The sequence below is a fragment of the Acanthochromis polyacanthus genome, chromosome 3 (genome assembly GCF_021347895.1).
Source record: "Acanthochromis polyacanthus isolate Apoly-LR-REF ecotype Palm Island chromosome 3, KAUST_Apoly_ChrSc, whole genome shotgun sequence".
Taxonomy (NCBI): domain Eukaryota; kingdom Metazoa; phylum Chordata; class Actinopteri; family Pomacentridae; genus Acanthochromis; species Acanthochromis polyacanthus.
Genome location: NC_067115.1, coordinates 9,581,149 through 9,869,506, shown reverse-complemented (window position 1 = coordinate 9,869,506; position 288,358 = coordinate 9,581,149). Strand labels below are relative to the sequence as shown.

General features: G+C 39.5%; 8 protein-coding genes, 1 long non-coding RNA gene and 2 other non-coding genes across 17 annotated transcripts; 8 read left to right on the top strand and 3 right to left on the bottom strand.

Annotated features, from left to right (window-relative positions):
* Positions 1-58,080: 58,080 nt before the first annotated feature.
* On the bottom strand, positions 58,081-61,870 carry LOC127533253 (uncharacterized). Its single transcript, XR_007941033.1, has 3 exons — positions 61,489-61,870; positions 60,594-60,711; positions 58,081-59,485 (listed from the first exon to the last, which is right to left on the bottom strand). It is a non-coding gene; the product is annotated as an uncharacterized LOC127533253 (long non-coding RNA).
* A 4,464-nt stretch (positions 61,871-66,334) lies between these two features.
* LOC110954756 (FERM and PDZ domain-containing protein 1) lies at positions 66,335-119,652 on the top strand. 2 transcript variants are annotated; one of them, XM_051945860.1, is made up of 16 exons: positions 66,335-66,679; positions 75,162-75,263; positions 90,446-90,568; positions 90,867-91,030; positions 96,342-96,444; positions 96,586-96,631; positions 100,490-100,594; positions 103,102-103,197; positions 103,801-103,926; positions 104,033-104,152; positions 107,809-107,945; positions 109,179-109,398; positions 109,485-109,667; positions 110,964-111,108; positions 111,386-112,651; positions 114,342-119,652. In XM_051945860.1, exons 3-16 carry the CDS (start codon positions 90,450-90,452, stop codon positions 117,788-117,790), a joined length of 6,279 nt encoding a protein of 2,092 aa, XP_051801820.1. In that variant the 5' UTR covers positions 66,335-66,679; positions 75,162-75,263; positions 90,446-90,449; the 3' UTR covers positions 117,791-119,652. The 2 variants fall into 2 exon arrangements, with proteins under 2 accessions (XP_051801820.1, XP_051801821.1); XM_051945861.1 differs by lacking the exon at positions 66,335-66,679 and adding an exon at positions 74,690-74,708.
* A 2,074-nt stretch (positions 119,653-121,726) lies between these two features.
* On the top strand, positions 121,727-138,335 carry LOC110954765 (multidrug and toxin extrusion protein 1-like). Its single transcript, XM_022199448.2, has 16 exons — positions 121,727-122,073; positions 123,424-123,525; positions 123,613-123,681; positions 123,819-123,967; positions 124,080-124,122; positions 126,281-126,325; positions 126,411-126,508; positions 128,560-128,657; positions 128,772-128,953; positions 130,403-130,511; positions 131,886-131,961; positions 132,834-132,903; positions 133,003-133,135; positions 133,233-133,327; positions 133,420-133,462; positions 133,539-138,335. Exons 1-16 carry the CDS (start codon positions 121,909-121,911, stop codon positions 133,727-133,729), a joined length of 1,668 nt encoding a protein of 555 aa, XP_022055140.2. The 5' UTR covers positions 121,727-121,908; the 3' UTR covers positions 133,730-138,335.
* A 1,385-nt stretch (positions 138,336-139,720) lies between these two features.
* On the top strand, positions 139,721-155,402 carry LOC110954764 (multidrug and toxin extrusion protein 1-like). The gene is made up of 16 exons (XM_022199446.2): positions 139,721-140,156; positions 141,494-141,595; positions 141,681-141,749; positions 141,929-142,077; positions 143,697-143,739; positions 145,338-145,382; positions 145,485-145,582; positions 146,868-146,965; positions 147,323-147,504; positions 147,588-147,696; positions 149,466-149,541; positions 150,456-150,525; positions 152,144-152,276; positions 152,370-152,464; positions 152,542-152,605; positions 152,687-155,402. Exons 1-16 carry the CDS (start codon positions 139,983-139,985, stop codon positions 152,932-152,934), a joined length of 1,755 nt encoding a protein of 584 aa, XP_022055138.1. The 5' UTR covers positions 139,721-139,982; the 3' UTR covers positions 152,935-155,402.
* A 2,954-nt stretch (positions 155,403-158,356) lies between these two features.
* On the top strand, positions 158,357-171,593 carry LOC110954763 (high-affinity choline transporter 1-like). Its single transcript, XM_022199445.2, is given in 9 exon segments — positions 158,357-158,607; positions 160,827-160,940; positions 161,072-161,227; positions 161,304-161,452; positions 162,971-163,114; positions 168,047-168,200; positions 170,214-170,431; positions 170,570-170,924; positions 170,927-171,593. Coding segments are annotated over 9 exon segments (1,686 nt in total). The 5' UTR covers positions 158,357-158,423; the 3' UTR covers positions 171,139-171,593.
* Positions 171,594-196,353: 24,760 nt separating this feature from the next.
* LOC110954762 (high affinity choline transporter 1-like) lies at positions 196,354-222,230 on the top strand. Of its 2 annotated transcripts, XM_051946023.1 has the most exons (9): positions 196,354-196,666; positions 204,288-204,496; positions 204,719-204,832; positions 207,850-208,005; positions 213,336-213,484; positions 215,033-215,176; positions 215,403-215,556; positions 217,705-217,922; positions 219,029-222,230. In XM_051946023.1, the coding sequence occupies exons 2-9, from the start codon at positions 204,313-204,315 to the stop codon at positions 219,560-219,562; spliced, it is 1,653 nt and encodes a 550-aa protein (XP_051801983.1). In that variant the 5' UTR covers positions 196,354-196,666; positions 204,288-204,312; the 3' UTR covers positions 219,563-222,230. The 2 variants fall into 2 exon arrangements, with proteins under 2 accessions (XP_051801983.1, XP_022055136.1); XM_022199444.2 differs by lacking the exon at positions 196,354-196,666 and having other exon boundaries at positions 200,442-204,496.
* Positions 222,231-240,822: 18,592 nt separating this feature from the next.
* trnai-aau (transfer RNA isoleucine (anticodon AAU)) lies at positions 240,823-240,896 on the top strand. Its single transcript has one exon. It is a non-coding gene; the product is annotated as a tRNA-Ile (tRNA).
* Positions 240,897-241,237: 341 nt separating this feature from the next.
* On the top strand, positions 241,238-241,309 carry trnaq-cug (transfer RNA glutamine (anticodon CUG)). The gene has a single exon. It is a non-coding gene; the product is annotated as a tRNA-Gln (tRNA).
* Positions 241,310-242,080: 771 nt separating this feature from the next.
* exosc9 (exosome component 9) lies at positions 242,081-250,152 on the bottom strand. Of its 3 annotated transcripts, XM_051946086.1 has the most exons (12): positions 249,991-250,152; positions 249,790-249,881; positions 248,306-248,428; positions 246,566-246,668; positions 246,346-246,483; positions 246,148-246,230; positions 245,251-245,383; positions 244,127-244,215; positions 243,366-243,512; positions 243,105-243,280; positions 242,933-243,008; positions 242,081-242,786 (listed from the first exon to the last, which is right to left on the bottom strand). In XM_051946086.1, the coding sequence occupies exons 1-12, from the start codon at positions 250,054-250,056 to the stop codon at positions 242,723-242,725; spliced, it is 1,290 nt and encodes a 429-aa protein (XP_051802046.1). In that variant the 5' UTR covers positions 250,057-250,152; the 3' UTR covers positions 242,081-242,722. The 3 variants fall into 3 exon arrangements, with proteins under 3 accessions (XP_051802046.1, XP_022055135.2, XP_022055134.2); XM_022199443.2 differs by lacking the exons at positions 249,790-249,881; positions 249,991-250,152 and having other exon boundaries at positions 242,081-242,778; positions 248,306-248,519; XM_022199442.2 differs by lacking the exons at positions 249,790-249,881; positions 249,991-250,152 and having other exon boundaries at positions 242,081-242,573; positions 248,306-248,517.
* Positions 250,153-251,635: 1,483 nt separating this feature from the next.
* clgn (calmegin) lies at positions 251,636-265,957 on the top strand. Of its 2 annotated transcripts, none has more exons than XM_022199437.2 (15): positions 251,636-251,744; positions 255,518-255,799; positions 255,895-255,968; positions 256,095-256,153; positions 257,239-257,380; positions 257,478-257,559; positions 257,687-257,879; positions 258,706-258,895; positions 259,952-260,065; positions 261,486-261,642; positions 261,910-262,125; positions 262,274-262,390; positions 262,476-262,623; positions 262,726-262,862; positions 264,606-265,957. In XM_022199437.2, the coding sequence occupies exons 2-15, from the start codon at positions 255,518-255,520 to the stop codon at positions 264,678-264,680; spliced, it is 1,986 nt and encodes a 661-aa protein (XP_022055129.1). In that variant the 5' UTR covers positions 251,636-251,744; the 3' UTR covers positions 264,681-265,957. The 2 variants fall into 2 exon arrangements, with proteins under 2 accessions (XP_022055129.1, XP_022055128.1); XM_022199436.2 differs by having other exon boundaries at positions 262,720-262,862.
* Positions 265,958-266,664: 707 nt separating this feature from the next.
* scoca (short coiled-coil protein a) lies at positions 266,665-272,572 on the bottom strand. Of its 2 annotated transcripts, none has more exons than XM_022199440.2 (4): positions 272,431-272,572; positions 269,738-269,809; positions 269,572-269,652; positions 266,665-268,253 (listed from the first exon to the last, which is right to left on the bottom strand). In XM_022199440.2, exons 2-4 carry the CDS (start codon positions 269,754-269,756, stop codon positions 268,111-268,113), a joined length of 243 nt encoding a protein of 80 aa, XP_022055132.1. In that variant the 5' UTR covers positions 269,757-269,809; positions 272,431-272,572; the 3' UTR covers positions 266,665-268,110. The 2 variants fall into 2 exon arrangements, with proteins under 2 accessions (XP_022055132.1, XP_022055131.1); XM_022199439.2 differs by having other exon boundaries at positions 272,392-272,542.
* Positions 272,573-288,358: the final 15,786 nt, after the last annotated feature.

The window sequence follows — 288,358 nt, the reverse complement described above, 5'->3', positions numbered from 1 at the left end:
ATTTTTCATAACATGAGACAAAAAAGTCTTGGTATTGCCAAGTACAAGACAGGGGAGGCTGTAAATTCTCATTTCAATGATCCATGGCTTTTCAGTTATAGGGAGTTTCATATTGAAGCAAAGGAAAAAGCACCCTCAACCTTTCAATTACAGCCCATAATCATAACTCAGGGCCATGACAGCTCTGTCCTCCTATATTTGGCCATGGTTTCTATTTATCCTAATGCTACACTAAACAAACAACATCTTATTGATGTGCCCCAGCATAAAACAGATGGACCAAATCCTATGAAACATTATATATAGCTCCTTCTCATCTTCAGTGACACTGTCACAGTGAATAGTTGCCATTCCACTTCTCAAATGTGGCCCTCCGGGGGCAGACGCCTCTCTCTTTTAAGTCCTGCTTAATGTTTTTAATGCACTGCGAAACAGTAGAAAGCAACAATAACAGGAAATACTGCCAAGAGAGAGGGAGACAGAAAGAAAGACCATCTTTCAAGACCTTTCCTCGTCATCCTTTTTTTCTTTGTAATTTTGGTTTCTCTCATGTTTGACATCAAAGATGTTGAAATTGTTTTCCCCGATGTTGTGTACTCTGTAATTATTAATCTGCCTTGCAAGATGACTGCCTTTGGGGCAAAGTCAGACACAAAAGGCCCCTCTCTGGATCTCTGATGTGGAGCAACACACAAGGAAGAAAAGAAGAAAAAAGAAAAAGAAGGAAGGAAAAAATGTACAATGCTGCCACCAAACTAAAAGTGTGAACTTTCAGACAATAGTTGTAAACTTTGAACGACAGAGAAAGAGAGCGCCATCGAAGGCTGAGAAATGAAAAGCACAAAGTGAAGAACAGTAAGAAAGAGAAGGTGAGGCAAGGCTTTAAAAGTGCAGTGTTGTTGTGACAGCGCCAGGTGAAGGAACAGTGACGAGATGCAGTAATGAGCTATTCATCTCCTCCAGACTTGCTCAGCTCCTACACTCTTTCCAACACCTTGAAGTGATTCGTCACCATTCACAAAACTTCAGCCTGTGGATTTTGTGGATGTGGCAGCAAAACTCTAAAACACTGTGGCAGGTTTACACCGATATATATCACTCCTCGTACACCTGATAATGGCAACCGTCTTCGCTGGAAATCTGTTGCTGGAGACTGCAAGCTCCCATGATGTCCAACTAAAACACAGTTTGACGTTTTCATGAAAATTGTGGCATCAAAAGGCCATTTTGAACTGCGGGAACTTTTTCTTGCATGGTCCACCCCTGTAGAGCCTCTTTTAGGGACGCGTTCCGGGAAGAAGAAACCCGCTGTTGTGCTGTTGATGCTCATCACTTAAACTTGAAGAAGATATTTTGATTGATGATTGAATAATTTCATAGGTAATAAGCCACATTTTTATTCCGTCTTGGTGTCCTTGTGGAGTACCATTTTTCTCTTAAACACCGGCCTATTCAACATAAAATTCACAATGGATGTCCCTAAACTGTGTCATATGTTATTTAGTATTCGTTGATACACAATAGCATTTTTCTCGATAATACAGGACTTCAAGTATTTTAGATTATCTGTCATACCTGGTTGTACCTCTGACTTTGTAGCAAACGGGGGAAGTGGGCAGTTTTGGGTTGGAAATTGTTAGAGTTCAGCTAGTAAAGGGGCACCATGACTAAGACTTCTCTGAGGCTTAATGATCTCCTTCCAGCTGACGACTGTTAATTCCAGCTAAGATAAACTAGGGCATTGTTCTTATAGTCCAGTGGCTTATGAGACAGCTGTTTTTCCAACTTGTTTTACACACTTGTGTGAAATCATCCTGCCATAGGGTGATAGTGTGGGGCAGCCAGACCATTATGTTCAGAATGGGCTGGCAAACAGAGATTAAGCTTCCAATGATGAAACCAATCAACAAAAAATTTACATGATTGGCCTGATTGGGGAGATCTCTACAATTCACCATATAGACTCACATAATACACCTCTGTTTTCTACTTTCTGAATTCTCATAGAACTTAAGTTACACCCAGTAACCACTGTAGTTTGGGGGCATTTATGTTTTTACTAAGGTGGACAACATGCAATAAATTATGTCAAGGGTTGGATTTAGTCGATGGCAACTTTGGTGGGGACTTTCAACCATAATTTATGGGTTACCTGCTCAACCAGGTGAGCTATCCAGACGCCAAACGTAACCACTATTTATCATTATTTCACTACTGAATTGACATTGCAGTCGAAGCTGTCTGATTCTGCATCACAGTGGAAGCAGGAAGGCTGTCAGGGAAGATTACAGAGACGTTTTTGTAAATTCTTGTGCCACCTATTAAATACTTCTCAACATAAAATTCATCAGGGGTGTCCAAATAAAGTTTTGCTTTGCTCCTGATCGGATTGCAATAATTTGTTATTTAGTGTTTGAAGATACACAATACTGTTTTCCAAGATAATACACCGCTTCAATATTGCCAATTAGCTATAGGTACGTGTGGAACATCCATCCATCCATCCATCCATCCTCTATACACCGCTTTATCCTCACTAGGGTCGCGGGGGGTGCTGGAGCCTATCCCAGTTGACTCGGGCGAAGGCAGGGGACACCCTGGACAGGTCGCCAGTCTGTCGCAGGGCTACATATACAGACAAACAATCACACACACATTCACACCTACGGGCAATTTAGAATAATCAATTAACCTCAGCATATTTTTGGACTGTGGGAGGAAGCCGGAGTGCCCGGAGAAAACCCCCGCATGCACAGGGAGAACATGCAAACTCCATGCAGAAAGATCCCAGGCCCAGGCCGGGGATCTTCTTGCTGTAAGGCGAAAGTACTAACCACTACTCCACTGTGCAGTCCCGTGTGGAACATCTTAATGTTTAATACTGTAGTAAAGGGTCACCATGACAAAGGTTTATGTGAGGATTAATGTCATGCAGCTAGCACACAAGCTTTAAATCAAGATGGAACAAATTAGCGCAATGTTCTTACAGCTTGTGCTTGTGATTGAAAACATAGTTCCCTCATTTCTCTAAATGCACGACATGAAAAATAGTTGCATCACTTTTGAATACATCTCACTTTATACTGCAATACAATGTAAAATTGGCATATATATGGGCAAAGCTACTGGCACACATGTTGATAAGACAAGCAGATTCTCCCCCTCACTTCTCGTGTTAAGGTGACCTTAATAGTTGACTACCAGGGTGCTTTATTTCTGAGCCCATACTACCTCCACTGCTTATGACTCATACTTTGCTTTACAGTGGCTGTTTATATATATATATATATATATATATATATATATATATATATATATATATATATTTTTTACAGGCATTATGTTGTGCCCAACGTCTTATGCCTTTCACAGTTGCTCTTTAGCAATCCCAGCCGAGCGGTGTTACCTTGCTTGACTGTGCGTAGCGCTACGGAGGAGGGAGAGCTGACATGGTGGCTACACTGAGGTGCTGATAATGAAATCCCATTAGCTGCCCTCCCACTGACTCCAAACTGACATGAATAGGAAGAGCCAGAGCAGGTGGGTGGTCTGTCAGTCTCTCAGCGCTCACTGGCAGCAACAACCTGCCTGTACGAACACACAGCTGTGGAAGCTAACACGTCGCTGCTGTTGTGTTGTGCCTGTCACTGATAGTGCCTGTATGTGTGGAGTGCAGACTGGCATTGATGGCGGTGAAGGTGGTGAGGTTTAGTGTTTGAATCCCACGTTTTAATGTGACGGACAATAAGGCAGAGCAGAAATACATTTGCTTTCTAGTCTCAGCCAAGACAGAGGTGGAAAGGAGACAGGTAGGAACGAAAGCAGGAGCAAGAAAGAGCCACAGAAGTGAAGAAACCATTAAAGGAAAAAAGGAGGAAAAAGGGGAATGCCAGCTCCTACGTGGCCACCAATTTAAAATGGTTTCTGGTCAGGGGAAGTGGCAGGAGTGGATGCCCAAATTAGAGAGGCCCTGGTCGGATCTTAGGAAACCCTGTTATCCTCAGCATGCCGGCATTCCAGCGAGCGAGGAGCCTGGGAGCAGGAACCACCCGGACAATGTTTGGTTCAGACGAGATGGGAGGGCCCCGCTTCGTGGCGGATTTTCCGAACCTCCGAAACCACAAGGCAGTTTGGAGGACGAAGGGCCCGGAGTCTATCGATCACAGCCGGGCCTGTTTGCTGTTTGCTGTCAAACATGCTGTCAGGGAGGTCCCCATCAGCAGCACAATGTAATCTCACAGAGACAAATCTACTCCTCGGCCTTGTAAAGTTTTTGATCCACGTTTACACAGATTCCAAATGAGCTGCAGGGTCTCGACTGTTTACTTTGCAGGAGTGTATACCTTTGAAAACTGCACAATAAATCCAATCAGCTTTGAAACAATCAGTGCAACTTACCACATATTATACTGTCTTAATAAACAACAAAGCTCTACTTGTCCCATATATGAGGCCACTGTGTTGAAGCTGAATTCCCATTGTGTTTCTCTTGTTTTCAGTGTTGAGTGACTGGTACAGCAATACACTTAAAAATAAATCACAGAATGTAATCCCACCAGTTTAATAAATGCATGACTACAAGATGTAAATTCTAATTTACTGCCTTACATAAACATTTAAAGCTATTGTCACAGGTTGTGTTCACATAATGACATTGCATAAACTTCATATTGTGTCTAATTTAAACTCAATTCTGTTACTTGAGTTTAACCTAAGTTCAAGTCGATCACTTGATAACTTTATATAAATAACACATTTTTCTGTATATTAAGGTCAGAATTTTAAGTCCTCTCCTCTACCTACTTAACACTGGTTTGTGTTGACATGCTGGCATTTGCATCAACTTATTATTTTGTGCAATTTAAACTCAAACTTCTGCATTACTTTCAGTTAAATCTAAATTCAAGTCAAGGCAACTTAATGAATTTAGTTTAATGGGTAATTTTTTGTTAGAAACTTACATTACAAGATTGCTTGCATCAATAAGTAGCTCATTATGGTCCAGCGATACGCTCTGCAAGATAAAAATTCTAATTTAATGACTTAGATACACCTCTAAAGTTGTTTTGATGAGTTTAGTTGGCATAAAAATGTTGCATCAACTTATTATTTTGTGTAATTTAAACTTAACATTCTGTGTTCCTTGATTTAAAACCAAAATTCAAGTTGAGGGAACTGGTTTGATTAGTAATTTTTTCTTCATCTTGACGGCAGGATTTCAAGTCACCTCCACTCAATACTGAACACTGGAATAACTTAATTTTTTAAAAATTTCCATCTTGCGCTCATACTTATGGCACTTAAATACATGACTCTTAGGAATTCCTCCATAGATATTATCAAAATTCTACCTTGAACAATTAGATTTTTAAAAGTAATCAGTGTAAAAACTTGTGTTTGTGCTACCAGTCATGAAATAAGTGATAATTTAAAGCTGAAGCATCAAGGAGATCTTGTCATTATTACTGTTTCTTTCTCATATTAAAGCATCTTAATAAACAGTAAAGCTCGACTTTCAATTTACATATTAGGCTTCTGTGTTGAAATGAAAGAACCCGGCTTGTCGTTTTTTCCTGTTATTTACGACTTGATGCTTATCGTGTGGAGTAAGTGAGAGTGAAATGCATGCAATTCAAAGCAAAGCACATGAACATATGGAATATATAGTGAAAAAAATGCCTTTATTTAAGCATTTGTGGAGTGAAGATTCATCCAGAATGAACTCATCCAGATGGTATGACATTGAAACCAAAGCCAGATCTAAAGAGAGAGTTAAGAAAGAGGAGAGGACTAAAAGGCAGACAGCTCTCGCAGAGTAAAAATGAAAAATAATAGAAAAATTATATATTCATCGCCATCAAAACAGACTTCTTTCTTCCTACCCCGTGAGACTACAGACTACCACTGTCAGCTCTGCAAGGCTTTCGCTTCAAGGCCCATGTGGATATATATGCATGCATACATTAGCCAAATGACAATCACAACTATAAACAGCAGAGGAGAACAGATACGCACAACAAGCGCCTCGACGTTGTTCAGCCTGACAGCTAAGGTCGCAGGAGTCAAGATGAAATATGACGCAAGCAGAAGGCGACGAGACAGCTCGCCACAGATATTATGTATCAGATGAAGGCAGAAAACAGCTCCCCTTGTAATGAACCAAATCTTCCTGCTCTTGTTTACAGCTGAAGCGCCTTGATTTGCCAGTGAAAGGAGGGTGAGGACTGGTAATGGTGAGAGGGGAGGGTGAGGCAGTTTGGGAAAGAGGGGAGGCGGCCAGCGAAAAAGGGGGCTTATGTTATCTGTCAGGCTTTGCCTGTCCACTGCATTACGAGTCCTGCATCGCTCATTTCATGGCAAGTGTACTGGAACAGATTATCGCCGGCTGGAGAGAGCGAGAGGGGGAAAGCAGGGGGGGGAGTTGGGGGGAGGCCGGGCCTGGTTTTGTAGTCAGAAGATGAGCAGCAGAGTGAGCAGCCTCCAAATCCCTGATTATGCACACCCCGACAATTGCTTCACATTATCCACCGATTTATTGACTTTATTTATTTACTCTCACATTCAGCAGGTTTCTCTCTCTCCACTGTCTGTCCACACTCCAACATCACATCAGCTCCTCTGCTTTACAGCAAGAATAAAAAAGTTTTCTTCGACTAAATAAGCAATTTAACTTTTCTACACACAAAGCAACGATGAGACTAAGATCAGATTGTGGAAATGCATCCTCATGATGCCACACTGTAAAAACAGGCAAAAACTATATATATATATATATATATATATATATATATATATATATATATACACAGAAAGTATTCAGACCCCTTGAAATTTTTCACTCTTTGTGTCATTGTAGCCATTTGCCAAAATCAAAAAAGGTCATTTTATTTCTCATTAATGTACACTCAGCACCCCATCTTGACAGAAAATAACAGAAATGTAGAATTTTTTGGCAAATTTATAAAAAAAAGAAATACTGAAATATCACAAGGTCATAAGTATTCAGACCCTGTGCTCAGTACTGAGTAGAAGCACCCTTTTCAGCTAGTACAGCCATGAGTTTTCTTGGGAATGACGCAACAAGTTTTTCACACCTGGATTTGGGGATCCTCTGCCATTCTTCCTTGCAGATCCTCTCCAGTTCTGTCAGGTTGGATGGTGAATGTTGGTGGACGGCCATTTTGAGATCTCTCCAGAGATGCTCAATTGGGTTTAGGTCAGGGCTCTGGCTGAGCCAGTCCAGAACGGTCACAGAGTTGTTCTGAAGCCACTCCTCTGTTATTTTACACACGTGGACAAAATTGTTGGTACCCCTCAGTTAAAGAAGGAAAAACCCACAATTCTCACTTGAAATCACTTGAAACTCACAAAAGTAACAATAAATAAAAATTTATTGAAAATTAAATAATCAAAAACAGCCATTACTTTTGAATTGTTGATTAACATAATTATTTAAAAAAACAAACTAATGAAACAGGCCGGGACAAAAATGATGGTACCTCTATAAAAGATTGAAAACTATTTGACCAGAGTGACATGATTAACTCAGGTGTGTCATTTAATTGACATCACAGGTGTTTCCAAACTCATAATCAGTCAGTCTGCCTATTTAAAGGGAGACAAGTAGTCACCCTGCTGTTTGGTGAAAAGGTGTGTACCACACTGAACATAGACAACAGAAAGCGAAGGAGAGAATTGTCCCAGGACATCCGAAAAAAAATGATAGACAAACATCTTAAAGGTAAAGGCTATAAGACCATCTCTAAACAGCTTGAAGTTCCTGTGACAACAGTGGCTCATATTATTCAGAAGTTCAAGACCCACGGGACAGTAGCCAACCTCCCTGGACGTGGCCGCAAGAGGAAAATTGATGACAAATTGAAGAGACGGATCGTTGGAATTGTATCCAAAGAGCCCAGAGCAACCTCCAAAGAAATTAAAGGTGAACTCCAAGGCCAAGGTACATCAGTGTCAGATCGCACCATTCGTCGTTGTTTGAGCCAAAGTGGACTTCATGGGAGACGACCAAGGAGGACACCACTGCTGAAAAAAAGTCATAAAAAGCGAGATTGGAATTTGCAAAAATGCATGTTGACAAGCCACAAAGCTTCTGGGAGAATGTCCTTTGGACAGATGAGACCAAACTGGAGCTTTTTGGTAAGGCACATCAACTCTATGTTCATAGACTCAAAAACCAAGCATACGAAGAAAAGAACACTGTCCCTACGGTGAAACATGGAGGAGGCTCAGTAATGTTTTGGGGCTGCTTTGCTGCATCTGGCACAGGGTGTCTTGAAAGTGTGCAAGGTACGATGAAATCTGAAGACTATCAAGGCATTCTGGAGAGAAATGTGCTGCCAAGTGTCAGAAAGCTTGGTCTCAGTCGCAGGTCACGGGTCTTCCAACAGGACAATGATCCAAAACACACAGCCAAAAACACCCAAGAATGGCTGAGAGAAAAGCGTTGGACTATTCTAAAGTGGCCTTCTATGAGCCCAGATCTGAATCCCATTGAACATATGTGGAAGGAGCTGAAACATGCCATTTGGAGAAGACACCCATCAAACCTGAGACAACTGGAGCTGTTTGCTCATGAGGAGTGGGCCAAAATACCTGTTGACAGCTGCAGAACGCTCATTGACAAATACAGAAATCGTTTAATTGCAGTGATTGCCTCAAAAGGTTGTGCAACAAAATATTAAGTTATGGGTACCATCATTTTTGTCCAGCCCTATTTCATTAGTTTGTTTTTTTAAATAATTATGTTAATCAACAATTCAAAAGTGATGGCTGATTTTGATTATTTAATTTTCAATAAATTTTTATTTATTGTTACTTTTGTGAGTTTCAAGTGATTTCAGTGAGAATTGTGGGTTTTTCCTTCTTTAACTGAGGGGTACCAACAATTTTGTCCACGTGTGTAGCTGTGTGCTTAGGGTCACTGTCCTGTTGAAAGGTGAACCTTCAGCCCAGTCTGAGGTCCTGAGCACTCTGGAAGAGGTTTTCCTCCAGGATATCTCTGTACTTGGCCTCATTCATCCTTCCTTCAATTGCAACCAGTCGTCCTGTCCCTGCAGCTGAAAAACACCCCCACAACATGATGCTCCCACCACCATGTTTCACTGTAGGGATTGTATTGGGCAGGTGATGAGCTGTCCTGCTTTTTTCCACACATACCGCTTGGAATTAACACCAAAAAGTTCAATCTTGGTCTCATCAGACCAGAGAATCTTATTTCTCATAGTCTGGGAGTCCTTCATGTGTTTTTTGGTAAACTCTATGCGGGCTTTCATGTGTCTTGCACTGAGGAGAGGCTTCCGTCGGGCCCCTCTGCCATAAAGTCCCGACTGGTGGAGGGCTGCAGTGATAGTTGACTTTGTGGAACTTTCTCCTATCTCCCGACTGCATCTCTATAGTAATCAATAATCTGTATTTTTTTAAAATAAATGGCAGTTTCCTCTTTTACAATGTTTGACTCTAAAATTCTTTTTTTTTTACTGCATTTAAATCAGCAAAAAATATTATTTTACGGATGTTTGCCATTATTTGATGTATAGTAAACACTGAATGAAATGCAGATTTAAAAAAAAAAAAAAGACGATGCATCTTTTTTAAGAGTTTCTTTATTTTACTAAATGACAGAAAATATCTCATAAAACTACAGAGAAAAATATTAAGGTAAATTAATGGTTGATTATAAAAAGCCAAAACTCAACATAAGGTCCACATGAAAATACGAATTAATTTTTTTATTAATGTGTAACTCTAAAATTAAGTTTTGTTTTTGTATTTAAATTAGCTAAAAATATAATTAATTAGCCCTCTTTCCCACCATTCCACCATTGTTTCACATATTTTCTTGCCCAACTCCTGCTGACAGATTATTTCATTTATTTTTTACAGTGCACTGTGTCCAGCTCACCTGTCACTGTTCATCTGCTCCAGGACTTCTTTGAAACCTCCAGAGAACACCTTCCTGTGTTGTGTGTTGCTCTGAGGTTTACAGTCGCAGACCCACATGGTTGCTCAGGAGGAAGCCATTTTGTGTCTGCTCGGCCCCCTCCACCCTGCATCTGTTGATCCCCATGGATGCTTCCTGTGTTCTATGAAAGATGAGATGACTGCAGACCACCGAGGGAGGACGGGATGCCTTTGCCCCGGGGAAGGCAACAACTGGAGTCATCTGCTGGCCTAAACTTGGCCTGGGGAGGCAGCATGATTGTTTGGGGGGTAAAAGGCGAAGATGACCTCTGTGGCCATTCTCATTTCGTGACCCTGTTTCTCAGTGAAGTAAAATCTTCACTCCTCACACGAACACACAATGTTCAGGTAACAAAGAAGATGCACCAGCACTGATGAAAACATAGTAATATAAGTATTCTCCACGGCTGCGACTTGATGTTCAGGTCAATCCTAACATCTCCTCGGTGTTCCGTGATCAAACGCTGAACCTACTGTGATCATTTATCCCAGTGACAACCCATTTTACTGCCTCGTCTTTAAATTATGTTTAGCTAAGTTTTTTCTCAACATTTTCTGCTCACAAATTAACTTCTCATTAGAGAGTTTTCAGTCAGTTAAAGGAACAAAGGCACACTTCTTTTCTTTTGAACTGCTCAGATGACAGCTAACTCGCTTTTATTTCCACAAATTGTTCCATGTACAGAGTATGTAGGAAGATATTCTTTTTAACTATGGAGATCAATGTAAGCAATGAGACCGTACTCTCCAAATTTGACATCAGCATTAAAAGTGTAAATAATGTCCACATTAGACATCTGTATTTTTACAGATGGTAATTTGTTCTTTTACAGTATTTGACAGTAAATTGCACGCTTACTTTTAACTGTATCTAAAGCAGATAAAAATATTATTAGTATATATAAGCAATATAAGTAATATAAGTATAAGTATTAGTGTTCATGTTAACCAAAAGAAAAAACTTGTCACATTTGGCCACTTTAGCATCATTTTTCAATGTGCAGGTCGTCTGGTAGATCTATAAAATTCCCAGAATATCAAATTAAGCTGGAATAAAACTGTAGCCAGATTTTCTCTTCTATTGTCGACACTGTTGTTCCTTTTTATTGTATCGAGAAATTTGCCTTGTGGTGTATTTTAAACCAAACCAGGCTCCATATTGAAGCAGTTTTGGTGCAGAAACTGAACCAAAGAGAGATTCAAAACAAAATCAAAGTCACAAAATAATTTAGAAAGAAAAAATGGGGCAAAACCTTCTTATGTCACTTCTCATACTACAAAAAAACGTCAAATAAGCGTATCTCTGAGATGCCTGTGGCATTGACAAAATGACAACAAAACTGGATAAGAGCAGGTTAACGCTTCTGAGAAAGTACGAACTGATCTGCTCAGTCACAATTTCTTCGCGCTGCAGGAGATTTCAAATCTAAACAGGTTTTGAAATCTGGTTGCATCACACACATAAGGAGAAACTTCACAGGTATTCTTCTCTCTAATCTCAGACATGAACACTGCAAGACCTGAAAATTCATCTCACACTGCAGGATATAGTTAAGATAATTGTGTCGGGGAGCAACCAGGGAGTCAGAACCAGGGAAACTTCATGTGATCTCATGAGGAAACAGATGCAAATGAAGAGGAGAGAGTGGAGCAACAACTTCCTGCAACACCGCTAATACTTTACAGTGAGAAAAAAACAAAAGTGTAAGGCTAAAGGAGTGTAGAAGATAAAATGTTTATAAAGATGTAGTGAGCATGGTTGGTCTGTTCCACAGCATCAGCTGGAGGTGAAACTTAAAGGATCAGTTGTATTATCTGCAGCTGTAGTTTCCAGGCCCAGAATGTTTAGCGTTGCTTGACAGTAACGTAAAAATCATCGTGATCCATATTTCTTGCGGAGTCTGTGAGCAGTTTTGAAAGTTTAAAACGGGATCTTTATCTGCTTCTCATTAACAAATATTCTGGACTAAACAGTGATTCTGATAAAGAGCCTGCATTTGATTTCTCCTCCGATTGTCGTTTGAGTGAAGCTACAGCACACCGACTCAATGTAAATATGTATATAACATATAGATGGCTGCATGGTAGCTTGGTGGTTGAGCTCGCCTTGCAGCTACAAGTACCCCAGTTCGCGTCCCAGCCTTCCTGAGATCTTTCTGCATGGAATTTGCATGTTCTACCTGTGTAACTGTTCTGCAGCTTCCTTTCACAGTCCAAAAACAGTCAGTGGGGATAGACTCCAACCCCCCATGACCCTAGTGAGGAACTAAGGATTAAGTGGTGTATAGATAATGGATACAAGCACACACACACATATACAGCTCTTCATTCCTTATTATTTATGACTTTTTCTATATTTAAGTAATATTTTTATCATGTGTTGTTGCGCTTTTTATGTCACTGTCCAAACTGTAAGTCTGTAACAAATAAAATTCTTGTATCTTGAATGATGAAAATCCTTTTTAGTATATCAGTGAGTGACTCTGAGTTTAGACACAAATGGTGAAAAAAATGCATAAATTCACTTGGCTTCAATACTAATAATTACTAAATAAGAGTGTGAAACATTCAGGAAGCAGCTTGTCATTTTTAATCGTCACTTACACTGTTAAAATGACAAATGTCACTAGCAGCAGGTCTCAGTAAATCAGCTGTCACCAGTTAACATTAGCTCCAGGAGTAACTTGATAACTGGTCCAAATTAAATTTGTCTGCTGTCTGGTTCATGTCTGGTTTGCAAGACTGTGTTTGTTTTCAGTCAAAGATCTTTTTTGAGGCAAGAATATCCACTCTGACACCACTTGTGTTTAAAAAAAAAAAAACACGGTGGTTTATCTTCTCTTGGGCATTTTGTGTGACGTCAGTTTTGAGAGTCTCTAATATTGTGTTGATTATTCATCAACCATTTTTGGAACCACTTCCTCCACTATTTGAATCCTCAACCTCACACTGAGGTGATACTCAAGTGATTCTGGTTCCAGCAGACACTCGATATTGAAGGACTCCTGTAGAAATTAAACAAACCTGACTCAGTGCAACATCCAATAATTCATACAGTAATATTAAGACAAAGTTTGAACAGTTGAGGATGTTGTTGCTTTTTGTGCATCAGTGGTGTGGATGATGTTCTGCAGCATTAGTGTAAGTCTGATGGTTACTTCAAGGGGCCGCATGGTCTTCTTTGTGGTAATTATGGTTGAGTTTCATCTCATTTTATGAATGCTTTGTGGTATAAACTTGCTCTGTTTCTAATTTCTTCCAGTGATAGTTCTGCAGCGCTTCTTCCAACAGAAAAACTGCAGCAAAATTTACACAGAAAATACAGTCGGGTGTGTGTAAGTGTTGTGTTCACTTGTAACTGTTTCTGCTGGTCATCAAAAGAAGACAAGGCTCAACTGAACCTTCCAGCACCAGCAAGAATGCTAATGATCTCCGTGATGATAACATGGATCCTGGGTGTCCTACTTAGCAAGTTCATCACACCCAGGACAAGATTTCATTATCTGGCTTCACTGAACTGAACCACAGTCAGGCTGAGCAGCCAAACCAGAGTTTCTGGATCGAGCTCTGAACTTGTTCACATGTAAGGAATGATGTTGGCAACAAATGGTCAATCACAAACATGGACAGGTTTAGAGTTGCACAGTTATCACAAGAACAAACTTTAATCCTGAACTAAAATGTGGAGTTTTAAGAACTAATAAAGGCAAAAAACAACTGCTGCAAAGAATGAGTAATTAATAGTAACTCCAAAAAAGACACATTTTTAGAACAATAAATAATCAAGTAGTAGTTGTGGAGAATGAATTAAGCAATCTCACCTTCAAGCTCATAACATGTACGACAGTTTTAGTTTTTATTTTTGGCTCCAACCTTGGAGATTTTAAATGGTTTTGAGAGCAAGTAATGAGCAAATATAAAAGCATAATTCAAATTTGCAAAATTGACTTACTGCAAATTGTATTTGTAGTAATAATAAGTAGGCCATAAGGCTTTAGTGTTTTTATCAGTTTCAGTTGCCAGCAATGAAATGGCTTTGAAATGGCTTTAGCTCAAAAACTATTACTTTTCCCTGTCATTAATTTGTACAGTGAGCTTTGCAGTAATGCTATTATGTAATGACTGGTCAGTAATAGGCGTGTTAATGTGTGCTGGTCTGTTATCTTGGACATATCCTGCTCCAGAGTGGGTTAGACGTAAGAGAATAACCACCGTCTCAGTCCTGAAACCTCTTAACGTTAAACCTAAACTTACTTTAATCACCCCAAATCCTGATTTGTGCTACAGACCTCAGGGCTCCACTCAAATCTTATAGATTTCCTACACAGAACAACTAGAATTTCACACACAGTTAATCATAAAAAATGTGGAACTTTGTACTCTTTTTACACTCTTATTAGTGTTTGGTTGGCATTAGTCTGTTGCACTGGACAGTTTTAAACAGTGTAGATCATCACGCAGCAACAACAACCCGCTTGCATGAAGATTTGATCTTGTGAGGAAAATATTGCACTCTGATGTAACGGAGTTTCAATGAAAAATGAGTATAAAATGGTTTGAATGTACATAATCCCTTAATAAATTTCCCATTTCCTCACCATTTAGCTCTGGTTTGGTGGTCTATGTGGTTTTGGTGTTGCTGCAGCCTCAACTGGAAGAGCAACCCTTGGCACTGCAGGGAGTCATAAAAAAATGTCCTTTAATGGGGCTTTAAAATCTCTTTACACATAAATGCGCCACGCACTGCATTGAAAATGAAGCTCACCTCCGTAAACTAGCACGGAGTATTGTTCCGCCTTTTTGTCTCCTTTTGTACGAGCATCAACCACAGGGGTGTACCACTAAGACAGCTCTCCTCTTTTTCTTTCCCGATCTGGCCAGAAGAAAAAGCATTCAAAGGGGTGGAAAGCTTCTTATCTGAGGCGGGGAGAAGATTTCAACCCGAGAAGCTGCAGCAAATAAACTTAGAGGTTGTTCAGCTTTTCCCCCTCTTTCTCTTTCTGTTTCTTTCCCTGCTTTAGGGATCCTGACGGGGGGCTCGCAGTGGGCCACATATTTGTGTTGCTGTGTGCCCACTTTATGCCGAGCTCCCCCGCTGAGCGAGGCTACGCAGCGTGGAGTGAAAAGGCCATGCTGGAATGCCTATAATGCAGTGTGGAAACTGTGACTGCTTTTGATTTAAATGGTTTCAGATGCGCCTTTTGGAGGTGCACAGTAAGAAACAGCTGGTTGCTGCGGCTATTGATATGCACACACACAAAAAAAAGCACGTCGAGGCTGTTAAAGTCGCCCCGCAGGCAGGATTCAGGCAGGATCTTTGCCAAAACATTGCTTCTTATCCGCATGTATCATGTTTTGTTATGTAGATGGATGTTTTTAGTAGATTATCATGATACCGATTTGCGAGAGGCCTCACATAAAAGCTACCAACCAACACCCTAAACTGGTACATTATACTGTCAAATTACTATATGAAAATTACAGCTGAGCTTTGAACTGCAACAATGAGCATCCTCCTATCTGCGTTTCAGTTCCTCGTCTTTGAAAAATCTTCTGAAAGACTGTAGATTGCTTTTGATTAAATGGGTTTTTAGATGATATCCCAAGGGAAACGAGAAAAGAGCCTCACATATTGACAACTTTGACATGATTTTACATCCCCAACGCACTTGAAGGCACATGAGAAAAGTTTTGGCACTGAGTTTCTTGGTGAGAAACGAGAAAGAGTGAGTTTTCCTGTAGAGGGATTTAGAATTCAGTCGGTGGCGAACTCAGGTGAAGTTCATTTTCCTTCTGGGTCCTTTGGCTCCAGCTGGACTGACCCGATGCGATCGCTCCAACTTGTGGCATGCAAGTGATGGGATTTGGGAACAGAAATCCCTTCCGACCAGATCACCTTTGATGATTCTCCTTCGCATGCTGCTCAGCTCAACCAAACCGTCAATTTCAGCTCCCGACTAGGCTGAAATTGACTGAACATAGAGGAAAAGGTTGAGCTTATTATCACCCGCTGAGACTCTTCTGAGATTTGTTTTTTTTAAATAAATGTTCATATATCATCTTAACACAAAGAAGAGACACAACACAGGGAAGCTATATTTGTCCTCACATCAAAGACTGTATGTAGGAGTACTCGCTTTCAAAGATGCAGAAAACAGATTTGTTGTTCATGCTTTTATGTGATTTGATCTCAAAATTAAGACACATCAGAACGGTTTTCAAAAGATATACTTGGTTAGATTTTTTTTGCTTTTCGAAAATGGCTCAATTGAAGTGTTGCATGATGGGTTTTGAAACAGTTTGAACGGGCATTTTGTTTCTCTTATTTTCAGTGTTGGCCAACGTTGCTTTAAATAAACTTATAATTATATGATAAAATTACGGCCCTAAGTAATTCATTATCGCACTCCTATTCCTGCTACTTTACATGAAAAATCTAATTTACTGATTTAGACAATTCTTTTAAGTTGAAAACAGTATTTGGTGAGTTGTGTTGAGATAATAATGTTGGTAATTGTGTCAGCTTAATATTGTGTTTAACTTTTCAAATTCCTGCAGTAACTGTTGTAAAACTAAACTGAAGCTGAGGTGACTTAATCAAATTAGCTTTGTAAGTACATTTCCCTTCCTCTGTGTTCTTAATACTCAAGCAGCCTAATTTGCCAACTTAAAAACTTACATTTATAATTTTGATGATTCAGTACATGACACTTAAAAATTTAGCTTACTTGGAACGTCATTTTTATGAGTAATCAAGTCAAACACTTGTGTTTATGCTGCCAGTAATAAAAAGCATGGTAAATGAAATACCTTTGATTGCTGATTAAAAGGTAGTTCCTCTAACTCAAAATTGTTTGTTGGTTGAACATAATTTTACTAGAAGTTACTGGAACTTGAAAAGACACATTTTTGTAAGTTTTTTTCTCCCTGGTGAGACCAAATATATTTTTTAAAAAGTGTGCCTAATGCGACAAACAACTGAGTCGAGTTATTTTGCATTGCCAGAAGTGAACAACCCTTTGCACTTCTTCACACATGTTGCTTGTGTTGTCCAGAGGTTGTGTAGTCTACATCTGCCTTTGAATTTATTGACTTTATTTCATTGTCAATCTTTCATTATTATGTCAACAGAACTCATCAAAACCATGTTTGTAACTTTATAGGTCTCTTTCACCAGAACTTTGCATTTTATTAAGTGGCACATGATCTACAACTCCACGTGATAACATCAGGAATAACAGATGCAATGTCACAGTGTTTTGTTTTTTTGTAAATATGATAATTTATTACAAAGCAACATCAAATCAAGAGGGTGTGACTCAATGCATTCCAGCTAACAAGTTCATACAATATATATTTATTTTGCAATTCACCTGCAATGACTAAAGCTGAATTATTTCAAATAAATACATCATGCTTCTGTCAGAGGTCCATTCCTTTCCCCTTTGTTTTCTTTTTCTTCCTCTTCCCTGCTGTTTCTTGTCTGTCCTCTCATGTCTTGGTTTGGCTCTTTGTATTTGTGTGATGGAGTCTGTTCATGTGACCTACTTTATTCAGCTGGCAAACATCAGACTCACCTGTGCCTCATCATCAAATCAAACACCTGCAGCATATAAACCCCAGTTTAAGCCTCCCTTCTAAACTAGATCACTCTGCTGGCTCACATTAATATCACCTCGACCACCTTTGGTGCATGGTGGCTTCTTTGTTTTCTGAGTTTGCTTAAGAGTCATTCTGTTGCCTTCTGTGCCTCAAGCTCTGGTCTTCAGCACACTAGACCTCCAGTTCATCCACCAACCAGGAATCAATCCACAGCTCCAGATCTTTAAGCTCACCTCTCCCAGCCCAAAAATGTCATCAACTTGCACCATACAACTCATTCAACTACCAGGAGATCTACCCAGTTCTCACTCAGCATGTCCAGATTCCAAACCCCTCATCCAACAATAGTCCCATCTAGCCTCTCTCTCTCTCCCTTTCAGATAGGAATATTGAACTGTTCTTTTAAACATTACCAGCTCTGTCTTGTGTCCTGTATTTGGGTTTAATGTGCTTTTCACGGTTTCGACATGCAGTGTTTTTCCTCATTTCTGACCAACACCCCCGTCCATAGAAAACATCATCCTTCTAAATGCTACATCTGTCTGTGTGGGATCATGTCAGCTATAGAGGAACGTCTACTTTGACTTTTTTCTTTCTTTCTTCTATGATTTTACTTTTTTACTATACGCTGTTTCTTTATGTGGATCTTGGGAGTCAAACGTTACTAATTTTGAACAAATTTAATTTATCGACTCTGTTTAATCCACAGTACAACCACTGTGTTCAAAATAGCTTTTATTCTAACCACAGAGAGATGTGTCAAATCCGACTGCAGGGCATCTGGTTGTTTTATGAAAGGGAGTGTTGTGGCATGATCTATCAGTATGGTCATGCTGTATTCATGTAATCATGAATGTTGCACTGGAGCTAAAGTCATGCAGTGGAAATACTTGAAGATACAGAGGGACTTTTCATTATCTCAACTAAACATCACATCTCAATAGATGGAAAGTACTTGTGATGCTACTTTTTTTAGTTTTTCTTTCATGTTTAGTTATTTCTGTGGTTTAAAAAAAGTCTGTTCCCCTTGAAGGTCTCAAAAACACAAACTAGAATTCCAGTGGGACTTTCTGTATAATATTCAGAACTGATTTTCTGGTTTAAACATATGGCTGACTTTTTTATTTATTTTTATTTTTTTGCCTTTTAGGCTTTACTATATAGGACAGTGGAGAGAGGCAGGAAAATTAGGAGAAGAGGGCTGGATTCAAAAGCAGTCCAATAGCCTTTGTTCATGGATCGCCCAACCAGGACGGCCATATTGCTTCAATATTAAAACTCAACATTGTGTAGCAGAAAGTTTTATAGTGTTTGAGCAAAGTCATGGATGAGCTGGTGTGCTTGAGCTAAATTGAGTGAAGAGGTATGAAGAGGGAGGCAAGGATTTTATGGATCTACATATTCTAGAGGATGCAACAGTTTAGAGTTACATCTAAGCCATTTTAGGGCATGATCAAATGTGAAATATATGCAACTTTGATATACAGAGATATGTTTTCGGGGTGTTTCGTGAATGATCAAAGAGGAAATTTGTTTAAAGCTTTTATTTTGTACAACGGCTGCTGTAGTGAATGGTGACTTGTATAAGAATATGGAAATTAACCTTGAGGAACACGCTCCAGTTTTTCAGAGAACAATGAAACTGTTGCACCAGACTGTCGTGGTGAAAAGAAATGAGCCATAAGCTCTGGATTTACCAGTCGGTCTTCATTCCAACCCTCACCTACGGTCACAATCTGTAGTTCGTGACTATGAAAAATGAAGTCACAAATGGAACAGCCAAAATAGGGGTCCCTTGTAGGGAGACTTGGAGTTCGGGTGAGGAGCTCTGAGTAGAGTTGATGCTCCTTTGCATCCAAAAGAACCAGCTGATGTGGTTCGGGTATTCGATCTGGATCCTTCCTGGGTGACTTCCTTTGGAGGTTTTCTTGGTAAGTCCAACTAGGACCTCGTATGACTCACAGGATGTAGGTTGAGGGCATAAGCCTGCTATTAGCCAATTATATCAGTCTGCATTCTCCCTTCCTTCCACTATCTGTATGTTACCATTTTAAAACAATAACAGCAGTCTGTGGGCAATAGAAATGAAAGTTTGCCAAAGATTTGGATCATGCAGCTCAGCTTGTTTATTTGTGATGTATTATGCATTTTAATCACAGTACTCGTCTCCTTGCATGCAAATGTTGCAACACACTATGCTGAGTGGACACACACCACATCCTTGGCTGAGCCACGCCCACAATGACTGTGATTGATTAAAAGAAAGACAAACAGCAGAATGACTGAGAGGTGCGGCATGACGATTATGTTCTTCAAAATGGGCTGGCAAAGTGAGAAAACTGGTAGGAGACCCGGGGGTAGACCCAGAACTTGCTGGAGGGATCACGTCCCGACTATTCTGGTCTATTTCTGTCTGTGTAGGAAGGTTGTTTGGCTTGTTTTTTTTCTCCCATTAATCAGTAGTGAATGATGAGCTGTACCAACTTTATTGCATAGAGGGTTACGGGGTGCAGCTGACACGGGGCTAAAGGTCAATCTTTGAACTGGATAAAACCAATGAAAGCACTGGCAGAATTCCACTTAGAACACCACCAATTGCCCTTTAGGTTCCAGCAAATTCATCTCAAACTTACAACCCATTTCTCTGTTGCTGTTTTTAGAAATACAGCTCTCTATTTATGTGGGAAGGTGACATCCCCATTGTCAGTCCTACCACTCGGCTGAATGGGCGATTGTTTCTTCAGCAGATAGAAACAGCTCAGACTGAGATTGCTGGAAGCCGTCTGCCAAAACATGAGAACATGTGTCCAGAATCACACACAAAGTGGAATCAACAGAACTTTCTTTCTCTTTCAGTTTGCTCACTCTCATTTCAAACTGTGCTTCTTTCTTTTATTTTTTATTTTTTGCTTGGCACACAAAAGTAATTTACTTCATGAAGAGGAACTATTGTTGTGTTCCACACACTGGGAGAGAGTGTTAGTGTTAAGCACACATATACCCGCAGACACAACAACACATAAACACAAACCTCCCTTGCCTCTACCTGCAGACAGTGTGGAGAAGAGATAAGGCTGCATCAAATGCACAACACAGTATTGATTTCCATGCCAACCAATCTCACCCAATCAAAAAGGTCACGCTGTGTAGAAATCAAAAAGAGGCCTCTTTGTTTCAGAATTGCATGCCGGGTAGCCTTCAGGCAGACAGACTCAGTGAGTGAGACAGTTTGAAGCATAACGTTTTTCATCTGTGGCTAACCACCTCGTGCAGCAGGCAAAATTGGAAAACAATATTGATATCTGACCAATGCAATGGCTCAGATACCCGTGTGAGGAAAGACTTTTTTTTTCTGTCTCCTTTCTTTTCAGTCTGGCTCGCTCTCATGCATGGCGAAAGTACACCCATTACACTCGCTGGTGTTGGTGTGAATCTAATTCTGTCTGCCCCATGCCATGCCTTCCAAACTCAATCTGTAGCCTTTGTCTGTTTCCGTGGCTCAGTGAGACATGATAAACAAAGCAACAATTCAAATCTGTGGTGCCAGTGGACAGATTTCACAGCCTTCCTATGGCTCGGCGTGATGACGGTAAAGATGGGGGGCTTTGGAAGACGCTTTTTGATGTGTTTGTGTTGCTCCACGCTGGGTCCGGGTCACCCCTACATGCATTAATGAGCTGATGCAGCGTTTGAAGTTGGCCTTCAAATCTCCCTTGGTGCTCTGGCCCTGGTGTCCACCCCTCCATCCTCCCCTCTCAAATCCACTCTTTACTCATACAGTCAACATCACAAACGCAGGCAGATGCTCAGTCATTTACATCGCCAGCAGGAAACGGACCGCCTCGCTCTCCTGCAGTGCTCTGCTGATGATGAAATGAGGAAGAACGTGCACCTATGTTTTTTTTTTTCAGAGGTGGCGACTAGTTTATATGTGCAAGAATATCAAATAAAATGCCATGAAACCAACTTGTTTTTTTCCTCTGCTGGTCTGCATGCTCCTCATGATTATTTCTTTGTGTGTGTGTGTGTGTGTTTTTTCCCCACTCATTTGCCAAGTCTCCCCTAAAAAAACAACATTTTTGTTCAGGCAGCCAGTACGGCCTTCCAAATGCACAATTGCTTTCCTCTGTGAGCTCTCCTGTTTCCCGGTATGCTAATTTCCTGTGATGATCAGAGGGACACAGGGATAAAAGTGCTGTGCTTTAAGCACTTTGTAGTTTTTATGTTGTTGCCATAGTAACATGAAACTGGAGGCCAAATCAATGTGGCTTCTCTCATTTGCATGGAGAAATAGAAACCTTAAACAGAAACAGAAGGAGAGGAAAGAGGGAAGAGTGAAAAGGGAGGCGTAGAGAGGGGAAAAACAAATGGCATCCCACACTGCAAGAGCATCACCCTTCCTTCAGTGCGAGCTAGTTTAACAAGAGTAACCACTATTTATGTATGGCAAACACTTCTTCTACAACAGGCCAATTGCCCATTAAAGTGTGGAGAAAAAAACCCCGCAACAGCCCAACTCTATCTGCTCTGAGAGCTTTGAGCTGGTCTCCACAACACCCCCATGTAGCTCCCATTCTGCACCATTCACTTCATATGCACCCCGCATGCTGATCGCTCCACTTTGAAGTTGTTCACAGGGCTATGGAGCTATGATTATCCTGCCCCTGACAAACCTTCCACTCCCGCTCTGAACTGCGGTGCTGCCGACTGCAGGAGCTGAGGAGCTACAGCCCAACCCCGTCCAAACCAACCGCAGCCCAACTCCCCATTCGGATTCAGCCTGTGAATGCCTAATTAGTTGTTAATTAGTTCGGCTCCTCCGTACGCCGCTCGCTCTATCTCGTCATTTATCAGGTTCCCAGACTGGGCAGCTGTTAATGAATGGTGTAATTTATTCAGCCCAATCTGTTTGTCCTCAGAGCGTAAAGACTGAGCACATGCATGAGCTGACTGGGAAACATCTTATTGTGCTGTAATGGTTAAAGGGTGTGCAGGTATATGTGCAGACTCTTTAACACCAAACCCTTCAGCCTAATTATCATTCACACAGACAGATTGGAGGTGACGCCAAATACACACCTTCTGTCAGCAGTCTCCTCCCATCCATCTATCACTACGCCCGGCTGACTCCGGGGGGATGTTAGCTTCACAAAACCGTTCGACTGCACCTGCATCAGCTTTTTAATTCCTCGTGCAGCGTGTTGAGGTTAGTGACAGAAGGAGGTTGATGTCAGATCAGCGTTCAAGGAGCTCCCACCCATGAAGGGAGGCAGCAGGAGGGAGGCGATGGATATGAAAGGGGGGAACTCAGAGCAGGAGGTTCTGGGTGGTATTTGCAGAAGAACTTCATTGGATCACATTACGTCTGTACATGGTCAAGAAGTCGAGCTTTCTGTTGCTTCTGGCGTCTGATATGAAAAGGAAGAAGCAAGAAACTCATTGAAATTCACAATCCGCAGGATAATCTTGTGGATATTAAAAAAAGAGAGAGTTCAGCGGCCTAACATTAGCAGGGATCACATTCTGTATATGCCCCCTCGGGTTACAGCCAGGGGTTAAGTCCGTTCAAAGAGGAAAACTAAAGCAGGTTTGGCTGCATCCCAAGGAAACACAGTGTTTTGTAAGGCTGGCATGTAATTACCTCCAACAGCCCTCTGATTCCACTTAGGTCTAATCTTTACAGACCTCCACAATGCATGGCAACCATTAGTCACTTCACATAGGTTGTTTGCCGTCTTGCTGCTTTGAGAAACTTCAGTTCGAATAAGGAGAACCAACGCACGAGCGGAATTCTCAGAATGTCAGCAATCCCGAGAAGGAATCTCTGGGAATTTTGTAGTAGCAGAGTCAGAAATTTAAGAGGGTTTTGGGAAAGGAACACGGAGATGAAAGCCAGATGCCTTTGCCATTCTTCACACAAGGGGCCAAATTACGGATGACGTCGTCATTGTTTTCTGCGGCCAAACAGATCAGCTTTAAATGAGGCTCTGGCTCCGCGACCAAGGAATCCACTCATCAGGCTCGAGTCCACGTGGTAGCCTGGTGTGATATCTCTCAGGCAGGAGCCGAGTAAACACAGAGTAAACACTGACATCATGCATGGGAGCCGATCAAAAGTGACATCAGGAGGAAATGCTCAAGAGCACTGCCTGGGATGGAAGCAACGCATGTATAAACATTTTCACTTTCTCCCATATCTGATGTATTTGTTTTTATCATACATACATGCTCTGCTTTCTGTAAGAGAAAATCCACTGTACATTAGCCTTTTCCTGCATATAATAATCCAAGAAATACTCCTATCCTCTTTTAACCTTTCATATTTAAACATGGATCTTTGCGTCACACCCTCTTGCAGTCATTCCCTGCCCTCTTTTGCAACGCTTGTCTCATTATATATGTTAGGTCATGTCTGCAAGGGATGAATCACCTGTTGTTTTTGTCTTGCTTCACTAATGAAAGAAAGGATGTAAGCAAAGTAATGAATCATTACTTTACTGCTATTTGAAACAAAACTGATGGGAAGTGACTTTTAAAATTGAATCGGAAAGTTCAGATAGTCACACACAAACATTTTTTCCACTGAACATAAAAAACAGCAAACAGACCGTTCTTTCATAATCAGTAATAGAATAATAAAGAAATACAGAAAGTGTTACTCAGCCCTTAGAAGTTTCACTGTTTTAATTTGATGGTATGACTAATGCTTGTTTCTCAAAAACCATGACAGTGCATCTGTCTTATGGTGAAATTCTGTGTTAATGTGATTGCTGTGGGTCATAAATTTTCCACTAGAAATAAGAAATCACGCAGAACAGCAAGGGAAAGTTGTATCATCAGGTGATAAATCCAGAGTGTAAGACTACATTTTACTTCTTGTAGTCGTTTTTAATCGCAATTTGTAGGGCTGTGTGTTCACAGTGTCCATTAATGCCACAGATTCATTAATCAGAGTTATGCAGCTGAGATTATTCTCCTCCATAGACACATCAGCTTCACTACAACGCAGCTGCAAAGTTAGAGGCACAATAGACACACTAAAGGTAAATAACTGGAATTATCTTTTAAATCTCAGTTTAACATCCATCCATCCATCCATCCATTCTCTATACACCGCTTTATCCTCACTAGGGTCGCGGGGGGTGCTGGAGCCTATCCCAGCTGACTTGGGCAAAGGCAGGGGACACCCTGGACAGGTCACCAGTCTGTCACAGGGCTACATATACAGACAAACAATCACACTCACATTCACACCTACAGGCAATTTAGAGTAATCAATTAACCTCAGCATATTTTTGGACTGTGGGAGGAAGCCGGAGCGCCCGGAGAAAACCCACACATGCACAGGGAGAACATGCAAACTCCATGCAGAAAGATCCCGGGCCCACCCCGTGAACCGGGGATCTTCTTGCTGCAAGGCAAAAGTGCTAACCACTACGACACTGTGCAGCCCTCACTTTAACATGTAAATGTCAAAATAGTTTGCACTGATGTCGGATCTTGCAACCTTTTCTAAACTCTTAAAAGTCATTTAAGGGACTTGTTTCCCTCCACTTAATTAATGTATGTTTGTGTGATAAAGAAAAATCTACAGACTTCAATGAACTCTTTAAGTTGCAACCATTATTTGATGGGTTTCCTAGACATAATATTTATTGCATCAGCTTAATACTTTGAGGAATTTAAACTTATTTCTAACTTTCTTCATTCCAAAGGGACTTCAAGTTGAGGCACCTTAATATAATTGGCTTGATAACTTCATTTTTCATCACCTTGGCTTCAGGATTTTAAGCCGCCTCCCCCATCTTTTGACATGTCGCAACAACTTCAGAGGTTAACATGCCTAATAGACTAGCCATAAGATCAAAGTAAGTATGTTACTAAAAGTAAAAATAAGTACGCTAAAATAAATAGGTAAGCTAAAATAGAAAAGAGAGAAGTAGTATGGGCAATATTACTGATTTGTTAGTGAAGCAGGAATCTTGTTTGAACAATTAAACCTCTGGAACAAAACTAAATATAAATATAAATATAAATATAAATAAATACAACCATTAAAATCATAGATTTGTCCTGAAGGAAGAGCAGATGTACCTTCAAGAAACAAAACATTACATGTCTTGAAACTTACCTATAAGGAATCTTATTTCTGACTGGTCTGACTGCTTATTTTTCTTGTGCCATGTGTTTCCAGGTCTCTGCGGTTACTTTTGTCAAACTGTGCTAATCACAACCAAAAGTACAAAAACAAGACCAAAGCCTTAATTAACCGGAGTTATCCTTCAAACCAATCCCACTGAGAAGGAGCAGGTTATAGTGCAGGTGTCCTCAAAGCAGGCAGGTGTGCAGCAAAGCACAGCCTCACATTTACACACTGTTCAGTTACAGCTTAATTGACGCTGCACCTCTGGACACTGACCAGGTGTTGTCTTCATGCTGTTCACATACCTGTCCCCTCTCAGCCACCTGACTGTGCAGAATAAAAGCCCTAATTAATTTAGGCTGTAGCTTCCCCTTTCAAACCCGTCCGTTGCTCTCTTTGATCTGTTTGCACTGCATTTGATCTTTAGTGAGGCTGTTAACAGCACCACTGAATTAGACCATTGGCCCCAGACGAAGTCTGCCCTAATTACCGTCCCCTCTACTTAACAAAAGGCCGGAGCCTCAGGCCCAACCAGTCCTTCTTCTACAGACACACACACCTTCACATTTATGACCTAACAGAGAGGCCCTTCACCCTGGAAAACACACACCTGATCTTGTAAGGACGTGTAGTTTCATTCATATTCATTACTACCAGCGTCTTTAATTTTTTTTGCTGTAATTTTTTGAACAATTTAATGTTATTGTTTATATTATCCTTGTTTTGCTAAACTGCGACTAGCAAAATCAGAGGGAAAAGTGCTAATTACATGTTAACTGTAAAAACAAAAAGGGCAAATCTATAAATAATGTGCACATCAAAAAAGTATTTTTATATATGGTACTCTTCTACTACATAAAATTACTATTAAAAATATGTTTTTTCTTGTACATTATTTGAAAGTAAAGTTTTGCATATTAATGATTGAAGGACAGCTAAAGAAAATGACTGGTATAGAACAAATTTATTCTGTTTTGCTAAATTACAGGCAATACCGATTAAATCACAGAAAAAGGTTTCACATTTTAGTACTAATAAAACTTGCCAAAACTGTAAATAATGTGCACATCAAAACTTTGTATTGGTAGACATGGAAATTTGTTCTTCTACAAGTTTTGATGATGAAATTACAGTATATTTGACCATATTCAAATCAGCAAAAATAGAATTATTTTACTGTTATTTGCTATTGATTGAATGTGAAGAATCTAAATATAAATATACATATTCTAATTAAATTTTATCTTTGCGAGGTCACATTTTGATCCACTATTCACAACTAACATTTGTTGTTAAACGTAGAGCATTAATTTGCTATTTTTAATGGTTGTACCTTACTGCAATACTCAGAGACGTCATACTGGTGGGAAATCCTTTCCATACTGGATATCTCAGCATTTCACCCAGAGGTATAATTGTATTTCTATATAGGCTGATTCAAACTCAGGGATTCTGTTTTGTGCTTATCTAGATGCTTATATATCATCTCTCCTTTTCAACACATCTGTTTTTTTCCTAACATGGACACCAGTATTTGTGTTAAAAAGCAATTCCTGTGTGGGTTCAAACAGACTTTGATTTTAGTTTGCTTATAAGGAGCCATGACTTCTTGAGCAGCTACATATGTGACTCATGAGACTGCTCACAAGTCACATGCATGCTCTGAAAAGCTCCATCTAATCTGATTTTCTTTTTTAAACACGTCCTTTGAGCACAACTGCTGCCACAAATTTCCCACAAACCATCATGAGGGTAGTTGAAAAGCAGCAGCGCAGTCACACTGTCGAGCCCACATTGTCGGTTGGAGCATAAATCCCCCACGTTTCCTCTCACAACCCGAAGAAAGGCAGAGCTGGCATGAAGGGAAGTTTTGAGAAAATTAACTTTCCAGAAAACAGCTGCAGCAAGCGTAACCTGGTTTTCAGGTAATTTGATGTTTCTTGTCAACACCTGACTGTTAAAAGTCATTTTTCACCCACAGCTGGCCCTGGTGACACCTACATTCATGAACAAAGGAAGGTGACTGAGATTATGAAAAGCATGTGAGCAGAAAAAACGATGGTGTGTACAATAATAGGATGATAAATCAGGTGTTGCATGCGCATTTACATTTTCAGATTCAAGCGAGTACAGCTGCTTATCCAACACGGTCTCACGGGGATTCGTGAAACTGTTACGTAAATTTTTTGTTTCTTTTCGTGCGCACCAACACGATTTCGTCATGTTTTTCGTGCCGCTCACCACGAAATGTTTTTCGTGTTGCTCACAACGAAACCCGCTGTGGTAATCACAGCTGAAAGTGGTTTATACCAGCGGATTCATGACGATCTAAGCTGTCCATCGGCGTATACTGCTTGTGTGATCGCGTTTGCGGCCGCCGGCCGCCGGACATTCTTTAAATTCCTATGCAAATTGGTAAGTGTACCACCGGGTTATGGTTAGGTTATGGTTAGGGTTATGGTTAGGGTTATGGTTAGGGACGATGTCATGCAAAATATAGCGTTGGATTCGCCATGGTTTTACATTAAAAATATAATACACACATTCGTTTGAAATACGTTCTGGGTGGCATGAAAAGTCCGCCGTTTAAAATACATTGGTGTGCATTTCGTGGTGAGCGGCACGAAAAACATGACGAAATCGTGTTGGTGCGCACGAAACCGAAACAAAAATTTACGTAACAGTTTCACGAATCCTCGTGAGACCGGGCTGGCTTATCAGTTACCTTGGTGCAGATTTACGCCTGAGGCCAATATGTTACAGCTGCACTGAAGAATATTTTTCTATTAACAGTGATGTAAATGTCTACGTATGATATGAATTGCACCAACAGAGAATTATTACTAACCTGTGCAGTTAATTTTATTAACCATGTCTCCAGACCAACAAAAATATATTTTAACAAAGAAAATGTGCAGGTGAAAGAGATTTTCTGCAATACACAACAGGCATTTAAAGTCAGCACAAATTTGCAGCAACAACAGATATTTCTTAACCAATAGATGGCAGTGTTATTAATCGATAACTGATTAACTGATTAAACAAACCGAGTAGTGCAAACAGTATTCCATATGCTGAAGTAGGTATTTTTGCTAATGCTAACAGATATGGCATTTCCATTAATGCAGCTTGATTGTAAATGAATCTAGGCTTCAAGAACACTATCTTAAAAGACTACAAAACAGCTTTAATATGTAAAGTGATAACCATTAACTACCACAGAAGTCTTTGTCATGGTGCCCTTTTACTAGCTAAAACCCCATAATGCTCTCTGCTTGCCAACATAGAACGGCCTGTAGTTCAAATGACAGCCTCATCAGACCACGATATGTACTTCGTCTTCTGTCTTCATATAGCACCTTTTAAAACATTTACATAGTGCTTTGCAGACAGAGTAAAAAAGAGGGAAGAACAGTGAACAACAGAAGGAGAAAGACCTGAGAGGCAAAAGTAGAGAAATAGAACTAAACGTAGTAAAATATTTCAAAAAGAACCAATACAAACCAAAAATGCCATATCCAAGTAAGGGAAGAGAACAGGTGACATAAAAGAAAAACGGAGGGTGAAATCATAATCACATGGCGAAAAATAATAATATTAGTATGAATAGCAAATCCATAAAAATGGACAAATAAAGTACAATTTCAAAAATCAATCAGACGATAAGAACAGATCATGAAAAATGGGTTTTAAAAAGTGATTTAAAAGAAGACGCTGATTCAGTTTATTGCTGCAATTAATACATGAGCTGTAAATCGCTAACATCCCTGGCCGCAGGTGATGTAATCGTATAGGATCAGACTATCCTTGACTTTTCAGGCTTTTCTGATTCCCCTGCAGGGTAGATACAACAGATTTGACTATGAAGTTAAGTCCAAGAGCATCAAAACAATGACAAATAGTAGTAACTGAACATGACTCTAGCTGAATGAGCATGTAGGAACGAGAACAGATGGTTCGTTATGTCAGCCAGTTTGGCATATTTGAAATTGTAAAGACTACAAGTTGACAAAAACATCAAGCGGGCAGAAAAAAAAGTTACCTCTTTTCCTCTCCAAGTCTAACCAAGCTGTTTTCTCACCTCCAAACAGCTCTGAAAAGTTTCTGCAGAGGTGGTTCTTGCAGTTTCACAAAACACAAAGGTTGGAGAACAGCCTGAAGTTACAAGATGATAGCATGTTTTGATGACAGCATAATTCATTGCCTTCAAGGTTTCAAAAACTCATCGGTATAACTTCAATTTAGCATTCATTCAATTGAATAGAACACTGAATTAGATATGTTTAAGATGAACCTTAAAGCTTAACTATGATATGATGAGCATTTATTTTGAGCCTTGCCTTCATGTCAAAATGGAGGATTTCTCTGTAGTCTGTAATGGTCATTTTCCTTCTGTGCTCTTGTACAGAAGAAGCACACAGGTATGCGGAACAGAGTTATTGTTGTACATATTGTTCCTGTCAGTTCTGCTTGTGTTTCATGTTGTGGGAGCCAAATATCCCTGAAAGTGCTTTGTGTGGGTACTAAGGAATGTACTATATGAACATATGGACATGGTAGATATACATACTGCGAACAATGAGCGTGTGCACAAACTCGCACACACACACCAGAGTAGCATTTTGGAGTGCAGAACGTTCAGGTTTATACAGCTGATGGTGAAAGACTTATTTGATTAAAGTCTTTTAAGTTGTGGGCCAAGAGTTGATGTTAATGGATGGTGGTGATGGAAGGTGAGCACTCCTCTCGTTAAAGTTAAATCATTGTGATTTTTGACTCCCCAGAGTTTTTATAGTAGCTTTGGCTGCAATTTATATCAATTATGGTTATATTTTTACTCACTAACTAAAGAATCAAGCAAATGGCATGACTGATCAGATAATAATTCACTTTTCTGTTGTTGCTCCTTTTTAGTCAGCCAAAGTCATGCATGCCTCAAGCAGAAGCCCAATCTTTGTTCTTATGAAAAGAAAATAATTGACCTGAAACTGCCAAATTGCCCTACGTATTTATAGAACGGTCTTCAAAGATCAAACATTTACAATTTAAAAATGAGTGGAAATAAAATGTTCGACATAATCCTGACAAAGAACGGAATTCATTTAGAGGCATCAGTAAAAACAAAAAAGTCCCTCTTTTCACACCTTAAAGCCTTTCAGCAGAAATGATGTTCAGTTAAATAAGAAAGGAATTTAAACTAATATTAATTTCTTTTATTGGCCACATGGGGGCAGCAGAACAAGCTGTCCACACAAAATTGACAAATAACTGCAACCTAGTCAACAAAAAATAAACCGTTTTGTGAATGGGCTGCTGTACAGCAACATTAGCATTCATTTCTCGGCCAAAATTTGACCTGTCTTAGTAGACTATGAGAACTCTTCAGTTGTTAACTGAAACCTCGCTATTAAAACCTTGCAATGCTCCCTGTTTGACAACACAGAACTAACTGTAGTCTGCCACATTTAAAATAAATTAAATGTGAAAGAAATGTATTGGTGGCATGAGGCTAACAGAACAAGGTGTAAACACAAAACTGGACAATAACTGTAAAGATGTCAACAAAAAAATGTAATATTTTGTAAACTGAGCTGCCATTGAGCAACACTAGCATTCTTTTGAGCTTAGTCTCATTCTCACGCTTTTTCAGGTCATGCCGTTGTCACATTTTAATGCACTGGGAACTTTTTAGCATCATTTGTCAAGATGCAAGTTAGCTTGATAGGCACCACAAGTTTTGTAGCCAAAGCTGTTGTAGCCGTTGCCATCAATGGTACTTCTCCGCAGGCATCAAGAAGTTACCACAACAAGTGGGTAAAGGTCTCAACCCACTCTGTCAACACCAGTGAACATTCAGGGAATGGACATTAGTACCTGGGTGTTCACCTGAACGATAAACTGGTCAATACCAATGCACTCTACAAAATAGGACATAACAGACTCTATCTGCTGAGGAGACTCAGGTCTTTTGGAGTGCATAGGTCAGAGCAGCGTCCTTGTTCTTTTGCATCAAAAGAAGCTAACTGAAGCTGCGTTTCCATTACCCTTAGATATACGCAAAATGTAAATAGCGCAATAAAAAATGGTAATGGAAACACCTGAATTTCGAAAAAGGACTAAGATATCGCTAAAAAGTTTTACACTCTCACGAGGTGGTTTTTCAGACGTTTCGATATTGAAAAATATCGCAAAAGCGCAATGGAAACACTTTTTCCGCAATTATACGTCATCGGACGTGACGTACCTGGTCACATGAGCAGTTCTCTCGGAGTAAACATGGCGCGGTACGTGTGGACAGAAGAGGAGACCGAGACTTTTCTTGCCATTATTCTTGAGAAAAACATCACTGCCATACTCGACAGCAAACAGCAGAGGAATGCAGAGTGTTATAAGGAGATAGAAGTGGAAATGAGGGAGAAAGGGGTCGACATCAAAATCTCGCGGGATGATATTTTACGAGAGTTACGATGCTTCTGCCCAGAACAACCTTCAATGGAAACACGTTCAAAGCGCAAATATACTTTGTCGAAATTTTAGAAATATCACTTTTATTTTGCGAATAACTGTAATGGAAAGCCAGCTTGAGTTGGTTTGGGAATCTCATTGGGATGATTCTTGAGCAAATTACTTTGGAAGCTTTTCCAGGCATACTGAACTTAAAAGAGACCCCAGCATAGACCCAGAACTTGCTAAGGGGAATACATATCTCATCTGGCCTGGGGACACCTCTGTATCCCCAGGAGGGGCTGGGAAACATTGCTGGGAACAGCAATGTCTGGAATACCATGCTTAACCTGCTATCACAACAACCTGATGCTAGATAAATGGAATACACTAGATGTAAGGATGAATTAAAAACTAGTAGTCTGACACTAGACATAGACCTCAATCTTCTGGCTTTTTAACAGGCTTCCTCAAAACATGTAACGTTATCTGACTGTCCATTGATTTTAAACGTACAGACTGGGAGAGCTACAAATGAAGATATTACAAAAGTTGTCTGACCCTAAAGTTCAGTGAGTAACATCACCACAACAAACTGTTCAACTTCCTTATGATGCTCCTTTAAACTTGAAAAACTCCTATATGTCTATCAATATCACCAAAGCCAAAAGACATGTTGCACGTAACTCTATTGCACCAGTAGCTCAACAAAACAGTTGTTTTCGATGGCCTGAGAATGAGAACGGTTGTATGTAGAGTTAGGTGCCAATTCTCTGTGGGATTGTGACAACAATAACTGCATCTTAGCATTTATCACTTAGTTTGAGAGTGTTGTTCATTGTGTCATCATTTAGATAACTTGCGATGCTTGAATAGTTAAACATTGATACCTTTGACAATGTACAACCACTGATGGAAGTCTGTCAATAGTTTTGAAGTGAAAATACAAAACTAATTCAGGAAAAAACACTTTTCTCTTTTGTTTCACACCTGGCCATCCCACCTGGTCTTTGCAAGCACACGTAACATGTTGGTCTCCTTATTTAAACTACATGCCCTTGAGAAACTTTCATGCATGTGTCCTTTCAAGTCATCATCCTCCACATGTGACATCATCGGCACTTCGCGCATACCTTTGTTGCATTTTCCTCCCCGCTTTAATTCACAGCCACAAAAGATAAGAGGAGCCCACAGCCATAGCAGGCAGCAGGAAGAAGAAGAGCGCTGAAGAAAGAGCAACGCAAAGGCAAAATAAACAGATTTCAAAGCACTTTTTATATCAGGACATCAAACGTCCTATGCGATGAAACAACATGCCGCGGCTCGCTTTAATTGACACATTGACAACCTCAAACTTATGATAAGAAGAGAGGAGTGGGGGGCAAGATGGATGGAAGGAAGGAGGGAGGAAAGGAGGGAGGCTGAGGAATGAAAGAGAGATCAGCCTAAACTAACAACAATAATGGAATGATAGAAGGGCTTAATTTCGCCTGACAGACGGTGCTTTCATCAGATTGTGCGCCTTGAACTGCACCTTGATTAATTATTAAATAAGGCGGCCTGCTCTTCAGCTCTGGCCCTCATTTGATGCCGCTGCAAATGTGTTTCTGCTGACAGATAGAGGTCCACCACCGGCCCCTGTTTACACATACTAAAATAGAATAGCAGCCAAGTCCCAACACTGTGTTATGAAGCTTGGCATGAGCTTTGATGGTATAACAGTCACCTGAGGGAGGTTTTTTATCATGCGATTTCAAACTTATATGTTCTTCAGGAGCAATATGTTCTGTTTGTGGATGTATTTTATCTGTTATGAGAACATCTGAGTGGTATTAAAAGATGTTTTTAAAGAAGTGTGTGGTCCTTTTCTGCATTCACACATGCAGCCGTGAACAAAAGTTTCCATGCACTTGTAAAGACCATTTCAATGACTTCTATAACTCAGAATTTCCTTGACAAAACCATTGAAAGACACATATTTTTGTCACAGAAAAACAATAACAAGTTTGATTCTTTCATAGATGCATTATAGGTCTCCTGGTAATATGACAAAATTTACTAATGAAGTTAATATTTGGTTAGACGTCCTTCGTCCATTTCTTACCTCAACTAAGTTCTTTTGGCAGCCTTCCACAAGCTTCTGGTTGCATCTTTGAACATGTCTCTTCACAGACCTGGCACAAATCTATGAAAGAACCAAAATGCATCTTTGTATGTTGTGACAAAGGCTCATGCGTTGATTTTTGTGTCAAATTTTTGCTGGTGTCAGACCTGGTTTCAATCGAAAGATATACTGTTGCATCCACGATGTTAATTAAAGCATTTATAAAGGAGATCTTTGTTGTATTTTTAGGTAAGCACTTTCTACATAGACACAAATATCTAATAGTGAAGCTCCATCTCAATGGATAGAAGAATGAAATCATGTTTCTTGTTAAATGTCTTCATCACAATAGAAATAGCTGGAAACTTTTCTCTTTGGTGGATTTGTGTTATGTTGGTTGTGTTATAAAAAGAAGCCTGAAAGTGATGACGATGGTGTGCTGCAGCCACTACACAAAGATTAAAAGAAATTTTAACAGTTTTCAAACTCACTTTATTAGCTCTGCATCTGTTGTGTTTGGGCCTTCAGTTCTTCTAGCCTTGAAACCTTGATGTAAACGCTGCTGAGAACATGTGCTGTTCTGCATCACAGACGTGCAGAGATGGAGCAAGAGTACAGTTTATGGATGGCCCATAAATAACGTTGAACTGCCTGCAATTTTACATGCTAATAAATGCTCCCTTCACATTCAAACAGGCACGGGAAACAATAACCCTGCCCATCATTCAACAAATCAGAGCCTCAGGATTTTCCATGAAATGGTCTCATCCTTCTCTAAAATCTGTGCTCCTCGATTTGACACCAGATTAGAGGAATAATGGTGAAATCTTGTGTCTACATTTCTTTCTGTCTCTCCCCGTTCCTTTGATTTGAGCGCTTGGTGTGCGGCCTGCGTCTTTTCAGCTCCTCTTGTTTGGTTTGGGCATATCTGGCATAGTTGCGGTCTTGTTAAAGCTTCCCTCGACTCGGTGCATCTGGAGAATCTCCCTCTCACCTCCTAAGCTGCATCAGACAACCTACATGCTTAGAAGTAGGTATACAACAACACCAGACACACATGCAATAGTATGAACTGCCTCAGATTTGTCCTCAAATAAACCGGCTAGCTTGGATAGCTGTGTATCTCCTGCCCATACTGTCACACTCGGCTTGCTTTGACAGTGGAGAAATTAGCAGATATAAACAAGTCCTGTTCGAATGAGAGGTAGTAGTATTCAGTAAAAAGCCTTTGATCCAGTCTTAACTAGATCGCTTTGACAAGTCCAATTTATGGCTGCTTCTTCCCCACAATAGCACATTGTGTGGAGAGCTGGAGATGATCTAATCACTGCTGCCCTCAGAAGTCTGAGTGAGGAGATGAAGAGGAAACATAGTGGAAACATTGTCATCCGTCACTTTTGATGTGAAAACACATGATGGCATCGCCTTATCTGATTTTTCTCTTCCAAATTAGTAAGACCAAATGAAATGAAGCAGATCAAACAAGATGAAGGAGTCATTTAATTGCATTAGACACCCACCATCCACTTCCTGCGGTAAACTGTCCTGTTCGTCTGCAGGAATGGAAACTGTGATAAATAGATGGAGGGAACAATGCTCTTGCAGATGATGGTTTGTTGAATGGTGTGCATTTGTCAGCTCACACAACTACAAACATCTCTCATACAAGCGTTTCACACACAGATTTTTACAAACTTCAAAATAAACCTGGTTACCAAAAAGACAATCAATGTCCCCTTATCATCAGCCGCTCTGCAGAAAACTGCTCTGGTGAGCGTTCAGATGTACAAAGCCGAGTGCAGATACTGACTCATGCCATCCTCTATCTATGGCACCAAAAAGAAAGAAAAAAAAAACAAGGCTGATTCTGAAATGCCACCTCGTGACTTTTTGGAGGAGCTAATCTATTCTATTTAATGTAGTTCAGAGGGGCCCCGGCTCCGCACTGAAGACACAAGGCAGGATTAGTCCTCATATAGCGGTGGCAAGATGAAAGGAGATAAACCACTTAGCTTCGTTCTTGGATGACTTTATATATTTATTTCCCTCAAGTCTCTTCCCAACGTTTGAAAAGGGATTTAGCAGTGAAGACACTTAAGTCTCTGGAATTTAATCTTTTTTTCCTCTTTCAAATAAGTTGTGGATTTTTTTTTGACTGTGTGCTGTTGAGTTTTATGAACTTTCGTCAGTCGTTCAGGGATCGTTGAAAGACCGAATTCCCTGCGCTAACTATGGCCTTTGTTATTAAAAGAACTGTCATGAGTTTTCCAGTCGTATTTGATGCAAACTCCTTTGACATTTTACTCGGCCTTTAACGGGTCACAGAGCATGTTTCACTTCCTGAATCACACCTCTAAATAAACAACTCTAGATAATGTGGATGTAGATTTGCTGACCCTAAAATGTGTCACCCGGCCTTCGTGTCTGGCTGAGAGTCTGACCCGTCTGCTCTCTGCTGTCTTCCCACTCCTCCATTCACTCTACAGACCCTTCGCTCTGAGCCGAGCCCGCCGTTTGGTGCCGACCCCGGGCTCTGGCCTCCGCACATCAAAGGCTCCTTATGGAGGATGTTAATATTTGCTCAGGTGCATCTCGCGAGCCTCCCTCTCTGAGCTGAGACTGCTCCGAGCATATAAATATATCAGAGGCCAAAGGGACGTCTGGTCACGCTGTCACTGTGAGAACAAGCAATGGGAGTGGATGACAGTGACTGTGTGCACAGAATTCACCCTCCTCCAGACTCCTCCGGTCTGCAGCCTGCATTTGAACCCCCTCGTTCCTTTCTTCTTGGTGGCCTTCTGACCCAGAGCTGCCCCTTCGGTCAGGGGGGAACATGGACAGGACAGCTGGGGACAACAGGAGCCCTGTCCCCTCCTGCCTCTTGCCTCTTCCATCCCATGACCCCTGCACCGCCTTTGAACTTCTACCGAGGCAAGAAGATCCCTCCTGAGACACAGACTGTTTATGCAACAAGGTTGCAAATAAGAACACAGCGGCGAGATTAGATATAACTTTCTCCTGCCCTTTTGTTTATGTCGCAAGACCTCCATCTCACATGTGCACCGATTCCATCTCGGTGTCACTGATTACAGCGACTTAGAGAAAGCCGTGGGCCCCATCTCCAGGTTTTGCTTCTTGATTTTTGGATGTCAGGTTGACCTGGCTCGCTGCGACCGGCTTGTTTACGCTGAGCTCTGCAAATAAGATCTAACCCTCAGCAGCCGACGCAGATAGGTAGACGTGGAATTTAGAAACTCCACTGTCACATCAAAGGGGCTGGAAGCCAGTCAGCTGCACATCTGTGGAACAATCTGACTGGTGGTGTTTCGTAACCGGATTGCTGACAATACACAGACCTGCACGACTGCTGCTGCTCAAGAACACGTAAGCAGTCCACTGAACATATGTGGAGTTTAGGATCCCAGACAAACATGGAGCCCTGGTGCAGGATTTCTTTGCAGTTGTGCAGTCTGGCTGTAGAGCTTGCTTGCATACTATAGGAATAAAATCATGATAATATACAGAAAAACAAACCTCCAGATGGAAACCTTCTTTGTTTTTCCATTCTTCGACATAAACTTGGCAAACATTCATATCAAAATGGGTGAGGCGAGACAGATTGTATAGTTTTGTTAGAGCAAGGTCAATATACACAGTCCCAACAGCAGAAAATTACCTTTAAGCAGTTTGTATCGCTTCATACTTTTGCCCAATTCCAGCGGCATAAAATCCATTAATGCTGTGACTGTCATCGATGCGAAAAAAAAGTCTTTCACAATGACTTTGTCTATCTATCTAAACTCAGAGGGAGGGAAGGTGTGCAGAACGAAATGTCACTCTTTGATGGCGTTTTCCTGTATAGCCTGTGAATGACGATAACATTACTGAGCAAAGTCAAACAGAACTGTTAAATTACATAATATTGATCATCAGTTCTTATCAGTGAAGCACAGAGCCCGTCCTTCCTGCTCATATTGTCTTTCATGCTTGTAGTAATCATCGCTTTCTTAAAGTTAAAGGAGAATATTTCAGAGTTTCGGCTGTGAAAGTTAAAGGTTCATCCAAATTGCAAAAAGTGTGCCGTTTCTAACCAATAGTAATGCACATGCCCACCTCTAACTACTGGGTGCTTCATTTTGTGCTACTTTACACTTCCACTGCACTGCAATTAGGACAGAAATATTGTACTTTCTACTCCACTATGTTTATCTGCCAGTTTTAGTTACTTTAAAGATGGTGTAAGATTCTACACAATGGATGACATGACAAGTTGGTAAAATAAAACTCGTTGTTCAACATAAACTTTTTGTGCAGTTGGGTTCACATTTCAGGCATCCGTAAGTTGTCAACAGCTACACCAAAGTACTGACTTACTTCTAAACAACTCACGTGGTTTCATTTAGATAAATGTTTAAATGATTAAATATGTCACCAAAATCAAACACTTCTTTCCTCTATCACTAATCGTTTCTGGTGCCCTCAGGTTTAGATTCTGTCCTTGTATATTAAAGTATATAAAGCAGTTCAAACTCCATGCAGCAACATGCTGCTGACACACTGATCCTTCACTATTAAGGATCTATTGATATTTCATATAATAATACATCAATTACATTTGCACATTGGTTTTTCCTGCATGACTTTCCATAATGACTCAAGTATTTTTCCGTTGCTGTATGGGTACTTTTGCTTCTTCCACCACTGCTGCAAGCAGGTGAGGACTGACCTTGTCACTGTTATCAGTCTAATGTGTCTCAGTGTGGGGATAAACATATTGAGTTGACTGGAATTACCGCATACTCCCAGAAGGAAATGACTAAAGCCAGACGACCATCTGTTCCGCAATGTAGAGATAAATGAAACAGATAAACACACAGTGGCCGAATCTATATGCATTAATATTAGATAGTGAGAATGCTAATAGATAACTTTAAATTACTGCAGGAACCAATTGTAAGCATAAACACCAAACTGGAGTGGATAAAAGCTGATACTGTAGAAAAATTTGAGCCCACTAGTTCTTCATCTTGGACAGTGTTTCATTTCATTTTTAAGAAAGCAAACTGTTCAAAATGTACTCCAACATGATCCACCTTGTTTCAGGCACGATTGCTTGTTGAACACGAAGAAGCTCATCACAGTGGCATAGAAACTAGTGTTATGGTGGTTTAATTGCAAAGTGACAGTAAACGCACCACGATACAGGTATAAATGCACACAATGGCATTGGGGTATAAATCATGGTAGGATAAAGTTTAATTTATGAACACTCTGCTACATGTATGTACATCTCTTACCTTACTGTTTCCTGTTTGCATCGATCCTTATACTGTTATGCCTCTCAAGAAAGCCCAAGAACACCTTAACTATCACATTGACGTTATATTTTTCAAGCAGTCCTTTGTGTACATTTTTTAAAAAGAGTTTTATAGTTACATTGATGTCAAGATTGTCAGACAAACTTTTTCATATTTTTTTCCCCTTAAAACGATAAACATCTATTCTTCATGGACTTATGAGCAAATGACTTTTTAGAATTTTAATTTCTTTCCTAATTCATTGTTCCTAGTGTTGCTTCTGAACAGTTGTATGTTATTAGGGAGTAAACTACTGTTTGCTTTGAACACCCCACATTCTGTACTATGCTAATAGTTTTGTTTTCATTGGAAATAATGTAGCATTAAAATATAAAATATACACACATAATATTACAAAACAATAGCTAATCAGTACTTCTTCATAATAATACAATACACCCAAGGACATAAGCAGTAAAAGTCTATACTGAACACTGAATATTCACTGTTACACTGTATCATACAACAATATGCTTGTTTTTAATTTTAGGCACAAGAGTAACCTGGTCACATTTTGGAACAGATTGTTATCTAGGGTTAAATAAGTACTCATGATTATAACAGCGTCAAATGATTTTTTTCTCTCATTCCAATTATTACAGCCACTAGATGATGCCGTTACCTGAAAATAAATCTACTGATGCTGTCCGAGACTACAGCCAGAGAACACTTACCTATAAAGCATAATGAAAGGTCATAACAAGCTGCTTATACAAACAAATAACTGGGTTGTTTTGTGTGGAATTAGAGTCTCTTATGAGATGCAGAGGCCATCTATGATGGAGGAAGAACAAGAGGAAAGAAGAACAATGAGTGATGGTAACAGTGACTCTATAATTCTGCAGTTATCAAAGATAATCTGTGTACTCGAGTGACCACCCATCATAAAACATGAACACAAACCAGATTTTAAACTAGGCGGAGGTTGCAGAACAGTTCTTGAAAGGATGAGTGGAACAAGCTCAGCAGGATGAAACTGACTGTCAGGAAACCTCACCGACGAATCACACGTCACAAATTCTCCTTGTCAAATATTCATCACACCACTTTTCCCTCCCTGTTTCATTCCAGCTTCAATAGTAATAAATACATTAACGGATAAAAGAAAATCAAACCAGCTCCCGCTGGGAGCTTGTGAAGGCTCCCAATCTCCATGCTGTTTGTACTTGGGAAGAATCAATTAAAAATGTACAGCTGCCACAGATTTATTATTCATACACACGTCTTTTTCAATTCATCGATGGGCCAACACATGTATTTATCAGTTGGGTAAATACATCAGCAGAGGAGGAGGAGGAGAGCAGAGCTGGGCTTGTAATGGGTTTGGAGAGTTGGGATTTTCACCATTGTGTCTTCTTCTAAAAGGTATAAGACCTTTTAGAGAGTAACCAGTGTCCTTTTCTCAGTGTCTCTAAAAACCATCTCAGAACATGCTGCTGTGCTGCATCTCCTCCCTCGCTCACAGTTGATCTCTGTCTTTGTTCTCTGTCGGTTTCTCTGTCTGTCTCTCAGACTCAAACTCAGGGTGCCTCTTCAGGTGCTCTGGTAAAAACATAGATTATTGACCGGTGCAGTTTTGAATTTTGACAGATTCTTATCTGATATTTTACCATTTTATCCTCACCCATCTGCCTGCCAGTCAGGTTGCTGGTGCTATAGATCCCTTATGGCTCAGCCAAAGAAACCATTGAAGCTCTGCTATGCAACCTCTCCCCCTGTGCTTTGCTTATAGGATCCACAAGCAGACCTACAAAGATGCGATTGAAGTGAAAGAGTCAAGTCAATCTGAGCTCACTCACTGGCACGCACGCACACACAAACACATGTGGGTGTTTCGTCTTGTAACATCTGAGATTCTTCAAATGCGCTTTTAAAAAAAGTTTCTCGCCAACCACATCAGTAGAGGCGAAACTTGTGCAAAGAGCTGCCAAGTAAGACACAAACACACACACACATACGCGAACACACCTACCTCCAGGTTTCTTCTCCATGAGAAGATTGTCCTCACTTCTTCCTCCTCCTCCTCCACTTCTCCTTATTGTATTTTTATTAAAAACATCAATCTGTGCGTTTGCGCCCAACATCTGTTCTCGGGGAAAGTTGAGGAGCCCTAATAGGGGATCAATAGAGGAAAGATTACTCATACTCAGGTGGAGGGGTGGAAAGTGTAGTTTAGCAGATGTTCCATGCAAAGATAAGTGAGGTGTGTGTGTGTGTGTGTGTGTGTGTGTGTGTGTGTGTGTGTGTGTGTGTGTGTGTGTGTGTGTGTGTGTTTGAACATGTGTGTGTTGCGGTATGTGTGAGATAACAGATATAGAGCATCCCTGAGGGAAACCTCTCCTCGAGAGCTTCGTCTTTCAGGTAGAAAATGCTCCAGAGGAAGCATTTCATACCTTCAAAATTACAAGCTTTGAAATGTGAGCGACTGACAGATAGCAACATTCAGGCTGAACTAACACCTTCGTTTAGCCGTGATGTGTTGCCCTTGTGAGGCTCCATCTCTCTATCACGTCTTTGACTAAACTTGATGCCGGAGTGTGAGCACACATCTCTGCCCATCTGCTGTGTAAATGTTCCTTTTATCTGTGGGATGTGTAGCCTGGCAGATAAGATGAGATGACTTTGTCCAAATCCCAAAACCCAAAGAAAGCATGAGGGTGAAAATAAAATGAGAAATAGTCTGAGATCTTGAATGTTATGCTCATCTCTCCCGTCTGTAGTGACAGCTGCTGTCGTTCCACCTCTCCACCCCTAGAGGGCAAATTCACTGCAGGAACCTGTGTTTCTGAGGATGTGTGCTGGGTAACACAATGTTTCACTGCAGCCTGAGAACATCAGGTGTTAACTCTTAACTGTGGCAAAACAAAAAACAAAAAAATACAGACATAAGGGTGTTAATCTTTTCAAATCTTTGGCAACTGAGGCGCTCATTGTCTCATAAATCAGTCCATCTTCTCACATGCAAAGATCGTACAGAAAATCTCAGCAACACTGCAATGATGGCGAGTCAGACAGAAAGAAGAAAGTGAGTAAAAAACACACAGTGACCTGCTAAAACAGCTTCTCTGACACAATTTCTTCTGGCTCGGCGCCACAGTTTCTTTGCTGCTTCTCTCCACATCTGGCGGTGAAACATAAAGGAGTTTTTGAAGGCTGGAGATACTGTAGGTTACTGGATGTTCCTCCACCTGCAGGTTGCTTCAATCACACACACAAACACACACTCACTGGTTTTATCTGGTATGTTAAAAGCACATCCCAGACACAGGAGGAGCAGTTTGGATGTTTCCAAAGGCGCTCTTTTAGAGAGACTGCGGGAAAAAGGTGTGAGGAGGGAAAAAATATGTGGCCTTTGACCTGAGAGGAAGTGATTTATACAGGACTATAAAGCAAGCCCCCAGGATCAGTGCGAGGCTGTGATTTTGTGAGTCGTGTCCACAGTCAAAATTGCAGGCCAAGAAGTATTTCACAGGCCCCGAAAAATATTTTTTCATGTACAAAATTACTGGCTCTTTGTGTTGTCACAATTTAGCCCATTAGGGCCAAGAAAAATGAAAAACGTCTCAAAGTGCAGCAGTTGTAAATTCATTTTTTGACATCAAGGAGACATAAAAATCACGGAAAACTGAATAAATCTGACAAAAGCATATTTTATTGCAGAACATGGTTTCCAGATTTTTCAATTCATGTACAAATACTATAAAATGAAAGATGTCAAGCAGGAAAATCATTGTCAGAAACAGCAAAAACAGCATTTACAAAGCTCTTGTTTTCCTTTATTGCTATTATCCCTATTATATTAAGACTATGAATGATAAAAAAATAATGGAAAGTAGCTGCCGCATTGAGTTTTTTCTTCTGTTTTGTTTTACAGCAGCAGGCATCACAAGTTTGTTTTTTTTCTTGATATTTGAGTTAAAAGTGAATGAAGTTTATGATCTTACTCCATTATGCTTCAATGATGATGGCAAGAGCAACATGTGTACCGATATCTTTATTAAAGTGAATTATTGATGAATCACCCTCTGTATGAATGAGTCATGCATCAAATAACCCGCTTTTATGTATGACCCATATGATTAAGATACAGAAAAATATGAACACTTGGGGAAAAAGAGCATTTTAAAGGCCCCCTAAAAAGTTCTTAAGTGATGTTTTGTGAGAGGTTCATGTCTTCGTTTCCCTGTAGTTTGCATCCTGCAAAAAATAACAAAAATAAGACTATATCATGTATACTACAGTGTTACTAAGCAGATTTACCAAAAACCCCCAAGATTCTTAACTGAACCAAAGCACCTTCATTAAACTTTTCCCAAAGAAACAGGAGAGAAAAAGCTTTACTATGTGAAATGCCTGATATATATGAAATAGAAATGTATCGCAAATAAGTAGTGTTTCCAAATGTCTAATAGTAAGCTTATTTTTGGGCTCAATATAGCACCGTTTATTTCCATGAATGTCCCGATTCCTCTATTGATCACGAGATGCCACTTCCAAGAAAACTCAACCTGTGCTGTACTGATGTTTTCCACTTCACATTTTTTCCTAAACAGGTCATTTGAATTAGTCTCGCTCTCTGATTCATTTACTATTTAACAAATTCTGTCACTTTCTGTGGTTACAGTCAAGTTCACCGATAAAATACGTAGATATTACTTATAATCTACCAAAACAGTTGTTTTATGAATCATCCATAACGTTAAATATGCAAACACTGGAACATCCTGTTACTTGAGCAGATGTAAAGGTCCAACCTGCTCTCACAGCTTATCATTAGGTGTGATTTACACATTTACAAGAATTGTTGCACATTTAACATGTGTACTATGTAAATTTGCACAAGCAATTTGCTGTCGTTTGATGTCACTTTATCCTTCTTTAAAAACTGTCGTACACAAAAATCTATTTTGCACACACACAAAAAAAGAACTGATCCTGATTGTGTGCCCCTACATGTTTCCCACCACAACATGCACAGACAGCAGTACAATTATAAAGGTATTTAAGAAACATTGCCCTCTTCAGCTTGTTTTCTTTTCACTGAATCAACCAAAGACAGTAAAACCGAGAAAGCCTGCCTTTCTCTCTCATTTTCCTGCCTCTGTCTCTGTCTGTGTCCTGCCCTTGAAAGAGAAAAGGACAGGCTCAGGCAGCCTGGGAACAGCTAACTACTGGAGGATCCGAGCGGCACTACATCAAAGGCCACCCCATTTGCACAGCAGCTTACGCACACCCACACATACACAAACATCGGCTTACATATTTGGGGTTGCTTTCTCTGAAGTTCATTACGAGTGGCAGAACTATTACCCTCTTTGACAGCATGTGTGTGTGAACTACAAGAGGCGAGATTTCAGCTCATAAACAGTTCAACTTGGCCAAAAAAAAAAAGTTGGGGGAAGCTTTGGAACAGTTCCTGCATTATCATTTACTCTTATTTCCGGGATTGCGGGAGCTAGAGGCCGACTGCCCGCTGCCTGAAAATGTTTTATCCACAGATGCAACCGAAAATGCGCCGTGTACACTAAACAGCTTTCACAAGTCATTTTCCATGACTGGTGGTTTAAGTTGGTGGAACAAAACTGCAAGAATCATAAGTAGTTGGATTAGTGGACATCTCCTCCCACATCCTCTGATCTTTTACTGCAGCCTCATGAGAAGGAAGCCCCCCTTCTGCAGTCATCTAGTACACTTAATCTGAAGTGGCAATATTAGAACCCTGAGCCGGTGCCAAAACAAATGCAAGCTAGCGCGCACAACTGACTTTTCTCAATGGTTCCTGATGTACCATGTCGGAGAGAGGAGAGAGTAGGGGGGAGGACGTGAGCGAATGGCTGGAGGAGAGTGGAAATGAGTGAGGGAGGAACAGGCAGATTAACGTGAGAACAGTGGAGGAGTGTATCGTGTGTGGGAGGGACAGATGATGGATACAAGATGTGTGAAGATCCTTGGGCAGGATGAAAGCGTTTGAGAAGTCATATTGAGTTATAGGGCTAAGACTTTGAGCAATATGATAATAACAGCAGAGAGCGAGGGAGAGGTCACCTTGAAATCATTAAAAAGGGGATTAATATGCAGTTTCACTTTAAAAATTGAAGTGGAAATGAAGTCTAATCTTCAGGCTAGAAAGGTGTAATGCTAAGGCAAGTTCTGGTCACAACATGAAGTCACAATCTGACTGAATGGGAGCTCAGTCAGAGCCGAGGCCACAATGCTGGTGACGGTGGACAGACGCTTGGCCGTGAAGTTGAGCTCGCATGAAAGCATCCGCTGGCGGCTGGATGCAGCTCGTCTCGCCACATGTTGGAACCATTACATGATGTCATGCTGGTACAATTTCCCACCAGCGCCTGTATGTGCGAGAGGAAGTGATGTCACAGGCCCAGGCTGAGCCCTGCAGATGGCGCTCCGATAGAGCGAGGAAGATATTATCTAAACCGTGTGTGGGAGGTGGGGTTAATGAGACATGTCACCAGATGCACAGAAAACATCAGCCTGAAGAAGGCTCATCCATTTCTCTCTCAGTTTTAGATCTTGGATCAGCTGCTGCTGCAGTGAGTTTATAAGTAGATCTGTGCTTTAAAGTGTCCATATCATGCTTTTTTTTAGGCGTTTCCCCTCTTCTTTCTTTAACTGTGTTTTCATGCATGTAAAATGTCTGTAGATTAACAAAGGCCACACCAAAGGCAGTTATTCTCCCTCACAGCAAACACTCTTATCTGCTTAAATCACTCTGTTTAAATTCCAGACTTTTCTCCATTACTCATCTGTCATCCTGTAACTGTTTTGCATAATACCTGCCGACACTCTAAGAAAAATGGACCCAACAAAGAATAAATAAATGAAATGCAATAGTCTGCATCAATCTTTTTGAGTTACTACAATTTCTAAAGAAATTATGTTGAGTTGGGGAAATTAGCTTTCCCTCTACAATCAAAGGTATTTTTAACGACTACTTATTTAATGATTGGGAGCATAACAACAGGTTTTTACACTGATTACTCACTAGTTTCTCCACATTATTTAAACAAATGTTTGAGGGTGTTATATACTTAATTAGTATAATTATGAACACAAGTTGCTTTTTTTGGTTTGTTTGTTTTTTAAGTTGCTCCACTGTTAGCTAGGTAGGAAAGTGGATTTGAAATCCTGACCTGAAGTAGAAGAAAATTAAGTTAGCAAGCTCACTGCATTAAGGATCCTCAAAAAAGAAGAAAAAAGAATGAGCAGCATCCTTGTACAAAGCCGTTATTTTCTCACTATTTTCTCATTATTTCTCTAACTAGAAGCTTACAGGTGCATTGCAAAACTGATCATGGATTGTATACTACAGAATATATTTTATGTAACGAGAAACACTGAATCAAATTAATGAATGAAATCATTATCTATTATATTATAAATTACTACCTCATATGAATACTGAAAGCAATAACATCAAATATTATGATGCACATCACACGCGACTTCAGCCTTTAGGTAAAAGCGGAACTCTTAATTTAATCTCAAACCAAACCAAACTATATTCATCCTATTTTTTTAGTCTATTTAGAATAGACTATGTGAAGAATATCATTAAATTGTCAACTAACATGCTGCTACAGTGCTTATCACTGCCTACAACCCTTTACATTTAATAAATACTAAATACCACCACTGCAACTTACAGAACAATATACGCAACCTCAAAAATCCCAGGTGTTTATTTGTTTGCATTTCAAACACATCTCTCCTGTGTGTAAACTGGTTAAGCACTTAATCACTAGTTTCAGGGGAAGGGAGAGAGCAAACAGAGTGGGACGGTTAAAGTGGATTATTCTGCAAGAGGGAAAAAATTGGGGGTAGAAGAGGGGGAAAAAGAGGGAAGAGAGGGAGGCTGAGCAGCAATCGATGGTTTTTTCCCCCAGAGTTCCACAGGGATTTGCGTTGAGTGATCTGAAGTGGCTCCCCGCTGTGCAAACCTGAGTGCTTTGACTCTACATAAAACCATTCAATCACAGAGCACCATGTTCTACTAAAAAGCCCCTTATGAGATCATTACCAAGGATGAACAAACAGGCACTAATGAAAAGAGCCAGAGCACTTTCCTCGTGTGAAGGGTACTGAAAACAAGGGGAAAGTTGGAATCAGAGCTACAGATTCAGCAGTTTTTGTCACCGTGCTAAAGGCTTTAGAGGCTTCTTAACTAATGTCCTGCAGTGGAAATTTTTAACTGATGCTGAATTAGATGTTTTTACCTGAAGGGGAATGCCAACTATTTTACAATCAGTTTACTCATCATGAGGAGTACAGCTCATTATGTGTAAACTGTTGTCTGTTCTTTGTGGCTTTGGAGGAGCTTTCTGAGAAAATAAACTTGCTGATGTCACTGGGCCTACGACACTTTGATGTCGGAGTCTAGCCGTTCATGAAAGAACTTCTGCTTAGTTTAATCACAAGTTATCTTCTGCACACTCCACTGATAAGAAACGACTGGAGTTCCCCTTCAGTTAACCTGATGTTCCCAAGATTAGGCCTATTGTGGTGTTGAAGCAACTGGTTTGTACGTCTTTTTAAAGAAAAAATCTAATTTTCTCAGGTTCCAGTATCTAAAACTTAAAGTCTGAGTATTTTAGTGGTTTTGACTGTTGGTTGAACAAAACAAGAACTCTGATTATTTCACGTTTTATGTGTCAAGTTTTTCACAATGGACAAACAATAATAACAACTAAGAATTCAACAGTGAATTTGATCAATGTTGGAGCTCTGAAGCTATGTCTGCACACTTTGTCCTTAAAGTCCTACTCATAAACTGTATACAAAAATCAACCAACTTTATGTCTTAATAAATTTGAGTATGTCCGTTTTATATTAATTCACCCTTCATACAGATGTCATAATCCAGAAATTAGCTGTAGAGACCAAAGAGTTGTTTTGTACCAGGCTGTAGACGTGCTTATTTCTGCTGTAAGGTTGGACATTTTAACATGGAGGTCTATAGGGGCTGACTCACTTTAGGAGCCAGTCTAAAGTGACCATTAGAGAAAGTGCAGTTTTTGAAACTTAGCATTGCTTTCATTTTTCAACTCCAGAATTTGCCACTTCTGCCACCTCCATGAGATGTTTCACTTTTACAATGTAAAATAATGTTCAATTTCCTCTTAGCTCACTTAAAATCTGACTTGTGCTTGTAAGCAGTTTCAGAAGCCAATCCTGGTCCAAGTGGCAATAAGTGTGATCATGGACTTTTTTGGAAGACAGATGAACAAACCTGATATCTATAATTAGTTGATGGACTAGTTTAAAGCTTCAAGTATAGAATTTCACCACAGTATTAATTTTTGGAACCAAAACCAAACGTAGTGAGCAAGACGTAGCCTAATTGAGAATCCAACCATAGTACACATGCTGATATGATGCCAACGTCTGAATTACAGGTCGCAGAGCCACAACCAAATCATATCCTGCTTTCTAATCTATTTTCCTCTAAATGAGACTGTAATTTCAAAATGAACACCATACTGCAGTGAATGAGAACTGAAACCAGCAAATGAGAACATAAAATCACTAGGAACGTGCTAAGGTAGCAAATCAAGTGAGAAGTAGGGGAATTTTCCTTTAGAGTGCTACACATTCTCAGCCGTTTTTAGAACCAGAGGAGTCGCCCCCTGCTGGCTGTCATAAGGAATGCATGTTTAAGTAACTTCTGCTCTGGCATCCCTTTTCTTACTCGAGGCAACAATTGTTGGAAGCGAGAGTTACAACTTTAAAATTATATTTAAACATAGACGCCCTGTTGACAGTTTTTACCCAAATAATTTATCTAATTGATTAAAGAAACATGAGAAAGAAATTATGATTCAAAGCAGAATAGTTTTTATATCTTTAAAATGCCTGCAGGGGATCTCTTAAGCATTTGAACAGAAGTGACTCATTTGCTGTTGGGAACTGGCCACTGTTGCCAAATTCATCAGAGATGCAGGCGGGTCCCTGCCAACATCAAACAGAGCAGGAGGCCCGTTACAAAGGACGTCGACAACTCATGGCCAAAACAAAATTCTTCTTTCTCTTTGTGGCACTTGGGATCCTGGGAACATGAAATCCGAAACGGTGATATTGACAGTTCCTCCTGTTAGCACACACAGAAAAACAATGTTAGGATAATGATGCAATCCGTCAAACAGGAACGGTAACAAGGGGCAGCCCCTATGCAAAGTGATACTACTGTGCTTTACGGCCCTCAGAACGCATCTGCTTGTTTCCACAACATAGAGCAACTTACTTTTGTTAGCCAGTGATTCTTTTTAAACACTTACCTACTGGCTCGCAGCTCTGACTTGGCTGTGGTCATACTCAAGTGGAAAGGAAGTTTAACATAAATCAGAAAACCAAACATGTCCAAACTCTGGCTGCTCAGGAGGCATCTCAACTATTGGATTTCTACTTTTATGTGTTTTATGTTTGTTGAAACCGTTTCTGATATCCAGGATTACATGAACAGTCCTTTCATCTTTTCTAATAACATTAAGCCTGTCCAAGAATAACCTGAGAACAAACAGGAGCAGATAAATGGTTATAAGTCAGCTGCCAGTTGTCATGGACAGGTGACAAAGAATTTTTAAACGCTCCAACAACATTATGTGTCCAGAACGCAGAAAGCAATACACATGTCAGTGGAGGATTAAGGAGCCGTGGCATGCACAGAGTCCTTCGAAACCACATGAAACAGCCAGCAACAGCAGCACAATCTACATCACAGCTCTGCCAGTAAAGAGTTCTTGGTCAATGTACAGTGTGCCCTGGTTTGGAGCCACATGCACAGATTAAAAGCCTAGGAACATTAAAGGGGTTGACCACCTGTCTCAGTCCTCTCTCTCAGGCCTGAATGGGACCACAGGGAGATCCTCTTCCTCCAGCACACCACCTGCTACCACCAGCCCCCTTTAATGTTGGGCAACTCTTTAAAGATCCCACAATGGCACTCTGTAAGTGTGCCCAGTTAAACATGGAGAATACTTGCAAAACCGCGTCACACTGTGTTGTGACTTGCTACAAACTACAAAGAAATTTCAGATTTTTTGTTTGGTTTTTATTCCCAAAAGGAACCTCAGTGGGATACTTCCACCTTGTTGAAACAGTTCCTGAAAATGACAAGAAAAATATCTGTTGCACAAGTGATTGTGGTTTTGTAGTTCCTTATAGCACAACTTCAGGCAGACTATCAAAGTTTAAAAGTGTTCTTTTTAGTTTTAGACTAAATTATGATGATTAGAATTTAATTCAGTTCAATTCAGCTTCATTCATATGGCAAAGATTCACAACATAAGTCATTTTAAGCACTACACATGAGATGAAGTCCTTACATGATTCTATTATAGAGACAAACCCAACAAATTCAAAGATTCAAATATGTTCAGTGACTTTGATGACTTATAGCATATATTTTTGCAATTGTACGATACTGCAATTCACTTTTATATCAGCAACTTGTTTACCTGTGCTGCTACCTGTCTTGTCTCTCTCTCTCTCTCTTGTTATCTTAATGTGACTTTTCCTGGTTAAATGGTGATGAAATAAAATGCGAAACAAATGGAGGGTTATCTTTAAACACATATTTTATGTATTTAAGCCAACAGTAACAATGCAATGCCAATTTATACTATCAGATCAACATTTGCATTCATTGGACAGCCATTGGTGACCCGTTAGCCAATGTAAGTCCAGTATTTCTGACAAATTCTCCAATGTGTTCACCAGATAATAGCTGGTTTCATCTGCCTGCTTTTTGGCAAGAGGTAAAACCACAACAATACGCTGGAAGACACTGAAAAGTTCGACAAAGCTGAGTGAAATTGCAAAGTGGTGAAAATTTTTCACGGCAAGAGACTTAATCATTTGATTTGTTGGATATATAAAAATACAGCTCACTGATTCACATGAAAACTGCTTGAAAGATCTTTTGATTTTTTTGAAACAACACTTACAATGCTCAAGATACACTTTTGGCTTTTAGAAGCTGATATGTGGGCACATGTATGGCATGTAAAATAAGAATGCTGGTTGTGCAACTGCAGCCTTTAGAAGTCAGCTTTGTGGTAAAAGAAAGAAAGAAACAAAAAAAAGTTGTAAGAAGGAAGGCAAAGCGTGTTTCTTACAGCGATCAGCTCCTCTCTCTGACTCCGTCTGCCTCTCGTTGCTCAAGGCAAACCTTTTCATCCTACCCAAACAGCGACTCATGACACTTAGGAGTCCATTTAACTGCAATGGAATAATAACGACCGCGAGCAGGAGCTGATCTCTGCAGTAGAAGTAAATTACAGTAATGATGAGCAGTGAACGTTATATAAGATGTCTGATGGATCGGCGTATGCACTTTGATGGAAGTTTGGAACTGAGCACAGCATTAACAGGAAAAAAGAGAGAGAAAGAAAAAAGAGTTTTTTTTAGCCAAGTTGTACTCTGTTAAATTTAATGGTACAAGTCAGAAAGGCTGGGTTACATCAAAGGCCAGTTTTTTTCTTTTCTGCTCAAATAAAAGACAAACTGTCGTCATCATTAAACTTGGCCACAGATTGTGTTTCTCTGTTTTGGATAAAGACAAAAAGGTTTATTTATCCTTCTTTCCTCCCACTGCCATGTAGGTCAGTGTCAGTGAATCAGATGTAACATACATTAGGGGGGAAAAATGCAGAGCTGCAGCCAGACCCAGACTGACCATCTGGCAAATTTGGCTCACGTCTGAAGAGACAGTCCAGTTTTGAGCCATTACTTACTAGAAATGATTTAATGATAGATATTTGTACTAGTGTGTATGTCAGGCTGATTCACAGTGCACCTTTATCCCATTTCATTGTGAAATCAAAACACTGTGAAGAAACTGCTGCCTTGGACCAAATTATTATGCTTTTGTAGGCAGAAGGTTTCTGTCAAAGCATTTTTTTGTGTGTTGTGAAAGAAAGTCCTGATGAAAGGATTTTAAATTTTTATAGCCAGAAGTGATAAGGTGGACAAGATTCTTTCATTTTCAGTTGCATTATAAAGTATTGAACTTGTTAACATTATGACCTTCTGAAAAAATGATTCTAATCTCCAACTGTCTGTCCATTGTTCATGGCTTTTTAACTAGCCTGAAAGGTAGATACTCAGACAGATATGTGTTGTATAAGTGTTGCACAAATTTTGAAGCTCATTTGCAGTGGAAACAAGCAAAACTGTCTTCATCCAATACATTTAAGACAGATGTAATTGATGTTTGATCACTTGGGCTCAGTGTAAGTTGATACAGAGAGCATGTTTGCTGAGAATAGCTGCTTATTGACACATAAAGTAGACACAGATCGACATTAGAATTAATCAGTAGTCATGCTGTCAACATAAGTCAACGTAAGTGTAATATTTACTCCACTTAAATCTGTTTTGGTCTAAACTAGCTCCTCTGGGAAATATCATTCATTGTATGTGGACTGCATTGTAAACTGCGGGTTTGAAGTCTTGCATTAGGCATTTTTGGCTTCAACATATCAGTTTTTTGAAACCTGACACAAAAAAACAAAGGAAACGGCCAACCAGAGGGTGTACTAAATCATGCCCTACTTTTTCATACATTTTCCTCTAAATGGGATCATAATTTACAAAATGAACATCATGTAGTATTAAAGGAGACTTGAAACTAGCACCTGAGACCATAAATTCATTTGTAAAATGTTGTCTAGGGTAACAAATCAAGAGGCTCATTTTCTCATACACTTCTACACAATTGCTCGCCCCCTGCTGGGTGATAATAAGAATGCAGGTTTAAGGCGCTTCTATTTTAGTTTCATTTTTCAGACCTGAAAGGTACGCCTATTTTTATTTACAGTCCATGGAAAATATCTGGTTCTAAACACTTGGCCTTGTCCTTACCAGTAATACATTTGGCTTTCACACCTTTTAACCTCTATTGCCTCAAGGGAACAATAAGCATGCAGAATTGAGCTTTGCCTTTCCTGTAACTACTGTACGTGCCTTTTTCAATCTGAACCAATGTGAAAGAGGATATAATAATATTTCTCCTGCCACTGACCACAAAGGCACCTGTTTCTTTTATCTGCTAGAAAAATATACAAGCAGACTTCAAAAGCATGTCTGACCGTATTGAAGGAGACTTGAAACCACTGATTGAGACCACAAACTCATTAAGAAAATGTTGACTGAGGAAACAAATCAAGTGAGAAGTAGGATCATTTTCTCACAGACTTCTGCGCAATCAGACTTCTTTTGCAACCAGAGGAGTCGCCCTCTGCTGACTTATAGACAGACTGCAGGTTTAAGGCGCTTCTGCGTTGGTTTCACTTTTCAGAAACTGAAGATTTATACATAGTTTATGGGAAATACCTGGTTCTCTTACTGCAACATACTATCATTTTGATAGTATTATTGCTGGGTATATACAGTACAGTACTTTTCCACTCATAACAGTCGTGTCATGCAGCTGTAAATATAGCACTGATGAGAACAGTGAAGGTGAATACACATTCTAACACCTTAAGAACAGAATTAGTCATCTGCTAGTGACTCCCAAAACAATGTAAGTAAATGAGTGTTTGCACAAAACAGTCATACAAGTTTTTTCAGGTTGTGTAAAGACTGACAGGTCTGCATTTGAGGAAGGTAGTTTAAGTCAAACAGCACTTTTACGAAGGGGAAACGGGTTTGTGTCTCATGTGGGACCATTATTATTAGATGTAGTTGACTGAATATTCCAGTTTTTACTCTCATTTTCCTGTTTGGTTTTAGCAGATAAACTACTTGGGTAGATTTATTAGGAGATCATCAAATACCTTTTACATTTTCAGGGTGACAGGTTCCACTCCACCTAAAAGGAACCACATACAAGCTTCATCTGTCACTTTGCATTTGTTTCATTATTAATGAAAAATATTGATCAGCTTTAGCAGAAGTTTTAGTGCTCAATACAAGAAGCAGAGTCTGAACTCGACTTTTACATGTGTGTTCCAGTAAACTTGTTCACACAGTTTCCTCACAATCCTGTCTTGGCAGTATGATTTATACTATTACAATGCAATGCTTCCTCTGCTGGAGGTGCACATGTGAACTCAGTGCAGATCATCAAAGGAGGTGCAGCCTGTTCCCATGCTTGTTCCTTGGGTCTTGCTGTTAAATATAAGAAGATCAGGTTAAGTGATCAAAGACCTCTTGGTTTCTGGGGCTTAAGTGTTGCTCCATTTCATCAAAGGCCATTAGTCTTTTTAACCTCCACTACCTCAAGGTAACATAAAACTCGCAGGTAATGGAGCTTTGCCTTTCCTGTAAATACTGTACGTGCCTTTTTCAATGGGAACCAATATGAAAGCGGATATAATGACACAAAATGGCAGCTTCTATTCTCACATTCCTCCTGCCTCCAACAACAAAGGCACCTATCTCTTTTATCTACAAAAAACTATACAAGCAGACTTCAAAAGCATATCCGGCTGACACTTGGTTTTTCCTCCGACCAAAGTGTTTATCAGACAGGCATATATCAGGCCGCTCTGGGGCATTGTGTTGCCAGTAAGTCGCTTCCTCCAGCCCCTGGTTAATTGTCACGACATGTGTCCTTCCAAACCACAACTTGGGAGCTATTAGTATCAGCTTCCTGTTGATGACTAATGTATTCTCATGATGCTGTGGCACTTGTTTCAATTGAACAGCAGTTACATGCATTTTGTTTCATGTTACTCAGCTGCTTAATAAATCAGATTTAAATAGACACATGCACTCTTTGATGCAAATAATCTCATTTTGAAGTTTATACCAAAGGGTCTGACCAAGTTTTCCACGGACAATGGAGGAGTTCATTTTCTTACCGAGGCCACCCAAGCTGCATTTTAGCCGATTTAAACGAAATCATCCAGAAAATGTTTACCAATCACAAATAGCTGAAAAAAACCTATGGAAAGACCTAAGGTAGCATTCGAGTAAATCAGGTGCTCAATGTGCTTTTGTTTTTCTGCACCTGGGGCTGTTTGATGGTAAAGAAACAATTTTTTTCCCACAGTCATGTCTCTGGTTTTCTGTAACTATCTGCATGCCAGCTAGATGTGGACCAGATGGAAAGGAAAATGAAGGTTCTTTTTTCTTTCTCTCTCTCTCTCTCTCTCTCTTTGTCTGCCTCTTTCTTTCTTCTGTGTGAGAGAAGAGGTCTAACAATGTGCATTGAAGACAGACATTCTGCCAAACATAAGGCCAGCATGTGTTGGCGAGCTGCACCTACAGAATGCAATGTGACACACTGGAGCTTTGCACTGCAGACACATCATCAGTCTGATAATGCCACTCACTATGTCAGGCTCAGTAATATAAAATTTCAACTTCGTGCATCCTGGTAGGTGCCTGCAGTCCATCCTAACTTCTCTAATAGTTTGTGTACAGTCAGTCACATTACATTAACCAAGACTCTAAAGAAAACTTTGGAATGGGCACAGTCATGATGTTAAATTTGTAATCTGGTATTCCATTCTTTTTTTTAATATTTTCCACCATGCTGTAGTTTTGTTTTTGTTTTCTTACACCTAAGATAAAGGAGAATTTGAGAGTGGAGTTACATAATTCTTCTTTGCCTCTTCCTATTCTTTTCAGTGAAATTAGCATCATCACAACTTTGGCCTCCAGTTAGCGCTGCGATGCGGCTGGACGCACTTGTGAGGGTCAGCATATTTGGGGTCCAAGTTCAATTTAGTTGAACTTTGGCTACAAAGTCTGGCGGAAAATCAAAGCAGTGCGTTCTGTTTTGGCTCTGTTGAAGTGCTCCTTGGCAGGGTCGCTCTCCATTGAAAATAATGGGCTCACTCTGGCCAGTGTTGCACTTGCAGTTGGTGTGAAACAACAGTTAAAGAGTTAAAGAGAGCCAACGCGCTTCATTTAAACTGCTTGTCAGAGTTTTGCCATCAGACGTGGTTGGATAATAGTTTACACAATCTGGTTCATTCCAAGCAAACTCCCTCATTAGAGGGTTCTCTAGCAAAAAGTGAGTCAAACTGTGTCGAAACTTTAAGGGCAGTTCTAGAAACTACTTTGATGGTTGTTTTTGGGGGAGAAAATGTATTAAAGTACTAAAAAGTACTAAGAAGAAATTGTTGCATTGGTCTAAACACTAATTAGTTAAACCCAGAAAAGACTAGTTCTAGACATCGAGCACAATTTTTCTGAAATTTAAATATCCTGTTTGAGTAGTATCATTTTCCTTAAAATCACCATCGGCTGACATTGATGCCAAATTAAAATTAAAATAGCGAACCATAAACCACAATGACTTCAAGACAAATCCAAATAAATACACAATAAAATAACAAATGATACAGCACAATGGGAGATAAAGGGACTGAATACCAAAGGGAAAAGATTGGTCTTCAGCAGGGATTTAAGCATCCCATTTCGTGAAAATCCACGTTTTTGTGTGTTTTGTGATTGTTATAAACTTAGAGGTGGTAAATAAAAATTAAGAAAGAAAACATATGTTTTGCCATTCCTTAAGCCCTCCCATCATTTAGTTAGCTTTGCAGCTTCCCAAGTGAGTACGAATTCCTAAGTCACCAATAATTACCCAGCTCTGGCCATAAATCACAGACACAGAGAGAGTCTTCTTCCTGAAGGGGGCAAGAACAGTATCAGCTCATTGTTTTTTAAAGCAAAACAACCTATGTAGAACAATGCTAAAAGCAGCTGTGTTATACAGTCATAGAGAAAATTAACCACCTTTGTAATATTTTGAGCTGAAAGAAGCTCTGTGCAGACATGTGGAACTTTAATTAATTCACTGAAAAGGAGATGTTGGTGTTTTCCTTGTATGGGAAATAAATATGGGACTTTTCAAAATTTCTTGAGTCTTAACAGTCCCCACCCGGCAAGGAAAGCTGCATCAGAGATTAAGAGCCACTGCGAAGGCTCGATCACCTTTATTTTTGTACCTGGATCTCAAAACATCCAAGATCATGTAGCTGGTCGAACTTAGTGTTCTAAACATGGAAGAGTAATGTAAGTTGATGTTCTTCAGAATAAGGCAGCATTAACCCATTTAAAACCTTTAAAATAAACAACAAAATCTTGAATCACTCAGTTAACGATGTAAAATTCACCATATGTGCCATAATAACAAAACTCTATTGTTTTATTTTCTGGAAGCTCATAGAACTGGAGTTATTTTGGTGCGCTCTAAATGACCAGCTGAAGCTGCTGAACTACAGCAGAATGGAAAAACTGCTGAAAGTGCCATATAGGCTACCATTATTGTAAATACCGACTCACATTATTGCAGCTGAAAGCAGCCTAATGTCATTAGCTCCATTCTCTGAAATCTTTGGAGGAGAATAAATAAAAAGACTTTTCCATCAGAAAATACTGCAAATTAATTATGACTGTGATTAGGTGATAGATTTAGCATCTGACCAAACAGCCATATGAAAAACATGAACTCAGTACACTTCCTCTGCACTAATGAGCACCACCTTATTTCGCTGTGAGCTTTCATATGCTTTAACTTAAAACATACCTCTCCCTTTTCTTTTAGTTTTATCATCGTTGCTGGCCTCCCATACACTTTCTCAGTCAACTTCTCAGTATCTGCTGCCAGCTGGCACTGAGCTGAAGCCATGCTCTGTGTATCAGTAAATATCCCATACAGCTCCTTGGCCACACTTTTTCCTGACAGTATCTGGTGACTTCACAGCACTAATCAGATGTCCTTTGAAGCTCCACTGATCTCACTTTGTGGCCGACAACAAATAACACGCACTTTTATTTCTTGCTAGACATTTTTTGTATTTTCTCCCCCCTCTCTAATCCTTTCAAGTTTGTCCTCAGCAGCACTGTGTGTGCTATGATCCGCTCCCTCCCCATCCCTCATCCCGCTCGCTTTCTATCTAATCCCAGACGAAAGGGAGTTGGACACTCATTCCAAAAGTTGGATTTGTAAATAGCTTGAACCACATCTAAGGGAGAGGCAGAATTAGCAAGAAAACACCAACTCAGGGCAGAGAAAGGGAGCGAGAAAAATACCATATTGTTCGATATTCAGGCCCAGAAATCCTCTAAAGCAAGTCCCATACAAGAGGTGAGTTTTCAACAGCTAAACCTCAGAGACACGCGCAATTTCCTTCCTCACTAAACACGAAATTTTGTTTGATCTCTGTTTTTCTGAGGAAATTATCAAAGGTATTTGGACCATTTCTGGTTACATGAGAAGCCTGATCATACGAAGAGGCGTAAACAGAACTCTGAAGTGACCCGAAATGACGACAGGAGCACTTTCAGACTCACGCCTGTCACGTTCATATGGGTGACGTCAGCTAGGCACCGTGGTCCGATTTGGGAGCCGCTGGCAAACAATACCAGGGCCCGGTGCCATCTCCAGCTGCTTCCTCCCCACAAAGGCCCTCACTGAAGTGGATTGTACTTATTTATTCCTCTTTTATAAGGACGACATGAAAGCCAGAGCTGTTTATGTGTGTTTATTATGACTCGGGTCCACAATAGGAACCTTGAGGAAGACTCCCTTTAGAGAATCAAAGTGTTGTTGTGCGTTTGATGCTGCACACAAGTGGCTGGATCAGCTGGTTACTGCGGGTTCTCTAGTTCTGCTAACATTTAGGCGTGATGTAGCATGACCTCAGCTTCCCTTCTTCAGCAGCAGATTCTGTTCTCTGAGTTCTCTTTACCTGAGGAGTGACAAACGCCTCTGTCATTGTTGCACCGAGTACCTCCGCCGCTCACTCTGAAAACTTGGCCACATCCCATGCGCAGCCCTGTGGGGAATGGCAAAGCCTCACGTCTCCAGCCGATTAGGGAGAGAGATTAAGGCCTGCCAGGAGAAACCGGGCCATGGTGGAGGTGTGGGTACTGGGAGAGATGGAATGAATAAAAGACGAGTTCAAACCAAATCAGGCCTGCTGGGCTTATCCACCATCAACTGCAGAGTGGTTGGAGCTTCCTGATAAAGATGCAAGGAACCATGTTGAGGAGGAGAGGGGAGAAAAAAACCCGCTGAACCATTAAGTTTACATAGGTTTCAACCCCCACCACCAATTCTCCACATGCTACCCAAAATCTACTCGCCTTTTTTTCTTCTTTTACCTTCATCTCGTCTCTCGCCCAATATGATGGCCCCTTTGATTCAAAGTCATGCTGGTGCTGCTCTAAGCTCTTAACCAGCCAAAGGAGACTTTTCTGTCCTTATTGTAATTTACAGTAACATACCCCTCTGTCTATATTCACTCCCTGATGAGAGGAAACCATTTCATCCATTTATGCATTAGACACACCACTGACGCACTGGGTTTCAGTAATGTCTTCATCTGGAACCCTTTTCATCTTTATTTATCATGAAGATTTCAACTTCAACTGCATGTTTTACAGAACATAATCTTTAACTCATGTTATTAAGTAGTACTATCAGGATGGAAATAGATTTCTTGGATAATTTCTATACAGGAAGGCAAGTTTAGGGTCTTTGAAAAAGTCAAATGTGTTTTTTTTCTTACCAAGCAGTCTTTTTAGTCTTAATTTAAGACATGCTTTTTTGTCAGACCGTCTACTGTAATGCTCTGGTTGATGCTACAATAATCTTTATTTCTAAAGTCAGGTCAAAATCAAAATCACAAGGTGACTTATATATATAAAAAAACATTTTAAAATATAAAAAGTCATTCTAAAGTATTGCACAATCCCCAATTTGCACATAAAGCTTATGTTTCCAGGTCTCATCTATCAAAACAAACTGAGATCAGTGCGTGGTCAGTCAAATCTTTCCAGGACAAACCATTGCAAGCAAGTCAAACTCATTGTTATTTCGTGTCGAAGTAAATGTTTTTGGCTTGCCCTGCTTCTTTCTTTCATGCTACACTTTTCCTAGCAGATGGAAAAATATACAGATGCTTCAAAAGCTGTTTAAGATGGCAATGTGTTTTTCTAAATACCAGAATGAAACCGGCTTATTTGAATTTCTTACCTGGTTTTTAACAATCCCCAAATCTGTTCAAATATGCTCCAGCACCTCCAGTTCTCCTCTGCTCTCCCAGTTAGTCTCTTTTTGAATTAAGAGTGGCTCCACCATCTAGTGGCTGCATCTGAAAACATATCAGCTTTCTTAAGAAGCGCAACCACTTCGTTCGCACGGTACATAAAATAGTACTCATGTTGCTTCTATGGTAACACAAATAACTCCAAGCCAGTCATTTGAAGTTCATCCATACTGCGCTAATGATCCTAATAAGGCTAATGACAAAGAGGATCCTCTGTTCTGCTTTCATGTCAGCGAACGAAACAAGAACATCTCCGTTCCTTCCTTAGGACAGTATTGAATGGATTTTAGCTTCACAGGGTAGCTCAATTCGCTTTGAAAATATAGTTTTTTTGGTTGTTTTTTTTTTTTTATCGTGAGAGAAGAGGCGACTGGAGCAATTGGGAGAAAGTGGGAAAAGGATTGTTTGGAGTCAGAAACACATTTCAAAGGCTTCCCCAAAAAACAGCCCGCGAAATCTGAGATGAAACCGGCTAATAAAGCGCCACACAGCAATAAATAATGCAACAAGAGGAAACAACATGAAAGATCTTTTCATCTCCTTATAGAGAGGAAAAGGGGAAAGGAAGCAATGAGAATGTGTATGCGCTCCGTTCTGTAGTCAGTACAATAGTTAGTTGGACTTTCCTTTGAAACTTTGGTGCATTCGGTCAAGAGTTGAGATGTATTTCTGGTTTACGGTCTTGAAGATGTGTTCAATTAAAGTTGTATAGAATTTTTTTTTTTGCTTTTAATGGAAAGAAAACCATGTTTTTATTCATCATGAGCCACAACACAATGACCTCTAACATTTTCCTCTTCCTCTCCCTGTCTTTGTACTTACAGGCGTGCAAGATAAGTGTTGAATTTGTTCCCAGTTTTGTCATCATTGCATATGGATGGAGCTGTGCAAGTTCCCTTATTTTAGCACCAGAAAGTGCTTCTACTCTCCCTGCATCCTCCAGCTGAAAAGCAGAGCCAATCCCTATGACTCAGTACAATCAACAGGCCGAAAAATCCCCTCGCACCCACCCAAAATAGTTCTGTTCACCAGCTGACGGCCAAGGACGGAGATCAAACCGACCACAGAGCAGGGGTGGAAGGAGGGGTCGAAACAAGAGCAACAGACGGGTTTCCTCTGCTAATCTCTGTTAAATTAGAGTAGACGTGCGTGGCAGTGCGGGCTTCCTGGAGGGGATGAAGGGAGATGGAACAGTGACTGGAAGTGTGGTTATGATATTGTTAATAAAGGCAGCATGGTGCTTAAGCTGCATGAGCATATGAGAGAGTGTTAGCGGAGAGAAGTGAGGCAGGGAATGAGAGTGAGACAAAAAGCTGTGCAGCTGTGTAACACTGACATCTTGTGGCCACATATGTGAACTGCGGTTCAATCTATATTCTATTTTTATTTTAGTAGGATAACTGGAATGTATTTGCCTTAATACCTATATGATATTGCATGCAAGAAAGGTAAAAGTGATGGAGTCTTACTTTGGCGTTACACTGGACAGTAACCTCTCATAATGTACGACTGTTAAGTCAGTTCTGTTTGGTGCCATCAGTTTTATCCATCTGCTTACAGTCACCAATAAGAAAAAAAACTCTTAAAAACAACTTATTTAACCACCAAACTCATTGGCATTCCCACCTCCAATGTGTCCGATTGTGTCACCAAATCCATCATTACACATGATCCACACCACCATACTGTGCAGTTAGCTCCTTTTTAGTAACAACTTTGCTTCCACAAGCATACAAGCTCCAAAGGTCACATATCAACAAGCTCATAAAACCACAAAGATGGTTAACGTTACCGTGACTGTAAACTCCCGGTTATAGTTCTGTTGTAAAAGGGCCTGTTTCAGTGTTTGCAGCTTGAAATACTTCAGGAAGAAGACTCTCTCTGCATGGATCGAAGCAGTTGACCACAAGGCAGCAGACACAGATGTAAATGAATGTGTGAGAGCAGGACTTTATCACTTCTGACTTTCTTCCTGAGTAATCAACCATTGATTTTATCCAAGTGTTTGGTGAGTTTGTCAGTTTAGAAATGGCTCTCAAGTGAGCGCTGGTTAACATTGAATAACATTTATCCTTGAAGAGTTTCATTTGTTCTGCTGGTTGACAAAAGAAACTGAAAAATATGTGACTAAGAACAGCGTTATTAAGACTAGGGCTGTATTAAAATGCAATATATGCTAGCATGGAGGGCAGGAGAAAAGTAAACACTGGCTGAAGTTGAAGCAAAACAAGCAACATAAAACCACAGTAGCAGTCCTTGTCAATAATAATGTGCCAACACCAAGGTGTTCCTATTGTTGGGGTGACACTGACAACAAAGATAAAAACAATCCACTGGCTGTTCAGTTCACCAGATGCTGGGAGAGCATGAAGACTTTTGTGTTCACTCTTGCCGCCAACAGCTGAACAGTTGGTGAGTTTTGCACATGGCTGAAACATTTTAGAGTTAGTGTCATGGCCCCAGAGCCTTTGTCTTCTGCTGCTCCTCTTACAGGTCTCTGGCTGGGCGGAGCTGTAATCAACTAACCAGCCACACCTGTGGAGTGCACCAGGCTGTATAAGCCAGCTGGATGAGGCAGAGCTCTCTCTTTGCCTCTGGTCAGCTTCTCTCTGCTTCACTCCACACCTACAGCCAGCCATGCAGTCCTTGGTGGTATTTAGTTTTGTTTTACACTGACAACACACACTACACACTGTCCACTACCACCACACACCCTCACACACTACTGATCCTAACTACCGCACCGCATTATTATGTTTTGTTCTCAATACATAACCTTAAACACTTAAAACCTTCTGTGCATTTCCTCCTTTGTTGCGGCCTACAGAGCCGGTCGTAGCATTAGTTAAAAGAAGCAGCAGTAAAAAAATAAATGAATCTAGTGGACTGAGAGGCAGCTGCTCATTCTGAATGGTTCACTTGAGGGCAGCTGTCAAAAAGCCAGAACCATGAAATTTTGGTATTTTTACATCAAAAATGACTATCAAAATAGTTTCTAATCAATGTTCAGTCAATCGACTATTTGTTTTACATTTACTTCTACACAAATTCTAATCTGTTTGGTTTCAGTGAGAAAATGTGTTGATCCGAGGTTTATTTAAAGATTTATTTATATGCCCAGAAAACAAAGTATTACTTTAGTCAAGTCTGTTAGGAAAAAAAAAAGACGAAGACATTTTCCTTAGACGGGAAATGTAACATGTGGGCAACATTTCCAAGATGGTAAAATGTATTTTAAGTGATTTAAACAGATGCAGCTTTGTTGTGCTTCATTTCAACTCAAAGTAGCAGTTGTGGCCTTTTAAAGCAAGTTTGATGACATCAGTATCACCAAGAAATCTAATAGAGACAGGGTTCTCTGCACATCCTCCAGCAAATCGCCACTGAAACAGGAGCTTCTCAACACGATAACAGCGACACACTACTTCATTCATAGGCTTTCACTGTGCAAACACGCTAAACACATGTCACCAGACTCAAAGTAGAAAAAGACATGAGATACACATACAAAACATTTTTTAAAATATAGCTATAAATATACATATTTATATATAGTTACAGCTATAAAGTTTGTCCCTGTTGTCTGGTGTGTGTTGGACAAACAAAAAGAGCTTTAAGGACGCACATATCTGAACACATGACAGCAATATGCACAAAAAACTTGGATTATGTACAATCAAACCAAAATTCTGCAGAACCATAAAGTTCTGGAGGACAGAAAAATCCTCTTTTTTTCAGAAGTTGCAACATTTTAAACTTATTGCTCTGCAGAGAAGCATACTGGATCAACACTTAAAACACAGTTCAGCCCTTTGGCATTAATAAAGAACTGAATTTGTCGTGTTGTCAGATTTGACAGATGTTGACAGCTGTATTTGTGTACCTTCATCCTTGCACCTTTAACAGAGGTTTGCTTTATCTCTGACATGTTGTTCCCCCCTGACATGGCAGAGTTGCTTGATTTGTCATGTTTCCTCTCGTTTGTCACCTTTGACAGATGTCGTTTCTGATCCTTTTACATTTTTGTCGCATTCACTGCTGTAACTTTAAGAAAAGTCTCTGTTCTTGTGTCTCCCACCTTTGGATTTATCATTCAATAGATATGAAATCCCTGTTAAACTGTTTACACAATGACAACTGTGCACCTGGCTTAAGTTGACAATATCTGCCGAATTTTTGTTTGCACAATAAAAGGCTGTGAATTGAGCAGCAGGCTCGAGTCCTTTTTGTTTGATGTAATTGATGTAAATCAAACCTGAAGTAATACAAAGTTGAACAAAATCAGCAGGCAGGTAGGGGTTTATTATTTTTCTCCATCTAATAAAAACTGATGGATCTTCTCTGCATCAAAAGTGCTTTAAAAACTATTTCTGCTGCTGTTGGAAACCCTTTAATCGGGTGAATTTGGACAGTATATATACTTTAGTAAATAACTGTGTATTATGACCGCATATTTTAACCAAAACTGTCCATAGTTTTTGATTCAGGTGTATTACTGTTCATTCACATTTTGGAATTTAAATAAATATCTGCGGATGTAATTGTTGTCATGTCCTCCTTTCTGTTTGTTTGTAATGGAACAGAGAAAATGTAATGAATTAACAAAGTTGAAACAAATAAGAGATTAATACAACACCTTTCCCTTATATTTTAGTCTAATATTTTACTGTGAAGCATGCATAAGCTGATAAAGAAATCAACTTTTATCACAGAAGGTTTGTTTGATTATTTTTTGACAAGAGTTATTTTTACTTTAGGCACATCACTAACTGACATAAAAGTTCAGTTTTTATTGCTAAAAACTAAAAAAAAAAAAAAAACCATTCCTTATTTCACATTAGCTGAAGCATGAATTAGCTGAAATTTTCTGTTTTTTAGTTACAGAATAAAGTCTGTGCACTGAACCTCCAGCACATTCTCTGTAATTTAAAAACATTTTTCACTTTTTTAAATATAAACGCATAAATAGCAGAAATTTCCCATTTTTCCATATAGATGCACCAATAACTAATAGCAAATAACTATTTATTAAATTTTACATTTACCACTAAATAACAGAAAAATTGCTGTCTTTTTCAGTTTATTTTGTTTTTGTTTTTGTTTATCCTCCTCTTTACTGTGAATGCGAGATGTCATTTTTTTAATCATGTGACGACTAATTTTCTGTTATTTTAGGGATTTTGTTTTATATTCACAGTCCTTCTTTTTCAGGTTTGCCAACAGCAGAGAAAGTCTTTTTTCTATTTTTTTATTTCTTAGACCGGAGTTGTGAGCTGCAGTGAAAAGGCCAACAGGAGGCGACAAAGGCCAACTATCAATCACTGTGTAATTCTCTGCTCCACTTTATTATTTTGTAAACGGATCAGGTGCACTACTACAAAAACTCTACTGTCCTAAAGAAATGTGATATCTCTTCTTGAGCATCGACCATTTAACAATAGTATACTCAAGTACTATAAAAATGAAAAATGCCACATTAGCAGTAAAGTTTGCAGTGATGTTTGTAGTCTTACTCCTCTTTAAACTGAAGGTAGAACATCAGCTGCAGGTGTGTTCGTATGCCGACACAATACGCAGGCGCAAAACGTACACTTTTCGCACGGGGAGGTGCAGTTGTGCAAATAGCAGCTGTGCAGCGCGCGACCCGTCATCACTATTAAAACTTTATGCGCGTGACTGAGAGAGAAAGAGAGAGAGAGAGCGAGAGAGAGACAGAGAGAGAGAGAGAGAGAGAGAGAGAGAGAGAGAGAGAGAGAAGATTACCGACGCCTAAGCCGCGTCCAGCATCTCACGCGCTCACCTGCCCGGTTCCTTTCGGTCCCTGTCGGTGTTTTTGTCTCGTGCTTTTTGCCGTTCAGGTGAAATGGATTAACGGACTTCTCTGAGGAAGCTGCGTCGTTTTCCGTTTTTCTCTTTTTCCGAAGTTGCTTCACATCCAGCAGGGTTCTCGGGACGCTCGGGACGGCCCGCCCTGCGCTCAGGAGGGATTAGAGAGGAGGAACACCGCCGCTCGGTAAGGTCCTTAAACACCTCACCGACTCTCAGAACAACCCGGCAGAAAGTGCCAAAAATAGCTCGATGTCAGTCGAGATTTATGTTTGTCTTCTGTGCCTCAACAGAAAAAGCTGGACTCCACATTTGTTAGAAGAATAAACTTGTGCTACTATTTAAACTGAGCAAGTGGAGCGTATACAGCGTGTGTAGCCTTAATTCATCATTAATTCACACTTTACAGACAGAAATAAGTAAATAAAACCTGCAGCTGCTGGAGTCCCATCCAGTCATCTACCTGTTTAGGGGGGATTGTTCTGCTTGTCTGTGCAGAAAACACTGGAAAGCTGTCACCAAGTTGATCCTAATGCTGAAAATGTTTCACTCCACTCATCAGATACAAAGAGACATTTCCCATCCTGCTCCCACAAGCAAGTCATTCTCTGGATGCTGCTAAAGAATTGATGAACACACTAATAGTGCATAGTCTGTGTGAAATGAAAATGTGTTTTACTCATGCATCACTGCACAACACACGCACACACACATGCATTTTTTCCCACATTTCTGCTGCATCATGCTTCAAGTCTTGTGAAGCTCAGGGTGCACTGCATTGATGCTTTTTATTGTTTCTGCTAATAAATGGTTCAGTCATGTGGCTTGACTCCATGCAAGTATCAGTCCATGTCTGCAGGCAGGAATACAAAGCGAGCCCAGAACTGAAACCAAAGAATATGAGGCTGGCTGCTTTCTGAAGGCCCTCCCAGGCTTTACTAATTTATGATGTTATTTTTAGGCTTGGCTACATTTTTGATGCTGAGTATTTGTCAAGTTTAATACCGAGTGAAAACTCTGGGTGTGTTTGTCAACCGTCTCTACACACAATCATGGCTACATATGTTTAGACATAACAAATAATGTGCCTCATGAACCCCTCTGAGCTACAATTTTTATTAATAACTAAGTTTTTTGTGTGGCACTTTCCAAAAACCTCACAATGAAAAAAAGTGCTTGACACTCAGAACAGTGCTCAGCTTTAATGTAATCTCCCTCCTCACAGTCACAGCCTCAAAGCCTTACGCCTGGCGGTAAAAATATGCGTCAAATTCACTTATTTCTCCGAACCAGAGATGTGACGTATTGAACTCTCAGCCCCGCGAAAACTCAGTGTCTGACTTCACATTGTGCTATACTTAGGCTCCTCTTGAAACCTGAATATTGTAAGAGGTAAATCCTTTTAAAAAGCCTCTCAAAAAACATCTGTGAAAGAAAAAATTAGAGGGCTTCCCAGAAAATCTTTCTGCGATTTATTGCTGCAGAGCGGTGAATCAGAAACTTTGCTCTAATGAGGTCCAAAAAGTTTTAGGTCAACCTTAATCTCTTTTGCCATATAGATGACACTTTCTGTCGGTGTGGCTTCGGCTTGAAACACCTGATTAAAGGGGTTTTCAGACAACCGCAGAAGCTGTTTTTAAAGCTCTTTTGGTTGCAGGAGTCCCGTGAGAGGTGATGCATCAGTTTTTATTGAATGGAGACAAACAATCAACTCATACCTGCCTGCTGATTCAGGAAAATCTTCTATATCAGCTCCCATTTCCATAAATTCTCATAAATGCAAAGGTGTGAGTGGGAGTTTATTCTAATGTTATACCTTAAGAGTGTAACAGTACATTATGATTTGATACATAGTTTAGTTTTGTGGTCAGAGTTTAGTCATTTTTTGGGATTACACAAAAAACTAAAGACGTGCAGAGATGACTTGTATGTCATATATTTTACAGCTTTAAACATTTAGCAGTCTCACTTTGGCCTGACTTTGTGAACTCAAGCAGTTTTTAGGTGTTTTTTTTTTTTCCCGTGTCACATTTTTACTCACTGTGGGCTCATTTTCACTGCAGTAAAAGTCCTGCACCTCTATAGAAGCAGAACAACTAGCTGGAAATAGAGAGAACTTAAAAATGTCTTCTTTTTTTTTTTGCAGTATTAGAAAAGGAAAATTTGTACTTGTACAAAATTGATAGAACCTGGAATTAAGATAACTAAATTCTTCAGAGAGCTCACGCTGGAAAAGCCTATTACATGTTTTCGATCCGTTCTACGTAAGCAGCCAGAAAGTTTCGGAATTTTTAAGACGTGTCTGTTGGTCGCAGTCGAGTCATTAATGGGTTCACGGTTGCACAGAGGAGCACAGAATTTAATTTTATTTATTTATATATATATATATATTTTTTTTTACAAAATCTTAGAGCTGACACTTTATTTTGGGTGAATATTTCAAATGAGAAATGTAGAATAAATGCAATTTTAAGAAAATATCACATTTGGAACAGCACAATACAGACAAGTAGCATAAAACTGTCGGAGAGTTCAAAATATGATCTGATAAACTGTTAGTTGGAATTGGGTCAGTCATGACTTCACATCTGCTCCAAGGAGCACAGGATTTTTTTGTTTTATGCAGAAGCAGGTTAGGACAAATTGTCCATTTTTGGTAATGAGACATGTGATATATCACCATTTTAAGCTTATATTTGGTTAATTTTCCCATCAGTACAGCACCTTGAACACAGTTAGTTCTACCAGCATATGAAAGTTGAAAATCTGATGATTTCTTCAACTTTACCAATTTCTGGTTCTAGCAATGATGCAATTTTGGCATTTAAAAAAAACACAGCATGCCTACCCACTGCTTTGGCGTTCAGAGGATCAAACCCTTTAGGCTTAAAATCCTCCAAATTCAGCTGCAAAACTGTGAGGCCAAAATGAACAGTTGTGGACTCTGTAGAACAGAGAAACAAACACAGTTATGAAGCACAAAAAGCCCTCATCAGAAGATCGGAGTGAGATTTGAAAAACTCTGGAAAAATGCTTAATCGAAACTATAATTTAGAGAGCTAACAACTGCCTCAATGTTACTAAAGCTGCTCTAAATTCTCCATATTTGATGCAACAGAAATGAAGTGCAGCAATTCTACATCCACCTGAAAATAGCTGTCTTTTTATAACAGACATGTTCAGGATCAAATATAGGGTCCTCCAGGGTGTGAAGGGGTTAAATAGTGCCGTACGGTCAGTAAAGACAATTAACGCCAATGTGAACATGTCAGTGAAGCTACAATATATCATGAATATAAAACATAGCAAGAAAAGACAGAACCATTCATAATTAAAACTTACATCAGCCATTAGAGCCAGCAGTGCATTTTAAGCTTTTCATATTCAGTTCAATGCTCAGACTCAGTCAAGGCTCACTGTATTTCTGAGTTTACACAGTTCTGTAGCTGCATGAAGCTCTGGAGGTTCATCCAACGGAGTGACCAGAGCAACTGAGGGGGCAGAGGATGAGTTCTGGATTAGAGCAGCTTGTGACAAGACTAACAAGCTGGCCGAAATGTTTGATTTGGGTGATGCCATGTTGGTGTGATGGCAATTGTTTCAGTCTGTCTTCTGTCAGCATCACTAACTGAAAACGCACAACACAAACTATACAAGAGGTTCAGTCAGCTCTGAGTTCTCATTTGTTTGTTCATTATACAGCTGTAAAAACTCTACATTCACAGGCTAAAAGACTCGAAGCTTTAAAGATGGAGCTTACACTCATTACAGATGTGCACTTAAAGTAATTTCCATCCAAAAATGTGTTAATGCTTGAGCTGCAGTGTGCAGAAAGACTTATGTGCAGTTTAACACAAGAAGACTATGTTCAAATTCATCTGCTGAAAGTTGAAAGTTTCTCTGGGCTTGTCTAAAATCTGAAGGTTTACTGTTTTTTTTTCTTTACAGCTCAGTTGAGAGTCAATCATGGTACAGCAGGCAATTTAAACAAGTGTGATGTGGAGGGGTAATTAACTCGCTGAACCCCTAAACCTACCAGCAGGTTTGAAGGGCATGTTGTCTTTAAACAAAACTTAAAAAAATATTATAATTTACACATTTATCAGAGCTACAAACTCTAAAAACAGAGTCATACAATTTTGAACTTTCGACTGTTTTGACTACTCATCTGTGTTGTTCAGTCAGAAAACTTAACCAAATGCAAGCTTAAAATCATGGTATTTCATCAAAATCACTTCTTTCTACATGCCTCATGTTTAATTTTGCCAAAAATAAACCATTTGCAAAAAAAACTGGACTCCTCAATGCAACCGTGGAGTTATTAGTTTGAACGGGCACTTGACAAAAATTGAGGTAATTTGTGGTTTAACTGCACAAAACCAGCGAGGAGAAAAATATGGAAACAAATTTAACGTATAAGTAGTGAAATATCCATGATGTGTAGATCCACTGTTTTCTCCAGCATTGTTAGCACGGGTGGACACTTGGAGAAAGGTTGAAAATAAAAATTAAACTTTCATATTTTTCATTTGTTTGCTTTTATGATTTATGACTTTGTAATTGTGCCACACTGCACAGAAGACATGTCTGGGTTCTCTGTACTTCTAGTCATGGTTGTTCTGTTTCCGAAGAGGTGCAGGACTTTATTTTGCAACGAAAATGAGCGTACAGTGAGTAAAAATGTTATAAGAGCAGAAAACATACTGAAACTACTTGGAGTTCAGAGGGTTAAACTTTTGAAAAATCTTTGCGTATTCATACATTCAAAGTTTTTCACAGAGGAAGGAGGTGCATGTGTCATTTTAAGAACCAGATAATTGAACCTTGTTGTAGATAATTGAACAAGACATAGATTATTCACAGCACATTGTTTTTATACATCTGCAAATATATCTGGACGAGATCTTTAATTAGATTACTTAAGGCTAAATGAAGAGTAAATATTTGGTTCTCCATATTTGAGGTGAACCAAGACAAGTAGAGCACTGACTAGATCAAGTCAGAATTTATTAAAAATATCACCCTCATTCACCATTAACCTAAATTATCAGACTCAGTCTAACTGCCATCATGTCAGTGGATCAATCAATCTGCTCGACAGTAACATCAGTGGCTGTTTGTCACATTGAGGAAGCCTTTGACTAGCAGAATAAATAGATACCAGGGATTGCACCACTGGGCAGACAAAAATACACAAACCAATAGGATGGCTCCAGTCTTACCTCGTATCCTATTTTCAAATTTGCCATAAACACCCATTTAGTTTATCGACGGAGTGGAGATCGAAGATAAATGTGTCTTCTGAACCAAAGCCAGCATTCTGTTCCCTGAGACTCAACGCTCATTATAAATTGCAATGAAATATGAATCAACGAGTGAGATCATCTAAAACTTCAGTCGGCCTGGCAAACTGCGCATGAAGCTGCTGTTCTTTAGAAGTGAAGGAGGGCTGAGCCATTTGGCCAAAAATAGATTTGTAATGGTTATATACTGTCATTTGTTTACGTGATTCTCTGCAGCTAACACGATAAAACATTTAAGGTTCAAGACGGCAGCACAAACAATGCATTCAAATAAGCATTAAATAAAACAAGTGTTGTGCTTCATATATCGGATGTTCTACACTGATACTAGCAGTTGTATTTTGTACTTTTTGTACTTATATATGAGGCTAACATTTGGGAGATAAGATATTGTGCATATAAAGTGGGATGGTAACATTACCTTTGGATCGTTCCATCACAAATCATCAAATGTTTTGGACAACTTCTGCTCAATCATTTCAGATTTCCCTTTATATTTATAACAATATTTGAAGCAATCTTTAAGCTTGACATAACAGATTCTCTGAGAGTTTGTCTTTTGAGTCCATGACCCATTTTTAACATTTTTTATTTTTGACACATGCAAATTTAAGGCTTGAACAACATCATCTCAAGAGCTATTAAAAATACAATCCTAAAATTTCAGTTATTTCTCATCATTCATGTCAAATCTGCAATATTGGACAGGGCCAAATGTCATATTCTTTATTTAACTTTTTTAAAAACTGGAATCAACATACACACATTTTTCCAAGTGCTCACAGGTGTTACCATTACTGGAAACAAAACTCTACATACTAAACATATTTGCTTCCACTTCTTCTCTGCTCTCTGTTCTATGCAAACACAGCCTACAGTTCACTTGAAAAGACCATAACTTTTTGTTGATTGATTGTTTTTTGTAACTGATTTAATAATGGCTTCAGTTTTGCAGAGGAGTGCCGAATATTTTTTATTTATTTATACAGACTCAACTGAAGTGAAATATTATGATTTTAAACTTAGATTTAGGAATGCATGTCACAGATTTTCATTTCATTTCATTTATTTATTTATCAGGACAGTGTACAATAACATTAAGCTCAAGAGCAAAGATGTTTGTACCAGACTGTAGCCCAGACGAGGACTGATGTAAAGTTGAAAATCTGACAACTCTTTCTGCTTTTACTGTTTTGTTTTATTCAACTTTTTTAACATTAAAACATTCCCTTTTGACTCAACCCTGCGTGGCAAGCTCATGTTCATGTTTTTTAGTTCCAAACTAAGCTTTCTTTGGAAGAACATTCTGCATTATAGAATGGTCTGACTGCACCTCATTATCATCATGCTACAGAGGGAGAAATACTTGTTGGTATATCATTAAACTAGTCACAATCATATTGTGTGGAGCAAAGTGAAGGATGCAGCTTTGATGTTCCCTTATAATAGTGATGGGGAAATTGTTTTGCTGGATGCAGAGGCAAGCGCTGTGATTAGAATGGCTTTTTTATGCCAAAATTAAGCTGCTGGGCTGCCTTATGCATTGTCCAAATCCTCTGCAAAGTGTATTATTTTCACTGTCGACATTGTTGTTTCTTGTAGGAAAGTGGATTTTGAAAAAGGTAACGTGTATATTGTGGAAGAGGAGGAGAAAAAGATGTGAATATACCTGCAATCTACAGTAGACCAGATAAACATGTCCAATGAATGTAGTCGTTTAGCAAATTCATGTACAACACTGCTCACCATCCATTCAGCACAGTTAATACCATTTGAAATGCTGGCGGTTGAAATCCTGCTGCAAACACTTTTCTTTATGGGCTTTGGTTAAGAAACTGACACTCTGCAGGATCCAGCATCCTGCTTCATGGGACTCCAGAGACACAAGCAGTTTCAAATACCTGGTTTCTTTTTGAAAGCTCCTCCGTTGACAGTACACAACTCAATGACAGGAACTTTAACCCTTGATCTGACCAAACTCACAGATCTTGGACAGTTTTACCATCTTGCAAAACTAAGATGTTTCTTCTTACTAATGTTTTTTGGAGAATTTTGTACTTGCATAAAATGGTACATCAAGCACTAATGAGGTTTTCCTTTATTTTAGATAACCTGGAAAACTCACTAACCACACTATCTAAGGCTGATAGCTGTTATGTTAAAAGATCAGTGCTTGTATTATTGAAATAAAGCAGAAATTTCATGCGGTGTAGACATATGTACTTGAGGTTTCCCTTCCTGCCCTACCCTACCCCTCCTGATCCTTATTGCATCGCTCACATTTCCCTTTGTCATCTTTCCGTTCCTTACAACCTCATGTGTTTTCTGCCTCCCGTTCTCTGTCTTCCTCTGTGTGCGTCGGTATGCCTGTTAGTTGTTGGTAGAGTGAAGCGGCTGCATTATCTAGATACATTATTGATGCATGCAGCACTCTGACTAACACACACATGCACAAACACAAACTCCAGCCACTCACTCACATAATACAAACATACATAACATCAAACACAGCGTTGCACACAAGCACAAAGAGTGCATCTATTTGTTTTTGAATGTGCACAAGAAATAAAAAAAAGTGAGTGGCGACACACTGTTTCAGAACACAGCTGATTCTGAGCAACTCAATTTGAAATGCACAAACTAAAATTAAGCTCCACATGCTGAGCTAATAGGTAAGCGTTGTAGAAGAGTGCAGTGTTTAGAAATAACTGAGGAGATATCAGAAGAGAAGGCAAAGAAAGAGAAGAGAAAACAGGGACAATTGTGATGGGGAAAAGTAAAGAGGAGTGAGAATCTGAGTGGCGGGGAGGCGGCGATGGGAAGGAGGAGGGACAGCAGAGTTCCCAGCATCTCTTTTCCCAGGGCTTTGTAAGGGCCTCATTAAATATGGATGGTGTTTGGAGCAGAGCAGGGGTAAGTGGGACTCCACAAACAGCACCAGCAGCCCAGGCAGGCAGGCAGGCAGGCAGGCAAGCAGGCCCGTCCTGCTGCGATGGAGCCCTGCTGTCTTTATCGCCTCCCCCGACTCACTTCACTGTCTTTTCTCCTCTTTTTTTTGTGGTCCTCCCTCCTTCAGTTCTCTCCCTGCACCTCTGTCAAACTCTGATGGGAAAGTGTGTCTTTATTCTGTGCTTGGCTTGTCTGTTTTTTTTTCTATTCCTCCTCTGAGCTTCCTCCCTTATCTCTGCACTTTGTCATCCTCCCTGCAATGACTTGTTTGATTTGCACATGTGAGTGAAGAGAGAAGCTTTTCCTATGTCCTGCTTTTTCCAGTTCAGATCAGTGCAGTGCATGAAACAGCAGTTGGAAGTATGATACTAATAAACTCAGACTACAACAACCTTTAATTCTGCTCATCCCTTTTAGGAGATGAAGACACGTCTTCAGTGGAGCGATGGACGGACAGAAAGCAGAGCGATACTGTAACCGGCGCCTTCATGGAGCCCTGATAGTCAGGGCAGACAGCAGGTGTGTGAGTATCTGTCTTTTTGAACCCAACACATGATGTTTGTGAGTGATATTTGTACACAAAGATGACAAGATTACTGGATTAAGAGACCGTGGGAAACAGAGAGAGCGAATAAAAGAGTGAGCTGGTGTCTGGCGTATTTCAGCCGGCCTGTTACCCTAAACAGACCTGTAACGTCGAGGCGAAGCTCAGTCTAATCTGGCTCAGCGGGAGTGACGCACAAACTCCCTGTCACAGCCTGCAGACACGCTCTGTAATCCCATTTGCCTACTCTGACTGTCTGTGTGTGCATTCAGAGCATTATGCAAAAGTTGTAAGTAATGCGTGTTTTAGCATATACTGAACTCTACCTCCTCATACGACACGTGCAACGAATTTGCTCGACATTTCAGTGCTACAGAGAGCTCACAGGGAGGATGTGTGGGTGTACTTCTCATGTTTTTTTGCACTTTTTTGCAACTGCAATTTATACTTTCATGAGTAGAGCTTCATGTTCCTCCTCAAGCTTTGTCTAACCTTAATGAGACTTTGACTGTCCTGAGTGTAAAATGTTTCAGTCAGCACTGCGCAGAAAGGCTACGTTCAATAAAAGGTGTTAGAAACAGAGCATTATCTTCCAATAAAACAAGACAGGGAGTCTGCAGCCGTCAGTGGCGGAAGAAGAAGAAGTGATCACATTCTCTGCTTAAGTAAAAGTGCATTAGCAAAATGTAGTTGAAGTATTAAAGTAAATGTGCTGCTTTAGACCATCTGATTGGTGTATTATTATGTATGGCATTGTTAGATTATTCATAGAGATACATCAGCATGTTGTAGCTGCTGCAGGCTGAGCTGGTTTGCTTTACATAAAGTTCTAAGTTCTGATTCACAAATCTTTTCCCGGTTTTGCTCAAGCATTTGCTTTTTGCTGTAATATTCGATGATTTCAACATTTACTGAAGTGAAATCATATGAGAGGTTTAGAGGGAAAATTACTGTTTGGTGTAGATGTTACCATCTTATTCAGATCTGAAATATGAGCCCCAGTACACACTGCTTTTTAAAAGAAGCCTTAAAAGTTGTATTATATTGATAAATTTTATTATGTTATGAATTGTATAAATCTTCATCTTTAAAGTAAGTAAAGCATTTAGAAAAAGGTAATAGAGTAGAAAGTACAATATGTTCCTCTGACATGTAAAAGAATGGAGGTATAAATTGGCATTAAAAAAAAATCAAAGTTGTTCTGAAGCACAGTACTTGCGTGAACATACTTAGTTACTTTCCACTACTGACAGCTGTGCTAGCATCTCTGTATTTAGCCACAGTGTTTCTTCAGGCCAGATGTTGGCATCAGAGTGCATGCAGCATGTTTAGCAGATACTTCCATAGTATTGGCTCAGCATGTGAACGTGTGATATTTGAACATGATTTAGGGAGTTTTTAAGAAAACCAGAGGATCTAAGTTGTCATTAAAGATCCTTTCAAGACATGTTTGAAAATGCATAAACATACTTTGTGTTTTTGTATTAAAAAAAAGTTAAATTAGCTGGTTACAAATTCTTTAAAAATCATCTCAGCTTCCTTCAGCCGTTGAAAAATCCAGAATCTTTTTACTTTGACCTATTGGATACAGGACGCCTCCTACCCCACGGAAGCACAATTCTTATTGTTTGTGAAATATAGGCTTCAGGTTTCCATATCAAAATGGAATATACTGCTTGTATTATTTCACAAATGATTAAATTTGTTTTTGAGATGTTTACACTTAGGTTTTTGTCAGAAAACATAGATAAAATGAAAAAAATATCTACAGGCTGATTTTTTTTTTTATTATTTTTTTTTTTTTACAGGTTTTAAGTGAAGTTCCATTGAATTTGATTAGATGTTTAGCATTTTATTTGTTAGCCGCACCTTTAAAGTCATTACAAAAGTACTCTTTGGAACAAGCAGAGGGAAAGGTAAAGCTAGAAGACACTAAAGCAGCATCGAAGCTCCGCTATGCTATATATTAAGAAGGATATGAGTAGAGAGTGTGGATGAAGGGAGAATAGATGACAATGTAAATGAATAAATGTACACTGGAGAGCAGCAGTGTGGGTAGGAGGGGAAAGACCGTAAGTGCTGCTGCAGCCCCATTAGTCAGCTTGTGTGTTTGTGAGTTTGTGTGTCTTTCTCTGCAGCATTTGTTACAAAGCCCAGCCCTCAGTTCAGCATTAAGGGAAACCTTTCTGGCAGAGATTAGTGTTTCCTGCAGCAACTGTATAGCAGACACAGCTACCTGAAATAAAGCCCTCTAAGGCTTATGACTGAAGAAACTATAATTTGATTATTGTGTTACTTATATTAAACGATGTGTAGTATTATGCTGGCAAAAAGAAAACTTTGTGAGTTTCATAAATTGAGAAAAGTGGAAGTAAACAGCACAATCAGGAAAGGATGTGAGAACATAAAAGTAAGAAAACCTACCTGAAACACATCATGCTTCAGTTTGTTTTGCTGCTTGATACAAAACAAGTCACACCGTTCTCATTTTACATGACTGATCTATTAGAGAAATCTGTCTAATAATAAAAATTAAATATTAATTACACTGATTTAAAAGTTCTTGGATACACTGAGGTGTTTTTAAACTTTATTTGTAAGTCACAGAGCTTGTTGACATGCAGGCTCCACATGTGCACAGAAATATATGTAAGGGACACTGAGAAGGAAGATTTTATTGCACTAAATAAATCCAATTTCATTTTTGGGGTTGCATAGGTAATAGAATATGAATCCTAATATTGATTTTGACTTTTCATAATAAATATGTACATGATAACCGCTTAAAACGATTTGCTCATAGAAAACAGCTCATTTAAACTAAATCACTTGGTTTCAGTTTGGGTAAATCTGAAATCAGAAGTCTTTTTCTGTATTTTCTCAAACTCATTTTTGGTGTCACGCCTTTGAGCTGCACTAACTGATGGAGACTAGAGGCTTCTGTGGGCATAGCCGCCTAGCCGCTTCTACTGTGGCGTTTAAGGAGCACTGTACTGTCTACTGATAAGTAGATCCTCAACAAGTGAGGAGTTTGGGGTACAGCTGCATTTTAATTTAGCCTCTATAAACTGCATTGAATTCAGAAGTTCAACCTTTTTTTAAGGTCTTGTTTAAATGCGGATTTGTACAAGAGTAAGAATTTCGCACAACATGAAAATGAAAGCAGAGCTCCGTTTATTTAAATGTGAGGGTGAAATTTAAACCATTTAGTCAATAAAGTCAATGAATAATTGTAATAAATAGGCTAATTGTGATTTTAATATTGATCAGAATAATTTTGATTAGCATTTTGGTTCTAATCATGCAAGCCTCAACAGGCGTATTGAACGATTTTAGCTTCCAACAGGATTATGTCGATCCGAAACAGATGCTTTATCAGCATTGTTATCTGTACCACCACATGAAGCAACACAATTAGTTTGTTTGGCCATTTAAATAAACAACACAAAGCTATTTATGAGGAATTTAAAGGCAGATCTTGATGGTATCCAAAGCAAAAAATATTTTGGATATGTTTTCCAGTGTTGCACCTCATGAGACACTTTCCAAGTAGTTCATATTCCTAAAAGCCTTTACAGTAAAACATAATGATGCAGCTTTCTTGGACGTTGTGGCTGCAGCCCACAGAGGAAGAGTGACATACAGCAAAGAATCGGCCAACAAAAGTAAAGTCACATCTGGAGAAGAAGGCGAACAGTCAGTTGAAATGCCTTTTTGGAAGTATTGCGGATTTAGAACAAATGATCAGTAAGACCAAATTATGTGGAAAGAGTCCATGAGATTTGTGTCTGAGCTGCAAAGTCGCACAACTAACCAGCTCAGCCACCTGAAAAAACACCACAAACTGCAGCGTAATGAACATAAGAAGAATAATGTTGCTTTATCCTGTGATGTGTGTCATCGTATCACACAATGTGAAAGTGGGCACAGCTCTGTTCAATTAAAAGTTTTAATGCAGTTTTATTTATATTTTGTTCCTGGCAGATGTACTATCTGTGACCAGTCTCATTTTGATGTAAAGATTCACACATTAGCAGAAATGTTGAGCAACTTGGTAATGAAAGCAGTGCTCTGTTTGAATGTGAAACTGCAATAAAGATACTTGTTCCTAAAATCAGAATATCAATAGTGTTAAATATTCATGATCTCAATATTGATAAAAAGTCATTCTGGCCATAATCGTTTAGCCTAACTTGACATTGATTGTTTTGTAGTCGAATCCCCAGAATGTTATCCAGGTCGTCATTAAATGGAAATTTGTTCTTCTCTTTGGTCAATGCACCATTTTGTCTAATGGTGTTATAAAATTTGTAAACTGCTGCTGCAGTTTCTTTATCTCGAGGTTGCACTGTTCTGCTTTTCTCTCATACCTTCTTATATTGTTTCCTAATATAGCTGGAAAGCATCTGCATTTCATGTAATTTTTCCACTTTAAACTTCTTCATCTCCTCTCCCATTGCGCTATCACGGCTCATTTTTACCTTTTACTGATTTTAATGATAAGCTGCCGTAAATTCTCACATCAAAACAAATTTTTATGCTAGAAACGAATCAGGCAGCATTTTGCCTGATTCGTTTCTAGCATAAAAATTTGTTTTGATGTGAGAATTTACGGCAGCTTATCATTAAAATAATTGTGATTCCAAGTAAAACGAATTCAGTTTGTCAAAAAATGTGAATTCAGCCTCAAACTTGAATTGGTCCAGCTTCTGGCATCACATCTGGACTCACAAATTTTGGCCTTTGATTGCAAAATCATGTATAAATTAAGCTGTAAATCTACAATTAAATGATACAATAGCATTAAATGATTGGATGAATGCACATTAGATATGATACATAATATTCTGATATCTTTACTTTAAGCTCCATTTCTGCAGTTGTGTTGAAGCAGAGAGAAAACAATGTGAGAAACCTGATTCCTCCCACATAAACAATAATCTAATAGAAAGAGACCGAAGGGGACACATAAGTGAGTGATTACATGGTGAATAATGGGATGACAGAAAAACATTCATGTCAGGAAGGAAGAAGCAGAATAACAGGAAGAAGTAAGACATGCAGGCGACACCTCAGTGCTTCATTATCCATCACATGTGCTTCCATTTATCACATGAAGCTGCAATAGATCCACGTAGACTGAACATTTAGAGCTAATTCAGTAGACTTGAAGATATTTTTTAACAATCATCAGCATCTCCTAACACCTGCTTCCTCACCCACAGTGGTGTTGCCAGATTGGCTCAGTGTTGAAACTCTGCCAGCAACAGCATGCAGGTCACTGGTCAGCGCACATATCTGGCAGCTTATGTTGTAACTGGAGATAAAAGAAATGAGCTGCTGACTAAATGTTTTATTATGAAGACTTGCAATACTCAGTTTGACTAACAACTTATTAAACCAATGCTTTAAATCTTAAAAGGTAGAATAGAAAAACAACATACTGTGCCACACAATGTAATGATGCTATTCACATTTTAATTTAACTTTGTCAATTAGAAAATTTTTTGTATTCTTTTGAATAATTTTAGATTTTTAAAAACCATGGGATATACAGTGTAGCTGTTGATTCAAGCCAAAAGTAGCAGCAGATTTATTGTCATTTTATTGAGGTCACACACCAATATAATGGAATTTGTGTGGTGCTCCTCAGGCATACAGACATTTAGGACCGTTAAAAAGACAAATGGACCATTAGAATTAAATAAAATCCAGTACGATAGAAAAATAGAACAGAGTATAAAAAGTGAAAATGCAGCAGACAGACAGAAGCCATATTTGAAGCAGTGGGTCATGTATTTACAGTTTTGTAGTTTTTCAAAGCTCACATTTTAAAAAATTTCCACAGTTACGAGTTCGTCAGTGAGTTCATGTGACTTGGAAGTGCTTGGGGAAATAAACAGTTTTTCAGTCTTTTGGTTTGTAACAAAATATAGTTTTTTCCACATATGTTTTAGAGAGTGTACGACACAGCAGCCCATATTTTAAAATATTTTTTTTAGTTTTTTTATTCTAGTCTGAGATAAACATGTCCTGTCTGGATTTCTTTACTAGACGTGTATTGATGAAATTAATGCAGATATTTTTTTTCATCCAGCTCTCAGCAAAAGAACTGACAAGGGTCTATTTCCAAATGTTGAAAATAGGAGAGAGTTTCTTAAGGTTTATACACCTGATAATGTTTTATATCACTGCTGTGTTTTACTGTTTTGTGTTTTGCTTATTTTGAGTGGCATGAAAGTCGTCATTCAAAACTTAGTGTCGAACAAAAAGTGGACCAAGACTGCTTAAAAACTACAGATTGTTAATTTTAATATAAAATAAGATGAACTTTATCATTCCCAAAAGAAAATTTGCTTAGGGTAGTTGTACAAACATTTACAGGTCTATAGACATCACAATAATAAATCAAAAGAGCCCATCTAGGTACAGAATAAGCCATATATCATACCTAACGCATTCCTACACATTTAAAAAAAAAAATCTATACGGGCACCTCAATGCACCTTGTGTGACACATAAATAATGCAAGCAGAACAACAACCGGTGATCCAGAGGTCAACTTTGTGGATAAAAAGTGTTGCTGGACACATCAAGAGTTCAGATTGAGCAGTGATTAAAACAGAAGTGAAAAAATAGATTTAAAGTAGTTGTTCTGGTATTTACAGGCTCTGTAACGTCAGCCTGAAGGTTGTCGTTCATCAGCTCAAAATAAAGTGTGTGAGGATCCTTCAGGATTGTGTTTTTAAGTCTGATGGCATTTGTTTTATAAAGTTTGATGAGGGACGGATGTTCTTTCTTTCCAGTCACTTTTACTACTGCTTTAACTAAGCAATTTATTTGTTTGTGCTATCCAGAATAGTCAGTCAGCCATGTAATTATTATAAAACAAACTATTTGACAACCGCTGTAACTTATATGTGAAAAAGAGGAGTTACATCAGAGGTGCATAATGGCTGTGATGTTACAGTTTGTCTTGTTTTTGTCCATGGGTCATGTGAGATGTATTTGCAGTTGCTGTCTGATAACGCTCAGAGACACCCACTTTGTTTCTTTGTTGTCTGCTTTTGACCACTAAATAAGAATTACTTACTAGAAGATGCTCTGAGAATCCTGTTTTTACTGAACTACAGCTGGGAAAGTTACCTGAGAGTCATTCCCAGGAATCAACCAAGAAAATGTCACCCTACCCCACCCCCATCTAAATCTGAGGACTTATAAATTTCTTATTCAAAATAGACACAGAGCACGTCAAAAAAGCATAAAATCCCATTGTTTCATCATGAGAAAACAGTAATAAGGCTTCTGACAGTATTTATAAAAGGCTGAGAAATACCGTGATTGATGTGGGGGGGGGGGAGTACAGCTCGAGCTTCCCAGCAGCCTCTAATATTACACCTTGTCCAAAAAACAAAAAACTGCCGACATTTTCTGTCTTGAATGCTGTGGTTGCAGAATGGGAATTGCTGTGCAGTCTCAACACTGTTTTAGTGAAGTGGATTTAATAAGAGTGCTGCCCTGAGCTTAATCAGTATAGTCAATCAAAGCCACTTAGGGAGGAAAACATGTTTATGGGATTAGAAGGGATTGGATGTGTATGAACGCTTTGTCCCAGCGTTTGAAATGAACACATATTTGGCTGTAATCCATCCTTGATTACACTTTTTGAAGAGAGTGACTCCTCTGGAAATCACAGGATTTCACAGCTTTGCTTTTGTTTATGTTTGTACATGTATCAGTTTCACCTGTGAGATCAGCACAGTGGTGAGTAGGATCCTGACAAACAGCAGTACACTGTAAAAAAAACTGCAGGTTTTAACTGTAACAACTTGCTGTTACTTTATGGATTTATCTTGTTTGTAAAATTACAGTTAAGCAGTAAAATCACAGAAAGAAAATTATTCAGTTACATACAAGGGCAGAACTGTAAATCCACATCAAAAATCTGTATTTTTACAAAATTCTTTACATTTAAAAGTAAAACTACGCTATTTTAGCTAGATTTCATTAAGGAAAAATAGTATTTTACAGATATTTGACATTATTATAGTAATGATTGAAAAAACAGGATATACATTGTTTAATTGTTGCTTTACAGATTTTCCCATTTTGTCATATTACAGATCACATCTAGTAAAATAACCAAAAAATTGTAATTTACATGGAAAACCTATAAAAACAAGCCAAAACCTGAATAATGTCCACATGAAAAATCAATAATTAAATGACAGTTTGGTTTATTCCAATGTTCCCTCTATTTTTTAACTGTATATAAAGTAGAAAAAAAATGCAATTATTTGTAAGAAAAATTATGCGTATTAAGGGTTTAAAAAATGTTTAATCGTTAGTTCTTGTTCAGATTTTCTCAATTTGTTAAATTACAGATAATAGCTAGTAAAATCACTGTTATTAGTAGTCATTATTATCATACGTGCTAACTATAATAAAAGAAATGGACCAAAACTGTACATGTCCACATTAAAAATCTGTTTTACTGCATTTAAAGTAGCTAAAAGAGTAGAATTATTTTTACAGATATGTACATTATTACAAAGAAAAATTGTGTATATCACGAATTGAAGAAGTTGCTATTTAAATTAAAATTTTACTGAATATTTGCACAAATGTGAAAATTAAATTGCAGTTTTACTGCATTTGAAACAGAAGGAAAAAAAATGAATTTTACAGACTTGTGCTGCCATTATTTTTCATTGTTGTCACAGTTTTTGAACATTACAGTATTTTTTAAATATTTTTTTCTGGCTCCCTTGCTGCCAGATTTCACATTTTTCTTTACATTTTTTAAAACATTTTTTTTACAGTGCACACTTGCATATTGTGTCTGTGCAACCTGAGAAGTGAGAGACTGTGAGTGAAGCCAACAGGAGGGCTGAGATCTGAAACGGTGAGAAGTGAGGAGCAGATAGGATGAAAAGAAAGCAGGAGGGGGGATTCTGACAGATGGATAATGTGATTATGACTCAGGATCCCCCAAAGACACTGCAGTCTGACTGTCACCACCTTCATCACTAAATCCTCCTCCTCCTCCTCCACCACCACCACCACCTCCATCACACTGGTAGCTGTTCTGTCCTCCTCCTCTGCTCTTCCTCTCCTAATCCTCGGCCTTTTGTTTCCTCTAATGGATGATGTTAATGTCCATCATCAGCAGTCTAGATGAGATTCCTCCCGGCTGAGGTCATTCACTCATTCATTTCATCCATCAGTCCATAGCTGTAACACTGTAAAATGAAATTCTGTGAAATAATTGTGTGGGGGGGAAAGAAAACAGTGCAAATACAGCAAATATCTGTTAAATGGCAAATTTAAATATGCAAAGCTGTGCAATTTTACAGTAGCACTTTCCTATACTTTAATATTTTTGATATTTTCTATAATTTTACTGGATATTATTTGTATTTTAAAAAACAAGGGAAAGTGTGTAGCATAACTGTTTTTCAAACTGTATTGTACATAATATTTCCTTTAAATAAAGGTAAATATTTGTAAAATGCCAATTTTTTGTTTTGCTGATTTAAATAGTTAAAAAATTGTAATTTAATGAGCAAATGTTGTAAAAAAAAATGTAATTACTAGTTATATACATTTTGATTATTATCTGTCATTTAACAAAATGAGGAATATAACAGGTAAGCATGTATCAACTATTTTTTAAGCTCTAATAAACACTAATGCCAATTTGAGGACCCTAACACACAGTGACAGGCCTGAGTGACTGTGGGCCGGTATCCCTCACCCCAATAGCCATGAAGTGCTTTGAGAGGCTGGTTAAGGCTCATATAAAAGAATCCTTCAACATCACTGTGGACCCCCATCTAATTTAATCAGTAGTTCAAACATCCCTCATGCACCTGGAGAGCAATAAATCTTATGTTCGTTTGCTCTTTTTGGACTTCACATCTGCCTTTAAAACGACAGACCCTGGTGCAGAAAGTATCTGCACTTGGACTGAGCCCCTCCCTTAGGAACTGGGTCCTGGACTTCCTCTCCAACAGGCCACAGACCGTCAGAATCCACGACATCTTCTCCTCATCCTTCACCCTCAGCACTGGCACCCCACAGGGCTGTGTGCTGAGCCCCCTCCTGTTCACCCTGCTGACATACAGTGGTGGAAAAAAGTTTTCGGTTACACCCTTACAATTTTACACAATCTCAAAAAAAATCCTTTTTGTGTTTCAAAAGGTGTGGCTGCATTAGACAGACACAAACAAATACAAATGATCTATATTTTTTGTTTATTTGCAAGAAAAACTAACAAAAATAAATTTTACTAATAATACTCAAAATTTGTTATTTTTATGGAACCAATCAATTTTAAATTTTTACTGACTTTTTTAGGATTTGTTTAGTATCGTGGCTGTGATTGTACTAAAATAAACTGCACTTGAAGAGTGATTCTTAATGCAATATACAGTACATGCAAGTGGCAGTGGTGGGATGCATCACCAACAACGATGAGCCCGAATACAGAGAGGAGATAGAGCATCTGGAGGGTTGATGGAGAGAAAACAGTCTCTGCATCAACGTGAAAAAGACCAAGGAGATAATCGTGGATTGAAGGACAGAAGCACTGACACCTCCCCTTTCCCTGCACATCGGAGGAACAGCTGTGGAAGTGGTCTCCAGCTTCAGGTACCTGGGCATACACCTCACCGAGGACCTCACCTGGAGCTGCAACACTTCCTGCCTGGTCCCTCTACTTATATTATAACAATATTTTTTGCTAATTTGAATTTGAATTTAAAAAATGTTTGCATTTTACAGTCAGATGTTGTAAAAGAACAAATTTACAGTTTTGGTGATAGTTTTTTCCCCTTTTTTGTGGTTAACATATAAATTAATGCTTTTTGTTTTGTGTGACTTAACAAAACACAGAAGTTTTGTAGAATATTAGTACATTTTTTAGAAGTTAAAGATACAAACTGTAAAAAAAACATTTAAAAAAAAACTTGAGGATTCATATTGCTTGAAAGTGAACACTTTGTTCATTCATATATTCATCCTTTCATCCCTCCCTCTAGTTACTCATTTGTTCTGTATTAAATTATCCATCCCCTCTTTTTCTCATTGTGTGATTCATTCATTCTCATTCATTAGAGTATTTATCATTCACCTCCTTTACTTTCTGTGTGTCATTCATGGCTGATTCTCCATGAATGCTCTCCCTCACAGTATCTGTCTCCCAGTCAGTCGAGTAGATTCAGCCTCTGATGGTGTGAAACGGGTTTCAGGTGTCAGCTAATGACCGAGTCTTTGTCTGACTGCCTCCGTCATTTGGCAGGAAGGTTTAGTGTGTCTGGTGAAAGAGATGGAGGAAATACTCTGCTTGTATTCTCGTATTCCACGTCAGCGTTTAGTCCTTTTTCAATAGGCTTCGATAGTTCGCTCCTAAAGCAAAGTCGTGATGCACTAGTAGTCTGTCACACATGCTATCTTTAAAAAAATGCCAAAATTATGTCATTTGTCAAAGTCAGAAACTGTGAAAACAGGAAAAATAATTAGATTTTTGATTTTTTTTAGATTATTTAGATTTTTTTATTCTCACAATAATTGTCCATATTCCTGGATATTTGCTAATGTCTGCTGCCCTTATTGAGCAGGATTGTGTGTGTGTAAGCTGATATGAGCTTATTATCTAAAATATTGTGGATTCCTCAGTGGTCCATTAACTCTCTGCTGCACTGTGGCCTCATGCATTAGCCCGACTGAAGCCCACAGACACCAGCAGTGACCCGTGTCCATTACATCTGTCTCACCAATCACCAGACTGTATGCAGACATTTATGGCAACCAGCTGCCTCACAGCAGCACAGCAGGGACCCATTTAAAGTAAACACCATCATTATTATGTTGAAATTATCAACTATTGATATTGATGTTTACTGAGGATTGAGGGCAGCAGAAGAGCAGTTTGGTCATAACTCTGGCTAAGAGCCTATTAGGCTGCATGACGCCATGAGTGACATCATTGTTGGCCCGGATCGAATACCCAGAAGTCCCCACTGCAAAGCTTAATGACTGTGTTTGTGCCCTCTGTGTCCCTGAAGAATTGAATTATACAACTAATTCATTGTAGACTGCATTTAAATTCTGTTTATACATACATATATATATATATATATATATATATATATATATAAGGAAATCAGATATTATTCCTGTGTTGTCAAGAACACGAACAGTCACAAAACATTCAAGATTAATTTTACACACTGTTGCATTCTGGAGTGTTTCATCTGAAAAATTTTAACTGGAACTGCAGCATTTCACTGACATAGTCCATGGTGCTGAAAACTGATTCATTTTTCTTAGTTTAATTCATTGTAACACAGGTTCTTCATCAGCATCACTGTAATTGTTGTGTTGTTGCGCCAATACAGGAGCCATCGGTCCGCTGCAGTAAATGTTACAGCAAAATCCGACTCGGTTAAATGTAAAAGTTTCTAACAATACAAAGCTCTGATAGTAATGGCAATACTTCAGATTATCACAGAACGATAGGATGGTTTACACACAGTACAGTCTGTACACATTTAGTACTTTATGTCTGTAACGTCTCTACTGCTCTCTGTGCTCACATAAACTCTATTTACTTCAGCTGAATTTTCTATAAAGCTGTTCTTATTCACATATTTTTCTGTTTCAGTTGCCAGAAAGTGGAATGAGTATGAAAAATGACTCAAATGTGATTCACTGAGATTAAATCTTAACAGCAGTCACTTTCTACGCTGCTAACATCTTGACTTTTTGGCCGCAGTGTCATCAGACACACTCATTGCTTACATGAGTTAATGAAAATGACTGTTCTTTGAATTTTCCAGTATTTTCATGGAGTTTCAAACTTTGGCTGGACAATAGGTAAAATATATGTTATGTCCGTGCTGCACTTTGGACTTTATACAGACTGAATTCCTTCACTTTGTTGGGGGTTTAGTAGAAACTTGAATTTCTTTTCTAGTTTCAATACTGACTTAAATAGTAAGACGTCTTTTTTATTTATTTTTATCAGGCTGGAGTCAACCTTTGTTTTCATTATGGTGCTGCCTTATATAATAAGATATAGCTTGTCAGGATAAGATTTACTTGAACTAAATTGTGTTTTTGCTTTTTTTTATTGTTCCAATTAATAAATTCCCTGGTAAACTAGTTGTTAGATTAATCAATAGAAAAGTAGTTATTAGTGGCAGCATTAATCTTAACATGGCTCCAGTGGCTGTAGTGAGACGGCTGCACCTAAAGTATAAGCTACATCAGAGCACTGATGGAGTAAAAGGAAGCAACATAAACCAATTGTTGTTGGTTTAGAAAAGTTATTTATTGCTAAGTGATTAAATTTACACAGGAGCTAGAACTGTGAAGGCAAAACAGGTCATGTGGGGATTGCTAAATCAATAAGATAAAATTAAATAAAAAGAAGGCAAACAGTGCTGCAACTTGTTAAGTAAACAACAGAAAAAAACAACTAAACTTTCTGCCCAAACTGAAATACAAAGGCGGCAGCACCCCAGCTGATAGTGTATGCAACAGAAGTACATCTACCTGAGTATGGGTGAGGTGGAAAAGCTGCGTATGGCTGAGTCTTCAGGCAGGCAGACGAGTACGTCATTACACAAATCAGCCCAGCTCTGCGCCTCAAGTAACCACTGGTATACAGCCACAGGACACAAAGATGTAAAACCAGATAGGAGGTGTTTCAGAAGTACACCAAATGGACAAAAACATTTGTTTTTGCACAGATGTAAACTGTTCTCATTGAATTCATTCACATACAGCTGCCCTAACTCTGATTAAATGTGCTTTTAAATCAGGCACAATGATGTTGCAGCCTGATTGGACGAGCTCCAGGCCAATCAGTGAGGTTAATAAGCTGAAAGTGGAACCAGCACAGAAACCAAATCTTGATTAGGAACTCTTACATTCACATTTACGTACAGGAACAGGGTCTGAAAGGGCCAACTACAAAGAAGGAAACTCCAAGGCCATCAAGGGCAACAGCACATGAAACACCAAGAGAAAGCTGACCTTTTCTTTTAAGTTCAACTCAAAACAGCCTTACCTCACTGTTCCTTGAAGCTGGAGCTGAACTTTATTAAGACAGATATTTTTTGTCCTTTCAGAAGCCTTATCTTTGCTTCTTTCTTCATTGCACAAAGCACAGCAGCACACATTCCCCTTGTTTACTGTAGTCATGGAAACACTGATTAGCTTCAAGCAGCCGATATCACATCCTTGAGGACTTTCCACATCCAGCAATGTATAAGAGTAAATATTGTATGTTCACCTGAGTCACAAGTTTCCCATGGCTATGAAAGGCGTCCATACTGTCCTGCAGTTCACTCATGAAATTCCAGCATTTTTGTCCCGTTACTTTTGGTTGCAGCTGAGTCACCAGTTACTTCACAAGTGTACAGAGTAGCAAAGAATATTTAACTTTTTGACAAAATATGGTGAGAGCAAATGATTTACTTTTGTCACATTTTAAATGAGATATGTTTATTGAATGGATTTAGATCGAATATCGCAATTTCAAGCTTAAATTTTCTTAAATTTCCAGTGAATGTATGAATCACAGATGATGAGTTCACAGACCACCGGAAAAATGAAAATCCAGTTATTCTTTCTGTTTTTTGCTGTGGTCATTTTAGCCATGTTTACAGAAAACATGTCTTAGGGTTGCACAGTGGCACCATCGCCTCGCAGTTAGAAGGTCCTTGGTTTGCGTCCCGGCCTGGGCCTGGGGGTCTTTTTGTGTGGCGTTTGCATGTTCTCCCTGTGCACGCGTGGGTTTTCACTGGGTACTCTCACTTCCTCCCACAGTCCAAAAACATGCTGAGGCTAATTGATAATTCTAAATTGTCTCTAGGTATGAATGTGAGTGTGCTTGTTTGTCTCTATATACAGCCCTGTGATAGACTGGTGACCTGTCCAGAGTGTCCCCTCCCTTCACCCTAAGTCAGCTGGGATAGACTCCAGCCCCTCCGTGACCCTAATGAGGATTAAGCGGTCTATAGATAGATGGATGGATGGACATGCCTCTCAAACCTGCTGACAGGGTTTGGAGATCAGAGGGTTAATGTTGAGCCATGTAACTAATCATACTGTATAAATGACTACTTTGACCTTTAACCCCTGCCAGGTAAATGGAGGTACAGGACAGGAGTCGTTCTCCGTCCCGCAGGACCAGCCGGGTGGAGCAGGTGGTGGGACGATGGCTGAGAAGGTCCCGAGATTTAGGCAGCAGGTCTCACTCCCTGAGCAGGTAAATGCCTTTTTTAACTATTTCAAATCATTAATCAGATATGAATCGATTTTAGACTGCAGTCATTAAAGAATGTCTTTTGATAAAAGAAAAATCTGCACATCATAGAATCTGCAAATCAATGAAGTCCAAGCCATCTGAATTAGCTTCTTCATCCAGTAAATAATATTTCCTGCTACGTTTTGTTACTGTTCATTTTGCTTTGTATTCCATACAAATATGAGGCAGCTCACAACTGAGCTGCCCTGGCAGAAATGCAAACACTGCAGTAAGATGTGATTCTGAATGATTCCTCCAGAGATCGAGTTGCAGCAGATGGAAAGGCAGCAGAGTCCGGCGGCTCCGATCAGAGGAACTACCCCTTCCGCTTCAATGTTCAGATCCAACGGGACTTGAACCTCGACTCTCACGGCCTCACTCTTTCCTCCCAGACCCCCATCCTGGTGCAGGAGGTCACTCCAGGTAGGACAAGATTGATAGGTTGTTACCACACTATAAAGAAAGCAAAGAAGAAGAAATTACTCTGAAGGTCTGCAAACCTTCAGGGTTATTTACAGCTCAGCTCTGAGAATACACTTATAACATGTGATACTAAACCTTGTTCTGTTTATATATGGTTATTCTATGCTCTGATTTGTAGCCCTGTTTCTCTACAACTAGTGCAGGAGGAGGTGCAGCATTTCTCAGTATTATTGTTTGGTTTAATAGCTGATGCTGCATGTTTAGGTGAGTCTGGTTATGTGGGGTTGATACATCTCCACCAGCTTCTTCTCCCACAGAGATCCTCTCCTACCTGCCAAGAGTCTGTTTCTATTGCCAGGGTCTGCAGTGTTTTAACTGCTTTGTCAGAACCTCCTGCCCTAAAACACAGCTCCTATCATTTAGTTTGTAGGTGGTGAGTTCTTACTGCATCAGTTGTGGATTAGCTTGTCCTATCACTCTGAGGATAGAGCTGTGTAGGACAAGAGAGACTCTGTAGCTGCATTATTATTAAGTAAATGTTTGATGGCGCAAAGTCCACAAACCTGCAGAACCCTGATGTGATTTTACTCAATCTGTGAGGTAATTTGAGTACCTGGTAAGGACTCGCCTTGAATTTATATGGTCTTAAATGCAAAAATCACATGAATTGAGGCCAAAAATCAGGAATTTATTTTGTACTTCTATTCATCTCAGTGTCACTTTAACCCACCGAACCCTAAAACATGTTATTTAAGAAGGGGTTGGGGGGAAGATATTTGGTTCTATTTCCTTCTTCATCGTTGTGCTCTTTCGATAGAGGTGCAAAAAAATGAGTCCACAGTGATTTTTTTAAAAATGCCCAAAACTGACTTTGAGGTTCACAGGGTTAAACTATTATTTTCATTACTGAAATGCCAACATAACTGACAGGAGCGTATTCCTGTCAGTTACATTGTACTGGAAGTGTTAGACGAGAAAATGCTGTATATTGTTTTCTTTTAGGAAGCAGAATATTTTTGTTCGGCCTCTTCTCCCTGTTGTCTCCAGAGCAGTGCACTTATTTAGCATAAAGCAAATGAAGGAGTGGAGCTGAGCCAGACCACTGCAGGCCTGCGGCCAGCGTACAAAACGAACTGACAAAAGTGAAACCTCCAAGGGAGCCTGATACTGTGTGCTGATGCTGCATACATGCACAGAAAATTGCATTAGCAGAGGAAACTGTGGCACTAATGTTGTGTGTTTGCATGTGTACTTGTCTTTGTGTGTGTGGGAAGCATCCTCAGAATAATGAGCATGTAAACCAAATCTCGAAGGGTTTAGGGAAGATGGACTTTTTAGCCCATGATTGAGGCTCTCATGCAGCAGTTCCTCTCAGGCTGCTCTTTCCCAGAGAAGCTCTTCCAGTCAGATGCCTAATGTGCTTCCTGTTATGCAATAGATGGATGCGAATAAGGTTAAGGATGGAACTGAGGTTTTACAGGAGGTGGGATATACATACAGCTCTGGAGGTGATCCAAAGCAAACAGGTCTAAGGGAGTGTCAGCACCAGATTAAACCCTCTGAACTCCAAGCAATTTCTTTGTGCTTTTTGCTCCTGTCGTGTTTTCACTTACTGTGAGCTCATTTTTCAAATGAAGTCCCTCCCCTTTTATGGAAACAGCACAACCATGGCTAGAATCTAAATTTATCAGATAGTAAATAATACAGTGACTTCCAGAAAACAAAAAAGTATTATTAACACCTAACTAATCAAAAGTAATTTCTTAAAATTCACCAAATCCATACTGTATATTCTACTGAGCCTGTATTTGATCTGTGAAGTGCAGTTTGCTGCTGAGATACAGAAGCTCAATGATCTGAATCCTCCTGAGGTCTGAGGCCAGATTACCTCTAGTTCTCCTGTCTGGCTGAAGTCTGTAGTCACCATCTGTTTCTGGCTGTGTAACACACACGTACACACACACACACACACACATACACACACTGTTGCTCGTGTCTCCAGTGGCCTCACTGAGCTTTGGCTCGATACTTTCCCTCCCCTCTCTTGTCTCTGACACGTGCTGCAGTATCTTGACACTGAAATATGAGTCCTCTATTTAAAAAGCATTTTCAGGCCTGTTGGTGTCACCTGCATCTGTCCGTTTTCATTTTGGAATAAACATTAAGCAACATGGTCTTTCTCGGTTCTCTGAATTAGAGGGTCAACTTAGGTTATGCAGGAAAAAAATAACATGCTGGAGGAGGATGCTGATGATACATGAAGGTGATGGTGGGAGGTGTGGTGCTGGATGGAGGCAGTGATAGAGATGATGAATAAATTCATGTTTGCTGTTTATGGTTAGAGCCATAATGTGGTCAATTTTAAAATGATACAGTCGGGTTTTAAGCTTAAGATTGAAATTTTTATTCATTACTCTTATTTCTTTGTTGCAAAGAACTTTGGTTCAGCATCTGTTGTTTAAAATGTGCTACATGAATAACAGGGACAATCCATTTTTTGTTCTGCAGCCAGTGAGCTAATTTCAGATTGCAATTTGATTTATTAACCACGCCTGACGTACACGTCAGCGGGGTTACTGCATTCGCTTCGGTATCTGGCTGGCTGGGTAAGTATGTATGTGTGTATGTCCGTTCAGATATCTCTGCAAGTGCTGAAGTCAGGATAATCAAACTTGGCTCTGAAGATCGGTCTAAGGTCCCCTGCTCAGTTGTGGAGTTAGAGGTCTGGGCGTGGTTCTGCCATCTACTGAGGGCTGGTCTAGTTATCATTATTTAAAGTGTTTCTGCACTGGTGTGGCTGGAACTCAGACCGTGTAAAAAAAGCCTGTTGGCATAAAGTACAGGCTGCATCATTCAGAGTTCATCTAATACTGTGCAATTCACTAGTGTGGCACCATTCAGCATTACGAATTCTCCAAGTGTCAGTTTATGTCAGTGCCATTGTCTTCAAAGTCTTTTTTCTGTAAATTCTTGACAAGAGCACAGTTAATCATATACAGCAGTGTTTTATATGCGCATAAATATTGGCTAGGTTCCAAGTGATGTAAATTTTGTCAGTGGAAGATGTATGCAAGGCTTTGTGCAGACTTTGTAGAAATGTACCAACTAAAACGCTGAAATACATAGACACTGCACATGAATTGAAATGCATCTTCTGAACAAATTAAAAAAGTCCCCACGAATGTCAATATGCATGCTCACACCTTAATAGAGATTCTCCTAATATGAACACATTTGGAGCAGTTGAGCATAATCTATTTTTGTAAATCAAAATTTTAGCTTCAAGACAGAACTCTATCTAACTCCTAGAATGATTTAAAGCCAAGTGGGCAACTTCAAGGCTGAAAAATTAAGCTAGTGTTTAACTTTATGCAAATGAAGTGCAGAGAGCGAAGGTGCGATGCCTCACAAAACTTTTTTTAAAACGACTGAACTCGCCGTTGTTGAACTAAAATGAGGACTGATTCCGCAAATGCACAGCTTATTTCTCACCTCAGATGTTTTCAGAAATACTTTTTGCTGAACTGTTTTTGTAATAATAGAGAAAGCTTGCAACCGAGTCACCATGGTGGTTCGACGCCTCTACAGAACCGAAGGGAAAGCAGCTGTCATGTGGCCACCTAGTAGCCTGATAGTGCACACCCACCAAGCAGGCAATGTTCAGAAAGTGACGCCCCTCTGGACATATACCATAACTTTGAAGCAATAATAAACATGTTTACAGTCTAGTACAAAATCTATTTTGGTCTCTATAGCTAATTTTATTGTTAATGGCAATTGTATAGAGGGTGAAATCTTATGTAGCACATCCGTTTAAATTGCATTGAGGCTTAAAATTATTCGTAATCAAGAGCGCGGCTTCTTTGTGTGACAGGTGGATGCAATCATAGAACAGCCTATTGTCTGCCATAGCTCCACTCATGCTCCACCTCTTTGCTGGTTTTTGGATTTGCCTTCAGTAAGATGAATCAGACACTGGTGAGGAGCTTCAAAATCAGTCGTCAAGAAAACCATGGGTGTCTTCACAGAGGGGTTGTAAATTTTTCTACACTGTCAGTGGCTGAAATACATAGACACTGATGTATGGCTCATAGATGGAACATGAGCTCCAAGCATACTGGAAAACATGGGAGGCCTAAAAGTTGTTGTCAACACATGCAGCAGTTGTTGACTTTAAGGGTCATTTATCTCAAATCAACACATTGTTAGAGCTGTTTCTGCTTAACCATGTCTGGTTTGAGTGAAAATTTAAAAGCATACAATATGGATATTGAAAAAGATATTTGTGAAATTTTAGCTTGATATATCAAATACTTTCCAAGATAATAAAAACACTTGCGGTTCTTAAGCGTTTACCTTCATGCATCTGTTTTGATGAATGCAGTATATCAATTCCAGTATAATTGGTAAGGTCTGAAAATACTGAAAATCAAACTATTCTGATGTTCCATTTTTTTCAGAAGTTATGTTTTGAAAGCCATTTGGAAACTCCTGAACTTTGTGCTACGTGGATCAAGCTATCTCGGAATCTTTTTGTTTTTGTGGTACAACTTGTCATGGCTGCTCAATGCTCAATCAGTTATGACACCTAAACGAAAGTAGCTTGTTTTTACATTTTTGTAGACAAGTTTTTCATATCAAAAAGGTTTCCATATGTTTTTTGTATTATTGTGACATGCAGCTACATATGGTTCTGAAAATATCACTAGCTGACTTCTGTATTATCAGTTTTTTGTTCTTGTGAACTCAAAGATGATGCTTTCTATGACAAATTATATATTTTTTCTATATGTAGTTTAAGTTTTATCATATTTGAAGACTATCTGATGCATGTGTCCAATATTGTAGATTCTCAATGACACGATGAGAAATAACGGTGAACATTTTAGGCTTTTATCTGTAATAGTTCTCATGACATTGTTGTTTAAACATCCTAGAGTCGTTACACTGCTAGAAAGAGTAAAAACAGACGTTGCCAGTGGCTTTGACAGCAATAATTTAGTGCTGGACTAAGAGATAATAAATAAAAGATAGTCAATGTGGGGTCAAGGAAGATGTCCAAAAGCTAAATGGAGCGTACAGATATACAGCTGTTTGATAAAACCCCAGACTGGAGGCACAGTGATTCGATCGCCAGCCTTCCTGCAGCAGGACTGTTAGGTTTGAAGAGAAAAAATATGCATTGGTGTGTGATGAAAAGAAATCACTAGAGAACAAGTTTCTTCCTGTCATCAGCGTCAGTTTGCAGCATGAGTGCGGGCCAATTAAAGACCCTCAGGCTTGACAACACAAGGACGTTTTGTCTGTGCAGGTGGTCCTGCAGATGGTCGGCTCATCCCTGGCGACCAGCTTGTGAAGATCAATAATGTCGCTGTCGATGACCTGACCCCGGAGCAAGCTGCTGAAATAATCAGGTCTGCAGCGACTACTGCCTTCACACACACACACACACATTTGATTATTGGTACATACGACACAAAATGCTACTTAACATAAAGCAATGCTCATCACATCGGACCCTTAACACCTTTGCTTTCTCTTCTTTTTTGTTTCAGGGAGTGTCAGGATACATTGACGATGACAGTCCTCAGAATAATGCTGGTGAGTCTGTTTTACCTAAAAAGCACATAAACACACTTTGCAAAAATACACTTAAGTGGATAATGGTTACACCTCTTCCAGCATCAGAAAAACTGAACATATTTCTTGTAGAAAGCCACTCACACATGCACAGCACATGACTATGCCTGCATGGGGGATTCTAAAACGCTGCTGTCAAAAAGCCATTAATCAGCTAAACCAACACTGAGCCTCGGGGTCAAACATCATCGCAAGCAACAATTCTGTCACCAAAGTCCCACCACTACATCACCATTAACTGTGACAACACCCTCGGCAGCAGATTCAGCTCCTCTGAACACCCCGATCACTCAGTCTGCACGTGTGTTTATTTCACGTGTACATCACTTTTGTATCCGTTAAGTTGACGTATGTGTTTGCACTGAGGTGAAGCAGATCGGTAAATAAATAACTGCTCCTCGGTGATTCTCATCAGCGGCTTGCTGATGGAAGCACCCAGTGATTCATGGCTCACAGCTCCTACAAGAAATCATTACTGAGCTTTAAGAAGTTGGTGGCATTTCTCTGGAAATATTTATCTCTGTTGGACTCGTTGATAGTGACGGAAACATCAGAAGAACTGAGGGATGCCTGTGTGATGAAGAGTTTTATTATAATCACAGAGTGAGATCAGAGCAAGAGGATTATTTGACATTTTCTTCTAGTGCTTCAGTCCTCCAGCTGCAACTGGTTGTGCAGTAATGAAGGCAGCATGTTTGTCTTTGCTGCACCTGTGCTCAGACATGAATGCATAATGAATACCTAACTGGAGCTTCATAATTAATGAATTTCCTTCTAGATTAATAAAGTATCTATCTGTCTGTCTGTCTATCTATCTATCTCTAAACTGAATACTTTAGGCTACTTGTGTTGTATTGATATTACATCGATATACAACAAATACAATGTTGAGACCTGTTTTTTTTTTTACATTTCTCCAATAAATACACACGTGGACAAAATTGTTGGTACCCCTCAGTTAAAGAAGGAAAAACCCACAATTCTCACTGAAATCACTTGAAACTCACAAAAGTAACAATAAATAAAAATGTATTGAAAATTAAATAATCAAAATCAGCCATCACTTTTGAATTGTTGATTAACATAATTATTTTAAAAAACAAACTAATGAAATAGGGCTGGACAAAAATGATGGTACCCATAACTTAATATTTTGTTGCACAACCTTTTGAGGCAATCACTGCAATTAAACGATTTCTGTATTTGTCAATGAGCGTTCTGCAGCTGTCAACAGGTATTTTGGCCCACTCCTCATGAGCAAACAGCTCCAGTTGTCTCAGGTTTGATGGGTGTCTTCTCCAAATGGCATGTTTCAGCTCCTTCCACATATGTTCAATGGGATTCAGATCTGGGCTCATAGAAGGCCACTTTAGAATAGTCCAACGCTTTTCTCTCAGCCATTCTTGGGTGTTTTTGGCTGTGTGTTTTGGATCGTTGTCCTGTTGGAAGACCCATGACCTGCGACTGAGACCAAGCTTTCTGACACTAGGCAGCACATTTCTCTCCAGAATGCCTTGATAGTCTTCAGATTTCATCGTACCTTGCACACTTTCAAGACACCCTGTGCCAGATGCAGCAAAGCAGCCCCAAAACATTACTGAGCCTCCTCCATGTTTCACCGTAGGGACAGTGTTCTTTTCTTCGTATGCTTGGTTTTTGAGTCTATGAACATAGAGTTGATGTGCCTTACCAAAAAGCTCCAGTTTGGTCTCATCTGTCCAAAGGACATTCTCCCAGAAGCTTTGTGGCTTGTCAACATGCATTTTTGCAAATTCCAGTCTGGCTTTTTTATGAGTTTTTTTCAGCAGTGGTGTCCTCCTTGGTCGTCTCCCATGAAGTCCACTTTGGCTCAAACAACGACGAATGGTGCGATCTGACACTGATGTACCTTGGCCTTGGAGTTCACCTTTAATTTCTTTGGAGGTTGCTCTGGGCTCTTTGGATACAATTCCAACGATCCGTCTCTTCAATTTGTCATCAATTTTCCTCTTGCGGCCACGTCCAGGGAGGTTGGCTACTGTCCCGTGGGTCTTGAACTTCTGAATAATATGAGCCACTGTTGTCACAGGAACTTCAAGCTGTTTAGAGATGGTCTTATAGCCTTTACCTTTAAGATGTTTGTCTATCATTTTTTTTTCGGATGTCCTGGGACAATTCTCTCCTTCGCTTTCTGTTGTCCATGTTCAGTGTGGTACACACCTTTTCACCAAACAGCAGGGTGACTACTTGTCTCCCTTTAAATAGGCAGACTGACTGATTATGAGTTTGGAAACACCTGTGATGTCAATTAAATGACACACCTGAGTTAATCATGTCACTCTGGTCAAATAGTTTTCAATCTTTTATAGAGGTACCATCATTTTTGTCCCGGCCTGTTTCATTAGTTTGTTTTTTTAAATAATTATGTTAATCAACAATTCAAAAGTAATGGCTGTTTTTGATTATTTAATTTTCAATAAATTTTTATTTATTGTTACTTTTGTGAGTTTCAAGTGATTTCAGTGAGAATTGTGGGTTTTTCCTTCTTTAACTGAGGGGTACCAACAATTTTGTCCACGTGTGTATGCCATCTAGTATCCAGTGTACATATTTGTCACTCACAATGCTTGCACATTTGTAGCACTAGTAGCAGCGTTGCTATTGTGAATCAAATAACTTGTTAGTCATTCATTCAACTTTCGTTTTTTAAAAATCCGAGCATGTCAAGTTACATTTCTGAAGTGGATGAGTGAAATACAAATAAGAAACGTCAACAATAGCATTATCAAAAGCCAGCTAGAGTGTTTAAGATTTCAAAACCAGATACAGAAACAGATACCATTTTCAATTTACAAAGTATCTGATTAAAGTTTCAAGCAAATCAAAGACGGTCACTGATTATTTCTGGTGGAATCACTGAGTACTGAAATACTTTACTGAGTGAGAGTAAAATAAACTGCAGGTGTTTCCAATCATCTGTTATTTATCTTTTCAGAATTAGTTGCTTCTCTGTTTAGTAAATTTCAGAAGAACCAAGTAATTTCGTGTTTGCAGGTTGGGCTGGTCAGTGAGCTGTGGCTACACAACAGCATTTAGAAACAAGAAGTCCTGAGGCTTCTTCAGGTTTAGAGTTTTAGTCTAAAGAGGTTCCTTGGTCAACTTAAGGAATGTAAGGCTTTAGAAATTTCTTTATATGGTAATAAAACCAAACCATAATGCCCCATTTGGAAATAATAATAAGTTCTGAATGAGCTGTCATTCATATTCTTCTCTGGGAGAGAGAGGAGCACTGGACAGTTTGACTTTCTCACCCAACAGCAGTGGTGGACAATCTGTTATTCTCCATATTGTATACTATATTTAATTCATTAATGACCCAGCAAAGTGTTTGTTTTTTGTTATTGAGGGTAAGGCAGTATTCCACAGCAGGGGGATAAAAAAACAGTAAAGGCTTTATAAATAAAACAGTGTCTGATGGGCACCCATCCTCAGCATGCAGCCCACATTGACGAGTATTTTATTGATTACCTATTATAAATCAGAATTGTAATCTAATATCTTTTTTTTAAAAATCTGGAATAATGCACTTACAGGCTATAAATTACCAACAATTGATTTTTTTTCTCTCCAAGCTTTAATCTACAATCTGGAGTGGGTTATAAAATTCAGCTTCCTATTATCAACATATTTAATAATAAAGTGTGTTTGGTTAAAGATCTACTGGGATGAAATACAGAACAAAACACATACTGCATATCTTTCATTGTTCTTGTGTGTATTACTTCTCTGTGCTTCACTACTAATATTCCGCTGATTAACTTGTATTTGTATTTGTCTTAGGGTCCAAAGTCATCATTCATCACACCAGAGAAGAGGGCCAAGCTCAGGTCCAACCCTGTCAAAGTCCACTTTGCTGAGGAGGTGGAAGTCAATGGACACTCTCAGGTGAGTTTGTACCAAATTTGCACCACCCTATAACTGGCTTATATTTTTCTGAACAGGGTTATGCCATTGAAGGCCATATGTACATACCAGTGAGCCTTCAAAATGTCAGGACTCTAGTTAGATTATTTCTCAAGTTTTGGCACTTCAGACTCCACAGCATAATACTGCCACCACTATGCTCCACAAAAAGCAACATGACCCTATCCATCTATAATTGTGTTTAAGAACTCCAGTATTCACCACTTCAAAAATAGAAATCAGTCAATTTAAAAGTGATCAGGCATTATCTTTTTCTTTTTTTTAAATTTGGACATACTGCACCTCAAATCTAGAAAAGCAATGCCAGAGCTTATTCTTCCTTTGCTGAAGAAATGTGTGTAGTTCTGAGCATTAAATAGCAGATGAAGGCTAAAGTTCAGTGAATTTTCTTCTTCTAAATGTGTCCAAACTGTACAGATTAGATTATGTTCATCCCTGACTGAAAGCCAGCCAAATCAATCCGATTGCACTGTGTTGTGTGTGCATTTACGTTTTACATTAACATTCATTATTTCCATATTCAGATGCAGATCACATTTTAATGCCACTGATTAATATTGACTAAAATACAAAATGTATTGTGTTTGTTGCTCATGTCCATCGTTAATCACAAACACCTCTCACGTGATTTCAAAGGAACATGTCATTGCATGTTTGTTTTGCTTTAAAAAGTTAAAAAAAAAAAAAAGATTTAATCAATTATGACATCTTGTCACAGGTTATTATGTTGTCCATTGAGCCATTTCCAGCCCACAGGCACTTACAAGACAAAATAAATCCCTGTGAGACAGAATCAGAGTGCTGCATAAGAATATTCAGCCAATAAAATGACCAAAAGTAGAGAGTCTTTCCTCTTTGTACCAAATCTTCAAACCATCACTGTCAAAAACAACATCCTTTAATCACTTGTAAAAACATTTACTATAAAATACTGTAAAAATCAGAGTAAATGCTAACTAAGAAGTACAGCTGACACACTTCTCCAAGCTTTTGAGACAAAGCTTCACAATCAAACAGACAACTTAGTGTTTGATCATCTCTATGTCAGACTGTTTCAGTGTTCTGCTCAGACATTCCATTGAAAAGTAGCTCTCTGAAAGGTTCCCTGTGGAGGTTTTGATCTCCAGTAGCGCTGCAGAGCTGCTTCTCAATGAGTGGGTCCACATTTTGTTTGTGCTGTGCGTTGTGCATTAGGATGCATGCATGCAGAGTGCTGATGTTATTCACAGTTCAATACAGCAATAAGTAACAATGGATGTAAACAATGCTGCTTAAAAATCGGCCCTACAGATGTTTTCAGAAATGTCTTTAATGTATTTATAAGACTCTACTGACACACTGAGAATCAACCTAAACATAAACACAAAAAATAGCACTTTTGTACAGTTCATCAAAAGAAAATTGGACCATAGACTAAAAGCAAAACAGATGGGCGTATCCGGCAGGTCTGAAATGGGAAGCAGGGGTGACTCCCCTGGCTGCAAAAAGGAGTCACTTTTTACAGAAGTCATTGAGAAGATGACCTTAGTTGTTAAAATTTTGTCTTAGTTAACTTTCAACCTTATGGGAACATTATCTGAAGCTATAAATATCTTTAAAAATCTATTTTCTCTAAAATATGTTACTCAGAGAACTTCTTCCTAGTTGAAAGAGGTTTCAAACTAAATTTATTACTGTTAGCTATACCTTTGCACTATAGCAAGGAGTGACGGTTTATGATTGGTCAGTATTCAATGCTGTTTAGTTTTTTATTTTTATGCTATTATCAGTTCTGGTTGATTACATCCTTGCAGTGTATGTGAGTTTAGGTGGATGAGGAAAACCATAGAGGCCATTACTAAACACAGAGAAAACATGGATCGATATTTGCCCCCATCCTCCGGTCATAATGTCTGTGATTACAGAACAATAAGCACCAGATCAGGCAGAGAAGAGTGAAGGGAAATGAGGAGGAGATGGAGGAAAAGGTGGGCTGCCATCGTTAAAAGGCAGCGAAGATGAGAAGCGGAAGCTGGGATGGTGACAAGGGAGGGGTTGTCTAAAATTTGCTCTCCATTTGAACTTCTAAACACACAGACATCAATGTTGCATTACATTGCAGTGTCAATACAGAAAAACACTTTCTAAAATCATGAGAGAACAGGGAAGAGGCGGGGAAAGATGACTCACTACGAAGAACAAGCCGGGCAGACAGAAACAGGCCAGAGGAAGTAATGCAAAGAAGAGCTCAGTGAGTGGATATGAGGACGGCAGGCTGCTCTGTCCTCTTGTATTACAGCGCAAAATGTGATATTCAATACTGCTAATCCAGCTTGCTGATATTTTAAAGAAAATATCCGTTCCTTTAAGGCAAAAATACATGAATAAAATTGATCAGTTCTGTCTCTTACCTCCTGGTAAGGTTGATATTTCTAGCTCCTCTAACGAGCAGGTGTTAGAGTCCTTAACCTCTGATTTTTTCTTTTTAGGGGAACTCGCTGCTCTTCCTGCCCAACGTGCTGAAGGTGTATCTGGAGAATGGTCAGACCAAGGCCTTCAAATTTGAGCCCAGCACAACGGTCAAGGTATGATGCAATGATAGTCTGATACCAATTTATACAATTAAAATCACCAGAAAGACAGTTAACCCTCTGAGCCAGTCACAGTTTGGCTCAATGTGGGCTACTATTATCAATATTAGATTTAATTGGAAGTGAAATAATTAGAAATATACAGATTATTCTTAACAATTTTAAAATACCCATGAATGGGTAGCAAATGCAAATTCAGTTCTTGGAAACAACTCCGGACCTTTTATCTTTTATTTGTCTTAATTAGGAAACAGGACACATCTGTCCATTAAACTGCTGTGAAATAAAGCATTGTGTAAAAAGGCCTGTAATTCTTCAATAGTCAAGGCAGTTTTTTTGTTAAACCCCTTGAATCCAAGCTGAAAAAATACACTTTAATCATATAGTGATTGCTCAGTTTAAAATCCATTGTGAAGGTGTAAAGAGGCAAAGATTACAAAATTAAGTCTCAGTCCAAATACTTGTGTATGCATTAGTTCCCTGGATTACATTCACTTCTCTAAGACCCCCGAGTCTCAGCTCAGCTCACCTGAGCAATCGTGTTTGCTGACGTTATGAAATATTATCTCTTAAGATGTAATTTTCTTTGCACATCAGGACATTGTGATGACACTGAAGGAAAAGCTTTCTCTGAGCCGTATTGAACACTTTTCCCTCGTGCTGGAGCAGAAGCACAGCATCAGCAAACTCCTGCTGCTGCACGATGAGGAAAGAATACAGCAGGTATCCACACACATTCATCTGTACTGGGCTTAATCTGGGAAATCAAGCTTTACCTGCATTAAAAATTGTACATTTGAAGCAAAGTGTATGTGTATGTGTTCTTCAGGTGGTCCAGAAGAAGGAGGCCCATGACTACAGGTGTCTGTTCCGTGTTTGCTTCATGCCCAAAAACCTTCAGATGATGCTGGAGGAGGATCCCACTGCCTTCGAGTACCTTTACCTGCAGGTAGAATGATGAAGCTGCAGAACACCTGCACTCCTTAGATCACTACTCCGTTTTGTTGCTTTTCAACTGTTACAGTTAAACTTGCAGTGTGGAGCTTTTCTCTCCCCCTACTGCTAGTGAGAAGTAATTACTAAAACACTGTTGATGGATGTTTAAACCTACAATTGAACTCGCTTTCTTTTTTGAGTCTGTAATTCTTCCTGTGAACTCCAGATTTCTTTATATCTGTAGCATTAGAAACATTTCTGGGATGCTTTGTAGGTTGTTCTTTTAACCTTTCAATAAAGATGGCAAGCGCTTTCTGACGGCATTCATAGGTTTTACAAAGGCTGGTTTGAAGCTCAGTTTGATGACTCCCTTCATCAACACTTTGGCAGTGCCTAATTTTCCCGAAGTTAATTCAATAATAAACAAAGAGGTGAAATGTGAGTGGCAGTGTGTCCCTTGATAGGACCCGCTGATCATTCAAAGTGGCCACACCCTTAATCAGGCATAATTTTAAACTTTTTGGTAATTTAAATTGGTGAGTTTTATAAAGATTTACCGTCATTACAGTTGTCATTAATGTGGAAATTAGCCATAGGAACACAACTGTTGCTTGCACCAGGGTGTAATCATGTTTATTGCTGCTGTAAAGTTGACTGTTTTAACATTGAAGTCTATGGAGATTTACTTCTTTTTAGAGCCAGCCTCAAATGGCCATTCGAGGAACTGCACTTCTGAGTTGGCTTCTGCTTGTTTTTTCCTCCAGAAGCTTCACATTTCTCCTGGTTTCTGAAGCTTATTCCATCTGCATTGCTACAGTTGCTTCTCACTTCAGATCTGACATACCAGTGCAATCTGACGTTAAACACGTTGCTACAAATGTTCTCAAATGTCGTCACAAACGCCACATTTGAAACTATAGTATAAGTGGAAAAGCAGTGAGATTTACATGATGCCATCAAGCCTAATCAATCTTGTGTGAAGGCCTAATCATTTTAACTGAGATCTCATTCAACTTCCATTATTACTTTTTAAAAATTATTTATAGCTGTATGGTCAGGCTTAAACGCGCTAGTTTCGATTAATTACAGAAAAGTTACGCATTAAAAAATAACTTTTTCAGCAATATTTTTTTTTACATCTTTCTCAGTTCCCTAGTTTCTGGCACACTGTAACAGTGATGCACACTCCAGCCCAGTAGGTGGCAATAATGCAACTATAGTTTGTTTGCCAGCCACAAAGAAGATGCACAGGATGCACTGCACTGAGCCACTAGCTGTTCACATCATAGATATATACAAACACTAGATGGCTCATGAGCGCTGTCAGCCTATGGGGAGCAACGTCGCCACATGGCGGCCATCTTGGGACAGGGCTGCTCGATCACTCATAACATTAAAGTCAATGGAGCATGGATTTTAAAATCACTGTAGATTGCTCAATTTTCAACCGATTTTACAACAGCTTGGTTTGTTATAAACGTCAGAGATGTACTTGTTTTACTGCTTACATAAGAATAATTAAAACCATTGAATTCATATAATAATGAACACAGATATCAGCTTTTTTCAGCATAAATGGATGTAAATGTAATTTTAATATTTAGCATTGCACTTTTTTATTACTATCAGCTTTCTAATGCACAGATAAAAACAAAGCTCAACCAAAATCAATGCACAACAAAAAGAGATGATGTCTTTTCTTTTCATGAACCTGGTGCCTACATTACCCACAATGCATTTCGACTGCAGGCTAACTAATCCAGGCATAGATGTATACAAACAATAAGTCTAAGGTCTCAATCAAAGTCTCTTAACAAGCAAATAAATACAACCACAACCACAAAGAATGTAATTTCGCCTAAAGATTAGGTTCTCAAAAAACGTTGGTCTCAGGAAAACCTAATAATTGAAAATCAGATTGTGAGTAACACCATCTTCAATGTGAGTAGCCAGGCAGAAAAGACACACAACTATGCCGCATTTTTCAAAACGAAAAGCTGCGATTTCGGAATTGAGCCTGAATCATAGCCACGTTAATAAGGTTTGTAATAAACTAAACCGTTTGTAAATCAATCAAGAATTGAGCGAGTTATGAGTGTTAAAGTGAGGAAATCATCCACCTTACCATTGACTACAGTACAGTGCGCCAGAGCAGTCCCCTGTCCTAAGATGGCCGCCAAGTGACGACGCCGCTGACTCCGTCTCGAGACATCTAGCGTTTGTATATATCTATGGTTCACATGACCATGCTTTAAGTTCGGTAGAGGTGTCAGACTAACAGAGTGACTCGACTGCAAACTTTCTCTTTTATTACACAAACATTTCAACAAAACAAAAATTCTGAAAGCATTTGAGGTGAGAATTAAGCTGTGCAGTTGCTGAATCTGTCCTCGTTTTAGTTCAACAATGGCGAGTTTAGACGTCTAACGAATATTTTGCGGTGTGTCGGACCTCTGCTTCCCACACTGAATTTGCGTAAAGTAGAAGTGAAGTCTACTTTATGCAGATGAGCTCCAGGGAGATGGAGCTCGAAATATACTGCAACTCAACCAGCATGCAATGCATACATACACATATGAATGGGATGTGGGAAATTGACAATCTTGTGGACACATTAGCTACTACAGTCCTGGTACCAGCAAACAGTGTATCCATCCCATAATAGACCACTTTAGAAGACACTGGAAGTGCTTGAGTTTACAAAAAATCTTAAAATGTTGAATATAATTGGTAGATAGATAGATAGATTGGTAGAATTGCACTTTGAGTTTTCAGAAATCTGTGAATGTTGTAGACAGATGAAAAATGCAGAGATAAATATCAATGAAACAAACTCTTTGTTGTTGTCTGTGCATCGATTCAGGTGCCAACCAACATTTATTTGAATTAAAAAAACTTTGCTTGTGTCAAATATTGCTATTTGGCAAAAATGTGATTAATCATAACTGATTAATAGCAAAGTCTGTAATTAATTAGATAATTTTTTAAAATCACATCCCACCACTACTTCATACATTTGTTATACACAGAACAGAAGACATTTCTGAGTTCTCTCTACTTCTAGTCACAGTTGTGCTGTTTCCAGAGGTCCAAGACTTTGTATTGCAGTGAAAATGAGATCTCGGTGAGTAATAATGTGACAGGAGCAGAAAAATGCCCAGAAACTGCTTGGGGCTCCTCACTTTAAAAGGAAGTCTGAATAAAATCAGTAAGCAAAGTTCTGTAACACTTGCAAAAGTTCAACTATTGCAGCAGTGACACATTTTCAGATTGAAAGGGCAGCTGGTTTGGAAAGGTGCAGCTTTTCATTAAATCCCACCTTTAATTTATTGAATGGGATAAATAATGTATTTTTACTCAATGAGTAAAGCAAATCCTTGGCACCCTATAGAGCAGCTATTTAGATGAGTGGGCAAGAGTGAAAGAATTTTTATGCTCAGTGCTGACATTTTGGCTCACCATAATGAATTGAAAGCCAACTTGTATTTTTAGTACTAAGCTACCTCATCTTGTTACAGATATTTTTTTCCTGAAAAAAGTAAATGTTGCTAATGAGACACACCAGCAGTTAAACCATGGATGATCCTGAAGCATATTCAATGTGCATGAGATTGGTAACCCAACAGTTTGTCATTCATTCTATCTGTGCCCTTATTTACTGTGTTTTAGGGGGTGAATGATGTGCTGCAGGAGCGCTTTGCAGTAGAGATGAGGTGTAACACCGCCTTGAGACTTGCAGCGCTGCACATTCAGGAGAGACTGGCGAGTTGTGGGCAGTCCCCCAAGATCAACCTGAAGATGATCACGTGAGACATACAGAACACAAGATCCCTGCTGGTTCTACTGTCTTTAGAGGGATGTTAACCAAGTCAGAGCTCTGAGAATGTATTGCAGGGCAAATATGATATAACAAAGTATAATTTATTTAAAGAGGACATCAGGGCATCATCACAAGCTGCACTTCTATTATTTTACCTGCAAACATCAGCAAAATGAGTCAATATGTTTACAGTATTCATTAAATATGTCTTTGTTTGGCCTGATGGAATTACATTAATCATTCTCCGACCAAATACAAACACACAGATGCCGTGTTCCAGTATATCCAGGCTCCAGACATGAAATATAGTGAATATAAAGACTACATGTACAGATTTTACACATAGTAATTTCCCTTAGCTTCACACTAAAAGCTGCCTTGTAATGTTGAACATGCTGCACATCATGCACAGTGTCAATACAAGGTATTCAACAGTCTATTAAACAAAGAAAATGTATAATAACTGATTGCTAAGTGACTGACTTAATTCACATACTGTCACACATTTAATGAAATGAAGGTCATCTGAGTGTGGTAAATATGTCTCAATGATTGTAGTATAAAGACTCCTGTATCTGGAAGGTCCAGTTACGGGTGAATCAGTATTTCTGGATATAACTACAGCATGAAGACAGAAGAACACTCCAAGCAACTCTGTGAAAAAATATTGAAAAGGATAAGTCAGGGTGACGAACACAAGAAACTTTCCAAATCACTTAATATCCCTTGGAGTCCAGTTAAATTTATCATTAAGAAATGAAAGGAATCTGTGTAAATCTGCCAAGAGCAGGTCGTCCTCAAAAACCGAGTGGCCAAGAAACAAGACAGTCAAGTGAGAGAGGCCACCACGACACCTATGATTCCTCTGAAGGAGTTAGAAGGTTCAGCAGCTGAGAGAAACTGTGCATGCAAGTTTTGCTCGGGTTTTTCACTCGTCAAAGGATTTATAGGAATTCGGCAAAGAAGGAGACACTGCTGAAGAAAGCTCGTATTAAATCTCAACTAGAGTTCATCACAGAGCATGTGGGAGACTCAGAAATCTACTGAAAGAAGGTTCTTTGGTATAATGAGACCTAAATTTAGCTTTTTGGCCATCAGAAAAGACAATACGTTTGGCAGACAGCAAACACTGCACATCATTATAAACACACCATCCCCAGTATGAAGCATGGTGGTGGCAGCATCATGATTTGGGGACATGTTTCTCTGTTTTTTCCAGGAAGACTTGGGGCATAGAGAACTTTGTTTCATCCACCTTGCTGAGGAACATGCGAGAAAAAGATCTAAGGAAGGCTATTGGCTACCACATGAAGAAGAGCCAGTCACAGCACGATCCCAAGCAGAAAGGCGTGTCAGTTGATCAAGCGCGAATCAACTACCTGGAAGAGCTCAACGACCTCAAGTCATTTGGAGGGAAATCCTTTAGTGCCACCATGATGGTAGGGTTTTGTCAGTGTATATGTATGTATTTACAGGTTGGTAGTAGTTTTAAACCTCTTGTTTCTCTGCACTTTTTCCACTTCAGCTCCAGGACAGGGAGTCAATGGTGACCCTATTGGTGGGGGCACGTTATGGCGTGAGTCAGGTGGTCAACCACAAGCTGAGCATCCTGTCCACCCTCACAGAATTCACCAGCATCACACGCATTGAGCTGCTGCCTGAATCCGACAAGGTCAGCCTGGTCAAAATATACCTGCAGGACATCAAGGTAAGACCCCTTTGGAGACACCAACATTTCCAACATACATGAGGAGGCAAAACATTGTAAACATCATTGAATAACACTTAAGGTGGGTCTTGTTAGGGTGTGCACCAGTTAACATTACGTGTTTAGCATGTGTTATTAAGATTTTTTGTGTTTCACCTTCAAGTTACATAGGCTTAAGAAATTGCGCAAATACCTTGGTGTACAATTTTGATGCAGGAAGTTCAGCTTTTGTGGAGGTTGGTTAGTTTTCTTTTGTGGCTTTTCCAGCTTGCCCAAGAACTCCCCAGACAAGCAGTTTCCAAGAGTTTTTTTGTTTCTGTCACATCTTTCGCACTGTGGGATAATTTTAACTGGAATATCAACACAGTTTTGTTCCAGGATCAATGAAAAGTTTAAAATCTGATTATTCTGTCTTATTTTTCATTTTGCGACTGACCAATAACAATACCATGTTGTGGTAATTTTGTACCAATTTAGGTGTTTGGGGGTTAAGGGCTTAAGGTTGTAGCCACAGTAATACATTCATTTTGAAATGAGTAACTTCTGCTGAATTTACTCCAAGTGTTCTCACTACATTGTACATTGTAGGACCACTAAAACAGAGACTTTTGGAAACCCTACTCGCCCAGTTCTAGTTTAAAAACTGAAGTTTTTTTTTAAGTTGAACAGAAACAGAGGGTCTTAAAAACAATGATGAAAACACTTTCATGTATTTTCTGATCAGGAATTACCGTCACTACATTCATTCCCTCTTATCAATTGACTGCTCTCCTGCAGAAAATAAAGACATATGTCTTGACCATCAGCAGTTAATTCAACATGTGTAATGAACTGCAGACGTTGCTAACCTTGTTGTCTCTGCGAGCAGCTGTTGTGCAGTTCAAGAAATTTCTGATTTTACTTACTGTGCTTCCTGTGCAGCCAATCTTCTGCCTTTGGTCTACAACAGCAAACACATGCTCAGTGTACCATGGTCACGTTATTCACCATTTTTTCTGTTCTCTTATTTCCAAAATAGAGTTAAAATGCTCGTCAGGACAGAGATACTTTTTGCTTTAAAACTGCAACACAAGAACATTAAATTTAAAATGACCCGCCTTTTTAGCTGTTTTCTTAAATGGATAATTTATTTCTAAAGTCTATCGATGATCTGTTTGCATCGTTTTGTGCATCTGTTTATACACACTGTGCAGAACTGCATGTCAATATTACTGTAAGTGCTTTTCCACTGCTGAAATTGTCTTTTCACTACCTCCCTCTTCTCCGATTCTCTTGTCTCTTTTCTCTTACACAAAGCCCATCACATTACTACTGGAGTCAGCAGCAGCTAAGGATATGTCCTGCCTCATAGCAGGGTACTGCCGAGTTTTTGTTGACCCCAACCTCAACATCTTTCCCTGGATAGATGACTCCAAAAAGCACAGAGTCTCTGCTGAGGAAGGTACAAAGAAAATGCACATATTGAAATGTGAAACAGGATTTCCTGTTTTTCTTTACTCTTCTGTGACAGTAAACTGAATATCTTTGATTTTCGACAAAATCAGACATTTCAGGATGCCATCTTCAGCTTTGGGAAGGACTAGTTGACCTTTTTCACCATTTTCGAACATTTCAGATCAAACAGCTGACTGAAAAATTGAGAAAATAGGTGATTGAGCCCTACATGCAGCCCACTTGTATGTTCTAACTTAGAAATGACTATTGTAATGTGTTCGCAGGTTACGTGTCACGATGTTGCAGCGACTCAGATGATTCGTCAGACCTGGACATGGAGCCGCTAGTCCACCTGGTGTCCCTTGACGAGAAGCCTTGCCCCCGTCTCAGATGCTCATCGGACCCAGACGGAAGGAAAAGGAAAGACAGGGACAAGAGGAGAAACAAAGATGGCAAAGACAAGGGAGATAAACTTTGGGAGGATAAGAAAGTGAAAGAAGAAAAGGATGCTGACACAGAAAAAAAAAAGTCTCAACTAGATGGCAAGAATGTAGGTAGAGAGCACAAGGACCAAACAGAGAAAGCGCAAAATGGAGAACAAGTACAAGTTGAGATAACTGACATTGATACCGGAGGAAAAGCTGGACAAGGAGGTAAGATTGTAGGTGGAGATGAGGCTCGAGCAGCAGAAGAGCAGCCATCGATATCTGAAGCTTCAGATTCATGTCACACTGACTCTCGTGTCCTCACCAGCCCCTCTAGTGACTCCCTCGATGCCCTGGAAGAAGACGACTTGATTTCTTGCTCTTCCTCCTCCGTCCATCCAAACGCTCCCTTACAAAGTTACTCTTGCCATCAACTTCACCCTTATTCCCAGAGGCACGCTGAGCCTCACCTCCTCACCCCTCCGCCGGCTCACTCCCATCCCCTTGTCGTAGCTCACGGAGGGGACTGCAGGAGATCAGGAGACGGAGCCGATCCTCAGCTCATCACCTCCACCTCCTCTCAGGACCTTCACCACGTCCAGAAATGTTCAGGTAACCTCTGCTCTGACGACAGCTCCCTGTGCTTTGCTGAGCTCTCCCGCCTCGTGGACTTCCTGCCAAGCCCCCCGGAGGCTAGCGAGGAAGATGATGAAGAAGAGGATGAGCTGAGGAGGAGGAAAAGGACAGAATTGTTGAAAGAAATGGAAGCGGCAATGAAAAAAGCAGGTGAAGGTGGTTTTAAAGAGCATCTGCTCTCTCCACTTCCATCCTCCTCTTCCTCACATGCCGATTTTGTGTTTAACTTTGACCAAAGCGATACTCGCTGCTACTACAACATTTGCTCCAACATAACCCCTGACAGTGCTCGCAGCCTCCCCCATCAGAATGAAGGAGAAGATTTGAAGGAGGTAGAGGGAGATGAATCCAAAGCTGAAGGCCTGGAGACGATCCCTATCCTGCATCCGCCACCCGGCTTTGGAGACAGCAGCTCTGACGACGAGTTCTTTGACGCTAAGGATCGCTTCACCTCACCCGAAGACCCAACCTCAGGGGCCGTGCCAAGAGGTAATTGTGATTCTGTCATTTTCAAACCCTGCACAAGGATCAAAAATAAAGGCTGTGAACTTTGCCATCTAGTGGCTGCACCATTTACTGCGTTTAAGTGATAAAGCATTACAAAATAACCGAACATAATTGCCAGGAAACTAATGGACCACACCTACAGAAATGCAGGATGTGAATGCTGAGTATAAAGATTCTTCCTGCAGAGTGTCTGGAGTTCAATGTAACCACACTTTCCTTTCATTCATTACACTTACTTGTTCAATGATATTTATGAGTACAAAAACTCCAGAGCAGCACTGGAGTGCAATTTGGAGATACGTTGCTTTACATGCGTATTCATAAGTGTACTACAGTGTTTTATATATATATATCTATTTCACGATATTTTAAAATGAAAATTTTCACTCAACTGCTTTTAAATTTGATTAAATAAGATTCAGCTTTACTTTTAGGTACTAAGACAGTGAAATGCTTTTAAACAGAAATGCAAAAGAAGCAGTGAAGTGCACAGTTTGCGGTATCAGTACATACAGCATAAACAGAATGAACTGAAAATGCAGCTCTACTTTCTAGGTATTTTTCAGATGTCAAACACTGCTAATTAAATATAAAACTAGTTGTCCCAGACTTTTTGCTCAGGCCTTACTTGAACACAGTCACATGATCACAAGATGAAATTATGATGAAATTCACTGAAAACTAAATTATTAAAATTCTGCAATAAAGCTATGTAATTCCAACTGCATTAATCTACTGATGACCCTAAGTGATTTGTGCTGAGACCTTGATGAAAGTTTGACCCCTAGCTTGGTAGCCACTGGCTATAAAGACACTTCTTCAGTGAATATAAAGATTTTAATCTTGTCCATATATTTTTTTATGTATATGCTGGAAGAAATATCATGACCAAAATAAGCAGTTAGCACCATGGCTGAGCATTTCCCCCTTGAAATGTGTTGTGATGATAGGCATAAATAATGATTCAGACTTCTGGGCTTCCATACTTAACAAACCTAAAGAGCCAATGCTGTCAACCTGCAGGATGGGACTTTATCTATCCTAAGTGTTTAGAGAGTGGTTTTACAGTGTTTGAGCTGAGTTGTAGATAAGCTGATGTGCTCAAGCATATGTATCTATATGTATATACATTGAGACTTTATTCTTTATGACATGTAGTGTTTCTTGTACATCTTTACTTCAAAGAGTACTGCCCTTCTCTGCATTATTTTCATAACTGTCAGCACCCTTTAGGATAACATTAACTGTAACTGAGATCTGTGAACTTTTATAGTCCTTACTTGTGCCTGTATGCTGCAAGCAAAACCACAAATGAGATAGGATGGCCATTATGAAGCCTGACAGGGCAAAAAAAGTCTCTAAGTCAGTCACTGTTATTTGTATCTTGATTGAAAAGTCCTGAAGCACTTTATTTAAAAAACTAATGTGTCTGCAGCTTCTTGGTACAGCAAAACACACTAATAGATGTAAAAGTGATTCATAAAAGTTTTTGAAAGGTGGTTTCACAGGAATTATTCTGTAAAATGGACATAAACATTCAAGCAATACAAAATCAGGGGTTTCATTGATCTTGTTTCCTGCTTCAATGTACTGCATATATAGTACACCAACTGTGATGTATACTGTGATTTTTAGCACAAGATTGACTGATGCCTTATTTACTGTCTTGCAGATATTTGCACAGAGATGAAGCTGAACCTTCTCAGCACACTCAGCCTCAGTGATATTCGAGTCTGTGTGGCAGATGCAGAAAAAGATGGAAAAGCAAAAGTGGACAGAAAGGGTGAAAATGAAGAAGAGGAAAGCAAAGAAACATATTCCCAGCTCAGAAAAAGATCACGGAAGCGACGTTCGTTCATGGAAACTGATTTCACCTCCAGGGTATCGTATCCAGAACCCTATCCAGAATCAAAGCAGGACTTGGTCTCCAACAGGCTTCGTAAAAACCTTTTAGCAGAAACCACTGATGCCGAGATGCTCAGTTCAGATCCAGAACCTTCAGAACAAACTCAGAATCCGAGTCCTACTGTCTCCTCGCTCACTCACTCTGAGGGGGAACCGACTCAACTGGAGTCAAAACCCATCCTGTCAAAACTTGTATCACTTTCACCAGGTTCTCGTTCTGGAATTGGGTCTCAAGAGCAAAGTCGAGGCCCAAAATCACCCTCCATAAACAGGAAGCAGGACATGGAGATGGAGCCTGATGCGATGGAATCGAAATCGGTGACAGATTTGGTGAAAGCAGCATCTCCTACCATTACTGTTGTCCGCTGTCGGGTGGATCCAGACGGGAAGGAAAGTGCTGATCGGAGGGGCGATGGAGAGGAAGAAGAGGAGGAACAGGAGGAGATGGGGGAGAAGAAAGAGGATGAAGACAAAGAGGAACCAAACAGGGTGACAGGGAATGGACCATTTACTAGTCATTTGTTTTTGCCTGAGACTACCAAGAATGAAGGCGAGATGAAAGACGGGATGTTGGGATACTCGTCCAGCTCAAAGAGACCACTCATAGGAGCTGTAAGACCACCAGACGCCAACACATGTTTAACAGAAGTTAATAAAAAGGGTAGTAATGGTCTTTTGGTATCCCATGTGATTGGTCCAGACATAAACGCATATATTGAGGAATTTATGCTTGAAAAGTCAACCCCAAAGTCATACTCACCACCACCTCCACCACCTTCATCCCCACTACCTTCATCCCCACTACCTCCATCACCAGTTCCTCAAAAAATTCAGGCAAAAGAAGAAGGAGACAGCGAAAACACGGCAAGCAAACTTACTATTTCAAATCATAAGGAGGTGAGTAATCATGCTAACAAAGCACAGTCACGTGTAGAAGTTGCAACCAGCATTAATGATATTAGTTCTAATGTTAGCGATGAAGTTACAGAAAGCACCAATTCAGATAACGTTTTTGAAGATGACGATGAAGAAACCAACAATTCCTTAGTTTTATGTTCAAGTGACAAGAGAGATGACCACACTGCAGCTGAAAAACATAGCATCTGTACTAATTCAGCTGCAGCAGGTAAAGGTGAGCAACAAATTAAGTCTTATTCGAGTTCTGAAGCTCACCCAAGGATTAATTCTGTTAACTCTGATTATACTCGAGCTATAAACTCTATCACGGCGAAGCTTGGAGCTGCCACAAGTGTCATGTCTCCTGCTTTTAATTCAAGTGCTAAATTGAAAAGCAACATCACCCTTCAGAATGTTTCAAATCAAAGCGTAGATAAGCCCAAAAGTGATTCCACCATGCCAAGCACTAAAGTTGAAGAAAATACAGTTACTCTTTGCTTAACAAAGGCTAACACAGCTACAGTCCACGATCTTTCCAAAGAACCTCCGTCTCCACCTCACTTCCTCTTCCAGCCCTGCTCCCCAAGCATCATGGGGCGATTATCTGCCTCAACCCTCAGAGGAAAGATCCAACAGCTGCCCCTTTATTTATCTCGATCCCAAGACACTCTACATCAAGTTGGGGCTGAAAATGCAACCCAAAGTCCTGCTGAGGACAATAGTAAGGGGGACACAGATATAACCATTAAAGTAACCGACGTCCATGATGTCACGCAAACTATTAACTTAGAGATGGTGGCAAATGCTGAAACAGTAGAATCAGACGATTCAGACACAACGCTCACAGGATCTGAGGTGGACGGGGAGTTTTTTGCAGAAATACCCTCAGCGAAGAGTTTAAGTTTGGGATCTGAAGTGAATGAAGCAAAATCTGAGTTGCCTGTTCAGACTGAGCCCAAACCACAACATCGAAATCAACTCTTGCACTCTGGGACCAACAAGAACACACCAGGTCCTATAACAGAGCCTCCGGTCTCCATTGTGAGCCACCTCCAAAGAGGCTTAAATATCGACACTCCTGGTCCTGTAAAAGATCCTCCAGAACCAAACATCAAAGTCCTGAGTCCAGATGGAGACATTCCAGGTTACAAAACGAGCAATCAGTCACCTTCCATCCCACCTCCGATAGTGGTGACAACGCAGAATCTAAACGGGCCAGGACTTCCTTTTCATAGTCAAAAAGTAAAAAGGACCAGTAGTGACAGGCCTTTAATGGGTCTTTGCAGGCCTTTAGAGCAGAATTCAGACTCCCCCAAGACACTTTCCTCTGGCTGCAGAGTGTTTACCATCTGTGAGGATCAGGCAAAGACCCCGACCGATGTTGAATCCACTCCGCTCCTGAAGTCGGAGTTTGGTTGCGCCTCTGTGCTAGCATCTGGATGTGAGTCGGTCATGGAGGGCGTTCAGGTGCCACTGGATGCTTGTGGCTGCCCGGCGGTTTATACCAACTGCTTCAGCGGGGGGGACAGCTTCGACGATGAACTGACAGTCTATGAGTTCTCCTGTCGGACTCAGAGCAGTGGTGTTACCCAGACCTCCGGGGCAGGACTTCCCCTTATGACCTCCGCCCCCGTTGCGTCCTTTCTCTCCACCTCCACCACCCACCACTCACCTTCCTTCCCACGCTCTATCCTCTTCTCCTCCTCCACATCCGAGCTCAGCCCTCTCCTTTCGCCACTGTCCGACTCCTCCGATTCCTTCATGTCTCAAACGCACAAAGATACTATCGGTCGACTCGGTCAACAGCGCTACCCGGAACCCCCAGCAGGTTTCCAGGTTCTCCGTGTTGACGTGGACCAGCTCCTTTCCATCCTAGAAAGTAGCGGCGGTGCTGTGGCAGGTCACGGAGGTCGCCACCCACGGGACACATGCCCTGCCCACTTCACGGAGAACAAGAGGGTGCTCCAGATAGAGGCTCGCCGGCTGATGTCGGGCTGCCAGAAGGTGGTAGGGATTGGACAGAGCCCCGAGGAGATGCTCCATTCCCTGGCTGAGAGTTTCCGGACCCTGGTGGAGCTGGCAGGTATATGCCTTTGGTTCTCCGGCTGTGACAGGTGCGACCGCAGGAATGCAGAGGCGGTCGCAGGTCTGGCGGACGTGGCTCGGTCATTCAGGGACTTCTGTCTGGCGGCAGAGCGAGCCAGCAGCAAACGCAGCTGTCAGGATCTGAGCACCAAGCTGCTGGCCAAACAGTGCACTGCACTCACCGCCTCTGTCTTCTGCCTCACCCAGCTGTTCCGCACCCTCACCGCACTATGATCGGACCACAACTTTGGAGGACTTTCAGGAAAGCTGTGGCGTGTAGGTCCACAATCATGAGGTCATCAAGTGAGCCCACAGCTGCTGCAGATGTGGGCAGAGTTTGACCCAGTGTGTTCGGATCAGGCGGTAAAGCTTGAGGCACAAAAACTCGCAACAACACAGAGCCACAGGGCGAGAGATTTTTGAGGTGCATGTGATGATTGACTATATGCTGCATTCTGTAGCCCACAAACTGGACAGCCGGAGTGGTGCAAGCTGCAAAAAGCAGAATCTGCTTGCATTCCAGTATTGAGGAACTGATGTACTTGAATGTATTCCATGTTACCTGTTTATTTATTTAATTAATGAATTACGCCGGTGCGTCTGTGAGGAATGTCATGGAAGGGAGAAATTTGATAAATGTTTACAGGCAAAGAGCTTTAGATAAATGAGTAGCAGTGTGTGTAAGTAGTGGACCTTTTACACACAAACACAAGCACACACAGAGTAAATCTGTCTTTGATTTATCTATTCATACACAGGCTTTCATTTCAACCCGACAAATCATGTTTTAGAGACTTTCTGTCTCTCCTGCAGTTTCCTGAAGCTTACATTCTGTATCTTTACATTCTCCAGGCTCTCTGTGAACATTTTTTTTGGAATGTTACTGTTTACAAAAATCAAAACCTGGTGTAAGAGATGATCTGATCGAGCCTGAAGCTGATTTGCCATTTTATAAGTCTCATAAATGGAATGCTGATGTATGCGCTTTATAGATATGAGTTTATGAAACAACAGTTTGGATGAGGTTACGGTCCTTTACGCATTCGGTTTGTTGTCATTTTGCACAGATGTTTGCTATGATTTATGGAAATGTAATACATGTGCTCGCTTTCCTCTCATTTCTTTGTCAGCACTGTCTTTCTCCACCTGCAGTTAAAGGACTGAGCCTTCAGGTGCATGGTGATGTTGCTGTCAGCCCGTTTTTTTCTCTCCATACTTTTATTTATTTTTCTATTTAGTACAAACATCGAGAATAACGATCTGCCGTCTGCAAGTAGAAGATACTTGCCAATAGTTATTTATGGTATGTTGCATAGTTTTATGAGAATTTTAAGAGTCTTGAGATTCAAATATTGTTTTAAACATCATAAAAACCTGCACACCTCTGGGGACAGTCAGAAAAGACTGACTTTGAGTAACCTGTCCCTTACACTAAGTGCATTATTACAGATTTCCCAGTATGACCACAAATAGCAGAAAACCAGTGACAGAATTTGGCCCCAGATTAGTGCAGGATCACAGTTGTATGAGCGGTCAGTCAGACTGATGCAGTCATCGGCTGACAGCCTCCTCAACACATCCATCACAAAATCATGCACAACACGGATTTGCTTAAAGCTTATTATTGTGGATAAGCTGTTTTATTGCAGCATTTTCACTTGGAATGTTTCTTAAAGTAAAAATAAAAGGCTTGACACACACTGGACCTGCATGTTCACTGGAGAAATACGTCACCACTTCAGTACTGGGAACACAATATATTGCAAACAGTGTTTCTATTTCTATCTCTATTTACAATGGCATCTGAAACACTTTATTCACCTGTATCTGTTTTGTTCAGTTTGGTTGCAACATGATATAATTTACTGTGTTTTACTCTCAGTTTGCAGCAGAGAAGATTAACCATTATCTCCGTGTGGAAATTGCCCCAAACAGATGATGTTTTCAAACCATCATCTGTGCTCACGAAGCATGCGGTTATAAGCCATAAATGCATAGTTGTTTCATCAGGGATTTTATCTGTGAATGACTGAATGATGATGTCTGCTCTTGCTTTGTAATGCTCAACTCCCACCATTAAAAACAATGTTAAAGTCTTTGTTTCATGATTCCTTTATTGCTCCTCCACCTTCATTTAACTCTTTTGTAGTCACATTTTATTTAGATAGATAGATTAGACAGATTAATATTGGTCATAGATAATATACACAGTAAGAAAAACTGGGGCATCAAAAATATTAATAGTAGACAGACATATTCAATAGTGAATATTTATTTTCTAGCCTGAATTTCATATCGATTACATATTAAGTGTGTTTTCTTTATTGGTTAATGAAGGACATTTACATATGTAAAAACAATACAGTTGCCTATGATGATGTTACACATTGTAATAAAAACAGGCTGTATTTTTACATCAACTTGTGTAATTTTTTGGCCTTTCAGTTCAAAATGACCTATTTCTTTAAACAATGTAAAACAAAGAAATTATGTTTAATTAGAATATATATAATTATACAAACAGACATCATGGTGAATGATAAATAAATTAGGGCTGCACAGTGATTCAATGATTGACATTGTTGCCTTTCAGCTTAAAGATCCCGGGTTCGCCTAGGCCTGTTATCTTTCTCTACAATGTTGGATTGTATCTAAATATATACAAGTACAATGCAGGCCAAACGTGAGGAAGCCAGATCAAATTTGTGCAAAAAAAAATTATCACAGTTACATTGGTGCAAAAAATTAAACATGATTATTATATGAAGAATCGCTCATCTGAATAGTTGACACTGCAATCCTCACTGTGTCGCTCCACACTGACGCCTGCTGGCTCTTAAAATCATTACACGTAAAATTTTAATTTAATTACATAATGTTTAAAATTTTAATTTAAAATTTAATAATATATAATAATAGTAAAAGAGCAAGCAAAAATGGTTGTCATCATTTTTCCCAGAACACAATAGAGCAAGCAAAAAGAATAAGAAGGCAAGAAATTCCACAAGTTATCCTTGACATGACACACCTGTGAAGTGAAAACCATTTCAGGTGACTACCTCATGAAGCTCACTGAGAGAAGGCCAAGAGTGTGCAAAGCTGTAATTAAAGCAAAGGGTGGCTATTTTGAAGAATTTGGTCAAATAAAACATGTTTTGACTTATTTCACAATTTTTGGTTTAGTACATAATTCCATATGTGTTCATTCATAGTTTTGATGCCTTCAGTGAGAATCTACATTGTAAACAGTCATGAAAATAAAGTAAAAACATTTTATAAGGAGGTGTGTCCAAACTTTTGACTGGTAGTGTATCTGAAGGATAACTAAATCAAACATGATGTGCCACACTGTGCAGCCTCAGCAAAGAGTTTGAAAACTTCAGTAGATGAGAGATTTGAAATTTCTGAATTTCTAAAAACATGTTTTCACTTGTGAAATGTCAAGTATATTCATTTTGAATAAATTCGCAATGCAGAGAAAAGTCTGATGGGACCTGTGTGGATATTTTCAATTTGCAGTGTTAATCCTGGCCTTAATATACGTCTGCATTCATACACTAGTAAGAATGCACACACTTGATTATCAGTCTTAATGCCAGTTGTGGATATGCAAAATGACAATAAGTCATAACATATTTTTTGGATAACTAGAATTTGATTTTGCATATCTGAAGTAGTTCCTTTATCATTTTGGCTATCTAATATGCTGAAATCATTCACACTAATTAAAATACTCTGATCCTGAATTCTTATAATACACTTTTGAAAATATTTTTTACAGTCATATGTGCATATCATCAGTACAAATCATAGAATAGAATTTATTTATTGGAGTTGCGTATTTACAACAAAATTAAATTGATTAGTATTATTTTCACTCTTCTCTTTCTTCTCAATAATTAACATCATTACGTTTTAACTTCTATATTTCAACACATACATTTGATATATGTAAACACAAAGTTAAATAGCCTGTGTGAACATACACTTGATTATCGATTGATTGATTTTGGCATTAAAATTTAGACAAATAAAAAATTATATCCCGAACCAAGGTTTCATAAAGAATTCTGGACATCAAAATGTAATTGTAAATATTTGAAAATTCTAAAAACTGTGTGGAATAAAAGCATGCTTTCTGCAATCATCATTTCCTGACTACAAATTTACGTCATCACACCCCGTTTCTGTTGAAGCGTGAAGACATTTGGATGAAGTCCACTCCACAAAAACTACTAATGCCGTTTATATGAAGTTTATTTGACATCTGTAGCTGCAGAGGAGGCTTTTTATATATAAGAAATGAAGGAGGAAGTTCTGGGATTTGGTTCAATGTAAAGCTCCACCCGGTTATGGATCGACCTGCACCGGTAACAAAATGTTCTGTTAACGGAGATCTGAATGAAGCTGCTTCTGTTCGGAGCTCCGGTGAAAACTGCGGCTTCTGTCTGAACAGAATCCGAGGTTTGGTCCCAGAGAAGGAGCTGCGACAACTCATTAAACTGGCTGGACCGGTGGTAAGACAGCAGCGTCTGTTCTCAGGCTGCAACATGAGCTCCTTTTCTTTTACCTACAGCCTGTATTTGTTTAAGTTTTGAAATAAATAGTTCGCCGAATTTGCTGTTAGCTAATATTTAATGATCTTTACTATCAGATGATCTGATAACTGTCATTAAAACGGGTTGACATTTACATAACCTTAAAACCTGCTGATTTTGAGGGAAGTTCTGAACTGTCAGTGATGTGGGTACTAAATCATGATCCATTTCCCTTACATTCCCAAAATTATGAAAACACATGCCTATTTCTCGATTTTGGGATTGTTTTTATTTATTTATTTTATTTGAAAGAGTGCAGGATAGAGTGAGTTATACTGCCATCTGCAACTTCAGCTCCATCTTTAGCCCTTAATTGTTTACATTTTGGAAAAAATAGTACACCAAATTAGCTATTAACTGTTCATGTTTTACTATTTGATGTCAGTCTAGCTATCAATAAAGTTCTTCGAATCTTTAAAAATTTTAACGCAGTCAAAGGTCTATGGAAGAGTGGCGAACAGAAAGCCAATGAAAAAAGTTAACATATTTTCAACTAGAGTTCACCTGAAGACACGTAGGAGACTCTGAAATCAACTTGAAAAGTGTCTTTGGCCCGATGACTGTGTTGAACACCAAACACTGCCCATCATTAGAAAAAAATCACCAACCTCACTGGGAAGCATGGTGGAGGCAGCACCATGATATGAAGATCCATTTGGCAGCAGGCCCTGGAAGGCCTGGAAAGGTAGAGGGTAAAATGAACGCAGCAACTTATTGGGAAATCCTGGAGGACAACCCGATTCAGTCTGCAGAACAGCCACTTGGTAGAAGGTTTTACATTTTAGAGTTTTAATTCATTGACATCACTTTGTAGGAATCTTTTTGCTTTGACATTTTTTTGTTGATTCCAGTTCCGAAAGTCAAATTATATCCACCATGATTGAGTGTTGAAAATCAATATATATAGAAATTTCTGAGGGGGATGAAAGCTTTTTATTGTGAGTAGTGATGTCAAACAATGTTGGTTTGTGTTTATATCTGGTATTAAATGTGGTGAAAGATGTTTCAATTCTAGTGACCCCGAAAGCTTGATCTAGACGGGACATCAAGGCTCGATGCCAGGATTGTAGTTTCTTTCATATGCAAATGAAAATTCTACTTAACACGAATAAAAAAGTACAACAACTAAAATGGCATAACAAGCTCTGTATTTCAGGCTTCACTTGTTTTCAGCCTTAGACAGGGTGATTTGATCTGTTCCGCAGGTGTCTTGTGTTTGTTTTTGTTTTCATATCTGAAGGAGTGTTGTGCTTGATTCTGTTTTCTCAGTTCATTTCCCAGTTGATGGTCTTCTTGATCAGTATCATCAGCATGGTGTTCTGTGGTCACCTGGGGAAAACTGAACTGGCTGGAGTATCACTGGCCGCGGCGGTGAGGAAGCATGCTTTTTTTCTGCTTCCTCTGAAAGGTCTTTAGAATTTCTATAATGTTTCTGAGATGTTGTTTTCCCACTTGCAGGTGGTGAACGTCACCGGTATTTCCATTGGCACCGGTTTGTCGTCAGCTTGTGATACCCTCATATCTCAGGTAGAACAAAGTTTATTCTCTAAACAGCTCAACAATGAGCTTTTTGTATCCGGTTTGCTTTCTTGACCTGCTCATACCTTCGCTGAGTCGTGCGATCGGTTACCTCCACATGTTCATCGCTCTGCCTGTTCCCGCAGACATATGGGAGCGGTAACCTGAAGCGTGTCGGCGTGATTCTCCAGAGGGGGATTCTGATTCTGCTGCTGGCCTGTTTCCCCTGCTGGGCCGTCCTCATCAACACCGAACCTCTTCTACTGGCTGTCAGACAGAGTCCAGAGGTCGCCAGGTCAGTTTAAGATTCGTGTTAACATCGACTGGTTGTCTGTAAATTCAAAGTTCCATGATAAATGCTGTATTTAGTGTTTCTCATACAATATTATTCATCTTTCCTCATGAAGTCTCTCTCAGCTGTATGTGAAGATCTTCATGCCCGCTCTACCGGTGAGTTTCATACAGTCCTCAGTCTGATCACCACAACATTAAATCCACTTGAAGAATATCATCTCGGGCTGCCAAAGCAGCTCTGACTTGTCGAGGCTGCACTGTGACGCGAGATTAGTGGGTTAGCAGATATCTTTTATCCTGCTAGATCGCCATGGTAACTGATGGGAGGGGGTTATGTTCAGATCAGAAATTGTTATCCCTACCTTTACGACTATTATTAGATTTAATATTAATGAAGGAATGCATGTGCAGTATGTCATTAAACATAAGAAATGAACACATGTACATCACTTTTTCTGCTACAGTCTGATGCTTGTGTGTCTGTTGTAGCAACTTTCAGCGGTGGACAGAAGTCAGCACTGAGCCTCTACACAGCCAGTTGTGATGCACTGTGTTCTGACACCTTCTTGTTATAGCATGAAGGTTTTTGTAATATACAGCTCAATATGTTTGCAGACAAAGCATTTTCTCTTAGCTGAGAATCTGCATCGCTCATAAATAATCGTCAGGATTGGTTGAAGAGAGATGCTTCTTCAAGCCGATTTAAATCCGAAACTCTGAACAGAACCTGATCTGGACCAGGTTAGCTCCACAGCATCGGTTACCATGGAGCTCTAGCAGGTTAAAAAAGAGACATCTTCATGATACTGAGAGCTCTGACGTTGGACTCGACATACCTGGTAACTCATTAATCTTGTTTCGTAGTTCAGTCCTTTGGGTTCACGTCCATCCAACAGTCAATATCAGAATTATGTTCCGTTTTCTGTTCTTGTTTACTTTTGGTTTTTGCTTGCTTTCTGGTTTGGTGTAGGCACCAAAACTACATGGATAAGTTTAGGAAAATATCACACTTTGTGCAATATATATACATGTTTGAAGGTTGGTCAAGTTCAGACACCAAAGTTTCTTGATTCGGAAAAATACTAAAATATGACCCTTTCACTACATGTTATCCTCCATTTTCTACATTACTCAGGGGGAGAAGTCCCACCCCATCTCATTTATGATTGGTTGGCAGAAAAGGAGCGACAGTGACAGCGCAAAATAAATGACTAAGCTTGTGATTTGTTACAAACAAAAGTAATCCAGCAAAAAATGCATTTCACAGTATGTATTTTGGAATGCAGTTTAGTTCTGTAGGAACAGAATTTTGTTCACGCCGGGTTGAATAAAAGTAGTTTATGACGGGTCTCGATGTTGATCTCACAATGTCAGAATCCTGACTCAAGACAGTCAATTGTTCACACATGTTGCCCAACCTGAACTGAACATATGTTTATTCTGCCTTCTTATTAGTCTACTCTGTAGTTTTAACATGTTGCTCTACTTAGTTCCGCATTCTTTCCTTTTTTTCTTGTTACAGAGCATCTTTGGGGAGTTTTTTTTCTTGTCTGAGTCGCACTGAAAAACTGATTAGTGTTATATTATATTTAGCTTATAAAAACCAAACCTGACCTGATCTGATACTAAAGCTGACACTTCAGGGAAACACACTGCAAGACAAAACAGTTGGTGCTTTAATGAACCAAAAAACATTCTGCAAAACTGTTTAATAAGCAAAGACCCTCTGATTGTGCTAAACAGAATCTCTAAAGACTCACAAACTGAGAAGTGCTCAAACTATTTCCAGGAAAGATAAAAACAATCCAGGGACACTCAGAGTGAAAATAAAAGCCTGAAACAGGCATTAAGCTGGTGTAATCTGCACAGACAGGCTTATCAGCTTGTGTCAGCCTTCCCTGCTCTGACTCTTGATCATCTGTGAGGATTATGACTTAATTTCACTTAATGGTAAAGTTTCATCTCCAGTAAAACCTGTTTTTCAGGAGTTTTTGGCATGAAAAGGTTGAACCAATTTGGATCAGAAATATGATTGCAGCTCATGAGCCAAAACCTGTTGCTTTGGAGACGCTCTGATCTGGTCGTCTTAAAGTTTGGCCCTTTTTAAAGTCGCTCTCATCTTGGAAGTGCAGATTTTTCGTGCTTCCTGTCCTCTTGCCGCTTAATATATCCCAAACTTTGACAGGCGGCACTGTAAGAAGTTACTCAACATTATTCATTACACATCAAAGTTTACTTAATCATAATATACAAATTGAGGAAACTTAAATTAATTGATTGATTAATGTTGAAATTTCTGTGCTTTTATCTTCAGGCTGCTTTTATGTACCAGCTTCAAGGGAAATATCTGCAAAATCAGGTGCAGTTTCATAACACAGGATGTGAAATTTAACAAAAGCACAGTTGTGTGGATCAGCATTGTGACGTTATGCTGTGTATTACAGGGAATCATGTGGCCTCAGGTTGTAACAGGAACAATAGGAAACGTCCTCAATGCTGTCATCAGCTACATCTTCCTGTATCCTCTGCAGTTTGGTGTCGCGTGAGTTCATACATTATCATGATTAAAAGATGACTGATGAACTACAATAAATGCACAAAAGGTATATTAAATAATAAAACAAATGATGGACCTTCAGTCTTACTGCTAAAATACCACACGATCTATTCTACCACTCTAAATGTATTTTATTATGTATTAGCTGCACACTTGTAGCTTTGACTCAGTTTTTTTATTCAAAACTGAAAATAGGCATTTATGTAAAGGTATACGATTAATAAGGTGCATGTCATTTACAGTTTTTTAATCCTTTTATTGCATTTCTTTATTTTCACTGCCACCACATTTTTCCTCACTGTTGGCTCATTTTTCACTTTTGTATAAAATTCTGCACCTCAGTAGAAATGACACAACCATGACTAGAAGTAGAGACATCTCAGAAATGTCCTAGTCTTATTGTAGCTCACTTATTTTTTTTTAATTTCAGTTCAGTAATATAGTGTACCATTCTGGATATAGATGTATATTTTTTCCAAAATATCTGGCACAAGAGTTTTCTTTGATATTAAAATGTTCTATCTCATTTTATTTGTCAAAGATGAGCAAAAAAACGTGCCAACACCTTTTTAAATACACTACCAATCAAAAGTTTTAGATCGCCCCAATTTTTCTAGTTTTTTTTATTAAAATTCAAGTAGTTTAAGTCCAATGAATAGCTTGAAATGGTACAAAGGTAAGTGGTGAACTGCCAGATTAAATAAAAAAAGGTAAGGTTGTCCAAAACTGAAAAATAATGTACATTTCAGAATTATACAGAAAGGCCTTTTTCAGGGAGCATGAAATGGATTAACAACTTAAAGTTGTTCTGCAGCAACAGAGGTTGATCAAACCTTCAAAGTTGGTGCTACCAAATCCTACAGGTGTCCCAACTTTTCTTGATTACTTACAACCTCCTCTGTCTGTATAAAAATAGTGTTGGAACACACCATGGCATCATACTCTCCGGAGCATTATTAGAACAGCATCGTACTGCAGAAAGTAGTGTGTTGCTGTAACATTGGCGAGGAAAAGACAATTAACAATAAAAGAGAGAGAGAGACCATCATAACACTGAAAAATGGAGGTCTTTCTTACAGAGAAATTGTGAAGACAGTCAAGGTGTGAGTACAGTTTTCTTCACCATCAAAAGACACTTAGAGACTGGGGAAACTCTAACAGGAAGAGGTCTAGAAGACCCAAAGCCACAACAGAATCAGAAAACAAGTTTCTGAGAGTCAACAGCTTGGTGATAAGCAGGTCACAGGACAACAGCTTCAAGAACAGCTTAGTAGTGGTTGTAGTAAGAAGTTTCAGTTTCAACTGTGAAGAGAAGACTTGGAGTTGCAGCAAGAAAGCCATTGCTAAGACGTCAGAATAAGAAGAAGAGGCTTGCCTGGGCCATGATACACCAGCAATGACTACTGAAGACTGGAAGAAGGTATTATGGATTGAAGAATCAGAACTTGAAATCTTTGGTTCATCACGCAGGATTTTTGTGTGCCATCAAGTAGGAGAAAGGACGATTCCTCGGTGTGTGACATCAACTGTCAAACATGGAGGAGGAAGCATGATGCTCTGGGGCTATTTTACTGGATCCAGGGTCGGTGACTTGTACAGAGTGAGAGGAACCCTGAACCAAAACAGCTACCACAGCATTCTGCAGCACCATGCAATTGGGAAGAACTTTCTGAAGAATATTTGATTTCCATTGTGGAAAGGATGCCTCGAGTGTGTTCAGTTGTTATAACTGCCAAAGGTGGGACTTTGATGAATCAAAGATTTAGAAAACATTTTGGCTCTTAAGTATTTTTTTAAACTTATTTGTTCTATGCTTTCAGTTCAGAGTATTATGACACACTAACATACATAATTTCTAACAAAGAACTGAACAAATTGGGGAGTTGTAAAATTTTTGACCGGTAGTGTAATTAAATATAATCATGACAAAGATTACATTTATCAGCATAATTGCAATAAAATGTTGATATTTCTCTAGAATAACTGCTTGTACTTCTGTGTTTGTCTGAATCCTGCTGCTCGTGGAACTACTGAAGTGGATCTGCAGCAGCGAATGCCATCTCTCAGTATTTGCTGACTTTGCTCCTGTTCGTTTACATCCGCTGGAGGGGGTTGCACAAAGCCACGTGGGGAGGTCAGATCAACATGTTTCCATTTAGACTCTGCTGCTGTGCTTGTCTAATAATTCTATCATTTTACAGCATGTTAAATCCTGTGTGTCGTTTGTAAAAACACCTTGCACCTTCAGGGTGGTCCCTGGACTGTCTGCAGGAGTGGGGTCCCTTCGTCAAACTGGCCATTCCCAGCATGCTGATGATCTGTCTGTCCTGGTGGATATTTGAAATCGGAGGTTTCCTGGCTGGTGTGATCAGTGAGGTGGAGCTTGGAGCTCAGTCTATAGCGTACCAGCTGAGCGTCGCAGCCTACATGGTAACTCTTTGTCACTTTTACTTTCAAAATGCACCACAGAGTGTCACAGAAAACCATTCCTGCCTGAAGCCAATGCAGTTCCTCATTTTGTTTCACTTCCCAGCAGTTAGCTAATATTCCCTTCTTGAGTTGACCCTCAGTAATGTACGACTGCTTCTCTGTGCAACAACATAATTAGAACTGTAATATTATTTATTAGAATGTATGCTTAGATTTCATTCTATTAGTGCAGTGTACATTTTTACATTTAATGCTTCTACTTTTCTACTTATGTTTTTATTTTTAGGATATGTTTTAATACTCTTCTAATTTTCTATTTTGTCTTCTGCTCAAATTTCTAACACTCTGAATGTTAGCAGCTGTAACATGAGCAATTTGCCCTCGGCGTTCAGTAAAGAATTCTGATTCTGATTTTAATTAGAGACACCAATAGTGTGTTTGCTGTTCTGCCCACGAAATATTGCTTCAGTAAAGGTAACTTTCATCACATTTTTGTCAGATGTTTGGCCATATTTTAAAAATATGTTGTCAAATATCTTGAAAGCCCTGAAGAATTTGTGTTCTGTATAACATACATTAAAGTTAAGACAAGAAAAGATATTTATGCACAATATATTTGGAATTTTGCTCAAAAGACTCATCATTTGCTTCATTAGGACTTTGTGGATGTGATTAATTGTATTTGGTAGGCCTATGTGCAATATCACGTGTCATGTCAAATGATTGTACACTGTGTCATTTCTAAATAACTGCATTAATTCTAATCTGAACAGTAGGCAAAAATTTAAAAACTCGCAGTTTCTATATTAAAAATACTGTTGGGGAGCGTTTAGGTAAGGGCCCAAGCACAGGCACTCACAAATCGTGATGAGGACAAAAAAAACTTTAACCAAAAGGAAGTTAAGTGAAGAAACAAAAAGCAGCTGGCGATCCTGGAAAAATTAAGTTCCCAAAGAAACAAATAGAAAACAGCACAATGCAAAAATGCATAAAGACACAAGCGAAAAAAAGATTTTCTTCAGTTGCTCTTTGCTGAGGAGTTTCTCTCTGTCCTTGTCTTTAAAATACCCCAAATGTGATTAGAAATGTCAAGACACATACCTACCGGTCCCAGACTGGAACTCTTGCATTTTGCAGGGATCATCTCATTTCATGTCGTACTTTGCTGTATTTGAGCAACATAATACAGCTTTGATGATCAATTTTTCATACATTTCTACAAATGTATGTAATTAAAATGTAATCCAAAAAGATTGTTTTGTGCTTGTAGTTAAACAAATCAGATATGCTGTTTGCTGTGAATTCTGGACATCACTTCTGTTTCTAGTTTTCGGTGCTAAGCTAATAGGCCGCAGACACTAGATGTGTATTGACAGTTGTAAACACATGTCCCGCTACAGCTCCTTTAGTGTAATTATTTATTTTAAAACCTATGATCTTCTTCTACAGTTTCCACTGGGGTTCTCTGTTGCCGCCAGTGTTCGGGTTGGAAACGCTCTTGGTGCAGGAGACACAAAGCAGGCCGGACTGTCCTGCCAAGTCGCCATCATCTGTGCATGTAAGAACCAGACGGAAAATCACAGAAGTTATCAGGACATGTTTTCTTCCTCAGGGCCACTGGTAGCAGCAGTGAAATATTAACTCTTGTTAACAAGAATATCAAAACCCTAAAAAAAAACCCACAGAGAATCAGCAGCTGAAAATACAGAACGTTCTGTTCAACGTACAAACTAGTCTCATCTTAAAATTTTTTGTCATCAGCATCAAGCTTTTTTTTAAAGAGATAGATGGAGGGCAGTGACAGTAAACTCTCTTTTAATCCTCTGAACCCAAAACCTACTTGTGGGTTTGAAATACAGGTTATCTTTAAAAAACAGCCAAAATTACACCATTTATCACAACGTTAAAACAAAGAATGTCCTAAATGTTTACGTTCCTGATGGTTCCCAAACACATCATGGAGTTCCTTTGGGAACAATAACAAATATGATGCTTAAAATTGTGATATGCAACCAAACTCACTTTTTTTCTACATGTCTAATTTAAAAAATCTTCCATAAATACGCTCTTTGCACCCCATCCTGTAGAAAACCAAAAATCTGCACTCTTTAGTGCTCTCTCTTCTGTGACTGCAGCCAAAAGTCACGTGGCGAAAATTCCTGGACTTTTTGGCGGATCACCCAGATCAGAGAGGAGACAAGGATGGAAACAAATAAGAGAGACTGAGGGCAAAATAAAAACCATACTGAAGCAATAAAATAAATGCGGCATGGCTTAAAAAAACTGTGTGCAGAAGAGCAGGTTGTTGGACGATACATTCAACATGGTGAAATGCCATGTTAGAGGTGTGCTTTTCGTAGAGTTTATAAAAATGTAACCTCAATTATTTTTCAAATTTCTATAACACTTTGAAGCACTTGAAAATATTTTCTGCATGTCGATCTCAGGTTTTTGCTTTTTTTCGAACACAGATGCTTTTTATAGAACAGATAATCAAAAAAACTGAATTCATTTTCATGATTGATGGCATTATTTCATAGTGCACACAAATCATTTCTGAGTTCTTCCTGCTTCTACTCATGGTTGCTCTGTTTCCATAGAGGTGCACGAATTTCTATTGCAGTGAAAAGTGAGGAAAAATGTAACAGGAGCAAAGAAAGAGCAAAATAGTGTTCGGTGTTTGTAGAGTGAAAATAATAGCCTGTTTAAAATCCTCATAAAACAATAAAAGCACTCAAATGTGACCATATGCATAAATAAATTACACAACAATCATTATTGACGTGGTGACTTTCAAAGACTAAACACGTGTGGTGTGAATTTGATCCGAGATTCTATAAAACAACATGTTAGATAACTTTGTAGACAATTATAATGCACATTTTCCAACCTTCTTGTCAACTCGTGCTGTTTTGTGTTTGTACACCAACAGTCGCAGTCGCCTGTGTCGTCGGATTGAGTCTCAGCGTCACCAGAAACGTCATCGGGTACATTTTCACCTCAGAGCAGTAAGTAAACACAGATGCAATACCATTCACTAATCTGCAGACGTGCATGCAGCTACTGTAGCGCAATCTATGTGGTTTGTTTCCATCCAGACTGTTATATATTAAACTCAGATCATCGCCTTCATGCAGACTCACAAACACTGAGCTGTGACTGTTTAATGAGCCTCATTAATGTTTCGCAGCTCTTTCAGATCATATAATTCCACACAGAAGAAGCAGTTGTTGCAGGTTTGTCCCAGTGTTCAGTGAAACATAAAAACCAAACCGATGTTCACGTGCAGCTTCGGTTTCCACCTCCTGCCAGGAGATCATTTGTGGTGCATTTACGGCGTTAAAGAACTGAATAATCCTCTCCTGTCTTTAACTGTTCCATCTTAGCTCCCCACAGTGTGCTTTTGCATCTAAAAAGATATGATAAAGCTTTAACTTATCCTGAATGAAGTGACCTAACATAGGAAATTCAGTAGCTGAAAAGTAGAAAAATAATAAGATGCACTAGTAAAATAAAATAGGTAAGCTAGAATAAAGCAGTAAAAAGTAAAACCAGCAATTATACCGAGGTGAGAAGTAAAATCACACGATAATAAAAATAAATTAAATGTTGCATCTGAAAAATGAGATGAAAATGTTGTCCATTAAATTGGCAATGTCGTATATCACATGTAATCCAAGTGTTGCAAAGGAAAATTAAAAATTACACATAAAACTGAAGTGTTGCACCTGAGAAATGAAGATCTGAAATATTACACTCAAAATGCTATGGAAAGTGATATCTCACAAACTATTGAGAAATAAAATTCCAAACGGTATTGATATTGTTGTTAAAATCTAAAAACGTGTTAAAATAAACCTCCAATCCTGTGTCTTTTCAGAGACATCATTCAGAGAGTTGCTGACGTCATGCTTATATTCGGTTTCATGCATGTCTGTGATGCCACTGCGGTGAGAAACAATGCAAAACTAACACCTCATGCGCGGAATCCATGAAGTATTTTCCACATATTTCCATCTGCAGAGTGTGATTTCAGGCGACATTTACAGGGTGTCGCTGCTGGTGTTCTTCGAGGAGCAGGAAAACAGCTGGTCGGCGCTTTGTTTAATTTAGTGGGATATTACTTCATCGGCTTCCCCATCGGTGTGTCGCTCATGTTCGCAGCAAACTTGGGGATCATAGGTAAAATGAAACTGCTCGTATACTTTACTATATTGTTTTTTTGGTCAAGCAGCCTTCAGAAACGACATTAAAACTCTTTTGTTTTCATTTGTAACAGGACTGTGGAGGGGACTTTGCATTTGCGTGTCACTGCAAGCGATTGTTTTCGTTGCATTTTTGTCCAGACTTGACTGGAAAAAGGCAGCAGAAGAGGTTGGTGGATACTTCAGTTCAGTCATAACTCTTCTTTTAATTTGTCTTGATGTATGATTGTATCAGCAGCTGCTCTCTATGTCTCTAATCAGGCTCTTGTGAGGGCTGGCATCCATGTGGAAAAACAACAAACAGGTAACTTCTAGGAAACATTCTTGAGTCTTTTGCAAGGGTGTCATGTTAAAACTTATGCGCCCTCTGAAACCTGCAGATTCAGATCAGAACCGAGCTCAGGACGCAGACCCAGAAGTCCAAAAACAGTTGATCAGCAGCACCACGGTGGGAGACGTCCTGTCAGCAACCCAGCTGGTTGTACGTCGTGGCTTGACCTTGTTAATCATGATCAGCATCCTCGTAGCTGGAATCATCACCAGTGACCTGCTGGTGAGGCTGTTGAAATGATGTTTCTTCACCACACATTAAAGGGCTGCTCATCATGTTGATCCCGCTGACTATCAACTTTCCGGTCTGCAGCTCTGTGCAGATTCCAAACATTCTTCACTTTATACTTTGGCGAGCTGATCTGCAGCTTTGTCACATTCTTGTTGTGCTAGGAAACAAATGAGAGAGAACCAAAGTGAGGCACCAGTTTACATTTGTCACTCCATAAATAAAACTGATTAGATTTAAAGGTGGACTGTCCTGAGCACGAGCACAAACATGCACAGGAAATGGTAATCTGTCGGTCTGCCTGTGCCATTGAGTTTCCTATTTTGGGTGCGTGTGATATTCAAGATACAAGATTCAAAATGTATTTTTGTATTTATTGCAATTTGTTGTGTAATTACAGTACATAAAAAATAAATATTGTTCTCCGAGTACAGTGCAAATGAAAATAATAACGATGAATATGCATAAATAATTATAAAAATACAAAAACTAAATAGAGGTTTAACCCTCGTGTTGACCCCTTTTAAAGTTTGAAAATGTGGGGGAAAAAAAACCAACAAGCATATTTTCACAGAGAAAAATTCCATATTTTCAACATTTTTTAGAAATTTTTGAACATTTTTTGGTATAAAAAAAAAAGAAATGTAAAAAAAGTTTTTTTAAGAACACTGAAAAAATAATCAGGATTTTTTTTTCTGAATGTTTTTAAAGAAAATAGAAGTTTTACTGATATGTATGGAATCACTTTAGATATTTTTAGGATTTATTTGGAAGATTTTTACTCATTTTTTGAATATTTACAGTAATTTTCTTGACAAAATTGGGGATTTTTTTTAAAATAAAACTTTTAAGGGAAACTTTTAAGGAAGTATTGGGAATTTTCTTCCTGAAGGTTTTGCAAATTTTCAGAAATTTGGGAATAATTATTGCTGAATTTTTTTTTTTTCAGCCAAGGAAATAACATTTGTTGGTATCCGTGAATGAAGACAACAAGAGGGTTAAAAGGCAGCACAGCGTAAATAAAATTAAAGTGAATACTGTCAGTCATTGCTTATTAAGGTGCTTGTTGTGTAGTTTAGTCTATTTCAGGTGACAGGCACTAGACTGGACACATTAATTTACTTTTACTGACCACATATTGCTGCACAGTGTATAGTGGTTAGCACTTTCGCCTTGCAGCAAGAAGATCCCCGGTTCAAATCCCGGCCTGGGATCTTTCTGCATGGAGTTTGCATGTTCTCCCTGTGCATGTGTGGGTTTTCTCCGGGTACTCCGGCTTCCTCCCACAGTCCAAAAATATGCTGAGGTTAATTGATTACTCCAAATTGCCCGTAGGTGTGAATGTGAGTGTGCTTGTCTGTCTGTATATGTAGCCCTGTGACAGACTGGCGACCTGTCCAGGGTGTCCCCTGTCTTCGCCCGAGTCAGCTGGGATAGACTCCAGCACCCCCCGCGACCCTAGTGAGGATAAAGCGGTGTACAGAGAATGGATAGATGGATGACCACATATTTGTCTTTGGTTTACAAAGTTACTTGCAAACCAGTTAGCAGCTGTTAATGCACCTGGAGTCCTTCGCTAATCAACAAGAAGAAGAATATCTACACAACTATTGCCTAAAAAAACGCACAAACGAGCTGTTTTTATTATCTACAAGGCAGACCAAAGTTATATTTTCTCCCAGAAGTCACACACATCATTCACTGGTTGAACTGATCAGAGATCAGATAAAAGCTGCCTGGTTGCTCTTGTACTTCCTCATAATTTTAATAACCGGAGAACGATGTCAAATGTTGGTGTATTTTTAGTGCAACTTGAGGGCATACAGTCATTTACCATGAAAATCTGGCATGTTGGTGGTATTTTGCTGGCACTGTTTCCGTCTGTTTGTCCCTTTTTGAAAGAAGTATCGCTGCAAATCAGTACAAAATTGTTCTGCATGATCATCTCTGTCCTGTGAGGGAACAGTTCCATTCCATTCTACTGACTTCAGAGTCACAAGATCTCACCACAGCTGAAGAGACATGTGACATTTTTTGACCTACTTGTTAGATCAACATTATCAAAACATCAAACAAAGGAATATGTTCCTGAAGAACTGTGTTCAAGTCATACACACGTGGACAAAATTGTTGGTACCCCTCAGTTAAAGAAGGAAAAACCCACAATTCTCACTGAAATCACTTGAAACTCACAAAAGTAACAATAAATAAAAATGTATTGAAAATTAAATAATCAAAAACAGCCATTACTTTTGAATTGTTGATTAACATAATTATTTAAAAAAACAAACTAATGAAACAGGCCTGGACAAAAATGATGGTACCTCTATAAAAGATTGAAAACTATTTGACCAGAGTGACATGATTAACTCAGGTGTGTCATTTAATTGACATCACAGGTGTTTCCAAACTCATAATCAGTCAGTCTGCCTATTTAAAGGGAGACAAGTAGTCACCCTGCTGTTTGGTGAAAAGGTGTGTACCACACTGAACATGGACAACAGAAAGCGAAGGAGAGAATTGTCCCAGGACATCCGAAAAAAATTATAGACAAACATCTTAAAGGTAAAGGCTATAAGACCATCTCTAAACAGCTTGAAGTTCCTGTGACAACAGTGGCTCATATTATTCAGAAGTTCAAGACCCACGGGACAGTAGCCAACCTCCCTGGACGTGGCTGCAAGAGGAAAATTGATGACAAATTGAAGAGACGGATCGTTGGAATTGTATCCAAAGAGCCCAGAGCAACCTCCAAAGAAATTAAAGGTGAACTCCAAGGCCAAGGTACATCAGTGTCAGATCGCACCATTCGTCGTTGTTTGAGCCAAAGTGGACTTCATGGGAGACGACCAAGGAGGACACCACTGCTGAAAAAAACTCATAAAAAAGCGAGACTGGAATTTGCAAAAATGCATGTTGACAAGCCACAAAGCTTCTGGGAGAATGTCCTTTGGACAGATGAGACCAAACTGGAGCTTTTTGGTAAGGCACATCAACTCTATGTTCATAGACTCAAAAACCAAGCATACGAAGAAAAGAACACTGTCCCTACGGTGAAACATGGAGGAGGCTCAGTAATGTTTTGGGACTGCTTTGCTGCATCTGGCACAGGGTGTCTTGAAAGTGTGCAAGGTACGATGAAATCTGAAGACTATCAAGGCACTCTGGAGAGAAATGTGCTGCCTAGTGTCAGAAAGCTTGGTCTCAGTCGCAGGTCATGGGTCTTCCAACAGGACAACGATCCAAAACACACAGCCAAAAACACCCAAGAATGGCTGAGAGAAAAGCGTTGGACTATTCTAAAGTGGCCTTCTATGAGCCCAGATCTGAATCCCATTGAACATATGTGGAAGGAGCTGAAACATGCCATTTGGAGAAGACACCCATCAAACCTGTTGAGCTGGTGGGCTGCACAGTGATATAGTGGTTAGCACTTTCGCCTTGCAGCAAGAAGATCCCCGGTTCAAGTCCCGGCCTGAGCCTGGGATCTTTCTGCATGGTGTTTGCATGTTCTCCCTGTGCATGCGTGGGTTTTCTCCGGGTACTCCGGCTTCCTCCCACAGTCCAAAAATATGCTGAGGTTCATTGATGACTCAAAATTGCCCGTAGGTGTGAATGTGAGTGTGATTGTCTGTCTGTATATGTAGCCCTGTGACAGACTGGTGACCTGTCCAAGGTGTCCCCTGCCTTCGTCCGAGTCAGCTGGGATAGGCTCCAGCACCCCCCGCGACCCTAGTGAGGATAAAGTGATGTATAGAGAATGGATGGATGTTGAGCTGGTTTGACAAGTTGCACCACAAACACAAAATTGTCCAAAATGGTTTTCAGAATATACTAAGAATGCGCCTGGTGATGTGAGATGGAAAAACCCTTTTGCAAATTAGTGTGCAGGAGTCTGTCCGAGGCTCTTTTTTTTTTTTTAAAGAGTTCTTTTGTTTTATATGTGGTGCTAGAAGGACTCATGACTTCAAACTTTCTAAGAAGTCACAGGGAGGATATTTGTAACAGGACTTGAAAGTCGACTGGCACTGAGCTGCTGTAGCCAGTTTGATACACATATCAGGAACACTGCTGTTTTTAGATGTGCACAAAGTCCCGTTATTTCTTTGTTTTTTTTATCATGTCTGTCATTTTACTTCAATTTCTTTTCGTCCTGATTTATATAAAGTTTATGTGTTTCATGAGAGAGGCCCTGAAGAATGGTGCATGCTGGGAAAAGTCTCAACCAAACAGCAGCTCCGTAAACCAATGTGGAGCTGACAGTAAATTACCAGACTCATTCTGGCCTGTTGTTCTGCTTGTTTGTGGCCAAAGAGAAGCTCTCATCTCATCAGATCTCAGTAAACAGAGTCTTTAGGCTGCACTCAGACTTTGACATAAGTGTAGATGACATCTGTCCTCGTGTGTCTCTCTTTCTGTCATGGCTGTTGAAAATTAACTCGAGCAGGAGACTCATCGTCACACATGAACAACCACACCAGTTATGTGATAGAATTTGCATCTTTAGTTTTTATATTCTTTGACATCAATGGCATAACGGCTTCCATAGGGCAGAAATATTGTTGTCAGATTGTAGTCTGTCTTTTGCATTTTCAATAAAATAAATATTTTTGCAGCATTTACTAGCTTTAGCTTCATTTCATTGTTTGTATCTAAATATTTTAATCAGTCATAACTTAGATAGTTTCATGTTATTTAGAAGCACCACATGTTTCCACTGTTAAACCTGCAGATATCTGAATATTAGTGCTACAAAATAACTGTCATGTGCATTTCATATTGTCAGTATTTGACAAGTATGTTCACGCTACAGTTGCAAAGTAAGGCAAGTTTCTCTGTGTAGCATATTTCAGACACACAAACAATTAAAAGTGCTTTATATGGTGCATTAAAATGTTTAACAGAAACTAAAAAAACGGTCAAATTCAGATTTGGAGGATAGGGAAATCGTGCATTTAATAATAAAGTGTAAAATTAATAAAAGGAAAAGGCATTTTACCAGTTAGCTTTGAACTGTTTTACTAGGATTTTCAAATGTTGTCAAACTGATCTGTAAATCTACTGAACAAGCTAAAATTTAATGCTCTGTAGCAGAAGAAGGAACTCAATAATGGATTCATTTTTATATTATAACTTTTGTTCAGGCTGATTTTGTATTTATTAGTTGATGCATATGTGATGCATTTGTCCATGCATTTCCACATTTATTCATGTATTTAAAATGCTCTGTATTCCTACATTTACCCTTGTATTTGTGTATACATGTAGTAGCTCATTCTTATGTTTCTACATGTATTTATTTTATGTATTTATACATTTACTGTATTTGTTCATGTATGCACTTCTACATATGTTTGTTATTTATCCATTTCTGTATTTCTACATTTCAAATTTTCTGTATTCATTTCTGTATTTGTTTTTGCATGTATTTCTATACTTATTTATTTCTGCATTTCTGTATTTATATATTTCTAAATCTCTGCATTTCTATATTTATGTTTTCTACATTTAGGTTTACATTTATAAATTCCTAAACAAAACAAATTAGTTTTTGTACTTCTACATTTATTTATCATGCATTTATTCATTTCTGTGTTTCTACATTTATTATTTATACATGCATTGTGTATGAACGTAAGTCTGCTTTTCGTATTTGTTTATGTGTGAATTTCTACATTTATGTATAATAGATTGACTAATCTCTGTTTTTACAACTGTGTTTTTCTACCTTTGTTTATGTGTGCGTGCATTTCTGTATTTATTTATTTGTTATTTCTGTTTCTTGTGCATGCATGAATTTCTACATGTATTTATTTTGTATTTAGACATTTCTTTATCTCTATATTTCATCATATATTTTATTCTGCACTTCTGTGTCTGCATGTTAATAACCTAACTACACTTGAAAAGTGTTTAACTTGTAGTTTTTATCACTTGGATGTATCCATGTATTTATAAATACTGCTGTCAAACAAAGGCACACATATTGTTCCACCGTGTTTACAGCTCTGCAGGACAGGGTTTGTTTTTTTTTTGTTTTTTTTGTTTTTACTGGACCTGTGCCAGTACCTGACCCCCACAGTGTGCGCTTGAATGCATCACCAGGCTGAGCACATGCTGCTGTGGGAGTTGGACCCTCCTCAGTCTATAAACACGTGTATCTCCCTCCTCTGCTGGGTTAAACCCAAACTCTGAGTCCTGCAGCCTCCTTCTGCTCCTCACCGCCGCAGGATTCAGTCCGGCCGGAGACGCTGTTCGCTCAGACATGGACGCTTCTGGTAAAACCACAGATGGAGCCAAAGAGGATCTAAAAGCGGCTGAATCGTGTGTTGGGGACTCCGGTGGAGCTCGTGGCTGCTGTCCGAGGAGGATCTGCGGCTGCATCCCGCCGCTGTACCGCAACGAGCTGCTGCAACTTCTCCAACTCGCGGGACCAGTGGTGAGATGATGCGTCATTTGTCTGCGTAAACGGAGAAGTTCTCATGTGTCTGGACAGTGATTGGAATCAGTTACTGTATCAGTCTCTTATAGGTGTGTCCGCAGATGTTTTATTTCTGTTTCTTTATTATCAGACGTAAAATAAACCTGTATTAAAAGCTCTCATCCATTTGGCATCACTAATCCTCCCCCTCTGTTCATTGGTATTAGTAGGAAGCACTCATCATTTACTGCAGAATGTGTCATGTTTCATTACAAGGTGAACTAAAATCTTTAGTTTATTTACTTGCAGCCCCTCTTTAACATGGGGGCCTCATTATAATACAGATAAGGCTCCTATCCTTTAAGTTTATAAGGTGCTGCATGCAGATTTGCAATAATCAAATTGGCAGAAATTCATTCCATGTATTAAACATGAAGATGAAAAAAGGAAATACATAAATAAAACATAAAATTGTAATATTCCAGCAGTTTTGGCACCAAAAATATTGTAAAGTATTGCCATAGTTCATAAAATTAGACAGACAGACAGACAGACAGATAGATAGATAGATAGATAGATAGATAGATAATACTCTGGTTAAAACAAACAAACCTGGGCACTGTAAAGCTTTCATCCAACTTTAGAAATATTTTTGCAGTATTAAACTTGAATTTAACAGTTTAATCTGTAATATTAAAAAGAAACATTTCTTATTTTTGTTTAATTCAATGTAGCAGACAAAAAGATTTGTTTTTATCTTTTTATTTAATTTTTTTCATTTAAAAAATAGTTATTCATATCATCATAGTACTGCTTTGTGTTGTGTGTTTACCAGTTTGTTTGTTTCCATCAGCTGGTCATCAAGTTTTCATTTCATCAGATGTTAGTAAAAAAAACAACAACACATAGTCAATATTTAGGAACAATACAGATATTTGTAGTGCAAATTAAAAAATTAGGAAAAGCTCCAGCACAAAAATTTGCTTATTTAGGTTTTACATGTTGAATTAAATGAAAAATGTTCAACATTTTTCCTTCAGTATTGATTTGCCATTGATGCTAAAATAACACTTTTGGAAAAATTGGGAATCTGTTTTTATAAATATTACACTGATAACCTGGAAAATTTGATCAAATAATCAGCTGATTCCTGGTTTTGCTTAGACTGTTTATTTCAAATAGATGTCAGATCATCTCGACAGATGCTAGAAACCACAACAACACAGGTTTCCTCAAATACTGGATATATTTTAAAGGCTGCTGAATCTTTGCCCAAAATTCTGATGCCTCATGTCAAGATTTACTTTTCTTTCCATGTTTTTGTGTGATTTTGTGGATGCTGTTTTTGTTCTCAGGTCATTTCCCAGCTGATGGTCTTCATGCTCAGTTTCGTCAGCATGGTGTTCTGTGGTCATCTGGGGAAAACCGAACTAGCCGCAGTTTCCTTATCGATTGCGGTGAGGAGAATCGTCAGCACTGGTTTTATGTAGCTGTTACTGACAATATTTTGCTGTAAATCTCATGTGTTTTCTCGCTTTGCAGGTAGTGAACGTCACCGGTATTTCCATTGGCACCGGTCTGTCGTTAACGTGTGATACACTCATATCTCAGGTAGAGTCCTGACCACAGGCTGTTCTTTCGCTTTATTTATCCAACCAAACAGGACTGCTGGGTTCCCATGTTGTCCTGCAGTTTCCTTCTAAACAGCTCAGCAGTGAGCTTTAGTATCGAGTGACTTTTCTTGGATCAGTCGTCCTTTGTTGTGACGTGGACTCTGCTGTTCCCCACAGACATATGGGAGCGGTAACCTGAAGCGTGTCGGCGTGATTCTCCAGAGGGGGATTCTGATTCTGCTGCTGGCCTGTTTCCCCTGCTGGGCGGTCCTCATCAACACCGAACCTCTTCTACTGGCTGTCAGACAGAGTCCAGAGGTGGCCAGGTCAGCCCTGTTAATCCTCCTGCAGCATCTCATTCAGTGACGCTGCTCAACTTGAACTTGAATCCTCTGATCATTTGTGCATGTTAATCCTCTGAACACTTGGTGTTTTTACTCATGTCACATTTTTGCTCACTGTGGACTCATTTTCACTGCAACATGAAGTCCTGCAAATACACGGTGGCTCTACACTGAAGATATTTTGCTACATACATTTTTGATTTGTTCCCATATTTGAGGCTAAGCGTAAACACTGGCTGCAGTTTAATCAAGAAATCTCTGAATTTTTGTCACATGACTTCTGATCACAGCTGAACCATTTATGGCTTCATAGTTGAACTGAGGAGTGTAGAATTCTTTGTTTTTCACAAAATCCGGTTAGATCAAATTATGGATTATAGAGTAACTTGTTTTTGACTAAATATCTCAGTTTTAATCATAGATTTGGTTAAGTTGTCCTGTGGGACGGCATGTCGTACAGGAGTAGTTCAAGATACATCTGTAATTTGAAAGACTCTTTTTGTTAGTTTGTGGCCCTGGTAAATGTTGTAATTTTGGCCATTTTAAATAAATAACACGCCTTTCAATCCCTCTGGCAGGTTTTGGGGTTCAGAGGGTTAAATTAGTGGTCTAAGGACGCCTCTACATTCCACCTGCAATAACCTATTTTAGGTCCACTTGCAGCAGCAAAAACAAGCTGTTGTCTTAACAGTGCTATATTATTCCATTTTAAGTGTAGATAGAACAAACTCCTCAGCAAACAATTGCTTATTTGCACATCCAGGAGATGCAGATGGCATTGTGATGCATCCACCTAATAAATGTTTTGTCCAATGGGAGCAAAAATCTTTCCACAGCTAAATGCTTCTCTGTGATAACCAACTAGCCGCTAGCTCTATCTGTCAGCTGGCGTTATACGTTGCAGAAAACTTTGTGTAAGTTTTTAGCGCTTTTGACCATGTGGGTGGTGAGAAACAACCTAGAATTATGAACCACTGAGCTTGAAGTTGCTGAAATACTCTGGGAAATTGTTGCAGAATTGGGTGGTAGTTCTTTCAAGGTTGACACACGTAATGATTTGATCAAATGTTCTTTTGAAATATTTGTTTAGCAGATCTGCTAATCGTCAGTGTGCTGCTTCTTACTGTCTGCAGCACCCATAGCAACCTATCATTTCAGTTCTGACTGCTAAATAATGTGAGGGCATGTGTTATTCATCTGGGAGATTATCAAAACTTTAACCCTTGCTATGTGTCTCTTCATTTTTTGGTTCCTCTCAGGAAATAAGTAATCGTCAAACATTGTCAGTTTTAGCTACATTAAATCCAGTTTTCTGCAAGAATGAGCAGTGCCCTCTTCACCAGTTTTGACTTGTAAAAAATTATTAGCCAGATTCTGGTTTAGATCTACGTCACTGTGCAGATTCGTGCCTTCCAGAGGTTCGTCCAGTAGTTTGGTTGTGAATGATTGATCTTGATTTCTACGTAAAGGTTTCTTGAAACAACACTCAACAAAACATTTAACCTCATGTTTCATAACCTCATCCTGTATGCCTGTGATGTAGATTCTTACGTCACAGTCTAATAGTTGGATGTTTGTTGTGCTTGTCTTTCTGCATGAAGACTCTCCCAGCTCTATGTGATGATCTTCATGCCGTCTCTGCCGGTGAGTTGTAGACGCTGATGTTTCTGAGCAAAAGACTCAAGGATGATTGGGTTGATTTAGATTTTAATCGACTTCTGTTTAGTTTTGTGCAATTTTTCATGGTTTCCACACAGTGAAACCTACTGACTTTAATGGATTCAGGCACTCTTTTTCCATCACACTCACAGCAGTTTGGGTTGTTATTAAAATCACAGGTCCAAAAATTCCCTGAAAAAAGTCCCGAAGACCTGGAAATGTATGACTCAACACCAAACCGGGCTCATCTATTATTTGAAAACTGGGACTGGGACTTATGCTAAGCAGACAAATGTTGGTTCTGAACCCATCCGAGAGGCAAAATGTTGCTCCGTAGGGTGGCAAAGAAATTATCGGTCCCACTCTGCCTCTGATTGGCTGATTGACTAGTCTCACTCATAACATCCTCATTTACCAGCCAATCAGGTTGCACTTTTTATGACTAATTTCATCTTCTCACACTGCAAAAAGAAAATCCACAGCTGGGAGACACAAGCCTGACCAGTACCAATTTCACAGCTGATTAACAAGTTAATTTACAACTTAGTGTCTCATTTATGGTGATCTAACCAGTTTTATGAAGGTATTTGTCAAGTTTTATTTTAATACATCAAAAACTACAATTGTTTTTTTTAATGTGTTTTTTCATGTGTTGAAATTTGTTTGGATGACAATATCTACCAACTATTAAAGGATTAAAGCTTGAAACTGAAATGAAAAAAAAACACTTTGAAAAACAGTTGATAAAGTTCAACAAAAGTAAAATATTTTCACTATTGGGACCAAGCGTTTCACAATATAAAGTGCAGTGTATGTTTGGTTTTGTATTATTGCTACATGCAGCTACATATGATTCAGAAAACGTCACAAGTTGACTTCTGCATGATCTTTGTTTTTTGTTAATGTGGCTCAAAAGTGGGACTTTCCATTACAACTTCATTGTTTTTCAAATTCCAACTTACCCAGAGATTATTTGATCTACTTGTCTAATATTACATGTGCTGAATCAAGAACATGATGAGAAATAACAGTGAAACCTCAGGCTTTATTGTTTTTAATTCTGAGACATTGTTGTTCAAACAGCCTCAAATTTAAATTTACAAAAACAAAACAAAACAAAATGCTAAAAAAATGGATCCATGGGGGAGATTTCTTAAATATCTTAAAAAGTATTTGATATATCAGGCTAAGATTTTACAGATATCACATAAATATCCATATTTTATGCACTAAATCAGAGGTGGTCGAGCAGAAGGTCAATGATGATTTGAAATGAAACACAAATACAGCTTGTTTAGAATCAGAGTTGGTTCAGAGATTCATATAACACTAACTTTAGTTTAATATTATACCAAAAACAACCGTCTGTGTATGTTTAATGCAAATCCGCACGTGTTAGCATGCTGAAATATTGAAGTAAGACGGTAAACATGGTAACCATTGCGTCTGCTAAACATCAACATGCTAACATTGTTTATGTGAGATTCTTAACATTTAGCTCCAAGCTGCCCTGTGTCGGGGATAATTTTCTGTTTGCTTCAGTCAAAGAGATTCTGATGCAATTTTCTATTTTCCCTCCTCAGGCTGCTTTCATGTACCAGCTGCAGGGGAGGTATCTCCAAAATCAGGTGTAGTTTCTCAACACAATGCAAACATGATGAAAGGTAATAATATGTATTTATTATATATATTAAATTAACACTTACACCAGGCTGTGCTGTGGTTTACAGGGAATTATATGGCCTCAGGTTATAACTGGAGCGATTGCAAATGTCCTGAATGCAGTGATCAACTATGTCCTCCTGTATCGTCTGGACATGGGTGTGCTGTAAGTTTTGCTGCGTCATTATTATGTTGTATTGTTTATTATTCTACTATAAATCTCAGTCCATGTTAAGAGGAGTGCACTGTGAAGCAAAATTAATGTGTTAGCAAAATGTGTTGAGCCCAAACTCACAATTTTTAATGTCATGAACCTGCTGGGTCACCATGGTAACTGACGCTGCACAGTCAACCTGAGGTTCTGTTTGGAGTTTGGAATTTAAAACAGCTGTATGAAGTGTTGTCCTTTCATCGATTTCTCTCCAGATGTTTCTTTATGAGTGATCAGCTGATAGAGCACGTTGCTTTTGCAAACCTGTTTAGCTAAATGTTAGTTTTTCTGTTGAATAAATCTGTGAAGCTGCAGCAGCACAAACTGTATACATTAAATTGGTGATGCAGAAAATACATAACCGTCTTACATTTGGTCCTGATTTTCTGCAGAATTTGTTTTATACTGCTGGTTTTCGCGCTAAAGGAACACAGATTAAAAAATGAATCGGTCTGCTGGTATTTTTCACATAATACAATTAATATTACTTTGATTTGGCAAAAACTATAATAATTCCCTTCATTATATTTCAGTGTCACACTAATATGCACTTTCTCAGTTTGTAGTATGAAGGAAGTTTAAGAGCTCTAATGTGCAGCTGTCATGATAGAAACAAGCGACTGCACTGAGAGTCACTGAGTGATAAAATAAATCTATTCATTGACACAATAGACAGTTTTTTTTCCAGCTTTCCTCTCTGGCATCTTTTGCAGTAGCAGCACTTTTAAACACCTGATCTTAGTATTAAAAGAACCTGTGTCTGGTGTGTGGCAGGCAGCACATGATTGGTCTGTTTTGTGCAGACTACACTTTTTATAGTTCTTTTGCAGGATCAGAAAACTTGTTATCATCAAAAGTTAATTAAGTAAACTGTCATGACACTGACTATCTCTGACTGGGCTTTTAGGTTTTGTTGAACCAGCTAACCAGCCATCTGGTCTATTAAATGTGATGTACACGGTATACAGAGTAAATTAAAAGCTCTCTTGAATTCAAACATGCAATGAATGTTATATGATGGCTTAAATCATAATTTTAATTTCTAATTTTAGTTGTGTTCATCTCGTGAAACTGAGCTGTCCGGTTCTGAGGATGCAGGTTTTGTAAATATAAGAATTAAAATGAATCTGAACATGAAAGTATATACAGTAAGATGTAGTCTGATAACAGCTGACTTGAGGTGGGGTTTTTTTGTCTTCATTTCTTCTTTGCTCTGAAATCTTCTGTTTTTATCTCCCAGTGGATCTGCAGCAGCAAACGCCATCTCCCAGTATGTGCTCGCTGTGTTCTTATTTGTTTACATCTGCGTCAGAGGGCTGCACAAAGCCACGTGGGGAGGTCAGTTCTGTCACTTTCTCATCTCTAACAGTTAAAACTTCAACTTTAACTTCGTCAATTGCTTTAAATATCTCCTTCTGTCCAACAATTTCATCAGCTTATGCACCAGTGGTTGCTGATTGTAAACATGCCAGTGTGTAATGTTTGACAAAATTAGTTAGACTCTTTAACTGTGTTCTGCGGTGTGGAGGAGAGGTTAAAGTGGTGACGCAGCATCACTTTTGAGACTGCAGGTGTTTCAAGTGAACTTTAATCCCATTTTGAGATTTCTAAAATGCATGTAATATCTGACTGGTTTGTCAAACACATCAGCATCTGTGTATCTAAGCATGAAAGCTGTTGTATTGTGACCCTCAGGCTGGTCGATGGACTGTCTGCAGGAGTGGGGACCCTTCATTAAGCTGGCCATCCCCAGCATGCTCATGCTCTGTTTGGAGTGGTGGTTGTTTGAAATCGGAGGGTTCCTGGCCGGTGTGATCAGTGAGGCGGAGCTGGGAGCCCAGTCAGTCATATACCAGCTGACAGTCATAGCTTACATGGTAACGGTTTCCTGCCTTCAGCTGTAGATTGCCTGCAGATTTACTGCACCTTTGGGAGTTGCATGACATTTTTCTCCCCTCAGAGTCCAATGGGATTCTCAGCTGCTGCCAGTGTGCGGGTTGGAAATGCTCTTGGTGCAGGAAACATCGAGCAAGCCAGGCTGTCATGTAAAGTGCCCATCGTCACTGCATGTAAGAACCAACACATACAGCACACGTTTCCTGGGTTATATGAACAGAAAGTAATGAACCACCTGCTGATTTTTTTAGCGCCTCTTAACTGTTTGATTTGATATCGCACATGATTGTGAAGACACCACAGTTAGCCGCTGTTAGCTACAGCAGCAAATGTTCTGATATTATGCAACTACTAAACATGCTGCTGCTGTACAACTTTGTAAGTGACATGAACAGCCTTGTTAAGATTAACCCTTTGAATTCTCAGCAGGCTTTGAGCTTTTTTTTTTTTTTGAGGAAATATCTTAACCATGACTAGAAAGAAAGTGAACTTCAAAATCTCTTCTGTGCGGTACAGCAAAAGTTATATTACAGTGTATATAGAGAGTATATAGACTGAAATGAAAAAGAACAAAATTAGAATTTCTTCATTAATTTTGAAAATGATGGGAGTGTCCACATATTTATGGACCTGATTGTACATTTGACCCTGAAGTCACAAAACACACTAAAACAAACATCTTTGCACTTGCGTCTGTGAAGACAAAAAATGCATGATATCCATCCATTTTCTTCTGCGTATCCGGGGTTGGGGAGGCAGCTGACGAAGCAGGTCATTCCAGACGTCCTTAAACCTCCAAAGGAAGTCTTCCCAGAGACATCCGAATCAGATTACCAAACCACCTCAGCTGGCTCCTTTCAACGCAAAGGAGCAGCGGCTCGACTCCAAGCTCCCTCCGGATGTCTGAGCTTCTCACCCTATCTCTGAACTCATTTCACATGCTTGTATCTGCGATCTTGTTCTTTTGGTCACTACCCAGAGCTCATGGCCATAGGTGAGGGTTGGGACATAGATGGACTGGTAAATCAAGAGCTTTGCCTTGCGGCTCAGCTCCCTCTTCACCACGACGGTCCAATACAATGCCCCGGCTACACCTGGAGTTCCTGTCTATGGACACCACAAACAGGATCAGAGACGAGAGGCAGCCCTGGTGCCGTCCAGCACCCACTGGAAATGTGTCTGACTTTGTGCCGAGTATCCGGACACAGCTCTCACTTTGGATGTACAGGGACCAAATGGCTCGTATCAGCGAGCCTGCTGCCCCATATTCCCTCAGTATCCTCCTCAGAGCCAATCAGAGGACACGGTCGCAGGCCTTCTCCAGATCCACATGTGGACTGGCAGGTCAAACTCCCATGATCCCCTCAGCAGCTTCTTAAGAGTAAAGAGCTAGTCTACTGTTCCACGACCGGGACGGAATCTGCAAAAATGCATGATAATACATGAGAAATGCATGACAGGAGTCCATACATGCAGCAATAATACAGTGAAATTTTGCATTCATTAGAAACTTGGAATATTCTGGGTCACATTGACTCAGGCAATCCTAAAGTGCTTCTGTTTTTTGCTCTGTGTCACCAGAGTAAATGGCATAAATTTAACCAACAGGTGGCAGCTCTGTGCTGAGAAATATTCTGCAAGGTTGTCAGAAAATTAAGATTGTATTCATATATTTGTGAGGATGATTTCTGTGGATTAATTGTATTCTTCAGACAACTGGCATCAATTAAAATGACATGAAATGCAGTTGCAGTTTATTATAAATGTGTTCTTGATGATGTTATGACATACTCAGGTTTGGTGTAAGAACCACATCTGTAAACAATTGGACTCTCTTTTCTCATCATTTTTCTCCTTTGATTTCATACAGAATCAGGTTTAAACTACATTTTTGTTTAATATTCAACTCTTTAAATAAAATCTTCTGCCTTTCTTGTTGCAGTCATAATTGCGTGCTTCGTTGGAGTTGGTCTCGGCCTCAGTAAAGAGGTCATCGGATACGTTTTCACCTCAGAGCCGTAAGTAAAATCTAATGGCGAGAGAATAATTCACTTATTTTGTGTTTCTTTAGTTGCAATCGATGTACCACAGCCGGTTGTTCCTTGTTGTTGTCCAGGCTGTTAAACATTAACTCAGGTCATCGCCTTCATGCCGCCTCACAGACACTGAACTCCTGATTGATGAAGCCAAATAAAACGCAGCTATTCATTCCTAGAGTTCACTGTATCTGTTGCCCAGTTTCACTTAGCTGTGCCTAATTAAACCTCTGTACTCCACGTAGCTTCTGGACATTTTCTGCTCCTGTCACATTTTTACTCACTGTGGGTTCAGTTTTTCTCTGCAGTGTAAAATTCTGCACCTCTATGAAACAATGACTAGAAGAAGAGAGAACTCAGAAAACTCAACATGACACAGTTAGAATGGCATAAATTATAAAAGAAGGGACAACTAAATGGAATGACTACATTTGTGTGACGGAGCACAATTTTTTGTTTTTGTTTTTGTATTTTTGCAGAGTGTGGTTGCAGCAAGTGATTCAGTTTTGAAACATCTTTCAATGTGACTCGTCAAATAAAGTTATTTTGGCAAAATATCATGATTTAACTTTAGATTTTTTTAACCTCAGATTTTTTTCTTTTAATTTACTATAAGGATTGTTGGAAAATTGAGCATCTTGTGGGGTTTTTTCTGTTTCTGCACTTTCAAGCTTTGATAAATGGTTAATTTTGTTTTAGTTTTTTGGGATTTTTTTGTGTTTTTTAAGATGATGTGCCTTTCAAAGACATTGTGATAATGGTGCTTTGAAAGACTTTCAAAAAGTGACAGTACAGCACACTGTTATGGGACGAGGGTGGGATTTAAAGAATCTCCATCTTTTTAGATTTAAAGACAGTGATTGGATGGGCTGAATCTCCGTATGTCTGTTTTTTAGAGAGATTTTGCAGAGGGTTTCTGATGTCATGACTGTATTTGCTTTCACGCATCTTGGTGATGCCACTGCGGTAAGTGTCAATCTTTATTCAGTATTCAGAATTTCAACCTAATAGTGACACATACAGACACAACATACTCTTGTACAGCCCACATGTGTTATGGTAGTCTTGAGTTTCCAATTATTCCTATAACTAATTTCCCTAATGATGAAGCAAAAAACAATAATGCATTTTGGTTCATAGATTTATTGTAGGTCTTCTGTAAATGTGACAACATATGCTGAGTCAAAAATATACATACAGCAACTTGAAATATAAGTTTTGGTGATGTAGAAGATTGTGTTAACCATATTTTCTTAGTGGTATGGCCCACTGGTAACTTCTCGTACAGCTGGTGGCTCCTCTGAGCAAATTAAAACAGGGCCCGCTTGATGCACTTACTAGACTGCAAACACTACAGATGGAAAGTTTGAGAAGTTCAGCATAGATCTGAAAGAGCAAATCATTAACTTGAACAAGTCCGGAAAGTCACTTGGAGCCATTTCATAGCAGCTACAGATCCCAAAATCATCTGTACAAACAATTTGTAAGTGTAGAGTGTAAGGTACAGTTGTGTCACTGCCATGATCAAAAAAGAAAGTACAAACTATCACCTGCTGCTGAGAGACAGTTGGTGAGGATGGTCAGGAGTCAACAAGAATCACTACAAAGCAGGTCTGAGACAAATTAGAAACTGCTGAAACACTGGTGTCAGTGTCCACAGTGCTATACATCGACGCGAGCTGAGAGGCTGCCATGAAGAAATATATTCTACCTCTAGAAGCAGCATCTCAAGGATTGACTGTTGTTTGTTTCTCATCACATGGACAAAGAAAAGGCCTTCTGGGGGAAGTTCTGTCATCAGATGAAACAGAAGTTTAACTACTCGGCCACAATGTCCATAAATATGTTTTGAGGAGAGAAGATGAGACCTTTAACCCTGTCGAGCATGGTGGTGGCATTATTATGCTCTGAGGCTGTTTTGCTGCCAGTGGAACTGATGCTTTACTTTAAGTAAATGGAGTAATGAAGAAGGAGGATTACCTTCACATTCTCCAGGAAAATCTAATACAATATCATGGGCTAGAAAGTTGTGTCTTGGATGCAGTTAGGTGTTTCAACAAGACAATGACCCAAACGCACATCAGAATTGGTAAAGAAATGGTTAACTCCAGGTAGAATTAAGCTTTTAGACTCGTCCTCCAATGTCCTGACTTTAAAAAGCATAAAGAACCTATCACCAAATCTGTGTCAGAAAGTCAACAAATTTAGTTTCATTGCACCAATTCTGTCAAGAAGAATGGTCAAAGATACAACCAGGAGCTTGTGGACAGCTACCAAAAGTGTCTAGTTAAGGTGAAGATGGCCAAAGGACATTAAACCAACTACTGGCCTGACTGTATGTATATTTTTAACCTAGCAGATTTTGTCATATTCCCAAAAGATATATGAAAGAACCAACATGTATGCCTGTTTTTGTGACAAAGATGGATGTGTGTCAATGATTCTATCATAGACAATTGAGACGTAACAGAGTCATTGAAAACTCAAGAATATCATAATATGCATATAATATGCAGTGTTTCTAAACTTTTTTTCAAATCTGTATAAGATATTATTTGACCAAATCTGAGTTTATTTTTGGCAGGGAGTGACTGGAGGTGTTCTCAGAGGAGCAGGAAAACAGACCATTGGTGCTATGTGTAATCTGGTGGGATATTACATCATTGGCCTCCCCATCGGTGTGTCCCTGATGTTTGCAGCCAAGTTGGGGGTTGTAGGTAAGGATTGACTATCATGTGCTTGAACCACCATGTAGCCTCACCTGCTTTTTCAGGAAAGTCAGTGACCGTCTCCTCTTCCCTCTATGACAGGAATGTGGACTGGACTTACAGTTTCTGTTTTCGTGCAGTCAGTGGTCTTCATCGTATATTTGTACAGACTTGATTGGAAGAAGGCTGCTCAAGAGGTGCGTACCTGCATTGCTTTGTACTCTTTATACAACCAAAACATGCCTTTAATCGTTGCCCTTGTGTCTCTGATCAGGCTCTTGTGCGAGCAGGAGTCCAGACTAAAGAAGAGAAAGAGATGGTCGGGATGGAAAATAAAGGTGAGCTGTGAAACATCAACTGAAACACATATTATGTTACATTATCTCATTGATACTAAAGCTTCTCTTTCAAACCTCTAGACTCTAATCACAACCAAACCCAGGTCAACAACTCTCCATCCGGTTGTGAGAGGGCTGAGGAGGAGCACACATACCAAGAGGTGGATACTCCAGACAAGACTAAATCCACCACCACAGTGGGAGATCTTCTGTCAGTGACGCAACTGGTTCTACGTCGTGGCTTCACTTTGCTGGTCATGGCTATCATACTTGCTGCTGGAGTCGTCATCAACGAATTCCTCACCGAGGTGCTCAAAAGACAGCTTTGATGACATAAAGCAGGGAGACTGACGACTGTCGGGTCTGATGGCACATGGTTGCCTTTGATTATATACTTTTGTTAATTGTGACTCATCTTCTCTTGTGAAAGAAGCAAAAAGAAGATCCAAGTGTCAACAGTTTGCAGCGTTGTGCAACATTTTGCCAACAACCCTGGCATATGCAGTATAACTGTGCAGACCCAGACAAACCAGATAATGAGCCAAAGAGATCCCCATGTTCACCAAGGGCTTTAAAGCTGCAGTAGTGAAAATTAAGCCTAAAGTCAGCATTGATGCATAAGTTCACCTTTAAACCCCAACCTTCTGAGTAAGTCATATTTGTAAGGCCGGTATTATACATTCCATGTACATGAGAGTTCCCATGTTGTAAATTTTGTCATATCCCATATCCATATCAAGTCTGCAAGAGTCCTTCCACGGATGTCTACATGCAGCTCAAAGTTACTGTAAAAAAATTACTGTACTTGTAATTGAATGCCAAAGATAAGATGTGGCCTTTTGGCAGGGACCTAAAGGTTTCTAAAGTCGAAGAAGTTCTTATTTAAAAAGGTAAGCTTCCAGAGATTAGGAGCAGCCACTATGAAGGGTCAGTCGCCTCTACTTCCATGCCTGGATCAAAGAAAATCCAGGAGCATCTGGTTGGTTCAACTCAGTGCTTAACTGGGGTATGATGATGTGAAAGTTTTGCTAAACAAGGTTTAACCTATTTAAAACCTTTAAGACAAACAACAAACTCCTCAAATCAGTCCTCAACAGACAGAAAACCAGTGGAGGTGGGCCAGTACTGCTGTTGTATATTTTCCCTGTTCAAAGAAGCTGGATTTTGTAGCAACTGCACACGTCTGATTTGGGACCACATGCAAAGAATTGCAGTAGTCTAACCACTTGGTTAGTACAGCATATATAACTTTAATCTTAATTTTAAAAGGCAAGTTTTGCCCACTTAGTCGATCTGTGAAATTTGAAGGAGTGGTGGAGGATCACTCCAAGGTTTTTTGCAGAAGACTGATTATATGAACCCAAGGTGCCAAGTCTGCCATCAGAGTCATCCAAAAGATCCAGTCGACCAAACAAAACGATCTCTGTCTTATTTTCTGTAGGACTGAGAAAGTTGAAATCCAGGTTTTAATATATTTGAAACATTCCAGCAAGGACTGTCTGTCTAATTTGTATATCATCTGCAAAGCAATGAGAATTAATTTCATGTTTAAGCCCAAATGGCAGCAAATACAATGAAAACAGGATTGGGCCTAAAATGGAGTCTTGAGGGATCCCATAAGTAAGCGGGATGATAGTTGAAGAATATTTACCCAACTGAACGGAATAACTAATGTCTGTCAGGCTTAATCCACTGCCACACCACCCACTTTAGTATTGTTATTATCTGAAATGAACAATAAAAAGCCGTGTGATTGGAGAAGATCGCCTGTCACACGCTACAGGAAAACTCGGCCAGAAAAACAAGAAGTCTCATGTCCACTCAAACTAATTGAATTACAATATGCTGAGAGGTTAGTATGATATTTTATTGCCAAATGATGCCCAAGGAAATACTGCCTACTCCGTCATTTGTGGCCCGTTCATGTTCTGTTTCTGATAAATGTGTGATAAACATCAGGCTGGCATTTACTGTTATATACTGTCTCCTAGACCGTCCATGTCTAGTAGAAGTGGGTTTTTTTTGGCTGAATGGTGGCACTTGCCTATAAGAGATTTGTTGTGACTCCTTTTGACTACCATGATCTTACAGCTTTTCCAACTGTTTAATGCGTGCCTTGATACAGTGCCTTTAATTTGCTCAAATAATGAAACTGAAACAGCTCTGAGTAGAGTCTTTTCTTCTTTTTCATTCTGACAAAACTCTAACATCCCCGTCTCAACTTTGAGGACATCTGCTTTTGGACTTGTATGTTGCATATGTAAACTATTTTGGGATTTTCCATTGTTCCAAAAGCTTAACAGCGCTTCAGGTATTAACATATGATTGAATAGTGGATTCTGAGCTCCGTGAACAGTTAATTCCAAGATGTATTGATTTTAGAATAACGTTTTGGCTCTCTGTACCTTCTGACCAACCAAATATAAATATGAGAATATTTTTAGCTGCAAGACGCATATAGTCACATCTCATCACACAGCAGAATACTATGCGTCTATAAGATTAAATGATAAACTCCTTCTTTTGTCGACCAGAGGGTTGTTGTTGCCAGATCTAAACAGAAGAACGCCACTGTTAGGGTATCTTGTTGTTCATTTCAGATTCATTTTTGTTGAAGAATATTGTTTTAGTGCATATGTAGTTTTCAGTGTGCACCCAGTATCCAACACTTGTTATTTTATACACTTTCATTAATGTTTGTCACAAAAATGAATTGACTGCCAAATACAAAAGACGTGAATCAAGGTGTAATTCAGAAGTACCAAATAAGCATATAAATAAACTCATAAATAATTAATATATTTAGTCACCATGCTGGTTTCTTGTCTCTTTCAAATATTTTGTTCTTTTTTCTGTATCAGATGAATGCCTGAATATGCAGGTGTACGTGTGTTACTGTTAAACTGTTTGTTTGGTGAGTCTTAACACTCTCCGTCCATTCTCTCTGCTTTGGATCTCAAACCTCCGTCCATGTCTGTTACAGTCACTGCATATCACATAACACTGAGGTTTTGTCGCCTTTGGACTTACTGTGAAGATGTGATTATGACTGCACTGTTGATCTGTTGAATACTTTCAGACAGCTTTCTGGGTTTACTGTGAACTGTCAAAAAGTATATTTTTGCCTCTTTTGAAGGTCTCACCTTTAGTTTTCTTTCAGTTTTCTGCTTTTGAAAATCATCTAGTGGTCTTACGTCCTGAGGAATTAATGTCAACAGAAACCCTACATTTCATTTCACACTTAATTGCTTAGATATGGGACTGTTTCTTTAACTTCCTTTTGATTTTCCAAACCAAATCCACCCATCAGGCAACTGAGAGATACACTGTATTGACAAAAGCATTGGGGCACCTCTCCAAGTAATGAAATGCAGGTGTTCCAATCACTTCCATGGCCACAGGTATATAAAATCAAGCACCTAAGCATGCAGACTGCCTCTACAAACATTTGCGAAAGAATGGTCACTCTCAGGAGCTCAGTGAATTCAAGCGTGGTCCCATGCTAGGTTGCCACCTGTGCAATAAGTCCATTTGAGAAATTTCCTCAATCGTAAACATTCCGCAATCAAGCAATTGGGAACAACAGCAACTCGGCCAGGAAGTTGTAGACCACATAAAATTACAGAATGGGGTCAGCAGATGCTGAGACATACCATGTGCAGACATCACCAACTTTCTGCAGTCAGTAGCTACAGACTTCCAAACTTTGTGCGGCCTTCAGATTAGCTTTATTGACTATTAGTGCATAAAGAGCTTCATGGAATGGGTGTCCATGGCCGAGCAACTGCTTCCAAGCTTTGCATCTTTAAGTGCATTGCAAAGCTTGGGGTGCAGTGGTGTAAAGCACACTGCCACTGGACTCTCGAGCACTGAAGATATGCTCTCTGGAGTGACGAATCACACTTCTCTGGCAATGCAATGGACAAGTCTGGGTTTGGTGGTTGCCAGGAGAATAGTACTTCCCTGACTGCACTGTGCCAAGTAAAAAGTTTGGTGGAGGAGGATTATGGTGTGGGATTGTTTTTCAGGGGTTGGCCTCTTAGTTCCAGTGAAAGGGACTCTTAATGCTTCAGCATATCAAGACATTTTGGACAATTCCATGCTCTTGACTTTGTGGGGACAGTTTGGGGATGGGCCCTTCCTGTTCCAACATGACTGTGCACCAATGCACAAAGCAAGGTTAATAAAAATATGCATGAGCAAGTTTGGTGTGGCACCTGACTGGCCTGCACAGAGTCCTGACCTCAACCCGAAAGAACACCTTTGGGATGAATTAGAGCGGAGACTGAGAGCCAGGCCTTCTCATCCAATACCAGTGCCTGATGTCACAAATATGCTTCTGGAAGAATGGTCAGAAATTCCCATAAACATGCTTATAAACCCTGTGGAAAACCTTCCCAGAAGAGTTGAGGCTGTTATAGCTGTGAATGGTGGGCCAACTCCATTTTTTTTTTCTTTTTTTTCTGCATTTATTCTCATTGTTAAACTCCACAGAAGGGGTGTCAACACTTTATGAGATTAATGCATATTTTAGTCTTGCAGCCAAATATTTTGTTATTTAGTGCATGCATGTGACCATCACCTGCCCTCCCTGAAGCTAAGCTGACATTCTTTATTACAAATCCCTATTAAGAGCCAGGGAGGGCAGTGCTACACCTCAGTGGTGACGTGCAGGAAAACAAAGGGTGGACAGGACGAGACAGGACGGACAGGGACAGGGACTAGCAAGCGGTGCTATTACATCTGAAGAATATCAGATGCTGTGTTGTTCCCGACTATTAATTACCCATCAATAAGACAAAAACAAACACACACAAAAAAAACCCCAGAAAAACCGAACAAACAAAAAGGATAAACAAATGAATACATAACCAAACGGTACTGAACACCATAGTTGTGGGCCAACTCCATTTTAAATCCTACAGATTAAGAATAGGATGATATTAACGTTCATGTGCGTGTAAAAGCAGACGTCCCAATACCTTTGGCAATATAGTGTAGTTTTATATGTCAAGTACTAAAACTATTAAAGGCTCAAATAAAGAGAGGCATATTGGATGAGTGCTCTTGAGGAAACCAGTTGCTCTGGTATCTGTGGGAGATTTGACCTTTCACTGCAATAAAGGCCTTTTACTCTTCAAACCCAGACTGAATGCCTGGACCTTTTTAAAGTTGTTTTCTTTGATTGTAATTCTCCTGCTCTTCTTAACCAAAACAGAACTGGAATCTAAAACTAAAGAGAATTGGCTTGCTAAAAGCTCAAAGATAAACGGGCAGCCTAAAGAGGAAAAATACTGCTATTTAATGTGGCACAAGTTCAATGTTGTCACAGTATGAATGGTGGTCAGAGGTCAGGGTTGTGTAAGGCTTAGAAGGAATAGTAGTTATAATCAGGTCAACAGAAGTTGTGTAAGTAGCAAAAATAAACTAATGGCTGTCTTAAATCTTATTAAAATGACAAACAGAAAAGATTTTAAAAATGTAACAAAAAGAAAGGAGCAAAAGTCAACAACTAAATGGAAAGCCCATTCGCAGAATTCTCCAACACAATGGGGAGTTTTCAAACTCTGGAGCCTCTACAAAATTGATTGTATGTTGACAGTCAGAATTAGAAAAGTGAACTTTGACTTTTCCTCATCAAACTGAAGTGAAAGAGCATGCCGGGGGTAAAGCTGATGCCAATGTAAATTCAGGAGTGCACCTAGAGCATGGCCTTAAAGTTCCTGACTATGTCGGTGACCTTTGTTCTTGCATACTCTTTGTATTTGTTGCAGTCAGTCCATCTGCCTGTCAGTATGCTCTAAAGCAGTTCAGCACCATGGCTCTGAATATCCCTGGTGTGGTTGCAGTAGTGCTGTTCTACATCCTGATCCTGGGGACTGGAATTTGGGCCGCCCGAAAGTCCAGGAGGGCTGAGAGGAAAAGCCAAGGGGACAGGACTGAAGTGGTGCTTCTTGGAGACAGAAATATCAGCTTGGTGGTTGGAGTTTTCACCATGACTGGTAAGTTGTAAAATGGCTCAATAATGGCTAATTATCTTGTAATTAAATATTATGTCATGTCATTTTACATTGTTTTTAGCCTTGGTTTGGTCGCCTTCTGGTATCATTTATTTTTATTTGCACACTGGATTGCTAGCTTATGCAGGCAGGAAATCTTGTCTATTGGTATTAAACATTCGACTGCAGCTTCACAAATGGATGCAAATACTTTGTATTATTAATTTCCTTGGGACCAAATACAGTGCCTATTTAAAGTATTCACCCTCATTTTTTTGCTTGTCAACATTGAATAATGAACAATTATTTTGGTGTTCATGGGAAGAATTTTTGAAATAGATTCCTTCAAAGTGATGTCCCTTTAAAAAAAAATCAAAACTATAAAAAAGTGATTGTTTAAGTATTCATCAACCCTAAAAGTTACTCACCTAATTCAACACATGTGCAGCCAACTGGTGATAGAGATCACACAGTCAGTGAAATGGACATCATCTGAGTGCAGTGAATGTATTTCAGATGATTGTAGTATAAAGACATCTGTATCTGTAAGGTCAAGTCACTGATGAATCACTACTACTGGATATGACTATACCACGAAGACAAAAGAACACTCCAAAGGGACACCAAACTCTGCACATCATTACAAACACATCCCCGCTGTGAAGCATGGTGGTGGCAGCATCATCATGAGGAGATGCTTCTCAGCAGCAGGTCCTGGAGGGTTTGTAAATGTAGAATACAATTATTAAAGCAAATTGTAGGGAAATCCTGGAGGACAATCTGATGCAGTCTGAAAAAGAAAAGGGGGAAGATTTGTTTTCCAACAAGACAATGGCTGGAAACAAACAGCCAAAGCTCCAGAAATAGTTTGAAGACAAGCTTCAGTGTACCGCCGGCGGTACACCTACTAATTTGCATAGGAATTTCAAGAATGTCCGACGGCTGCAAACGCGATTATACAAACACTATACACCGATGGAAAGCTTAGATTCTCATGAATCCGCCGGTATAAACCACTTTCAGATGCGATTACCACAACGGGTGAGAAAAACACATTTGTCCGACAAAAACAAATATTCATCCATCCGTTCTCTATACACGGCTTCAACGCACACAGCGCGACTCACATTTCCGGGTTTATTATTACACACAAAAAAAAGATTCCACAAAAAACGGCCATAATCCAACCTTTTACATCCAGATGACACAAGCCAGTAAACTATTTTGTCCAAAACATGTCCTGAAGTCGGTATAAAATCCCCGAATCGATCATTTTCAAGGAAGTGCACCTCCCGATGCGCGTCCAATATTCCCCGTATTTTTCGTAATTTTTTTTATTTAAAAATAGAATATTAACGATTTTTTGTACTGAAAACGGCTGGAATTGACTGAAGCTTAAAGGGTTAATATTCTGTAGTGGTAGAATCAGAATTCAGACCTCAGCCAAACTGAGAATTTGTAGCTGGAACTGAAAAAAGCTGTTCACGATCCTTGTGTAAGCTGACACATTTTTGCAAAGAAGAATGTAGTAAAATTACAGTGTTCAGGTATGCAGGGATGATTGAGACCAATCCAAACAGGCACGTTACAATAATTGTGGCTAAATGCAGATCTACTAAATACTGATTTAAAGGGGATGGATACTTATGCTGTAACTTCCTTACATTTCATATTTTTAATTGATAGAGATTACTTTGTATAAATCTGGTTTCATTTTAGCATGAAAGTGTCTTTTTTTTTTTTTTGGAAATTCCTGTCAAAAAAGTAAATTAATTCAGTCAAATTGACCATGATGCAATGTGGAAAAGCACTGAAAAGGAAAAACTGACAAGGGTCAGAAATACTTTTCAATACAGAACTGTAATGCATTAAAGGGCAGATTAGTTCTAGTAAATGTCACTTGCTTCTTGTAGGCCCAAGAAGTGAAAGTGAGCATCTCAGCAACTGTCAGTTCAGTTTGGTGTGTTTCACAGCTTCTAGCTGAATCCCAAAAACCAAAGACAGTGAAGAGACCACACTTTTCTTTACATCAGGGTACAGATGTGGTTACTGTGTGGATCGTTGTTTTCCCAAATATCATCTTCCACTACTATGACCATAAAAATTTGATGACGCTTGAACTTGTAAAGGACAATCTGCTCTCAGCAATATTTGGGAAGCTGTGCAAAAAATGCTGAAAATACACTACATTCTAATTTAAATTGATGTCTTTTTCTCTGCAGCTACGTGGGTCGGAGGAGGTTTTATTCTAGGAGTGGCTGAGGCGGTGTACACTCCCAACATGGGCTTAGTATGGGCTCTGATGCCTTTACAATACTCAATGTCCTTCATAATAGGTACAATAATTTTGCTATATAGAATCAGAAGATGCACTTATCTTATTGCATAGTTTTTGTGTAATTAGGGCAAGCCAAAACATTTTGTAGAAAGAGCAAAATAATGACTCACATCTCATCTTTTGGTTAAGGTGGTCTTTTCTTTGCCAAGCCAATGAGGGACAAAAGATATGTGACCATGATGGACCCATTCCAGATAAAGTATGGGAAATTACTGAGTGGAGTCCTTGTGCTGCCGTGTCTGCTGTCAGATGTACTGTGGGTGTCCTGCACCCTGCTTGGATTAGGTAAATATACTGAACAGTGATGAAGCAGATTGTCTGGTTTAATGCAATTCAAGCATTTTATTTTTTTTTCTAACAGGAGCAACTATGACTGTGATTCTGGACCTGCCTTATGGATATTCCGTGTGGATCTCATCAGCTGTGGCCATCGTCTACACTTTATTAGGAGGCCTTTACTCAGTGGCCTACACTGACGTCATCCAGCTGTCTCTGGCATTTCTCAGTTTGGTAAGTTGTTCTTTAAATATATCAGTATAAAGCTATAATTTTCCCTCTGTATATACTGTATACATCAACACATTTAAACAGAATAACAAAATATATATATATAGCTTGGTGCTGACTCAAAATAACACATAAAAATACTGTATTAACACAATTCTTAATATAGAAATGAACTTCAAACGAAATATGCCTAAATCAACATGATTATTTGATGATTTACACATTGCTTAAGTGCTAATATAAAGAGTTGTGTTAACCTGTGTAAGACGGGAGGGTCTCGAACATTGTCCCACGCTATGTGAATTGGGACAAAAAGTACCAGGTCAACTGAGGGCAAACTGCAGCTGCTTACTCTCACTACACAACAACACTCATTGCTGACACACATACACTGCAAGTTCAGATTCAGATTCAGATTCAGATTCAGATAAACTTTATTTATCCCCGAGGGGCAATTAAGGTAGTCGGAAAAGTTCTCACACACTCACTTAGTACTGAAGGCCACTTCATATCCTGAAGACTTCTTGCTAGAACAAAAGTTGCTGTTTTTAAGAACTGATTAAATACTGATGACTGGAATTGGTGTGTCAACTAGAAGCTGATGTGACTGAGACAGAAGTCAGCAGTTAATGGAGAAGAGAACAGAGAAAGACACATTTGAATCACAATGGGGAGATCTTCTGTTTGGAGGGATCATGTGCCAAGAGGCTGAGGACATGCCTGTGCACCAGCGAGAGGGCTGAGTTAAACTCGGTTCCTCTCCATCAGTTTTTGACCAATGAGATTGTTGCACATTACAATAAATCTACTCTGTGTACTGTTAACTTCATCCATTATTGGAAAGACGCCTTCAGATTAACATCTTTGTTAACTACAGTCCTCTGAACAGTAATGGTCCTTGATATCAAGCTACTTGGCACTGCAGAATAAACAACTCTGAGAGAAGTTGATTGTCTTCTATCTCAAAAAATGAACACGCTCAACAATAGCTTCTTGATTTTGAAAATGCACAGTATCTGCGTGCATCTTGTCATGTGTATGACATTGCAAGGAAGTACAAACCACGTAAAAAATGTTTGTGTATTGATTTTTGTGTGAAACCAAGGGGGTGACCATTTATTTACCCATTTTACCATTTTTAACTGGTTGTTGGTTTAGTGTCTGTGAGTTGGCGTTAAAACACAGTGACTTGAACATAAAGTCATATTTTAAGTTTATAGTTTAACCCTTTCAACTCCCAAACCAGCCAGTGTGTCAAATAAATAATTAAAGAAAGCCAACTTTCACTTTTATTATTATTATTATCATGGTTTCTGATATTAGAACAGTCACGCGGCACAGAAGATATTTCTGAGTTCTCTCTCCTTCTTCATGGTTCTACAAATGAAGTCACAGTGAGAAAAAATATGACAGGAGCAAAAAACGCTCCAAAAAAGCTCAGTTGGTCAGGGTTAACATATATATAAACAGAGTACTTGTTATACTGAGGCCTTCTGTAATGATCTTCCTATCTTTTTGCAGTGGTTGTGTGTCCCCTTCCTTATGGTTAACAACACATCTGTAAGCATCACTGAGACTGCTTTCAACCACACGTTCCAAGAGCCTTGGGTCGGTTCTCTGGAGCTGGACAGCGTCTGGAGGTGGATTGATGACTTCTTAATGCTGGTGAGATGGACACTGATCTGTATCATACTTCCCTGATTTATAAAAAATAGAACCTTAAAGAGGATTCTATAAATAAACTGAGAGTACAGTCAGACGTTTGACAGACAGACCCTTTGGAGTATGTATCTCTCGGAGACACATGAACCACAATCTTTAGAGGCTTATTCAATTTGATTCAGCTGATATCCAGTTTCAATTTAGCTTCTGTCTGAGAAATTACGGATAGCTTGTTGTGACGCAAGCAGCCCATTAAAATAAAACGGCCCAAATATATCTGTTTATAGCAAATAAAAACTAGAAAAGCACTCGGAGATTGCAGACCTCCGCCAGGCCATCGCTCAATTGTACAGATGACCAATCGGAGTTTGTTTGTCTGTCTGTTTGTGTGTTTGTCTGTTAACAGCATAACCCAAAACGTAATGGACGGATTTAATTTAGTTTTAACAGTTTGTGCACAAAGCATAACATGCATGTACAGTGTAACAGCACAGTGTTTTGACGCACGCACATAACGGTAGCGTTGCGGGCGCGTGTGACGGTACCGTACGAGTCGCCGCCACTTCGTTTCGTCGGTCCCAACTCGCTAGGGCAGCCCGAACCGGCCGCGTGGAATTCGGCCGTCGCCCGGGATCTTTGTGCACAAAGCATAACATTCATGTACAGTGTAAGAGCACAGTGTTTTGACGGCGGCGCCGCCGCACACACGTAACGGTAGCGTTGCGCGCTCACGTGACGGTACCGTACGCGTCGCCGCCGCTTCGTTCCGTCGGTCCCGACTCGCTCGGGCAGGCCGACCCGGCCGCGCGGAATTCGGCCGTCGCCTGGGATCGATCCGGCGACCTCTGTCTGTACAATTGAGAGATGGCCTGGTGGCCATCCCTCGCAATTGTCCTTCGACCTTCAAAAAATCCTGGATCCAGACGGTGATCCGGATTACCTCCAAAATCTAATCCATTGTTACTTTTGCTCTTCCGGACATCCTGTAAAAATTTGGTGAAAATCCGTCCATGACTTTTTGAGTTATGCTGTTAACAGACAAACACACACACACACACACACACACACACACACACACACACACACACACACATGTTTGTACTTCTATCTTAGTGAGGACATCCATAGGCGTAATGCATTTCCTAGAGCCTTACCCTAACCTTAACCATCACAACTGATTGCCTAAACTTAATCCTTACCCTAACCCTAACCAAACCTCAATTCATACCTGTTCTCTAAAAACAAGTCTTCACCCTCAAACATGACTGTTTCAAAGTGAGGACCGGCCAAAATGTCCTCACTTTGTAAAAATGTCCTCACTTTGATAGTTAAATGCAGAAAATGGTACTCACCATGTAGCAAGTACAAGAACACACACACACACACACACACACACACACACACACACACACACACACACACACACAGACAAACAAACTCCGGTGATTACATAACCTCCTGGTGGAGGTAACAATGTGCACAAATGCACAGTACAACTTTTGACAATCTTCAGGTGGTATCATTGCATCATATAATATGTTTGGTTTTGTTTGCAGTTATTCCCTTATTTGATTTTGAAAAGTTACTTATCTATGGCCTGTTTCGCTAAGCAAGTCTGCCAAATAAACCACAGTTATTTTAGTTAGTCTGAGCTGCTTTCATGTTCCCTCAGTTTCATGGTAAATGGTTGTATTTATATCACGCTTTTATCCAAAGCGCTTTTACATGACACGTCACATTCACCCATTCACACACAGATGGAAGAGGCTGCCATGCAAGGCGCTAACCACGACCCATCAGGAGCAATTAGGGGTTCGGTGTCTTGCTCAGGGACACCCCGACACGAGCTCAACGGGCCGAGGATCAAACCGGCAACCTTCCAGTTTCATAGTTCAAGCTCAGTTATTTGACAATTTCTGCTGGGAAACTCATCTGGTCCAGAGCAGGTTAACAGTCAGGTTAGGTCAGAGTTGTTGTTAAACCTTCTGCGGCACTGATCCGTGAGGAAAACCAAGATTTAAACACTGAATTGCTGATTTGTCTCCATGTAATTTGACTTCATTACCCTGCCTTAGTCCAAAAATTCAGCTTTACAGAAAATCAACTTAAATAAATTGTAGCTTAAAGCCAAAATAAATTACACAATGAAAAATGACAGGAGGTAGACCAACATATATTATATGTGACGTCAAACATTTGGACCAATCCTACAGAAAGTCTAAATAATGAATAGAATGATGATAATATCTAAGATAATATCTAAATCCATGAGCATCTCTTTTCAATTTTCCTGATAGTAATGCAAATTTCTTTGTTGTCATTGCACAAGTATAATGAAATTGGACATCCATCCATCCTCTATACACCGCTTTATCCTCATTAGGGTCGCGGGGGGTGCTGGAGCCTATCCCAGCTGACTCGGGCGAAGGCAGGGGACACCCAGGACAGGTCGCCAGTCTGTCGCAGGGCTACATACACAGACGAACAATCACACTCGCATTCACACCTATGGGCAATTTAGAGCGATCAATTAACCTCAGCATATTTTTTGGACTGTGGGAGGAAGCCGGAGTACCCGGAGAAAACCCACGCATGCTCAGGGAGAACATGCAAACTCCATGCAGAAAGATCCCAGGCCCACCCCGAGATTCGAACCAGGGATCTTCTTGCTGCAAGGCGAAAGTGCTAACCACTATCCCACTGAGCAGCCCTGAAATTGGACAGTTTTGTTTAATATGCTTACAGCAATGTCAGAATAGTAAACTAACTTTAAAAATGGATGAAAAATAGCCACTGATGCCTGCTGTGGATTTAGAAATGTGTTCAATAGCAAAATGTGCAGTTCTCTCAATCACATGAGTTGAATTTAACTTGAATTGATCTTTATGGAACCGCTTCAGCCTAAACTGATTTTTTAAGTTCACTGAAGTCAGGTGTTTGAGTTAAATCCTCATTTTTCTGAAGACGCTTGAAACAGCCTCTTTGGGTGTCTCTGGTTGTTATACTTCTCCTTTTTGATTGTTTGCTCCGCCCTCATTGGTTTCACCTGAGTCTCATCCCTGTGTGAATCTGTAGTTTTTTGTCACTTTCTGTTTTAGCTTCCAGTTTGTGTGTTCACTTGAATCTTCACCAGCATGAGGTTTCGCTTTCCTCCTCTACTTCTGGTTTGTGAAATTAGTTTTTTTTGAACCCTTGTGTTGTTTCTTGCTTCAATTTGTTCACCAGTCTTGTGTTTTTTTGTGGGCTATCTGTGTTTTTGTTTTATTTGTCTTCTTGATTTAATTTACTTCTGTTTTGAAAGCTTTTCCTTTAATTTTTGGAAATCTGCCTCACATCTTCTGATGTCTCCCATGCAATATGTCTTGTCTTTGATATGACATTCTCATTAAAGCTCAAACATCATGTCAACTGACAGCAATCAGGTCCTCACCTTCACTTTCTTGTCTGTAGTTTATTTGGTGTTGCAGCAGAAGAGCTTCATTTGCCGTGGCCAGCTGATCCTTTATCTCACACAGCTATTGTTTTTTCACCGAATGCTGCTGTCGAAGAGCTATAATCCTTCGTTCAAGGCTCAGCTTCATTTGTCTAAGTCCTGTATTAAAAAAACACAAACTATAATATAGCCTGTGACTGGGTGGAATTATCCACTAATGAACATTGAAAATAGATGCTAACATTATTACTAGTGCTTCCTTGTTTTAAAGCCTATCATGCAGCTACTTTTACTGTGACCATCGGCCTTTTTTACCTCTGCTTTTTTGCAACTAGCATTAATTTACATGTTGATTCTAAAAATAACAATAACACAATAATTTGTTTTAAAACAGGCTAGATCTGTATATAATATGTACTTCAAATGTCTGTATTTTCTCAAAAAGTAATTTGTTCACTAACACAGTGTGACTACAATTGTTTTACAGTATTCAGATTTACTAAAATATTACCATTTTATATACTATTCACATCATTTTAAAACAATTTTTTAATGTCACAGTATTGCAGTATTTATTTTATTTCACTTATACATTTATTTTTGCTTTTTTTTATGTTGCATCAAATTGCATGTAAATAGGTGATAATTAGCAGCAACCTTTAGGTCCCTGTTCCCAGCTCTTTCTAGAACCATGTTAAACTGCACCATCCCTGTAAAATAAGAATACATTCAAATTCAGTTGAAACTAGATGAGCCCTCAGTAGAGGGCAGAACCACGCCCTCTGCTGGCAAAAACCCTGTCCTCCCTATACAACTGTTGCAATATGTATCAATTATGATCATCGTACGTATCTCCCTCCCTACTTCATCTGCTGACCTGTAACTCCACAACTGAGCAGGGGACCTTAGATTGATCTTCAGTGCCAAATTTGATTATCTTGACTTCAGCGGTTGCAGAGATATCGGACCGGACATAGCCACATACATACATACATACATACATACATACATACATACATACTTACCCAGCCAGATACCGCACCAAATGCAATAACTCCTCCGACGTACCCGTCGGGCGTGGTTAACAACAGATTTGAAGTAGGGACATTGCAGTTCATGGTCTGAACCCACTTGGTCTTTCATTGTTGAGCAGCTGCAGTGCATGCTGTATTGCCTGATCAGAGTTTGTGTCAAAAGCAAACATAAATTTACTCTGTTGGCCAAATCCATTTTTCCTTTGCACGTTGGCAGTCGTACAGTTGTTGGAGATAGTTAAAGGGCCAGTGAGTGGTCATTAAACTAGATGTAAGCAGACAGAAGTGCTGTGAGGCAACACTGATAATAAGTTTAAATAATGGAAGAGCTGGCTTGTGGTGTGATATCTGTGTCCTCATTTCAGCTCTTTCCCTGAACTTCAATGAAAAAAAATCTTAATAGAAGAACGTTTGCCATCACCTCATCTTCCTCATCTCCTTCTGCTCTTTTGTTTTGTTTTGTTTTAGGGTCTTGGCAGTGTTGCATTTCAGACTTTCCACCAGAGGACGCTGTCTGCCTCCTCATCACTAACAGCCCAGTGGACCTGCTATGCTGCCGCTGTCATCATTGCCATCCTGGGGATCCCTCCTGTCCTGGTCGGGGCAGTCGCCGCTTCCACTGGTGGGAATTAGGAGCTAATATTTATTGCAATAATTGTCATTTTGCATTATGACGGCGAATGCAGCTCTCCTTGGCCAAGAGTTGATGCTTTGTGTATTGTGTAAAATGTGGTTAACTTAAATCAGGTGTAGCATATTTTACAGTAATATTAAATTATACTAAGATTCATAGGTGATATGTGAGGTACTGCTAAAGCCCAACTTCAAATTATTTTATTTTTCATATTTTGATCAGCAAATATATATTTTTACTCATATTTTCTGTTTCATAGAAAAAAAAAACATGTACACTGACAGTCATTAAAAACTTTGAGACCATATTTTTCAGCATAATTTTTATTTTGAAGCCCGAAACTGGATTTTCTTCATATGAATCATTTGTTTAGCATATTGGCATACAGAAACAAAAATCTAAAGTTTCAAGAATGATTTCAAAATAAAGAATTTCACAAAAGAAAACGGCACCTGCCAAACACAAAGTCACAACAGTCAATACCGAGTACGGCCTCCATTTGCTTCGATGCAGGCAGCAATCTGTCGGCGCACGCTTTGGACCAGGCTTCTGATTGTGGGCTGGGAACAGCCCATACGCCTGGCTACATCACTGTAGCTCAAAGCGGCCTCCACCATACCCAGTGCCCGGAGACGTTGTTCATGTGATAGACGCGGCATGATGCTGTTCACTGGACTAACAATGGTGGCCTTTTTTGGGCCTTTATATAGGCCTTCAAAACCCATTCTCAAATTGTGCAGATACTCACTGAGTATTGCTTGGTGTGTATTTGGTTCACTTTTGCAAAGTGACCAACCCATGTGCAATGAATCATGACAAAATGACAACTCATCATTATCTCAACTACCAGGGCACTAGATCATCAGTAAATCCACAATGAATAATTACAGCCCCCCTACAAGTAGAATTCTGCGTACATTTCTACCTCAAAGTTTCTATTGACTGTCAGTATATAAAATTAATAGTAAGTAACTGTTAGTTTAGAGATGTTCCATGTTTTGTTAACTTCCAAATAATATCCAATGTGGATCAATGTTTGAAGTGCCATGACTTCAGAGACAAGGTAGCTATAGAGCTGTGAAATTTTAGAGGCTCATGATTACATACATACTGTATGTATTGATATATATGGTCTTCAGTGGTACAATCCTTCCTAAAATATTTGGCAGACTATGTTTTGAGAACACATATTACTAGTAACTGTATTTTATAACTCTTCTAGTTGGGACCACTACTGGAGTGGGTTCGCCTTTCATACCTGCTCAATGCATTTTCAAATACTGACTATAAATTTAAAAAAAAAAACATAATTATATTTACAGCTTTTTCTCAGAATATGCCTTTGACTGGCACTATACTTTAGATTTTTAAAGCTTGTACTGGCACCAATCAGAAAAAAAATTGGCTTCTTAGGGTAAAAAAGTTTGGCTTTGGTTGATGGAATATCAAAATAGAAAAAACATGTTGTTTTTTTGTTTGTTTGTTTTTTTACCAAATTTGCACCATCATATGACAGCTTTGTGTTCTGTCAAAGCAGTGTTGTTCCAGTAGAGACCACATGTACAATTCAATGAGGCTACAAAATGTCAGGACCCTAGCTACATTATTTTTGAAGTTGTGGCACTTCAGACATTGCTGTACACCATGATACTACCATGCTCTGTAAAAACCTTCTTTAAGAAATTTTAACTCAAAAACTAGTATTATATGACCCCAGATTTTACACATAGTCAACTCAATCAATTTTAACCCCTTTTTTTAAAAAATTCTGTCAAATTGAAGGTGGTGAGGTGAATTTGGGCGGAATGACCCCTTTATCTTTCCCACTGTCAAGAGACTGACACCTAATTAACCCACATCAGGCTGCACATCAGAAATCGGTTTGTGGCCTGTGATCTGTTGTCTGTTGCATGGACGTGTTTCACTGATTGAATTCTGGAGTGATCTTGTATTCTGAAGAGCCAATTGTGAAAGAATGTATCTATTATTTTTCTTGTCCAGACTGGAACTTGACACAGTATGGTTTGCCACCTCCATATGTACGTGGTGAGCATACTTTGGTTCTGCCTCTGACCCTGCAGTACCTCACTCCCTCGTACATCTCCATTATTGGAATCGGAGCTGTGGCTGCTGCTGTCATGTCGTCTACAGACTCTGGACTGTTGTCTGCAACGTCTATTTTCTCTTCAAACATCTACAAGAACATCCTGCGCCAAAAGGTGAGGAGTAACCAATGTTGGCAACAAACAGTCCGTGGTAGCAAACTAAAAACAAGCAGGAAAAAAAGACACATGAACTCATTTTCATGTTCACGATTAAATAATCAAATGTTTTTTTCTGTGATTCCATGACACCAGGCTTCAGACTTTGAGATGCAGTGGGTGATTCGGGTCGCAGTGGTGGTGGTGGGTCTGGTTGGGACTTCCATAACGTTCTACACCAAGAGCACTCTGGTCCTCTGGATTCTCGGAGCAGACGTTTCCTACACTCTCATATTCCCACATCTGGTTTCCGTACTCTTCTTTAAATTTACAAATAGTTATGGAGCCACAGTGGGTTACATTGTGGGGCTGACTGTGAGGGTTTTGGTGGGAGAAAGAGCCATAGGGCTTCCTGTTTTTCTTCAGCTTCCTGGTTGTACGTTGGAAGACGGTGTCTATGTCCAAAAGTCTCCCGTCAGGACAGTGTGCATGCTCTGCACCTTGGCAACCGTGTTAGTTTTTCCTGGTTGGCTGATTTAATGTTCAATCACGGTCTGCTGCCTGAGAAATGGGACATTTTTAAAGTGAAACGCGGTGTTACTGGTGCTGTAACATCGGCAGATGGCGTTGCACTGAATCACAACGATGAAGCTGGAAGTGACGGTGATTGTGACGAGAACGAACATGGAGTTCCCTTACAGCCAATTTTGCAAACAGAAAATTAGCTGCTGTAGTTACCTTTATTTACCTTTTGTTGAGCACTCTAACTGCATATGTATATATATATATATGTCAGGGTAGAGACTGCGATTTGGTAGAGTTGGAGTTTCTACCAGTAGAGATTGCGATTGGAGTCTCTACCAGTAGAGATTGCGATTGAAGTCTCTACCAGTAGAGACTGCGATCGCAATCTCTACCAGTAGAAACTCCAATCCTACCAGTAGAGATTTGTCAGGGCTAAGGTTAGACTTTTAAGGTTAGGGTCAGGGGTCAGGGCAGGGGTCAGATTTAAAGTTAAATCTCTACTGGTAGGATTGGAATTTCTACTGGTAGAGATTACAATCGCAGTCTCTACTGGTAGAGACTCCAATCGCAATCTCTACTGGTAGAGACTCCAATCGCAGTCTCTACTGGTAGAAACTCCAACTCTACCAAATCGCAGTCTCTACCCTGACATATATATATATATATATATATATATATATATATATATATATATATATATATATATATATATATATATACGTACATCCTTGTGTTCTTCGATTTCTTGTTCATTCATTTAATACCTGGTACCACTAAAGGTACATTTGTTTGGACAAATATAATAACAAAAATAGTTCAAAAGAGTTTAATTGAAGAGCAGATATCTAGACATTTTCCATGATTTTCTTGATCACAACCAAAATCACTTAAGTTCTTATAACAATAGCTATGGCATTGTTCTGTCAAAAACAGCTTTTTGGCAATCTGTGTTTTGTTTTGTCTGTTTTAGTCCCATGATCCACACAGGAGTTAGTACTGATCCATAACCATTGTTTCTGATGACTGCAGCCATGCGTCTTGACATGCTCTCCACCAGCTTCTGATAATGTTCTGCTGTCACTGCAGCTTATTCCTGTTGCACTAATTCAAACAAATTTGCTTTGTTATTGGACTTGTGGTGTGGTTCTCCATTTTGCATTTGATGATTTTCCACAAGGTTTCAATTGGATTTAGATCTGGTGATTGAGCAGCCAAGGCATGGTTCCAATGTTCTGGTTCTCATCCAGGATTTAACTGACCTTGCCATGTGTCAAGGGGCATTGTCTTGTTGGAAAGTCCAGTCATTGGAGGCAGGAAAGAGTTTTCCAGCTGATGTAAGAAGACTGTTTTCAACAGTAGTCCTGTACATGACCTGGTTCATAGGCCCTGTTCCACCCAGACTGAAACAACCCCAGATGGTCACTGATCCACCCCCATGTTTTACTGTCGGGGCAGGCAGTCTGGTTTGTAGGCTTCTCCAGGCTTCCTCCTAACCAGTAAGTTGGCTGGAGTGGGCATCAACTGAAAACTGGATTCATCACTGAAGAGAAAACAAGTGTGGTCTAATATTTTTTTCAGTGACTGTATGTACTCAGAAAACCTCTTAATTTTCTAGTATTAAAATCATTATAGACCTCCAGTAGTATCAAGCTGTGCCAAAAGTTTGTTGAGGTTTTGAGATAGTCATTACCAAGTTTTCTCTCCAAATACAACAGAAATCAAAAGTATTCCAGTTGTGCCAGTTAAATATCCTTTCAGGGACTGTGTCTGTTATTCTGGATAATCCACAGATCTCACTTCCCATGGGAACTACTTGCTGCTAAAAAAAAAAAACCTAACCTTTGCTCTTTAGTTTGTCAAACATAGAGCTTTCACAGCCGTACAAAGAAAGTTGTTTACTTTGTGCAACAACAGAACCTTCAGATTGGCACTCATTTGTTATTATTACTCAGAATGGCAGCTGATCGTTAAAGTGTACCAACATCTTCCATCTTCATTAGGAAAAGATTGTTTTTGCAGAAGGTAAATTGATGATGAGACTAAAATGATGTATACACATACACAATATGTACTACAGCTACAAAACACTGGTGATCATTGTAGGTCTGCAAGTATCATGACTTTCAAAAATTCTGTAGCACATCCATATAAGTAATGGAACATACACAATTTCTTTCTGGAATTTGAACAGAACAACAATATTATTATTGGGAGGCATGATTCATTTGTATACCAGAGATGCCAATGAAATTTTTCCTCCTCACATTTTCTGTTGACAGTTGATTTCTTTTTAGAGACAAAATCTGTAAAGAGCTAAACTGTTCAACAGAACAATGTACTGGACAGTTTCATAGGGTGATAACTCAGAAGAGGAGGTGCCATGTTATTTACCTCAGATCGTATGTTTTTGTTAAGCAATGTTTGGGCAACTCCATTTTGCTGTCTTTACGAAAAAATGTCCTTGATGAAGACATAAATCACTGTATAACTCCTGAAGAATACTTGTCCTGGTTCACCACAAGCTTTTTGGTATGATGGAACAACTGGGAAACAATGCAAGATGTTTTCTCTACAAAGCTTTGTTTTATGTCTTTTCTTTAAGCCGAGTCATTTGTTATTTAGTATCTGCCAATATCGAATCCCAACCATTTTCTTAGACAATGCACACTTATAGTCCATTAAAATTACTGAAATCAATTCAATGCCATGCTTGATAACTGAATAACTCTGAAAAGCATTAAGAAAAAAATGCATTGCTGCATCTGAGCCGTTCCATAATATTCTGTAGATTGTCACAAACCTTGTTGTAAAGCTCCAATAGGACACTGTCTGAAATGTGGTGTGCAGAGGGTGTACTGTGGCTCCGTAAGCTCCAAAAGAGGGAGAAAACTATGCATGTTTAGAAAATGTATTTTCGATTAGCTGTAGTACCTAGTTCTTTCAGCAGGTGGAGCCTCTTATATATCTTACTGTTTAATACTCCAGCAACCCAAGGGGTGGTTATTCAGATCATGTGCAGTTTCATGTGGTCGAATAGAGAGCATTGTGTGGGTCTGACTCACACTGGACATCATGACAAAGACTTATTTGATGTGTAATGACCTATGGACAGAGCTCATGCATTTACAACAAGCCTGGACCAGCTAAAACATTGTTATTGTATCCTAGTGGCATTTGGAACAGAACTACTTTTCCAGTCTCAATCATCTGTTTGATCAGAAGGGGATAAAAGATTGAAAGGTCCAAGATGTAGAGTGGAGCCAGCCCATGTAGAGATTTAAAATTGATTTTAAAATATTCTTAAATTGAATCCTTTCATCCTCTCTCGATCCTTTGGTACAAATTACCAGTTTCACCAGGATATTCGATATTTGTTTACAGATCAGTGCAACAGTATAAGGTCGTAGTTTCTTCGTTGTCACCCCAAGTCACAGCTTCACAGATTTCACTGTTTGATTTTTAACCTGTTCAATAAAAACAGACTCATTGCGGAGCAGTAGGGCAAAGGCACTTCTCCTCTGTGTACTAAACCGACACCTCTTGAGGTTATGTAATCAATTTCGTATTCCCCCAACAAATCATGCCAAGATGCCATCAAGCTAAATTTGCCCCCACATTACTGTAACACAAGCCTTGATGGTCAGATAATCTTCAGCAGATGGCTTTCCTCTAGTATTGGATTTCTGACAGGCCCAGCCCTCCTCCAAACACCCTAATATGTAGATCATGCCTCTGCCTGCAGCGTCAATCAGTCCAGGGATCTCCCACCGAATTATTTAAGTAAACTGAGTATTTTATTTTAGCAGCAGATTTAATGGCATGTCTGGATTTGACCTTTTCTCAGCATGAGGTTGTCACTATTTGCTTCTGACACAGATAGATGGATTGCATAGAGCCTAAAAAGGCTGCTGGGTTAAAAATATGGGTCAATCTATTTTAGAACAGGAAGACATTATAGGTCTACGTCATAAATTTAGACAAGAATCTCTGACACATGGGGCGACATGACGGCCCAGTGGACAGGGAGCATACCACCGGGGTGCAAATTCCTCGAGCAGTGAGTTCACGGTTCGATTTCCGGGCTGTCATTCCCCTACTCTCTTTCCTCTCCACTGTTTCTGAGAAAAATGCCCCTAAAATCATGACAGCGGCATTGTGAAGATCCCAATGGCAACCATGACTGTTGCCCTGAATTCAGAAACCGATATAGTTCCCAACTGTCAAGCGACTGACCCTTTTGATGGAGACGTATTTAAAGCCATCGAGGACAGCTGTCGTACATTTGAGCAAAAGGTTAAAACATACCACGAACTTCCGTGCACGTATGCACAGCTGGTGTTGCATCACAGCAGAGGATGTCTGAAGATTTTCAGTCGTCCAGGTCACAGTTATCCAAGAAGAGTTGATTAAAGGGCAGCGTGAATCTATAGAGCTTGATGACATTTCACCCAGAAAGCTCCTTCAGTTCTTGGATGAGACGTGAAACATCAACAACTTATCCCAAAGCCTGCCAGTCAAAATTGGATCCTTTTTAATCCTCTAAGCCCGACGTTTTCTGCTCCCATCACGGTTTACTCACGCGGACTCTGTACACTTTTCACTGTAATATAAACGCCTGCATTTCTATTGCAGCAGCAAAACCAAGTCTAGAAGGAACATATAAAAGACTAAAGTGCAGTATAAGAAAGTTATGCCATAAATCACAAAAACGAATGACTAGCCAAGGTCAGGTGAAAGACAGGATTAACAGGTACTCTAAGAACTCACCGATTAAAAACAGAAGAGAAGCTCACTTCCATCTTTGTGCTCAGTGAGCAGCAGGATGAAACTGAAGATGCTGAGGAGAACGTTGCGGCCACAACCAATGCAGAGATTGTTCGTCTCGGCAGTGAAGAGCTTCAAAGTGTTGATGTTGAAGACAAGGTGCCGATTGTTGACAAAGAGAAGACGGTAACTCTCTCCCAGACCAGCCAAGGTCAGGTGACAGAGCCTGAGGAGAAGGTTGTGGTCAGAATTTGTGTTGAGGTTGTTTGTCTTGGCATTGAAAAGCTTCAAAGTGTTGATGTTGAAGATGAGGTGCCAGTTGCTGGCACGAGAAGACGGTAACTCTCTCCCAGACCAGCCAAGGTCAGGTTCAGCTGAGGTGCTCTAAGACCTCAACTGAACGTGAAACCACTGAAGAAGAGCCACCTGTTTAAAGCAATGCAGATAAAGAGTTGGTGGAGACTCCTCAAGAGCTAGAGGAAAAAGAGAAAGCGAAGCAAAAGAGAAGGAAGAGGTCAAAGTGGAAGAAACAACTTCTACAGATACTTACACTTGGTTGTATCTGGTTGGAGGATGAGGAGGATGATTGATCTTTTTCAACATCCAGCCATTGTTGGAGAGGAGAATCTGTCTGTTTCTCTCTGAACTCCTACTGCTCTTTCTGCAATCACACTCTTGCTGATAGAAACATGAATGTTACACTGATATGTAAATGTGTGTTAGTGTAACAAGGCTCCAGCACCCCCGCGACCCTAGTGAGGATAAAGCGGTGTATAGAGAATGGATGGATGAATGGATGTTAGTGTAACATCCATCAAACATATAAACATGGAGGACAACAAACATGCTGACAGCATAAAACAGTGTAAAAAGTACTCGAGCACTGATTTTACTGTCACAAAACATATCGAAAAGAATATATAAGAATATAGTATATCAGTTGAATTTTACACATATACAGTTACATACTTTAAAATACAAACATAAATTCGAATTGACATTAAAAAAAAATTATTTGAGACTGTCAAAATGCCAAAAAATTGCCAAAGAGCACAAACACTGGACTGTAGATGACTAGAAGAAGGTACTCTGGATGAACTCTTCTGTCAGCATCGTCATGTTTTTGCCCTCAGAAAAGCTCGAGAGTGTTTTGATGCTGGATACATTGCACCCATAGTGAAACACAGAGGAGATTCCATTATGGCAGGGATGTCAAACTCATTCCGCAAAGGGCCGGCGTGACTGCAGGTTTTTGTTCCAACTAAGCAGCATCATACCAGACCTGACTCATTTAATCAACCGATCTCAGTCTTCAGACAGGTGATTGGTCAACATTAAATTGCTTAAACAAAGCCATTGAACTGTGTGGAAATAAATTCATTGCATTGTCCAGTGCATGGACAGCAAAATGTAACATAATATGTGTTGTGAATTTATTATGAGCAATAAATTACCCAGAAATGTGATCATGTCATCTAAACATCAGATGGCAGCCAGACCTGAGGTAATGCAGTGCAAAATTTAATCTGCTTATTATGTTTCGGACAATGAAGTGTTTTATTTCTTCTCTTGTTTGCCAAACAATTATTTCTCTTTCTCTCTCTGGTTTTCTTGAGCTCTGCTAGTTGTGATCAGAGTAGTGCTTAAGCTTTAATCAGCTGCTCGACCCTCGTCTAACCCATCGACTTCCACGTGTCCTCAAATACCCAGCAGGCCTTTTCCCTTCATCTGTCAAACCCAATCCTGCAGCCTGCTGGAACCTGTCTGTTTTCCTGCCTCCCACCATATGTCAGTCCATGCCTTTGGCCAATGCAGAGTTAGTCCCTCTTTCTGTGGCCCTGAACTTTACAGTGTTTCATCCTGAACCTGTCACAATGCCAAAGTGCTGCTGCTGTCTCTGCTACAGTCCGGGGCATGTTTCAGTCTTAGAACATGCCCTTCCTCCTGGACCGAAGTCTGTCCTTAGATTTGAATTGTTTGTTCATGGTGTGAAAGTAAAATCATTGTAACCTCTTTAGATATAATTTATATGTACACTCACCGGCCACTTTCTTTGGTGCACCTGTTCAATTGCTTGTTAACACAAATAGCTAATTAGCCAATCACATGGCTGCAACTCAATCTATTTAGGCATGTAGATGAGGTCAAGACAACTTGCTGAAGTTCAAACCCAGCATAAGAATGGGGAAGAAAGGGGGTTTAAATGACTTTGAAGGTGGCATGGTTGTTGGTGCCAGATGGGCTGGTCTTTAAGTACTGGGATTTTCACGTGCAACCATCTCCAGGGTTTACAGATAATGGTTTAAAAAAGAGGAAATATCCAGCGAGCAGCAGATGTGGATGAAAATGGCTTGTTGATGTGAGAGGTCAGAGGAAAATGGACAGAAAGGTTGGAGATGATGGAAAAGCAACAGTGACACATAACTGATGATCTCAAACACATTACGAAGGCAAGTAATTCCACAAATGAGACACACCTGTTAATTCAAAAGCACTCCAGGAGACGACCTCATGGAGCTGAGAGAGAATGCCAAGAGTGTGCAGAGCAGAAGGGGGCTACTTTAAAGAATCTAAAATATAAACTATATTCTGATTTAACACTTTATTTAGTTTACATCATAATTCTAAATGTGTTGTTTCATAGTTTTGATATCTTCAGTATTAATCTACAACCTAGAAAATGATTAACATAAAAAAAAAAACATTGAATGAGATGCTGTGTCCAATTTTTTTTGACTGGTTGTAGGTGATGTGAAAGTGAGAAAAATTCTCTTTCTGGCAAAAAAAAAAAATTGGGGTTTCCAAATATTGAGCACTTTGAGGATAACCGGAGCTTTCTGCAGTGTGATAGGGCTTTTTAAATTTAGTATTTTTTTTCTTTTTTTTTTTTTTTATAGAAGCATACACCAAAAAAAAAAGAGCACTTGTTATCACTTGAGATCTTGTCACGTGCCACATGTGCTTCCATAAGTGGCATGTAGGTAAGCATTTCCTCTTTATCAACACTTGTTGCATATGGCCGCGCGCAGCATCTGCACCACAAAGTCACGAGAGACTTTTTTTTTAAGATCATTGTTCTCCATTTGTCCAGTTGCTCACATAGGCTTGTAATTTGATGATTCACATAAAATTCTCTGAAGTTCTGTAAATGTGGTTCCTCATCAGTTCTTGAGGTTCTGGCCACAGTTTTCAATGTTTCACATCCCATTTATGCAAAACCATCTGCCTTGCTAGCTATCTTGAGGCTCCTCCATCGCCTCACAATTTGCAGTTTTGATTTTTGTACTCCTTCCTCAGTGTTGTCACGCTAAATGGTTTCTGCACAAAAGCACAGTGATGTAAGAGAGGAAACACACTGCTCAAACACATTGAGACGTCATGGAAAAACACCGAGTGAGCTTCTCCCAGCTGGGATGGGATGTGTGACAAAAGCACCCTCAAGAGAGAGCATGTGTTTGTGCTTTCACTTTTGTGCAGAGTGGGCACAAAACATATGAAGATCCACTGAAGGAGGCATGCTTATTTGGACAATGACTTATCTGAGCACTCCGTCTTATCTGGCCTCCTTCTGTTGTGCAGCATCAGGGCCACCCGGCATGTAGGGGCTGCAGCAGACAGGTTTTAACTAGACTTCCAGCTGGAGGTCTGATGAAGCACTTAACTGTTCTGGCACTGTGTATCCCAAAGCGTTCACATAACAGCCAAAGAGAACAAGTAGCTTTTGTCAGCCTGGAGGTTTGTCATTATACAAGAATTTGTGCAATTTCTTCATTATGTAGACAAACAGGTTTGCAGAGTGTGGGGGAAAAAACACCCTTTGCTGAAAGATTGATAGAAAAACAGTTGTTTTAGAGGAACTGCATAGGTGTGGTGCGCTACCTGAATCCAAACACGACAGACTCGCCTACTAAACAAACAGGATTCCACATGTTGCAGAAGCTGGAAGCTGACCACGTTTTGTGGCAGAACATCATTTCTCCAATAAAGCAAGGATTTGATGTTGCTTGTTTTTATCACCGCTGTCACAGCCCACCAGGCCTGTGGAGATAACTCAGAATATTTTGGAAAAACTGTTGTAATGGTCACACTCAAGGCTCCATTTGGAAGAATTGGGCTACACAGGCTACTGCTAATGTCTGTAAAGCTGGTAGGAACATTACCTGTTTGGGGCAAACAAGCTGGTAAAATTTTCTCAAAGTGTGAGAGAAACCTAAGACTAAGTAAGAATCTGTTACTGTTGCAGCTGTGTAAAACCCAACTGTATGTGATTTTTATTTTAATTTATACAGAAACTGAATATCAGCGCACACAACTGCAATCTGGAAACATGGCAGGGCTCAATGAAGCCTGTTCCCATTTGTTTTAAAGCTGGCAGGTGTTTTAAAAACTCTCTGAGCTCATATCAGGTGAGTCAGCATCTGGCTATACAAGATAAACGACTATAAATTTATTTTTTGGCTCATGTGGTTCACTAGAGGGTGTCGATACAGACACAGTAGCAGCTCCACTACTGTGAGGCAAAAATAAGCAACATTTGGCTGTACGGGTCAGAGACAGTCTCTTCGTCCTCATCACCAGGTCACAGTGAAATCTGAGAAAATCTACATTTTTGCTTCTGCCTAATCAAAACATTGGAGAATAATTAACATCAGTGAATGAGCTTTATTTATATAGCACTTTTCATACACAAAACACAGCTCAAACTGCTATATAGTGAGCAACAAAAACAGCTATAAAAAGTGGTAAAACAAATTCTTTAGAGCAATCAAGAAATGCTCAATTAGCAATTTCAGTTGCAAAATGACTCAAGGTCAGTTAGAAAAAGAACAAAAAATTGCAAAGGAAAAGAGCAAAAGGGTCCATAAGTCATCGTCTTTTGAAATATTTATTTACAAACTAGCAGAATATCAGCCAATTGATATTTCTGAACTTTTACTATATAAGAAACAAAACAAGTCCAGTGTGGATCATTTTAATGCCATGTGAGTTAGAAAATTCCCACCCTATCTCTGGACAAACCTAAAAAGATGTATTTTCAGCCGTCATTTAAAACGGTCCACCAAGTCAACAAATCTAATATTAAAAGAAATTTAAAGAGAGTTTATTTGGGGGTCCTGTTCACCAAAAGTAGTAGCATTTGTGAACATTTTAAAAGAGCAGCTGTGTGAGATCAATGAACTATGGTGGGCGAGAAGAATTTAATTTATTTTTTTGTTAAAGAGAGAATTTGGTTTCTTTGAAATTAGTTTGTATGAGGGATTTTTTTCCATAGTCGGTGTTTTATGTGGAGTGGATTAAAGTCAGCACATCTCCAGTTTGATGGCAGGAGCAGCTCTGAAGCTAAGTGACTGCAGCTTGATGTTTTTTAGTCACCTAAAAAAGACCTTGCTAAAAGGAAATGTGGTCTATTTAAACATATGTTACATTTCCAATGTTTTCATCACTTTACCTTGTTTTTTACCTTTTCTTTCTAATGAGTAACCTAAGCAGATATATTGTTTTCAAACTCATCTTGTCTGCTTCATCATTCTGCTAAAAGCTGTGGCTTGTTTGTGATTCTTTAAACAATCACTTAATTTTTGGTGGTTTTCACACAAAATAGTGAAGGTTAAAATCGTTTTGGTGGAACATTTGCATGCAGAGAGATGAGAACTGTGATGAATAATTCCCTGAAAAACACGTTATTACAAAATTTCAACTTTCAGCAGAACATGTAGGTCACTTCCTAAATTTGTTATTGTTGTTTTCCATAGTGAAGGGGATTTTGAAAACATACATAGTCAAATGGGAAGAGAAAGTCATGTGAAATGAGCAGACAATGGCAGGTTTAGACCATACAATTTATATCCAGTGAATTAGACTAAGAGCCACCGCGCTCCCCACTTTATTGTGTCTCTTTGTTTAACAGGTTTGTTTGGATCCAGACTGTCCTGTGTGACACAATAACACAAACTAATCGATCAATGCAGTTGCAGACCTGTAACTCCAGTTTTCTGCAGGATAAAATTACTGTTTTTGTCAAAGGAGTCTGGTGGCTTTGAAGAGAGCGTCATAAAAGCTGCTATATAGAGAATAGTCCAGTCTGCTGCCTCAGTTTAGGTCTCACCTTCACTATGTTGCACAAATAATAAATGACCGTTTCAGTCAAACAGTTAAAATAAGATGTAAGACTGAGGCCAGAATTTAAAATGACACAGAGGTTTCTCACTTGTGGTCAAGTCTGCAAAATCATCCTTAAAACTTGTAGTTCAACTGTTTGCTGTGACACAAACACACTTTAGCTCTAAGCCATCATCAGAATGTTTCAAAACAGCAATAGCTCAACAGCAAATATAGAAACAGACTATGTTTAAGCACCAATTAGCAAATAAAACACATAATTACATGATACCATAAATCCATGTATGAACCACCCAGAAAACTCCTGAAAAGTGACAGAGATATTATTTAAACTATTGTAAAACTGCAACTGCAGCAACTGTTATTGAAACAGAAATGAAGTATCAGTGTTGTGTATATATTTTAATCCTAGCAGCACCAGGCAGCCCCTTTACTGCATTTGCCACAAATGTCCTTGTACTAGGATCTCCAAAATGGAAATGGTATAACTGACTAAAAAGTGGACATGATTTATGGTATTTATCAGCAATAACTGGGAGGAAAAATGCCCAGTGTCTCTTAACAGGAAACTTTCAGCCTCATATTATTGTATTTTACTAAATGTGCAAATGCAGTAAGCATTGCAACACATTTTGTGACTTTCATTTAAAGTTGCAAAGCACAGAAACCAAACAGGCCCTGACACCAGAATTAGTTTATTTTATCTTTTACTGCTCCAGGCATGTCATGGTAACTCAGCAATGCACTAAACTATACATCTGTGAGAGGAAAAGTAGCAAGTTAAATTCATTTGAGCAACAACTTCAATGAATGTAATCATTAAATACACACGATCGCCAGCATAACAGAGACACTGTTTTTCTCCGGTGCTCTGCACAGCTTGGATTTTACACCTTTCTGCTACATTCTGCATCCAGACTTGAACTTGAACTTTAACACATTTGCTGTACAGACTACAGCCAAGCAAGAAGCCTGAACACACTAAATGAATTTGTGATTTAGGTCATCTGTGTCTAGATTTTTGGGTGTCCTAATTTAAGGTGATGCACACAAGATTTTGGGGGCGGCATGGCTCGGTGGGTAGAGTGGCCGTCTTGTAACTGGAAGGTTGCCGGTTTGATCCTTGGCCCGTCGAGTTCCAACACGGTCTCACGGGGATTCGTGAAACTGTTACGTAAATTTTTGTTTCTTTTTCGTGCGCACCAACACGATTTCGTCATGTTTTTCGTGCCGCTCACCACGAAATGTTTTTCGTGTTGCTCACAACGAAACCCGCTGTGGTAATCACAGCTGAAAGTGGTTTATACCAGCGGATTCATGACGATCTAAGCTGTCCATCGGCGTATACTGCTTGTGTGATCGCGTTTGCGGCCGCCGGACATTCTTTAAATTCCTATGCAAATTGGTAAGTGTACCACCGGGTTATGGTTAGGTTATGGTTAGGTTATGGTTAGGGTTATGGTTAGGGACGATGTCATGCAAAATATAGCGTTGGATTCGCCATGGTTTTACATTAAAAATATAATACACACATTCGTTTGAAATACGTTCTGGGTGGCACGAAAAGTCCGCCGTTTAAAATACATTGGTGCGCATTTCGTGGTGAGCGGCACGAAAAACATGACGAAATCGTGTTGGTGCGCACGAAACCGAAACAAAAATTTACGTAACAGTTTCACGAATCCTCGTGAGATCGGGCTGCGAGTTCATGTCGAGGTGTCCCTAAGCAAGACACCTAACCCCTAATTGCTCCTGATGGGTTGTGGTTAGCACCTTGCATGGCAGCTCCCACCATCAGTGTGTGAATGTGTGTGTGAACGGGTAAATGTGACATATCATGTAAAGCGCTTTGGATAAAAGCGCTATATAAATACAACCATTTACCATTTTAAACATAAACATGAGATCAATATGGCACCAAACAGCTATCTGCTATGCAAAGACGTGGAGAATGCAGAATTGCGGAAAATAAAGCGACACTCCATCTCTGTGTGTCATTCTGGCTGCATGTGGATGTTAAGGCGTGTTTGTAAAAGTGAGCCCCGCTTGTTGAAACTACTGACCCTCTCCACACTTACAAAAAGCCAGAGAATGACCTCTCACACTGCAGGGGAAAAGTTGGGGTTGCACTAAAGGTTCTGGTGTAATGAGCCCCATTTTTGATACAGTATTTCTGTATGTCCATCTCTGTTTCTGTCTTTATGCTCTTGGAAAGCATACTTTGTTTTCAAATGTAACAGGTCAGTGATTTCCTGATCCTGTTTGCATGAATGCAGACACTTTCATTATCAGCAGTCCTGATGCTTGACCTAGATAGCCCCGTTGTCTGGCTACCATTAGCTGCCATACCAGCCTGGTGAAGTAAATTACATATAATTACATGACTTCCAGTGGCCTGTTGGTACCATTTGTTCCTCACTGTTTATCTTTCAGGGGGAATTTAAATCCACTCTCTGCGCTGCCTTTGACTGTAGAATCCAACGGAGGTTGCCACTCCATGATGAAATGTTGAGCAACTTGGCACATGTAACAGTCATCTGGTCCTCCAGGGTCACAATGTCAGACAGAACCAGGATTGTCTTCTGCAAACAAGTTGGAAACAAGGCTACGCTGAGGCTTCTGTGTCTAATGAGGAAATGAATACATTAGCACAGTTTCTCCTCTGCTGTTTTTCTATCGCTGCCTGTAATGACTTCATAGAGCGTGAAGTTGTGATGGTGGAAGTATCACCTGTGACAAACATAGACAGAAATGCGTTTGAAACTTGAGGTTAATGTGAAGGCTGAGCGACCCAACTAGGATGATGTCAGGGTGACCGTAGTGTGGTGTTGATAAATAAATTCTAATGGTTTGATACAGATACATTTTACTGTCGCCACTTGTTTTAGTTCAGTGTGTGAGCTGTGAAACGCTCAAGGTCGGAGAAAATGCAGACAACTGGTGTGCGTTAAAGACAAACGGAAAATGAATCACTTCATCCTCTCCTACAGTATCTCTAATGTAATCTTATACCCTGACATTTTTCTGATGTCTGATTTAGACAGTTTTTGCTACTTTTCTAGGTGATATCTCTGTGAGACATGAGCAAACAAGTGAAACAGAGATAAATTGTTTGCACTTTTTCCTGTAGATCTGACAAAACATGTCATGTTACCTGTTTCAGTCATACCACATTCTTTCCTTTGCTTGTTGTAGCGCTGCGTTGGTTAAAGAAGAAGCAAAAATACTTTTGATTCATGTCTGTCCAACTTTTTTGTGCCAGAAGCTCCTGAAAAACAGGTTTTTAGGAGACTAAACTTTAACTTTAAGTGAAATGAAATATTAATCCTCACAAATGATCAAGAGTCAGAGCAGGGAAGGCTGACAGAAGCTGATAAACCTGTCTGGGCAGATTACACCAGATTAATGCTTGTGGCATGCCTTTGTTTTCACTCCGAGTGCCTCTGGATTGTTTTAATTTTCCAGGAAATAGTTTACGCACTTCTCAGTTTCAGTCTTTTCTTTTACTGGCCACAGCAACACACTCAGCCCTTTATAGTGCTTGTATATTTAAGCAGCTTGACTCACTGGTCTTAGTATACCACCCACCCTGCTCTTTCTAAATTCACTGAGCTGTGGATTTCACAACTAAATTTCTCTTCTTAAGACTCTGTTTACAACACATTGGAGCATCTTTGCTTACACTGGTTTTGCAGAAGGGCCTTTTGTTCATTAACTGGAGATGTGTGTGTCTCTGAGAAAAATGTCAAAACTCTGTGGTTCCTGCTTCTCAAATTTTAATATTTTCAGGTTTCTTCCTTTTCTTCCTCTGTGACTGTAAACAGAACATCTTTCAAGTTGTGGACAAACCAAAACATATGATGGTATTGTTTTGGCCTTTGGGAAACACAGATTAGCATTTTTATATTTACCATATACTGGCATTTTAGAGACCAAACAGCGAACAGAGAGCGTAACTGGCAGATACAACATGACATTGTTAATTGAAGCCAAAAACAGGCTACATATTAATAAACAACACAGTTATCACACCATTCAATATACCCATTTGAAATATTAAGATTGCTCCTGTGTCTACGAGTGAATTACAGTGATTTTCTATTGTATAACCGCATTTATTTTATGATCTGACATCATTTAATATGATGTCTGCAGCATGTCGGTGTTCAGCTTCAAGTGCAAACAGCTAGTGATTGGACTGCTGCCATGATCCTCAGACCTGATTTTCCTCACCTCAGTCACCTTTTTCCTTTATATGACCCTTCTTCCTTGTTCACCTCCTCCAGGGGATCTACAGGTTTCAGTCATTTATTTATTTTGATAAGGTATTACAAGATCCTCAGATATCTTTCTCTCATTCTTTCTAACACAGTTTAACTTGTTTTTGTTTCAACAACGAAGCATTATTAGTTGGCACAGTGTGTGAATACAATTAAGCATCCTACTAGATATATAAAATAGCTGAAGTCAATGTAACACAGATCTTTAGCTACAGATATATTTGCGCGTTCACTGGTGAAGACCTGAGGACTGAACCACAAAGCAAGATTGTTTTTCAGGGTTAAGAAGGGGGCTCTCTTCTAACCTGCTACATAACCATTAGCTGTGGAGCTAAAATTCCAATTTAAATCAGCTGTAAAAGCAGATAATTTCCTGATGATTCTTCATGAGAAATGCAGATTCTCACCTGAGGGAATATGTTCTCTCTGTAAACTTGTATGTTACTAATCCCACTGAATGAAGCTATGCAGCTACAGGGTCACATGCTGTATGCAATGTGTTGCCATGGCAAACAACATGTATTCAGCTGGTGATGCAAAAATCACATAAATCCATCTTTATCCTTGGTGTTGATTTGCTGTGAAGTCTGTTACACTGCTGGTTCTGTAGCTGGTAGAACACAGATTAGAAAATGTATTAGTTTAGTAGTATTTACTACAGACAATAATTTCACTTTGATTTGACCAAACATGTCAGTAATTTCCTGCATCATGGGACAGTGTCAGATTGTCCCATGATGCAGAATGTCATGTGAATGTGATCAGAATTTGAAACCGAAAGTCTGATTTAACAGAAAAGATTGATAACCACCTTCATGATACCTGCTACCTCTGACTGGGGTTTTAGTTTTGCTGAGCCGACTTACACAAAGAAAGCCTGACTATGTCAAACATGCTTTGTAGTTCAGCCTTCAGGCATCCCAGCCAATATTCCCCCCAAAAAATTACAGAAAGACATCTGATAACTGTAACAAATGCAACAACGCATTTCCTCAAACAGTCAATACAACTGTAAAAAAAATTAACATCAGGTTTTTGTTTTTATTTCATCAACGCTCTTTAGCACAGGAACTTCACTGATGTGATTAGCGGTGACAGCACACACCTCCTGTCAGCTCACTAAACCAAACATTCAGCTCAGAACTCAGGTGAAATCTGTGCAAGCTGGTACACGATATTGCCAAAAGTATTCGCTCACCTGCCTTGACTCGCATATGAATGTAAGTGACATCCCATTCCTAATCCATAGGGTTCAGTATGACGTCGGTCCACCCTTTGAAGCTATAACATCTTCAACTCTTCTGAGAAGGCTGTCCAAAAGGTTTAGGAGTGTGTTTATGGGAATTTTTGACTATTCTTCCAGAAGTGCATTTTTGAGGTCACACACTGATGTTGGACCAGAAGGCCTGGCTCTCAGTCTCTGCTCTAATTCATCCCAGAGGTGTTCTATCGGGTTGAGGTCAGGACTCTGTGCAGGACAGTCAAGTTCATCCACACCAGACTCTGTCATCCATGTCTTTATGGACCTTACTTTATGCACTGGTGTACAGTCATGTTGGAAGAGGAAGGGGCCAGCTCCAAACTGTTCCCACAAGGTTGGGAGCATGGAATTGTCCAAAATGTCTTGTTATGCTAAAGCATTCAGAGTTCCTTTCACTGGAACTAAGGGACCAAGCCCAGCTCCTGAAAAACAACCCCACACCATAATACCCCTCCACCAAACTTTACACTTGGCACAATGCAGTCTGACAAGTATGGTTCTCCTGGCAACCGCCAAACCCAGACTCGTCCATCAGATTTCCAGATGGAGAAGCGTCATTCATCACTCCAGAGAAGGTGTCTCCACTGCTCTAGAGTCCAGTGGCGACGTGCTTTACACCACTGCGTCTGATGCTTTGCATTGCACTTTGAGATGTATGGCTGAGTTGCTGTCGTTCCCACACACTTCCACTTTCTTATAATACAGATGACAGTTGACTGTGGAATATTTAGGAGCGAGGAAAAGTCACGACTGGATTTGTTGCACAGGTGGCATCTTATCACAGCTCCACGCTGGAATTCACTGAGCGACCCATTCTTTCAGAAATGTTTGTAGAAGCAGTCTGCATGCCCAGGTGCTTGATTTTATACACCTGTGGCCATGGAAGTGATTGGAACACCTGATTGTGATTATTTGGATGGGTGAGCGAATACTTTTGGCAATATAGTGTATATAGTTAGAGAGGCAGTCAGGCCAGTCATCTCATGCAGTGGTTGCTTTTTTCCATGAAACTGCCACAGACAGGAGAGATTTTATTTTATTTTTTTAGTGTTTACGACCACAGTTGGATTATTGATTGCTGTCAAGATGTAAAAAGATTTCCTCCCTCTGTTGGGGAGGTTCTGGAAAAATAAGGAGCTGTAATTTTTCAAAAAATTGGATTTTATGGGGGAAATGGATGGTTTACATAAAAGATCTCAGTCAGACACTTCTGATGAAGACGAGAGGTTTCGCCGAAACTGTCAAGCAAGTAAGGTAATCAACATCTATCGAATTATTCTGTCTGAACAAAAGAGCTCAAAACCAGTGTACTAATAAGAAGACATAATGAACGTTTTTGAGACATGAAAGTCTTTTTTCTGTAAATTCTTGTGAAAAACAAATTGAATTAATAATTAGGTTGACCATGATTCAATACTGAAAAGCAATAAAAGGGTTAAAATTTTAATTTTTGCAGGTTTTTCTTTTCTGAGTATATGTTCACATTTTTACAATTGATAGCACAGATAAACATAAAAGGTGCATCATGTGTTGTTTATCTGGCAATATGAACTAGTGTTTGGGCGTTTGTGTAAATTCAGGCTATTTGTGTACCAGTAACAGGACAAGCACACCATCCACACAACAGCGGACAGCAGGATTTTATCGCGTACTTGCAGTAATGCTTCGGTTTCGCGCTGCCAACATTTAATCAAAAACACAGCAGCAAATCAACATCGAAATTAGCACAGGGGCCCATCAGAAAACCCTAAATACTGGCATAACTTCTGAGATGAACTTGTGTTTGTTACTCTTGATGGAGTGGATAAACAGTCTGAAACATCCTCTGTGGTTTGGTGCATCTCATACATCTGATATGACATCAGTTTCACAAGTAAACAAAATATTGGCAGATAATAATCAGCTTGTATCGTGCTTATAGTTTCCGATATCAGTTCTCTTCTCCTGCAGTGCTGTGCAGCCACCATACTTTCCACCATACTGTTGGCCCAAAATTAACCACAACCCCACATATATAGAATCCTACAGTATGCATGCCTTCATAGGAGCAGCTGCAGAGTTTTGGAAATACCTAACTCTCAAAACGTACATGTTTTCAGTGGCTCTTGGTGATCCTAATACTTTACTATTTTAGAATTATTTAATTTTAAAGTTTGTACATCTATGGCACTTTGGTCAGCACGGGTTGTTTTTGTAATGAGCTATTTCTATAAACTTGATTTGATAGCACATAGACAATTAAATGCATTGGCTACCAAGACTAGCATACACATGTTAGTGGTGCAGTGTCTGCAAAAAATATCTAACACAACCAGATATGGCCAGAGCATAGATTCTGTGTTATCAAGAGATTTGTTTCAGATGTTGCACGAGGAATGAAAACAGCCACAGCAAGCTGGTTACATGAAGAGCCACATTATCGAGGTAAACAATGCATTTTTCTGTAGTCTTTATCTCTGTGGCTTGACTCACATCAAGCATCTCCACGAATGTGGAAAAACACACATATATACAGTGTTTTCCTTACTTGTACTTCTCCAGATCTGAGTGCTTTTGCTGTTTCTACCATGAAGTCACCAGGAGCTACAGTGATGGTGAATTGAACATCTGGCAAAATGACACAGCCAACAACAGGCTTTTGTCTACACTGCCAAGTTTACAGTGATGTTTACTGAAGGCAGAGTTTGTATTTATGGAGAAAGATTGTTGATATTTTACTAGTTAGTATATTTTGATACTTAGTTTTTGTCAGATTTACTGTGCCTCTTTCTTCCAAAGCCTCTTTTCTCCACTAATCTCCCCTCACCCTCCTTTTTCGCCTGTCCAGTGCACAAGCTCAATTGCTCCCTAGAGAAATGTTGTTTGTTTCCTAAGTGCCAAGCCTGGGCTGTGTATGAGGAAGGAGTGGATTTTTTTCCAGTTCATGCACATAATTTTTGCAAGTGGTCACTCGAGGAAGTGCAATTTTTGCTACATTGGCTTAATCTGACAAGAACTGCATTGGATTAAAATCACTGACATTACATTTTTAATATGCATCGTGCCTTAAAAAAACATTAACAGCAGCAAAGTATTTTGGGTTGTCATAAAATAAAAATTAAAAAAAGACTTATGTAAATTTTCCACAATAGCAAAAATACACTGTAACGCACAACAGCTCTGAGACTGTACCAAGGCAGTTAGGCTGCAAGCAAACAGCAGGCTAATTTGTTTAGAACACACTATTAGCACAGTTACTGTACACAGGTACTGTTTGTTGTCTTTGTTTTGGTACACTAATATGCTAACATCTGCCAGCTGGCATTGAGCTCAAAATACAAAGTTGAAAACAGATGAATTTTTCTAGTCATAATTAACTTTGGTTTTGATGTGAAAGCTCTGACCTGAGAACAGGCTATGCAAGATTATAAGAGTAGCCTAAACAGATGTGGCACTCGCAGTCCCTTTGTGAAGTAAATTTCACGTGATATCTGGAGTACACAAGTTTGTGTACAACATAGTAATTAGGAAATCTGTAATTCTGATAAATGATGTCAAAGGATTAGCTACACCCTAAAATGAAACTCAAGGTTGATTTTGTGTTTTTTATTTTTCCTCATGATTGGAACAAACAGCAGAATGGTACATGCAGCAGAACAGTTTGCTACAGAACACACAACATCCAGGAAGTGATCTGTTTTGTGCAGAGTGACGACGGGTGACGGGAAGAAGCCTAGAACAGAGAGAACTTCTTGTTCCTCTGCAAACTTCACTGGGACTCTTACAAAACTAGGCCATGCTGAAACTGTAATAGCTTACAGGCTCGCGTAGATGGACCGGAGCCATCATTCCTGATTTTTGAGCGAGTGCCCATCCAAGGAGTTTTATTGGGCATCTGAAGAAATAGTATGTTTACATTCACTGATGTGATAATGTCATTAGATACACATGCTTTTCCTTCCATGACAGGATGTTGACAGATTCTTAGAAAAAGATTCCAGGCCGCTGCACAGTTCCAGTCACACAGGTGTTTTTACTTATCTGGCTTGATCAGACCTCCTCTGGTGGGCATGTGCTGACCGTTATCAACACTGATTGCTTACACTAGCGGTAAGTCAGATGCTGATGCTTCCCACAAGTAGCATTTTGTTGATCCCATCCATGTTCTGTAGAAGTGTGACAAACATTTGAATCCATCGCTGCAGGAGCTGCCTCTTAAATGAGCTATAATGTGTCTTATTCTTTGTGGCTATGCGCATAATTTTAAAAAAATAATAGAAAAGATGAAAATTACAGTGCAGGAGAGAAAAAAAAAGCCTGAAAAGCTACTTCCAAGATCTTCCATCAAAAAAACTGCTAAACAAAATGTATTTTTTAAGCAAATGCCTTTTATTTTGAAAACCACTGCAAAGTTCTTTGTGTCTGAATTTTGTGGCTCCTCTACATAAATTAAAACATTTCCTCTATTTATGGTTGCAGAAAAGACACAGATTGATCATAAAAATTCACTTGAATGCAGGAAATTTAAAGTTTAATGCATTGATGTTTCTGTTTAAGTCTAATTTTTGCATTTGTAGTTTTCATATCTTTTTTATGTACAGTTACCATGGTTACAGGAGTAATTCTTATTGTCTATATTCAAGTTAGATGCCGTGTTTGCCAACAACAACAAAAGAACACTGAGGGCCTACTTTCTACTCAGACTAAAAACAAAAAGGTACCAAAAAGGTTAAAAGTCTTTTTTAAAAAAAAGAAGAAGAAAACGTGAGTTGTGAAACATTTGTCATATTTGTGCAAATGTAAAGATCAGGTGAAATCTGGACCTAGTCATGGTAATACAAAAGTAAAAAACAAAATTTTTTAATAGATTTCCTTAATTTTCCCCACAGACCTCAAAGTCACACATGATTAGTTCAAGGACCATCAGAAAGTTAAAAATGGATCACTCTTTCTATTTTGACATTTTCTGGCTCCAAAAAAAGATTTTGGTGATTTTTAAAAAAAAAAAAAAAATTAACATGCCTTTTGAACCTCATTAGCATGTTTTGCAGGTGATTACCACTGTGTATAAAGTAATACACGAATTCTCAGTCTCAACATGTCTTTCTGTCTAGAAATCACTTAAAGAGCCATTTTTGTCCACTTCCTCACCTTCTTATTCTCTTGCAATAGTCATTTGCTAAACACTATCAAATGAATCTGGAACTGCTCCGTTGCTGCTGATTTTGAAGCAGTTGGACCACTAAAAGACACCAAACCAGAAAATGCTGTTTAGCTTTTTGACGAGCCTGACATGGACAGAGTTGTGATCGACCAAGTTGCAGTCAACTTCTCTTGGACTTCGACAGCCTGGATGACAGCCGCAACAGTGTCAGGTGGCAGTTCCTCAGTTTCGCTGCATCCTTAACAAGGCATCTGCATCAATGTTTCCCTTTCCCGATCAGTACTTTATTGTAAAGTGGAAGTCAGCTAACTCTGCAACACACCTGGAAGTGGTTGCATTTAACTTGGCTGTTGACAGGCTGTTGGTAAGGGGTTTGTTATCTCTATACACAGTGAAAGCTGGGGCATAGTACAGATAATCAGGAAACTTGTCAGTGATTGCCCATTCTAAAGCTAAGAACTTTAGCTTGCCTCCAAGGAAGTGATAATTCTTTTCTACTGTTTTTGTCTCCTCCCACTTTTCCAGGGAATCACAGAGTTTTGTTTCTGGTGAACATACATGTATACATTTGTTAACAATATTTTAGTACAGTTGTTTTTATGTCACTTGAGATAAAATCGCTTTATGGTGTAAATGTAAAATGTGAGCATTGAGAATGTGTCTGTAAGAATGTTTCAATTTGTGTACATAACAGGGCTGGACCCGAATGTCCGAATAACTGAATATTCGGTCGCTGTGGTGCTATCTGAATATTAATACTCGGATTCCCCTCCAGAAATTGCTATTCACACCAGCCCTGGTCTATAATTTCATTACAGTAAAGTGTGTGTTGAGGACACTTAACACTGCATCACTGTGTTTTTAGGGGTGTAACACATTTTTATGAGACACATTCCTGCTGGAGGAGTCCATTGCTTTGGGAGGGTGTGTGTGATCTGCAGCAACGTTTACATAGGCGGCATACGTTATAAATGCCAGAACACAAGGTTTCCCTGAGGCAAATTGTGCTGTAATGATACGATTAATGTCAATCTCTTTACTTGTCTACGGCTTAAATGTTGTGGTTTATGGCTGTGTTTGTGAAGATCCTGTAATAGACATTTTCATTTGTTCGGACAATTTTTAGTTATAATTCCTTGTATTTTTGTAAGGACTGCACAATATATTTTCAACATCAACATTTTATCCTGCTACAGATTTTGTTATGTAACTTTATACATAACGAAACAAAACGTGTTTATCACAAAAACATTACAGTGCTGTGAAATACTTTTTGTATATCTCATCTTGTGAGGAAGTTGGGGTCAAAGCGCAATGTCAGCCATGATACGGTGTCAGCTGTTGGCACCTTAAAGTACTAATCAGTAACCCAGATCCCCAACCGTAGTGAAACCACCGCCCCTAGAACCTGCAACATTCTCATTTTCCTAGTTAATCTAGAAGAGGTATCTGTCTGGTGGTCATAAAAGTTTTTCAGACATTTTTTTTGTACTTTATTTACAAGACATGGAGTCTGTTGACATCCAGGCTCCAAATGTGCACAACAAATGAGCAAAGAACAGGAGAGAAACAATGAAACGGAAGATCTGTTTGCAAAATGGAATGCAGCATCAGTTCTGTGGAAATATCTCGAGTCGACCAAAAGCAGGTTCTCTGTCTGCGGCGTCTTACAGTCGTCGCTGCCAAATGAGGCAACACAACTTATTTGTTTGTCAATAAAAAAAAACTCTAACATTTGAAAACTAGAAAAATAACACCAAATATCTGTAAAATAGGGATTTATTAGTTGATTTAAATATCGTGTAATTTTACTGTCAGAGACTGTAAAAGAACAAATTAATATCTTGACATTATGCACGGTTTGCCCTTTGGGTTTTTACAGTCAATATGTAAATTAATACTTTTTTCAAAACAGAAAATCTATCAGAAAAATGTTAAATTGTTCAAAAAAATAAATGGTTTTGCTAGTTATTGTCTGTAACTTAACAGAAAAAGTTAAAGCTGTACAATAATAGTAGATTGTTTTGAATAATAGTGTAATTTTACAGCTAAATATTTTAACACAAAAATGGATTACCATTTTTAGTGGCTCTTATTTACACTTTTTCCCCCTTGTTTTTTAGCAGTTAGTGATAAGTTAGTACATTTTAGATCTATAATTTAGCTAGTTATTATCTGTCACTTGTAAATTTGTGAAATAACAGTAAATTATTCAAGGATTTATAGATAATAAAGTGGTATATCTTTACAGGGTGGAGCTTTTGTTGCGGACACAAACACATGTAGGCTTTGGAGCAACAGAGGGACAGTGATGAGGCAACATTTTTATCTGGACAAGTTTAACCTAAAACTTCTTGAGTCCTGTCTGCAAGTCAGTACAAGAGCGAAGAGGACAAAGATAGACCTCAAGATATGCAAAAAAGTAAATACACAGTTACAAACCCATTGCCCAGAAGGCAAACAAAGAACTGAAAATAAAAGCATGCAAGGCAGCATAGAAGAGAACTGACTACTATCTCATAGCATGTGTATTTGCACCATAGACTGTATGATTTGCACTCAGCAGAGAGTCTCTGCTCTGTTCTTGGTGCAGGAAGACGAGTCTTAAAGGTACAGCTCACCTCACATCTATACAGCTGCTCTTTTGTTGACTCAAGTCGAAGAGGCTGAAAAAATGTTTGGGTCAGACTGCTAAATATTTCTAATTGTGGGAATATGCGGGCACACAGAAGATGAGGTTAATGACTCGTATCCAAAATCTCTGTGGTATGAAATGTTTTTTTGCCACAGTGTGGAAAAAAAAACTCAGGAGTTTTTCTCTATCAAAACAGGATGCTGACATCTGATCTCATGATCTGGATTTGCATAGATGTTTTTATAAGTTTGATTGGCACAGTTGAGATGTTCACACCTGCTTTATGTTTTAGGAGACAAATATCTTTGTGTAGGTGGTTGTCAGTTGAATGACGAGCCATCCAAAGGCCTGTGAAGGCGGTAAGAACTCACACACATGCCAGTCTGTTGAACGGCCTCCCCACCAGTGTGAGAATGTTTGAAAACTGTCTGAAAAATGTTTGGCTTGAGGTTCTTTCTGACCAATAACTGACTGGTGCTCCTCTGCAAACACAAGCACGACTCTTTTTATTTCTATTTTTCATCAAAATCTCACGGCTGTTTGTTCACTGATTTGGCCCTGTGGTTTCTGTCCGGCTGTTCCCATGTGATTTACTAAACACTTGATACACTAAACCATATGAACAGAACAAGCAAAGCTTTGTGGAAGTCCTGGGCAAAGAGACTCCGTGCCCACACTAACACATGAGCACACAGCAATAGAACTGAGTAGGGGAAGAAAAAAAAACATGGGGATGGGGATGTTTTTCTCTGTGTATTGCAGTTTAGGTCCATCACACTGGCTGTACAGTGACTGTGAAACTCAGCAGGTCGGTGAAAAATCATTTTCGAGAGTTTTTTTTTTCAAAGAGTAGCTGTAAAAATGTGTCATTTTGCAAACAGTCGACTGGGAAGTTGAGGGGAGCAATAAAAAAAAGAGCAAGAGCTGGCCAGAGAAAGCTGGTAATGAGCTGGTGGTGAGCAGCTGGAGGTGCCAGTGCCACCCTCCACTCAAAGAAACCCTCGTGTGGATTAAGGTACGGAGGAGGCCGTCTCTGCCCCTCCTGCGTTATGAAACCAGCTAATTGGCCACAGTCAAGAACTCCCATGCAGTCACCAATCAGGTGGCTGTAGTGGCAGCTTCCCTCTCTTTGTATATCATCTGACCCCTCCCACCCTGTGAGCTTTAAAACCAGAGGAAGGCTCTCTGTTGATTCTAGAGGCTTCCATCCTTCCTTACTGAACCTGCCTCATGAGCACTGAACATCATCTCTGACTCTTCTCCCTTTTTATCTACAGAGCAAATACAAAATAATTCTAGACTTTGTGGAGTTTTTTTTTTAATTTAACCCTCTCAAATCAAACAGATCGAAGACCACCTGTTGCTTTTTTTGTGTTGCCCTCAGTGTCTTGGCAGTCTCTCACTTCCCAACACTGTGGATGAGTGTGACTCTTTATCTCCTCCTGGCCTGAATTTATCACCTGTGCTGTGAGAATAGCTCCTGTTGCCTCTTCATATCATCACTGACACGTACTGTTCACCCTAGGTATGTATGCAGCCACTGAATAGACTCGCCTCCTGTGCTCAGGTTCTTGCTCTTCACTGTCATGCTGTTTAACTAAAATTCAGATTTTTTTGTTTGTTTTTTTACATATGCGTGCATAAACAGATTTGGAAAGAAACTAGGTCAAGTTGGGATACTCTTAAGAGAGAGTGCATGCCTGTCCTAGAAATAGCACTGAGGTGCACTGCTGCAGAGCCAAATTGGCTCTTGTGGTTTGTCTTCTGTGACTACAGCTGCCTATCTTTGTTTTCTGTATCCTATCTATCAGTGGTTTTGACAAGCTGTAATTTTCCACTGCACTTGGTCCGAGAATGGATAAGTAGTGAAGGCTGAGACTGTGGTCAGACCGTAGTGTAATTTGCACTTTAATTTGAATGCTGATATTTTATTTTGAAGAGGTAATATGTTGCCTGTAATATGAAACTTGTGGTTCACTTTAACTAATGATTTTTTTGACGTGACTGTATTGGATGCAAAGAGTGAGTGTTGTCATTTATTTTGAATAATATGTCCACTGAAGAGCGTTTTCTAGTAAAAAAAAATAATTGCATTGCATTATTTCTTGGCAGCCTGCACCACATGTGCTCCTTACTGTTGCCCTGCACTTTCCTCCTACTTTCTCCTTTAATCTTTCAAATTGTTTCCATCTTTCTTAATCCAAGTCATCCGCCCGAGGGTTGACTCACCCAGCATGCATCTTCTCATCAATGATTCTCCGGTGAACTAAAAGTGTGACAGATTAGTTTCAGTTTGTTCACTAAGTGACTGGCTGTTGATGCTCGTAGCTTAACGACTCATGCTCCTCCTTTTTCTGGCAGTGAATTAGCAGCTTGTCACAGATACAGCAGTGAAAGTCTATTTCAAGATGCTCTTCTGTGTCTCTAATCCGCCGCTTGTCCAGCTTGTTTTTTCAAAGTGCCACTCAACATACACTGCAGCAGGCTCTTGTTTTTAGTTTTGGGTGTATATATAGTGTAGGTTACAATATGCTGATTTTTACCTGTAAGATCAGTGCAAATCAAGGGCAGATGAGCAAAGTGGCATTTACTGTGACAGGAAGTGTTAAGATTGAAGAGAAGAGGGTCTGTCAGCTCTCATTTTCCACCTCTATCTGCATACGTGGAGACCTCTACTGAAAGTAGCCCATTAATAGCGGATGATGACATTCCCTCCACATCACAAAATTGCAGGGGGTGGAGACGGAGGGGCAAACACACAGCAGGCAGAAGAGTCAGTCTGAACGGAAAAGTACTGAGTGGCAGGGAGACGAGGTGTGCGACTGAGCGAGTAGAGGTGACAGAGGAGGGGGGGTATTCATAGAAAGCTGTTGTACTGGAGTAAAGACATGTTTCTGCACCAGTATGAAAGAGAATATCTGGAATATTTACAACACAGGAAAGAACACGTCTGTCAATACTGTAGTCAAAGAGATCATCTGTTCTATACCTACTTTCTGACAGATGAAGCCTTTCAAAGGGTTTTTTTTTTTTTTTTACACCTGGCCTTCACATGTCAAACTTGCAGCATATTTTACTGTCAGCCTTCAATCCTTTCAGCTTCTGTTGCACTGTGGGAAGCTAAAAGTGTATCTTCTTGTGCATCATAACAGTTGGCTGCACCTAAACCTGGCGACTTAAGATGTTTGACAGGCAAATAAGCTAATATCTTGAGAATTGTGTGTTGTCTTTTTTGAAGAGAACATTTTAGAAATTGAAAATAATTGCTCTGCATTTTAGATGTGGTGAGGAGCATAGAGAGGATGATGGTAGGTGTGGTTCAGCCCACAACTTCAACACATTTTAAGACACAAGCACCAATTTATAAAAGATTTTAAGGAAAATCCTTCGTTGCCTGAATTTACTGTACGGCTAATATCAGTAGATGTGTCTGGAATAATCTTATTCATTCATTTATCCTTCAGTATAGCCGAGTAAGAGAATAAACAATACAGGCACACAGATGAGAAATTTGGATATGCAAGTGTCTCCAAACAGTTGGAGGTGATAGATGAAATTATAAATGTTCGCCCTACAAAGTGGGTGGTTCTGCGTGTTTTTTCAAGTTACCAATGCACAGTGAATAAAACAGGATTTTCGAAGTTCAGTGTAAATACCCAACATCTGCAGCGAAACAAAAATCTTTAAAGTGGAAATATCTGATTATATTTCTACAATTTCATTTAGCAGATGCTTTTGTCCAAGGCGACGTAAAACACAAGCAGGAATTCAGACATAAGGAAAAACCTGTAGTAAGTGCAAAAAGTGCTTCAAGTGCGACTGGTCAAAGGTGTTGCCATCAAGTTGCAGAAGAAGTGCCACCCCCCCCCCCCCCCACACACACACACACACCTTTTTGTTGTTTTTTTTTCAATAATATGTATATATTATACATATTATATGTTACTTTCTTCTTACTCAATATGCCAAAAATCTTTCAGAAAAAAATGTGTGACTAGTATGTATTTTCAGTGATTAATTGATCAGAGCAGATGATCTCATTCATTAATTACATTTTTAGACATGAGAACTTAATTCTGCTTCTTATTTTAGACTTAGACAGACTTTCCCCAGAGGGAAATTCCATGATTTAGTAGTTTTATAGTCTAAAGTTGTCAAAATAACTGTTTAGCAGCAGCAGTTCTTACTCAATGTGGGTGTTCTTCCTGTAAGAAGTTTGCATGAATGACAGGTGCAAAGGCTGTGGGTCTTTTTTTTCTTCTTTGTGGCTTACACATTAAAAGGGATTTTTTTTTGTGGACTTTTGGTTTGCACCACAAAGAAAAAAACATCGCAGCGACAAAGGTTCATTCCACACCTGAGTAAGACACATTGTTGGCTCCAAAATGACAGCGAATTGTGAGAATGATGATGAGCTGTTGACGTAACAGGTAAATTCTATGCAAGTATGTAGATCTAATCTTAAATGCTGCCCATCTTAACTTTGTGCCTGCACTGTCTTCACACTTGGGCCGCGTTGGACGAGCAATGGAAATTTACCAGGTGCTGAGTCAGCAAACTGCAGAAGTGACATTTATGGGAAAATGACTTGATGCTGACATAAATTTAGAGACTTTCTTAGTGTGACAGGGGTCATTACAAATGTTTAGAGTGTGTGTTTGATTAGGAGGGGAAATGATAGGCTCCTTTAAAACCCTGTTTCAACTCAGAGATTAAGGTGCGTTTAACTAACTGAAAATGCTGGGAGGATGCGTGAGACCAAAAAGAAGAACAAAGTCTCATACAACTCACATGGAGCCCTCCCAGTTGACTCTGTGAACCTCCACAAGATGGGGAAAGTTCTTAGTGTGTTCAAACTGATGGCTTTGTTGAGGGTGTCGGTTGATAGAAATTAATTCTCAGGATCTTTGGTTCTGTGTCAAAAACTAAAGCAATGTCTTGTTTGTATGCTTGTAGTTTTGTGTAAGAACTGCAGCAACAAGCATCATTTCATTGTGCTCCGGTTATGTTTGATGTGATATTTAGTTGATGTTAAATTATGTTTAGCCAGAGTTGAAATTCTCAGGAAAGAGATGAGCCGTCTTCACAGACACATAGTTTTTACATGAGCTATAGCTTATGTATTGTGATATTTTTTGACCATATTGAAAGAGTTTCACCAATAAATGTACTTCTCTAGCATATTTAATCCACACTTTTTACTTTTATTAATTGAAGTATTGCTTTATATAAAGTTAATAGAGCTTTGCAAAAAAAAAAAAAACCTTTTTATTCTCGTTTATGCTAATTTGCTGGACAATTATATGTGTCTTATTTAAGTCACTAGCTGCACTTTGGTTTTCCTGTTTGCACTGCAGTCTTTAATAACATTAACTAGTTATCTCGAGGCACTAAAATGACTTCTCCACAGACTGCATTTTATTGAGTTTGAGCATTGATTAAACCCTCATAATGTGTCTGCCAGCATATAAAAATACATGAATTGGAATGTTAACAGATTTTTAAAAATTCACATGAACGAACCAGAAATTGAAGTTGGCGATATATTTGATTTGCAGCAAAACATGATGTCCAGCTGCCACCAATACCACTAATCTAAGACTAATGAAAACCAAAAATGAACAGAAAAGACATTTGTGATGATTATTTGAAGGATAGAATTTTATTATTGTGACCACCTTAACTGTAAAAGGTCTAGGAGCATGAGTCAGTGTGTCAACCATGTGTGGCAACACTAAATTATCCAGCAATTGACTGAAACTCATGTCTACGTGTTCTATGTATGAGCTAATATGAGCATGATCAGATATTAGAAGCAATGGGATGCAATGGTTTATTTGGACTTTGGTTACAGACGTGTGTTATTCTGACATTAATCCTCCAGCCTGTTTGGCGCGCTGTAAAAGGAAAGTCCATCAGGTTTATGGGCTGAGCTGCAATTTATTTGGTTGCCTGGTTGGAAGTTGCCTACTGCACACATGAGTTAAATATTAACTCGGCATCATTTTAGTCGCATATTTTCTCAGTCTGGCTCGGGATGCAAATATGAGATAAATTAGTTTTGTATTGAAAACAGACCTTCGATAGCTGCAAACAATATGGAATGTTTTGCGTATGACAAGCTAAATGAAGTGTGACTGATTCAGTTTTAAATACTTGAAATATTGCGTTTTCACAGATCAGTAACATGAGAACATCCAGTCTGATTAAGGAAAGGCAGATGATCGCTGGCCAGGTCCTCATGGAGGAGATATTCATCACACTGAAAAAGGAGGGCAAATAAAGTCTTGAATGTGTGGTGATCAAATGGGGCTTTTTTCCAGCTCCAAAATAGGTCAATAGGCATGTATATCCATCCCTATAGAGGGACTCTAGGCCTCTTGCCAGTCTGTGAAATGTCTTGCATGCTGTTACAAAGAGGAGAAGGGCCCTCCTGAAATAGTCTGGACTGTGAAAATCAAAGCTGAAGAGACTGAGAAAGCACACCGAGGAAAAAAAGAAACTGAAATTAACTAATATACACCGTCACAAATCATTTTTTTTGCACTAGCAATGAATGAAATTATCGCGAATGCTGTTAATGTCTAACAAGCAGCTGTCAACAACCAACGCGCAGAGAATTATCCCTCAGTTTGTTAGTGCTACAGATCAAAATAGCCTCTTTTCACTCATTTTATGGCAGTTTCAGAAGCAAAATTGAATCCCATGAATAAGTTTTGTACAAGTTGCTCGGCACCAAACAGACAGACAGAAGCTTAAGGTAAGCTGTTAAACTAACTTTGTTTTTGTCAGATGTTTAGTAGCCGCTAGAAGCTAATAGGGAAGTAAGTATAGGACTTACATTTAGTGTGACGGCCACAAATAGAACTATGTGCTAGCAAATCAATATGTTAGCAGCAATAAGTCATTGCTTTGTATGTCTCCGTTTGCATGTCAAGGAAAGATCACCCAACAATTATGGGTGATGTGTGCTGTCTATAAATTAAGAGTCTGTATGCCCACTAAAGGGCAAATATCTCAGCAGCAAAGGTCTCTGATTCTTTGGACTGGGGCACAATGTCCTCTACGCTTCAACCTCTACTGTTCTGCGGCTTTTACAAGCTGACAAAAAACTTGCAGCTGCCCTCAAGGAATTCTCCCACCCATGCGATTACATAGAGCCCAATAAAAAATTTACAAGCCCCTGAAAAAGCTCCAAACATTCACAAACAAACAGTAATGCATTTGATTTTAGAAGTAGCGCAAAAAAACCCATAAACTGCACTGATAGTCGTGTAGAGCTAGCATGCCTTTTCTGCTTGTTGGTCGACCAAGCATTGCAGGGGTAATTACCTCTGTGGTTGTTTATTTGTAACTTGAATGGGTTTCTTGTGCTGCCAGTCCAACTGGGAGTCAGAGTTTTATACCCTTCAATGCTTTTTGTGTTAATGATACATTTATATCTGTCTCAATCTTGCGTATTTGCTGCAAGACTTCCTTCAAAATAGCTCCTAAGTGAAATGTGAATAACACACAGTCCTGTTTGCAGTTGTCTTTGAGCCTATATAGGTCAGAAACTCTCCACGCATCCATCCATTATCTATACAATGCTTAATCCTCATTGGGTTGGGGACGTAGGGGGCTGGAGCCTATCCCAGCTGACTTAGGGCAAAGGCAGGGGAAAGCCTGGACAGGTCGCCAGTCTATAGCAGAACTATACATACAGACAAACAATCACACTCGTGGTCAGAAACTATCAATGCTAAAATGTAACATTCAGTTTGAACTCTGCAGTGCATGGTATGTACACAGTGCAACAAACTCACAGATATAGAAGAGACCAAAACATAGAGGCCACGTGAGTGAGCTTTTCAGGCTTTTGTTGACTTTGGCATTGAGCCACTCTCCCCCCTCCCCAAGCCCCTCACCCATTCCTTGCATGCCTTCACATAAACACGCACACATACATTACTTTCACAAACATTTCCTTTTCTTTGCTCTCTCTGTTCTCCCAAGTGGATATACATGCATTCTTTCTTCCTCAAGTTTTATGATCTGAGCCAAACTTTAATAAAGTGATTCTGATTCTGAAACTTTTCTGTAAAACAGATATGGTTTTCACTACGCTGGGCACAACCAAGAATGTCTTGTTTTGGTTTTTTCTTTCCAAACCCTGATAGTCGCCGTGTTTATGATGAATGAGTTTCTGTTTATAATAAAGAAAATGTTTTCTTTCAGACACTGCCTGACTGTGATACTTTCTATGGAAAGTTACTCACTTTCCCTGACCTGAATTAACACAGTTGATACTTTACCGTCAACTTTAGCCATGTCAGTGTGCAGAGAAGTAGGTGCAAAGCTGCAGTTACAGATTAACACTTTTTTTATAGATGCAGAGGTTTTTCTCATCTTTAAGCCTTTTTTAGAAGCCATCTGACTCATGCACGGTTACAGTAACTGCGCACACATAGATACACACATGTACATACTAACATGGCTTTGAGATGTGTTCACTTCCCAATGTTTGGGGTCGAAACTCGGGCCGTCCAACCACTGAAGACGGGGGACAACATCTGTCCGCCATCTTTGTCAGTGCTGCCAAGTTTTATGGTGAGACCCCCTTCGCCTCTTCGATTCTTCATCCATCCACCCTTTGCCTCTTTATTTTTTTCCCTCCTCCACCCCACCTTGCCTTCTCCTCCTCCTCACCCCATCTGCCAGGCAAATGGAGCCAGGTCATCTGAGATGCTGCTGCTCCTTTCTTCGTATTTTTTCCACTGTAGCCTCTGAATTTGCTTTCTTTCTTTAAGAAGACAAAAAAAATTCTTTTCCATTTCTCTCACCCTTCTTTTCTCTTCGATGTAAAAACATGCTTCGATTTTCTCTTCAGTGTTTATCATTTGCGCTTGTTAGCTTTCTACACATTATGAATCGACCTTTTTTTTTAAAAAAATCATCATAGAATACAATTTTCGAATTTGTGCAAACTTGCATCCCCTGCCCCCCTTCTTTGCCCTGCATAAATATTTATTTACACAAGACATTAATAAGAATATGTTGTAACGTGACCGTTTGTATTTTAACGATTGCAAGCAATATCTACATATTTCTATTTTTAACATTTAGCAGCTCAGCTCTTCATGTTTCTTCATTCTGTCTCTTCACAGGAAACACAATAAAAAGTGTTTGAGGATGGCTCTGAATGTGCCGGGTCTGGTGGTGATGGCGGCGTTCTACCTGCTGATCTTGGGCACGGGCATCTGGGCGTCCATGCGCTCCAAGAAGGAGGAGAAAAAATGCACAGGAGATGGCATGGAGATAACGCTACTGGCTGGACGCAACATCAACTTGCTAGTCGGCATCTTCACTCTCACTGGTAAAGCAGTCAGAGTGTGCTTAGTTGAGACACCATTTAGATTTTTTTTTGATGATTTCAGCGTGTTCTGTTTGGAGAAAATGAGTTGCGAGGGATGACTGACATCAAGCTGCGATGCATCTGAAAGAGAGTAAATGTGGTTGTTTGGTTTGAATGAAAAAGTCAGTGAAATACACAAGTCAATGCATGGTTTTGATTTATTGTGGGTTTCCGTCTCTGCAGCTACATGGGTGGGAGGAGGCTTCATCCTTGGCATAGCTGAGGCAACATACAACCCAACACTAGGCGCAGTTTGGGCCCTCATGCCTGTGCCTTATGTCTTGACCTTCTTCTTAGGTGAGTAGCATCTATTACTACCCTGCATCAGGGGATAGCAACATAAAGGAGGAAACAAAACTGGGCTAAATCATTTAAAAGTGAACTAATCATGTGATGTAGAGAGTTGAGAGAGAGAAAGTTGGAGAAAGAGCATTTTAAAACCTCAAAAAGTGCCACTGATTTGTGAGGAGCAGTTTATTATTAGACAACAGCCGAAGCAGGCAGGTACGGTTACACGACGCTGGATGTAACAGCGAGTAAACAAGACATCTTGCATGTGGTATGGCATGAGCAGCATGTTAGCAGTAGGGGTCAACCAATGTTATTTTTTTTAAGGTCAGGTTATTGCAAATCAAAGAGACCAGTACCTTGAAGTGATGTGCATTTGCAATAAAAAATTAGAATCTGGTGTCAAAATTGAAATGACATGAACTGAAACACAAAGCGTCTTTGTAACGCTTTAGCTGATGTTTGTTAAAAATATGTTTAATTAATTTTAAGTCTTTGACCTTCCGTGTTGACTGGCTGTTACTCATAATGTGTAACCAATTAGAGAGTTCTGTGGGAGAGACCACAAGCCAAAGTAGCACATTTTTGAATTAATTTATTTAATCAGAAACCAATTTACATCCAAATAACAATACTGATAATTATAAAAATGCTGAATATTGGATCTGATCACTGGCCAAACTGATAACAACCCCTGCTTAGATTACCAGCACTGGTCATCTGTGCTTTCATAGAACTCAAAACTCAACAGACAATCACGTTAGTTCAAACAGAAAACGCTGAATTTGATGGATAAAAATGCACACAGGGACGTATTTCCTAGCATATGGTGCAAGTGAAAAGCGTGCTCCTACATACCCTGTGGACGCTTCTGGTTTGAGGAAAATCAAAGCTTTTCTGTCATGTGAGGCACGCATTTCTTTAGGCGATTTAATTGGATGGAACTGGCAGTGAAATTGATTTAATGGTGAACGTCATCGTTGAATTGCCAAATGAAATGTTTCAATTGACACAAAAGTATTTGTGAACTTTATGCAGCCTGACAATAGTTATTCCTGTACAGAGTGCGCATCAGTCATGTATGCAGAGTCTGAAATGAACACTGGAAGGCAGCAGTAAATACCAGTAACATTAGCTGACAGTAGCTTTGCTCTGTCACATCTTTTTTTCTCATCAAGGGTTGCAACAACAGGACTTGCTTTTGTAGACATTTGACATATACTGTGTGGGGTTTTGTTTTTGGTTTTTTTACACCCAGCAGCTAATAAATGTCTTGTTTGATATTGTAAGTTGGGTATTGACTTAAACATTGTTGCTTGACAGAAACGCACATCATAATAAGTTAATAATAATAAATAAAATTGCTCTGCATTTAAAAAATATTTAGTGTGAAGTTTTCCCTTGTATTGCTTTTCGACATCAAACCATGGTCGGTTTAATTTGACTTTTCGTAAGTCAAATTCACCAAAAAATGTGTTTCATGCCAAATTGAGAACAGATTTCTATTAAGTACTGTCAAATAATTAAAATCCAAGAAGTAAAATAAGGAGGAGTCGTAGGTGTCTTGATGGCATCCCTCACTATCAGGTTTTAATTCATGATATCCCTACACTTGGCTACGTTTATTTTACCATCTATCTTTACAAGCCTCCCAGGGCTTGGTACTGAGAAGCATCTTCACATAATGATGCTGCCACCACCATGCTTCACGGTGGAGATGGTTTGTTTGTGATGATGTGCATTGTTTGTATCTGCCAAACATACTGTCTAGTCTGATCGCCATAAAGGTCAATTCTGGTTTCATCAGACCTAAGAAATCTCTTCCAGTTGACTTCCAAATCCCTTCTGGTGAACTCCAGTCCAGATTTTTCCAACAGTGGCTTTCTCTTTACCACTCTTCCACAAAGCTTTGACTGTAGTACTCAAACAGGTACTGTTTGCACAGTCTCCTGTCTCAGCAGCTGAAGCTTCTAACTCCTTTGGTAGAGTCAGAGGATTTTAACTGTACTCCAAGGGATTTTCAGTGACTTGGAATTTTTCCATCCCCTGACTGATGCTTTTAATAACGTTTTTGCAGAATTGCTTGGAGTGTTCTTTTGTCTTGATTGTGTCTTTATACCACAGTCAGTGAGACACATTCCCTGCATGATCTTTTTTGTTACTAAATGTATAACTTCCACCACCAACTGGCAGCACCTGCATTAAACTGGGTGTGCTACTTTAAAGGTGATGAATACTTATGGAGTATCTTATTTTACATTTTTAATTACTTGGCATTACATTGTAGAAATCTGTTAGAACTTTGACATGAATGAGTTTTTTTTTACAAGATATTAAATTACAATGACCATGTTTTATTGTTGAAAAGCAAACTCGGAAAGCTTCCCAAAGCTTTTGATCACACTTTATAAAACACAGTACTGTACATCACTCACAGCCTTTTGCTGATGTGTTTTTGACCACCAGTGAATCTGTCTTTCCTCCATCCCCCGTCTGACGCCTCACACTAATAAAAGTGTCGTTCACGTTAAAAATAGCACCATGAGAAATCAGTTTAGGATTGTAACTCGAGGCGACAGGTGCAAATGGTTGAGTTAACCCAGAGGCTTAGATTGCTTCTCCGAAATTCACCAAACAGACAAACTTGGTGGGTCGTCGGTAAACACTTGCAACAGGTGAAATCATTGGCGCTCAGGCCTCCGCTGTCACAATAACCTCCATGGTGTGAGAGTTACAGGAACCGGAAACTCCACTCTCCGATCAGGAAATACAACATTCCCCATTCTGTTCTGGTCCATTGTTGACCAAGTGAACCCATGAGCTCAGCTGTAGGTGTTCATTGTGTTATCTGCAGGGAACACTTGCTTTCCTAATTGTTTGTCACACACTTGTTCCTTCACTCTCCCGCTACCCCTCTTCCTTTCTCTCTCACCTGGGGTTTTTGAATGAAAGAAATATGGCCGTGCTTTGAAATTGACGGCTGCATCATTTCCAGAGAGAGAATCGGCTGTTCTCTCTGTCCGCAGGTGGCTTTTTCTTTGCCAAGCCAATGAGAGAGAACAAGTACGTGACAATGATGGACCCTTTCCAACAGAAGTATGGGAACGTCCTGGCCACTGCGCTGATTTTGCCTGCACTCGTGGCCGACGTGCTCTGGGTGGCACGCACACTCGTCAGCCTGGGTAAGTTGCTTCACACTATAAAAGTAATTTGTACACACACATGCTCATACAGTCATGCAAGCACTCTCAGATCAGGGTACACAATGTGCACAAGCACTAGAGCACAAAAACAGCCAGGCATTTATAGTGCGTGCTTTTATTTGGCGCCAACACAGTGCTGCAGATTATTTTAGGAGGTGTTTGCACAAAAAATAATGCAATATTCCATATAATCGCCACCACAAGCACTTATTTTCCGTAATATTTTGTGTGTGTGCTTCATTTTAGTGCAGAAACACCTAACAAGAGGCATATATGAACTTGAATGGTATTTGGGAAGGCAGCAGTAAAAAAATGCTAACTGAATTGACCTTTTGCTAACCCCCTCTTCTAAACAGTAATCGTTAATCCTAATTAAACTTGCTTGTCATGTTTCTCATGTGGGCACAGAGTAAAAGACGGTCTATGAAATGGATTAAACAGTGCCATAAACTGCAATCATGAATATGTTCAACTAGCAATATTTACTTCAGAAGCCAAGGAGCCCATCATTAGCTCATTGTCCTCCAAAAAAAGTAAACCTAAAAATAATACCCAGCACATCCGCTGCTGTATTTCGCCTCTTGTGTAAGCTGAAATTGTCCCTCAGAGTTTAGAGTGTTAGCAGCTTTGCCCTTCTCTTTACTTGGACACATTTGCATCCACCCCAGCAAAGCTAAGTAAAACATTTACTTCCTGAAAACAAATTACATACGCTAAGCAAAACTGGGATTAAGTTAGGATGATCACACTTATGGCTAACTAGTTCTAGCAGCAACATGTGAACAATAGTTGTTTATATCTGTGTCCTCTATAAGGAAAATCCGGCTGTAATCTTACTCTTTGAGTAGCCCTCACTATATAGTTGGTCCACTGATAGTCTCACAGTAATTAAACTTCTTGTACTGTTTAAAGTTGGCTTATGGAGCTGAGACCAGGGGGAGTTGCACCAACAAAGATCAGTTCAATCTGAGATCAGCAAAACTGTGTCTAAAATGAGTGAATTCATATTTGAAATTAAGCAGAGCTCTTTCACACAATTGAAACCTCTTTTTGCTAAATGCTCTTTAAATGCTTTTGCTAAATTGGTCAAATCAAGCTGAAGTGGTTGCTTATCTAAAATAAGAATAATGATAATAATAATAATGTTGGAACCTACCAAGTATAAAGAGAGGGAAGAGCAAGACTTGTTTTTGTCATAGACACTGTTGGCTATTTGGCTATTTAGCAGTGAGTGGAGTTGTTAATTACTTTTGATCTGAGAGCTGACATAAATTTCAGCGGTGATGATACAGTTGTGCTTTTTTGTTTATTCAGTCTTCTGGTCCAGCTCCAAGACAGTTGAATTGGTATCTTTGGCAGCATCATAGAATTGAAGTGGGTGGAGACCGTTCCATATTCTCTTTGAGGAATTTGATACTTTTGGTCAATTGATCTCAAAAAGCAGCTGTTTAAACAGTTAAACCTCCTAAAGTGTGAGTTTAAAGTTTACGCTGGATCACATAGTAAATTAGAGTTTAAAGTTCTGGTGCAACTGAAAGAAATTTAATCAGTTTAGAGATAAAAACTAAACTGAAGTTGTGAGGTTTGACTAAAGGTAAACGCTGGCTTGATCAGCTTTAAAAATAGTATAATTACTATAGTCAGCTAGCTGTAGCTCATAAAATGTTCCTGCAACATTTGTACTAATCAAGATTTGCCACCTATAAATGTGGACGATTCATTTGTTTTCTCCTGTTTTCAATCAAAGACAATTTTTAAAAATACCAGCTCTTTGCAATAATGTTAGATTTTTCTTTCACACGGTCAACTGCAAAAGGAGTGTGGCTTAGCTAACGGTCAGTTAATACAGAAACTTTAAGGAGGATAATGAAGCAGGGAAGCGGCACCACACTGGGTGGCAAGTTTGTCTTTCCTCAAATAAAACCCTCAGCACAGACACACAGTTACTAAAAATAACTACCTGCAGCTGTGGATTATCATTAATATAGACATGGATGATCAGTGGGTATTATTTGAAGATTAATGTGGCTCTGTGTGAATTATTAGCCTCGATGTTGTGATTCTGTTGTTTCTATGTGAGCTACTACATTTGGTAACACTGACACTGCTGTTGATTTAAGTGTGTGCAAGTGGGCTTAGACAGATAGACAGCGAATGTGAGTGTGCATGTGCTCTGTAGGGTGTGTAGTATTCGCGTGGGTGTTTGCAAATGAGAGAAAGTGTGTGTTTATAATGTTTTCATGTGTGTGTTTTTAACGCTGTTTTCTTTTCCAGTGTTATTTGAAAAAGGGGGTTAAACATCGAGCAGCCTGTTGATTGTGAAAGGTGATCAATTATTCAAACTAGATTGCTGTGTCATTTTTCCATCGTATGTAACGAGGCTCTGACTGATTGACAGGAGGGTAGATGTTGCATCATGAGTTTCATTCCTGTGTGTCAAATATGAGATGTTTAGATGTTTAAAGAGACTTAAAGGGAAACGGTGAAATCCATTGACAGTGTTCAAGTCACTTTATAGCTGTGCTGACGCTACACAAAAGGACCGGTTGGGAGACAGGAATGTTCTCGAGTCATTTTTGTTCAAACTTATCACCCTAATGTAGAATCAGGAGACCCCTCACTTCTCAGTAAACGCTCCTGTTGCTGTTTTCTGGGGCAGACATCCCTGACGTACGCTTGGCATAGCACAGAAACACTTTGACAGTCCAGAGAGTGTGCTGAGCATTTGACCCACCAGGGAGTTGTTGCCGGGAGACTGTTTGTGTATGTAAGTGTAGTATAAACTGAGCTTTGTGTATCTGTGTGTATGTGTGTTCAATGCCAGGAAGGATTTAACTGTAAAAACACCCTTTCAATGCCCCGTCACTTAGCAGTGTCGCATCAACAACACATGTCATGATCAAATTTCTGACGGGAAGGAATCAGAGGCAAGACGGACAGTTTGAAATATGTGTGTTTGTGTGAGTGTATGTATGTGTGTGTGCATTAAGTTTGTTAGTGGGTCAAGGATCTAAAAACAACACCAGGGAAGGTATTTAGGCAGCTCTTCGCCTCTGTCCATCCCTGGCGCTGCCCATTAAGCCCCAGAGGCCACTGAATCTCGTCCAGCGTTTTCCTCCCCTCTCCCCTAAATTTAGCCCAGAGTGGAACAGCACAGCTCAGCACAGAACACATAAGAGATCTAGTAGCTATATCTGGAAAACAGACCACCCAGGAATTATTTACGATGTAGTGATTATGTTGCGTCATGCCCCGACCATGAGAGAAGCTGCAGGACAAACAGCACTCCAAGTTCAGCACAGATGGATTTCAGTTCGCATATGGCATCGGAATGCATCTCAGCTGACAGCGTGTGGTCAGATTTTGAATTTCTTTAAAACAAAACTACACAAGATGGGAAACATTCATTGTGATCTTAAATGTGTCACTGATGACCTCTAAATGCAGACTGATTGATTGCTAAGTGTGAGCAAGACGCATTTTAGTGCCATGTGTAAACAGTATTTTTTTTAATTGACCAAGAAAGCTTTGCTTTCAGAAGCTTCCTGGCCAACATAAGCAGCAGCAAAAACAGCATTAAACATAAAAAATACCAATCTCAAGATTGCATTGAGTGACATTTTTATACTGTATATTTCAAAATGTTTGTCTGCAGAAAGAATAAGGGGCTCGACACACAGGAGACGACAACAGTCACGCTCCATTCATTTTCTATGGCTGCTGTGCGACGAGACGAACATCGCTTCCCCCCTGCCAACAACGCGACGGCAACATTCGTGCATGTGAAATTTCGCGCTCGTTCACGTAGACGTGCACCCGCTGGCTTGCGACACGATACAAGAAAGTTGAAAAATGTTCAACTTTTGTCACTGTCGCCTGGAGCTTCAACCAATCAGCGAGGGTTTCACTCACTGACCAATGAGCTTACAGCATGTTACACAGTACAGTCCGCTCCTATACGTTAATGGTCCGCTTTGGAAAAAAGTTCTGGGCTAAAGCAAAAGTAGGCCCACAATTTTCCTGGATCTTTTCTGAGATCTGGCATCAAATGGTATTCTCCATGCTCTTTCCTAGTTTGCAATATGGCACGGACCCAGGGTTATTTCTTTCTTTTATAAGCCAACGTCAAAATTTCGGCTAAATCAAGCAATATCTTCTGGCTCATCATCTTTCTGCTTTTTCTGTCATGAAACTCTTTGAAAACGTAAAAAAATCCCTCCAATTTCACAGCCAATCAGAAGTGAGGGAGACAAGCGATCTGTGCTTTTGCACAGCGTGACGTGTGTCGCCGTCGCCTGCCGCTGCCAAGTATCGCGCACCGTGTGTTGAATTTATCTCCTGTTGCGATGACTTTCGCATTCCCCCCTCAACTGTTGCTCCCCGTGTGTCGAGCCCCGAATTCCTGTATGAGTTTAGACATAAAGCAGGAGTAGAAGTGCACACATGGTCAAACTGAAATGGTCTCAATGCATGATGGTGCAAAAACTAGTGGCTAAGATAGAAAGTTGGGGTGTTTAAGGGGTCGGTGCGGGTGGGGTTAGAGGTCAGTGGGGTGGTGAGTGGCGATCGATGGTGCCGATCTGACACTTCTCTGTTTAAGGCATTGTTGTGGTGTGGCTGCAGGCTGCGGCTGGGGGGACCCTGGCAATGTGGGAGAAGAGACGGTGAAGGTAGTGATGTTTTGCTTGCCTTGTTTGAGTAACAAGATGTCTTTTTTTTTACTATTCACTTGTTTACTTATATTTTTCTTTTCTTTTTTTTACTACTCAAAGACACTTCTCTTGATTTTCCTGAATTTTTAAAACTTGTAAATTAAACTTATCAGTGTTTAATGGGTGATAACTCACCCATGAGGGCAAAAAAACGGGAGTATTTTGGAGTCACAATCAATAGGCTGCTTCTATTATGTGTTTCTGTATGGTCCTGTTACATCTCATTTATGTTGGCTTGTTGCTTTATTGAAGCATTTGGGTGCTTTTTAAAGGTTTCAACTGTAGTCACCCATGCTTAAGTGTAACTTTATCCTTGACTTAAATGACTACAAATGATTGTTAAAGCTGCATTTTGGTGTATGTACAGTTTAACGAGACAGTGTCATTGCTTAGCTTCTTTTTAAAGAGTGGATGCATGTATATGTGTATGTTTGTGTGAAAGAGACAATATTTAAAAGCAAAGGAGAGACTGAGAAGTTAAACAGTGACAGTTGCATGTAAGCGTAGCAACAGACGTCTGTACATTAGTGGACTTGCAGTAGGACAGCGTACCTCTGTCAGTCCTCCGACGCTCACCACTCTGCTGTGTTGTTACAGGTGGAACTATGAGCGTGATCCTGGACCTATCCTACGTCTATTCAATCATCATCTCCTCAGTGGTGGCCATCATCTACACACTGCTGGGGGGGCTCTACTCTGTGGCCTACACAGATGTCATCCAGCTGATCCTCATCTTTGTCAGCTTGGTGCGTAACCATCTATTGACATGTTCGCTGGGTAACTTTAGAGCCCCATTCTTCTATTGAACGATTAACATCATTCAAGCGTGTACGCGATCAGATTACCCGTGAGAAAGAATATAGACAGATAAAATTTCAATAGAGAGTCCAACAGGTAGCTTGTTAACTCGGATGACATGCTAAATTAAAGCATGTTCTTACTTCATTAGTTTATGGAAAGTTGCTTTCAGTGTGTGCTCAAAGTGGTTTCCATCCAAACAGCTAAACTGGACAGTTGGCATCACAGCTGGTCAATTCTTTGATATGTTAATGAAGACCTGGTCACAGCAAGTTACTTGGCTTGATTTTGTAAAATAAGTAGCTCTAAGGGATTGGTTACAGATCTAGTTGGCACTGTGGCTGACTACTGACAGCTAACAATGCACACCGTGGATATATATAAATGCACATACCAAATGAAGCCATGTGAAAGCGTGGACGCCAAATTTATCAGAGGAAGTTACACCGCTTCTGAATTCCAATCATATTTTGGGGTGTTTTTTGTTCCTGACATATTTTTAATGTACACTCCTTTATCTCAGCATCTTTAACATTGTTGTTTAGTTTTAATTAGTTGACAAAAAGAAGCTAACAAATATTTTTGGTCACTCTTGATGATAATATCCCTTTGAACCCAAAGCAGTTTTTGTTTTCTCCAGTTCCATTTTTACTCACTGTGGGCTCATTTTTCACTGCAATTTTAAGTCCTGCACCCCCATGGAAACAGCACAACGACAGCTACAAGTACAGAGGACTTACAAATGTCTCTTGTGCAGCATAAAAAAATTATAATGGCATTCATCTTTGGTTAAAAAAAGAAGAAAATGCGAACGTTGAATTTCTTTTAATATTTCTTTTACCAAAGTTTGAAAAAAAATTGCAATCAACATGTACAGCGTTTAAAAAACAACTGCAAAACTAAAGTGACTCTAAATGCTATAGAAATTTTTCTACTTAGTTTTGTTTCCACACTTGTCAGTTTTTTTTAGCAGATTTTAAAAGGAGGCATGTAGAAAAAAAAGTAACTGATGAAATATAACTATTTTAAGTTTAAATTTTTGTAATTTTATAAATGAAATGGCACATCACATAAGAGTACCTCACTGAATGTTTCTGTACATGTCATATTGGAAATATACATAATTGTTTTAAAAATAATATTTCCTTTAAACCTGCTGGTGGTGTTTGGGTTTTGGAGGTTCAAGCTTCAAAGCTACTTCTTCTGCCTGACCGCTGTTTTTGAGCTTTCAAAAACCTCACATAACCTTCATCAGCAGATGGAGTTTTCCCAGATGTCATTGAACTTCAACTTTTTAAGATATATAAAAACTGCATCAGCTGATGGAGAGCTTCATTGACATTATGGTGACATTATTTAGTCAATACTGAATTCAACACTAATGAGAACCGTAGAAGCTCAGCCAGAAACTGACATTATGATTCTGTGCAGACTAAAAAACTTCCCCTACTGGACCCATAATCAGATTAGTTGTTTCGTTGTGTTTGTGTACACAGTGGGTGTGTGTTCCCTTCATGTTGACCAACCCTCACTCTGTGGACATCTCGCTGACGGCGTACAACCAGACCTTCCAGGCTCCCTGGGTCGGCACAGTGGAGCTGGATGAAGCCGGAAAATGGTTCGACGACTTCATGCTGCTGGTGATTAAACATATGTACACAATAAAACAGAGCACAACATGTTGTCTAATGCACAGTGCTCCTCACTTGATTTAATTTTGCCCAATGTTGAACTAAGCTTATTTCATTAGACGAGCAAACAGCCAAGTATAACAGCAGCAGAGGTATGACAAGATTGGGCTTCCTGAGCTGCGTTGCTATACAAACTGATTCCTGTCATCATGTCTGAACTATGTGTTTGTGGCAGGCTCTGGGCGGCTTGGCCTACCAGGCGTTCTACCAAAGGATCCTGTCCGCCTCATCTTACACCCAGGCTCAAGTGACCTGCTTCGCCTCCTCAGCCTTCTGCCTAGTGCTGGGTATCCCATCTGTGCTGATTGGAGCCGTGGCTGCTTCTACAGGTTTACCCTCTTAACCTAAATCCCTGGAAAATTCTTAGCTGACTGTCCTCACGTTTTTGCTTTTGAAATAATTGTATTTTTAAAACACATGTTTTACAATATATACTACCAGTCAAAAGTTTGGACATACCTTCTCATCTAATGGTTTTTCATGACTATTTATGTTGTAGTTTCTCACTGAAGGCATCAAAACTATGAATGAACACATATGGAATTATGCAGTAAACAAGAAAATGTGAAATAAATGAAAACGTGTTTTATATTTTAGATTCATACAAATAACCACCCTTTGCTTTGATTACTGCTTTGCACACTCTTGGCATTCTCTCCATGAGCTTCATGAGGTAGTCACCTGAAATGGTTTTTCAACTGTCTTCAATGAGTTCCCAGAGATGCTGAGCACTTGTCGACCCTTTTGCCTTCACTCTGTGGTCCATCTCATCCCAAATCATCTGGACAGGGTTTAGGTCAGGTGACTGTGGAGGCCAGGTCATCTGAAGCAGCACTCCATCACTTCTGGAGGTGTGTTTGGGGTCTTTGTCCTGTTGAAAAATAAATGATGGTCCAACTAAACACAAACCGGATGGGACGGCATGTCGCTGCAGGATGCTGTGGTGGGTCAGTGTGCCTTCAGTTTTGAATAAATCCCCAACAGTTTCACCTCCAAAGCACCCTCACACCATCACACCTCCTCCTCCATGCTTCACAGTTGGAACCATGCATGTAGAGACCATCTGCTCACCGTGTCTTTGTGCAACAAAGATGGGTGGAGCCAAAGATCTTAAATTTGAACTCACCAGACCAAAGCAGAGATTTCCACTTGTCTGATGTCCATTCCTTGTGTTTCTTGGCTCACACAATCTCTTCTGCTTGTTGCGTTTCCTTAGTAGTGATTTCTTAGCAGCTGTTTGACCATAAAGTCCTGATTGGTCAGTCTCCTCTGAACAGTTGATGTACAGATGTGTCTGCTACTGGAACTCTGTGTGGCATTTATCTGGGCTCTAATCTGAGGTGCTGTTAATTTTCTGAGGCTGGTTACTCAGATGAACTTCTCCTCAGCAGCAGAGGTGACTCTTGGTCTTCCTTTCCTGGGGTGGGACTCATGTGAGCCAGTTTCACCGTAGCGCTTGATGTTTTTTGTGACTGCACTTGGGGATACATTCAAAGTTTTTGTAATTTTCTGGACTGGCTAACCTTCACTTCTTAAAGTAATGATGGATTGTTGTTTCTCTTTACTTAGCTGACTGGTTCTTGCCATAATATGGATTCTAACAGTTGCTGAATAGAGCTGTAAGCTGTGTATCAACCTGACTTCTGTACAGCACAACTGATTGTCCCAACCTCATTAAAAAGGCAAAAAAAAATCCACAAATTGACCTTAACAAGGCACACTGGCGAAGTGAAAATGATTTCAGGTGACTACCTCATGAAGCTCATTGAGAGAAGGCCAAGGGTTTGCAAAGCAGTAATCAAAGCAAAGGTTGGCTACTTTGAGGAATCTACAATAAAAACATATTTAGAGTCATTTCACAGTTGTTTGTTTGCTACATAATTCCATATATCTTGCTTCATAGTTTTAATGTCTTCAGAATTTATCTACAATGTAGAAAGTAGTAAAGAACAAAGAAAAATCACTGAATGAGGTGTGTCCAAACTTTTGACTGGTAGTTTATATTTTTACTTCATTATTTTCATCCATAGATTCACATATGCAAGGTGTTAGTAGAAATTTAATCTAATGTGAAACCTTCAGAATGTAGCAATATACTTTGCAGTAACAAACACTTTCAGTATGTTTTCGATACTTTAGGAAAAACTCAACATGCACTGAAGACGACTTGTTTATCATTTATTTTACAGCAAGTAAACATGAAATATTCCCATGTTGGCTTAATCCTCTGAACCTCAAGTAGTTTCTGGGCATTTTTATTTGCCCAGGTCAAATTTTTACTCTCTTTGGGTTTATTTTTCACTGCATTATAAAGTCTTGCACCTCATGGAAACAGTACAACCATGACTAGAAGAACTGAAAATAAAGAGAGAACTCGATGATGTTGTTTGTTTCTGCTCTGAATCAGGATTATAGTGTATTTGTTTATTTCTCACCTATGCCTTTCCAAAATATTCATCTCTTCTTCTTCCTCCCAGATTGGAACTCTACTGCCTATGGATTACCAACCCCCTATGAGCGCGACCAGGCCGGATCCATCCTCCCCATCGCTCTACAGTACCTCACACCTACCTATGTCTCCATCATTGGCATCGGAGCTGTAGCTGCTGCTGTCATGTCCTCCATGGACTCGGCTCTGCTGTCCTCTGCCTCGCTGTTCTCCTCTAATATCTACAAGAACATGATCAGGAAGCAGGTGAGACTTTTGGAACAAGATGTCAACAACTTCTCTGTTACTGTTGCCTTCAGAGACAGGAAAGAAGAGATTTTAGTAATCTTAGTTACTTAGTGTGTGAAAACAGTTATAAAATCTCTTCTGATCCTCTGAAGCAGCGTTATGTTGTCATGTTGAGACATGTCAAGATATACAAGTCAGCTTTTGAGACTTTGTTCTCGCTCTGTAACCATCTAACAAAGGAACAGCATCATGTTGGCTAAAAGTGTCAGCTTAATGGAGCAGCTGAAACAGTCATGATCCCCAGAGGATGAATCCAGACGGCTTTGTCAAACTTGTATTCTCACATAGTCAGACCATTTTCTAGTGCTGACACAGCCCTGTGTTGAATAGTTTGACTGCTGACTGCACCTCATTATCATTCTGCTGTAGGAAAAACAAAACGCTGTGACTTGTTTGTCTTTATTTAAACCAATTGTAGCTGTCCTTGGCAAAGCTAAGCAATGGTGTTCACTCAAAATGTTGACGGAGGAATTATTTTGGTATAAGCTTTACATGCAGGAAGCCAAGCCAGGATAAGGTGCTGAACATGATAAACATCACCCTGTAAACATGTCATAAAGTTAGGGCTGTGTGTAGGTACAGTGTTACATAGACTATGATGTAGATTCTCAGCCTTGTTTCTTACAAGTCGAATGAATTGCTAATTCCATATGATGTAATGTCTGATGCATCAATATCGCCCATTAATACTTTACTAGTACTGGGCGTACTCGTTAAGAGTTTTGTGTAGGCAGCCGCCAGACATTTATAAATTAGAGACTGTACCGTCATGACATAAACTGGAATCAGCAACAAAGCAGCCATTTACTCCACTGTCCTGTACATACCGTACAGAAAGCCCACTGCTTCATATGTTATGCTTGCTCTCTTAAAACAATGATTTATTACATTATGTCACCCTCCAACCCTCCAGAGGAATGTTCCATAAAATGAGCCAGTTCACTGCAGGCTCTGACATGCTGGGTCTGATGTGTACTGCGTCTCTGTAAGCCGATCCCTTGACCTACAAGGCTCTGGAATGAGAAGTTGTATAACAAGGTGTATCGTGTTTCCCTCTTCACCAGGCGTCGGACCGAGAGATGCAGTGGGTGATCCGTATCTCAGTGGTGGTGGTGGGTCTGGCCGGCACCGCCCTCACCTTCCTGGACAGCAGCGTCCTGGTGTTCTGGCTGGTGGGTGTTGACATGTCCTACACTATCATGTTCCCCCAGCTGGTCTGCATCCTCTTCTTCAAGGTGTCCAACGGCTACGGCGCCACCGTCGGCTACATGATGGGAATCATCATGAGGATCCTGAGCGGAGAGCCTCTCATCAACCTCCCGCCCGCCATCCAGTTCCCCGGCTGCCGGCTGGACGAGGAGGGAAAACTCACCCAGTTCTTCCCCTTCCGCACCACCATCATGGTCATCTCGCTCCTGTCCATCCTGCTCTTCTCATGGCTCACGTCCATCATCTTTAACAAGGGCCTGCTGTCCGAGAAGTGGGACGTGTTCAAGATCAAACGCAAGCAGAGATCAACAGCCACAGCGGCAGATGTCAAGAGGACCAACGAAGAAGCCTCCCAGGCCAAGCAGCTCCTGGACACCACCAGCTGCTAAGGAGGCTACAGAGATGGGGAGAAGATGGGCACCGGTTGGAGGCAGACATGTTTGTTTGCAAGTGTGCAAGAGTTCATAGAGGGGGAACAGCAGCAGAGGCTGGATTTGTGTACAGATTCTGTATCACAGTGCTTTTATGGTGACGATCTCTGGCAGGAGCTGCTCATCGTCCTCTACAGAGATAGCAGTCCCAACAAGTCACCAAATACGTTCTGTTCACCTCCTTCAGTATATCGCCAAAAAAATACACGTAGAACCAGAATGAAATGCTTGTGCTCCATTATGTATACGCCACTAATATGGAGACAATCCCTCAAAGAACCCAGAGAAAATGTTAAAATTTCTTTGGAAACATAAAAAAAAATAGTCTGGAATATTTAAGGTCAAAGTCATACAATTCCTGAGTCATTAGATTCTCCTCAGTAAAGAACAGTTTCGTGCATTTGTACAGATGGTAGATTATATTTTCCCACCACACTTCATAAATTGGGTTTCTTTCCAGTCACAGAGATGAGTTTCGAGACCACCACACTTAATGAAAATCACAGCAGAAATGGATTAATCCCAAAGGAACAATTTGTATAGTTTAAAATTCAAACATAATGTGCAATTATTTATCAGATCTTTTCTTGCTTTTCCTGTAAGAGACAGTACGTCAGACTTGTCAGAAACAAGCCTGGGTCACCTTCGATGATAATCTTTAATCAACTCAATGCGCCCAGCCGGAAACTTGTCACTGTGCTGCAAACTTCTCTCTCATCGTGAACCTATGCAAAAGATATGCAGCAAAACGGGGCTTTTTTCCACACCAGAACAAAGAATTGCTTCCCAAAGAACAAAGAATGAGCGCACAACTGCACAGTTAAACTTAAGAGACAGTTTTTTTGAATGTCATCTGACTTCCTACTTCCTCTAGTTGATCAGCTGCCTTGACTACAGCAGCTTCTCATCTTTCTAGTTAGTTTTTAACCTCTAAAAAATGAGAATTAAAGTGCTTAATCGCCAATGTGCTTTATTTAAAATTGAAAATGTGCAATTTTTTTGATTCCCAAACTGCTTAGCAGTAAGAAAAACCTGACAGGAGTTTATTTCTTTTTTTGTAGAAGTGAATCTGTATGCAAGGAGAGGACAATCGTGTCAACGTATGTAAGACGTGAAGATTTATACATGTACATTTTCACCTCCAGCTCAGTAAACAGTAAAGTCAACATTTTTTTTTGTTTTTTCACAACGTCAACTCTGAAAGCGGGCGAATGCAGACACCTGAAGCGTCTGGCAGAGCTGGTAGCAATAATAAAACTCCAAAAACACTCAGGAATGTGACATGAACACTATTTCAGGCTTTTGAAATGTCCAGTGTGTTATATTTTATTTAAATTGACCGGTTCAGTTGTAAAAGCAGCAGCAGGGAGAGACTTAACAGTCAGATGAATCCCCACCGCTACATTTCACTCACATGATGAAAACCTGAATGTAGCAGTTTGTCAAAAAACTGCACAGAGAGGTTGCCCAACATCTTCCTTCCTCTTCCTCCTCACCCATTCCTCCTCCTCATTTCTTCCTCCTCCATCCGTCAGTGTGAGACATGTGCTTTTCAGTTTGCTCATTTATTATTTTGTACTGTATAATTGTTTATACTGAATGCAGCGCTGTAGTTTACAGTGGGATCACTTTATTCCTCTGAGGTGGTGAAAACCTTTGCAGCTAAGAAACAGTACAAATTCTATACTCCCTTTTTAATGATCAGACTGTCAAATGACACTTTTTTTAAAAAAAGAAAAAGAAAAGTATGTTGTTGTACTGAGCCTACATAGTAGTGAGTTGTGCAGCAAGATTCCTGCTAATGTGTGACAGTCACAGAAAGCCTCCTTCTACTACATTGTTGCCTTTAATATCACTGGAAACAGGTTGTATTTGCTGGAAAAAGTAAAATGTGTACACTCTAGTCACTGTTCAAATACCTCAAGGAGTGGTATTGTTGGTTTTAAGTGTACAAAACTTTAACCTATGATTCTGACTTCTCCTCCAAAGCATACTGTGTGAATGTCGACAAGCTGTTTCTCCAAAGAGGACGCATGTAGGATGCGGCGCATGCATCTTTTTATACGTGTGATTGTGATTTCTACATGTATTATACTCTTGTGCTGTAAAGTCTAATCACAATTTGTATATTTACACTTTTTATTTTTTATCAAAGTTGTTCACTAAGTAGAACACTTTATCTCCAGTTAGCAACTTTTTTAAAAAAAACACACAAATTCACCTTCAATTTTGCAGAACATGAATATGAATATAGAATTTCACCGTCGAAGAATCAGAAAAACTTGATTTGGTGAAAGATAAACTTGGATTTCACAACCTAAATAATGTATTTTCAGCACTTTTTGAGCAGAAAAATTTTCATTTCCAAGCTGCATTAGTCAAACACCACCTGGACAGTTGTGTTAGTTTTATATTATACGATAGATAGTGAGTTCTATATTGTATTTTCCCCTTATATGTATTTGGTTTTATACTGTTATGCATGATGATTGTCATTAACTGCGTTTGTATACTGAACTTTCATGAAGGCTGTTCTCTCTTGCCACTTGGCAAGGTCCTACTTTGTAATCGATTAATGTAAATCCCCATGGGGTGATGTTCTGTCAGAATAAAGGATGAAACCAAATCGCTGCCTCTGAGTCATTTAAAGAAACACACGCTGATGATTTCCAAGAAATCTGCTCCCTGGTTGTAAATAAAAATTCGATTTTCCGCACATTAAGACAAACTTTACTGCTGGCAGTAAAACCTCAACACAATGGCTAGAATGGATGGGAACAAAAACAAGAAGTCCATGTAGCTTTGGCCATGTGCAGAGTTTCACTTTGTCTTCCTAATAATGAAACTGCTCTGTTTTTTGCTGGTTTATTATCGTTGGTGCTGTAAAACCAAGATTTTGTTTTCTTTGGCACTCATCCAACCATTCAGAGCTAGAAGACGTTCAGTTACAAGGCAGCTTGTAGCTCATGTTCTGGTTTGAAGGGTCCGTTCCCTCTTTTCTGAGCAAAACAATACAGGTGATAAGGTTAAAACACAGAGAACTTATGTTTAAACAAGGATTTTGTTGTGTTGCAAGTTTTCTGAAATCTGCAAATGAGACATTATGGCTATAAAGACCCTCTAATTTGCATTAGATTCCTCCCAGAAATCTGAACTTTGGGTCAAATCAGCTTTAAAAGCTTTTTGACAGTCTGATTTCTCTTATTTCTCTATAAAGCCAAAACATACTGTCAACGACTAGAAAAAAAACCTATTTTCTTCATGGTTTTAGGAATAAATTAAATCAGACTATGAATAAAGTAAGAGCAAACGCTGATATAAAACCTTCAGAACATGCATATGAATAAAACTTTAGTTTGTGTAGCTGCTACTAAAGAGAAGATTTGTGGCTAAAAGAAAAACTACTTTGAGAGAACAGACTTTGGAGAATACGCATTATAATTAAAATCTACAGTAGATTAAGTGCAGTAAAATAAATGCTTCAATGTTTATTTTGGACTTTTTTCTTTCCACTAGTCTGTCAAAAGATCATTTTGAGAACACAACCCCTAAAAATCACAGATTATAACTGAAATCTACAGAGTAAAAACAGACCATAAGCAGTAAAATGAACACTTAACTGAGTATTTTGATAGTTTCTTTTCCAGTAATCCGAAAGATTACTGAATGCTACAGAATCAAAATGTCCCAAAATCTCAGAATAGACTAGCACACAAAAATTTCACATCTTAAAATGAAAATCCCACTGATCAAATACATGATATTCTCTTCCACCCAGTATTTCAGTCTTCTAAAACATGATTCCATCTCCATTTACAAGATTTTGCTGCAGATAGAATCTTTTTTTTCCATACACTGGTCAATTTTGAGATAGTTTTGCTTCCTTTACATGTCTTTTTCCAGACTAATACAGAGAAAACGTGCACGATCTACAGTTCACTGTTAATTTCACTACTCGTTGTCTGTTATTTATCTGTACGTTTTAGTTATAATACACTGTTTTTAGAAGCTGAATGAAGGATTTTTCCAACTGAGCCACAAAATCTGCACCACTTACACAAAAACTTGCCAGTTTTATTTCTGTATTATTCTGTATTCTGAAGTCAAAACTTCTAAAAGTTTTTATCATTCACAACTTGATTTATAGAACATTTTATGTTTCAAAGCATGCTAAAAGTGGATTTTTTTTCTGGCTGTTGGCAGTATTTTTTGAATTTATTTAGCAATAAAAGAAGAAAGAAATAAACAATTTTGACTAATATGTCTGAACAAAATAAGAACAAAAAGCTGGCTATACTCTGTTCAGGTTTCTGTTCTGGAAATTAATGCAACTTAGGGTCTTTTCAGATATAAAATGCATATTTCAACAGTACTTCAGTATAATAGTAAAAACAAAAACTTCTAGGATTGTTGTACTTTATACTATGAGTCAACAGTTTAAAACTAAAAAGCAACACATTTAAAACCAAATCTGCTTTGTATGTTAGATTCCTCACAGCTGTCACTGTTTGTCTTGATGAGCTTCAGGACACCAGTTTTCAGTGATCAGGTGAATTTGCCAGAAGCTACCTGGTTGGATTTTATTCCCTGTTGAGTTTTTTTTTTTCATCAGTTGTGTTCTGCTGAGGTGGTTACAGTAGAAAAAACAACAATCTGTTGTTACTTCAAGACATGAAGGTCAGTAAATCAAAAAAATTTCTTCAAAGTTCCTTCAAGTGTAGCAACAAAAACCCTTTAACACTGCGATGAAAGTGGTTCTCAAGAGAGTAAGAGTTCATTAAAGCCTCAAACAGCATCACATTGAGGAAAAAGAGAATTGTTGGACCAACTTAAATAAGTTGCTTTAATTAGTAAGTCACAGTTGAAGTGAGTTTATTCAAATTGTGTTGACAAGTACCATCAATGGAACTGGTTTGAGTTAGATCTGCTTATATCATTAAATTCCTCTCAAATTAGCATTTCTGCAACATTATTTTAAGCAAAGTCAACTTGAAGTTTACAGTTTTCCAACTTATGTATTTGCTTTTACCACCATGCAAAAGTTTATTTTATGGTCAGACTGACCATTTCTTTCTTGTCCTTACTCTGAAATCCTAACTTATTTCTCATCGGGTCATCAATTCACAATGCTGGATAAGCAACTCTGTGAGAAGCAAACTGGAGTAAAAACAAATCCATCATCAACCATGATAATTTAATTATCATTTTTCTAATTAATTCCATTAAGCAATGGAAGGAATACGGCTAATGTGTAAACCTGCCTACAGCAGGTAGTCATCAAAAAGTGAGTGACCGAGGAAGAAAGAGTCGAGTGAGGGAGGCCACCAAGACACCTATGACTCCTCTAAAGCTGTTACAAGCTTCAGCAGCTGAGACGGTAGACTGTATGTAAAGCAACTGTTTGCTGTTCTTCACCAGTGAAAGCTTTATGGAGGAAAGTGGGAATGGAGCAAAGGTACTGCTGAAAAAGTTCATATTAAATCTTACTTACTTACTTAATCCTACTAGAATTTGCCAGAAGGCACATCTAAAGTCAACTGAAAGAAGATTCTTTGGTCTTATGAGACAAAATTGAGCTCTTTGGTAATAAAACTAGACGCTATGTTTGGCAAACACCACACACTGCACAACATCACAAACACACCATCCCTACTGTGAAGCATGGTGGTGGCAGCATCATTATCTGGGGATGCTTCTTGGCAGCAGGCCCTGGAAGTCTTGTAAAGATAGCAGGTAAAATAACTGTCATAAAGTGTAGAGAAATCCTAGAGGACAACCTGATACAGTCTACAAGAAAACTGTGACTTGGGAGAAAATTTGTTTTTCAGAGGACAATGACCGAAAGCAAACAGTCAAAGCTACACAAAAATGTCGCGGCAGGAGTCAAGTCCAGACCTTAGTCCACCTAAGAAATTGTGGCTTGACTTGAAAAATGCAGTTCACTCGTGATCCCTGTGCAGCCTGACAGTTTTGGAAAGAAGGACAGGGTGAAATTGTAGTGTCCAGATGTGCAAGACTGATTGAGACCCGTCCACATAAGCTCAGTGCTGTAGTTGTGGCCAAAGGTGCATCTACCTCATTATGACTTGAAGGGTTAAAAAGGTATGCAGTCACTTATTTTACATTACGTATATTGCATTATATATTATATTTCCAATTAATTTTCATGACATTGTAGAAATCTGTTTTCACTTCGATGTGAAAGATGTAAAAGTTTTGCACCAGGCTAACAGAAGATAGGGCACTGGTCAAAACCCATGTACAGAGAGTTACAGTAATCCAGCCAGGAGCAGATAAATGCAGTGATCACAGGCTTCAAGTCATTCAAACAAAGGATGGACTTCAAGTGGACTTCAATCACTGAAGCACTTCAAATCCCCTTCAAAACTGCAAATCAGTATAAACATTGCACAGAACTGCAATAAATCTCAATCAGCCTTTTTTTTTCTCAGATGGAGCAACTAAATAATAATTCTTGTGATGATCCAAAGCCATTCCATTCAGCAAACTCAAGTGGTGGTTAAGGGATTTCTACAAAATCCAGTGAACACAGCTCATGTTCAGCAACAAGCCCCATCTTGTTCATGTTGTCACAAAGCAGATATAAATCCATGTTGCAACTCCACTGACACAAAGACCTGCACTCTGACTAGTGGCCATCAACACCTAAACAGAACTATTAATACAGACTGCTTAAGTGCAAATGCTATCATGTGACCAAGTTTCGTTTTATCGCTTCTGGTCCAACGGTTTGCCACTTAGACGACATTTGAGCTCGGAGCTAAACAACCAGCTATGTTGAGTGGCTTCGACACGCATCGCCTAAACGACTTAATGTTAAGGACCGGAAAGTTTAGGGGAACTATGTGATTTGGCTGGACTCTCAAGGATATCTGTCTTGGAACCTGTCCTGGAATAAAGATCCTAGAACCGAATAAAATAAGTCAACATAATGTGCCCATTTGCATTGGAATAATTTGACATTTTAGTCCAATGCAAATTCCTTTCTAAAAAGCAAAAGTGGCACAGACTTAATAACAGATCTGCAGGTTCAGCAAATGAGAAAACACCATGCTCCTAATTGCTTCTCATTCTGTTTATAGCAGGTGGATGCAGTGAACAAACTTGTGTAATTAGGATGAAGGAGCTCCGGTTTCAAAGCAGAGGATACTGTAGCTCTTAATAATAACTGTTCCCGTGCTAGAAATTCACCGCAGATGGTTTCCCTGAAAAACAAATGTCCCACCACATTTAGGTAATCCATCTAGGTACAACTGAAGCGAGAAATTGGATCAACTATGTAATAAAATTACAGATTAGATATAAGGAACTGAACAAAAAAAAATTGCCGGAAGTACTTGAAAGAATATATTAAAGCATCAACACAGATACAGCATTTAGAAATGTTATGTTGGCATGCAAGCACGATTGAAAGACATCCGTCACTATTCTGTTTTGTGTCCAGCTGTAAGAAAAATGTTTTCTGTGTAGTTATATAATTTTCTCTCTCCCAGTGATGCACCTTTATCTGGGTCTCAGCAGCTGATCTGAAATGTCACCCAGTCTGGTCATCTGACACCTGACATCTCCAGGCCAGGGTCGGGACTTGTTCCTGGAGAGGACAGAAACATACTGAGTGTCATGTGAATGCTGCTTCAATAGAAGCATACAAAATAAAATATGTACAAAGGTCATTACTTTACTAGAACTAGAAACAAAATCTGAAACATTCCTCTTAAGTTTACATGCCATTACTTCTTTTGAATCCTCAAAGTTCTAGATTATTTCCACATCTTAGACTTCTGAATTCTGGCACCAGAGGCTTTTTAGACATCTTCACTTTTTTGCAGACTTTGTTGCGTTGCAGATTAAATTCTACTAATTCTGATTAAAACTGGCATCTTTACACATCAAGCTGCAGGCAATAAGCCATTTCTCTCTGTGGAAATTTGTGGGTCTCAGCCTTTACATGGGTTCAAAAAGCAAAAATGTTCCTGTAGAACCTCTTTCAGGGGCATTTTTAGGGTAGAAAAAATATCTATTCTACAGTGAGTATCTCTCAGTGACTCTTAAATACTGGCTTTTGGGGTTAAACTCAGAGAAGATAATGCCATTTGATCAAACAGTAGCAGTAGCACATGAGTAGCAGTTTTCTCCTCTCAAACATCACTATCTTGAATGTAAAATTCACTGCATAAGTTAAAATAACAAACCTCCATTGTTCTATTTCCTACATGCTCATACAACTGGAAGTACATCCAATAACTACTGTTTGTCGTAGTGCCATTAGAGATGATGCCATGGTCAAAGCTGTGTCCTTGTGTCCTTCACCACAGTGGAAACCAAAAGGCTGACAGTTCCTACAACTAGAATGGCCACTAGAGGCTGCCTCCAAAAGTGAGTCAATTCCCATAGACCTCCATGTTAAAATGTCCTATTTCACAGCAGAAATGAACATGTTTACAGCCTTGTGCAAACAATAGTTTTGGTCTCGATATTTAATTTCCACATTTATAACAGCTGTACAGGGGATGAAATTTTATAGACCTTACCTATTTAAATTGTATTAAAGCTTACAATTATGGGTTTTTAAAGACATACAGGTCGCTATCACAGGATAGCCCATAGCCATCTCTTTGGAAATTTTTTGAATTTGGAAGTTTTCATACAAAGCCACCACACTGAACTTTAAACCCTTTGTTCTGGAACCACATGGCTAACATCACCATGGGTGGCATCCATCTTTATATATTGTTGATGTCTACTTAAGACTTTCAATCAATTCTTTTCAAGACTGTAGCTCCTATCTGAAGCTTCTTTTTCATCTGGAGCATTAGAAGCTTTTCTTGGACTTATGTCTGTGTAGATTCTTAGTCATACAGGTCTTGTAATCCTTAGAGCTTCAGCAGAAGACAAGTAGACATTTAACTGAACAAGAGACTTCTTCAGTTCATTTATGTTGGCACACAAAAGCATTTTGTTCACTAAAGCTGATTTGTCCATTCATGATAACTGCTTTAGTTTCTTGGATGAAGGTGAAATGCCTTCCAAAACAAAACAGAAGTCCAGTGGTCTTCTACTTAAGCTCTTAGGAATGTTTTGGACTCTTATTTGCTCTGGCAAACATTCATTGCTGCTTGACATACAACACATCACTACACGTACACCAGTGTGGCAGGTCACCACAGACACCATATTTAAAAGTCTGTCATAATACTGTGCGATTTACCTGTAGCTGACTCCATCAGCACTTATTGGCTTCAATGTGCCAGTTGTTCATTTATTTGTAAAAGACCTGCACTCCTGCTTTAAAAAAATATTACAATATTCTGATTTTTCACCAGTTATAATGGCAAATATCTGTAAAATACTAATATATTTTGTTGATTTAAAAATATTGTATTTTTACAGTGCAATGCTGTAAAATAACAAATTACTATTTGTAAAAATACAGCTTTCAAATATAGACATTATCTGCAGTTTGGGCCATTTTTTCAACAGCTCGTATAAATAAATTTTTTTGTGATTTTACTGGTTATTATCTACAATTTGACAGAAAATATGTAAGAAAAAATATGTTGAATAACAATAAATTATGAAAGAGTTATTGTTTAAAACTGTAAAATAAATACATTTTTAAAATGTGGGGCTGTACAGTGCCCTCAGTGGTTACCACTGTCGCAGCTAGAATATCCCCGGCTCACATCCTGGCCTGGGCTGGGGATCTGTTTGTGTGGAGTTTGCATATTCTCGGTGTGCATGCATCGGCTTTCACAGGGTTCTCTGGCTCTCTATCGCAGTCCAAAAACATGCTGAAGTTATCTGTAGGCGTGTGTCCATAGATGTGAATGTGAGTGTGCTTGTTTGTCTCTCTGTGTAGCCACCTGTCCAGGGTGTCTCCTTTCATCATCACCCCTCTGCAACCCTAATGAGGACTAAGCGGTGTATAGATAATGGATGGATTTGTTTAAAGAGTGACATTTTTTTTTACAGCGCTGGTCACCTCAGTTTAAATCTAGCTGTGTGAACCACAACATTAACCCCTTACATGACTGTAACACTGTTACATTATGCACTGTAACAGTGACACTGCTCATGCAGAGTCTCGGCGTGTCATTTAATATGTCGAGGAGGATGACCTCGGCTTTGTGTGCCGAAGCGTTGATGGCAGTGAGGAGGCAGTCTCTGTTTTGCTCAGTACTTTTCCACTGACCGACCTACCAGGCTGCACATGTGTTTGCGTGTTTAGTGCCTTAGTGAAAAAAACTACTCGGTCTACCTTATCAGCCGACCAGCAGAAGCAGCCAAAAAGAAACACAAAAACCCAACACGTGTAAGGCTTTGAAGAAGCCTTGAACTTTTGGAGAAGAGAGAGGATTTACTGGACGGATTAAAGAGTCACACACCACTTTCTGAGCAGCAGTTAGTCATGTGTATCTGCAGTGTTGGGCAGTAACGTCACTACAAATAGCGTCATTAGTAGTTTAACTACATTTTTCTGTAACGACGTGATAGCGTCGTTGTTTACAAATTCAAAAAACGTTTCAACAGCTTAGCTGATCTTTTGGTCATGTAGTGCGGTAGCGAACGCAAAAAGCTACATTAAACATTTTAAAATGATTAATGTTGAACTGCTTGAAGCGGAGCTTTCTGTTCTGCTGCAGTGTCATCTCCAAACGCCGACATGTCTGTGTCGACCAATAGAAGCGGAGGAACTGTTGATATCGTCATTCAACAATCCCTTCCTGTGACTTCACTGGATCCACACACACACAGACGCTCGCTTCGGTTCGCTGAGAGATTGCAGAGGAGGGAGAAGACGAGGAGCAACCGAAGGAGTCAGAGTCACCGTGGCCCTACCTAAAGTTATATGAGTTTTTGTGAAAAAACGGTGAAAAGTTATGTTTTCAGATGCCTACTGTGCCCGCCCAAGGCGAAGTTTCTGTCAACTTCAAAGACGTCAAATACAAATATGAGAACCCATATACAGGTGACTACCGAATATGCACAACCAGCAGCAATTAGCTAACCACCACATGTCAACTGCAGTATAAGATGCACACACAAACGAGCTACTTTTCAACATCTAAAATTCGCGTGGCAGTAAATTAATTAAATTACGCGTAAGGTTGTGGTGGCAGTGTGTGAATGTGTATAAATTGGGGGATTAAATAATTAAACTGATACATATAGGAGGGAAGAGGTATGGGAGAAAACTTCATTATTAGTCCCTGAATTTTTTTGGTAATTAAGTCGGTTCAGTGTGGAGAAAAAAAGTAACTTGAATGTGTTAAGCTACTTTGGTCATATTGCTGTAGCTTAGCTTGCTACATTTCTGTGGGTCATAGCTTCAGTGTAGTAAAGCTTGATTTAACACGGAGTAGCTGGTAGCTTAGCTCATTATAGTTTCCAAGTAGCTTGCCCAACACTGTGTATCTGTTATGTGGGGACATGTCTGACACCTCCAAAGTGTGCTTGACATGGGTCCTACATAATCTGAAGCAAAGGCAGAGGCCGGGCAAAGGGTGTGTTGATCCTTCATTCCCTTGAGCTAAGGCATCATAGCAAGTTCTGAGCTGTTTCACGATCCACAACTGTGATAAATGCATGCACAGAGGATTATACGCAGGCGGTCATGCAAGGTTGAAAAGAGTCACACAAGCTGCTTCCTTGTTGCATCTGAAGTGACATCGTGCATAGGAATATGCAGGGAAGACAGAAAATGTGAGCGATGTATGGATTCACATCAGTTGGCGGAAGTCTCTTTAGCGGTTCTGGCACAGAAAACAGGAACATACAGTACAGTCATACATTAGTGATTTTTTTAGTGCACCATCGCCTTTATTCTGGCTCTAAATTACATAAACAAGTGACAAAAGACAGTAAAACATAATGTTAGATATGTTTGTGATGAACTACAGTACTTCTTCATTGTTTTATTTTGACATGTTTAGTAAAAATGCCACGTCCAGAAATGTTAATGTTCCTTCAAATTGTTGCAGATTTTTGAGGAAATGCAGTTTCTTTGCATTCCAAATTGTCATAAAATTGGAATTCAAACCATGTTCTACAGTTGTTCTGTAGTCAGTTACTACTCACAACCAAAGAGCTTAATGAGCTCTCTATTAGGGTCCATTAGTGAGAGAAAGTTGTGCATTGTGGAAAAGTTATGAAGCCATGTTCAAGTGTTTTCAAGTTTCTGTGGCCACAGTACAAAGTGGAATCAAAAAGAACAAGAGGTTCCTTCCTGTATTGTGACATTTTAACCAAAGTGCAACATTTTCTTTTTTTGCAATATTTTAAAGATGTTGTGGGAGTGTTGTTGAGGGAACACACTACAGAACATTCTAGAACAAAACAGTCACAATGATCCCTAACAACAAAGGAAGGACTTTCTCAATGCAGCATTCAGCTAATAATATAAAAATAATAAAATCTAAAAATATAAATACATTTTTATATAAAAAGAATATTTAAAAAATGTCCTTAGACTTAATAAGAACATTCAGCAACTAAAAATGAAGACCTTCCTGCTGAAAACTTTACTACAACTCCGCAAACAACAACAAAAAATATAAGTCTTTCACTATTTTGTAACTTATTTATGCATTTTTTAGCCAGAACAAGTCTATTTAGTCCCATAAAAATTCACTAGAGATCAAATCTTGATGTGGCTATGAATCGTTCGGGTTTCCAAGAATCTCCCTTCTTCTGCATTTGTCGATCAGTCACATAATTTGCACAAAAGGTTTTACTGTTTGTTTTCCAGAGATTGTGTGTTTCTCCACCTATAAATAAACAGGAGTTTGTAAAGAAAAACTATAATGCCACTCCCCCAGTACACACAATATACATACACATTCACATACAATCTAACACATCTCTGTTTAGAAGACTGGCCCTGGCAGGGCTGAGCTGTTTGTTGATGATACACCATAATGATAAGAGCTTATCTGGGCAGAACTATAAAACCACCCAGGCTTGTGCAAATGTATCTCTTCCTGTGTGAGGCCTGTTTCCAGTCAGTGACGATGTTTTAGACTGCGCAACATCAGGAGTTTGTGCACTAAAACCAAATCATTTTGCATCTCCATTGCTTGAATGTGACATTTAAAGTTTGGGAAATGCAGCTATGACAAACTCAGAAACACTTTTAAATTTCTTGGAAAGATTATTCTTGTACTTCTGACAGCTTGACAGAAAAGACTTACAGTTGAGAGCAAACGTGTACATACACTTACAAAGACCATGTAGAACAGAAACATTGAAGCACATGCTTCTTTGTTACAAACAAAAAATCAATGATGCATTCTGTTCCAGATCTTACAGATCTTCTGGAAACACGACAAAATCTGCTTTTCTGGAAACAGTCGTTTGCACAGATGATTTTTGGAACCTGTAGCTACTTGGAATGGCTTCAAGTGACTTTCCTGAAATGTTCAATTCAATGATTTGCTTGTTTCATATCTTTCCTTAGCTCCTCAGACTTTCCCATTGTGGTGTTTGTGGCTAAGTCTAAGCAGTGGATCAAATGGGCTCTCCTGAAGGAGGAGTCACCAGTTGCCATCAACTGTAATCACTTAGAAGAAGGTAAGAGGTCATGCCACTAAGAAAATTGAATTAATACAACTATCTTCATCACCAAAACTGATAACTCAAGTTGCTGTATGTATTATTCTGACCCAGCACATTTTGTCTTTTTCCAGAAGACCTACAATAAACCTATGCACAAATATGCATGATTGTTTCTGTAATAAGGACACATGGGTTTCAGGGATTTCATCATTAAAAGAAAAATTGAGTTATAGGAAAGTTATTGGAAACTCAAAACTGCAATGATATACACAACCTTTACAACTGTATGTAAACTTTTGTTCAACTGTGTCTTGTGATGCCCACTTTGATCCATTGTATGTTAAAGTGAATGCTTTAAATCACCTATTGGAGCATTTTGTTTCTGCTCTTACCTTTAACTCTGTCTACGGTCAGTGAGTGGTTGTACTGTGGGCCTGTTAAACAAAAGAAAGACTCACAACCTCAGACGTGTTTAGGTTAACAGTTGGCTTTCAATAAAATTTAATTTGGTGTGTTTGCAGAGGTAAAAAGGAGTCACAGTTGGGTTCAATCAAAGTGTGGCTCGCTGACCTCCACAAAAGCAATCTAGAAGTGTTGTTTTGTGTGGAGGTGAGCCCAGTTACATCTAGCTAGGACTACTACACCTCCTGCACCAGTTCTGCCAAAGATGGGATGTTCTATGTCAGCAGAACTAGTCTGAGATGCCAAAAGATGGCATGCCTGATTTCTGCCCAGTTTGCAGTGCCCCAAGTAAACAATGAAAGGGAAGCATCTCAAGAAGCCAGCTGAGGTGGTTTGAGCAACTGATGATTCATAGGCACCTTGTTTTGGAGGTTTTCTTGGCAACTAGGGAAAGACTTAAGGGTAGACCTAGAACAATCCCGAAGAAGAAACCAAAAAAAAAACATTGCTGGATTGCCCTGCTTAGCCTACCTCTACCATCATAAGTGGATGAGGATGGATGGATGGATGGATGGATGATTGATGGATGGATGGATGGATACTTAAAAACCATAGGTGCGTTTCAGGCTACAATACAGTTGTATTTACTGTACTTTGTTATTGATATATTTTCAAATAAATATATACCACCATGTCTCTTCCTGGGCTGCACAGTTGCTTGGTGGTTAACACTTTTGCCTTGCGGCTAGAATTACACTACACCACATTAATTTGACAACTTTAAATTTGTAATTTATTAAAATAATATATAACTAACATATAAATTCTAATGTTACATTAAAGATGAACACAAAACTATATTCATCCCTGAGGGGAAATTTACAAGTAGTAAATATAAAGTAGTTAAATACACTTTACCAACTCAGAGTCCTGAACAATTTTATGCATCAATAATTAGGATACAAAGATATACATTATTCAGAAAATGCCATATTTCTAAATAAGTGCCTTTACTGTTAGGTGATGTCAGTATATTCTGATGCTAATATTTTCATACTTGGGTTAAAATTTAAATGCATGCACTCATACTTGTTTCTTTCACTGAAGAATAAAATGTGATTACATCTTTAAAACATGACATTTCGCAACAGGCTTATCATGTGAACTGTAATATTACTCAGTTTGCTTTTATGTAAATCCATATGACATTCCAAGCTGGTGATGATAAAATGAACTCCAGATTCCTTTAGGATTACCTATGTTGTAAGGTACCTGGCATCTCATCACAGACTTGTTGGATTTGTACTGCCATCAAAAAACTGTCCTACCTTTCAATCTCCAACTGTAAATAATGACAAGAACAGAGCTGTCAGAAAGGATTTTCAAATCTTGTTCTGGTGACTCATTTTGTGCCTGGGGCCAAAATATACATTGGTGTGATCCAAGCAGTCTGTCACTCTATTATATGATAGTGTCATGTACAGTTTATCTTTTATTTTAAATGATGACAGCAATGAGATTATCACTAAACCCTTCCATGAATCAGTCTCATGAATTAATGTCAATGCCTTTGATGTCAGGAGTCATAACTTTCCATAAAGGGTGTATAATTTCACCTCTGTGAAACGATGAGACGCTTAAAAAAATTGAGAACATTTCACAACCACATCTGAGTTGCTTTTCACCTTTATTACTGATTTCTGCCCTTGCCGACACATTCGCACACAAAGACACAACTACGCAAAATATATGGGCAATATTATCTTAACACACCTATTTTGGCTTCTGTAGTTTATAGATGGCCACAGTTAGCTCCTTGTTGCTCCCATTAACTTAGTTTGACTCCTTTTTAACTTCTGATACCTTAAGTTTTGTTAACTAACTGCAGATAAAATAAAATTACAGGAGCTAACAGGAGAGCACTAGCAAAAAAAAAAACAGGAAGTAACAGGAGCCATCAAGAGCTGATAGGAGACAACAGAAGCTAAAAGGAGCTAACAAGAGCTAACACAGGGCTGCTAACTCTCACGCTTTGGCCGTGAGACACACGCAACTCAGTCCCTTCACACGCTCTCACGCCACCATAGGACCAGAGATATGAATCAGTAGATTGGACCGTAGATATGAATCAGAAGATGAAGCACCATGAAGCTTTGACCCATGAGTGAACCAATTGGATGGAAAGCCTCAATGCTTCATGAAGGCTCAGTCCCAAACCGTCCCCTACACACTATCCCTACACACTCCCCCTCCGTTTGCGCGTTCCCGCGGAGGGTCCTCCATATTAAGGGCCGTCCCAAACCGCATAGTGCGGAGGGGGAGTGGACTGTTCAGCCCTTAAATAACGAGACTGCATCGATGCTCACTCTCGACAACTTTTTCAGGAAGTGCAACGTCGAAATGAAGGAGGAAACAACATATGGATGTAAGTTCCACATGCATCCATTATTTCTCCCACGCCTTTTTCACACTGACAGAACATCACAAAAAGAGTGGTGTAAAAAGATAAAACAAATGAAACAAATCTTCTTGTCTGCTGACATTTGATTTACTTGTGCACCCCCTGACACCTTAAAATTTGAACACAACTGACAGAATTCATTTGTTCATTCATTTGTTGTATTTGAAATGCCAGATAATAGGATTGGATAACATGTGGGATGACTTCAAATTATTTGAAACAGAATGTAGCCCCTACATTATTGCCTGCTGATTGTCTGCTTTTACAGGGACGGTGGAGAAAACAAAACAACTGGTGTGGCTCCGCACAGCACATGATTCCCTCTTTACAAAGAAGAGAAATGCTGCAAAGGAGGCATGGTGGTAGGTAGTTCATGTGTGTCATTAACTTTGTGTCATTGTGAAAGCAAACCTTTTCCCCTCATTACTTTAGTGTGTCAGGTTTTTGATCAAGGAGATGGGCCTGGAGGGGAAGGTTACACCCAAACAAGCCTCCAAAAAGTGGGAAAATTTGAAAAAGAAATATAAGGTGAATAAATGTTTTTGTGACCTGAGACTGATGTTGGTGAATAAGGCCTAAGAATTCCATAATTTATCATAATTATCACCAGGAACTGAGAAAGCCATCGACAGGGTCAGGTACTGACCAAGGAGAGGAGACGGCCAGTACCTGGCCCTATTATTTAGATCTTCACGAGGCCTTGGGGTCATGACCCTCGATTTCTCCACCTGTGCTGATTGCATCCAGCTTGGCGGACCCAACCATACTCCCCCCACCCCTCGGTAATGCAGATGACCAGGCACCCTCGACGTCTCACAGCCCCTGTCCTTCCCCTGTCACAATCATCTCCCCCAGCCCAATGTCTTCATTGTCCGGCCCCTCACCTGCTCCTTCATCTGCCACTTCACCCGCACCCTCACCCGGACCCTCACCCTCACCTCCACCTGCACCCTCACCCGCTCCGTCATCTGCGCCAGCGCCTCCCTCCTCTCACAAGAGAAAATCCAACTCCGTTATGGAGTTTCTGCGACAAGAGACAGAGAAGGAGGAGTGGCGGCACGCAGAAATAACAGCACAGAATGAGAGGTTCATCACAGCTTTTGAGAAGATGGTGGAGAAGATGTAGCGCCACCCTCCTGGATTTATGTTTTCTTGTTTGACTTGAAGTTTAAGTTGCCCAATGTTTGTAGAGGCCTAGTTATGTTCAGATTTTCTATGTTGACCAGCAGTTTTTTTAAATAAACAGTTGTTTGCACGAGTCATTATGTCAACACAAATTTTATTTTCTCAATGAAAACGCAAAGGGGGGGGTTTAAAGGTAATCATGCTCCTGCAGGTGCTGTGGGAGGACGACAGGGGTGGACAGAACAGCAGCCATCCTGTCTCTGATGAGACAGCCATTGTCTCTTGGCCTCCTGGTGGGTGTTGCTGGCCATGGACCTCACCATCGGGGATGACGTTGTCCTCCAGCTCTACTCGGTCATTAGTGGTGAGGCAGAGGTTGTGCAGAAATGCACAACACGCCACTATGTCCGGAGCAAAGGCAGGGCTGACCTCCAAAGCTTTAAAAAATGAGGCCCTCCATCTTGCCTTCATCACCCCAAACGCTTGCTCCACTACAGAACGAGCCCTGGAGTGGTGGCGGTTGTAACGCTCCTGGACTCGTCCATGTAGGGGCATCTTGTAAGGGGTGATAATGGCAATTGGGGTTTCAAGACAGGGATAGCCACCATCTGCCAGCAGGCAGAAGCCAGAGGGGGGATACAGTGCCTGGGTGTAGATTGGGGTATTCCTAAGCACCCTGGCATCATGGACAGACCCTGGATAGCCCACAAATATGTCCAGGAATCTCCCCGTGGCGTCACAAACTGCTTGCAGGTGGATGGAGTAGAACAGTTTGTATTTCAGGTAGTCTCCTTGGTGCACATTTCCCGGTGGTTTAATGCGGATGTGGCATCCGTCCAGAGCGCCAGCGACCCTGCCAAACACTGGACTTTGTCCCAGCTGTCAGAAACCACTTGGAATATTTGCCAGCTCATCTGCCGAGGGCAAGGAGATCATGGCACCCATCTTTGCCTTAATTTCACCGGCAACCCTGTGGATGACCTGGTGCACAGTGCTAACAAACGAAGACGCTTTCATTGTCTGGAAGCAGCAGCGATCCTTGTTACTTGCAACCTGTGCCACAGCGCTACAGCCATGCACAGTAGGCATCTTTGTGTTACCATGGCGATGACGTCTTCCGTTTTCCGGTGAGGCGACAGGGCGTCCCATTCCCATTCCCATTCCCATTTATACCCGCCCCCTTCAATTAAAGTGCCCTCCACAGCTGCGAGTGTGACTTCTTTTGGAGTGACACTCGGTAGTGGAGGGGGAGTGTGTAGGGGGCGGTTTGGGACTGAGCCGAAGCTTCATCTCATCACTAGTTTCACCTCAGAAGAAGTGACGCCAGATGAAGGAGCCTTTTTAGAGGCAGCTGGCATCGTAATTGGACTGTACTTTGGTCTGATCGAATCCAGCTTCAGCTCTAGACACGGCAGGCGGGACGAGTCAACGGAGGCCAGGTGGAGGAAGGCATGCAGCTGAGTACAATCCAGAAAATGACAGAGGAGGAGAGCAGCCACCCAGGGCCAGAACAAACAGAGTAGCAAAGTATGTCTCTGAGAAAACATCATAGTATAGCCTTTGGCATGAAAAAATGCCATCAACTCCAAGATTTTAAATACTTTCATTTACTGCAAATGAATATCTCCTCCAGTAAGTCTCAGTAATAATAATTATCAGCCTTAAAACCCCACAAAACACCCCTCTATACTCGACCACACTTACGGTTCCCCCTTCTATAAATCTGCTTGGAATCTTTCACTTCCTGTTTGTCAAAGTGGCCTCCTACCTGGACAGGTTTTGTTGGAGCTCATACAACAAACATTTTGGGTAACTGCACTTTAATATGGATGGATGACACTGAATTAGAGTCTGTTTTAATGAGACTGAGTTCAGATGTGTAGCTCTGTCATTAAATAGGAAATTATTTCTCAGAATTCACATAGAAAAGTCTGAAATGTTTGCTAGGTTAGCGTCCCACATGTTCTTTGGCTCAGCTAAAGCTAACTCTCTCCAACTTCTGGATCTCTTGAGTTGCTTGTTGTTAAAATATCTTGCTAGAGGTGCTGAAGCTCAGAAAGTCTGAGATGTTTGTTCAGAATAAGCTCATTCTCAAGTCTTATCTGAACTGTCCTCTTTTGTTTGAACTTTCCCTAAACTTAGGAGTTAATGACAGAGCAGCACATCCAGACTCAGGCTCGTTTATGTAGAGTTTAAACTTCAGTGTCATTCATGTTAAAGTGTAGTTTTTCAAATGTTTGTTGCACATGCTCCCGACCAAACCAGTCCAGGTGGAAGACGATGTGAAGAGAAGCTCCAGAGGATGAATATCACACATTTATGTTGGAAATAAATGTCCTTTAATTAGACATTGTTATACAAAAGTTGGATTTCCCTTTCATGACGTTCAAATCTTTGAGTGTTTTGTTGATGTTGGTTTCTAAATGTTTTTTGACACTCGGCCCCAAAGATTAAGACCTTTTACGGCTCACAAGCTGGAACAATCCAGGCATTATCAACTATCTTTCTGACTAAACTAAGATAAAAAGTGAAAAACTGCCTGATTCCTGCATCATGAGCGTAAATCTTTTTGGTTTTTATGACCGTAAACTGAATATATTTGGGCTTGGCATTTTATAAACCAAAACAAGAAATGAATTATTGCAGAAAACAACAGATTAATGGACAAAGAAAATGTGTTTTCCAACATATACAGCTGAATTCCTCCAACATTACAAGATAAATACAATTTAAATTCAATTTTATTTACATAACGGCAGTTACAGGTCAAATTGTCTCAAGATGCTTTATTTTTATATTTTTTGTAATATTTAAAATATGACAAACTTAGAAATTTAAACCTCTTGACTATTCCAATTTATTGTTTGGTTTTTAAGAGACTAATCAACAATAAAAATAACTTTCTCCACTAAAACTAAAAAACATGAGGCCAAATAGAAGGAACAATTTTAAATCCTGCAGTCCCACGATAACAAGAATAAAGTTTGTCAACAAAAACTAAATCTGCTGGTGGATTAGATTAAAGTCCTAACAAATGATAAAGTGTGATCCTAAAAGTTTATGGTATTAAAAATCTCAAAGTAAAGTGCTTCAGCACTTTTTATTGTTTAGTTGGCTGATGTGGTCTGTTTGACGCTGTTGAGTGTGTGCATTAAAATCCTCCACGACAAATGTTACAAAGTGGTTGCTGGAGTTATTTCAATTATCCATATATTTATGGAAAATACTGAAATGTGTTGTGCTCATCCAGCCACAGAACTTTTATCCATATTTTACATGAACCATTTTCAATACTGCCTGCCCTTGCTCAGTTTTTTTTCTGCTTTTTTAAGCTATTATTAGCCCTTAATGTTATCTCTATAATAAGATTTTAAAAGGGCAAAATACTCTTAATTTACACCAGAATGCAGGAAATAGGATCGATAATTTTCAGAATTTTCTGGGGGCCCCCAGACCCCCTGTCAACATCCTGCACAATCCAAAATTCACTCTAAAGTCTAGACACAAGTTGGCAGCCCTGCTAACAGGAGACAGATCAGAGAAGTTTTATATTTTCGTTATCATTCCCCAACGAAGGAATGCATAAAAAGGAAGCGGAATATATAGAGATGGCATCCCTTCCTATTTAACACATATGGATGTGGACTTTTGACGTGGCCGGTTAGCTCAGTTGGTTAGAGCGTGGTGCTAATAACGCCAAGGTCGCGGGTTCGATCCCCGTACGGGCCAACACTCGTTTTCTTTCGATCTAAATTCCTACAGTTGAATTGGCCAAATGAGTAAGTTAACCAAGTCAATCAGATTCAGAATCACAATCGGTTTTATTGCCAAGTAGGTTTTTACACTTACAAGGAATTTTCTCTGGTGCTCTTGGTGCAACCGTACGTTTATGAAGTAAACGTTATTTTTAATATTTTAAATCGAGAGAATAATGCTCTATATAAGTATTCAGCACACGTTCATCAAGTATATATAAAACACGTTAACCCATCACATATTATCACTATAGTGAGCTACGAGCAGCAATATATACTATATAGGCCGATCTACTCCGACCTCAGAACAGTGTAGGTTCCATGGTGTAATGGTTAGCACTCTGGACTCTGAATCCAGCGATCCGAGTTCAAATCTCGGTGGAACCTAAATCTTTTTCTCCTCTCTTGAGCATTACGCACACATTTCAGCATCAGATGATAGTGGAAATGTCGCTGTATTTGTAAAAGAAAGTTAAATAAGTTGCACTTCCCAAACATGGTGGAATATAATGCATTAGGCTTTGTAAGCTCTTTAGTATCACATGTTAATTCTATATTATAAAACTGTGACCTTTACTAGCTTCTATGTGATTCAGCCTGAAAGGCAGGCCTGGTGAGGAAGCCAGCTCAAACGCCTATATAAACAGGATTGATTCCAGGTGTGAGCTTTTCTCACTTACCTGCAGCAGAACTCTGGAGTGAAAATGTGAGTTCTCTTGTTCACAGTACATTAGTTGGCAGCACCTTATTGCTTGAGTTAGAGTGAATACAGTTGTTGCATTTAGTGTGAAACCTTATCAGAAACATAGTAAAGGTTGAGATCTGCTACCATTGTATAAAGCTGATTGGAAGGTGATAATGTACTGTGCAAACACGTGGTAAATAGTCGATTGTTTGCATATAAAACCAGCATCAGTTGCTGCCAGCCTCCAGTGCACAGCATGTTTACATCTACACTAACAGAATATATCCCCTTTGCGCCCCACAAGTCGTGTCCTTTTCCACAGTGTAAGCTGATCTGTTCCAACCCCACAGTGTTTGGAATAGGATCCCCATCTTCCAAGCATAATATCCTGGTTTTCTTAACTGGAATTTTGAATGGATGTCTTGTTTTATTCCTTTGGGAATATCAAATGTTCAAACGCCACACACACAGTGTACAAAAAAGTATGTTCATTTTTAATTGGATTCACAATTTGCATTACAGATCTCATTTTTTTCTTGCAAAAACCAACTAAATAACTGCTAAAACACATTTTCTGTACATTTGCAAGCACCATCTGTGTCTGAGCCTAACAAGAACTCATTTTGTTTCCATCCCGCAGTTACAGAGTCCTCGTTCTAATTCTCAGCAGGTAAGAATTGTTAAACCCACCGAACCCTATAATTTATTGGAGCCAGAAACTGTAAAAACAACTCATCAAGCCACAGTCAGTTAAGGAAGCATGCATGATGTAAGTTTTCTTTAGGAGATCAGCCAAATCAAACCAAGTCCAAAATAACAAAATAATAATATTTCATCAAAATCACTTTATTCTGCATGTCTCATTAAAAAAATGGCAACAGCTGACATATGGTATTGTATAGGAGGCATTTTTGGGCCTTTCTCCTTCATGGACGTCCTGTTTCCATAGACGTGCTGGACTTCATACTGCAGTGAAGAAAAAAAAAAAAAGAGCCCACGGTGAGATAAAATGTCACAGGACCAGAAAAACACCTACAAACTGTGTGGAGTTGAGAGGGTTAAAGCAGGACAGTGTTTGTCATGAAAGGCTGGTGCTGCAGAGAGCTCAGATGAAATCACTTTTTCTGCCTTTTCTGGGATGTTGCTGCCCTCTGCTGGTGAGAACTAGAGCCTGTAATTCTGAGAGAATAGAATAGAATAGAAAGCCTTTATTGTCATTGTACACGGGTATACAACGAAATTGGGAGAGAGAGAGTGAGGAATGTCAAGAATATGATCATTTCTAAAGCGTGCACACCTCACACAATACAATCTCCTGCACTTACTTTGCTTTGTCTGGTATCTCTGGATGAAGTATGACCACCTCCTCTTCTTCACTGTCTGATATCTCAACCACGTCTCCTATTAGGGTAAATACATTCTGAGTTCATTCATGTTTTAAAACAGCTTTCCCTGTATAAATTTTACATTAACTTTAAAAAAAAACAAATAAATAACCTGCTCCTCTATCTTCCATTTCATGCTGATCCTCTTCCATCTTTGTTTCTGTCTCCTTCTGCTCTTCACTGCCCTCCTCGTCATCCTCTTCATCATCATCCTCCTCCTCCAGTCCCCAGGTGTTCTGCTGCCCCACCTGCCCGACACCTGGGACTGGCACCACAGGGGACCAAACCCTGTCGTGTTCAGTTAAGGAAGCTGAAATTCAGACTTTTTTTAAAAAAGAATACATTTTCTCTGTCATAACTCAGTTCAGGATACGCCGGAGGCGGGGCTTCGGCTTTCTGGACGATGTCATTGGCACTTTCCGTCACGTCTTTCATCTCCACGGGAGTCTCGTCCGTTTTCAGAGCCGTGATTCGCTCCTGAGGCATCGACTCAGCAAAACCACACCTCCCACCTGCTTTCCTGGAGGATTTAAAATGCAGCACGTTTAATTTCAGTATTAACCCTCCTGTTGTCTTCATTTATGGGCACTAAAAATATTATTTCCATATCTGAAAAAAAATCTAAAAAAATCAGCAAAAAAATTCCCCAAATTTCTGAAAATTTGCAAGACTTTCAGTCAGAAAATTCCAATAATTCCTTAAAAGTTTCCCTTAAAAGTTTTATTTAAAAAAAAATCCTCCAAATTTGGCAAAAAAAAATCTTGTAAATATTTTCAAAAAATTAGTAAAAATCTTCCAAAAAAATCCTAAAAATATCTAAAGTGATTACATATATATCAGTAAAACTTCTAATATTTTCTTTAAGAACATTCAGGAAAAAAATCAACCAAAATCCAGCAGATTTTAGTTGATTTTTTTTCTGAACATTTTTAACATTTCTTTTTTTCCACCAAAAAATGTTCAAAGATTTCCCAAAAATGCTGAAAATGTGGACATCAGAAGTTTAACTGTGAAAATAGATTTTTTTTCCCCCCCCCACATTTTCAAACTTTAAACCGGGTCAGTTTTGACCCGCAGGATAAAACGAGGGTTAAACTACTCCATATGCGGTGCTGTGGATGTTCTGCTGCTCACCTGGCTGCCTTGTCGTTCAGCAGCGCTTTACTGATGAGCTCCGTGATTTCAGACACTTTGACGCTCGCAATTTTACTGCATCTCATCACCTTTAAAAACCCAGAAAAAAAGAGAGGTTCATTGTAATAACTAATTCAATAACTTTGGTTATACTGAGTCTGAGCTGCTATTTTTCCTGGAATTTTTAACCCTCTGAACTCCAGGCAGTTTTTGTTGCCATCACATTTTTATTCGCTGTGGGCTCATTTCTCTCTGCAACATAAAGTAACAAAGAAAGAAAGAAAGAAAGAAAGAGAACAGCCATGAAGAGGGAAAACAACCCAGAAATGTATTTTTAGGGGAGGACACTGTTATAATGCCATGAAGTATTAAAAAATAAAAACTAAAATTCTACTATTTCATTCAGCAGACGCTTTTATCCAAAGCGGCATACATCTGAGAGACGATACAACACAAGCAAGGATGTATTTCTTTAATAGTGAAATCAACATGTGTTACAAAACTGTTAAAAATGGAATCTCTATATCCTATAAATATTTTACTATTTACATTTTTTCTCTGTTTTCTATCTGCTCTGTGGACACACAGCCGGCTGTGACGCTGAGAAGTCACAGAATGTTTTGTCATTTGATTCATTGTTGCAGCGGATTCACTAATTACTTCATGGTTGCATCCAGTAATGCAGATTTGTTTTTGCTTATTACAGAATCTGGTTTGTTGCAAGCATTTTACTTGTGGCAGCATTTCACATGAAACTTGTCCCACATTTGTTGTGTGAACACAGGCTGCAGTTCAGCTGAGAATGAGACACTAATGGCTTCACGTTTATGCCAAGAAGTGTGGAATTTTTCACTTTTTTATTCTAGTTAGAGCAAACACTTTGTGGCAAACTTTTAAAAGAGACATGTTGCGTAAACTAATCTGAAGCTTAGCTTTTTTAAGTTCAGTTACAACTGAGAAGTTCTAGACTGTTGATAATTCAGTGTTTTGTTTTGTTTTTTCCCTCAGTTTTTACAGTTTCTGATAACATGCCACTGGTCAGTTTTGGGCTTTAGAGGGTTAAACTGTGTAACTATAATGACATTAATAATATCTAAAATATAACTAACAACATGTGCTCTCACCTGCTCTTTGAGCAGCATGATGCCGCCGCTGGACTGGATGGAGCAGATTTCTCTGTGTTTGTTCATGGCGATCATCAGTAATCCGTCCATCACTCGCTCTTCTCGCTCACACGGGTCCACCAGCAGGTAAGTCCTGCAGACACAACACGAGGATGGACAATATTCACATAACTGCTGCTAGATACTAGATCCACCTAAATGGTCTGAGCAGACTGGGATCATTTTGGATGGTCGTTACAGTTGTTTCCGTTACACTAACAGAAATGTCATGTTTCTGCCACTATTTCCACCACTGGCACCTCCTTCTTCTGCTGTGGTTGAACTGTTTTTTCAAGGTGCTTAACTTCTAATAAGAGCATCTACGAGCATTATCATTATGGATTTAGATGCAATAACTAAAAATGAAATGAAAAAGGAGAGTCCAATAACCCCGTGGAGGCAATTAAATGGCGTTCAAAAGTGCTACTACCATAAAATGAGGCTGAAAATTAACAAAAACCCAAATTATTATTTACAATTATTAGTATGACAATCATCATCTAAAGCTTCATGATCATGACAGCATGAGAATTACACAAAACGCCCACAGAAACAAAATGTAGTTCACTGTTAACGAGACTGCTACTGTGGTAAATTACTCCTGTGTTGCCTGTATGTTACTAGACATGCTGATGTTAGCTCTGGTTCAAAAACCTTGTTCAGTGTTTGATTTAGTTTTGTGATTAATACATAATACTTCCAAACTAAAAAAAAACAAAACAAAAATAGCGGGTGGAGCTGCACTGACTCCAGGAACCATAATTTCTAAAATGTAAAAACAACACATGCTGACCTAAACGTGCTTTATCAAACTAAAAATGGAATTCACTCATTTTTGGTCGAGAAAATCCATCTTACCCTTGTTGGAAGAAGGAGAAGCTGACACTGATGGGCATGTGGTAGATGCTCAGAGGGATGGGGTCTCTCTCCTCTGGACTGTACTGAGGAGATAAATGCAAAGTTACAGTCAGTATAAGAGCGAGTAGGGTTGAAAGTCCAGCCAGTATGTGAGAAAAATCCACGGGTTTTTCTCAGAATAAGCTGCTGCAGACTCACCACTGTGACTTCCTCTCCCTGGACGCCGACGTCAGGGCGTCTGAAGTGGCACAGAGCGGTGATGGCGGCGATGCTGGAGGCGTCCATCAGGTTCCCGTCGTTGTTCAACATGTGAACGTCCACTCTGATCTGCCACACCTGATCACACACACACCAGCGTCGTCAGAATGGAGAAGATTCCTCTCCGTTTAAATTGGAAGTGTGCGTTGGTGTGCATTACCGTTTTTCCCGACACCACACACAGGGACTCTGTATCGATGCATTTGGAGTTTCTCAGGCATCTTTCCAGCTGTCGGTTAAGTTTCACCGACAGCTCAGACTGTCTGCAGAGGAAAAAACCAGGCAGGTATTTTACACTCTCTGCACCAACGGTCTGTAAATCAGTAATGTGTCCCTTAACTAGAGCTGCTCGATAATAAAAATGTAGCTTTTCTGTGACAGATTTCACCACGTTCAACACAGAATCTTTCTATTTAAAATAATCTAATTTTTAAAACAATTACTGACCGACCACGTCTGATTGGCCTGAACATTTTAGAGCATAAAATATGGCTATTTATAAAGGTATTTCTCAAATTTTAGCTCCATATTTAAAAAACTTGTCCAAGATGCAAAAAGCTATTTAAAATGCCCATTGACCCCAAAAGCTGGAAATGTCATAATTCTGAATCTGCAATATTGGAAAACGTAATTACAGTGATTCCTTATCACATAGGTTACATTCCAGACCTTCTGCGATAAACGAAAATCCACGAAGTAGTGACAATATTTATTTATTGTTTATATATATTTTAAAGCTTTATAAACCCTCCCCACACTCTTATAAACCTTTCCCACACTGTTATTAACACTTTCGGTGCTCTTAAACACTTTCTGCACTCCTAAACTTACGTAATTTTAACAACACATAAAATTCTATATGGGCACTCACCAGTGAATATACTACAACTTATGATGATGAACTAGCTGTGCAGTACTGATGATGATGAGATTAATGTGCTGCACAGTGAGAACGGACAAGCCATGATGCTGAATGCTGCTATACAGTGGTTCATCACTTTTCGCAGTGTCACTGTATTGTGGATTTTTAAACTGCATTTGGTATCACAAACTTGTTGCTATTTCGTGGGATTCTGCAGTATATAGGGGTTTTTATAGAGTTTTTGTTCTGGCAAGCTGCACAGAAGAACAATGCTGGAGAAAAGACATCTGCCTTTTCTGCACTCTTACTTTGACACGTACATAACATCTCAATAGAAAATGTGGCAGGAAGTCATCAAACACACTTCACACTCACGGTACTGACAATACAACACTTAATCAAACTAACTAGGCTGATTAAACCACAAAAACACAAACACCAAATAACACTGTAACACTAACATAAACCACAATAATGACGTTTAAACCTCTAATACCCCAAACTCCCATGGTGCATTGCAGCACAAGAGTTTAGTCATAGCAACCGGCTCAGCGATGGCTACATTATTTTAATTATTTTTGCTGTAAAATTAAAATAATAAATGAATAAAATACCTATATACCACAAAATCTCGTGATATAATTAAAAATCTGTGATACTAAATAGAATTTAAAAATCCATGATACAGTGAGATCGCAAAAAGTGAACCACAATATGGCGAGGGACCACTGTGTAGGTAAATTGAAATAGAAATGATAGAAAAATTAAGCTGATACAACAAGTCCCATCTTTGAGTCATAATAATAAGAAAAATAATTATTTTCAAATGTCCTTGACCCACTTTCAGCAGGTCTTTTGTCACATTAAATGTCAGGCTCTGATTGAACAGCAATATCTTATGAACTAATAAAAGGTAAAAGCCTGAAATTTTCTCTGTTATCCATCAGAAATAGGGCTGATTGGTTTAGGCTATGGCATGTTACCAGAAGTAATTAGGTACACATAAAGTGTCCGATGTAAACGCGAGCACTGTCTTACCGTCCCTGTTCGAATGCCGGTGAGGCCATCGGCGACAGTTCAATGTTGAAGAACATGATTCCCTCGTTGGGTCGGTTCTCTTTAGGAGCCACCAGCTCACACGACACCTGAGCCATGACCCTGCAGAGCATCAAATACGTAAATGAGTGTACTGAGGTGAATTAGACAGGTAGATCCCAGTTTCACAAGTTTTCTCTGTGTTGCATCATTAACAGATGAATAATTAATTGAAAGATTGGCTAAACTGCAAAGGTGTTATATTCAAATCACTGGAGCAGAAAAAATGTATCAAAACATACTGTAATAAATGAAATGCTGAGTTGCTATAGAGACGCGTCAGTCTACAAATGATATTCTCCAGACACAAGGTTGCATTACTGTTCGATACAGACTGCAGCAAAAAACACATAATTTTTATATTTCTGTCAGTGGAAAAACGACCACTTCATTTAAAAATGTGATTCCGAGTACAAGATCTGTAAAAGTAATTGCAATAAGAGTTTTTCTCTTTGTATCATGTTTGGGGTAAATTGAAAAGTCGCACATTGTGCTGCTTTTCAGCAAATTAAAGTTACTCTCAAATGTTTCCAGAATGTACTTTTCAATTTCTCAGCTCAAAATAATACAAAGATGGTTAATTTCTCCATGACTGTATAACTCCTGAACAAAACAGCGGACCATATAGCAGTCGACACAGACGTGAACGAGTGTGCAAAACCAGGACTTTCTTTTGCTTTGAATTTTCTCTCTGAGTTATAAAACAAATTCACAGCAGTTATTGTTATAACTCAAGTATCAAAGTTTGTCAGACAATGTTGTATATTTAAAAAGTTTGTACTTTAGGGGTGCAGAGCTGCAGTTTGAAAATACTGCTAGTTTAATGTAGTCCTAATGGACTACATTTCAGTCACTATTTAATATACATTCTGCTGTTAGACAACAGAAACAGAAAATGTGTACCGGTAATGAGAACAGCTTTATTATGAATTCAGCTGTATCAAAATAAATGCAGATTATATGAGCATAGAGAGCAGGAGAGAAGTTAACTGATGGAAACAGCAGCTGAGTTTAGGCTGAACTGAAGCACAACAGGCAACATGAAAACACTGCAACCCACCCAGTCCTTGTTTAGTGGTTTGAATTAAAGTTTCAACTCTGAATGTCCCTCAGTGTTACAGTTTCCACACAGATCTGACCTGTGGGCAGACCATTAACCCAAATGTTAGCCACATTAGCTGCACAACATGTTAATACTTCAGATTTTTCTCAGTGTTGTGGGGACAGCGCCATCAAAATTAAAAGTATTCCACTTGAAGTTCATTTCCTCAGATGTTGGGAGTGCATGGAGACTCCTGTGTTCACTCTTGCTCAGTCTGTTTATACCAACTACAAAGCACAATATAAACAGATTTTAACCACGTGGGACATTTAATGGCAACAGACGCGAATAAAAACATAAATAAAATTGCCCACAGTCCACCTAGGTTTTTCCCAGATTCACGAAGCAGCATCCATAGTCGGTCCCGAATGTGATCTTTATCCTCCTGTAGTCGTAGGTCTGCCGTCCATCGAGCCGCTGCAGGAGGACAGAAAACATTGAGTGACAACATCTGCACGTTTTATTTCAAACTCTTTGCTCGAACATGAAGCTTTGGCTGTGTTGAGACATCCAGAGATCTGCTCACCTTCTTCTCTTCGATGGCTCTCAGTAAAAAGTCTCTCTCACAGTTAGACAGCGGCGTGTCCTTCATCCTGCACGTTTGAATTATTATATTTCAATGATTTGATTCACTGTTCAGACATGTGACCGCCATCAGTGTTTTCTCACCTCTACCCCGGGAGTTCATACAGAAGACATTCATAATAAAAGCACATCATAGGTATCTGCGTTTTTATTTACCCTTATTACTGTTAATATCAGGTTAGTGTCCTTGCTTTAGCTTTTGAGTAATAAGTGTTATGCGACATTCAGTAACTGGAACATTGTAGAGTATAATTTACCAACAGTGAACTTTTATTTTAAAATCCTTGTGCCGCTAGATGTTTTGATGCCTTAAGTGGCTCACTGTAGGCTCGGAATTTAAACTTCCCTACAGTTTTGGCATTTTTATTCTTTTTTGCTTTGTATAATTTGCTACTTTCACGTATTTATCATACATTCAAATGCTTATTGTTAAAAATAAGCCAAAAAGCGGAAAAAATTAATGCGGTTTGAGGTTGCCGTACTCAAGAGGCCAATCGATTTGCCGATTGTAGACTCTTAACCTTAATATATACATTTGTCAGGCAAATTTCTGCCATATTTAAATTAAGCGTGTCAATGTGTATTTATTGAACTGTAATATTTAAATTAGCCAGGCTAATTTGAATAACACTGTACAATCCCAATCTAAATATTCTAATTTGTAAGGCAAATTCTTAACTATTACAGTCAAATCCATTTGGTGAATATTTTCTAAAATACTGTAGAATCTGTCAATATTTAAAGTGGTCAGATTCATTTGTTTTTAATAATTTAGTTTTATGTAATATTGTAGGTGTAATGCATAGACTGTATATATATGGACGTAGCATTTGGCTCCAGAATTGAAGCAAACCCGGAAGTGTCAAAAACTTGCAGATATCACACCGTCCGCTAGGGCTGGCTCCAAAAAGCTTTTTCCTCCATAGACTCCAATTCATTTTTGGGAAAAAATAAACATTTTTGATAGACTGTTTTTCTAACAGCTTCAGGATTTTTTCCCCGTTAGTTTTCATGGTCAAAATGAGAGATCAGGTGGCCGATCTTAAAAATAAATCAATACTGAATTTAAATAAATTCGTTAAAGTTGGTGGAGCCGGGGGCGTGGCTTATGACTTGAAAGACAGCAACAGAAGCCCTTGCGGCAAAACGTGGGCGGGAATAAGAGAGTTCTTCAGCCAATCCTGCCCCAAAGTTGCCTGCTCCGGTCCAGTCTGTTTGATGACGCTTTTTACGTCCTGGCTCTCAAATCAACGGCGGACCAGGAAATATGCAAAATCCGGGGGCTTCAATTTTCTCGGCGTTGAAACCAACGGGTGCGTTCACGTTAGTTTCACGCCTGGTGTAATGTCATTCTTATTTCTCTGTTAGAAAGTGCAGCGGTGAATAAGTTTTGGCATGACTTACCAGACAATTTGGCGTGGCACTGAAGGCACGTTCACGATCGCTAGCTGCCTGAGTTGCGCATGCTCAGTAATAGGACTCTCTCGCAGTCTTCCAGCGCGCACCGTTATCGCGGGCCGAGCTGTCATCTCCTCGGTCCAGGCTCTGCGGCGTTAACCGTCTTCGTCCCTCCCTCTCTACGGTTCTCCCGGCGGAACAAACTGCATCGACTTTCTCCGTGTATTTGTGCGTGAAGAAGTGGAGAAGCGGTTCTCAGCGAGGGGCTTTTCTCTGCACTTTGAAGAAGGCGCAAAGGTTTGTTTGTGTGCATTCAATTCAGCCTCTCCATCCTCCGTGCGACATCACTGCTAACGTAGCAAGCTAACGATAGACGTCCATTCATTCAGCAGCCATCAACACCTCTGTATCACCCTTTTGGTTAAATGTAAGCTCAGAATTTGTTTTTTTTTACCTAAATGTATGCTTAATGCGTGGACTGCCTTGCATAAGCCCGTAGTTTAGCAGTTAAGCTTCTGTTATGCTAACGTTTGCTGTTTGTGATTAGCGCGCGCCGCCCAGCGAGCTAGCGGGCTAACGTTAGCTAGCGGAGCAGGTGCTGCAGCCAGAGCCATTCATCTACAGGGGTTTTGGACGTTGCAGTGCTCGGTGGCAGCCATGTTAGCTCCACAGAGCTGCCCTGTGACATTTATTCTGTAGTGAATATATTCTTATTTCATAAGCTTGTCCTAGATAGAAATATGAAGGAAAGCTGCGTGTTGGCAGTTGGCACTGCAAACTAGAGACTGATAAGAGATCTTCTCAGCACACTAGCTCTAAAATTAAGTGGACTGAAGCTTGAATTAGTTCTGGTGTAGATAAGGGGCCTGTTTGCTTTTTAAAGCACGCACTTTGAATTTAAGGCTCATTTTCATGCCCTTGGGTGGTATTAGCTCCCAACTAACAAACGTGTTGTAGCCTTCAATTTTGAAAAACCTAAATCTGTCTTCAAAACCTGGATATTAGGACACCAAAATGTCCAAAACCCATTATCAACCCATAAGTGTGTCAAGAACCTGAGTGTTAATGTACTAAACTGTCAAAACCTGAGTATTAGCGTACAAATGCGGAAAATGATCAGTGTTCTATCGTACTGATACAAACACAGAAAACTGATTTGAGCTTTAGCTTGTTTTCAGTTTCGGTGCATCTATCAGTCTCCAGTATGACTAAACTTTAAACTTTGAGTGGATGTTTTCTTGCTGAAATGCAGTTTGGGACTTGTAGCTTACTTCTCCACTGAAACGGTGGACAATTATTCACTCCGCTGGAGTCATTCTAGATCATTTTTGAGTCGTATCAGCCTATCGCAGATATATTGGAATCAGTGTTTATGTTGTTGGATATGCGCCAATATGAAAAATTTCTTTTACACAGACGGATGCTTTGGGTAATTTTTTAAATGACGTTCATCAAATTGAATATATGTATATATATATATATATATATATATAGCACCTTTCAAAACAAACTGAGTTGACTAAACTGATGCAGATGTTATAAGTCAGGCATCAACAAAAATATGTGCAAAAATCAGTTTGTGAAACTACATAAATTGGTATTAAATACTGAAACAAGGCAATACAGGCCAGCAACTTGATGATTTTTTAAAATTAAATACCTGAGTATCGAAAAGCCATTAAAAGACTGTCTTTTTCTAAAACTGTCGGTGTAGGAGGAGCATTTGATGAGAGATTAAGGCTATTCCAAACCGTCAGAGCTGCTACTGTGAAGATTCAAGCTACCATACCTACCAGTCTTGATAGTGGAACAGTTGAAACACAGTTTGTCCAGCAGAGCAGCTCCAACACACTGCATTGTGCTTTGAATTCGAGCTTTGTCTTCACATTAAGCTGTGAACAAGTTCATGAAATACATTGTAAAGTTAATAGAGGATGATCCCACAGGCATGTTATTTGGTCGCGGATCCGCGAAAATTCGCGTATCGAGGTATCAGTGTTGAGACCCAACGTGAATCGTCCAAATTCGATGAGAAAAAATATGGGGTGTAAGGGGTATAGGGTTGGATCGCACGTAGTTGTCAGCAGTGCGCTGGCTTGCAATGTTTACTTTCACGTACATCGTATTCAAATTCGGTAACACGAGAACTACCATTTTACGAGAGTGGAAGGCAGTTTGTGTGGTCGCGCGAAGGAGGAGGACAGGGAGAAAGAGGAATATGGCGAGAATTATTGACAGAAAAGAGGAGACTAGAGCAAGGGAAGTGGACGATGGGTGTCGCGTCAAGTGGAATTGGGAGTGGTTGGCGAAACCCATGAAGCTTACGCACCAAAAGCACGAGTTGGAAACAACGATTGGAGAGCAGTATCGAAAGTTAGATGTAGCTGGGAAAGCGAGGTGTATGGTGTGCGACGATGAGACAAAATACAGCGACAGAGGATGCCAAGCGCTGATAGACCACATGAAAACAAAAAATCATGCCAGGAAATTGTACGAAAAGCGCTCTAACCACCAAATGCCCAGCAATTTTTTCACCCGGCGGAGGGAAGAGACGCGACAACAGGACCAAACATACGGGATCAGTAGTGTGTACGTGCAACAACCCAGTGGCATTGCCCCACAAGTTCCTCAACAGAAGAGGCTTGCTCCCATGGTCGATCGGAAAGCACACACAGTGATGACTTCATGTGGCTCATTCAAATTTGAATCCAATATAAATATTTGGTTTCATTACATTAACATGACTTTGTGCTGTTTTTGGGGGGTGCCTAGAAGGTCCCATACAGACATTTTTTTTAAGCTTTCATGTTTAAAGAATTCTAGGTGTCAGAGTTCACCAGAATGCACCATTTCAGCCTTTAAATTTCAAAAGTTTCTTGCCATTTAATAACTTTACCACTTTCTGCCTTAAACATAAACGTACAAGCCACTTCTTGCTCCATGATATGTGGTAGGACTGAACAATTAATTTCAAATAGAAATAACCCAATATGCAAATTGCAAAGGCTGCAGTTTAAAGTATATATTATGTAACATGAGCCAGAGTTTAAACTCTCGCATAAACGTTTTTTATAAATTCATGTCATCCTCCTATGTGCCATGTTTAATGGTTTCTCGTCTTACTGCTTCATTGTGTTTTACATTCATTACACAGTCAATATTCAACAAGAGATGGACTTCAATCAAATATTTAAATTAGCATGAGATATTTTACCCTAATCATTATATGTGGTCAAGTATTCCTACAATCTGTTGTTTGAACTCAAACAAAAGATGCAAATAAATGAGCAACATCTTAATGCTCCACAAGAAAAGATGGTTCTTAGCAGTGCGACTTGTCCCTCATCTCTCCCTTATGTTCATCACAATCCTTTTGATCCTCCTTCGCTCTGTTGTTAGCAAACAGAACAACACCAGCATGGGAATTAAAGTTAATTAGGAATTAAGCAAAGCGTTCTGCCTGCAGTGATGCTTCTCATTTCCTGCTGCTCATGGCAAGAGCGAGCAGGTGTGGGCTGATCAATAGGAGGTCATTGAAGTCGCGTTTGCTTTAATAGATCCCTGAACGAAACCGTTATTCAGCAGATTACCTTTGTGTGGTTTCAAAAGCATTTTAATCCCATGCATGTAGTGCTAAAATTAGTAGGATTAGCAAGGATGCGAAGTGAAGTAGAGGCATTGTAACTTTAAGGAGGTAGATTTTCAAAGCACAGATGTTTGTGGCGTCTGCTCAGTGTCTGTCTTTGTGATTTATCTGCTGGACAGCAGAAAAAGTGCAAATTTAATGTTTTTTTTGTGAAGGAAGACATGAGATAAGGATGTTATCTGAGGACATTCATGTCCTAATGTAACCTCCATCTTTTTTCTCCAACCCTCACCCACTCATTGCGCCATCATTTCACACACTTGTCTTCTATTTATATCGCTGACACGACACACACTCTTCTCGTTGCTCTCCATAAATAAAATCTCACTCACACCTGCCTCTTCTTCCCATCCCCCTTCTTCCAATACCACACCCTCCTCACTCCTCTGCTCATCCCTTACCTCACACTTTGGTCGTGCTGCAGATGAAGCTGGACAGAGGTTGGATGTGGCGCCTGCTGCTCCTGTCCTCCCTGGCTGTGGCGGCAGTGGCGGCCCACAAAGAGCATTTCGATGCTGACATTTTGGATGCCGATGAGGATATGGGCTTGGATGAAGAGGAGCTGAAGGTTCTGATGGCTGAGGATGAGGAGGAGGAAGAGGAGGAGGAAGCAACGGTGATGGATGATGAAGAGCAGACTGAGGAGATGCAGAACGAGGGAGCCGAGAGTGGGAAGACCGGAAGTGATGCCAACGTGTCCTTCCAGGTCAGAAATGGGTCATAAATTGAGTTATGTTGAATTGAACTCTGTCAAAAGCTTTGTATTAAGCAATGTATGAGTTCTGTTTAATGTGTTTCCAGGTAACATATAAGACTCCTGTTCCCACTGGAGATGTCTACTTTGCAGAGACATTTGATGATGGATCACTGGACAGGTATTGTTCAATACATTAAATACATGGTAGATTTTAGATAGTGGTACTGAGTGACAGGGATACATTTACACAATCTGTGGTCAAGGAGAGTTTTTCCAAAGTGTTTTCTGATGGTGATCTCCACAGATGGCAGCTGTCAAAAACAATGAAGGAGGACGCAGACGATGACATCGCCAAATATGACGGTTTGTTGCTGTTCTGCTGATCCAGATGTTTTTGATGGACCCGCTTTACTCATATGTGATGTTTACTGCTGTGGCTCTGATATTTGTAGTCTTGGCCACATTTCTTTTTTCTCATAGTAGCACTTTATTTGGCAGTGTAAATGCAGAAATATGAGGTCAGAGGCTTCCGCAGTGTTTGCAATCACACATTCCAGCACTTGAGCTGTTGTGAAAAGCATTTTATAACCTACAGATCTGAAAGCAGTGTGGTGAAAATACAACCCAAGCTAGTTTAAAATGAAAGGATCATTCATAACCCTCTGAACTCATTGCAGTTTCTGTTTTGTTTATTTGTTGTTATTGCTTCTGTCACATTTTTTTGTCCGTGGTCTAATTTTTTTACTGCATTATAAAGTCTTGTACCTCTATGGAAACAGCATAGCCACGTCTAGAAGTAGAGAGAACTCAGAAATGTCTTTTGTGCCGTTACAGTTATAGAACCATAAATTATAAAAGAAGAAAAAAATTGAAGTTGTATTTCTTTAAAAGGAAAAAAAATAGAATCAACGTGTACAACAATTTTCCACAAGTTGTTACCAGTATCAGAAAAAAAGTTGTGACGCTACATACTATAGACATTTTGCTACGTCCTGTTAGTCACAGCTAAATCACTAATGGCTGCATTGAGGAGCACAGAGTCTGGTTAGTACAAATGGTTAATTTTTTAAAAAATTGTAAATGAGACATGTAGCATAAAGAGATTTTGATGAAATATCAGGATTTTAAGCTTAGATTTGGTTAGTTTCTTTTCCAAATGTCAAGCATATCTCAGATGAGTTGTTCAAGAACCCTTGGAAAGTTTCTGTTAAGCAGTTTCTGGTTGATAAATGGTGAAATTTAGTCGTTTAAAAAATAAACATTACCTGCTTTTCAAACACACCTGCAGGTTTTGAGAGTTGATGAGTATCAGAAACAGTTTTACTGCAAAGTTTTTCACTTAAAATGATTTTGATGTAGTGTTTTGGTGCAGAAGAGTGCAAGTGTTACAAGACAGATATTATTTGATTTCTTCTTTACGTTGACGGTCCATCACTCTCTGGCTCTAGGAAAGTGGGCTGTGGAGCAGCTGAAGGAGAACAAGGTTCCAGGAGACCAAGGCCTGGTGCTCAAGTCCCGGGCCAAACATCATGCCATCGCGGCAATGCTGGACAAACCTTTTGTCTTCCAGGATGAACCTCTGGTCATTCAGTGAGTTTACACATGCACAGACGTACACTTTGTGTCTGGTAATGTAGAAAATAATGACCAGGTCCTGTTTAACTGTTGACTTCTGTTCTGGTTGCAGGTATGAGGTGAATTTCCAGGATGGTATCGACTGTGGTGGAGCGTACATCAAACTGATTTCAGACACTGGAAGCCTCAATCTGGTTAGTATACATGTTCTGTTCTGCTTTAATTGGCAAAACCGTCAGATCAATGCTAATTAATCTTCTGTATTGTGCTAATAGTGGGTAAATTTATGTGGACTGAATTAATTCATGTTTTGCGGTGTAGGAACAGTTCCATGACCGCACGCCGTACTCTATCATGTTTGGACCTGACAAATGCGGCGAAGACTACAAGCTGCACTTCATCTTCCGCCACAAGAATCCTCTGAACAAAGACATGGAGGAGAAGCATGCCAAGAGGGCTGACGTTGACCTAAAGAAGTTCTACACTGACAAGAAAACCCACCTCTACACTTTGGGTATGTGCAGTTATGAAGAAAAGTTAATGTACATTTGTAAAGACCATGTATGTTATGGGCAGTCTTGAGTTTCCGCTGACCGCTGCAGCTCTAAATTTTCTATGATGGAATGATAGAAATGTTCGTCTTTGTCACACCCAAAAAAATCCTGCAATTTGCATCTTTCATAGATTTATTAAATGGTCTTCTGGATCAAAATATACATACAGGAACTTGAATTATCATTTTTAGTGATGCAGAAAGCTGTGTTAGTCAAATTTTCTTAGTGGCATGTTCTCTTAACTTCTCCTAAGTACTAGATCTCATTGACTATAGCTGCTGACTCCTCTTGACCAATTTTAAATGAGGCCCATTTGACACTCAGCCACAAATAATGGGGAAGTCTAAGGAGCTCAGGAGGCAGCCAAGAATTGCCAAAAAAACAATTCTACAATATGTTAAAAGAACACTTGTGTCAGTGTCCAGAGGGTTTATATCGCATGGGTTGAGAGGCTGCTGTGCCAGAAGGAAGCCCTTTTTCCAGAAACAGCCCCTTAAGGTTCCACTGAAGTTTGCTGTTAATTACAAGAACAAAGAAAATAACCTTCTGAAGGAGAAATCTCTGGTCAGAAGAAACAAAAACTGAGCTATTTGTTCACAATGACCATCAATATGTTTTGAGGAGAGAAGGTAAGGTCCTTAACCATACCATAGGTGGCTAGTTGATGTTAAAATGTCCAGGGGGGTGTGTGGGGTTTTTTCCTCTCAACTGTTTAGAATTGCTACTTTAGACGCAATCTTATCTTTTAAATTTTTATGAACTTTTCTCGACCATGTCTATTGTCAGTCTTGAACCCAGACAACAGCTACGAGATGTTGATCGATCAGTCGAGCGTGAGCCGCGGCAACCTCCTGACCGACGTGGTGCCTCCAGTCAACCCACCCAAAGAGATTGACGACCCAAATGACTCCAAGCCAGAGGACTGGGACGAGAGGGCCAAGATTCCCGACCCCGAGGCGGTGAAGCCTGATGACTGGTGACTGCTACCTCAGCACTATTAGATATAACAGCACACTAATGGATGTCATTTGCTAAAACTCTAGTGCTATGCTTTTGGAGACCACATGAGTAGAGCAGTCACTTCATCCTCATCGTTAGTGTTTTCTTGTTGCTTTGTGTTGAAGGAACATTAGATTAGATTTTTTTAAATGTGGGTTACTCCATCTCAAATCATCAGGGACCCTTTTTTAAATCAAAAAGTGGATATTTAAAATGGCATTGTAAAATTTTAAATTGATATCAAATACTTTCAGAGATAATTCTGTTTTGGGTTTTTCCTAGATTGCTGTTGTTATTGTCCCTCTTTCACCATGATTTTTTGCACATTGAAATGTGAGGCTGTTTGGATGACACATATATATACAAGGAACTTCACAAGATAAAAGCCTGAAATTTTAGTGAAACTTTAGAACTCTGTCCAGCTTTAGTTAGGCCTTCTAGTGATGCTTTTTGTTTTTGTGGTAAAATTTGTCATACCTGCTCAATCAGTTATGAAACTGAAAGAAAATAACTTTCTTTTATCTTTTTGTGGACAAGTATTTCATAACTACAAGTGTTCTGTTTTGTTTGGTGTTATTGTAAAATGCAGCTACATATAATTCACAAAATATCCATAGTTTACTTCTGCATTCTAATTATTTTTTTTGTTCATGTGTGCTCAGAGATGGGCATCTTAAATTATTTTATATTTAAATTCACCTATCATCAGAGACTATTTAATCTACTTGTCCACAAAGCTTCTGAATGTGATTCATGAAAAACAGCTGTGACAATTTAAGACTTCAGTCAAAGAGTACACGAGATATTGTTGTTCAAACAGCCTTAAATTTCAAATTTTACAAGTATCTTTAGAAATATCCACATTTTATGCTATAACAATTCCATGCAAAACAGAGATGGTAGAGCAGAAACTGTTTTTAATTTTTATTTTTTTTAATTTGATTGCTTGAGACGGAATGACCCAGATTTGACACATTTGAATGTTATGGCTTCAGTGACTTTGGTAAATATCAAATCGAATAATTTGTCTCAGGGATGAGGATGCACCTGCAAAGATTGAGGACCCTGACGCATCGAAACCAGAAGGCTGGCTGGATGACGAAGTGGAGTTTGTCCCTGATCCCAGTGCTGAGAAACCAGAGGACTGGTAAAGAAATAGTCCTTAAATCATGTTCTTTATACCAAGAAATAGGTTTGTAGTCAACAACAGCAAATCTTAGTGGATTGAAATTGTACCTGCTCTTCAACGAATGGATTTTTTGTGGTGGGGGAAGACAGTCACAAAATCAGTCACAGTGCAGTGAGTGCACTTAACCTGCTCGCCTTATTTGCTTTAATGAATTATAAGCACTCATATAAAACTAGAATTTGGAGCATATTGAAGAATTTTAACCTGGTTATCTTTTACTGAAACTACTCCTGCAGCTGCATATCACTGCACTCGTACTTCAATGCTTCACTCTCAGGACTATGCCTTCACTGTTGTCACCTCTTAGGTTCAGGTTGAACATGCCAAACCTAATCTGAGCCCAACAAAGTTATCTTGGTAAATGATTCTCGTCTGACTTAAGAATGTTCCACTGATGTTGATCAGGCTTCATTTCAGGTATTTTAGTAAAGTTTTATCTTGTAGTTTTTTGTGCCAAACCGCAAGCAAGGATTTTTTCTTGGTTGCTGTCAGTAGTGGTGATGTTATGAGTGGTTTCATACTATCTGAGCTGTCACAGAAATTCTGATTTCCTCTGATAATCCCAGTACCAAGTCTGGAGCACGTCCCTATTTGTTTTTCAGAGCTAAATGGTGAAATTAGCCAGTGTCCACAGCGTCATTTTAGGAGGACAACCACTGCAGCTCTAAGTACTGGTACATTGGCTCTTCTGCACTTTCTGATTGTTGTTGTTGCAACTGTAATTTTAATGATTTTTAGTTGTTCAATGGTCTCCCTTTGTCCTTTTCTATTTTTGAGGAGTCGCACAGTCGGACCATTTCAACTCCTGACGTGTCTTTTACTGTGGAGCCATGATGCAGACATGCAGATAGATACAGTCCATAGGTTCACACCTGAGAAAGCTTTGGTGTTAACTGTTTGTTTTTAGAACTCTGTCACAGATAGGCTGATGGGAGATCACGTTACCAGTTTTGTTTCGTTGATCACTGATTTTCTAACTTGTGTTTCTAACTTAGTTCTTCTAAAATATCTGTTTTTGATTGTTCATATGAGGAAATGCTCGACCAGTCGGCTTAGAAATAATGCAGTTATTGAGATGTAATGCAATTTTGCATCATTTGACATTCAGGTCATTTTGCACATAAGTCTACTCAGTTCAGGTTCAGAGTTGTGAAAATATGGGGGCATTTATAGGTAGGTAGCCTCCCACCACCAAAAACAATGGATTAATCCTGGAAGACTGTTGATGTAGCGCTTTTCTCCTCGTAAAAGTAACCTTGGCGATTGCCTAACCAATGAAAATTTGTTTGGATAAGAGCATGTAGATCAAACAGCTGCCATGGAAACTACAGCCCTACTGAGGTATTATCCTTACTGACAGCTTGTCCTCTGTATGCAGGGATGAGGAAATGGATGGCGAGTGGGAGGCCCCTCAGGTTCCTAACCCAGCCTGTGAGACAGCCCCCGGCTGTGGGCAGTGGAAGCGTCCCATGATCAACAACCCTCAGTACAAGGGCAAGTGGAAAGCCCCTCTGGTGGACAATCCCAACTATCAGGTAACAGCTGACTTCTAGCTTTTGTGAAATCTGACCCTCAGCTTTTTTTTCACATGGATTCAGGAAAAAAATGAAAGTACTATAACAGCAGTTTATTGTCTTAAACAATTAATTTCCAATTTATGTGATTGCATTTTTTTGTTTTAGAACATAAATAGTGATATTTGCACACCACAGCGATCAACGCTCCACTGATGCTGCAGCTGAAGACATTTCGGGCTTCTTTCCTTCTAATTGTTGCATCCACAACCTTTGTCTTCTCCCCAGGGAGTCTGGAAGCCGCGTAAAATTGATAACCCAGACCATTTTGAGGACCTGCAGCCGTTCAGGATGACACCATTTAAGGCTCTAGGGCTGGAGTTGTGGTCTATGACCTCAGATATCTACTTTGACAACTTCATTATCACCTCTTACAAGGAGGTGGCCGACCGCTGGGCCTCTGACAGCTGGGGGCTGAAGAAACTGGTGGCCAGTGCTAACGAGGTCGGTGTGCTGCCTTTCAAGGGCTACAAAGTACAGTGTTACTGCATGTACATAATTTACAACAAGGGTGCGGTGATGCTGTGAGTGACCATGAAGTAGACACAAATGCTCACAGCTTGTTCCTTGTTTCTCCCCTCCATCTCAACAGCCGGGGATTTTTGCACAGCTGTTGATGGCAGCAGAGGAGCGACCATGGCTCTGGGTGATCTATATTTTGACAGTAGGCCTTCCAGTTGGACTCGCTGTGCTCTTCTGCTGGCCAAAGGTACCAAGAACCTGCTGATTTTACTGCACGCTTTTAATCATGTGCACCAGAAATCCCTCCTAACTCAGCTGTGAAACTTCCTCAGAAATCAGAAGATGACTACGTGTACAAAAAGGTGGATATACCGCAGGCTAATGTAGAAGAGGAGGAAGAGGAGGAGGAAGAAGAGGAGGCAGCAGCTGATGAGGAAGACAAAGCAGCAGATGAGGCTACAGAAGGAGCAGCAGCTACAGGTGAAGGAGGACAAACACACGACACGCATTCAGTGAGTTCTGTAATTTTACTGCTGCCTTGTTCACTGTTGTCATTTTTAACTCCTCTCTCTGAAGCAACAGAAGAAGCTGAGGAGGACAATCAGGCAGGAGGGGACAATCCAGAGGGGGATGATGAAGAGGAAGAGGAAGAAGAGGGGGAGGAGGAAGAGGAAGGAGAGGAGGAAAGCAAAACTCCAGAGAGAACATTAGAAGATGAGGTGGGTGTCGCTTATTCTTATCTGTACAGCAGAATACGGAAAATTTTCTCAATTTGGGAATCAATCAGGAAACAATAAAGTGAGTGTTGGTGGGATTTGTTTTCACAGCTCCTTAGGTCAGGGTTTGTCATTAAAGTATGAATTGGTAGCAGCGTCAACTTGTATCAGTTTCTCTCTTTCTGTTTTAGATTCTGCTCTCAGGGTGACAGATTCTTGCAGTTGTGGTCAGTTTCTAAAGGCCTCCTTAATGTCATTGTGGGTCAAGGAAGCTGAAATGCTTTCATCATCATGACATGACTTATTTCATATTAACTTACCTTAAAAATCTGAACTCCAAGCCGTTTCTTTCCCCCCGTCACGCTTCATGGTTGCACTAATGAGCACATTTTTTGTTTGTTTTTCAACAGAACCTGGTTTGAGTAAATGATGATTTTAAGCTTTTTTTTTTTTTTTTTGGATGGAACAGTATGTCGGGGATAAGTATTTCAAGGAAAGTTGAAAATTGTGGTTAATCTGTGATGTCCTGCAGACGGCACACTCACCTCCCCTGTGTTTAGACTGCTTCTTGTCTCTGACGCTGTGTCCTTGTCCTTGTGAGAAGTGTGCGTCCTCAGGGAGTCTAGCTGCTCTAGTTTTCATTTTTTACAGTGATAATGTATTTTACGCCACTTGGCATTAAAAAGACCTTTAACCCTCTGAACCCCAGTCATGTTTTTTTTTTTTTTAAATCACTCAACACCATTTATTGAAAAAGATCAACATGTTATCAACTTTCTGATAGTCCTTGAACTAATCATCTGTGACTTTGGCTTTCATTATGTAAACGAACCAAATCTAAGTTTCAATTCATGATATTTAAAAAAAATCACTTAATTCTGTGTGTTTCTTTTTTTAAAGATCTGTAGAAGCATTTACTGGAACCAGATTCTTTAAAAACAAAAAAAATTCTGACATTGTCGTAGCATTTGTGAAGCTGCTAGTGACTCAGCTGCTACAGTCACGTGACAGAAATTCAGGGAACTGAACGAAAAATAGGAGACAAGAATCAAAAGATTAAAAATGTCAGTAGTGAAATGTCTGTAGTATACAGAGTCACCTTTCTCTCTTCCAGTATTGTTAACACCTGTGGCCACTTAAAGAGGCATTGCATGTTGATTAATTTTTCTTTCAATTTTTGTAAAAATAAATAATCTGAATTCTCACTTTATTGTGATTTATGGCAGTATAACTTTATTATACTGCACAAAAGACATGATTGAGTTACTTCTAGTCATGGTTGTGCTGTTTCCAGTGAGCTGCAGCCCACGGTGTGTACTGTACTGAAACTGCTTGGAGTTCAGAGGGTTAAACTTCTGAAAAATCTTTGTAAATTCATAACATTCCTAATTTTTCATTGAGGAAGGAGATGCATGTGTCATTTTAAGATTGTCTAGCCAGGTAATTTAACCTGTTTGTGGAAATAAAGACCCATAAATAAACAATTTTTCGGAACAGTATCTTTATACATCTTTGAGCATGTTTGGGGAGGATCTTTAATGACTAATTACACCCTTATTGCAATGAAAATTTGCCCACAGTGAGTGAAAATGTGACGGGAGCAAACTGCTTGGGGTTCAGAGGTTGAAAAGAGTTTCCAGACACTCGAAAGTCTTGGCTTGACTCAACATGGTTGGGGAAATCTTGGTAAATTGGGAAAATATGTATATATTTTATGTCTTTTTTCTTTTTGTAAATTTCTGGCAGCCAAAGGAGGGAGGAGACATCGCCGAAGAGAGCCACAAACAAGCTATAAGAAAGAGGAGGGTACGGAAAGACTGAGGAAGTGAAGCCCAGGTCTGCTGTCTGTGGAAGGGTAAACTTCGGCCGCCGCTCCCTCCTCCTCGAGCGGAGCAGCATCGCATTTCCTCTGATCCAACTGGTAGCCTGCAGTCACCCCGGCTGCCCCATCCATCCCAGGTTCGCAGCCTCCCACACCACTTCCTGTATTGTCTTGTTTCTCCCTGTCTGCTACACTCCACTATCAGACTAGCTCCCCGGAGAGTTTGTGCATTTAGCTGTTTACCCTCCACGCTTTTCTTCATCCTTCCTTCCTTCCCTTCTATAAGCCATCGCTGTCGAAATGCCTGTCAGCCTAAAAAAAGCCCCGCCTCTGTTCCCGTCTCTGCCGTCGGTCTTCTCTCTGAATATACTGTTACGTAGATCTACCAGTCTGTCTCCTCTCAGAGCGACGGCAGCAGAGCGTCTGTCCTGTCGACTCCGGTTGATCCTAACATTTCGCAGCATATCACGGGGGCGCCATCTCAGAAGTTGTGTGTCCTTGTTTTAGAAGAACACGTTCAAGGACGCCGTTCGACAGAAGTTCCTTTCTTGTTTGAAGTTGCGCAGGTTTCACAGAACAGGAAGAGGACGCTGAGCTGTGAGGAAAAGGCTGTGTGAGATGTTACTGCAGTGTCGCGACATTTCAGCAGAAAAATTCGCCTCAGCTTAGGGTTAAAGATTACCTCTTTGGAAAAAAAAAAACATTGATGTTCTGTTTAGATTTTAGGTAGTTTGTAATGAGCATCATTTACTTTTGTGTGTTTTTTACTAAGTTATAGCAATTCAAGAATCGAACATTAGCACTGATAACCCTATTTATTGGTTTTGGTTATAATTTGTTTATGCCAGTATGAAATAAAGATTTAATATTGCAGTGTTTTGAGGCAGTTCACTTCAAATATGTACATGAGCCAAGGTTTATGAAACGTTAAAAGAAAAACTGACATGAAGCTTGCAGCAAAAACGGGTCGGTTTTAATGCCTTGGCCATCAGTTGTCAGTAAGATGAGATGAATATGTGGGTTTCTGAAACTGAATATCAAATCTGTGAAGACGAGTTTCATTCAGTCACTACACAGCAGCACTCCCAGAATATGTAGACTAGCCGGAGTTCAGATCCTAGTTTGTTGCCTGGGGAAGATGCTACTTTTTGGGTTTTTTTATTGTCTCAAGCTTTTGTAGTTCACCTTGTTGCCAGACACTGGCAAATTCCCTGTTTACATTTGTTTGCAAATTGTACATTGCTCTTGAAAATAAAACTATTTAATACAAAAAACACTTGACCCAAAAGTTTCATTAAATGAGGCACCTTTTTCTCCGAACCCAAAACACACAGGTGGGCTTTATTTTTAATTGACAAAATGACACCATTTATCAGAGCCAGAAACAGATTCTCTACTTTGCAATGGTCCGTGGATGAACAGTTCTGTTAGGAAAAAAATAAATATGCATAACCTGAAAATTGTGATATTTCGTCAAAATCCCTTTTACAGGTCTCGTTCAAAAACAAAACTGTTTGCACTAATTGGATTTCATAAACACCAAAAGATTCTTCACTCCTGCAAAACAGAGAAGCTTTATCATCGCATGAAAAAAAAAATTGGAATTTGAACTGCAGGCTGTGTTTACACAGAGCTGACGGGAAACGGAACATAATTTATGAATCAAATAAACACACAGCATGGCTCAGAAACAGTAAACAAAGAGCAAGTTACTTAGAAGATACATTCAGCATAGTGAAACATCTTTCTGTTGTCTAGAGCGGTGTGAAAAATGTGAATAGGCCTCATTAAATAGCTGATTTATTGCACAAAAGACATATTTGAGTTACTTATGCCATTATTACAGTTTTCATAGAGGCCCAGGACTTTCTGTTGCAGTGAGAAATGAGCCCACAGGGAGTAAAAACGCCCAGAAACTGCTTGGAGTTCAGTAGTTCAAGTAATGTAAAGATTTGCGGGTGACAAAAAACAAAACAGTGAAAGCAGTGATCTTAGGATTTTATTAAGACAAAAAACATTTTAAAGGCAAATGTGCAGAGTCTCTACACACAAAACATGATGGTACCAGGATGTGTGCAGGTCGGGCATCATTAGCATGCCAAAAAGAAATGAATGAAACACTACTGTACAAATATCAAAATAACTTCAATAAATTACAGCATATACAGAGTTCACAGCCTCACTTACTGGTACCAATTCCTCCCTTTTTGCTTTTCAGATTAACTCCAGTTTAAAGGGATTAAAACATTTAGCAGATTCATCAGCAGACATGTTGGACGACACGCCCTCCTCGCTGCAGCACATTTCACGGTGAAACCCATCTTCCATGCCGGCCTGAGCGGATCGATAGCACTCAAGGCTGCTTAACTGCCTTTGTTCTGGCTGTTAAAGGAGAAAGCATCTCTTTCTTCCCTCCAGCTCGACTCATTTGGCCTCTCCTCCCCTCCTCCCCTCCTCCGCCATCGCTGGGAACAAAGTGTAGCGAAACACTTTGTCTCTGCTGCATTTATGACCCCTGTTGTGTTTTAGGCCAAATACTGACATGATAAATTTAAAGGGGCTGCAAATGCTTACAAGTACAGAAAGAAAATCCTGTCTGTGAATTTTAAAATCAATAAAAGCATCACTAATATTAGTCAAAATCTAGTGAAAGTTTACACAAGTGTTTCTCTGTGCTTTTATGTATTTATATTGTTACCGAGCTCTCCGCGGTGCCTGTACATCTAGAACCCACCTACGATTGATAAAAAGTTCTCAGTAGCTTTATACAGTCTGCAATTCAGTGATTATTGATTTAATGGCATTTCATTAGATATGTTAATGTCTAAAAAAAAGATACATGCCATCCAAATACATTTTTCATTCGCCATAACACTGTTCACTTTATCAGCTTTAAAGCGGAGGAATACAGTCGTGCTTTTATACAGACATGATGACATCCAAGACCTACTGAAAACTCCGATCCAGCTGTCGTACAAAATACAAAAAAATAAACAGCGTTGATAATGAAGTTCGGGGTGAGACAGTATTTGTAAGATTTTAGGGTTTGTTTTTAGGATGCTATCAGAACGTTGGGAAATCCACTGGAAATCAAAACACGAGAGACCTAAGAATTACTTTACAAACACTATTTAGACAGAGAGCATTACGGAGCAACTCGGGATTATTCTGTTCTGGTGTTAAAGGGTGAGGTCTACCTCGTCTGTAGTGTCGAAAGGAAGCTGCTGCACACAGCCCTGGGCCACATAAACATTACATTAATCTTTGTCTGAGCCAACGGGACGGGTGAGAAAGTCAGTTTATGTTACCGATAAATAAAGTTTTGACTCAGGGAAGCGGTTACAGAAAAGCCCCAGGTCTGCGGAGAAAACAAACCCGTCTCCATGCCTCCTCGGTGGGTTTGCCGGCCCAGTCTCTGTTGAGGGAGGATCACTTCCGCTTGCTCTTGGTGTCGGTGGTCTGGAAGACGCTTGAGGCCGACATGAGGTTCTCGATGTACTGACCGAGCACCTGGTTCTCCGACTTTAACTTCAAGTTCTCCTCCTTGACCGCGTCGACTCGTGCTGACAGGTCTGGGACATGGAAGGGAAAATCATGTTGAACTTTTAGTTTAGCTCATTTTTTTAATCCAACTAGCTACAGACAACAAACCACAAGCAGTTGCTGAATCTAATGACTGAAATCTTTTTCCCTCATTCTTTTTAAATGTAAGTCCTCAAAATGATGTTCAAATTCTGTTTTAGCTTAAAAGCAATTGCGATTTAGCTTTTTAGTTGCTTAAATCAGCAACAAAGCTAAGCCTAAAAACTTTACATTTCATCAAAATCTCATTATTTGAAGTGTCATTTAGAAATTGCCTAAATCAAATCTTTTGCTGTAACCAAGTTCTGTTAAAAAAAAATCACTTGTGTGCTCCTTGGCGCAACAAAGACACCACTGATGACTTGGGGACTTCATCTGCAGTATGTCACCATTTTTTCATCAGTATTGGTAACACCAGTGGGGACTTGGAAAACAGCTGTATATATTGACTCCAGGTTTTGTTTTTTCCCTGATTCGAACTGTGCCATACTGCACAGAAAACCTTTGAGTTCTTTCTTCTTCTAGCTATGGCTGTGCTGTTTCCATAGAGGCGCAGGACTTTCTATTGCAGTGAAAAATGAGTCCACTGTGAGCAAAAATGTGACAAAAAAACATGCAAAAATCTGCTTAAGTACATGGTATACACGTGTACAGCTGCACATGTCTTGTGAGGAAGAAAATGCAGTCGACACAGTCATTATGTTACAGAATGTTCTTTCTAAATTGTGTCTTTAAAAATAAATATCAAAGGACAAATCTCCAGCTATCACACAAAATTTGCTTCTGTTTAACTGGTCAAAATCCAGTAAAGTTGACTTGACAGTGATTTTCTCATCACGAGTACAGGCTATGATCTAGAAGAAAACCTTGACTTTATGTGAACAGTGTGTGTATGTGAAGAAGAAATGCAAAGCAGAAGAAGAGAGACTGCATTAGCACAGGTCTATATGAAGACATCAGAGGCTGAGATGATGAATAAAAGAACAGACTGAAACATCCAGTGTTCTCAGATGAACCACGTAGAACCATAGCTGTGTTTTACTGCAGACAAGCAGAATGTTCAAGGTCTTATTTAATCAGCTCTGTTTCAGAAAGCAATGTGATGACATAAGAGTTTTTGGTGTAACCTTTATCATCCAACTGCAGGTTTCTTGAAGTTAAATTCAAGTTTTTGGGAACCTTTAATGTCAGACGAGACGACCTCTACTTTTTACTTTGTTGTATAATTTTGGGCTCTTTATTAACCAAGTGGACAATTTTCCCATCTGGGACAGGTAAAATGAAATCCGCTGTGAGAGCTTTCACTACCTTCCAGTGTATGCTGAAGTTCCAAAACTTGATTTATTAACCTCGTCTTCTCCTCCACCTCCACCTGGTTCTCCATGTCTCCTGAAACAGACACAAACAGCATTATTTACACCCTGTAACAAATCACTTTTAATACATGATGCAGACCTCATATGAGCAGACGCACCGTCTATGTCACAGTTCATGATGGAAAGCTCGTTCTCCTGTTTAGTATACAGGGCTGCAGATCCACCGTCCACTGGAAGAGAACAAGCACAGAAACTGAGCTTTATTAGGAATTCTTGCTGCCATCTATTTCTCTTTATATACAAATAACAGCAAATGTGGGGGCTTAAGGGTTTCACTTTGTTAGCAGTGACGGTGCTTCAGGAAAGATGATCAACCTCTGCTGTAAAAAAAAAGGCTGATTTAATGGAGCGATTGATTTGGGTGGTTTTTCTGACAGATCTCGCAACTTGATTTGAGGTTTTTAAAGTAAGTCGCACTGCCAAGATGTGGCTAATAAATAATGATACTGGGCTTCTGTTGGCTTAACCACAGCGTAAATGATGAACCACATACTATACACTGATCAAGCAAGCAGCATAAACAACCTCTGGAAGTTTCAATCTGCTTTAATTAAATAACACTGAATTACCACAATAGTCTCATTATTTAAAACCCCTAAATTGCAGACTTTGTGATTTGCTCCTTTCACTGTTTTAAATTGTAATTTGTAGACAATAAAAATAAGATAAAAGGTATCATTAAATCTGGGTCATAAATAATAAAAAAGAAGCAGGACTCTGAGTTGAGTTCCTAATTGCCATCAATTAACCCTCTTAACTTCAAGCAGTATTTTCTGAGTGATTTTTTTCTTTCTTTTCTTTTGCTCCTGCCATATTTTTACTCACTGTGGGCTCATTTTTCACTGTAATATAAACACCTGTATCTCTATGGAAACACAACAACCTTAGACATGTCTCTTGTGCAGTACGACAACATTTTTATGCCATTATTAGTGGAAAAAGAACTAAAATTAAGTTGATTTCTTTTACCATTTATTCAACAACAAATGAATAAAACTTGGAATCAGCATGTAGAGCACTGGTGGAAAAACTGTGACTTTACACAATTTATATATTATTTTCTACCTACATTTTAATTTGTTCACAAATTTGCCTTTATGTGGAAACAAAGCCCAAGAAAGGGGCTGGAGTCAAAGACATATTTAAATGTCCGAAAGCTTCTTTAAAGATCTTCGAAAATCACCAGGAGCAGTAGGGCTACAGTACTGATCTAACAGAACAGAACTTTTCATCCTTTTTTATACTGTCAGAATTGGCACTCTCTCCATGTCTATAAATCTATTGGTCAGATCATTGCATGAAAACTTCACATTACACCATTAGGTCATGCTTTATAAGAGAACGTTTTTCTCAAAGTTACATTATCTTAAGTAGATGCCATTATGTTTTTATTTCACAAATACATATTTTACGGTGACCTTCCACCACCATTCCAGACATCCTCACTGCTTCATGACGTTTTTTACCCTCATTTCTACACACACACACACACACACACAATACCAGCAAGACATCACTGATTACCACCAGAATATTCATCATTATGTATTTCACACGTTTTAGCACACCTCATTAGTGTAATAGCATTTGCCATGATTATATCATCTTTCACTTTTAGCACATTTAGCAAATATTATTCAGCCTCTCATCTTCATTACCTGCAGTTCACCTGAAGATTCCCTTATTTTAGTTTTATTTTTTTGATGAATGTTAGTCATAGCTGAGTAACTAATAGCTTCACAGTTGCACAGAGGAATGCAGGATTCTTAGTTTTTTTTTTGTTTTTTTTTACAGAATCTAATTAGAGTAAATATTGTACTTTGGAGGCTTTAATTACTTGAGAAACAGAATAAAGTGATTTTGAAGATGTATTACACTTTGAAGCTTACTTTTGGCTGTTTGTGACAGAACAATACGTCACAGATGATTAGTTAGTTACAGGACTGAATGAAAAAGAACAAAAAAAAAAAAAACGTCTTTTGAACTAGTTCAAGGGTTTTGGGATTTAATGGTTTGCTTAAAAATAACTAAGTTCTGTCTAAATCTTCCTTTTTCGATTACACATTTGAGAAATGAGAAAAAAAAACGTTAATATATGGATTTTTTTAAAAGTGATTTTACAGTCTGTTACACCAAAAAAACACAGAGCTGAGGTGGGTGAAGATAGCATGGAGGCAGCAGACACCGCACCCAGCCTGGAGAGGAGCTGACCAGCAGAGGTAGCAATGAAACGCATAATAGCCTCAACACTGACTTAAATATAGGAGAAAATCATGTATTTTTGTGATAAATATAAATATATATTCCCAGGGAAATCATAGCTAAACGACACCAACATGCAGCTGCTAGTTTGAGTTGTATTATCGAACAAAACCGTGAAGAGATGTCTGAACGGATCAGACGTGTCCGATAATGGACGTATTAGCGTTAGCTGTGTAAGCTAGCTAGTTTTGCGGCTTGCTAGCTTGAAAAACGGACACACTTCGACACCGCATTCGAGGTTAGTGTCGCAAACACGAGAAATTATCTTATCGTGTCTCTTATCTGGAGGCTGAAAAACATGTTTTTTTGCGGCTAACTGACACAAGCGAACTGCTAGCTAGCTCGGACCTCGAACCAGCTAACTGTATCGGTTAGCTAGCTAGCTAGCTAGCTAGCTATCTTTAGCGTCAAATGAGAATACAGTTGGGATTAACAACTACCTGCTCGGTGTTTCTAAATAATTACACTCTATTACGGAAATTTAACTCACCTAAAGCAAATAAATGTCTCCTCCGTTTAGCGGAGTTACCTTGTAAACAGACTACGGTGCGGATGCTGATGAAGAGCAGTAGGAGGAGGAGGATAGCTGTGCTTCACTCATCCACATCATCCGTGAACCACACTGAGCCACCGACAGGGGGAGAGAAACCCTCCAAACACGGTACGAGAACACACTCACTGCAGTCGAACAGATGCTCTCGTTCCCTTTGGAGGCAGATCACACACAGAACCGTGCAGCAGCGACGAAAACAACAAATTCCATTGTTTGTGTTTTTGTACATGTAGCTCCCTGTGTGTCCACCTGCAGGCATGCATTAATACATGTATGCATGGAAATACACATATATACACACAAATATATTCATGTTCACACCAATATTTGCTGGTCAGTGTGAACATGAATACATGCATATGTATAATCAGCATCCCTGCAGCCTCTGGTCTCTCTGAGGAGTCCATATGCTGCTGCTTTTTGCTTGTAGCCAAACCAAACCCTGAGGATTCTGCTGCTGCAGCCTACAGTCGGTCTGCTCTGACTCCTTTTTGCTTCCCTTCAGAGTGTGCCACCTCCCAGGTGAGCTACAGTGATGAAACAGCCTTAAGATTAAAGAGTCTGCAGAAAATATCGATTAATTTTCTGACAGAAATTGTGAAGTAAATTAAAAATGTGACTCAAGGAGGACATTGTGAATTTGTAAAATCACCAAGATGACAGTTTAAACTTTGGGTCACATAGCGCTTTACTATACCTAAAAGATACCCAAAGTGCTTTCACATTATACGTCCCATTCATCCATTGATGGCGGAAGCTGTCATGCAAGGCGCTAACCACGACCCATCAGGAGCAATAAGGGGTGTGGTGTCTTGCTCAGGGACACCTCGACTTGAGTTCTCTGAGCTAAGAATCGAACCAGCCACCCTCCAGTTGCAAGACGGTCACTCTACCCACTGATCCATGTCACCATCAGAACAAATGAGATTAAACATAGGGTTGGTTGTTGCTTCAGAAATAGATTTTTGTTTTAACACAAATACAAAATGACTCTTTATTCTAATTGCCCATGTAAGTGTCCTGAGCCTGTGCATGGACTGTACCATTATTTCACCAGGGGTGTAACCTGCAGACCAAGTCTTGCAACCACATTATGTATTAGAGCTTCTGATTATGCAGTAATGTATCAGCTGTACTGTTTGCTAAGCATTAATAAAATGCTGTAGACCACATATTGTCTTTGGCATTGTAATTATAATAATTTTGTCTTTGCTTTCATTCATTCATTCATTTGCCTACACATACACACCTTCTGTGTCAGTTGCAGGTGGGTTGGTCCAAAAATCCAATTCTGAAGCAACCGCCTAAATGTGAACAATTAGAAGTTAAGTTGAGAGATATTTATCCGTTTGAGAGGTAATTAAAAATATGGATAATCAACCCATTTTTCTTCTGATCAATTTTGATTGAGTGAGTTGAACAAAGAACTGGCAAGTTTTATGAATATCGTGTTCGAGGTTATAGTGAGATCTGAAAATCAGAGAGACATTATTCACCAACTTCTTTAACAACAAACGTACATTAAGTATGTGAACCCCAACGGCAAGCCAATGCAGCTCCAGAGACACACCTCAGTGCTAACGATCACAAAACAACACGCCCAAATAAATGCTCTGGTTTTACAAGCTGTTGTTTCTGCTGCTTTGCCCTTTGTCCAATCAAATAACAACTGCACTAACTACACTGTAAAAAAAGAAACTCAGGAAAAAATTAAATAAAAAATCAGGATCAGGCAGCAAAGGAGGTTAGGGAAAATTTCGAGAACAAACAGTGGATTACTGTAATGTCCAAAAACGGTAAAAATGTAGAAAATGGTGGCAAGAATCTGTAAAATAATGATATTTAAGATAATTGAAATAGTAAATACTGTATTTTTTGCCATCAGATGTTTTAAAAGAATGAATTACCTTTTACTAGAAAAGCACTCAGAGAGCACAGTACTCCGCTAAGGCTGCTCAACCCTTGAATCATTTCTGATGGATAAGTCCCGATAAGTGGTCGATTTCTAGTAGGATCACAATCATGTGATCTTCAGCAGGCAGCTGACGTAGTGTTCACTTGTTGTCATGGTTACAGTGACTCCTTGTCGTTATAAATACAGTAATCATGGATCCAGACTATAATCCTCATCACTGCCAATACCTAATCACTTTGTCATTGTATCATTTCTGACCTTCCCTAGACATTTCCTGTCAACTTGTTAAGCTAATCTTTAGTAATGTTGCTAACAGACAAACAAACCAATGCTGAACATCACATAACTCTGCCACGTTTCTTGGTGAAGTAATAACAATACAGATTTTTGATGTGGATATTATTTGTAGTGTTGGCCTGTTTGTTTGTTTGTTTGTTTGTTTGTTTGTTTGTTTGTTTGTTTTATACCGTTCAAATGTGAATTAATCCATTTTCTCTGTGATTTTACTTGATGTTAAGAAAACAGGAAGAATATGTAAAATAGCAGAAAATTGTTCAACTTACACTTAGAAACTATTAACAAACGAACTTACTTTTATGACAAATATCTGCAAAATAACTATATTTTTGGTGTGACAATATTTAAGAAACACTCATTTTTTACAGCGTATATTAAGGCTTTAGACCAAAAGTCACTTCACAGCTCTTCAGCTGTCTGCATTTATCATATGTTTATGAATAGTAAGCCTGTTTATGACAACTTCTCTGTAGAAGAACACATTTAGCTGCATACTTAAAAACCATTGATTAAGCGGGATTTCACCACTGTGTTAGTCCTATGAGATCTCATTTAACATGTTAATAATTAATGTAAACCTGCGGTAGGAAGAGCTTCTACTTTAAGAGTTCAGTTTCTCAGCTGCAGGTTATACAAACAACTCTGTTGCTGTTTGTTTTGTGCACATAACAATGAATGATATAAAGAACCAGTGTCCTACCTGCGTCGTCCACCAGAGAAATGTTAGTGAACGTCCCATCATTCTCGTCCATGTCGACCTCGGTGGCCTGGGCCTCTTTTTCTTCCTCCAGCTTGGTTTCTTTTCTGTTTTTTTATCTTCCAGTTGATCAATAATGCTCCAGTTTTCCAGATTTCTGTATCCCCCGGTCTCTCTGCTTCTTCTTTGGCCCTGCCTCCAACACACCTGCCGCCCAGTCATCTTCACAGTTACTGGCCCTACCTGACTGGCAGGCTCAGGTTACACCGCTGTCATGGGAATGGGTCGTCATGGCAACCACTTGACCAAAACATACACTGTAAAACATTACAGTAAGCATGTAAATTTGTATTTTTTCTGTGGTTTTACTTGTTATTATCTGCAATTTAACACAAAAGAGAACAGTAAGATTAAAAACTGTTAATTTTTTTTACAGTGATTAAAGGAAACGGAAAACTACCAGAGGTCAAAGTTTAAGCTCACGCAAAGTAAAGTCATAAAGACTACACACACACACACACACACACATGTTTGTTTTTCTATACCGGTGGGGACTTACCATTGACTCCCATTCATATCTAACTCCTAACCCTTACCCTAACCCTAACCTTAACCATCACCAAATCAATGCCTAACCCTAAACAAACGTTTTTGCACGTTTACATTTTTTATTAACAACAATATGGCCAAGAAAACGGTGTTGCCACCCGTGGGGACCTCATTTTAGGTCCCCACCGTAAGACAAGTCCCCACCTTTATAGCAAATAGTCAGGTCAAAGTCCTCACCGGTATAGCAGAAACAAGTACACACACACACACACACACACACACACACACACACACACACACACACACACACACACACACACACACACACACACACACAAATATACAAACTCTAATCTTGAGTAGGAAAGAATAAGATAGGATAGTCTTTTATTTCTCTCCACACGAGGGGAAATTCACATTTTTATAGCAGCTTATGTAGCAATAAACATAGTAATAGCAATAAAATAATAATAATATAGTAGTAATAATATTTACAATATGTACAGGGCATGTGTGTGTGTGCTGGTAATTAATGCAAACCCCTTATAGAGTACAGGACAGTAACAGTCTCAGCAGGAGATTAGGTTTTGTGGTTTTCAGCCTGATCAAGCAAAAATCTTCAGTGCAGAGCTGATTTAAAATGATAAAGCAGATCTGTGGGTGCAGCCTGCACTCTGCTGGTTAAAGCTGAACACTGCAGATCATTTACAGACTCCATGCTCTGTTTGAGAGCCTGCAGTGACAGCGCAGTTTACATGAAGGGATTCATGTTGAACAGTCTCTGTTAGACAGCATGAATATGAAGGTAAAAAGTGAGTAAATGTTAGAAAAGTGTTAAATGCACCATCTGTCAGTGACAAATATTAGCAAAAAAATCTAATAGCTGTACTTTAAATCCGTCTTCAGACACTGGACACATAACATTGTGCTTTATCAGTCTGTTAAAGCCTAATTCAGATAAAAAGCCAAAGTAAACATGTGATATTTGTCATACAAGTGCGATTGGAAAGTACATCAAGTACTTTAAAACCAAAAACTGCATAAATAAACACTTTGTAGCAAATGATTAGACTGTAGCCTCTAAACTGACTCTGTGTGCAACAGCTTTACTGTCTGAAGTGAAGAAAAGCTGGATTTCCTGTTAGATCCTGATCAATCCTGTCTCCCTGTTGGGAAAAATTTCTAATTCTTAATAATTATTGGTTACTGCTGTTGTTGCGTAAGTCTGCACATGTCTCTCTCTCTCTGTTTGGAGACGCTGAAGTGCATCTTGCTGCTGTTTGATGCTGCAGGTACTAAACAGCTAGAAGCGACAAACTAAACTTCACCTCCTGTTATCGTTTTACCAAAACCCGGATTCCATTCAATAGTAATGAATCTTTTTAATCTGACCTGTTATGCAATGAAGTCGTATGTTTGTGGACATTTCAGTTTGTAATAGATGTGAAATTGCAGAGCTAAGTAATTGTGTCTCTTGCTCTTTGTGATGTTTTTGGAACAATAGTGATACTGAAATGAGGGGAAAATTGCCCCTAAATCACTTCACACATTTAGAATGTGTTGTTTGTGCGTGTCGCTCTGGGAATGCGACTGCATGAAGTTCAAACTTGTGCTGTGTTGAAAATGATACAGAAATATCCCTTTTCTGACCTGGTGAGAATGTCGTTCTGAGAAAATCTTTATAGAGAAAAACCAAAATGAGTGCTTTTTCAGACACGCAGCTGACATTTAAAGAAAGAAGTGAATGTTTGAAACGGATGAAGAAGGCCCTAAAACAGTGTGAAAACATATCACAATACACTTGCTTCACTCAAGAGGCAAATATTGTATCTCTTTTAACCCTTTGGACCCAAAGCAGTTTCTCACATTTTCACACATTTTTATCCACTGTGGGCTCATTTTTCACTACAATATAAAATCCTTCACCTCTATGGCAACAGAACAACCATGAAGAAGGGGAGAGAACTCAGAAATTTCTCCCATGCAGCATGACACACTTATAATAACAAAATCATCAAAATAAAGAGAAAAAACTAAGTCGAATTATTGGATATTAGAATATTGATTTAAAAAAATATAAACCTAGAATCAGCATGTCCAACATTTTGTTATGACGGACAAAAAGGTGGCTTCATGTGCTATAGATATTTTATTAAATTTAGGAGACATACTTGTCCTATCTGCTCTGTGTATACACACAGCCTGCAGCTCAGCCTAGTTTTTTTTATTAGATGACTAAAAGGTTTATTTTTGAAGAAGTTTAATGTAATATCATGATTTTAACTTTAATTTTAGCTTAGATTTGTATCATTTTTGTGATTGAATCAGCACACCACAGATTTCTAGGCTGTTAAAAAGTTAAAAATCCAACAACTCTCTCAGTTTTTAGTTTGTGGATCTAATAAATCAAGTAATTTGTCATATCCTTCTTAACACAACATGCCTTCAATCCCACTATTGGAGGGTATTGGTGTGCAGAGGATTCATGATTTCATGGTGCTCTCTTCCACTGTGATGGTTTCATGGAGAACCAGCACCATAAACTGTTTATCTTCATAAGCCCGCATCCTGACATTCACACAACAGCAATGGAAGGAAACGTGCATAAATGTGCTTTTTTCTTTTGACGTATTTTTTGGGCAGACTTTAAGCTACATTTGGCTGCAAACCCGTGCTTTGTTAGCATTTTAACAAAACCACATGTATCTGTTGAATAATAGTGAAGCTGATGAAGACAAGTGCTGCTCGCTAATAACAGTGGGAAGGACTGGAAATAATATGTGCTATTGTAATAATACAAACAAGAGACTCTGGCAGGCGACTCAAATCGGGTATTTAAGTCTAGCCAGCTGAAAATAACTACTTACTGTGCAGATAGTATGAATTACAGCAACATATGGTTTTGTTGTCTGCAGCATAATGTGTTTGCGTATTTGTTTTCCTCTGTGTCTGTGTACGTCCATGTGTATTCATTTGTAGGCACATTTTTGCCGTTTTAGTGTCTTTCCTTACTGATACTCTGTTGTGTGTTTGCAGAGGATCCATCTGCCCCCATAAAGCCGGGAAGAGGCTGACATTTATGGGAACATTTTTTCCCGTTAGCACGCAACAGTTTGGTGATAATCCAAAACCTTACCTTCAGAATACTGCCTGATCAGCTCTCTGTGAGCCCCGCCGCTGATCTCGGATCGGCTTTATTATCGCTCACACGGTATAAAGAACGACACTGCCAACTAAACTTGGCTGGTGACACCACAGCTACAGTTCCACACAGAACACTTGATAAAGACGAGTCGAGCATGAAGGTCTGAAGTTCACAGGCTGGAGGGGGATGATGTTTAGAGTTTGTTAGTGTGATGGTTAGTGGAAGTGGAAGCTTGTAGCACCTGTGGGCTCATGAGACAGTTTGACCCCTACACAAAATGGAAGCACTCGCACTCACACAGCTTGATTCTGGCAAAAAGTGAAGCCACTGAGAAACAAAGTGTGTTTGACCTTTTTTCTGGCCCCTGTTTCAATGCACAATTGTTTGTCTGGAGGAGAGCTGCAGCCAGTTTGTTCTTCTTCCTCTTCTCCTTGTGTGTGTGTGGAGTTAATTATTGCTGCGTGGCACCATCCAAGAACCAGAGCAAGATCTCTGGTAGGATTAGCAGGATCCACAACTTTACAGAGAGCGAGAGGGGAGTGTGTTGTGTTGTCTCTGCTCTCTCCCCTGTGGTAGTCCACGGACCAGATGCCCACTTTGGCATCGACCCTCTGCCAGTGTTACGCTTCACATGGGGGCAAACACACACATGCATGTGCACAAACACGCATGCACGGGCAGGAGAGGAGGCTGTAAAAGAGCACTCGTCCATCTGTCCATCTCTGGTACTGAGCACATCAGCATGTTTGTGGATCCTGCAGCGTCCTCAGCGTTCAGTGTGAGCATGTCTGTGAATGAGTCTCACAGTGCATCTCTGCAGTGTGGAAGCTAAATTCAGCGGCGTGGAAAAGCAAAAATAAATAGCCTCTACCAGTTTGTTTTATTTCAGTGTTTAGGGAGTTCAGTGCAATTTTTAGATGCACTAAAACCTGCCGTTTAACCTCTTTAAAGGGCTTTTTAACCAATTTAGCTGTACAAACTGAACCACTACATGAAGCCACTGCAGAACATTTTTTCTGCATATGCTAGAATCTGTGAGATTTTTTTTCTGTTTACAAACTAATTTGTGCAGTAGTAGTACTTCTCTATAAGTATTTCAGCTCATGAAAGAATCAGTGCAATGCCAATGATATGTGCAAGAATGTTTTTTTTTTACATCTAGAGGAATTCTGCCAATCTGAATTAATACTTACATTTTTATATTATTGATTTATTTTTTACCTTTCTAATGATATTTCTAAAAAAAAAAAAACACTATCTCTTTAGTTGTTGTCACAATTCAGATTTCCCCACTGTGTGATAATAAAAGCTTATTGTATCTTTTTCATTCAATATGTTAGGATTCTTTTAAAAGTTTTGTCTTTAAGGAACAGTGTGCAGGATTTAGAGAAATCTACTAGTACAAAAGGAGTGTAATATTTAGATTTCATTAGTGTATAATTACTTGAGAGCAACAGTCAGTATTGTCAAGTCAAAGTTACTTAAGCAGCACATTGAATACAAAAGCATATGATTGGAACTACAGATTAACCTAACAAGTTTAAATATCTGGGAAAAGACCCTATAGTGTCATTTGTGGTGGGATTTTTGCCTGAGTAATTTACGTATTAAGGATTTAAACCTTACAACAATTATATAAAATAATACTTTACCTGGCTATGATACATAATGAGACCCTACAAGATTATTAAATATAGAGAATAACTTAACTCTTTTAAAATTATCGCTCAGATCCTGTGTAGCCTGGCAATATTAACCCGGCAGATTTAGACCCGACCAATTACACTGTTAGCAAGAGAATCCCAAAATCCTAATAAGACTCACTGATAATTTAGAAATAAAGCTGTGATTTTTGATAGTTTCTTACAAACAAGGCCACCATCAAAACCTGCAAGTCAAGCTTTAACACTATATGTAACTATTTCCTCAGTAGAGACTGTACGTGTCACTTAAACACAACTTGCTGCCATTTTTAGAGGAAAGCACAGCACAGCACATTCAGTCAAGAAGCTGTCCAGCACTACTATGATTGAAATGGATGTTTTCTTGGTTCATTTTGGTTGCATACAGTTTGGTAAAGTTGCAGTTGCGAGAACAGAAGCAATACCATCTGTGTCACTTAATCATTGTTTTAAAGCTGTTGTTTACTCTCTAATTTTAAGTTTTGATTTGGCCGATGAGAGCATATCAAATTTTGATGGACTTTTTCAGATCTTAGTCTGATCTAGTTTCACCCACAGGGCCCAAAGTTGTTCAGTTTGGCTTCATAGTTTGGCAGCAGAAACAGACTTAATTTAAAGAGATTTTTCATGTGGAAAGAAATAGCCAAGGGTTTCAGAGTTACAGACATTTTGACCAGGGTGCCCAGATAGCTGAACAGGTTGAGCGGACGACCCATTGAGCAGTCCCCAACACAGTGGCCTGGGTTTGATTCCAGCCCTTAGCTGCAGGTCCTCTCCCTACTTTCCTGTTTACCTCTGTACCAACCTATCAAATAAAGGCCAAAAAATATATTTTGACCAATACAGTCCTCCGACTTTAACATCTTAGTCTATCTGTGTCTCTTCTGTGGCACCGCGGTTCTCAGCACCATAGCAGCATGAAAGTGATCCATGAAATGTGTATGATATTCAGGAAAAAGGAGGAGACTAAACTGTAATACGTACAGTCACTGTGCATTGATTACATTACACTGATCAGAACTGTACGTGTTCAAAATGTGTGCTGTCTGAAATAAATCAAACTGTAACTTAACAGACAGTCAGATGATATTCTGGACGTCAAGTTAATGCAGTCTTCATGCCGACTTCTTCCAGTGCACCGTTTTTGTCTTTCCTCAGGCCAATGCGCATCATACTCGAAAACATACTACTGTGTAGAAAACAGCCTCTTTCATATCTGCTTTGACCTCTGACTTCTCCAATGGGAAGGATGAACATGTTCCTTTAAGGCTCTTAAAATTCATGTTTCTGTTCCTCCATTTATTCATTTGCTGTTGTTGTCAAACTGTTGCTTCCTTTTTTCTCAAGAGACTTTCTAAAAGGTGAGAATATTTCTTTGTAATCCAGCCTCACACCAAGATTTGGGAATAATTATGAGATGTTCACGTTTTTTTTGCTTCTGTTTTTTACTTCGAGCTTTTGTCAATATCACAGGATGTTTCATGTAGGATAAGATAAGATAAGCATTGATTAATTCCACAGTGGGGAAATTTGCGTTGTGTTACAACAGGATGTACTGTAGTAACTACACTGACACTTTGGTTTTGACCTGCAAAACTAATGACATTGCTATTAGCGGTAGCCTACATCGTGTCTTATGCTAATGAGCACATGCTAACATGTTAGTGAACAGAGTAAACATTGTACTTGCTGCACATAGACATGCTAGCAGTAGCATTCAGCTCCATGCGTCGCTTCACTTAAGTACAGCATTCTATTTTGGAAATACCTTTTATCAAGAGTAGAACAAGAAACATAATCAGATAATAGACAAACCCTCTGTGACATCACCCACAGGTCTCCTTAAAAGTAATTTTGAATCTCAGTGTGAAGGCTCTGGCTGTGGTCATCTTGGCAATACCTGAATGTTGTAAGTCTTGGATAATCGGAAAATTAGTAAAAAGGTGGAGTTTATTGTATTAAATAATATCTATTTGAAAATACAGGCCCTAAAGTCAACTCAGTGCAACAAAAGTAAATAAACCTGTGTCCACTGAGGTGGTGTAGAATGAGCCATAGCACCACTAATCAGAACTGCAGTAGGGTCCTTCTAAAAATGACACCATAGAACTACTTTCACATCTCACCTCTGAAAACAGATTGGTAAGTGCTTCAGTCTTGGTAGAGCATGGAAATTAGAGGTTTTTTGACAGCTCAAACAGAGTGAAGAACAGTTCATAACATGAACCTCTGTAGCTGACATCCAAGAAAAAAAACCTTGCTTGTTCTTTTGCGCAAAACTTCACTAGTAAACTAAAATTACTGAAAGCAGGCCTCATAAATGACAAAGTAGTTTTTATGGTCGAATGAGACCATGGTAAATTCGTTAGGCTCTGTTACGTGCCACAGTCTCTCTCTTTCTCTCTCTCTCTCACTCTCGCTGTCTTTCTCTCTGGTTTGGCTCTCTCTCCTCCTTCTGCCTGCTGCTCACCTGAGTGCAATTGGCACTCAGGTGATGAGAGGAGGAGGAGGGAATAAAAGGGACAGGGAGTGGAGAGATTGGAGGCACGACACAGCACAGACACCTGGACAGGTAGGAGGGAGTTTTCCTTCCTCCGTAGTTTTCTTCCCTCCAAGCAGGTTTTTCCCCGTGCATGTTTAGGTGCCGGGGTTTTTGTTGGTTTTCTTTGTTGTATTAATTTGGGCTGGAGATCGCCGACAGTCTCGTTATTCGTCTTTTGTTTATTTTAGCCTTAGTTCTTATTTTTAGGTAGTTTAGGGGGAGACGATGGAAGCGACGGCCCACTGCGTGGTTGGCCCAGCGTCTTCCCACTTTTGTTCTTTTGTCCGGGGTCTCCAGCCCTCCTTTGTTTCTGTTTTCGTTTGTGTTATTTTTGTTGATTATCTTGGGGTGGCCAAATAAAGCCTTTGGGTTTAATTGGAGATATTTTTGTGTGGCATCCTTCTGTATATGCTGCGGTCTCTCTCCCCTATTGAGCCTGTGTTTTTCAGTCTATGTGAGGGCCGTAACAGGCTCAAATGGTGTCCAACATGTTTCGTGTGAACCCGGTCATGACTGCCAGTGAATGCATAGTCCTGACAATGAAGCACTGAGGTGGGAGTGTGATGATCTCAGGCTTCATGAGTGCAACAGGTGGGGTCAGAGAGATGACATTTTTGATAACATCATGAACGTGTGGAAATAACAAAATACTGGCTGGCAAGATGACCGTCAGTGGACAGAAGTTCAGCAGAAGGTCGATATTCCAGCATCACAACCATCCAAAGCACACTGCCAATATCAAACAAGAGTTTCTAAAGAAGACAAAAGTGAAAGCTATAAATATGAAGCCTGATTTGAATAAAGCAGAATACTTTTGTAGTATTTTAAACAGAAGCATAGAGCCACACAACTCTCAGCAAAAGAGCACCTTGAAAAATAGTCTGTAAAGAATGGCAGAATAAGTCTTAAGAAATTTGGTGTGCTCTGTGCTGAGCAGGACTAAGTCTGTCACCAAGAATAAAGGTGGACAATCAAAGTATTTAAAAAAAGAAAAAAACTGAATCTCAATATTGAACAGATTTTTGTTGCTTTGAGTTTCTGCTGTAGGGCATGTATTTTTAATATAGAAAATCAAAACTACTCTAGTCATCAGTTTCAGACAAGATAATGCACAAGATGAGATGAATGATAAGGTCCCCAAAGACAATTTGCCAAGGGCAAAGTTTTGCAAGTTTTTGCAGCTCTGTACAACTACAGACAGCACTACAGTGCAATAAATGGATGTGCAATGCACAACATATGCCATTTATATATAAAACTCTGTATGGAACTATTGCTATCTGAAGCACACACATACATGCACACATTCTTAAGAATCCTTACATATTTCAGCATAATACCATGTATTGAGCTGTTGTTTGTTGAGCAGTGTGATAGAAAGGTAAATAAAAGCCAGTTTAAAACAGCTACTCTTAAATTTGTAGGCTCTGTAACGTCTTCCTGGAGGTAACAGTTTGTGTTCTGAAAACAGAAAGTGTGACTGCTCCTTAATAGCATTAATTACAAGTACAATTTGGAATCATTTGACATTTAAATAATATTTCATTCACTTCTGTTGTGTGCTGTCGATGGTGTCCATTTGTGATGCTAAACGTGTTTGTGTTGCCTGTGTGTTCAGCCTTGTGGCTTATCCATTGACTAATTGAATTGCTCTAAAATATTCAACAGCTTGCGGCCAAACAAGGCATTTAAATGAGGATCGATGCTTTGTCTCTTCCACTCTTTCTCTTTTTTCATTAGAAGAGAGCAAAAATCTATCTATCTATCTATCTATCTATCTATCTATCTATCTATCTATCTATCTATCTATCTATCTATCTATCTATCTATCTATCTATCTATCTATCTATCTATCTATCTATCTATCTATCTATCTATCCTGCTCCAGTTAAACTCCACTCCAGGGTTTGCAGGCAGCCATGACGGCCTACAGTGTTAGTTTACGATCTCCACCATACATGTTTCCCCCACTCTTCCCTCCCAGGCCTCCCCTCCGTCTCCCCCCTCTCCTCTCTCACTCTATTCTTCCTGCCTCAGTCTCATCCCACTCACAAAGAATACTTGAGCGAGCAGAGTAGTTGGCTGAACTGAACCATTTCCTTTGACTTTCTGCAAGAAGCCACAGGACAGAGCATTGCTATCAACAATGCTGCACGTCAGTTTTGTTTTGGTATATGTGAAAATCCAGGTAGATGAAGACTGCTGCCGAGGCTGGTTGCATTAATTAGATTACCGGTTAACAGCACACACACAGGTTCATGTCTCGTGACCTTTTACCTATAATGTGCAGTTTAACCAATGCAGTGCTGCTCTGAAAAAGACATATGGTATTCAAGCAAAAGGGGGAGTCAAGGGGCGCATTTATATATTAGGAAAAAATATAAATGGATCATGTTAAGTTCCATATATTCTTGTGAACATGACGAAAGAAGTGTTTGTTGCTCTAACACATGTGGTCTGCACAGCAGAATGGGCATCATGAAACAACCAGTTATAATGGAAATGATAATCAAAACTGTAAAATTAAGCTTTGCTAAAATGAGTGAATAGAGGCTTGTTCAAATGAAGCCAACATAAATTTGTTGATGTGTTCCAGCATGTTTGGTGTGAACCTGGTCAGGACTGCCAGTGAATGCATCATCCTAACATTGAGGCAAGTCAGTAACAAGTCGAACATCTGTGACACGGAGAGTTAATGAGGTTGTCGATGCTGCTTGAGGATAGTTGTCTACTTCTAAAAGATTGGGTGAAGTTGGTGGACATTTTGGAGTAGAGGATCACATTCCCAGACAAGAGCATCTTGTGGCAGATTATCTGTTATATCGTGTTGATTTCTTAGACGACAAATGGTGGAGGTGTGGACATTCAAGTAAAAACACAAGTCAGTAATGAGTCAAATGTCTGTGTCACAGAGAGTTAATAAGGGTTGCTGATGCTGCTTGTGGAATTTTTTCCACTCTTTCTTATTGATTGGTGAAGTTGGCAGACATTTTGGAGGACAAGATCACAATGTTGGACTTTCAAAGCTGTCTGAAATTATTTCCTAGATAATAAATAATGTGAATGTGGACATTCAAGTGAAATTACAAATCTGTAATGAGTCAAACATCTGTGTCGTAGAGTTAATGAGGTTGTTGATGCTGCTTGTGGAAAGCTGACCCACTCTTTCTGAAGGATTCGATAAAGATGGTGGACAATTTAGGGACAGGATAACATTGTCAGACATCATAGCATTATGTGACACATTATCTGTCATCCCATAATGTCTGAAGTGATATCTGAGGAGACAAATGATGGAGTTGTGGACATTCAAAAGAAATCACAAGTCTGTATTCAAACACCAGAGATACAGGTTCTCGATGTTCCTTGTGGAAAGTTGTCCCACTTATCCTGAAGAATTTGGCAAAGCTGGTGGACATTTTGGGGGACAGAATCACATCGTTGGACATCCAGATCTGTTTGAAAATATTTCTCAGACGACAAAGATCGTGGAACTGTGAACATTCGAGTGAAATCACATGTCGGTAATGAGTCGAAACAAGTGCAATGCAGAGAGTTAATGAGGTTGTTGATGCTGCTTGTGAAAAGCTGTCCCACTCTTTCTGAAGGATTTGGTGACGTCGGTGGACGTTTTGGCATACAGGTCATGTGTATGACTCAAGTTTTTTGAATAAAGCTGAATTTTTAGTTAAGGTTTGGGTTAGTCTATTTAAGTTTATTTAAAATAACATCCTAAAAGCTCAACTACACAATTTGTGGACAGAACTTTAAAGATCCTCTCCATTTACTGCGACAAAGCATAATTTCTTGTGTTAATCCTTGGTCTGAGTTTGGTAATTTTAAGATTTTCACTTTGATAGAAGGATGTAAAGAGTCCTGTTTTGGATGAAACCAGTTTTTAATAACACTTTGGCTCATTGAACTCCCTCAGAAGCAAAGGACAAGCTTAATGAGACATGTTAGATGAGCTTAAAAAAGGCTATTTATCTCATTACTTGAAACGTTGGCATTTTGAAAGAACAAAGATTTTTACCCACAGCACCAAGACAACAGATGCAGTTAGGGCCCCCTGTGAGTCAGGGGCCCGAGGCTTCATCCACCCACTGCTAGTAGCTGCATGGCGTCCAATGAATTAGTCTGATAAAAGTTTCTTCTGACTGAATCAACTGTGATGTGTCAATAAACTTATGTAAGAGTACTTTGACTTTTAGGCAGTAGGCATTCTGTTTCTCTGAACAAATATGTGCTCAGACAGCGAAACACACAAACACAAACAGATGCACATGTGCTGCTGCAATATGTGTCCACAGAGAAACATGCACTCTGTAATTGAAAGTGACATTTTGTGTGTTCTCTATCAAAAACTGGTCTCACCAGTAGCAGCAACAGTCAGACGTGAGACTGCACGGCTGTACTTGGTGATGACATCCAGACAGACAAAAATACATGTGAATGCATCAGAGAAACATAATTGTATCTGTTTGAGCCACATTTATGTTCAATAGAAACAGAAATATGCACTATAGTCTGCCAACAAAAATGTCCTCTAAATGCTCAAAAATCTGTTTTTTTTTTTTTAAAGTGCAGTAATTTCCCAATCTAATATTAGAACTTGCTTGTTTAAACATGGTGGGCAGGGTGGAATATTGTTTATTTTATTGAATCTCATCAGATTGGCCTGCAGGATTTCTCTACACTTTGCTGTGTTCATTTTACCCTCTACCTTTACAAACCTTCCAGCACCGGCTGCTGAGAAGCATCACCACGTCATGATGCCGCCACCACCATGCTTCACAGTGAGGATGGTGTGATTGTGGTGGATGGTGTGCTTTGTTTTTCAACAAACACTGTGTCTAGCCTGATGGCCAAAAAGCTTAATTTTGTCCTCATCAGATCAAAGAATCTATTTCCAGTTGACTTTAGAGTCTCCCACATGTGATCTGGTGAAATCAAGTCAAGAATAAATATGAGCAACTTTTTAAAGTTTTCTACTATCCACCCCCTGACTTCTATTTGTCAGTGATGTTTTCCGGAAATTGCTTGGAGTGTTCTTTTATTGTTGTGATGTATAGCATGA

Excerpts from the sequence above, each read along its gene's own strand:
- LOC110954756 (XM_051945860.1), top strand. The coding sequence starts at position 90,450 with ATGGAGGTACAGGACAGGAGTCGTTCTCCGTCCCGCAGGACCAGCCGG. Across the intron at positions 90,569-90,866 it reads AGGTCTCACTCCCTGAGCAG|AGATCGAGTTGCAGCAGATG; the intron begins GTAAATGCCTTT and ends TGATTCCTCCAG. Across the intron at positions 96,632-100,489 it reads CAGTCCTCAGAATAATGCTG|GGTCCAAAGTCATCATTCAT; the intron begins GTGAGTCTGTTT and ends TATTTGTCTTAG.
- LOC110954765 (XM_022199448.2), top strand. The coding sequence starts at position 121,909 with ATGGATCGACCTGCACCGGTAACAAAATGTTCTGTTAACGGAGATCTG. Across the intron at positions 124,123-126,280 it reads TCTTCATGCCCGCTCTACCG|GCTGCTTTTATGTACCAGCT; the intron begins GTGAGTTTCATA and ends TTTTATCTTCAG. Across the intron at positions 126,509-128,559 it reads CCTCTGCAGTTTGGTGTCGC|TGGATCTGCAGCAGCGAATG; the intron begins GTGAGTTCATAC and ends GAACTACTGAAG.
- LOC110954764 (XM_022199446.2), top strand. The coding sequence starts at position 139,983 with ATGGACGCTTCTGGTAAAACCACAGATGGAGCCAAAGAGGATCTAAAA. Across the intron at positions 140,157-141,493 it reads TCCAACTCGCGGGACCAGTG|GTCATTTCCCAGCTGATGGT; the intron begins GTGAGATGATGC and ends TTTTGTTCTCAG. Across the intron at positions 147,697-149,465 it reads AGTGCCCATCGTCACTGCAT|TCATAATTGCGTGCTTCGTT; the intron begins GTAAGAACCAAC and ends TTCTTGTTGCAG.
- LOC110954762 (XM_051946023.1), top strand. The coding sequence starts at position 204,313 with ATGGCTCTGAATGTGCCGGGTCTGGTGGTGATGGCGGCGTTCTACCTG. Across the intron at positions 213,485-215,032 it reads TCCTCATCTTTGTCAGCTTG|TGGGTGTGTGTTCCCTTCAT; the intron begins GTGCGTAACCAT and ends TTGTGTACACAG. Across the intron at positions 215,557-217,704 it reads AGCCGTGGCTGCTTCTACAG|ATTGGAACTCTACTGCCTAT; the intron begins GTTTACCCTCTT and ends TCTTCCTCCCAG.
- exosc9 (XM_051946086.1), bottom strand. The coding sequence starts at position 250,056 with ATGAAGGACACGCCGCTGTCTAACTGTGAGAGAGACTTTTTACTGAGA. Across the intron at positions 246,484-246,565 it reads GTGTGGTGTCGGGAAAAACG|GTGTGGCAGATCAGAGTGGA; the intron begins GTAATGCACACC and ends GTGTGTGATCAG. Across the intron at positions 243,513-244,126 it reads CTGAACGACAAGGCAGCCAG|GAAAGCAGGTGGGAGGTGTG; the intron begins GTGAGCAGCAGA and ends TAAATCCTCCAG.
- clgn (XM_022199436.2), top strand. The coding sequence starts at position 255,518 with ATGAAGCTGGACAGAGGTTGGATGTGGCGCCTGCTGCTCCTGTCCTCC. Across the intron at positions 255,800-255,894 it reads ATGCCAACGTGTCCTTCCAG|GTAACATATAAGACTCCTGT; the intron begins GTCAGAAATGGG and ends ATGTGTTTCCAG. Across the intron at positions 255,969-256,094 it reads GATGATGGATCACTGGACAG|ATGGCAGCTGTCAAAAACAA; the intron begins GTATTGTTCAAT and ends TGATCTCCACAG.
- scoca (XM_022199440.2), bottom strand. Across the intron at positions 268,254-269,571 it reads ACTTCAGCATACACTGGAAG|ACCTGTCAGCACGAGTCGAC; the intron begins GTAGTGAAAGCT and ends TCCATGTCCCAG.